Raw genomic sequence first — 236211 nt, forward strand, 5'->3', positions numbered from 1 at the left:
AGCCAGCAGTCTCTGCCATGGGACCCTAACACTTTTATTGTCCGAGGGCCCCACCTCAAGGGAGAAACTGAAATCAAGATGGATGATTACTAGAGCAAAGAACATGGGAGAGAATGTGGTTGAAAGCAGAGAGGGAAAGGCGGCAGCTCTCCTACGAAACCCACACAACCAGCACCTAGTGATAGAACTGACCAAGATTCTTTCAACTCTGTGATTAAAATTTTATGAAACACCCTTTAAGGTAAACCACTACAGAGAGTATGTTTTTATCAGCAGCACAGGTTCTCATGTATGTAGGAAAGCAAATATCACTAAGGCAGACCTCTGACAGATAAAATGCGTGACAGCTGCTTAGCATTCTTTGAATTAGAGGAAAATTAAATTTTACAATATAATCAAAGAACTCCAAGCTGATTCAGATTTTTAAGATTCTAACCAGCATTAAGTACTGTATCATTCAACACAAATATTAGGAAATAATATTTCTTCTAATTTTTCTGTTATCAATGTCAATTTGACAAGAATGATGAAGCTAACAGGATTCTGGTTCACAAAACAACTTGATGTTTTTTATTGACTGAGATATAGTTTATCTCTTTATATGTGTGCTTATATTTCCAAAAAAGAATTTAATGTGGCCTTTTATAGTAATGAAAATAGCTGATACCTCGACAGTCTGAGATAAATATTAACTAGAAAAAACATTTAATCAAATATGGCAGTAAACTGGAATCCTTCCATTATTGCTTTGATAAGACAATGTTTGTTTCACAAAAATTGCCTATTTCTTCTAAATAGAATACTAAGATTTTTTTCTCTAGAGCTTGTTCCTATATGTTGAGTTGATAATCATATTGCTATCTTTATAAAATAAAAATAAACAATGTAACTATAAAGCTTAGTTTGCCATTTTCCACTGTATAATTTATTCACAATTACTTAAAACGTCATATTCCTTTTTATATGTCAAAAAATAGTGACTAGGTTTTATGGCTTACTTAAAATGTAAGTGAGAAAAATGTAGACATTTGCCATACCAATGTCCATTTTTAATTTTTTTTAAAGAAATGTTATAATTTAAAAAGAGTTCCAAGAAATTTAACAGAATTCCCAGCAATAATCATTTCTAAAATGTATGAGATTTGAAACATAATTATAAAAGGCTAAAAACCCAAAGGATTCATTCTTACTTTTTCTCGTTTACAAAAATCCGGACAATTTGTCATATCAAGAAAGTTCGGCAAGCTGTGGCAGCTGCAGCCTTAGTCATCCTCAGAATCACTATCCCTCCTCAGGGGGACAGAGCACCGCACTGAGGACAGCAATGTGTCTTCAATCGGTTTCTTAGGGTTCTCCTCCAGGTCTGTCTTGACTGCTCCAGACTCAGACAGTTTCCACTCCAGCTCTACGTGACAAAGAAAAAGCAAATCACCTAAAGCACCATGGGTACTGCTCCCTGCACCCTTAGTCCATTAAGTCACAGTTTTTCTAAGCAGAAAATACAATTATCAAAATGATGACAGTTTGATTTTTAGTACCATATTTTTAAGGTACCTAAAAGAAAGGAGAAAAAAAAAATCAGACCTTTAAGAAGGAAAACACAAAATACTTTCAAACATGTTTTTAGAAGATAAGATCAAATAAGGTATTATAGAAACTTGAACCTATGTGGAAATTAAAATAAAATACAAAGAATAAACCTAACCTCTGATGACGACAGTTTCCCAGGTTGGACAATTTCCCAGGCAAGAAATCAGCATGAAACATTTAAAGGAAATAATTTCTACAGGCCTGCTGGCAATCTAATCATTAAAGCTAATTTTAGTGAATAAAAGGAAATTCTTCAGCCTCAAGTCCAGTACCCCAATCTAGGGTCAAAGGATAAATGTATGATGATATCCTAGAATTGATAACATTCATTCTAATTAATAAAAAAATAAAATAAAATACCAGAAAGTAAAAAATCAGTGACTAAAGACTCAGCTCCTATATCTCACTGAAACTCCACATGGTGTGAGACCATGTGAAGCAAAATTACATGATGTATTTTTCCACTGCAGAGAAGAACTCAGGTTGAACTAAGGGAATACTCAAGAGATGCTAAAACAAGTATCTTGGCTTAAAGGAAGATCAATGCAGAGATGTTCTGCTAATGGGTACTTCTATTAAACTCTGACAACCGATTTTATTAAAGTACTCCATGAAACAGTAGAATGGTGGTACCAGGGATTGGGGGTAAATGGAAAGACATTGGTCAAAGGGTACAAACTTTTAGTTATAAGATAGATAAGTTCTGGAGACCTAATGTACAGCAATGGCAACTATAGTTAATAATCATGTATTGATTGTATACTTGAAATTTGCTAGGAGAGTAGATCTTAAGTATTCTCACCACAAAAATAAAAAGGATAACTTGTGAGGTATGGATGTGGTAATTAGTTTGTGGTGATCATTTCACATTGTATGTTAAGCCATCATGTTGTATACCTTATATATACACATTTTTGTCAATCACCTCAATGATGCTGGGGGGGAGTGCTCCACAGAGATGAGTAACACCACTATTTTCAGTTCTAGGTACTCTGGTTCAATGTTATGCAAACGCAACAAATATCTTTAAAAAAAAAACAAGAATTCTGATTCCTGACTCAAGAAAATATTTATATACTATGTTTCTATATCCAAACATATGTATATATGAGTATATATATTTAATGTTAATGTTCATTTACACACAGCATCATTTTATATAAGTTCACTAGCCCTCAAATAAGACTTTTTCTAAAAATAAAGACTGTAAGTATGATTATACACCTATCTCCCTCCCCTCATGGTACATTCAAAAAAGGTCATGGGGGCAAATGTATTTAGTTTGAAATGCAATATGCCCTTAATATTGGAAAAATGTTTAACTGATGTATCTCGCATGTGTGTGTATGTTTATACTCATCCCAGTTGAATACCATAGTGATACAGTATTAAAGTCATATTTAAAAATATGCTTTTGAAGACTAGTAAAGCATAGTTGAATGTATTATTTCAGTAAAAAGATGAAGAATTTTACTTGGTGGGAAAGCCTCTGGCCTCAAGTTCTCTTCCCCATTACATGTAGATACATATTTTGACATTTTCTATGTGTAACAGATCAAAAGGAATAAAAAAACACGTCTTTCTGAGTTAAGAGGCAGAATTAAATAAAATTTTAATTTAAATTTAAAAGCTACTAAGATATTCAACTGAAAAATATTTCTATAGAGAAACTGATATATTAGCATCTGTCACTAATATGTTCATATGAATTAAATAAAAATTCAGTGCTGTGATCTTGAACTACAACTTAAAACACCCAACTGTAGAGGCAAATAAAATATATTTGACATTAATATTAAATATATATATACATTTAAGTTCATTGTGCCTTCCTTTAACTGAGAAATTATTATAGCCCGGCTGTAACTGTTCCTTATAATTTGCCCAAGATGAGAGATTAAATGTTCTTCCTCCCTTTTAACAATCTCACACACACACACACACACACACACACACACACAGGCAAAGGTGAACTTGACAAAGCATCACAGTACTTGTCTAGGAAATAAGCATTCTCTCCAACAGAACAGAAACGTTCCCTCCCCACCTCTCACATGCCTGTCTCCAGAGCCCCTTACCATCTCTTGTCAGGTTCATGCCGCCAAACACCAGGGGACCAATAAACTGAGCCTTGATATCACCTTCGAGGTAAACAAATATCGTGGGCAGATTCCTATCAGGATAATTGGGTATGCAGGTTGTTGAAATGGCTTTGATAAATTTGACATCAGGAAACTTCCTGGCAAGACCACTGAGGTGTTGATTTATCAGGGCACAGAGGGGAATCCTATAAAAGAGAAAGAAAAAACAGAAGCAATTGTGATTGCTCGAAAAGCTCAACTACCCTTTTACCCTATGTAAAGCCTCATAATAGCTTCATGAGTGATTCTGCTGCTAGCTAAGATGAATTAATATTTTTTCAAAATTTTTCTAATATGCTCAGAGAAAGTGAAGAACTCTAAATCCAAAGTCCAATTTATTTTGGGACAAAAATAAGTCCGAAAAATAGCTTCAATGTAAAAGATAATTACTATGCCTTTCTGTAAGGTTAAATGATAGAACATCAAAGATTTAGAACGTATGAATGTGTGAACTATGTCAGAAAGCAATTTCCCGCTTTAAAGAAATTCCTAGACAAGCACTGGCCTCTACAGTTTAAGAACAGGACTGGGCATTTGAGAAACACAGAGGACCTTGGCATCACTTAGCACAGGCAATTACCATAAAGGCCAACCTCGGCATCTACAAGAGGGATTGCTTACATGGAATTCTGAAATGCCAGACTTCCTCTAGAGGGATAAATAACTTAGGAATTCTCTTTCAAAAAAAAGAAAAGTCTTCACTGGTACACTTTAACAGGAGCATTTGTATTAGTCACAAATATTAATTTGAAAGTCTTCAGATGAAAATTAGGCAATAAGGTTTGGGCAAGCCAGCAACAAACACATGTAATTTGGTGCTCCCAAAAAACCAAAACAAAAAAAATACCCTCCAATATGGATTAAGCCTGAAATGTTCAAGACATAAAATCAAATTAACATTTGATAGACAGCATGGAAGATCAGCTCACCCTTGTTTATAAAGGTGCAAGACTACCCACAAGCCCTCACCGGCTTTGGTAACCTCTTGAACATAATCCTTTCCTGAGATCTCCAAAACTTCTCCATATTTATTCTTCAGTTTAGTTGCTTTCCACTCAGCCAGTCTTTGCTGCCTGCACAATAGGAGGAGAGAAACATCTTACATAGATACACACACAAGCATGTGCACACACACATACATCTTTCAGAAAGCAATCCTTATAACGGTCCAAGTTTATTTATTTCTCATGGCAAGAGTATAGACAAGTTTGTTGACATTTGCAATATTGCTATTATAGTCCTTTCCAAAAGTTATCTCAGCTGGAAAATTCATTTTTCAAAAGAAACACATTTTATTACCACACCAAAAAAACAAACTGTCTCTCTGGGTGGTACTAACCTGTACATTTCAATAGCACGTTCATCCTCCTCATTAAATTCATCTTCATGATCCTCCAGCTCTTCCAAAGTCATATCTTCATATGTTTTCACTGAATTTAGTTATGTTGACAAAGAGCAAAAAATTTAAAAAGATAAACAAACATGCATTTTGCTTTTTTCCCTTTGCTTTTCTCCTAAAGGCATGTACACAACACCAGAAGATCCCCAGCCCACCAAAAAAAAAAAAAAATCGTTAAGTTATTACACTAAGAAGTTGCGGGTATTTTGAAAAGATAGGCCTATGTTGATTTCTGCAGACTTGACTATCTTACCTCCACACAATAATAAGGTATAAATGAGAAGTTTCCCAAGTTTATAAAATAAGAGATTTGCCTGAAGTCACCTGGTCCAATCTTCAAGTACATGAACAGTTCTCATATCATCCAAGGAGACAGGATACTATTCAGTCCTCCCCAAGCACACCCTTCCTAGAGTTAAAGGTGATTACCACATACTTCTTGGTCTTTTATTATGAGTGATAAGCAGCTCTATCTTTTCTTGTAAACAATTGCTATAAAATCTGCATTTTTATTGCCATAAACACTTTCTCAAAATCGAATCAGGTTTTTCCCCTCGCCCCATCATTCCCTGAAGCTCTACTCAAGGTCAACAATGACCCCTCACTTCTTCACTGATGCCTCTCTCCTCCTACCCCTATGGCTGCCCCACCCCTTTGAACTTTATGCTGTTCACTGCCTGACTCCTCCACTAGAATGTAAGTTCCATGAGGCAAAGAATTTTGTCTGGTGCACACATAGCTAAATCCCCACACCCAGAATAGCACATGACATGTGATAATCATTCAATAAACATTTGCTGGATAAATACTTTCTAATATATCCTTCTCTAAATTAGCTCTAACATGCACACAGGGGACAAAAGTACTAGTCCCTGTGATCAGTGGTTCTCACACTTTCGCATGCACCAGAAGTCCTTTATAGAACTTGTTTAAAATGCAGATTCCGTGGCCTCATCCCAGAGATTCCGATTGAGTAAAGATTGAGGGTGTTTTTTTAACAAGCACTCCAAGGGATTCCAATGCAAATACACGGCTACCTTTGAGAAAACCCCTCACAGACCCCACATATTGCAAACATCTTATGCCTCCCCAAATTAAGCTATTTTAACATCCTTAATCAATCCATAAAGATGATAAAATATAAGCTCAGGAGAATACAAACACTAAAAACTTTGACCGAATTTCAATGATGTTATTTAACGTGAATCACAGACCAGAAAGTCAAGACTCAGAAATACTTTGTTGAGGATTATCATGTGCTCATCGGACACACACAAGGACTTATGAGACCTCTGAAGTCCCCCTAATTCTATGGCCCAGGAAGGTGAAGGCTAAAGACACCTTGTGATCTGCCTGAGGTCCCAGACTTGCCAGCACTCTGGTCCCTGTCTCCTGCTCAGAGGATCCTTCCACTGCAGTAGTCAGAGGCTTAGAAAGTTGTTCCCTAACTCAGAAAGACACGGAACAAGAAAATGAGCAAGCTCACCCACTGACTGCTGGAGGACTCTCTGCTCCTCCTCTTCTGCCTCCTTTTCCAAATCTTCCAGACTTTGCTTTGAGGGCAAGATGCCCTTTTTGCGTAAGATGTCATTCCACTCAGTGTCTGCATTGGGGTCCTAGAACAGGAGGACCAAGGCTGCCATGAGTGCAAAGTCCAGTATGGAGGGCACCGTGTTAGGCAAGGGGCCAAATGGGCAAAGTGGTGGAAAGGGAGGAATTCAAACCAAATTATTCTGTTGTCTATTTCTGAGAAAGTGTCAAAAGCCCCACAGTCACTGTTCTATTCTTCCTGTCTATCCCTCCTCCCTCCCCCTGTGGGGGAGCTAGTCTTGGCTAAAAATCAGGATATAATGTGCAGATCAGCATGAGTACTGATACCAAGGCTCCGACCTGACTTACGTTCAATATTTTTATTAATGACTTGGCGTGATTCATTCAACAGATTTTTTAAGTACCTACCACAGGTATTAGACAACGGAGAAGCACAGTGAATAAAACAGTCAACTATGTCATAGTCAAGAGGAATAGACAGGTAACGACAAGTACACATATACAAGTGCAATGACAAACAGGCTGCTGGTCTAGAGAGTTACAGGGGACCTGCATTCCACAGGGTAGACAGAGATGTTCTCCATAGGAGGTGACATTTAACCAGCACCTGAGGGTGGGGAGCAACCAGCCACGGGAGTGTGGGGACTTAGGAAACAGCTTTTCAGGCAGAGTGAACAGAGATTGTGACATTTTGAGCATCTCAAAGCTTAGAGAGGCTGCAGTGCAATCTGAGAGGGAGGAGAGCCTGAGGCTAGGCTGACAGAATTCTCTAGTGGCCAGACCTGAAAGGAAGAGCTGAGAGCCCTCAGAGCAGCTGGTAACAGTTAATGTTTATTAAACACTAAGTTCTGGACACTCTTCTAAGCCCTTCACTTGTACCTACTCACATAATCCTCACAAGCCTAGGGGAGGCATGGTGTTTAGAAAGACACTGCCCTGCTAGAACAGTTGGCCAAATATATGCGGATCAAATGTCAGAAAGATCAGTGTCAAACTGGGCTCTTAGATCCAGAACCCAGCTGCCCAAGCACGGGTTTGCATGGTGTGGCGGGAACACCGCTTATGGAGCACAGGCTTGGTTTGGAGCACAAATCAAGGTGCGCTGTGGAAAGGGCACTGGGATAACCTGGCTCCAGCCCCACCTCTGTATCACAATCTTGCTGAGATACATCAAAAGGAAAATGGACAGAAGCCTTTAAACAAGGTAGTCAGGGAAGGCCTCTGAAGAGGTGGCATTCTAAAGCAGGGACCTGAAGGATGGAGGATGCAAAGGAGGGGCCAGAACAGTCCCTGAGCTTCCTCTTCGCGTTTAAGAGGCTCTGGCTGTGGCAGACTCTCTGTCCTTGTAGAGGGTCATCCCCTGCCGCCCCCAATGCGTCCCTCCCCAGCCAATCCCACACAGCATCTCCACTTCCCCTCTGCCACTGAGCAGAGGCTACTTAATCAGAATTCCTGACCACAGCGAGATCAGGGAAAGCTGGGTCTTTGGACAGTGACAAAATTTAGTTGTCATAGATTTCTGCTCAGAAAGGTGCCCATTTCCAAGGTGTTTTCATTGGACTTCAGTCAAGTTCCATTAGCAAATTCCAGCTACCAAAAAAGAATAAAACTAGGGGATTTTGATTTTTGTCTATTTTAAGAAAAAACTCAGCACTGAGCAGAGGGACCCCTCAGGCTGAGCTCTGGAACCCAGGTGGTCTGAAATGGAGCGCACCCCAACCGAACACCAGAGTTCGGAGGAAGAGGGTGTTAAGCCCTCACCTAGCTCTAAGTGCAGCCAGGTACATGGGTTCCGCCGCTGCTGCAGGTAGTAGGATCCCCTGGGCCGGACCCTCCGCTTCTCTACGCCTCAGCTTCCACGTCCCCACAATGAGTCCACAGCACACCTGCTCGGCTGCTAACTAAGGGAGTTAACAAATAGCAAACAACTTTTGTCACGTGGGATGTGGCAAGTTCTTCACGGGACCCGGTGTGGGCAGACCTCGCGCTTCCACGAGGAAGCCTGCAATGGCAGAGAGTTGAAGTCTAGGGCACAGTGCGGAGGCGACACCCAGCCCTGGGTCCGGCAGGGACCACGCCCGCCCGCCCGCACTGCGCCTGCGCGGGGCCTGGACGCGTGCGTCCTCCCCCGTGTCTGCGGTGCCTGGCGCTTCCCGCAAGCCCGGCATCCGTCCAACGGGACAAATGAGCGGCCGGAACCACCAGGCCCCGCGCCGCGCGCCGCGCTCACCTGCATTGTGTCTCCAACCGCTCACGCCAGTCCGGCCGCGGTACCTCCGGCCCTCAGGTCCCGTCTGCGCACGCGCGCAACTGCCGCCCCACCTCTTCTCTCAGCCCGGCCTTCAGGCGAGAGCATTGAGTCTGCGCCTGATCCCCAAGGAACGGGCGCCGAAGTTATGCGCGTGCGTGGAGCAGGACACGCCCATCGACTTCCGGCCGCGGAGTTCACGTGACCCAGGACTGATTTTTGAGCATTGCCTTATTAAGGCATGTGTTCGGCCCAGTGTCGGTGGAATGGTGTGCACAGTGGCAGTGCGCATTGCACGGTGCCTGCCCAAACCTGTGAAGAGATCTCGGTGGCCTTGACTAAAAAGTCAGAAATAAAAATACATCTCAGTCATCTGCTGTTACAATTAAAAATGATGTAGGGTCACCTGGAATTCAACACTATCATTTAGGTATCGGGTAAGGCAACCCATTCATAAAAATTTTACTGAGAGCCTGCTATATACCAGGCACCATTCTAGGCTCTGCTGATACTGCCGTGATCAAAACACAAGACATTTGTGTCTTTTTGATAATAGCCATCCTAACTGGGGTGACATATTACATTTTGGTTTTGATTTGCATTTCCCTGATAATTAATGATGTTGGACATTTTTTCATATATTTGTTGGCCATTTGTATGCCTTCTGAGAAATGGCTGTTCAGATCATTTGACCATTTCTTAATTAGGTTTTGTGTGTGTGTGGCTGTTGAGATGTTTGAGTTCTTGTATATTCTGGATATTAATTCTGTCACATGAGTAATTTGCAAATATTTCCTCCCACTCTGTAGGTTGTCTTTTCACTCTGTTGACTTGTTTCCTTTGCTGTGCAAAAGCTTTTTAGTTTAATATAATCCCATTTGTTTACTTTTGCTCTTGTTGCCTGTGCCTTTGAGGTTTTACTCATAAAATCTTTTCCCAGACCAACGTCCTGAAGTGTTTTCCCTGTTTTTCTTCTGGTAGTTTTGGGTCTTACATTTAGTTCTTTGATCCATTTTGAGTTAATTTTTGTGGAGCATGAGAGGTCAGAGTTTAATTTCATTCTTCTGCATATAGTTATCCAGTTCTCCCAGCACCATTTATTGAAGAGACTGTCCTTTCCCCAATGAGTGTTCTTGGTGTCTTTGTCAAAAGTTAGTTGGCTGTAGATACATGGATTAATTTCTCGGTTCTCTTTTCTGTTCCATTGTCTGTTTTTATGTCAGTACCACACTGATTTGATTACTACAGCTTATAGTATATTTTGAGGTCTGGTAGTGTGATACCTCCAGCTTTGTTCTCTTTGCTCATGGTTCCTTTGGCTATTTGGGGCTTTTGTGATTCCATACAAATTTTAGGAGTTTTTTTCCTATTTTTGTGAAGAATGTTATTGGCATTTTGATAGGGATTGCATTGAATCTGCAGATTGCTTTGGGTAGTATTGTCATTTTAACAATATTAATTCTTCCAATCCATGAGCACAGAATGTCTTTCCATTTGTTTTTATCATCATCAATTTCTTTCATTAGTGCTTTGTAGTTTTCTTTGTGAGGTCTCTCACCTCCTTAGTTAAATTTATTCCTACATTTTTTCTTATAGCTATTGTAAATGGGATTGCCTTCTTGATTCCTTTTTTAGCTAGTTTGTTGTTCATGTATAGAAATGCTACTGATTTTTGTATATTCGTATCCTGCAACTTTACTGAATTCATTTATCAGTTGTAAGAGTCTTTAGGTTTTTCTGTATATAAGATCACATCATCTGCAAACAGGGACAGTTCAACTTCTTTTTTTCCAATTTGGATGCCCTTTATTTCTTTCTCTTGCCTAATTGCTTTGGATAGGACTTCTAGTACTATGTTGAATAAAAGTGGTAAGAATGGGCTTTTTCTCATTCACTAAGATGTTAGCTGTGGGTTTGTCATAAATGCTGGTAAGGATGCAGAGAAAAGGGAACTCTTATACACTGTTGGTGGAAATGTAAACTAGTACAGCCACTATGGAGAACAGGATGGAGGCTCATCAGGAAACTACAAACATAACTATCATATTATCCAGAAAGCCCACTACTTGACCTTTATCCAAAGAAAAGGAAATCAGTATATCAAAGAGACATCTGTACTCCCATGTTTATTGCAGCACTATTCACACAATAGCCAAAATACGGAATCAACCTAGGTATCCAACAACAGATAAATGGATAGAGAAAATGTGGTATATATACACAATGGAATACTATTCAAGTGTAGAAAAGAATGAAATCCTGTCATTTGTGGCAACATGAACGGAACTAGAGGAGATTATGTTAAGTGTAATAAGCCAGTAACAGAAAGTTAAATACTGCATGTTCTCACTCATATGTGGAAGCTAAAAAATCTCTAATCTCATAGAAGTAAAAAGTAAGACAGAAGACACTAGGCGCTGGGAAGGGTAAGAGGAAGGGAGGAATGGAGAGAGATTTGTTAAAGGATACAAAATTACAGCTAGATAAGAGGAATAAGTTCTAGTGTTCTATACGACTGTAGGATGACTGTAGTTACCAATAGTATATTTAGTTTTAAATAGCTAGAAGGAGGATAGTAAATATTCCCAACACAAAGAAATGATAAATGTTTGGGATGATGAATATGATATGGTAATTACCCTGATTGGATCACTACATGTTATATGTGTTGAAACATCAGTATGTACCCTGTGAATGTGGACCAGTATTATTTGTCAATTAAAAAGATAAAATTTAAAAAGACATGAAAACAGAAAGTTAAAGTCATTTTATCTGGTTGAGCCTCAGGAAACCCACATATGCAAAAGTGCTTAGCCCTAAGGCAGGCACACAGGAGGCATGGAGTAAAAGTTAGCAGTCTGACATAAAATGCAGGTGTTGGGCTCCAGGGCTTCTGCAAATGCAGCACTCCCAGTTTAAGGTAAGAAAACAATATTCCTGCCTAGTAATGGAAGGAAGCATCCTATACACCTGGGCTAACTTGCTGCCTCCTGGCAATGAAGCAGACACAGATAATAGAAACCCACACACCTGTTGGGTGGGTGTAGGGCTTCCAACCTTGGCTATGCCTTAGAATCACCTGGGAGCCTTTAAAAACTGCAGCTATCCATGGGCTCCAATCCCAGACAAATTAAATCCCTGGAGATGAGGCCTGGGACTGATATTTTCTGAAAGATCCTTAGGTGATGCTAAAGTCACAGCCATTGCTATACAGTGAATCAAATGATTGCTTGAGAGCAAGACCTTTGATTTGATAATTTATTAGGATCCTTAAGATTTACCTACCTCCTCCCAACTGAATTACTGGTCCTTTTAAGCAAAAAGTGTTTGTGAATGAATTTCCCTCGGTCTCACCACCGAAATCAGGACCGGGACTACTACTGATTTTGACTCTGTGCTTCCCTTTCAGGCTTGCACAGTAATAGACTCGGTGTTCTGTGCTTTTCTCAGCCCCAGCCTTTGCTGTTTCCTGAGGGCTGTTCTCTAAGACTCAGCCAGTCTACAATTCCCCACATGATCTCTCTCCAGGGATTAACAAACCAAATGCCTGCACCCTAGTACCCACTCCTTTCAGTGGGAAAGGTGCCCCTCCCACTTTGGTCAAAAAGTTATTCTTCTGTTATTCTTTTCTCCTGTGCAGCAGATCACAGTCCTTCTCACTTCCCCCAGAGACTTCTTACTATCATTCCATCTCTCTTGGCTGTGGAGAAAATAATGGGAGCTCAGGAGAAAAGATTAGAGCCATAAGACTTGGAAAAGGAAAGGTAGCCTATTTCTATTTGTGGATGATATGATATAATAACATACTTGGAAAACCCAGGGGAATCAAGTTTTAAATTCATACCAACAATCTGAGAATTCAGTATAAGAACAGTATATAAAATTAACATATAAAAATAGCCTTCATTTGTATTTACAATATCACAAACTAGAAAATACGATGAACCCCAATTACAATAACAACAGAAAAGAAAAAGCATTTAGGAATAAACTTAAGAAATGCACAAAAACCCACCTGAGGAAAATTACAAAACCTTCCTAAAGATACAAAAGCAGACTTGAACACATGGAGAAAGAAATATCCTTTATTTTTGGATAGGATGACTCAACATCATAGAGATGTCAATTTTCTCCAAGTTAATATGCAAAATCTAACACCATCTTAATTTAAAAACCCAACAAATTATTTTCTGAGGTAGGCAGGTTGATTTCAAAGTTTTTATGATAAAATAACAATCAAGAATAGCACAAGGTGGGAGGGAGAGCTAGTCTTACCAGACATTAAAACAATGTGGTATTGATGCATGAATAGACAAAGAGATCAAGGAAGCAGCATAGTAAGTTCAGAACAAGCCCAGAAATAGAGCCAAGTACACATAAGTGTTGGCGTATGCTTAAGATGGCATCTCAATCCACTGCAGAAGGACTTTTAATTAATAGCATTGGGACAATTGGATAACATATGAAAATAGATAAAATTGGATACATACTCCACAGTGTATGTATAAAAAATAAAAAAGAAAAAATACTAGAAGAACTCATGGAATAACTTCTTTATAACCTAGAAATGGAAAAGGACTTTGACTATCACTCAAAATCCAAAAGAAATCAAATCCAAAACAAAGATTTGACTACTTACATTTTTTTTACATAGGAATAATGCATCTATGCATGCTACCTTTGGTGTAAAAGAAAAGATTAAATAAGAATACATTTATGTGAATATTCGTATTTGCTTAGTTTTATATTAATAAAAAGGATTACAGAAAGAAGAAACCAGAAATTAATGGAAATGGTTAACTATTTGGGGGAAGAGGGAACTGTGGTGAGGGCAGGGATGGGAATGAGAGTCCTCTGATAAACTTATATTTAGGAGCAGATAGTTTTGTAGGGCCTGAAGCAGTTTCAATCTTCGATGCTGCTATAGTTTGGATGTTTGTCTCCCAAAACCTCACATTGAAATTTGGATCCCCAGTGTTGGAGATGGGGACTAATGGGAGATATCATGGGGAAGAATCCCTCATGAATGGCTCAGTGCCATCCTTGGGTAAGAGTGAGTTCCTGCTATATTTGTTCCCATGAGAGCTGGTTGTTAAAAAGAGCCTGGTACCTTGCTACTCTCTCTCTCTCTCTCTTGCTTCATCTCTTGCCATGTGATCTCTGCACACACCAGCTCCCCTTCAACTTCTGCCATGAGTGGAAGTCACCTGAGGTCCTCACTAAAAGCAGATGGTGTCACCATGCTTCTTGTACAGCCCGCAGAACCATGAGCCAAATAAACCTCTTTTCTTTATAAATTACCCATCCTTAGGTATTCCTTTATAGCAACACAGACAGACAAGGACCTATACCCTCTTTAAGAATACAAAATTATAAATGTAGAATTAAGCATGAAAGGGAATATTTAAACAACATACTGTATTTTAGTTAACTGTATAATACCATAGACTAACTTCTATGGTAGCCAGAAGCTTCATGAAGGTTTATATAATTTTTCTCACATAGGTTTTTGTGTACTTCTGGCTTAAGTCAAGCCCAGTTTCTTCAAGAACTGCCCAAATGCCTCATTTGGACAGAACTCCAAAGATTACATTCATATCACATTGCGTTCTCTGGCCCTGTAACTTCATGTCACATCACTGAATGAATGGTCAGTGACAGTATTCCTCCAAGTCGTTTCTGCCCTGGGACAGCCAGCAATAATCATGCATGGAAACAGCTGCAAACCACAGAAACATGTATCAGTAAATATATCCTCAATTCAGCCTTCTCTTAGCCTTAGTGATTTCCTATTAATTGGAGCCCACTTTGTTATCTATAACTTAATTTCCACTAATCAACAGTGGCTTTTGCCAGATTTTGCTTTTGTCTCCTTACCTTTGGCAGCATCTCTGACAATGTCAATCGTTCTTGATATGTTTTTCTACACATTTGCTCACTGCAGAGATGGAAGACCTGGGGCTGGCCTGCCTGCCTGCCTAGAAGTGCCTGTTTATTCCACTTCTCCCCTCTGGGGTAGGTGGTTTATGGCCTCGCATAAATGATAAATGGATTTAATAAAACAGTGAGGGAGACAAATTCTGAAGTTATACACGGTGTATGGATTTCTTAACAGGCAAGTATAAGAAAAATTTTTCCATTGAGCTCAAGCACCCACAAAAATGTGACTCCTGCTTAGACTCGCTTCCGCAGGACGCTCCTGTGATGCACGACTACATGGGACATTACAGTTCCTTTACGTGAGCAATTTTCTAAGCAAAATGCCTGGTATTAATGACTCTTGCACAAATTGCTGGAAAAGCTGCTGCAGCTGGCATTAAAGTTTGGTGAATGTGAATCTTTGCCTATGGGATCCTGAATATAGAAATGATGTTATTAGATTGATTATAGAAATGATCGTTCCTTCTCCTTCCAGGGAAAGCACACAGGCAGATTCACGTAATAAGCTGATTTCCAAATTTCATTTCTTTCTAAGACAAAAGGCCCATACATAAACATTCAGCTGATTGGCAATGGTTAGAAGAGCAAGTCTAATGAGATACCATTAAACGTGGAACTCCATGGCTACTGCCAGATTAACTGGAATTTCACATTCCAAATGCGATTTATGTTTGATCTTTAGGCAACTGCCAGATTTATTTGTGTGTGATTTTTCAGTTAGTGAAAAGCTGCACTCCACTCCCCTTCCTTTCATCTCATTGTCTTCTATCCCTGGATTACCTGTCTTCAAAGAATATAAGAGAATTGGAAAGAAAGTGTGCTGGCATGTTATTACAGATGATTGCATGGCTGCCGGCTTCTATCCATTTTGAGATTAGCTGAAGGTTAAGGTGATTAAGGGGTGGCTGCAGGTACAACTAGATGCTGAGATGATGTCTGCAGTGAAAACATTTGGAAGTTTTTAGAATGTCCAAATGCTGTAGACTGACCAAATGCTCACCAAATCTGCCTCTTGTTCTTCTAGGCCACACAGTAGATTGCATTTCTAGCTTCCTTTGTAGGCAGGCATGGTCGTATGACTGAGCTCTGGTAGAAGAAATGGCCTGGCCCATATAAATCCTCTCTCCAAACATCCTCTTCTCTCTCCCCATCCACTTGCTGAACAGTTGAGGACTTGGAGGCCCTTGAGCCCATCTTGGGCAGAGCCTATCAGGTAGAAGGAACTGGACATTGAACAACCAGAAACACCTGCAGTGGATTGTGTGGAAGATGGAAATAAAATTCTGAGGCAAGTCACTGAGACTCAGGGGGTTATCTGTTGCAGTAACTAGTGTTACTCTACTATGCTACTCTGCAGGACTGTGGGGATTAGTATAAAGCACCCACTACAGTGCCTGAAAGAGTTCATACTCAGGACACAAAACTTCCAGGCCTCCAGAAATGGAAGCTAACAGCAAGGAATCTGTGATGTAATGTTAGTGTGTGTGGATATATATTTGTAATTGTGTGTACAGCACATTACTGAGAGCTTACATTCATTCTTTTGTTTAATCATAATAACATACATAGGCGGTAGCTTCTGACATTTGCCCCATTTTACAGATGAATAAACTGAGGCTCAGAGAAGTCAAGTAAGTTGTCAAAGGTCACACAGGTAGTTGATGACACAGCTGAGCCCCTAACCAAGCTCTTAGCCACTGTATTTTTAAAAATTCAAAAGGGACAAATCTATAGTGTGCCCAAAGGCTACTTGCTAACTTGACAGAAGAGAGGAAGATTTTTCAGAACCTAGTCATGGCGACCTCCCCAGCACAGGATTCACACTGTCCCCAAGGTAGAAGATCCTTTGCCTGTGCTGTACTAACAATAATAAATAACAAGCACTGAGTACTTAGGAGGTGCCAGAGGCTGTCCTAAATTCTTTATAAGGATTAACTCATGTAATACTTTTAGAACAACCCTACAAGGTAGTTTCTCTTACTGTGCTCACGTCAATGGTGAGGAAACTGAGGCAGCAAATGGTGAGGTAACTTGTCAAGATTACACAAATAGTAAGAGGCATGGGTAGAATTTAAACCCAGGCAGTGTGTGTGTGTTTGGGTTGGGGTAGGGGTTGCCTATGGTGGAAGAAGGCATGAAGAACCCCCCGGCTGTGCCCTCTGCCCTATAGTCAGACCAGGGTACTTGTCCCTGGACCATGCCCTACATTACCCCATTTCCCTGTCTCTGGGTTATTCTCTCTGTTGGGGACATTCTCTTCCATCACCATCTACAGACATCCTATAGATCCTTGAAGGACCAATTCAAGAACTACCTCTCTCCTTGATTGTCCTGGACAAAAACAATCTCTTCCTTTCTGTGTTTCCATATAAATTTATTTGTACATTATTTTCTCCATTTATGAATTGTTACTTTTTACACAATTGACTTCCAACACACCCACTACCACCTTAAGAAAAAAACTGCCAATACAGTTGAAGCTCTGCTGTAAGCTTCCTGGTTTGTATTAGTCTTCCTTCCCTCAGGAATCACTGCTCTCCTAAATTTGATATTTATTCTCACCAAGGTGCTCAACTTACATAAATGTTATCTTGCTATAAAAAGCATCATCCTTGTTTTATTCAACATCATGATTTTAGGACTTCTAACTTTGTGTAAGTGGTTGATTCAATTTCACTGCTATATAAATTTCATTTTTATGAATAACAATGTTTATCTCTTCTCTTATTAATGGACATTTGGCTTCTTTACAACTTTATTTATTTATTTAGATGGTCTAGCTCTGTCACCCAGGCTAGAGTGCAGTGGCATTATTGAGGCTCACTACAACATCAACTCCTGGGGTCAAGCAATCCTCCTGCCTCAGCCTCCTGAATTGCTGGGACCACAGATGCATGCTATCATGCCTGGATAATTTTCCTATTTTTTGCATAGAGGGGGTCTCACTGTGTTACTCAGGCTAGTCTCAAACTCCTGGGCTCAAGCAATCCTCCACTTCAGCCTCCCAAAGTGCTGGGATTACAGGCATGAGCTACCACACCCAGCAATAACTCTTTTGCTCAAACAAACCATGTGAACACTCTTGTCCCTGTGTCTTCAAGGACTTTGCTAGATTTTCTCTGGTGGCTAAGTTTCAGAAAGGATAACATGGCAGTGAAGACTTGTAGGATCAAGATTTTAGTGAGATGTAAACCAGAAAGGCAAACAAACTAAGCCTTTTGGGGTGGCACATTTCTTCTAGGGATGTCTGAGAGTTCCAGGAAAAGTAGCTGTGAAACTGAAAACTGGGCAGAATTTGTTACCACTCTAACGGGATGACAGGGCAAAAATTAGAGACTAGAGTATGCAATGGGGAAGCCCACGACAAACTCTCAACTAATTCAGTCAGGACCCTAAAGAACTGCAAGAGTAAGTGTGAGCAGTAAATGAAAACAAGAGAAATAGCAGACAATAGAAACAGTCATAAAAGAGATCTAGATAATATAGTTATCAGAAACAAACTAAAAATATCTATTCTCATTATGTTAAAGGAGAAAAAAAGACAAAATCAAGAATTTCATCAGAAATCTAGAAACTATTAGTTGAGTGTGGTGGTATGTACCTGTAGGCCCAGCTACTTGGGAGGCTGAGACTGGAGCCTGAGCCTCATGGTTTTCTGGAGAGGCTGGAGTTGTTATGCCTTAACTTAATGCTGTCAGCAATAAAGAAACAGCTTTCGTGGGGGCAAGTCCTTTTGGTACACTTTGTGTAATGAAAACCATCTTTTAAGTGTAATTGGAGCCAACATTTATTGGGTGTTCACTATGTAGCACCATGCCAAGCCCTTCACATGGACCATCTCCTTAGTCCTCACAAAATCTATGTGAAGAAGTTACTAGTACTACCAACCCCATTTTACCATAAAGGAAACTGAGGCACAGGGATGGGCATTGACCTACCCAAGGCTACCCAGCTAAAGGCAGAGGAGACAGGAGTTGAAGCCAGCCAGCCTATCCCAATTCCATACCCTCAACTCTTGATAACAAGGTAGTTAGGGGATGCTAAATCAATACCAAAGATGGTAAGTTTTAAAAAATATATTCCATTATTAAAAAATACACCCAACACCTCCCCACCAAGACGTTCCAATACAGGCCGGGCGTGGTGGCTCACGCCTGTAATCCTAGCACTCCAGGAGGCCGAGGTGGGTGGATCGCTCGAGGTCAGGAGTTCGAGACCAGCCTGAGCAAGAGTGAGACCCTGTCTCTACTAAAAATAGAAAGAAATTATCTGGCCAACTAAAAATATATATAGGAAAAAATTAGCCGGGCACGGTGGCACATGCCTGTAGTCCCAGCTACCCGGGAGGCTGAGGCAGTAGGATCGCTTAAGCCCAGGAGTTTGAGGTTGCTGTGAGCTAGGCTGACGCCACGGCACTCACTAGGGCAACAAAGCGACACTCTGTCTCCAAAAAAAAAAAAAAAGACTTTCCAACACAAAGTGAAAATGGGTGTAAAAACAGTTTTTCCTCTGCTCCCATACCACAATGTGTGTGTGGTTTTTCCCCAAGCAAGCAATCAGTTCTGCAGCTGGGTGTCCGATGCCAATGGCAAGACCCAGGTTGTTTTACCTGTCATTCTGACTGACCGGCTGTAAAACAAAGTTCAACTAATTTGCTACAGTAGCTCATAGAACTCGGGGAAACACTCATGTTTACGGTTTCTTGTAAAGGATAGTATACAAAGGATACAGATGAAGGGATCCTGAGGGCAAGGCGTGTGGGAAGCTCCACACCACTTCTGGGTGCACCAGGAACTCTACACGTTCAGCTATTTGGGAGTTCTTAAAGCCTTGTCCTTTGAGTTTTTCTGGAATCTTCATTACACAGCATCAGCCTTAAATAAGGAGATTCAGAAAATACGATTAAATATAGAGTTTATTTGGACTCAAAGTTTGAGGATGGCCACCTGTTAATGCTGACTCCAAATGAATGGAATCAGCATTCTGAAGTGGAAAGCTTTGAGGGTCGTTTATATTGTCAAGGTTTGAGGAAGCTTAACAGGATCTCAACATTTCCCATACAAGGTTAGTACATAGTTACGACAATCTGATTGTTTATAGGCTGTGTTCTTTTTTAGAAAGGATATTGAACATTCCATACTGAGGATGTTAATAGTCATAGGGTCTTTTGTACCATCTGGTCTGAGTTGGGGGCAAAACAATAAAGGAAGAAGTTAATAACAAAAAGCCAGTAATTAAGAGGGGGAAGGGTCTTATCTCTGGCACCATTCACTCTTAGTCATTTTACAGAATAAAAAATAAGGAAGAGAGTTAATCTATAATTGGAGAAGCAGAAATTGCAGCTACATGCTATGTGACTCAGACCACACAGTCACCTTTCTCTCAAGACTCAAATAATCTAAAGTTCCAACAGCTTTAAGTTTGAGCTATTTAATTTCACATTAGGTATGATTGATTAAATCATTGGCCACTGGTGATCATCTTAACCTTCAGCCTCTCCTCCCTCCCCTGAGGTTGGGGTGTGGGGCTGACAATCCTGCAAACCCTCTATCCTGCCCTGGTCTTTCTGGTGACCAGCCCCGTCCTGAAGCTACCTAGGGGCTGCCAGCCACCAGTCAACTCATTAGCATATAAAAGATGCTTGTCACTTTGAAGATATGCCAGGAAACAGGAGGAGGACCAAATATATATTTCACAATATCACACAGTGCTACTTTATTTTCATACAACTAAATATTCTAGTGAATACAGGGCAAAAGAAATATCTTTAAATATTGTTTGCAGAAAGATATTTGACATTTGTTCAAAATAATCAGTGAATGGCCCTTCAGGTCCAGCTTTCCTGTGCTATTGAATCCTGAAAAAGAAAAGAAATGTACAGCTCAGGTCAGATCATTCTCAGAATGAAGACAAGGCCCATGGGCATGCTATTATATAATGTATTTTACAATTATACCTCAACTTGACATGTCATAAATGCCCAGATCACTTTCCCCCAATCAGTACTTATAGGATCTGTTTTTGCTGTATCTAATTAGGCTATTAGATGGGTGTAAGTGCTGTGGCCTAAGGGAACATCTTCCCCTTGTGTTTGCTGGGTATTTTGACTCCCAGCAGTGGGACAGCCTTGTCAGGCACCTTGGACTTCTGGGGCCCTGACTGCTGCTGCCTGCTGGCAGCAACCGTGGGACAGTGGCCACATATCCCTGGGACCGCATCATCACGAGAGACAGAGGAGTCCCAGAGCTGCCCTTGTGCATGGCTTTCCTCTTCCACAGGCCTGAAGGCCAAGGAGTCTCCCCAGACTTAAACTCTGGGTCTCAGAGCATCATTGGAGTGGAGGGAACAGCTTTGCCTGGCTGTACTTAGAAATGTTCCCACTACAGGGAGCCTGGTAGCTTCTAGGGGCTCATTGGTGCACCACCCAAGCATGCCAGGGTTGTGTTTTCCTTATCAGAGGGGCAGGCGAGAAGTCACAGAGGGCCCAGCTGGGCTACGTGGAGCTTCCATCCCCATCACAGCTAGAGCTGGAGATGACAAACTCCCAAGGGCGTGGAAGTGAAGGCTGTAATGTTGCCTGGGACAGCCTGCTTCTACCAGACTGGGCCGGGGGTCTCTGTGGTGCATGAGCAGGGAAAGAGAGGGGGCAGAGTCCTTGGGGGTTCCAGGTGGTCCCCCTTTCTTTGAACAATGGCCCCCCTGGCTGCCTCTCACTCCCCCCAGTCAGACACATAACATTTGCTTGGAAAACAAAAGCCACAATGAAGCTGACCTTGGACTATCTACTGGGCCTTGTCTTCAATGTTTCTTCCATTCCTTGGCTGAAAAAAACAAAATGCAGTGACTTACAGATACTGAGGCACAACCGTCTGAGGCCTGTATCTTGGTCCAGTCTCTCTATGTACAGAGCCCTATGGCCTCATTCTTCTAACTGGGATTTCACTCCTCCTCCTCCTTGGGGACCCACCTGGTGAGCCCTCACCCCATGCTAGTGCTGGTCTGTAGGTCCTCTGGGGCAGGGCTCTGGGACTCTTGCTGCTCCCAGGACCCTGACACCATCTCACACCCATCCCCTCTACCCATTAGCTGATGTTTGCGTGGTGAGAGCCACAGACCATCCATCGGGACCAGTCAGCCTGGAGACACCATGGGGATCTACTGTTTCTCAAAGTGCTTTAAAAGGGGTACGTGGGGTGGAAGTGGGGGACGGATGGGAAGAGTCTCCGTGGTCAAATAAGTTTAGGAAACAAATGATTAAGTCAAGTGAAACAGATTGTTTCCCGCAGGACTTCTCAGAGCCTACGACAGGCCAGGTGCATGTGAACCTTTGTGAATGTTGGGTGCAGCATTTTCCAAACTTATCTGATTTTGCAGAGTACCTGTTAGTGCCAGTGATTTACAGAACACAGTTTGGAGGCACAGATCTAGTCTAATTTGCTCAGTTTTCTTTGCAAACACTGAGGATCTCAGGGGTTGAGCACAGCTAGTGAATGGCAGACCAAAAACTAAAAGAGAACTCTTCCAACTCTGTGACGTTTGCAAGAATCTCTGTGTGCTAGGAAGAAGGGGAGGATGGTGCCTAGACTCCTCCTGCCAGTGTGTTTTGGGGGCCATGTGTCCTGCATCCTAATGCTCTAAAACACAGAGTCAGACTCTGGTCTGCTTCCATGTCTGTCCCTGGGCAGGACTCCCTCCCTGCACTCGGGTGCGCTCAGCCTCTGTCATGTCAGATCCTTTGCTCGACAAGCTCGTACGAGGAGATCCTGAGTTTGAATCATGCCCAGTGAAAGGTGAGAGTCCCCACAATGGTCACCAGGGGTCCTGGCTGTGCCCATTCTGCAGTAACTCCATAATTGGGACGGTTACAGTGAATCAGGGTGAGAAAACAGAGATGAAGAAACATGTTATACCCTGAAAAGGAAAAATGGTCGTCCCAGGGTGGCAGTGTGATCCTGCAACACAAAAGCATAAACTATTATGCAACAACATTGCACTGAAGGTCTTTCAAAAATGTCTGTGGGGATGGCTTTCAAAAAGGGTGGTCTCTGAGCAGCAGCATCAACCACACCGGGGACTTGTCAGAAATGCAAACTCTCAGCCCCACCCCAGACCTACCAAACTTCTGAGATGGGGCCAGCAGGCTGGATTTTAACAGGTGACTCTGATGCACCATGGAGTTTGAGAACCACTGGAGTATGGGGTTTGTGCATGTGGGCCCCTGAGCCAGAGAAAGCAGATTCCCAGGAGCAGATCGCCCCAGGTGACTCATTTGTGAGACCAGAGATGAAATATTAACAGCCAGAGGCATTGCCCCATGGTTCTCCCTGCCCCAGGGAAACGCAAACTTAGATGCTCAGCCACAGAAGGTTCTCAAGGGCATGTGTGAGACCAGTTCTTCCCACAGTGGTCTGGAGGGTGGCAGGGTGGCCAGCTCCAAGCCCTCCCTGCCCTTCTTGCATGGAGCTGTCTTTGGGGGCTGCGTTCTCCATGGGGCTCACATACCTTCTTGGTAAAGTGCACTGCAGCAGCCCCTGACCCCTGCGAGGGAATGAGGCACAGGTTAATTCAACAGGAACCACACCCACAACCTTGCAGTTGGCCTGGGTGATCCTGCCCCTCCCTGCTTCCATTCTAAGGTAGATAGAAGTCTGGCACAAAAAAGCAGTTAAAGAGAATGGCGACAGTGTGGCCAATCACAAGTTCCTGATGGGGAAGGCAAGCTCGCTTTCTTGGCTGAGTTACCATTTGTGTCCAGCTACATTGAGTTGCTGCTTGCTCCTCCTAATAGCACCAACTTTGAAATTGATCCCTGGTTCAGGCAAATTTTCAAGGATAAGTCACTATAGCTTCTTCAGCTTGTTCTCTGCCTGCAAATCTGCCCTAAGAACGGAGGCAGACTGGACCAGAAGCTCGCAGTCAGCAGGCATCAGAAAAACTGCTGCCTGCGCTTAGGTCCAGCCAGCTTTCCGGAGACTGGGGGGCTTGGGATTTTCAGAGCTAAAACCAGGAAAGTCCTGGACAAACTTGGACTAGTTGGTCACCTGCCTGGGCTCAGGAGGTCCAAAAGAAATTTTGTTTTTCTTTTTTTTCTTGCTAGCATGCAATAAAATCTAGGTTTTATTTTGAACAGGTTCAGCTATTACTGAAACTGGTAATTTCTTAACTTAAAAATGGAAAAAAAAACTTTAAGAAGCTCTGAGAAATAGACAAAGGGCAGGCAGGGCATTGGGGAACAGAGGATATCGCCAGGGCAATTTTCATGTCAGGAGGAAGGGACAGGGAAGTGACAAAACAACACAAAACTCAGACAAAACTGAGGGATGAAAAGAGCAAATTAGGAGAGGAGTGGAACCATGCTGGGCCTCGGGCCCCTCCCCGGCCCTTCCAGCCACCTCATGAGGTTGCAGTGGAGGAAACTGGGGCTCAGAGAGGTGGAGGAACTTGTGTAAGTTTAAGTTCAAAGGACCAGCAGCTCTGCCCAGAGCTCCCTCCCAAGACTGAGATTCAAGGAGAGAGTGAAAGTGAACCCCAAGGCAACAACACGCTTTTACCACGGTTAAATGAACTTTGAGTGTCATAAAACTACGGTGGAAGAAAAAAGGCACATACGCGCTGCAGAAATCTTGTCATCCGTCTGTTGGCGAGCTTGGCAGCCAGGCGCATTAAAGGATGCACGGGAGGAAACTGCGAGAAAGAGGCACTGAGAGAGTTAAGACTGGAGGCTGGGACATCAACACCAGAGGAATATTTTGAGAGCCTGGGGCTGTGTGCATTCCTTTCGACTCACTTCCCTTACAAATGGGTTTAATTTTCAGAGTAAAATCCATTTCCGAGCCTAAGCTTGAAATTTTATGTTTTCAATAAAGAGCTGCTTGCTTTGATTGCAGGTTTCAATTCCAACACATCACTTACAAATATCCCCTTGGGGTAAATCAGACTTTTACCTGCATTAACCCCCAGCACTCTGTACTCCTAGAGTGGAATGTGTTGTCCTAGAAGCAGCTCCATGCAGATGCTTCTCGCTCCCCAGGTGTGACTTCCTAATCCCAGGGGCCAGGTAGAAGGGCAGCACCCTAACCCTCCCCTGCCCCACACATTTCTATTTTCTTATACTTGTCTGTGACTGCCCCCACACACCCAGGCACAGCCACCTGTCCTTAACTAGTCCTCATGAATCCTCCCTGGGTGCTTTGGTTCAGAGTAAAAGTCAATTTGTGTCACAGTTTGTCTTTCCCCTTCCATTGTTCTCTCTCCCTTCTGGGTGCCCTTTTTGGTCTTGATACGATCTCTTCTCTATCTGATCCCCCTTCCTAGACCTACAATACTGATAGACTCTTAGGGAGAAAAAAAGATTTTTATGAGTATTTACTTTTTTAAGGATCCTTTTGAAGACTTGGAAAGCCTTGAATATATAAATAAGTGACTTTCTAATGGTAAAATTTCAGTTGCTATGAAAAGTCACCTGAATTAAAAATTATATTCTATGACCTTCCCAATATTCCTTCAATCATATGCCACAGAAATTTACCTACACAAGCTGCTCCCGAGGGTAACTGAAATTTATAATAAGATAGTTAAAGGCGATGGTTGTTATTCCCATTGCACATACACATCACGACAGCCACAGAGGATGCACATCCATGGAGCACTATTGGGGGGATGGTACTTTACACATCACAAAAGACAAATTTAAAAAACAGAAGGAACCATGTAAGGAGAGCACAGTATTTGCCAGGCCCTTCTTGTACACCTGTCTAAGTGCATAATAAAAAGTTATTTCTTACTTATTTTTTTTCTTTTCTATAAATTATTCTCTAATTGTTCAGATCTGAGAGCCATCACAGAGAGGGAGAGAGACTATCCCTGCAGCCCTAGGGAAAAGCCCCTAGGAATCTGCTACCCAGTGGGTGTCTGGAGGCCCCGGCTTTGCTACTGGTCTGCACATGTTAATCAAGAAGGAATAAAAGACATGCAGAGGGGAGTCACTTTTACAGAAATGTGATTATGATAAAATACTAACCCCAGTTTTAACTGGATGTGTTGGCTCCTGAGTTCTGGAGTAGTGGAATAAAAACTAAATAAGGGGGAAAAAAAGCAATATTAGTACTAAGTGTCACTTGTGTGGAAGCTGCGTGCCCTTGTTGCTGGGCTGGAGGGTACTCACCCGTTTGTATCTGTCTTGGTTCACCTGGAAAGAGAATTGTGAGGGTAAGTTACATGGCATTTTACTGGGGCAGGCAACTGGTGAGGTTTTCAGTATGAGATACACCGTGGACCTTACTGTATTTACCCAAATATTATGAAATAAATTGGCAGTCTACAAAGAAATTCCTCCATTATACAAATTTAATAAGACTATAGTTGATGCAAGATCTTACAATAAAGTTATCAGCAACACATCATCATTCTGAAACTTAATCTCTTTCTATCTTTTTAATTTTGGGTGAAAAAATCTACTCTCTGATGCACAAAACAAATCGACTTCCAGATAACCATCTGACTAAGAGGTGAAAGAAAATATCCATTGCAGTCTAATTTGCTGCTGAGTATATACTAGCATTCTATTTTTAAGGAATGGTTCAAATTGACCGAGACTTTTTTTGTTTCCAAAAGCTTTCTATATGAATCTTTACTCTTCTTGCAGAAAGTCCAGTTTTTCATTTCTAAATCCTTGTTAGTGCCCCCCCAGCCCTTGTTTGCACAGATGATAGCTATATACGCACATATCCGACTCAAGGATATGTTGTGAAGAAGGTGTCTTACAAAACAATAGTGTATGTTTTCATGTACACATTTTATAAAATCGTTAGAGATGATACTGTGAACAATCTTTTAAATATGCTGATCTGGTTAGTATTGACCATTCACATCTCATTCACATGTAAACATTCTTGAATCAGCTCAAACCTCAATCTAGACAGAAATTAAAGTTGTTAACAATACTTCTAATTTTACTGCTCTGAACACAATTATACCTTTCTGCAGACTTTGTGGAGTGTTTCTTTAGTGGAAGCAGGCGACATCTATGCATTCTCTACCCCCACCACCACATACATATATGTGCACACATGCACTTGGGTGTACACACACAGATACACACAATAAATAACAGACATACTAATAGCAGAGGCTCTCTGGAAACTAACTCTCGATATCCTTATAATCACCACTTTTAACCAGCAGAAAGTATTTGCTATTTTTTACAGCTCCTGATCTTCTTGTCGGCATCTCTTCACAGTAGAAAGAGAGAGAGAGAGAGAGAGAGAGAGAGAGAGAGAGAGAGTGTGTGTGTGTGTGTGTGTGTGTGTCCATGGATACTTATTGGGCAAACAGTTGTTTTTTTGTACCATGTTCATCAACTTTATACTGTTACTTTTATTTTTCAGGCCAAAAAGTAATGAGGAATATGACAATGTTTTTCCTGATGCTAATCACCCTGCTCAACATTTCATATGCCATTTCCTTGCTTTATTTTTTTTAAAGAAAAAAATATATTTAAAATTTTACTATCTATCTTGTCTATTACTCATTTCCCCAACTAAAATATAAGTTCCATGAGAGCAGGTTTCTCTTTATTTTGGTCACTACTATATCCTCGGCAACTGGCCCTGGCGTGCTCACAATAAAAATCTTTTCTGAATGAATGAATAGCAGGGCTCTGTTCACAAGAACCTATTGCCCCGCTTCCCATCTAAACTTCTGCTAATCCCATGTGGTGACCAGAAGCACAAAGAGTTTTGCAGATATTATTTGCAGAATGTAACTGCTTTCTGAACTGCCTCGAGATAAAAGTCCCTAGAGTCACAGACCTGGTCTCTTCTGGGGACCAGAGAGGAGTGAACTTAGAGTCCAGGTCACTCGTCCAGACATTGGGCAGTGAAGGGAACCAAAGCCCCAGGAGAGGAAGTGACATGCTAAAAGTCACATTTCAGGAAGAGCCAGTCTCTCTATTAATAGCTTTGAAATATTAGCAGTTTTGTTCACTGAGCAACCCCTTGCTATTCTGCAACTGGAAATAATGGATGAGATCGGCTTTGGGAAAACAGAGAAGGTGGAGGGAAGTTCATTTTGAGTGGGCCCTTGCACATGGGGACCCCCACAACCCAATTTAGTACTGCAGGTAGCCCATGTGACAGCCACACTTCCACTGCTTCTGCTTATGCAGGGGACACCCTCACAACCATCATGTGAAGGGCGGGGAAACCCCTAGTGCCAGGCAGGGAGAAGGTAGCAAAGAGATGGAGAACCCTGAGTTCTCACCCTGAAGTTTTTCTCCAGGTACCAACGCTGTAAAGATTATTTCTGAAGATGGGAGATGACAATTGTCTTCAAATATATGCATAATGGTTAACTGAAAATAAGAAGAAATAGGCACAACATATTCATGAAGTTTAAGAGACAAAGTGACTTTTGAGCCTTAAAGAATGAGAATTAGTTCCATTAAGAGGCAATGATAGGCCGGGCGCAGTGGCTCACACCTGTAATTCTAGCACTCTGGGAGGCCAAGGCAGGATCGCTTGAGCTCAAGAGTTCGAGACCAACCTCAGCAAGAGTGAGACCCCATCTCTACTAACAAACAGAAGAATTAGCTAGGCATTGTGGCATGTGCCTGTAGTCCCAGTTACTTGGGAAGTTGAGGCAGGAGGATTGCTTGAGCCTAGGAGTTTGAGGTTGCAGTGAGCTATGATGATAATGCCACTGCACTCTACCTGGGATGACAGAAAGAGATTCTCTCTCAAAACAACAACAACAAAAAAGACACAATGGTAACAATTAGCTCCTAAATGCTGTCATTTACCATGTTCTGGATACTGTTGAAAGCGCTTCACAAATATTAAAGCAATCAATCCTCATGATAACATTATGGGGCTAGTGTGACTATTATCCCCATATTACAGATGAGAAAACTGAGGCACAGAGCAATTAAGAAACTGCCAAATATAAATAGAGCTGGATTTTGAACGTAGATAATTTAGTTTTAGAGTCTGAGCTGTTAACTGCAGCATGTGAAGGAGGCAAAGGCATTGCTGACTAAGAAAATGGCTGTGCAAAGACACAGAGGGCCCGGTGCCTTTGAGAAATAGTGGGAAGTTCAGTGTGGCTGGAGTATGGGTTCGGGAAGTGAGGGAGGAAGAGATGTGGCTCAAGATGTAAACATATAGGCTACGGTGAGGATCGTGGGCTATCCTGAGACTACCCCTTGTATTTTCAGTTAAATCAACATTTACTTTGTATCCATTCAAATATTTCTGTGTTGTTACTATAGTTACTGATGGGTCCTTTAAATGAGAAATATTATTTTGGATAACTGCTATATCATAATATGCCTATTTTTAATGTACAATATATAACAATATATATATTTAATTATATATTATGTATAATTACAATAATTGTAAGAATACACATGAACTACCAATATTTTATAATAATTTATATTTAAAAGATTCACATATTTCCTAAAACTACCTTCTCTCATACAGACACACATTTACACATGCACACAGCATTCTCCTGTAGGTAGCAAAAGAGTGTATTTATTGTAGATATCATTATGGTATGAACATATGCACTGTTATGACTACAAGAATTATATGTATATTAATTTTTTTTACCTTAGGTTGGCTAGAAAGAGTTGCCCACTGACTCAGACAATATGCCAGTCGCTAAAAAATAAATGAAGAAAATGGATCACAGTGAGGAGGACATAAAAAGAGGTAGATTAATAGGTACAAAAACACAGTTCAATAGAGAAACAGACTTAGTGTTTCCGAAATCAGTAGAGTGACTATAGTAAACAATAATCTAGTGTATATTTCAAAATAGCTAGTAGAGAATAATTCAAATATGCCCAGCATAAAAAAAGATAAATGTTTAAGGTGATGAATATTCCAAATTACCCTAGTTTGATTATTATACATATGAATGTATCAGAATATTACATGTACCCTGAAAATATGTACATCTATTATGTATCAACAAAACTTTTTTTAAATTAATGAAAGATAAGTATAAATTCCTTAGTAAATAGAATTCTATTACAACATATTTAAAGTTCTAAAACTGCCCCATTTATGAACCTTGCATTTTCTTCTCACAGAGTGGCAGTGACTTTCAACACAATTCTCAGGATGTATTATATGAGGATATGAAAACGGCAACAGTGACTTTCTGCTGCAACTGAAAATTTGATCTTAAAATAGTACAAATAGTTTTAAGTGAGCATTATCCACATGATGCTTCTGAGGCCCAAACTAAATAAAAATCTCACATTACTGAATAATAGGATACCTCAAGCTGCACAATATCCAAGCCATCTGGAAGATCAGGCAAAGGTTGTGGAAGTCCTGATGTGAGAAATCATAAAAATATCAATTAGGGAAAGAGGATATAGCATTTACTTTCAAATCTTTACCATGAAAAAAGTACAGCAGTTCTATTACAACAATAAACCACCAAAGAACCAGACAAATGAGGTCAATAGGAAGGTAAGATAGGATACGATGCTGTTAAAAGGATTTATAAAGAAAACACACTTCTACTTACCACTAGCAAATCTGAGATTTGTACAAAATTAATGTAAAACAGCATTTTTTTTTGTTTGTTTACCAGGAGTTTTCGGTAAAGATGTTAGCAACTCAGGAAAGAGGGGTAAAAATACCAAGGTAACAACTTAATTTGTATTTTGATGGAATTTATGAGGATGGAATAGCAGGAGATGGTGTGAACAAAGTATTTGCATCATAATCACCCTTGGAGCTTTTTAAAAATTACTGACCACTATACCAAGAGTACACTCTTGCAACTTTTAAGATAAACAAATACTTGTCTCTCTGCACAGGGGTGGGGCTCTGGAAAGTTTGCTACCAGCATGCCCTGGACCACGTCAACAACCTTTGTCTGACTTTAATCAACACCTCTTCTCATTTGCATGTGACACATTAGGAGGAATAGCTATACTATAGTTGAAAGAATTGATTGGATAGGTCAAGACTAACAAGATGAAATTTAATGGATAAATATAAAACCATGAACTTGGATTTTTTAAAATGTGGGAAAAGAAATATAGGGTTCAAGAATAGTTTATATTAAAAAAAAAAAAGACAGTGGTATTCACTCCCTGCATTCTCTCTGTAAGCCAAGAGAAAGTTAAAACAACCTTAGGCTAGATTCTTCAAATAATTGTGCCCAAACCTTGAAAGGTAATAGTCGGACTTGAAATGATAGGATATGAGGGGGAGTTCAAGTAACTGAGCATAGTTTTCTCTAGAAAGAAGAAAATTAGGAAGTGTATGTTAACTGCCTTCCACTATTTTGAGAACTGTCATAAGTAGGAGATATTAGTCTTATTCTGTGTTGGCCCCAAAATCTGAACTAGGGCTAATGGTTAGAAGTGACATATGATCATATTTTAGCTTAGTATAAAGAAGTTTTTGACGATTGGAATCATTTAATAATGCAAAGTAGTGCAAACCGATCCTATAAGGATTTATTGGCAGGTTCTGTGTTAATACAAAGGCAAAGACCTCAGCAGCCCTATCCTCAGAAAACATAAAATCAAATAGGAAAAACAGGGAGGTGGATATAAATATAGAGAAAGATAAATAAAAAGTAATAACAGATATCCAAAAGTGGAAAAAACAGGATTCTATTAGAGCCCAGTAGAGGCAGCAGCTGGCTGTCTTAGGCTGGTAGTGAGCTGGAGGTCATTGAAAGTGGTCAAATCTGGAAGACTTTCTGCAGGGAAACCATACAGGGACTTCCTACACTCCGAGAGAGGTTAAACCCAGATGACCTCCACAGTTCCTTGCAATGCCCAGGTTTTACGATTACACTGTAAACACTATAAGACATGACAAAACATACTGTTTGAAATATGCTTTCTCTTTCAATATATTTTGAAAGATTTTCTGCTTCCCTAAATCAAAATTCTAATGGAAAAACCTAAAATTTTGAAATAGTCCGTGTTTTCAACTGTGGCTCTTTTGCCACCGCCCACTTCCCTGCATCCTATGGAGACGATAGTGACTGATTCCGAGCACAGACCCTCACCCCACCGCTGGTTCCTTCCAACCGCACTGGTTCTCAGAAGTTGGTGACGCGCCGCCCGCACCCGGTCAGCACCTCGGACAGCGCCACGGCCCGGGAGGCCCGGCTCCGCTGCACTCTGGGATCCTGGCCCTGGAGCCCCTGGGAAGGGATTTGCAAAGATTCCTTTCCCCTGTGAGCGCTCCTCCCCCGCCCCTCTCCAGCTGCCCATCAATTCTCAGTCTTTGGGGCTGCAAACTCAGTGTGACTGCTTCTGCTCTCGCTCTCCAGAATCCAGGGAGCACAAACGGCTGAGAAGTGGGACCTTCCCCCAGCCTCGCCCCTCCCGGCGTCGCAGGCACGTATTCAGGACACCCCTGGGGTAGGAGCAGTCTACCCAACGCCGGTCCCACGGGGAAAAGTCTCCTTCGGTAAAAGGCTGCAGCATCTCGCTCTGTGCATCCTCTCTTAAAGGGTAGAAGCAAATTCGAGGCAAGAGAACAAGAGGGTGGAAATGAGGGGAAGGTGGGAAATCTTGGCTCCCTCCAGAACGGCCCTGGAAGGATCCAGGTTGGTCCCAGTTTTCCTCAGATTTCAGGCCAGGTGGGGTCTGAGAGGGTCCCCTTACCTGAGGAGGGAATCTGTAGCATGCAGAAGCAGTAGATGACCAAGATGGAAGGGAACCGGGGAAGAAGATGTTTCATTTTTGGAATCTGGTTTCTCTTCGCTGGCCGCAGACCTGTGCTGCTGTGAGGGGAGCTGAGGATGTCCTCAAGTTCCACAGGCAGAGGCAACCCTCTGCCCCGCGTCTGAACAGCCGGGTGGAGAAGGTGCCTTTATTTGCAGCGCCCTGGCTGACCACCAATCAGCTTCACACAGGAGGACCCCAGCTTTCTCATAAATGTCATGCTGGGCCCTTATTTGTAGAATAATATCCTCTGGTGTAGGCATTGTAGACAGTCATCTTTTTCAACTCAGCAATAGAAATAAAAAGTGGAGAGTCATAATTGTTATTCTGTAGTGGTTTGAGAAATATTTCTGACTCAAGAAAGGCTTTTTCTCCTTTTTTAATAAAAAAACTGGACATACACTTAAAAACTCTTGCATGATGAAGTCTTGTTTCCCAAGAAGCTGTTTCTTTCCCACCATTAGCAAAGGTTGTTTTGTAGTCTTTGGTGCCTCTGAGAAAAACAGAATTTGGAGTTCAGGATAGAACATTACAAGAAACCAAAAGTTCAACTAGGGCTCTGTTTTTGTTTTTGTTTTTTAATCATGGTTGGAAATTAGCCTCTTCATAATTTTTCCAGATTCATTTCCATAAGCAAGTTAAATATTCTAAATTAAGTCAGCATTCAAGAAAACATGATGATGTTGTTATTTAATAATAATAAAAATTTTAAAAAATGACTCCATATACTGAGATTTTACATGTTGAGATCTGTTTGAGGCATTTCACATAAGTTATTTCATGTAATTCTCACAGAAACTACATAAGAAATGTGTTATCCTAATTTTATCAGTGGGGAAACTGAGACTAAGAGAGATTAAGGAATTTGCCCAAGGTCACCTAGCTATCAAGGGTGAGAGGAGAAATTTGGACCCAAAGGTATGTGAGCCCAGTCATATCCGTAGGAATATAGGATTTTAGAGGATATTAATTTTTTTTATAAAAAAGCTTCCTTGAGATTAGATATGAGACAGAAGATGAGGAAAGAATGAAGTCTTCTATTTCTTGCAAAAAGGGTAACATATACAGTATATATAAAATGAATTTTTTTAATTTTTTTCATTATGGTATCTTTAAGTTTTGCTCTTTTAGACATTAGGGGGTAATGAACAACTGTCAGATGCTTACAGTGTGCCTCAAATATGTTAATACTTTACCTAAGTCATATAATTTTTTTTAATGACTGAACTTTTCTTTTTCTTTTTTATAGACATGGTCTCACTCTGTCACCCAGGCTGGAGTGCAGCGGCATGATCATAGCTCACTGAAGCCTTGAACTCCTGGGCTCAAGCAATCCTCCCACCTCAGCCTTCCAAAGTGCTGGGATTACATACATAAGCCACAGTGCCCAGCCTGACTGAGCTTTTCAAGAATAATTTTGGTTGGGAATTGCTCAGAAAGAAACTATTTATTTGTGACTTAAAATGTGGCATTTTGCCAAAAAATTTCTGGTTCATAACAGAGTGGGATATAAACTACTTTATAACCGTAATATCTTGCCTACTTTCTTGAGCCAGCAAGAAAAAGATTTCTATTTATTACAGTATTTACCATTTTGGTTCAAGGAGAATAACCCAAGGTCATTAAATAGCAGGCAGAGATTACACTGTTTGTATTAAAATACAGCCACTGTCTAACAGCAAGTCTTTACTGAATGAAAGGGGAAAAATGAATGAATGCTTTTTGAACATAAACCATTTATCTACATGAAATTAAACACAATTACTTACAGACATTTTAGACACACAACACACACATAATAGAAAAGGTTTGTGGCAGTTTTATTGTCAATCAATAAGTATGTTTTGAATATCTGCTCTGTGTCCACAAGTAAACTGCTGCTATATACGGAAACATACATTTTTCAAGTAAACCTCTGTGATAACTCTGATTTGTATCAAATTTATGTTTCCTTTGCATATTTTCCCCACATTATTTCTCAGATATTCAGGACAAAAAAGTATTATTATTACTAATTTTTAGAGATGAGGTCTTGCTATGTTGCCCAGGCTGGTCTCAAACTCCTGGGCTCAAGTGATCTTCCTGCCTCAGCCTCCCAAGTATCTGAAACTGCATATGCCTGCCACCACACCCAGCTAAAAATATTATTTTTAATGCTAATTCAGAAAAAAGAAAAAAAATCTGTGCTGTTACTATTCAACAACCTTGTTATGGACTGAATTGTGTTTCCCCTACAATTCATATGTTGAAACCCTATACCCCCATGTAACTGCATTTGAGATATGGCTTTTAAGGATATGGTTTAATTAAGGTTAAATGAAGTCATAGGGTTGGGCCCTAATTCTACAGAACTGGTGTCCTTATAAGAAGAGAAAGACAACAGGGATCTTTCTCCTGCTAAATGCCTGTAGAGACAAGGCGATGTGAGGACCCAGGGAGAAGGAGAACATCTGTCTCCAAGCCAAGGAGGTGGTTTCATCAGAAATCAAACTTGTTGGCACCTTGATCTCAGGCTTGCAGTCTCCAGAGCTGTGAGAAAATAAATATCTGTTGTTTAGGCAACCCAGTCTGTGGGTTTTGCTATGGAGTCTAAGCAGAATAATATAAACATCCGAGAATTTTTAGCCAATTCAATACCAAAAAAGAAATGAAAAGTTGGAAATGCTCATTGTTTTCACATTTTATGATTATCTACCTGCAAATTCAGTAGAATCAACTGGCAAATGTGTCGCGCCGCACTCGCCTGCAAGGACGACGCAACAAACTGGAGTTCTTCCAACAGCAGTTTAATGAGGCATCTAGTCTAGTTACATGGCGAGAGACCCCGAACAGGAAGGACAGTGGGCTTATATACCATTGCAGGTAGTCGTGGCGGGAAGTGATTGGTAGAGGGCCCTGACAAGGCTCCCAGCAATGATTCTATTGGCTATGTGCTCACCCGTAATCAGAGACCGCTCCCAACAGCTCCCCCTTTTGTTTTGCAACACAAGCTTTGGGGACTCCAACCTCAAGGTCCGGATCCAGGGGGTGGAGTCCCTGAAGCAGGTGCAAAGGCCACCGTCTCCCGTGCAATGAGCAGAGACTCTGGGAGGTGCAACGGCTGGTAAGGGGGTGACACGCCACAATCTGGTGCAATGGGGAAACCCCTCAGAGTGCATGGGCCATGTCACGCTGTGCGAGAGGGGAGGCGGTCTTGACCTTCGGAGCGTAACATTTGTAGCCAGATGCCAGGAGATTGACCACACTCGAGGGCGGCTAGGGCTTGGGTAACCACCACTCGGTCCCTGCGGCGCTGTGCACGAACGCGCAGGAACCCCCAGATCACGAAACCTGCTCCCAGGATCCCCATGAACCCTAGGGACCCCAGGCCAGCCCAGTCCCGAAGTCCTCGGACTATTGACTGAAATGTAGGAAAGAGACCATTGGTCACTGTCAAGTCCAGGCGTGTGGAGTTAATGTGGGTGATCTCCAATTGCAACTGCCGGGTCAAGGCGGTAAATTGACTAGACCAGTGTCCTGTCAACATAGCAGGTAATTGACGAGACTTGTTGGCCGCGGCGGAAGCATTATCAAACGGTACCGCGGTAATGCATAGTCCTGTGAAACGCCATTCGCAGCCCAGCTGTGCCAGCTGCCATAAGGCATCTATTTGCTCCTGGACCAAGTCCACACGTTGGTTCAGTATCATGATACCACCCTTCAGATGCGCGTTGATGGCGGATTGTGTGTCCAGAGCTGTAGCCACAGATGCCGATAGGTTGTTCAGCGTCTGTGCTGTCTGAACAGAGCCTACCGCTGCAGCCGTAGCGGCTGCCAGTGCGGCAGTCACTGCCAATGTGGAAATTACAGCTGCAGTAACGCCAAAATCTCTTCGCTGTCGGAAAAGGGTCAAGAAGCTAGGAGCCTCCACCGGCCAAGGAATATGCCGAGGCATACGGGCAACAATTGCCATGGACTGGCTGGAGGCATTCCAGCAACGGGCATAGGAGCAGTTTGCCGTGGAGCAATTGAGAACACCAGGACCAGAGGAAGTAGCAGTGATCCAGATAAAAGGGGGCCAGAGGCAAACAGGTGTGGAGGGGAAAGACAGATTACGCTGCTGAATAGCGTGGACCGACGTCTCAAATGTTGAGGAGGAGTTCCATGTAAGATTGGCAAGGCCCAGCGCCGGTCCGTCGTCACCGATGCGGCCAGCAGCAGAAAGGTCAGGAGCAGCAGCATCCCCGGCAGCGGACGCCCCATCATCTGCATCCTCCACATCCGCCAACCGCTGCACTCACCGCGTTAAGCGTGCCGGGACCCACACTGGATCAGGAGTGTCCTGCGGGAAAACACAGACAGCTCCCCTGGACCGGCTCACAACCGGATCCGGGCCTTTCCATTTGTTAAGCAGGACATCCTTCCACAAAACCTGCTCTGATAAAGGGGAACCGGGGTTGGCGTGGCGGTCTGCAGCAGAGCGCCCCTGATCATCCAGCAAAAGAAAATTTAAAGTGAACAAGGTGAGAGAGAGCACAGGCTTAGGGGTACGTAAGCCCAAAGGGCTCGTCCCCGTCTCCCCCTTTTGTTTTTTGAGATAGGCCTTTAAGGTGCCATGGGCACGCTCTATGATACCCTGGGCCTGGGGGTTATAGGGAAGGCCCGTGCGGTGCTCCACGCCTAGGCGTGTGCAGAATTGACGAAAAGCTTGTGAGGTATAGGCAGGGCCATTGTCAGTTTTGATAACCTGAGGTTTACCCCAGGCAGCCCAAGCCTCTAAGCAGTGGGTGATGACATGACTTACCTTTTCACCTGTCAAGGGAGTGGCATGAATTATGCCAGAGCAGGTATCAACAGAAACATGGACATAAGAAAGAGTGCCAAAGGAGGAGTAATGAGTGACGTCCATTTGCCACAAGTGGAGTGGCCGAAGACCACGAGGATTGACACCTACATGAGGTGCTGGACGAAAAGGTGCACAGGCCGCGCACTGCAGCACAATATCGCGTGCGGCTGCCCGCGAGAGGCCAAATTTGAGACGTAACGTCAGTGAAGGAGTATGGTATAGAGAATGAAACTGGCGAGCTGCCTCCAACGGAGAGCCAACCCAATAAGCGTGAGTGGCATGATCCGTCAGGGCATTGCCGCGCGCCATGGGGCCTGGCAAAAGGGAATGGGCCCGAATGTGCGTTATAAAAAATGGGGACCGGCGCGAATGGATGGCAGCACGGATAGCACAGAATAAGGAGAATACCGTGCTGCGAGAGTTAAGAGAATGGGCTGTTTCCAAGTGACGGACAGCCTGAACAACATAAGCAGAATCAGAGATTATATTAAGGGGCTCTGGCATGGTTCGGAGAACCAATTCAACGATAGCACATTCAACGTGCTGGGGAGAAGAGTAAGCGAAGTGGGCCGTAAACACCTGATCATTGATTACATAACTACCGGTGCCTGTGGATGACCCGTCAGTATAAACAATGGTAGCCCCAATTAGAGGCTCAGGGGAAGTCAGATGAGGAAAGATAAGCTGATTGCGAAGTGCAAACTGAAGAAGGGGATGTTTAGGGTAATGGTTATCTATGTCTCCTGGGAAGATACAACAGAGTACTGCCCAAGAATTTAAGGAAGAGCAAAGGACTTGAGTCTGGGACTTGGTGTATGGGCAATGAATAACTGTAGGGTAAATACCGAAGTGGGAAAGGGACAACAAAAGCCCAGATAAGGCCAAATCCGCAACCTGCGGATAATGTTCTATAGCACGCCGCGGAGAAGCATGTGAATGAATCCACAGCAAAGGCCCGTCCTGCCAGAGTACTGCCGTGGGCGCCACGGGAGAGGGCAAGAGGCACAAGGAAAAGGGGCGGTCCGGTTGGATGCGGACCAACTGAGCTTGCTGAAGAGCTTCCTCAACCTTAGCGAGAGCCTGCCGAGCCTCAAAGGTGAACGAACGGGGGGACAGTATATCAGGGTCACCCTCCAATATTTGAAACAGAGGGCGCAGCTCAGAGGTTGGGAGATGTAAGAAGGGGCGAATCCAATTGATGTCGCCAAGTAATTTTTGAAAATCATTTAGAGTGTGCAGAGAATCTTTTCGAATTTCAATCTTTTGGGGTCGAATAGAAGAGGGACCGATACGAGCCCCCAAGAAGGTGTCTACATCGCCTTCCTGGACCTTTTCTGGGGCAAAAGTTAGGCCAAAAGAAGATAAGCTGTCACACAAGGCGGCATAGGCTTTGTGCATCACTGAGGTGTCAGAGTGGCAAAGCAAAAGATCATCCATATAATGGAGAATCTGGACACAGGGAAAGGCCTGCCTCACAGGGAAAACTGCTGCCGCCACATACAGCTGACACATGGTAGGACTGTTAGCCATCCCCTGAGGCAGGACCCTCCACTGGTATCGCTGATCAGGCTCCTGATGATTAAAGGATGGAAGCGTAAAAGCGAAACGCTCCCGATCATTGGGGTGTAGCGGAATGGAAAAGAAACAGTCCTTAATATCAACAATAAGAAGTTGCCAATGCTTAGGCAAAGCGGACAGAAGCGGGAGGCCGCGCTGCACTGACCCCATCAGCTGCATCTGGCGATTGATTGCGTGGAGATCGTGTAAGAGCCGCCACTTGCCAGATTTCTTTTTGATAACAAAGATTGGTGTATTCCAGGGAGAGCGAGATGGCTCCAAATGGCCCATGCGGAGCTGCTCAGAGACTAACTCTCGAGCGGCAGTAAGTTTGACTGAAGGCAGGGGCCACTGAGGCACCCAGACCGGCTCCGCTGTTAGCCACGGTATGGGTATAGCTTGCTCCTCAGTGACCCCTAAGAAAAACCCAGCCCTTGTCGTGGAGGTCGTGGCTCAGGTATAATGGGCTCCGCTCGGCCCTGTAGCCGGGGGCCCTGCTGCGCGTTCTGCCGAGCTTGATTAATCGTGAAAGTGATGTTGATTAGCGTCCTCAAAGACGGGGAAAGCAAACTCCCTCTGTATCTTCTTTCTAGCTCGGGGAGGCACAAACGAGATTCCGCCCTCCATATTTAGAGGGGCGGGTCCCGCAACGGGAAAAGGAGGGGCAGTAGCGTACGGGGGCGGGCGATTACGCTCCGCCTCATATCTAGCCGCCGCCTCCTCCAGCTCCGCCTTCTCCTGCGGAGACAGCCCCTCCTCCGCCTCGCGAGAACGCGAACGGGAAGAAGAGCGAGACGATGAGGAAGAAGAGGAAGAAGAGGAAGCCGACATGTGGAGGGAGGCCATTTTGAGAGCCACCTCCTCCATGTCCCTTTCAGGCGGCGGGCGTCCCCGCCATTCCTGTTTACCCGCGGACTTACGTTTCTTTTTCGGCCTTTCCCTCGGCCGCCCCGGCCGAGCCGGACCCACTTTGCCTCTCTCAGACATACTATCTTGATAATCACTGAGTACTTGCTGACCTTCCCGGACCGGACCGCTGCAACGGTCGTCCTCTAAACAGGAGCGCACCAGTGCCCACACAGGGAGAACACACTCCCAAAGGGGACCAGACTCTCGGGCACGGCGAAGGTCCTGCTCTAGCTTATCCCAACTCGGAATCGTTAAAGACCCCGAGTGGAGAAACCATGGGGCCACCCGGTCCACGTCCTGCACAAAACGGCGCAGGACACGGTCAGGGATAACTAGGAGAGTTCCCCATGGGGTAGGTCACAAGCACTCGGTGCCGGCGTCAGAAGAGGGCAGGGGTCCAAAATAAAACCGCCCCAGCTGCTGTGGTTCTGAACTCACCTCCAAAGAGGTCGTCTCCGCCGGTGCGAGAAGTTCCCGGGTTTTGGCACCACTTGTCGCGCCGCACTCGCCTGCAAGGACGACGCAACAAACTGGAGTTCTTCCAACAGCAGTTTAATGAGGCATCTAGTCTAGTTACATGGCGAGAGACCCCGAACAGGAAGGACCGTGGGCTTATATACCATTGCAGGTAGTCGTGGCGGGAAGTGATTGGTAGAGGGCCCTGACAAGGCTCCCAGCAATGATTCTATTGGCTATGTGCTCACCCGTAATCAGAGACCGCTCCCAACACAAATGATTAGAAATAATAAAAGTCTACCAAAATGGCCAGATTTAAAGAAAACTATTATCAGGAGTAATTTTCTTAGACATGAAAAAAAATAAATGTGTCAGAAAATGTAAATAGCTTTAAGAACTGTGACATATTGAGAAATAAATATGCAATACATTAAAAAGAAAACTACAAAACTTTACTGAAGGACATAAAGGAATATGTGAATAAATGAAAAGGCATATCATTATCTTCAACAAGAAGATTCAATGTTGTTAAAAGTTCAATTGATGACAAATTAACCTATCAAGTTAGTGTAACACTAATTAAAATTCAAAATTACTTTTCATGGAATTTTAAAACTGATTCTGAAATTAATTTGGGAAAGAAAATATTCAAGAATATTCAACAATTTTTTTAAAAAAACCCTGACACTTTACCAATGTCAAAATGTACTATAAAGTAGTAGTAATTATTGTATTGTGGTATTAATTTAATTATTGATCCAGTAACACGAAAATAGATCAATAGAATGGAACATAGAGTCTTGAAGGCAATTAGTTTAACATAGAATAAAGGCAGCATTTCAAATCAGTGAAAAATGGTAAACTACTCAATAAATGCTGCTCAGGACAATTGGCTAGCCATTTGGCAAAAAAATTTCCTTATTTCACAGTATGCAATAGTCCCCCCTCATCCTCATGGGATATATTTCAAGACCCCCAGTGGATACCTGACACCGAAGATAGTACCAAACCCTGTATATACTATGCATGAATTCCTGTTCCTTCTTTGCAATTTCACAGATAGAAGATTTGTTCTTACCACAGATCTTAGCATCCTCCACATAATACAATTTTTTTTCTTTCCTTATTAAGCCTAGAACTTTCAAATTTTCACCTGAAGGGAGCATCTAACGGCTTCTCTTCGGCATATCCTAATTACCAGCATCACTACTCGTGTGCTTTGGGACCATTATTAAGTCAAAGAAGGGTGACTTGAACACAAGCACTCTGATGCCTAGACAATTGGTCTGATCACCCCCGGGGCATAGACAGCGTGGAGACGCTGGACAAAGGGAGGGTTCACATCCTGTGAGGGGCAGGACCCAGAGAGATGTCATCATGCTGCTCAGAAGGGCATGCACTTGAAACACTTGTGAATTGTTTATTTCTGGAATTTTGCATTTAATATTTTCAGACCTCAGCTGACCAAGGGTAACTGAAACTGTGGAAAGCAAAAGCAAGGATAAAAAGGAAACTACTGTAAATTAAAATAAATTCCAGAGGATTAATGAACTAAACCAAATTTTCTCTCACTCTTACACACACACATACACACACTGAGTATTGTGAATAGTTTTAAATTGTTTTATATATTATGCTTTCTTAAATGCTTACATTTGTGTTTTATTATTTCAATAGGTTTAGGGGGTACAAAGGTTTTTTTGTTACATGGATGAATTGTATAATGGTGAAGGCAGGACTTTTACAGCACCGATCACCAGAATAGCGTCCATTGTACCCAAAAGGTCATTTTTGATCCCTCACCCCCTCCCACCCTCCTCTTTTCTTAGTTTCCAATGTCCATTATACCACTTTATGACCATATATATTCATCATCTAGCTCCCACTTAAAAGTGAGAACATGTGATTTTTTCATTCACTTAGGATAATGGTCTCCAATTATCTCAAAACCCTTTCTGGCTGGAGAGAGACTAAGAAATTCTTAGAGAAAGGAAGGACCCAGACAGAAGTGTGCCTTTGACAGGCAAACTAACCAATGCAGAGTCATAAATGCTCCATCTGGTCCCTGAACCCCAGGAGGCAATATTCCTCTGGCTTAATCAACCCAGGACCAAGTGCCAGGCAACTAAGAACCATCCTCATAGCCCAAAGCCCACCAAAATTATTCAAACTAGCTAATCCTAAATCATTCACTCTGCTGTGCCTGGCCTTCTCTTAGGAAGCCCCCATAGAGGCAGTGTCCTAAACCTTCCCTTTGCTCCTGTGTCCTACCTCCTGAGCACCCGACCACCCTGGTGTCGTTCCTGTGTGGTCCTGCATGGCGTGGCATGCCTGACTCTAGCACCTGCGAGTATAATAAACTTCATTTTCCCTGTGCCTCTCCTGTCTCCTCTTGTGGTCACACCAACTAACCATCACATAAAAGAATATAAAACACACACATACAGACACACAGATACTTATATAAAATCCTGTGTTAGAAAAAAATAGAGTTAAACCTTTGATTGGAAAATTGCTTTCAAGCAAAACTCAAAATAGGAAAGCCATGAAGGAAAAGAGTGATACATTTTAAAATATTTTTCAAATTTCTATCTGAAAAAAGACACCATAATCACTATCAGCAGAGAAAAGACACAGTAGGATAAGCATTTGCAAAAGCTATGGGGATACTTACAATAGAAAGAAAGAAAGAAAGAGAGAGAGAGAGAGAGAGAGAGAGAGATTGATTCAGAGAGAGAAGAGCAGGAAGGAACAACAGAAAAAAGAAAGGAAGAAAGAAACAACCTAAATGGCCATCAAGAGGTGAATGGGGAAAAACTGATACATACATACAATGGAAAACAATATTAAATAAACTATGGGATCCATAATATGGAAACTTATGTAATTGTTTAAAAGACTAAAATAGATCTATGTGTATTGACAAGGCAAATTCTCTATAACATAGGAGTAAAGAAAAAGAAAGTTATAAAACTACATACCATATGCTGTAGTATCAGCTAGCTTCTGCTCATAACAAAACACTCCAAAACCTAGTTGTTTAAACAACCATTTATTTGGCTTAGAATTCTGTAGATCAGCGATCTTGGTGGGGCTCAGTAGGGCAGTTCTTATGGTTTGGGCTGGGCTCAGCTAATCTTAGGTGGACTCATTTACACATTTGCATTCACCTGGTGAATTGATGGGGTTCCTAAGACCTTTCTTGATGGAGTTGCTCATTCTCTAGGTGGTTACCCCATGCTTGATCTCATGCTCCTTTCAGAGTTCTAAGACAGTGAGGGTAGAAGCTAGCAGGCCTCTGAGTCCTACGTTTGTAACAGGCACATCACTTCTGCGTTATATTGGTCAAAGCCAGTCACAAGGCTAATTCCACCTCTCAGTGAGATGAGCCAAAAAGCGTTATGGCCAATTTTGCAATCTGCCAAGCTCCACTTACATCAAAGCTTATTCAAAACAGAATATGCGGTTACATATGCACATATATAGGTAAATGCAAAGGAAAGGGTGGGATGTTATATACACCTCCTGCAAAATAGCAGAGGTTCTCATGCAGTGGGATTGTGAGTGGTATTAAAACATTTTGCAGTATCTGTACTTTAAAATTTTTGCAGTGACAATTTATGAATCACTTGTATAAGTAAAATTAAATTTAAAAAATGTAATAAACCTGAAACACTCTTATGAGCATATGAGTTAATATTCAAAGATTTGAAGTTACATATATAAAAGATCAACTCCTTTCTTACTTCATTACATTCATTTTTTCCAAAGTGTTTCATTTGTTAAGCATTATTGAAAAGGTTGCAACCAGTGGATTTGTCAGTGTCAAGCCAATTTAATAAGATATAACTTTTTTGAATAAATGAACTCACCATGTGGAGTTCCGAGACCATTTGAAACAAGCAAATGCCAGAGAACCACACTAAAAATGTCTCATCCTTCCCACATTAAATTAGCTTCCACTTTATAAATGGTTATTATGATAAAACTCAGCAGGCATTTAAGGAACTAAACTTTCATTTGTATGATATAAAAATGGAATTTCTAAATCAATTATAAGTTTCTGTACTCAAAGCATAACTTTCTGAATTCCTCAGTGGTACCCAGCGTCCTTCAAGAACTCTTCTAGTCTAAAGTAAATTAAGATGTAGGTATGGAAATCAATGTCTGAGGACACTGAAAGGGAGGGAAAAATAATTTTTCTTCTACCTTTTCTGAGTTTTTAGTTGGGATGGACCCCGGTAAAGTCAGACAGATTAACAAGAGAAAAATGAACAGAAGGTTAATAACATGATGCTATGGTTTAAATGACAGGGTCCCCTACAAAGTTCATATTAAAACTTAATCTCAACGTAAACAGTGTTAAGGGGTGTGGTCTTTGGCAGGTGATGATCCCCTCGTGAATGGGATTGGTACCATTATAAAAGGCTCCATGTTGAAGGGAGTGCTCTCTTACCCTTCTATCCCTTCCGCCATGTGGAGACACAGCATTCTTTCCCTCTGGAGGATGCAGCAACAAGGTGCCACCTTGGAAGCAAAGAGCAGGCCTCACTAGACAATGTTAGCACCTTGATCTTGGACTTCCCAGCCCCCAGAATTATAAGAAATAAATTCCTGTTCCTTATAAATTACCCAGTCTCAGGTATTTTGTTATAGCAGCACAAATAGGCTAAGACTGCCATCCCCAACACCCAGGCCTTGGACTGGTACTGGTCCGTGGCCTGTTAGGGACAAGGCCACACAGCAGAAGGTGAGCAGCAGCGAGCAAGAGCAAAGGTTCATCTGTATTTACAACCACACCCCATCGCTCACATCACCAAGCTCTGCCTCCCCCCAATCCCAGTCCGTGGAAAAACTCTCCCATGAAACTAGTCCCTGGTGCCAAAAAGGTTGGGGAGCACTGGACTAAGATACACAGATACCTCCTGTGTACCTGGGAAATACCCAGGGAAAATGAGTAAATCTCAAAGAAGTGGCTCACATGCCATCATACCTGGAACAAAGAAAGGAGGGAATGGGGAAAGCTCAGTTATGGCGAGGTGGCCAGAAACAGCACCATAAACAAGGGTAAGGTGTGCTATGCAGATTTAACTCAGTGCTTTCTCCATTGATAAAAAAGTTTCTGGTGATTGAGAGTTACCTTCTCTTCCTGATGCAGACAGAGAGACACCTTACACTTGGAGATCTCTTTTGTAGAAGTACATTTCTCTTTCAAAAGGACAACTTCTCTAGTTTTAAAGCTACTCCTGTGTCTGCTGTTTCCCCAAATCATCAGTTCAAAATGAACCTTATACCAAAGAGGCATATTTTGGGGTGATGTAGTCTGCGTTTGTCTACACACATAGCAAGGGTTTATAGAAAGGTCTATTTTAGAGGCTGGTTGTCAAATCCCCAAAAGCAGTTTGATGGCAGAAAAGGCCAGCCTCCCCCACTGGCTAACATTGTCCCCACCAGCCCGAATACACTTTCTCTTTTCCCCCACTTTCCGTACCTGCATCCTGTACTTTCTCTTGGCCTTTACATCTGCTTTTATACTGGACTATTTAGTATGGGCAGAGGAAGGCAGAGCCATGCAACCTCAGGACAACCAGGACATGCTAACAACAAGATCCATGAAAGTAAGAATCACACGCCTTTACCTGTTTTATATTTTCCTTTGTCAAGAGTAATATATCAGACAGTTGTGCCAGGAACTTGCCCATTGGCCTTTAGCTCCATAAACACATTTCCTCACTCTCCTCTGATCATACAGAGTTGGAAAACGGCAAAATAAACTCCCTTCCCAGCTGGCTTCCAGTTTGTTTCTGTCAACAGGAGAGAAGGCTTGGAGGAGGTTGGAACACAAAAGGAAGAAAGGAGCCATTTTTTTCCTGCCTTGGGTGATGCCTCCAGCAGAGGCAGCACTCACAGTGCTCGCTCCCCGGGTCCTGCAGAGTAATGACAGTGTGTGCTCCCAGCGTCCTGGGGAGAAGTAGAGATGGTCATTGAAACAGCAGCTCTCGTAGGGATCCTGCCAGACAAGCAGAAATGGGCTTTCCTTATGTTCCTCCACCTCTAGGGAGGGATGAGGTTTTCTGCAGTTTCTAACCCCTGGGCAGTGTTCCCTTTTACCATTGTGCTATTCCAGCCTCCATCCTGGAGGAGAATTGATTTCTTTACAGTTTTGTTGAGTTATAATGGACATACAACTGTATATATTTAAACTGTAAGATCTGACAAACTTTAACATAAGTATACACTGTGATACCATCATCGCAATAAGAATAACGAACATATCCATCCCTTTCCAAAGGTCTTGTGCTCCTTTGTAATCTTGCCCTCTCCTTCTCTGACTGCTGATCTGCTTTCTGTGATTACAGCTTGCATGTTATATTAAATATAAATGGAATCACATAGTATCTTCTCCTTTTTTAAAATTTTGAATTCCTTCACTCAACATAATTAAACTGGTCCATGTTGTTGCATGTTTCAATTGTCCATTCCATTTTATTGACAAATAGCATTCCATTGTATGAATATACCACAATTTGTTTATCCATAAATCTGCTGATGGACATTTGGGTTGTTTCCAGTTTTGAGCTATTATAAGTAACACTAAGAACGTTTGTGTACAATCTTTGTATGAATATCTGCTTTCATATCTCTTGAGTAAATACTTAAGTTTAGAATGGCTGGATCATATGGTAGATGTTTATTTAACTTTTATTTTTATTTTCTATTTATTTATTTATTTTTGAGACAGAGTCTCACTTTGTTGCCCAGACCAGAGTGCCGTGGCGTTAGCCTAGCTCACAGCAACCTCAAGCTCCTGGGCTTAAGCAATCCTTCTGCCTCAGGCTTCCAAATAGCTGGGACTACAGGCATGCGCCACCATGCCTGGCTAATGTTTTTTTCTATATATATTTTTAGCTGTCCAGATCATTTCTTTCTATTTTTAGTAGAGATGGGGTCTCGCTCTTGCTCAGGCTGGTCTCCAACTCCTGACCTCGAGCCATCCTCCCGCCTCAGCCTCCCAGAGTGCTAGGTTATTTAACTTTTAAAGAAACCACCAAGTAGTTCTCCAAAGTTGTATTATTTTACATTCCCATCAGAGATGTGTAAGAATTCCAGTTGCTCCACATCCTTGTCAACACTTGGTATAATTAATGTTTTAATTTTTGCCACTCTACTACTTCCAACACTTTTGTAACCAATTCCCTAAATTAACATTCCTCTGTTTTAAATACCTAGAGTGATATCTTTTTTCCTAGCTGGATGCTGACTCAGTATAAGTATTAAGTAACTCACTGACCACATGTTAGATGAATGAATGAATGAATGAATGAATGTGTTATTGAGAGGAAAGCTCTCAGGGCTATGAAAGGTTGAAAAACCAAGAATCATATCTAGACAGGCAGATACTATGATGAGATGAGAATATAAAAACTTTAAGCTGGGTGCAGTGGCTCACACCTGTAATCCCAGCATGTTGGGAGGACGAGGTGGGAGGATCGCTTGAGGCCAGGAGTTTGAGACCAGCCTGAGCAATATAGTGAGACCTCATCTCTTCAAAAAATAAAAAGAGTTACCAGGGCATGGTAGCTCGTGCCTGTAGTCCCAGCTACTTGGGAGGCTGAGGCAGGAGGATCACTTGAGCCCAGGAGTTTGAGACTATAATGAGCTATGATCACATCACCCCATTCCAGCCTGGGTGACAGAGTGAGACCCTATCTCTAAAAAAACAAAAACCAAAAAATCAATCCCACCTCAGCCTCCCAACATGCTGGGATTACAGGTGTGAGCCACTGCACCCAGCTTAAAATAAAGTTTTTATATTCTTATCTCATCATAGTATCTGCCTGCCTAGATATGATTCTTGGTTTTTCAACCTTTCATAGTACTGAGAGCTTTCCTCTCAATAACACATGTAGGAAAAATCAAGAAAAGAATCTCTCGAATCTTCAGCAAATACATAGGGGAAGGTTCAGAGGCATGGAACTGGAGACATTTCAAGGCAGGAAAGAAGAGTAAATAGCTAGTGTTTGGAAATAGAGACTAAGTAATGGGAAAGTGTAGATGAAGGTTGGGTAATTTAGCAAGCAAGAAAGAGTGAATAAGAATGGCAACCAATAGAAAAAAACAATGGCTTACAAAAAGGATAGAGAGAGTTTCCAAGCACAACTTTGGAGAAGGAGGGGTTTTCATGGGGACTGTTTGCCCAAAAGTTTAACTAAAGGCAAGAAAACATAAGCGGCTTGCATTAAACTCTGACCAATACAACACAAAGTGTGCGGGTGTTAGAGAAACAAAGGCCATGAACAGGGGGAAGCAGCCCACATGCCCCAGGACAGACTCAGGAGGTCAGAAGAATGGATCTGACAGTGACACAGGCATTGGTTCTGGCGCCTGCCCCAGCCTGTTTCTTCTGGGCAGGTGCCTGGGCTGGGTGGGTGGTATGGGTCACCTTGCTGCAGGCAGGGGCATGAGTCCTTCTAGCCTGCTGATTAGGGCGCTGGAGGAGAAGGCAGGACTACCGGATCAGGAAAGAAGGGGTGACTCTTGTTTGGTGCTACCAGGAATGCAAAAGGAGTGGGTGGACTCGACAGATGTTTTAGTGGAAGAATCGACGGGAATTGGAGCTGACGGTCTGGAAGCTGATGGACAGGAGGGGGATGGAGAGGCCTCCATGAGGTCAGGCCTGCGGTGCCAAGCAGAGGGGGGCAGCCTTGACGGAGACTGGGAATGCAGGTTTGGAAGGAGACAGTGGGATGAGGGGTGGGATCCCTGCCCGTGTAGGATGCAAACGGGGGCATCAGGATGTGGCCGGAAACAGGTGCCTTGTGCTTAAGAAAGAGCCTGTGTAAATTTAACCATCACGAACACAAGCTTGGTGGCTGAAGTCACTGGAGAAGGTGAGATCACTGTGGGAGGATGAATGAGTGATGAAACATGAGACCAGTGACAGATGCGACCCTGGGGAATATCAGTGCTCAAGGGCGGGGGAGGAAGAGAAGCCGAGAAGGGGTCTGGGAAGGGTTTGTCAGGGAGAGAACCCTGCAGGAGGGGAAGGTCCAAGGAGGAGCGGGGTTCAACAGCACCCAAGGTGGGTGAGGGATGGCGGGAAGCCTTTGACATTTGGGGTGTCATGGGGAGCAGTTTCAGCAAGGGCTGGGGTGGGGAGGCAGGCAGGGCGACAGCCAAGGAGGCAAATGCAGACTGGCCTTCCCAGGGCAGAAGGTGAGGGCCTGGCACAGGAAAGGCTTAGATCAAACTATGCCTCTGAGTGTGTAGGGAACAGGGCAGGGGAGCCCGCGCAGACGGGAAGGTGAAAGGAAATTGAGGAACCAAATGTAGGAACAGAAGGGGACAGAGTCACAAGCCCAGAGGAGGGAGAAGTCTTCTCATGCCTCTGAACCAGGAGGGAGGATGGGTGAGGGCACATGATGGGCAGCGTGTCCTTTCTGTGGACAGAATCAGCTAAGTCACTTCGGGGAGGGTGGGAAGAAGCCTAGAGCTAGAAAGGGTAATTTCAATGCAGAACATCACACATCCCATATTTGATTTGTTAAATTCTCTTTCCAGTTTTTCCTTCCCCATATTTTAATTTTTTAAATATTTTAGTACTTTAATAAGGCAGGCCTGCTTTATTTCTCTCAGGGCTAAGTAATTGAAACGCAGGCCTTGATATCATAGGCACTTCCAGTTGCTGGTGAGAGAGATCTCAGCTGGTTGAGGACAAAATAAATCCCTCTTTCCCTAACTGAAACAAATAAAACTAAATGAAAACACTATGAAATGTTCTTCTACATCATTTAACAATACTTGTCCCTGTTATTTCTGACACAAGAGTTTTACAATGGATCTGAACTTCAGAGATTGTTTCTATGGCTTGTGGAAATAAGCTGTAGCTTCCATGAAAGTTGTAATTCTGATCAGCTTTGCTTTAAAAATGTGTTGCTCTTGGTAATGTTCCATTTGAAATCTGTTTTCTGGAAGGTGTGGGTACTTGTGCATCTTCTTTGCTAGGTCAGAATAGAGTTATGGGCACTTCCCTCATATTCATTTGCATAAAGGTAAAATAATAATAATTAAAACCTGCGACTCTTTGGGGTATTTTATTTAAACGAAGAGTTTGAAAGAATAACTCATGTCAATTAACAATAATAAATGCTTGAGAAGACATGTAGGAACTGAAAAAATGGCTAAGGTCAGGGTGGGGTTAGCATGGTCAATGGAGATGCCCTGCATAACGTGGGCCATTATTCACAGCTTTGCACAGCTAGAGGGGCAGGAGAGGAAGGTTCTGAGAGCTCAAAAAGGCATGGAGGGGGCTCTGAAACTGAAGCCAAAGGCCTAGAGAACCTCCAGAGTCATTTCCCAGGCACTGACTGAGGAAAACCAGCACCCAGGAGAGCTTCATCTTCTTGTATCTTTGGAAGCCATTGGCGTGGCTGGCTTGCTAATAACTGCACTGCTGTCTTTGTTTGCAGAGACAAGCTGCAACCTCAGTAGGATGTCCCCTTTGAGTCACTTTTCCAGTAATGAAGATAGAGTCACAGAGACCCAGAACCTTCTCAGTACCAAAAACATCCTGGATGGATTTCAGGGAGTAATTTGAGGCTGAAAGGAGAGAGAAGCTAAACATCCCTGTGGACACTGAGATCTGATCATTAGCTTCATACAGGCACATGCCATCATGGTTTGTCACTTGTGGAGGAGCACGTATACCTCTGGATATATGAGGAAAGCTGTAAATCCCCACCTCTGAAAAATGGACAGGGATCTCCAGATGCCCAATTTTTTATACCATTTCAGGGCTTTCAGGCACATGGTTCTTTGTACAGTTCTTTTCACGAATCCTTACTACCAACAACCACACACTCTTGGGGGAAGTTTTCTTTTAATGTAGTCCCCAGACCACTTGTTTCTGAAACACCTGGGGTGTGCACAAGAAATGCAGGTTCTTGGGCCCCATCGCACACTCTAAATCAGTGTTGCTGGGTGCAGTGCCCAGGAATCTACATTGTAAATAAGCTTTACTTCTGCTATACTCTGAGTTTGAGAACCCCTGCCTATAGGTAAGAATCTCAGTGCAAGCAGAACTAGGCAATTTCTCTTGTTCACTCAATGGCTCATTCTCAGCCCAGGTTGGACCCCTTCTGCCTTCTGTCTCCAGCCAGCATGATCCTGGGATTTCCTCTCACCATTTCCTCAGAGAGCCTCAGCATATGCAAAGTTACTTTTATACTGGTTCTGGAAAATCACTTACAAAGGTAAGTCTTATGCCAAAAATAGACAAATAACAGACCACTCCCCTGAAGCCAAGTGAAAGGTCTTGGGTGATCCAGGCTACAGCCCAGCTCCATCTCAGCTGCAGTCATCCATGTGATCTGCATGCTGTCCTCCGACCACTTAAATACCATCCATGCACTCGCCTAAGCAGCCCTGGTGGGTGGGAAGTTTCAAGGAGGCTTTTATGACCAGAATCTGTCATTTAGATTAGCAGTATGCAAACCACACCCAAGCTTTGTGGGCTGCTCTGCTCTGTGGGCATCCTGGCCTTTTCATTTTATGACCCACCGTGAATAATTCTCACAGTGCTCTATGTCCCTATTAATCAGATGTCACAGATCATTTTTTCACCCCAGGGCCATACTTTAATGCCATTTAGTGATGCTTTTCCTTGGGACTCTGTATTTTTACTACCTATCATGACATCCTAGGAGCATGCCTCCGGGAACTCATTGAGGCACACATATTACCCACTACAGAGGAAGCGATCAGTTCACAGGAAATAAAACTGGACTATGACAGCACATTTATTCCTCTCCTTCTCATGTTAGTAATTTCCTATTTGGAAAGTCTGCAGATCATTTCATGGACTGACTCAGTTCCTTACTGTGTGAAGACTACAGGATTCTTGCAATTATAATTACCCAGCTATAATATCTGACCACCACCATCTTGATCAGAAAGCACAGATCCAAGTCCTAAGTCCATGACATAATATTAAGCATCTGTATGAAAAGACTCTGGGCTGTCTTATGAATCTTTAAAAACTGTAATGTGTCCACAAATGGAAAAATAAGGATTTATTTTTCTTTCACACCAACTCTGAAGTATTCAGACTATTATTTCCTTTGGACATTTGGAATCCACAAACCAAAATCACAATGGCCAATATTTGAAGTTGTCTATTTTACATAGATGATTATATTAGTTACACTATTCATAAAGAGACCCAGTCTTTAGGGGTCTTTGGTACAAGAAAAATTACTAATCACTGGGAAAGACTGGTCCCTGAATGGTACAGAGAAGAAGGCAGACCAACTAGGACATTGGGACACAAAGAGGAACATGGTGGTGAGTTCCCTGGGTTTGTGACTAAGTACGTGAGAAGCCAGCAACCCGGAAATGCCAACAGGTTTCTGACAAAAAAAAGAAAAAGGATAAAAGGAAAAGCCCACTTTATTCTAGGCATGCAAGGCTGGTTCAACATTTGAAAATTATTCACTGTAACCTACCACACATACAGGCTCAAGAAGAAAAACCACATGATGTATCAATCAATGCATTAAAATATTTGACAAAATTCAACACCCATTCATGACAAAAAACACCCCCTTTCAGAAAAATAGGAATAGTGGATAACTTCCTCAACTTGTTAAAAAGCACCGACAAAAAACTCACAGCTAACATTATACTTAATGGTGAAAAGTGTCATGATTTCCCTCTAAGACCAAGAACAAGTCAAGGATGTCTGTTTCACTCTTATTCAACCTAGTATTACAACGTATAGCCAGTATAATAAGGCAAGAATAAGAAATAAAAGATATACACACAGATTGGAAAGAAATAAAACTGTCCCTGTTTTCAGGTGACATGGTTGTCTGTACAGAAGATCTCAAAGGAGAATTAAAAAAAACCTCATAGAGCTAATAAGCAAGTTCAGAAGGGTGACACAATTCAAGGTAAATATACCAAAAAAAAAAAAAAAAGTATTTCTATATACTAGCAATGAACAAGTGGACACCAGAGGTAAAAAATACAAAACCATTTACAATTTCTTGAAAAATAAAATACTTAGGTGTAAATCTGATAAAACATATACAGGATCTGTATGCTGAAAAGTACAAAGTGCTGATGAAAGAAATAAAATAAGTCCTAAATAAGTGGAAAGACACATCAATAAGTCCTAAATAAGTGGAAAGACACATCATGTTCATGGTTTAAAAGACTCAACATAGTAAAGATGTCAGTCCTCCCCAAATTGATACACAGGTTTAACACAATTCCTATCAAAGTTCCAGATAGAATTTTTGTGGAGACAAGTTTATACTAAAATTTCTACGGCAACATAAAGAAACTAGAATAGCTAAAATAATTTTGACAAAGAAGAATGAAGTGAGAGTATGCATCTACCTAATTTGCAGATTTCTTATTTAGCTACAGTAATCAAGAATGTTTGGCACTGACAGAGAGATAGAGAGATCAATGGAAGAATGGAGAATCCAGAAAGAGACCCACACAAGTACAAATGCCCAACTATTTTTTGACAAAGGTATGAAAGCAATTCTATGGAGGAAAGATAGCCACTTCAACAAAGGGTGCTGGAGCAATTGGATATCCATTGGCAAAAAAGTGACCCTTAATCTAAGTCTCATGCCTTATGCAAAAGTTAACTCACAATGGATCATGGATTTAAATGTAAAATATAAACATATGAAACATTTAAGAAAAAGAAATCTGAGAAAATATTCAAGAGCTAGGGCTAGGCAAAGAGCTCTTATACTTGAATCTGAAAGCATAAGCCCTAAAATTAAAAATTGATATATTGGATTTCATCAAAATTAAAGGCTTTTGTTCTGCTAAACACTTTGTAAAGACAATGAAAAGGAAAGTTAACAGATCAGAAGAAAATATTTGTAAACCACATATCAGACAAAGAACAAATACCTAGAATATATAAAGAACTCTCAAAACACAACAATAAACACAAAATCCAATTAGAAAATGGGCAGAAGACAAAAGACATTGCAACGAAAGCTAGTACAGATGACAAGCACACGAGAATGTTCAATATCATTTGCCATGAAGGAAGGATAGATGGAACTAGCTATTGAGGTCTGGAGTGGCAGGTATTGCATTAGGCATTCGTGGAGGATACATAGATGAATTTGACAAGGATCCTGCTCTCAAGAAATTTACAGTCTAATAGGGCAGGGAAGGTCTAAGAAAAATATTATGTCAAGATGGTGGTAATTGTCCCAATAGGTAGAGTTTCTAGCTGACATGCATTAGGAAAGACATTGTGTTGACATTTGACACAACGAACGGGTAGGGCCTGGGCAAGAAGAGATGTGGAGAGAAAACATTTCAGGTGGAGAGAAGCAGGAGCAAGCCTTGGAGTTAGGAGCGTGTAGGGTTCGGTTGGGCTGGTGCTCTGGAGGGAGAAGGGGAGTGCTGAGCCGGGAGTTGAGGTTGGAAAGGTGAGGTGGAGTCATAGCAAGGAGAATTATGAAAGTATTTGTTAGAAATGCGCCCCTTGGGCCAGGGACAGTGGCTCACGCCTGTAATCCTAGCACTCTGGGAGGCTGAGGCAGGAGGATTGCTTGAGGTCGGGAGTTCTAGACCAACCTGAGCAAAAGCAAGACCTTGTCTCTACCAAAAATAGAAAAATTAGCTGGGCATGGTAGTGCATGCCTGTAGTCCTAGCTACTGGGGAGGCTGAGGCAGGAGGATTGCTTGAGGCCAGCAGTCTGAGGTTGTAGTGAGCTATGATGACGCCACTGCACTCTTGCTAGGGTGACAGAGCAAGACTCTGTCTCCAAAAAAAAAAAAAAAAAAGTTCTCCTTGTGTCAAAATGAGCATGATTGATTTTAGTAAAATATGAAAAGCATTTCATTTGGTAACTTGTAGGAGCAAACTGAATGCCCTTCTACTCCTAGGCTGCCACTGTATACTTTGAGAAGAGAGATGCCAGCTGCTGATCCTATTGCTGTGGTGCTCATAAAACATGGAGAATGGAGCTAATGGAGGAAATATAAGGACAAAAGGAATGTCTATTCATGTTCTCAAGAAATATCTGCTCCAGTAGATAATCTATCTACCACTGATTCAACTGATTTCCAAGCTCCTCTTTTAAAATGCAAACACTCTCAGAAATTTGAGATTGGATTTGAGGGAAGCTGAGTTAAATAATTTATAGAGTTATGCTTTATTTTATTTGACCATATGTTTCTATAGCAGTCTGTTCCATTTGCAAGCTTTTAGATAATCCATCAGATTAAAGGGTAAGAAAAAGATCAGAGACATCTCTCTAAAGGAAGATTCAGTCACTGTGTTGCTGATACGTCCACTGGAACTTTCAAATACATAACTTCAACATAACTTTATGTAATAAATATGCTATTCCAAGCACACAGGGAAACTAGATCCTGTTCTGGAAGCCTAAATTAATGATTATGAATTAGGTCATCTTCCCACCACGTCTAGAAAAAATCAGCCTCAACTTTGAATAGAAGAATGTCTGATCTCCCAACCCCATTTTTTTTTTTTCAGTGCAGAAAGACTTTTATTTCTCAAGGAGCCAGGCAAGGAGATGAGAGTAATTTCTCAAACCCATTCCCTGGAGAATTTGGGGACTAAGGTTTTTAAAGGTGGTTTGGCAAACAAGGAGTTAGGAAACTGGGTCTGCTGATTGGCTGGGGATGAACTCACAGGGTTGGGAAGCAGAAATCCTCTTCTCAGTTGGGACATTTCCTGGGTATGGGGTCTCAAGGCTTGCTGGGTCCATTCCCACGCATGTCCACAGGTCTGGTTGACATCAGTGGGTCCCCAAGAATGCAGAGTCTGAAGAATATCTCAAAGATGGTGTTAGGCTTTCCAATAGCAAGGCTACCTGTAGAAGTTGTTGGGGAAGTCACAAATGTTGCCCCTGTCAGATATACGTACCACTTAAGCAGTGAGCAGTTACAGCAGTAAGCAATTGAGGGAACAATGGCTGGTTAACTTCTGGCTATATCCATACTTTTATGGAAATCATACTTTTATTACTATTTATCTTTTATGGTTTTACACTATTTTAATATAGGCAGTTTCAACCCCCGTCCCAGAACTGCAGGCCGCCACCACGACTCCCCATCTGCTCCCCAGGCATCATCTCATTCCTCCAAGCCTCCAGCTGCACCCTCACGAGGCTGCTGAAACTCCAGCCCCGGGGCTGACATCTCCACAGAGAGGTCCAACAAACCAGGAATGGGAGATGGGGCCCAGCGCTACACCTCCCAGCCGCCCCGGCCGCTGACCCGGCAAGAAACCTCCCAACCCTATTTTGTGGAGTAGGGCAGTACTGTACAAAACACTGCTTCTCAAAATTTAACATGCATACAAATTCTAATACTTGCAGATCTTGTTGAACGGTTGATTAAGTCTGAGTGAGGCCCAAGAGGACTTGAACAACACCATAAACCTACTAGATCTAATAGAACTATACAGAACACTCTACCCAACAGCAACAGAACACACATTCTCACATGCTCCTGGGACATTTTCCAGGATAGACTGTATTTTAAGCCACAGATTAAGTTTCAATAGATTAAAAGAGAGATACTATATAAAGTATACTTTCTGACCACAGTGGGATAAAATTAGAAATCACTAACAGAAAAAAAAACTGGAAAATTTAAAAATTATAGGAAAAAACCTCTAAAGAATCTCCAAATTTTGGCCCAGGGCCTGACATACTATAGGCATTCAACACATGATAATAGGTATCAACACGTGATTGAGGTTGAGTGGGGATAATTATTATGAAAGAGAATCTGCTTGCCATATATTTGCAACTTGGGAGAGGAGGCAGTTGTAAGTTATTATTTTAGTACATAGTTAAGAAAAACATTATCATTGCTTCCCACAGCAAGGAGAGGGGAGTCTCAAGGTAGTCATTTGCTCTTTAGGAATATTGACATACCCTTACGGTCTATTCTTGGCTCATATACATGTGCTTCAGTCTGTTGGATCTTAATATTTTATGTATTCCAATAGTTGGCTTAACATGAAGCAGCATATTCACAGGAAGGCCTATTTCAGAAAACAATCAATGAACATAAAACAATTTAAAATGATGACACAAAATTAATACTAACATTCATCCCATAATTTTACAAGTCTGGCCTTTCTCATTTTTACTCCATACATGCAAAGCAAGAAAGGGCTAGTGCTATTTGTAGTGGGGAGGTTTGGGGAGCCACAGAGCACGGGTTACTTTTGTCCACAATCCTCCAACGGGTCAGTAGGAAACAGGGGCTGTGGTGGCTTGTCCTAGGGCAACTTCGTTAAGCTGTGCAGCTAGAATTCCCTTGCCCATCTGGCCACGGGAGGCACTTGTGTGAGGCTTGAAGTGAAGCAGTGACAGGTTTATAACAGGAAGGTCGGTGGGGAGTCAGGCCCCCTCGCAGGTCATGAACTGTGCTGCAGATCTGTGGGCCCACCTTGGTGGGAGGCAGCAGCCCGATCCCCAACTCTTCCAGCTCCAGCTCAATTTCTCCTTGGGATTCTCTGCCTCCTGGGCCAGGTACATGTTTACCTCTGTGGCAAAGGGTGCCCAGCTTCTCTGGCTGGTCACAGGCATCATCACATCACCGAAGTCGGAGGTGTGGAAGTGGGATAGGATGATGCAGGTCTGAGTCCCTCCTTGCAGGTTCCAGTTGATTCCAGTTCGCCCTCATCTCACACCCCTCTTTCTTTCCTCGCTGCCTTCCCGACTAACCGCAGGCTCATGCCAGATGCAGAATCGATTCTGTGCATGTATTAGCTGTTTAGCCCCCTCCCACACTGCATAAGGCTAAGTCCCTATAATAAATCCCACATTCTGTATCACTTCTAGTGGTTGTGCTTCTCTGATTGAACTCTGATGTCTACGTGGGGAAATATCCACATTTTTTTCATCTTTTCCTGAACCTCGTCCTTAATGCTGACACATTAGAATAAAGAAGCTCAAACTTTGGGGGCTCCAGAGATCATCCAAGGTGGGGGATATAGGTACATCATTAAAAAAGAAACAAACAAAACTGGGAAAAATTCACCAGAACAACAAAACACATCAACATTTAAAATATAGAAATTTAGCACCATTATTTTCTTGTTTCTTTTATGTCTTTTGGTTTTTTTCTTTAAATGTCATGATGAAAATTTTAGAAATTCAGCTAAGTAAAAAGAAAATAATTAAAGCAAAACCTTAATCCCACCACTTATATGTAACCATGGTTAGCATTCTGTTGATTATCTTCCTATTATATTTTACGCCCACAGACAAGGTAATCCAAAAAGAACTAAACACTTTTAAAAATGTCAGGCATGATGGCTCATGCCTGTAATACCAGCACTTTGGGAGGCTGAGGTGGGAGGATAGCTTGAGACCAAGAGTTTGAGTTAGCCTGGGCAACACTGTGAGAACCCCATCTCCATAATAAATTAAAAAATTAAAAATTAGCCAGGCATGATGACTCACACCTGTAGTCCTAGCTACTTGGGAAGCTAAGATGGAAGGATTGTTCAAGCCCAGGAGTTTGAGCTTACAGTGAGCTATGATTGCAACACTGCATTTCAGCCTGAATGACAGAGTAAGACTTTGTCTCAAACTAAAAATAGAATCAAAATTAAAATGTGGCTGGGCGCGGTGGCTCACGCCTATAATCCTAGCACTCTGGGAGGCCGAGGCGGGTGGATCGCTCAAGTTCAGGAGTTCGAGACCAGCCTGAGCAAGAGCAAGACCCTGTCTCTACTAAAAATAGAAACAAATTAGCTGGCCAACTAAAATATATATAGAAAAATTAGCCGGGCATGGTGGCACATGCCTGTAGTCCCAGCCACTCAGGAGGCTGAGGCAGTAGGATCGCTTAAGCCCAGGAGTTTGAGGTTGCTCTGAGCTAGGCTGATGCCATGGCACTCACTCTAGCCAGCGCAACAAAGTGACACTCTGTCTCAAAAAATAATAATAATAAAAAAAAAAAAATTAAATTAAAATGTATTACTCAGTCAAATAGGCTACATCTAAATACACAGTCAAAAGCAATTTATAAACAAACTGTCATAGCTGTTTCTGTACTCACAGTTGTTCACTCTGTGCCTCTTGTGTCACACGATGGTAAATCTCAGACTCTCTGTGGCATCTGTCTGCCAATGGTTGAAATGGCTTCCTCAATGTGCAGCTTCATTTCTGCAAGAGGAGGTACAACAGGAGATCTTTAGATAGTCCCACAGGAAATCTCATGTTCATGTATAATCTAGTCTCTGAGTGACATAATTATGAAAGTTCAGTTCCTTTCAAATCACCCTGTAATTTCTAATACAAATGTCATCATACTATGCATGTACTGTTTTGTAATGTGTGTTTTTCCACATACATAGGAGATGTTCACAATCTATTTTTTTAAACAGATAAACACTGTTCAGGGTCTTGCATTTTTAATAATAAAATATACAGAGTCATTGTATTTTTCAGCTTTATTGAAGTATAATTGGCAAATAGAAATTGTACATATTTTAGGTGTACAACTTGATGTTTTGATATTTATATATTAATACATTGCCAAATGATCAACACAATCAAGTTAGTTAACATTTCCATCACTCATCACTTCACATAGTTACCTTTTTTTTTTTTGGTGGTAAGAACACTGAAGATCTATCCTCTAAGCAAATTTCAAGTACATAATACAGCATTAACTATAGTCACCATGCTGTACATTAGATCTCCAGAACTTATTCATCTGGCTTAACTGAAATTTTGTACCCTTTGACCACTGTATTGTTTTTTAATATTTAATTATGAAATAGATAACAGTAGTTCCCCCACATCCACCATTTCACTTTCCACAGTTTCAGTTACCCACAGTCAACCATGGTCCAAAAATATTAAATGGAAAATTCCAGAAACAAACAATTCATAAGTTTTAAATCTTGCACCATCCATCCTGCTCTGTCGCCCCCAGGACTTGAATCGTCCCTTTGTCCAGCATACACTACCCACTCATTAGTCACTTGGTGGCCATCTTGGTTAGTGGATCGTGAGAACACAGTATATGGGTGGGTACTATCCGTACTTTCAGGCATCCACTGGGGGTCTGGAAGGCATCCTCTGCAGATAACGAGGGAAGCCACACAATTAAAACATGTAGCCTAATTAGTTATTGTAAGGCAAATAACACCCACATTAAGAAGAACTTTGGCAGCTCTCTCTGTGCTCCATCCTAATCACAACCTCCCTACTTCTCATAATTTATCACTATCCTGACTTTTAAGGTAATCACATCTTTGTGTTTCTTCATAGTTTTTTCACCCAAATATGTGTTCCTAGTTCAGGGGCACAACCATGATTCTCAATATGGAAGAAAGGAAATTCAGATGTAATAGATACAGCTTAAGTATTAAAAGCTCTAGTCTTACATTAAAATTGGAAGTTATCAGTATGAATTTATGAAATATATATGTGTGTATATTCTGTATGTTTTTTCTTAGCTTGGCTGAACAGGCAAAAAGACAATGAGGAGCCCAGTAACAATGAGCAACTCTGGAGCCCAAATAGTGGTCTTAAATTACCATTTCTTACGAAAAGAAACCATAGCTTCTTGGATAAAGGACTCCACCTCTGGGATAGAAAATTTATAGGATGAACCTAGAACATCTTCTAATACCAGACAGTAAGGAAGCTCCCAAAGACTAGCAGGGTCATGTCCAAAGGACTCAGGAGCCAGTGTGGGGAGACATCAACTGATCAAAGATGAGACAGTGCAAGCTTCAATACTGTTAAGTGGAATAAATTGAAACCATAAAATATGTTTCAATCTATGAGCTCATAATGATGTTTTTAAAAAAGACTTTCTAACCTTTAGAGGATGATGGGGAACCAATGCATTATATTGGAAACTAGTAAGTAGAAGGAAAGAATAAAGCACTTTTCCTGCCTTTCCCTTATAATCCAGACCCCCAGGTAACCAAATAGTGGATGAAAAATAGTGTCTTTTTCTAAAAGTATTACAACCAATAAGTAAAAAAGAAATTTTGGATCTGGAATATCATATTTTGCAACTCACAAAGAATGGTAGTCATTAAGCATCAATGGTTGACAAGATCACATAAGAGAGACACATGGAAATCTCACGCCTGCCTGGCCAAACACAGCCTAGAATCTTGCCAGAGGAATTGAACCTGATTCTAATCCAGTCTCTGGATGAAGCTGCCAATTGGCAAGAAATACAAAGGACAGGGAGCATGGTGAACTGCACCACGAATGTGTAATCATCAAAATCCAGACTATGAGAAACTCTTCTGGCCAGAGACCAGGTTCCTCAACAGATAAATTATAAAGAAATGAAAGGGTGAAGGAAGAACCTATAAATTGAAAGAGACTTTAAAAGGGATATTAAATTTTCAAGAAATTGTCAAGACTACACATATCTTCCTTCATTTTCTTCTAGCATAATAATTGGTGTCAAAAAGTCTGATGATAATCTAATTTTATTTACCTTAAAAGTCATAGGTTCTTTTTCTTTTCTAGATGCTCAAAAATGTTTTTCTTTTCCATGAAGTCCAACAAATTTACAAGAATTTATCTCAGTGTTTATCATACCAGTATGATTATGGTGTACATGATGTGCTCTTTCATTTTTAGTTCCAAGTTTTTCTTTATTTCAGGAAAGTTGTCTTGAATTACAGTTTTTAGTATATGTTCTGTTTCCTTGCTTTGGTTTCTTCTTCAGGGACTCATTAACATCACTGTTTTGTTTATCTTTAATATTTGTCACTTTCTCTCAAATCCTTTTTATTTTTTATCTTTTTGAATTTTCTTTTCTAACTTATATTTTTCTGTTTATTCACTCTTGTATTTCTTCTGATTTACTCTTCATTTCTATATTTGCTCTTTTCCTTTTATTCCTAATTCTTTCCTATATTCTATCATCTTATTTCTGAGTTTTTCAAATTCTGATTTATTTTTCCTTTATGTGTTATATCATTTTCTTAATGCTTTTTATCTTGTTCTGAAATAATAGAATATACTTCTATTCTATTCTGTGGGCACATCCACAGCATGCTTTTCTCGCCTGCAGGGATATTACTCTGCTCCTTGTTTTCTTTCTTTTTTTTTTTTTCCTTAAAATAACTTTGTGTGGGATTTGATCTTGATCCTTTCCCGTAGCTCCTTTTTATGTGGTGTGGAATTAGTTTTTCTGAACTCTTGGAGTAACGAAAGGATTCAGGAAATCCTTTCTAAATACACAATTCACTCTCTTTCTGTCATTTTTGTGCATGTTCAAAAACAGGCAGCTTGCTTCCTGCTGTTTTCTGCATCTGTTCTATGATGTACGTGTGTGTGTGTTCCACAAAAACAAGAGAAAATGTTCACAATCTATTGCTTTTTGAGAGAGATAAACACTATTCAGGATCTTGTGTTTTTAACAACAAAATATATAGATTCACTACATTTGTAGCTTTACTGATGTATAATTAACAAATAGAAATTGTATATATTTAAGATGTACAACTTGATGTTTTGATATATGTACATATTGTGAAAGATCGTCATTAATCAAACTAGTTAATACTTCTATAACTTTACATAGTTACCTTTTTTGAGGCTGGGAGGGTGGTGAGAACACTTAAAAGGTCTACCCTCTTGACAAATTTCAAGTGCATAATATAGTATTGTTAACTGTGCTATAGCTACAGTATAATGCAGTGTTGTTACCCTCCCCACTTGGTTCTGGGTTGTCTCTTTCCTTCATCCTTGTCTTGCCTGTCCTGCTCAATTTTGACTTCACTTCTAACAGTTTCTCCTGACAGGCTGCTTCCTAGAAGAGAGCACTAGTGAGCAGTGCGGGTTCCTGAGGCCTAGACTGCCCAGCCCCTCAGTCCTGACCACAGGCTCCTGCCTCCCACCTGCTATTGGATTAGGCAAGATCCTTCCCAAGTTCCGCTGTTGTTCTCAAATTCATTTTGGGTTTCTCCTGGTCTCCAGTCTTTCAGATGCTACCGTTTGCTTCTGTCTTTTTCTTCCTGTACAGATGCTGCTATGGACAAGTCTGTGGTTTGTCCCTGCCCACTGGTATTTTGAGGTTTGTGGCAATACTGTATCACCTACCTTTGTTGTAAATATCATTCATGGGGTTTTGGTTTTACTATCTAGTTGCTCTGTCTGCTTTTAAGTGGATATTTTGAGAGACTGAAAAACTGTGCTGCCACCACCACCTTCTTATTCCTGGGATCCTTATTCTTTTATTTTAAAATGTTCTCTCATGGTATCACTTGTAATGGCTACACACAGTGCCATTTTATGGGACAACTGAAGTATTCTAAACAGATACCCTTTCTTGGCCTTTTAGGATACCTCTAATTTTTCTATGTCATAAAGGGTGAGGTGGTGAATCTTGCCCCTAAATGACATGGTGCTCTTCCTGGCGAGAACACTCTGAGACCTCCACCAGCTCTCAGAGAAGTGCCCCACTCCTTGCCCACCCCTTGCCAGTTCACTGCCACCTCCCTCAATGCAGCAGGAAGTCCTTGCCCCACACCCTATAACACAAATTAAGTTCTCAAGACAAAACACTTGAACTTTCTACTTAGAGACCACCAAGACCGACCCTATCTCACATATGTGTTTATATCAGTCACTGTCAGAGTCTAAGCCTCCTTTGTCACCAGTCTTTCATCCCCGGGGGTTCTTTTCCCACTTGCTCAGAACACTACCTAATCTAACACCATAACTTCCCTCCCAAACCCTTCCCTCCTGCCCTCTGTGGCTCTGGCCTGTGACCAGCAAATCCCCTGCAAGGCTCCATCTACTCAGTAGAACGACATTTGCCAGAATTCCTTCTGCTCTACATTTTGAGTTACAGCGGGCCACAGGAGCAGTTCTCAGGCAAGGTTTAGAGCTTGGAAGTGAAGCCGATGTCACTTGTGTCCAACATTTGTGCTTGCAACCACTGCTTCTTCCAATCCAGACACCTCTGCACTCACCCACACCAGTGATACAGACGTGTCCTGCAGAGCCTGTGGCCTCATGTCACTCCTGTGAGGTTGTGCACAGAGCAACTGATTGCTACTGACCCTGCTTCTCACTCACAAAGGAGCCTGGAATTTTGACCTGTTCATTTGTCAAACAGATTTGCAAGGTGGGAATTTCCCCTAAGCCTGAGAGGGCTGGTCAAAAAATGCCGGGTGGCCATCACCATGAAAAATGTCCCCTGGTCAGGGCTCTCTATCATGGTTACTGCTGTGACTGTTGCCAGACCTCAGTCGGTTCCCAGTTCAGGGAAGGCTTGGGGAAGCAAGATTTACCTCCAGAGGATGCAGGGAGAAAAGAAAAACAAGCTGCTCCAAAGTCAGATATCTGGAAATTTTCACAGGAAGGGTCCATGCTCATTCATCTCTCAATTGTTTTTAAAGCAATTTACAAAGCAATAGCTTCTGTTTTTCATTATTACAGTTATAAGGCATGGATTTTTTTAAGTTCTTTTAAACTGTAGATAAGCTAAAAGAAAATAAAATCACTTATAATCCCCACTCCAAGAGATAACCACTGTCAATATTTGGTATTTATCCTTCTGGTCTTTTGTCAATGCATTAAATATATAATATAGTGTGAACTAAAAGAAAGTCCAAAGCCCCCCACTGACTGAATGGACCCCCTCTTGGCCAAGGGGATCCGAGAGAAAACTTAAAACTGAGTTTCCAGCCATGATGGGTTGGAAGGTGAGACACACATCATTATACCCCCTCCCTTGCTAAGGGCCATTGGGCTTTTCTCCTAAGGACTAAACAGAAACCAATCTCCTGATCCAGACCAGCATTCTTTCCTGATAGGAGACCACCAACCACAAAGTGGGTTTAACCAGTCTATGGAGCATGTGCAGAGAGGGTTTTCATGTCCTTGCTTCACCTTTTTGACATAGAGGATGGCCATTTCTGAACTGGGACCCCATGAAAGGGCAGAAAGCTCAATCGCTCAGGCATGTGTTTCTATTTTCATAAATATTCATGATTCTTCCCATAGCTTGGTAATAGGTATATTTGGCCATCCCGCTCAGTATAAATTCCTGTTTCCATTGTCCCTGTCTTGAAGCATGTGTTCCTGGCTTCTGGCCAGGGCTTGGCTTTCCAGCCTGTCAGAATGGGCACCCACAGGCTGCAACCCTTTATGAGAAATGAAGCTCTCCTTTCCAAATTATGAATCTTGTTATTTCAGTTAACAATACCATATGCTCTTTTTAAAAAGATAAAAACTGATTATCTCATATATAATATTTTAACTTAAAATATAGCATGAATGTTTTTCTGTATCATGAAATATTCATCAGCAGCATCATTTTCTTGCTCTATCATATTCTAATATAATAAACTTATATTAGCTATTTGAGAACACTTAGGCTTCTTGCAGTTTTTATAGAATTATAAGCACCATTATGATGGAGGCTTATAGTTAAATATTCACACATAAATATAGTTATGTCCTTAGAATAATCCTTAGATATACAATTGCTGAGTCAAGGGCCATACAAAATGTAAAGGCTTCTGAAGCAAATTTTCTGATTTTCAACAACGAAGACCATTTCTGACTCCCTCCTGAAAGCCAGTACTGCAATTAACTAGGCCAGTTTTCATCCCGCTGTGTGCCATGAGTCAAGTAATGTCTGTGTCAGGAGGTAAAATTAATCTTTAAGGGGACTTCCATACATGATAAAATGACTCAGAATTATAGAAGCAAAACATTACCAGCCTCATATTCCATTTGCCAATTATCTTATTCTGCCCCATTTTCATATTGCAAGTGTAAGTCTCCTGGGCCTGCCCTTCTCTCTCAGTGCTAATGGAATTCCATGCTTAGCCGTGAGACTGCAGGCCCTTCTAACCACAGGTGAAAAATATCTCAGGAAGAAAAGAAGAAAACATCATGTTTTCCTCCACACTTCTGGGAAAACAGATTCTGGTTTGCATCATAAAGGTGTTCTTGCAAATGTTCAGATATTGCTACTGTGAAAGTAAATTTTTATATGTACAAAATCTTTAATGCTGATTGTTTGTCTTAATTGTTGCCCTGGTTATAATACTTAGCATTTCCATTTTCTGGAAAGTTTAAATACTTTGAGTTTTATTTATTAAGACAAAAGAGGATCATTGTCATTTCCTCCTTTGACCAAATACAGGCAGGTTAAGAACAAATAACACTTAATAGTTCATATTTTAAAAAGAGTTTGAGACGCTGTTTCTTATAAACTGTACAGTAGATGGGAACAATCAAAACATATTTTCCTGATCAAAACCATTCAAGAATCAATGCCCAAAAGATGTTTTCTTAGGTATATTATAAGGAAAAATGATTTGTGGAACTATGTGAATATTGTTCTGATGTTTGCAAAAGCACGCTGCCTACTTCAGAACGCCTCAAGACAAAAAAAAGAAAAAAAGAAAAAAAACACTAACTGGGCACTGATAGAAAAAGCTGTCCAAATTAAGCAGAACAAGCAGGGAGTTGTGACCTTATATATTAAAAGTTATGAGGTACAACCAAACTATTACTCAGAGGGAAATTTATAGCCTTAAATGCAAATATTAAAAAAGAGGAAGGTTGAGAACAAATCATCTAAGCTTCTATCTAAAAAAGGACAGCAGGCCGGGCGCGGTGGCTCACGCCTGTAATCCTAGCTCTGGGAGGCCGAGGCGGGTGGATCGCTCGAGGTCAGGAGTTCGAGACCAGCCTGAGCAAGAGTGAGACCCCGTCTCTACTAAAAATAGAAAGAAATTATCTGGCCAACTAAAAAATATATATACAAAAAAATTAGCCGGGCATGGTGGCTCATGCCTGTAGTCCCAGCTACTAGGGAGGCTGAGGCAGTAGGATCGCTTAAGCCCAGGAGTCTGAGGTTGCTGTGAGCTAGGCTGATGCCACGGCACTCATTCTAGCCCGGGCAACAAAGTGACACTCTGTCTCAAAAAAAAAAAAAAATAAAATAAAAAAATAAAAAAAATAAAAAAGGACAGCAAATAAATAAAAAGATGAGGTGGAAGGAAATAAAGATAAAAATAGAAAGTAGGCATGCAACAGAAAAAATCAATAAGATCAAAAGTTGGATTTTTGAAAAGTATTAATGAATTATAAATTTTAGCAAGACTGGACAAGAAAAAAGAGAGAAAACACAAATATCAAGAGTGAGGAGATCTTCATATGGATTCCACAGATATTACAAAAGATGATAAGATATTATAGATAAATTTATGGAAACAAATTTGAAAATTTGGATGAAATGGAAAAATTTCCCCCAAACACAATATACTAAAACTTACATAAGAGAAAATATAAAACTTGGAATAACCTTATATCTGTTAAAGAAATTGGATCTATAATTAAATACTTTCTCACAAAGAAAATTCTAGCAACAAACTTCCCTAGTGAAGTCTTCCAAACATTTAAAGAAATGAAAATACTCATAAAACATCTATCTATCTAAAGGGTTGGTGTGAGGATTAATGACTTAATATATATTAATATAATCCTTTGGATTTTCTCTATGCCAAATCATTTCATCTGTGAGTAAAGATAGTTTTATTTCTTTCTCTCTAAACTAAGACCATCAGTACAATGTTGAATAGAAATAGTGATAGTGTATATGTTTGCCTTGTTCACCCAATAAATATGGTATTAGCTATAAGACTTTTGTTGTTTATTTTTGTTTGTTTCTTTGTAGATGTCCTTTATCAGATTATGGAAATTTTCTTCTATGTCTACTTTGCTGAGAAATTTTATCACAAATGGGCATTGAAGTTTATTAAATGCCTTTTCTGCATCTATTTCAATGATCATATATTCTTTTATTTTTTAATGTGATGAATTATATTGATTTCTTTTCAAATATTAAAGCCCACCTTTCATTCCTAGAATAAACTCCACCTGGTCATGACGCATTGTTCTTTTTATATGTTGCTGGATTCAATTTGCTATTATTAATATTTGAAAAGATTTTTCTGTGTTTTTGAGAAATATTGACCTATAATTTTATTTTCTCATAACGTGAGATGCATATTGGTTTGAGAAGTTGAAAATGTGAAAATATTTATATTCACAATTTCTGTAATAATGTTCTAGATCATTGGTTTTAAAAATGTGTTGACAATAGGAAAAACATGTTAATATATTGTGACCACATACATGTGAGCACATAGATGTGTGAGTGTATGTGTGTATAAAATGAAAGTTTTACAAAAGAATCCTTTACCCTTAATAGGAGGCAAGCATGCTACTATTTCCTATCCAGTTCTCTTCTATTCTTTTAAATGATGGCTGTGAAGCACTAAATTGATTATTGTGACACACTAATAGGTTGCTATGCATAGTTTGAAAAACACTGCTTGCATATACCAGGCAGTATATAAGTGTTTCCTATATTATTATTATTATTCTATGGATCTCCAGCACCTCATGCAATATCTGGCAGGCAGTAAGCACTTGAAAAACGTCTATGAATGAATGAATTGAATAATCAGTGACTTTTAAAAGAATGGTTTCAATAGAAGGTTGGGAGTAGTATCTTCTTTTAAGACATTCTTTACCTTGACTCTTACTATGAACTAAGGTATCACTTGGATCCACGTTTGGCTGTTATATTTGATTGCAAAAGAAATATGCCAGCCACCAGAAAGAAGAAAACATTGTAACATAGTTGCCATTGTCTGCCCATATGCAAACCCATTCATGCAGGCAAGGCATCTGTTTATCCCATTGTCATCTCAGTCAGGTAAATTACTTTGGAGGAACCCGTATGTGGCTGAATTTTAACTTGAATTTAGATTATTAATTTTCATTAAGAATGAAAAAATGAAATTTTCAAAAATAAAAGCCTTACAACCACAGTGCAGCACTGAAACAGTGTCTTTGGGTTTGCAAAGCAAAGCAATGTAAAGGGAGGGGAATTATCAGCCCTCTCAGATGTCCAAAGCTAGGAGAGGTTATTGTAACCATGGTAACCAGTCTATACTTTGCAATGGTATCCAAATGCATTGGATTACTCTGTAAAAAGCCTCCAGTCAACTTTGAAGAAGAGCTTTTAAACATCCAGTAATGAGTGATCCAATTAAAGGGAGAGGGGATGGATGAACTGACTTTGACTAAATAGAAAATGCAGATAAAATGCTAATATTCTTTTGTGTGCTTTGGAATCACTCAGTTCTGAGAGCTTTCAAGTGATCAAGATCATGCACTCAGGTTACTAAGGGCAGCTTGCTTCCACAATGCTGTGCATTATTGCCAGGGAATCAGGGCAGTCTTTAGACTCTGGGAACAAAAAGGACTTAGGCTAAAGCTTTGAATGTGGTCCTGAGAAAGAAAAGGGTATGCAATTGCAAGGCTATGTGATTACTGTTTTCACTTAGCAAAGAAGTTTTAGTACAATTGATGTAGTGTTTCTCTACCTACCCTGTCCCTTCAAAAGCTGTTCCTTTCCTGCAGATCATATTGGGCACACACCCAAAAAAGCTGTTTCTAAATTAACACAGGATCTTACAGTCAGTGGCATCTGAGTACTGATGATATCCAGTAATTCAGGGCCTTGATTAGATCAGTGCTCCCAAGCCTGGTCACTCACTGAAATTGTTTACGGAGCTCTTAAAAATTAGGGTCTCCAGACTTCACACTGGCCTACTTGGGCAACTGTCTTGGAATATGGCCCACAAATATGCATTTTCTTTAGACACTCCAAGTGTTTCCCTTGTGGTCTGAAGACTCAATGCTCCTCCTTTGCAGCTAAATTGTTACTAGGAAGAGATTTCAAATAGAGCACGTGCACGGTGAGTTTCCAACTTCCCACTTGATGTAGAACTTCCTGATAACAACCCTGAGACATTTAGTAGTAAGACATCGGGAGTTTGTTTCTTTTTGATACTTACAGTCTATTTGTGCTTTATTATTAATAGGTCTTATCTGAGAGGGATACATTTTTCCATGCTATGTGAGCTCAATATTGGAAGAGTGATAGGGCCAATTTTCAAAGTACCAACCTACCACAACATTACTTTACTATAAAAGATGGTCCCACTTTTGCATTCTGAGCAACATACCTTGTATGAAAAAAGAAAATAGTAACTATTTTAATCAGCATTCTCCTTAAGAGACATAAAAATAGGTCCCGTCCTTCCACTATGGGAGAGAAAGCAGTAACTGTATTTTCAACCAACTAGATTAGCAATTATTTAACTATTATACACCACGCAAAAATCAACTTACTCATTTCTTTTTTTTTTTTTATCTCCTTATTTCTCCTCATTTTTTTCCTTCTTAGAGCAACATTTTCTACATCTTTCCTTCCACACTTTGCTACTTTTGTTACAGGACATAGATCCAGATATAAATGTGCCATCCCTACAGGACTCTGCACAGATTCAGGTCTAGCTTCCATAGAATAATGGGCTAGTAGAGCTGTCTGGGAACATGGCAGTCATTCAAAACAACACTGATTATATATTAAAAAATTAAAGCCCAGAAGTTAAGTGATTTACCAGAGTCCACAACAAAGCCAGAATGAAGTGAACGGCAACATGTGTGAGGGTAATTGTCAGAGTTCTTCAGAGAAACAGAACCAGTAGGAGATATATATGTATATCAAAAGAGAGAGAGAGAGACTTATTGATTTATCGTCAGAATTGGCTCATGTGACTATAGAGGCTGAGAAGTCATACCATCTGCCATCTGCAAGCTGGAGAACCAGGAAAGCTGGTGGTAATTTATTCTGAGTCCAAAGGCCTTAGAACCAGGAGCTCCAATGTCCAACGGCAGGAGAAGATGGATGTCTCAGCTCAAGAGGAGAGAATGAGAATCTGCTCTTCCTCTGCCTTTTTGTTCTGTTCAGGCCATCTACAGATTGGATGATGCCTGCCCACAGTGGTGAAGGCAGATCTTCTTTACTCAGTCTACTGATACAAATGCTAATCTCTTCCGGAAACACCGTCTCAGATACACCTGGAAATAATATTTTATCAGCTATCTGGACATCCCTTAGCCCAGTCAAGTTAATACATAAAATTAACCATCGCAGTCTGGGTACTTTTTAAGCCACTACACACCCACATTTTTTATTAACACCTTTATTGAGTTATACTTTCACATACCACAAAATCCTATTTCTACTCTGGTAAGCTTCTCCTCATACCCCCACCAAGGGAGCCAGTGTAAATTTTCAGTATGCTCAGAGAAAGGAACTGGAATATGCATTCTCTGTTTGCAATTTTCCATTACCTTTACAATTCAGAGTGGCTAGGAAGTCATTTCCAAACCCACTTTTTAAAGGAACCCCAGGGAAACCTGAGTGACTGGTGCCCACTATGTATCCCGAGATGAGAGTTCAGGAATAGGAGAGCCAGGATTCTAGGAATTGTCCCTTTCCCTGGCTGACATGAAAACTGCAAAAGCTTCTCTGTGGCATGGCTATGAGTTGGGGGACAGGCCAGAGGGAAAACAATTCCAAATTCTAGCATCCAGTATTAAAGACCTTGAGTCCATACATGTTTAACACCAAATGAATAGGGGAGGAATTTATAAAATCTTAATACAGAAGGCTAAGAGGAACTGGCAAATTCCTACTTGTGTAGGATGATGCTTCTCCATATGAACCTCCTCCCTGCCCCCCCAAGACATCTTGGTTTTTCTAGACGCATCTGTTCTATTACTTCATTTTCAGGAAGGGCCATGGTTGGTTCAAGCAGATGGCAATAGGCTTTGGTTGGTGGTTAACTAGTGTCATTCCCCAGTGTCACCTCCAGCCCAGGCATCTCCAGCTGCGACTTCAGAAATAGTCACTTAGTAGTGTGGGGAGGGTAAAAGAATCTGGTGTATTTTTCTTTTACAGTTAAGAATTTGGTTTTTTATGAGAACAGCAATTCTCAACCATTTTGGTCTCAGGACCCATTTATACTCTTAAAAATTATCAAGGAACCCAAAGAGCTTTTGTTAATCTGGATTATATCCATTGATACTAACAATATGAAGAAAATAAAACTGAGAAATTTAAAACATTTACTTATTAATTCATTTAAAAAAGGAATATTCCCATTATATCTTAAATAACACACTTTAAGGAAAAAATAGCTATATTTTCCAAAACAGAAATATGGCATTGTTTACCTTTTTTTGTAAATCATCTTTAATGTCTGGCTTAATAAAAGATAGCTGAAATCATATACCTCTCTCTCTGCATTCCATCTGATACAATAAACATTCTTTTGCTTAAAGAATATGAAGGCCGGGCGTGGTGGCTCACGCCTGTAATCCTAGCACTCTGAGAGGCCGAGGCGGGCGGATTATTTGAGCTCAGGAGTTTGAGACCAGCCTGAGCAAGAGCGAGTACCTGTCTCTACTAAAAAAATAGAAAGAAATTACATGGACAACTAAAAATCTATATAGAAAAATTAGCTGGGCATGGTGGCACATGCCTGTAGTCCCAGCTACTCAGGAGGCTGAGGCAGAAGGATTGCTTAAACCCAGGAGTTTGAGGTTGCTGTGAGCTAGGCTGACGCCACAGCAGTCTAGCCTGGGCAACAGAGTGAGACTCTGTCTCAAAAAAAAAAAAAAAAAAGAATATGAAGAAAATCCTTCCTCACACAGCTAAGTAGAAAAAGGAAGAAGTATTTTAATATTTTCAGATAATTTTAGGTATTTTGGGTTCCTACACCCAAACTCAACAAGTGGTAGTTTTTTAAAGGTTGGTATAATGTGGAATCCAAAACCCTATCAATGAACATTTCATGCTCTATAACATCAAAATTCATCGGTCTAGGATGTTTTCCAACACCAACAACCAATTCTCTGATTCTCCACACACCAGCTGGATGTCCTATAATTCAATTTAATCCTGACACTAACTATCTGGAGTTGGAGTCAGACCCCACAGGTTCAGGGCTCAACTCCCAAGACTTCCCTCACTTCAGATGCCAGTTCCAAGTACAGGGTTCCCAGGTTATCCCTACTTCTGTTCCAGTTAGGCTACAAATCAGGGGTTCCCATGACTCTCCCCTATGATAATTTGCTAGCACGGCTCACAGAACTCAGAAAAAGTTTACTTGCTATTATGGGTTTATTACAAAGGATACAACTCCAGGATAGCCAAGGGAAGAGACAGATACACAGAGCAAAGTATGTGGGAAGGGGTGCAGAGCATCCATGCTCTCTCCAGGCACACCTGTCCCAGCACCTGGACATGTTCACCAACGTGGAAAGTCTCTGAACCCTGTTGTTTAGGTTTTTTTATGAAGGTTTCATCAAATAGGCATGATGAGATTAATTCAATCTCTAGCCTCTTCCCCCTCCGCAGAGGATGGGGGATAGGCCGGAAAGTTCCAGACTTCTAATCCAGGCCTGGTCTTTCCAGGGACCAGTCCCCATCTGAAGAGTTGCCTCATTAGAATAAAACACACTCCTATCACCCAGGAAATTCCAAGGGATTTAGGAGCTTTGTGTCAGGAACCAGGGTCAAAGGCCAAATATATGTTTATTATGCCACAATTGGTCTATCATTATAGAATATTAAAACAAAAAGATTGCTAGTACAACCTCTGATCTCATCAGAAAAATCTTTAAATATGGGGATGCTGTTAAACTCACAGTGATGGATATAGGTTTTCCAAAAGTTTGAATTTTCACTTAAAAGCCTGAATTTTATCATTGGCAACAAATATTATAAGTGGTTTTCCTTGAAGTGACAGGCTCATTTCATTCATTCTGGAGAAATGTCTGTCTAATACCCAAATCTGAGTAACCACATTTTGTCTGTCAGTTCTTCTTTCAAGTACAAATGATGTCCCATGAAAAAGAGCAGCTAGTTGTTCTGCTTTGCAAACCATCACCCAAGCATGTCGCCTCCACACAACCACCATCCTTTGTGATGCAGCAGGAGCACTTCTGTGCATTTCCCATCCCATCACAAGGGATATGACTGCTTCACAATGACATTTTTTATTTGTTTTTACTGCAAGTGGATGATGGTGAAGGACGAAATGAGAACTGATTCAGTTTTGTTCCACTGCTGGGATTCATGCTAAGTGCCATCCTTTCTTTTGCACCATCAGAGCAAATGTCTACATAGCAAAGGAGACAAACACTGTCCTAGTATTACTATGAAAACAGTTTTGACACTGCAGATCCCCTAAAAGGATCTTGGAGACCCCTCAGAAGTCCACAGATCACTCTTTGAGAGGTGCTACTTTAGAAACCATCCTCCTGCTATAAAGACTAAATACTAATATTTTCCTGGAAGTTCATTTATAGAAACAAAAAGAACTAGAGCAATTTGGGGAAATTCCAAGAAAAATACTCAGTTACCTTAGCTGCGAATATGTAAGCCTCTAGAAAGAACTACATCTTTTAATATTTTTAACAACATCTTAGGAATGCTGTAATAAATAATAATAATGACAACAGTGTGTGTTTATTGCAATATTTACTACTGGGGGAGAACTGTGCTATGTAATTTAAATGCATCATCTCCAATATTCTTTAGTATCACCCCCTGAGGGAAATGCTATATACTTTCTTCCATTTTATAGATGAGGAAATTGGGGCACAGAGTGATGAAAGAACTTGACAAGGTCACAAGTATATGTGGTGAATAAGGATTTGAATCCCCAAATGATTCAATTCATTCCCAGAGCTTGGATTCTTAAATGCTGCATAATATGCTATGTCACATCTAAGCTCCAAATTTACCTCTTGCTTTTCTCCCATAAATGAGTGTTCCTTCAAATCCTCAAAGGGAAACCAAATGTCTCATCTCAACACAGTGCCCCCCAAAAGGACTCCATAAACATCTTTTGAAGGAGGGACCAAAAGACCAAGGGAACCACTTTGTCATCTTTTAAACCACGATGGCTAGCAATGGTGCTGAAAGTGAAATTCTCAGTGAGCTCCCTCAATATTATATTTAACTCATTAATGAGGAAACCAACAGGGAAAGCAAAAAAAAAAAAAACCCGGTTCCTTGAAAGCTTGATGAAAATTTTATGTGTGCGTGCACGTGTGTATATACAAACACATCAATTTTCTGTATTTGCTAAATAGATATAGATATAGTTGGGTAGTTAACAAACATGTAGGTTAGATCAAAATAAAACTAGTTTACCTTTTTGAGGGCAATAAAACCCGAATACCTTTGGGATTGACTCTTCCCCCAGGCTCTAAAATCCTAAAGCCTTGTCAGGAGCGGTGGCTCACGCCTGTAATCCTAGCACTCTGGGAGGCCGTGGCTGAGGCGGGTGGCTTGTTTGAGCCCAGGAGTTCGAGACCAGCCTGAGCAAGAGCGAGACCCCGTCTCTACTAAAAAATAAAAAGAAATTAGCTGGACAACTAAAAATATGTAGGAAAAATTAGCGGGGCATGGTGGCGCATGCCTGTAGTCCCAGCTACTCGGGAGGCTGAGGCAGGAGGATTGCTTGAGCCCAGGAGTCTGAGGGTGCTGTGAGCTAGGCTGACGCCACGTCACTCTAGCCCAGGTGACAGAGCGGGACTCTGCCTAAAAAAAAAAAAAAAAAAGTTAACAACTCTGTAGGCCTCTAAACCGTTCAGGCCTTAAACAGTTATCGTTTGTTAATCCACTACACCATGACAGAGTTACATCGCCAAGACAGGCAGCCGGCTCTTAAAGAATAGAAGGTCTTGGTATCCTAGGTGGGCTTATTAGAAAATGCTGGGAGGTAACCCAAACTCAAGCAATTTGGCATTTTTCCAAGTTGAGTATTTTTTAAAAACGAATAATTATTTACCAACTTTTTGCATTTTCCCAAGTTCGGGATTTTTTTTTTTTTTTTCCTCAAACAGCAAACCTGTTTTCTGGACGGAGACCGGGCGGGACTTGGCTTCCCGGAACGGAACGCGTTTCCAGGGCAGCAGCGGAGGCGGAGGCCGCGCGCGGGGCCGGGGCCTGGGGACCCTCGGCCGCGCCTCCTCGGCGGCCGGGCGGAGCGCGCGGGGCCGACGGCGGGGACGCGCGCGGGCCGGGGACGCACACGGCCGGGCAGGCGCGCGGGGGCCGCGAGGGGCGGCGGCGGCCGGGCCCCCGGGAGGCGGCCTTGCGCGCCGCGCTTCTTCCTTCCTTCCGCCGCCGCCACAGCCGCATCCCGGGGCCGGGCGGGCCGCGGCGCAGAGGCCGCCGGTGGCGGCTGGGTGGCGGCTGGTGGCCTCGGGCGGGGCGGGGCGGGGCGGGGCGGGCCTCCGCGCTCCCGGGACGCAGGGACCCCGCGCGTTTCGCCCGCAGGCCCGGCGAGGCCCGAGCAGAGCGTCTCGCCCAGGCCGCGGGGGAAGCCTGAGGACCCAGGCGCGCCGGCTCCGCGGAGGGTGAGCTTGGGGACCCGCGGGGAGGGTGGGTTTCAGTGCCCCCGGGACCCCTACCCCAACCCTCGGTGGACGGAAAAATAGGAGAACCGTTTTTTTTTTTCCTGGCGAGCCACATCCCGGTGTGTTTTGGCGACTTGAGGACCTCCCTAGGTCGTGGGATTAACGGGAAGAGCCTCCATCGCGTTACTGATGCATTAAGGTGTGCACGCGGATGCTGTGGTCGGCGGAGTTATTGGTACTTGGACGATCCTGTAATTTACTTCTCTCATCCTGAGAATTTGCATTTTTAATTGGCGGCGGAAAGAGGAAGAAAATGTTCCACTCGGGTGAAAGGAGCAGGCAGAGAAAGAAAGAGGGAGAGGGAGGGAGAGAAGGCAGGGAAGCAGGGACATGTGCACATGTGCAGCCTTTCGGAGGAGCACTGCTTTGGTGGGTGCGAGGGGTAGCCAGGGTTGGAAACGCACATTCCCTGCCAGACAGGCGCCAGGGTGCCCCCAGCCTCCCATTTTCACCGGCAGGAGGCCTGTCAGAAGTTGGAGGTTGAGGCATGAATTTCTGCACTTCTGGCTGGGAAGGTGAGCCAGGTTTTCCAAGCCTGGCAGGAAAGGGCTGGGCAGTGAATAGAAAGCAGCACAGCCAGGTTCTGGTTAGCGCAGCAGGGCTGTCATAAAGGGTTTTTTTGTCTGAAACACCAAAGTCTGGGGCTTTGGGCCATGAGGAGTTGGGTTATTGCATTGCTCGGTTTTAACTGCCAGAGTGAGAAATGTCTCAGACACTATTAAAATTAGACGGCTCAGTTCAGCTCCAGCTTGCTGATCATCAGCCATCTACTTCTTCACTCTTTTCAGTGACTGGGTTAAAAAGAAAAGACATAAAAAGAAAGAAATGGTCTTCCCCCTTCTCCTGCCCATTATAATTACGGCATAGTCCATCTTAGCTCAGAATTAGAATTTTAAGATGGAAAGAAAATCTTTCCATCTTTGCTCTTGACCCTGAAGAATAGATCTCGAAGAAATACCTGAGAGAAAAATTCTTTCCTTCCCTGAAATGAAAATTGTAGTGCTAGCAAAACTGAACAAAGAAAGAATTAGTAAATATCATGAGCAACTTGCAGTGATATTCAAATCATTTTTTCAAATGCTTGAGAAGGTTATTCAATAAAAAGGTGGGAGAGAGCCAGAAATAGGAACAGAGGAGAGCGGTGAATGCAGGACCTTAGAGATTGCAGAAACCAAGGAATTCATTTTCTTGTCATACAGGTCTGTAAAAATCTGGACATGAGTACAGTCATGTGCTGTATAATGACATTTCCGTCAATGACAGACAACACATGATAGTGGTCCCATAAGATTATACTGTATTTTTATTCTACCTTTTCAGTGTTTAGATGCCCGAATCCTTACCATTGTGCATAGTTGCCTACAGTATTTAGTACAGTAACATGCTGTTACAGCTTTGTAGCCTGGGAGCAATAGGTGGTACCATTAAGGTGTGTAATAGGCTGTACCATCTAGGTTTGTGTAAGTACACTCTGTGATGTTCTCAGAAGGACAAAAATCACCTAACGGCGAATTTCTCGGAATGTATCCTGTCATAAGCGATGCCTGACTTTATATAAAGCTTAATCTTTCAATCTATATAACATCAAAATGCTTTTAATTTTAGCATTCCTTCTTAGAGTAAAAGGAAGCACAGCTAGACTGTGCTTTGTGTATCCCAGTCAGCTTGGGCTGTACTGTATGTTAAATGAGTTGTATGTTTATTTTGCTAGCTAATTCTTTTGAATCAGTAATCTAATTCTGTGAATTTGGCTTATTTCCAATTATTCATTCATTATATGATATTTGGCAGAATTTGCCAGGTGCAACAAATTGAAGGAATACAAAACCGAGAGAATATATTGTATTGGAAAATTTGATAATCTTATACAGGAATCCTTTACCTATATCAAACATATAAAGCAGGTGTAATTGGATTTGATGATTTTTGCTACAAAAAATATTTTTCACACTAAGTTGCATGGAAAAGTCTTTTTTAAACAGCTAGCTCTTTTGGTACATTTAGAATATTTATTCATTTACCAAGAAATCCTAATATATCATGCCTCTATAGGATACCTGTTTTGCAAAATATGCTTGAATAATCAAAGTGGTTAACTATCTCCCAAGTATAAACCAAGTTGTGTTAAGTAAGTTGATCTTATAGCTTTTAATGACACTTTTTTTTTTTTTAATTATCCTGTACAGTGACAAGAGGAACCAGGAACCTCAGTCAGGGAAAACACTGCAAGGAAATGTGACCCCAGGCTTCAGAAGGTATGTGAAGGAGAATGTGAGCTCCCCAGTTATTTGAGACCATGCCATTCAGTACTGTTTCTCTCTCCTTTCTTACTTGTACAGAGATTTTAGGGAACTTAAAATTCTTGAATAGGAGGATACACACGTATACGTAGAAGGGTTTTCTAAAGTATAATAATATGAGCACACTCTCAGGCCAGGGTTACATGAGTTAGTTTCTGCTGAGACCTGTGCCTGGCATGCAGTGAGTCCCGTACAGATGTTTGCTGTATGTTATTATTATTGCTCATGAGAATCTGTCTTAATCGCAAATATATTCCTCACTGGACAGAGCTCGGAGTGTGTTTTCATTCTGCTAAGGGTGATCAGTCATTCCAAGGTGGTAAATTGTAAGGACGACAATAGAGAAGACAAAGGAAATTTCTGAACATAGATTGAGAGAAACCCTTACTATAAGTTTAAAAATCTGTGACATGTAGTAGAACTTTATCTATAGTATAAATTCCTATGCCATATTTTGCTTTATTAAGTTGCAATTTAATAATTCTTTTGATCAGGTAATGTGTTATAGTTCAGAAAATACAATAGAGTTGATGATGAAATGTCCCCATTGCTCCAGCCCTGGACTGTCCTTTCTCCCCTGTAGTTCCCTTCTCCCCTGTAGTTCTCCAAAGGTTACTAGTTCCTTGTGCATTACCAGGTTTTATTCAAGAAATTTCCTTTAGTGTCTGGGTGTGTTTTAAAAGAATGTTTTAAAAATTGAGCACTGGATATGTGATCCCGGGGGGAGGTTGTGTGATGGGGTTGGTGACCCAGAGGTTTCCATCTCTGTAAAGGGCCATTGACAAGACTCCTCACCTGATCCACTCCCTTTTCCTTTTTCCACTCTGCTCGAGGAACACTGGCCTCCTTACCACTTTTGGAATTCTGAGACCCAGACCGAGGTCTTTGCCCAAGAATCTGCTTGGTTTGCTCCTTCACTCTGTCCACCTCTTCCCGTGTCATCCCGCACCCTTCTTTATTGCTGGCCATCGCACCTGCCCCCTGGCTTTGTCGTATGCGTTCATCGCGCTGTTTGTTTATGGCCCCATGAGAGCAGGGAATGGATGTTGCTGTATCCCCACCAGCTGAGAAGAGGGCTTTGGTTAATATTGCTGAATGAATGAACATCTGGAAAAAGGCTATTTAGACTGAGTTAAATGGGCTTATTTACCATGGGACTTTTCAGAACCTTTAATAAGTGAATGTGCATACTACAAGTGGGGCCTGGCAGGTGGGAGTCAAACTCTTCAGCAGAGTAAGAAGGGCATGTGCTTCTGGATGACAACTCAAACATTGTGGGGAAACCACTGGCCGGAAGGAATGTTATTGGCAGCTGAGCAAAATGAATTTACAAGCGTTTTTTTCAAGATGCAGGAGAGGGAGGATGTGCATCCAAAGATGGTAGTAGTAACATATCCATTGTTAATAATAACAAACATGTAAAATGTGTGCTGTCTTTCTTTTATTTTAGAGAGTGGGGAAAAAAAGGTTGCAGGTTCTTTCTTCCCTGATCCTGTTTTCCCCATAAGTTCTTAATTTCTTTAACTGCCAGGTTTGCCTTGGGGGTTTTCAAAGAGCTGACCATCTGGTTTCAGATCCTGACATCTTGACACATGAAAATCCCATTTAATAACTGGAAGTAGGAAAACTCTAAAAATGGATGTAACTCTTGGGGGTGCTGAGGGGCTCTGTTCAGGGCCGCATCGTGACCAGAGGGGATGCAGGTCAGGCTCAGGTTTGCTACCATCATTAGCTGCAGGAGGCACATTGGGAGTTGTCTTGACTCCTTGAACAAAAGGTAGTTAATTACAGAAATGTCAGGTTTTTCTTAAGCCATTTGTCACCTGACTGTAGGGAGAGTGGCTGTAGGGAGAGCAGCAACCCTTAGCAGAGCCCTGTTCATGTCAGGCCCCTTGCAGACTGAAATAGTGAGCCTTGGAGATGTCATCGTTGGACAGGAGGTAAACACCCTGTATTCAAAGAAAGTGCAGAGAATGGGGCAGGCTTAGACGAGCTGGGGCTAAGTGAATTTGGAATGCTTTTCTTTTTGTGTGAAAAATGGGGCAAATTATCATGTTTTTTTACAACGTCAGACAAATCCTCATTCTACAGTCTAGTTACTTATAGATGGGAGGGCTAGAAAAGAGAGTGAGATGGGGGCAGTGATGGAAGGTCTTAGATTCTAATTAAACCTCTTTAAGCCGTTTATTCAGAACACATGTAATTCAGAGCGTCAATAGACTCTCCTTGACTAGATGGGTTTTTGCTGCCAATTTTCCTTCTTAAGATGCAAGGAGGTGGTGGGAGAATGGCACTTATGCTAGAATGCCTAGAATCTGCATTTTAACAAGATCCCTGAGGGATTCACATGTTCATTAAACTTTAAGAGGGGCTGGGGCTTGAACCAGCAGTTCTCAGTCCCAGCTGGTCCTTCGATACATACTTGGAGCTTATGAAACACATCTAGGTGCCGCCTCCAGACATTTGTGTTGTCTTGGCTGGGGTGTTCTTGGGGCCCAGGGTATTGCTATATTTCTTAAAAGCATCCCTCTAATGTCCAGCCGGGGCTGTGACTCACTGCCCTAGACATAAAGCCAGACACCATTAGGTAGACGTCTGGATTCAGAATGCATGTAATCTCAGAGCAAGTTATACCATGGTTAGCTGGACACACCACTCTTTAGGATTCATCAAAACCCACCATATCAGATATTGTGGATTCTACTAATTCATTTGCTGGTTTTTAGGAACAGCATGATATGGTGATGTGGAACACCTGGCCATGTTTGCTTGTGCCTGATTAGAATACTCCCTCCTCCATGAATGCAGATGACCTTGAGACTGTGCAATAGCTCAGGAGACATTTGCTCTTTCCATCTTTGACTCTGCGGCCAGAGAAATCGTTTCAAAATTTAAATCAGATCATGACACTGCGACCCCTCTTTTCATGTAAAACTCTCTTCAGTGGCTTCCATTGCTTGCAAGGAAAAGACTCAATTCCTTAACGGCTCTGTGAGGCCCTACACTGTCTGGCCCACATGTGCTCTGCATCATCTCTGACTGTGTTCCAGAAACTCTGGCCACTTGGGCTTCCTTTCGTTACCCAGGGGCGTGTTCTCCTGGCCTAGAGCCCTACCCCTTCACCTTAGGCACCTGTGCTGGTCCCAGCCTCTCTGCCCAGGGCATGTCCCCTTGTATTTTCTTCTCATAGCACCTGTGTCCCTCTCACCACCGTGCGCCGCTTCTCTGATGAATTCTTTGAGTCGTGGGGGGTCTCTCTGTTAGACTGCAAGCTCCATAAGGACAAGAGCTGTGTGTGTTTGCTTTAGGACTCACTGTCATATTTCTGGTACCTATTTTATTGGATGAGTGAATATACCATTTCATGATGAACTCAATAAATAATTATTTTTAGGTTATTTTATCCTTAAACATATATGCAGATACACACCTACTCATGTTTGAGGGTTATAAGTTGTAAAAACTGTAGAGATATTAAACCTGAGGGCAGGGATTATTTTGAGATGAAACCAGGCTGTGGTCTTACTGGTTTGGGTTGGCTTATGTAGGATGTGACTGGGAGAATAATTCCCAATTTGTCTAAATTTTTGACCAGGTTACCTTGACAGCTTTTTTGCTTGAGTTAGTATATATCTTGTGAATTTTCTTACTGTATACCAGGAGAAAAAAAAGATAAATGCTTAAATATTGTGTGTCCTTCCACTCCAGGCCTTCCTCCTACCTTCCCCCGGTGGCATTTGCCTCTCTAGAAAGCAGCCATAGGTAGTGCAGTGCTTCTTTGCAGGCCTTGGGTAAACTGGCCTTCCACCTTCCCCAGTCTTCTCTGCCACCTTCCTAAACCACCTGCTGCTGCTTCTGTCAGAGGAGTTACATCTGGTGTAAGTACAGTCTCCCAGATAAGGGGTACCTCTGGGGAGGGTAGAGGAGAGGGCCAGGCAGGGGCAGGCAGCAGTTCCAGCCATATTTACAATACTTTATTTCCTTAAAAAAGAACTCTCAGGTAGGTTCAGCAAAACCATTACAGCAGTGTGTGTAGGCAAACAGGTGTTTGTTATATTATTTTCCATGCTTTTCTTTATGCTTTAAATAATTAAACATTTTTTAAAACTTAAATAAAAACTAATGAAGACAAACATGTGTTTACTAAATACTAAGACATTGATTTTTGTCAGCTCTCTGTATTTTTTCCTGGCTAGAAAAGTATTTCCCATCCTTTCCCACACTTGATAAAGTAATAAAGGAACTGCAGTTAGTAGTAGTGAGGTAGAAAAAATTAAACAGCAGAAATAGAAATACCAGAGCACCCGTACGTGGCATAGTCTATATTTTGTTGGTTTTTATTATAAAAAGATATATGCTTACTGCAGACATCTTTTAAAAATATAAATTGTGTAAAGTAAAAAAAGGCCTTTCTTTGTCCTCTAAAGATTTTATTCTGTGCATTACATATATTTGTGTTTTTTGTATATATAATCATATACATTCACACATATGTAACTTTTTTTGACAAATCATATATTCAATCCTGTAACTTATCTTTTTTGTTTACTACTATATTTTGACACTTTGGATCTATATAATTGGCTTGCCTTTCAGCATAGAGTTTTACTTAAAATTAAAAAGAATTTTTTGGACTCTGGCATGATTTCTTAACTCCCAATCAATGTATTTTAGGTAGTATGTGTATTCAAATGCATATACATGCAGTGACTTATGTAATTTTGCTTTCAAGCAATACTGAAGTCCTGGTAGCATTTGGTCGTTTTCTAGTCTCAGTTAATGGATATTAAATATGTAACTACTTTCATGTGTAGACTAGAGAAATATTTTAAGGTTAAAAGGGGGCCTCATACTTAAAAAATTGGAAACCTTTGGGTAGAAGGCTAGGTAAGCTGCCTCCTGAAGTACCTTTCTGTTCTCCTGAGTTTTCCTAATAAGTTGCTTGGTTGACAGTCATTTAGCAGGTAGCGATTGTTGGTTTACTGTGTGCCAGATACTGTTCTGGTCCCTGCTGTCCTGACCAGCATGAGCTCACGTTCCGCTAGTGGAGCAGACAGTACCCAGCGAAAGCGTTGAGGCTATGCTAGGTGCAGTGAAGGAAATGGACCAAGGTCAAGTGACAGAGGTCAGTGTTGAGGACACTAGCTGGGAAGTGTGAGGAAGAGCTGACTCATCCACTGCCATCCATGGGGAAGGGTTCAGGCCCTGCTCACCCCAAGTCTACAGGCGCCCAGTGGCTGGGAGCAGCTCCTGAGAGCTCCCTCCCAGGTTCCGTGTTGACCGCCCACAGGCCCTGCGGCCTATAAGGGGTCCCGCAGCAAGACGCAGAGTCACTGGCCGGCAGCATTCTGGTCTGGGTGTCTGTGCTTGAGACACTGCTAGGGGCCTGGGGCTTAATGCTCTTCTCAAGAGAATGGTTTTGATTGGCAGGGGCTAGGGTTTGTGCATGTGAAGCTTTCCAAATCCGCAGCCCCTAGTTAGCGTCTCCAAGTGTCCTGAGAGCCATCCCAGGGACAAGAAACAGCAGGTGAGCCAAGAGGGATGGGAGGAAGGTGGGAGCCCTGCAGGTTGCCCTTCTCCTGCCTGATGCAGTGCCAGGCTGGGATGGGAAAGGGCTGTCTAGATGTCTTAGTTCAGTTGAGTTTGCAGAAGTCGTGTTAGAAATTAAACTTTTTTGAAAATAAAATTCCCACCTGAAAGAACACATTGGATGATGTATTGTAAATCACCTGATTGCTGAGGAGGTCTTTTGACAGTCTCTGTGTCTCCTGGGAGCCTCACAACACACTGGGGGGTGTGCAGGTGGCTGTTTTATCCTTACAGATGAGAAAATTGGAGCCCAAAGAGCTTTTCAGTGACTCACACAGCTAGAGGAGTACAGACCAATCCCCAACCCCAGCCTGGGTAAAAGAACCTAAGAGCTCCTGACTTTAAATGAAAATCCAATACTTACGAAGGCCAGCATGGCTTCAGGATAGTGCGGCTCTGACTTTTCAACCAGCCTAGATATAGAAATCCTACCCCTAGGCCACCTGGCGCAGGGGTAGGAGCCCTGCAGGTTGTGCTCTCCAGATCCCCAAGTGCGGCCCCTTGACCGAATCCAATTTTTACAGAATAAATACTAAAAGGATTTGGATTCAGTCAAAAGGCCACAGTCAAGGATCCAGAAAGCCACATGTGGCCCCAAGGCCGCAGGTCCCCCCCGCCCCGCCACTGCACAGTGTGCTCAGGGGAGAAGACCGAGAGGCACACAGGAAATGAGCAGAGCCGGCCACACAGAGTGGGCAGTGCCGAGGTGCCCCTGCCTGCCTGCAGAGTGAGTGCATCTGTGTGCCAGGGGGAGGCAGGCCTACGCTGCTCCCCTCTTATGTCCCCTCGTCCACAGCACTTGTCCTGAGAGAGTGTGGGTTGCAAGCTCCAGGCCACTCAGAGCCAGGACTTCTCTGTAGAATTGCATACAGCCTGCTTGATACTTCCCACCTTTGTCACTCCCTCCCCAACCCACCCCAGGCCCTCTGTTCCTCAGTGAGAGAAAGCTTGCCAGGGGTTTCTCAGTGGGGTGCTGCCACTGGGACCGATGGGGATGGATCCCTCCAACTGTCACTGTCTCAGATGAGTTCAGTGGACTCAGGACTTCAGGGCCCTGCATCCTCTGGCCGCAGTCTAAGCCTCAGTCGTCCCTAGACGGGAAAGTTCATCCCCTGGGATGAGAGTGCCCTCTCTTTTCCTCTCTTCTTGGGGCAGACCACGCTATTGTGTTAATTTCTGGCAACCACACTAAGAAGGGGATAAATTAAATCAGAAAGTCACAAAGGACACCAAGGAACTGGACAGCTTATGTTTATTAAGGGTCTGCACCAGGCCGGGTGGGTGCTGGCTCTTTTATCTACATTGACTCATTTAATCCTCAGAGCCACCCTGGGAGGAAAGCCTTGTACCAGGGGCTTAGAGAGGTGAAGTGACTTCCTAAGTCACAGAGCTAGTGAGTGGTAGAACAGGGATTTGAACCAAGTCTGGGGCTCTTTGTGCTGTGCTGCCTGTGACAAGGAATGGCAGAAGGACAAAGAGACTTGTCAGAGACAGGACGCTGGTTCCAGGCAGTTAGAGGGGATTTGGCATGCCCCTGCTGGGTAGTGTTGCTGGTAAACTACAGGATGCTCAGTTAAATTTGAATTTCAGGCTCATGCCTGTAATCCTAGCACTTGGGAGGCTGAGGCAGGCAGATCATTTGAGCTCAGAAGTTCGAGACCAGCCTGAGCAAGAGTGAGATGTGGTCTCTACTAAAAAAATAAAAAGAAATTAGCTGGACAACTAAAAATATATAAGAAAAATTAGCTGGGCATGGTGGCACATGCCTGTAGTCCCAGCTACCCGGGAGGCTGAGGCAGGAGGATTGCTTGAGCCCAGGAGTTGGAGGTTGTTGTGAGCTAGGCTGACGCCACGGCACTCTAGCCCGGGCAACAGAGTGAAACTCTGTCTCAAAAAAAAAAGTGTGTAAAAAATATAAATTTGAATTTCAGAAATCAACAAATAGCTTTTTTAGTGTAAGTATATCCCATGCAATATTTGGGACATACTCATACTAAAAAATTACCTGAAATTTAAACTTAACTAAATGTCCTGTATTTGTACTTGTTTGATCTGGGAATGTTACTTGAGAACCCAAAAGAACACACTGGGCCTAATGTGTGGGCACAAGAAATTATTTGTTTTCCTAAGCGTGTCCCATGCAATATTTGACATATACTAAAAAAATTATTTGTTGTTTATCTGAAATTTAAACTTAACTGGTATCTTGTATTTTTTTTGGCAACCCTACTTGGTGACCCCAGGAAACACAAAGGCTTATACGTGGGCATCTGAGGGTGAGTCACAGGCCATCCTGTAAAGGCACAGGTGGCCTGGCAGGTGTTGAGCTCCCTGTTGCAGGCTGTAGTCAGATGTGGATTAGATAACCACATCTAATGGGTGTTGGGTGTTGTGGAAGGAACTCAGGTTCCAGATGCCTGCCTCCAATGAGATTCTAGGATGTAAATGTTATTGAGACAAGAAGCAGAGTTATTTACCTGGTCCTTGCTGAGCTGTGACCCATGCAGGGTTGGGAAGCTGTCTCCGAAGTCATTTGCCATCAGCACTGTGAAGACCAGTGCTCCCTGCTGCCCAGAAGTGATGGATGGCCCGATTAGCTGGTGGGAACCAAACCAGTCCAGGGTGGTGTCTGTAAGTGGTCTGGTTTGGCTTGAAGAAGCACTGTGCTGAAGACGAAATGAAACACACTTTTTTGTCTCTCTTGCTGAGAACTGATGGTGACTTCCTGGTTCTTTGTGTGTCCCCTGCAGCAGAGCATGACTTCTGTGCCAGGCTGAGGACCAACATGCCCCACATCACTCTTGAGCTGTGATAGCATGAAAAACACCCACCCCCAAGGTTCTGCACAGGCCCTCACAGGCAAGTAAGACACAGGAGAGAAGCATGGGTATGCACTACTTTGATTTTAGACAGAGTCTCTGTGTGGCCACCTCTTGTCAGCCAGTCAGGATTTTAAGCCCAGCCAGCTTGTAATTGCCTCAGTGTGGCTTCTGCCCGCTGTGAATTGCCCCCAGCAAAGGTCTAGTCGCTGGCAATCCTCCTCCTACCACCTTCCTCCAGGCCCTTGCGGGAGCTCATTGCAACATTAACCTGGGCCCAGCAGGAGTCAGGAGGCAAATCTGCAAAAGTAAAATCTTATCCCATGTTCCAAAAACAGAGATGGCATTCTCATTATCACTCCCCTCTGTAAGGGTGTTCTAAATTTGATTTTATTATTAAATTGATCATTTAATGATATTAATTAAATATGAAATGTTAAATGCCAAGTCAAACTACCTATTGTAGCAATGGAGAAAAATTAAATATTTTTGCTGATACTGTTAACTGAAATCACCTGTTCTCTTTATTACTTTTTGTTTAATTGGTTTATTTGTAAGCAGCAGGGGCATCTTGCTTGTATTTTCCAGGAAAACCATTGAATGGCTGACATTTGACAACATGCACCACCAGTGGCTTCTGTTGGCCGCATGCTTTTGGGTGATTTTCATGTTCATGGTGGCTAGCAAGTTCATCACGCTGACCTTTAAAGACCCAGATGGTACGTATGCTTTGTGGTGGAATGAATTTTGGCTAATTCACAGCTTGCTGTAACACTGTCCCTAGGTACCTGCTCAGAAGACCTCTGTCACAGAATCCAAGGACTTTAATGTCAGCAGGGCCCTCAGAGGTCATGACATCCAAATCCTTCATGTCACAGAGGTGTGAGAAGAGCAGTTTAAAGGATGGAAGGATCCTTTCTAAGCACCATCTTCGAGGGTGGAAGGTGTTCTTTGTGACTGAAGCCAGGGTGGCGGCCGAGGAGCAGGGAGCAGGGCCCCCTGCAGCAAGGCCATGTGCCTTGCAGTAAAGTGTCCTGCAGGCTCCTGGTTGGGGAATTCTCTCTGCCTCGTGTCATCATAACAGACGCACAGTCACTGTGCCATCTGGTGTTCTGCACTGGTGGCCACGTGTTTGAAGGTCACCCTCAGTGCAGTGGAAGGAGAGTCATTTAAAAGTACGTTGTCAGGTTGCCTTGGAGGATTTTTTTTCACTCCCCTTTACGTAGGCCTTCAGACGAGGACATGTAGGGAGTGCCACATTCACTCTCAGAGTTGCTGATTCTACTTCATGCTGTTGTCACTTGCTTACCTAAGGCACAGTATTTTTTCTACAAAGTGGACACAGTGCCTGCTCTTGCAGTGTCTCCGACTGGCCTGAGCACGGTGAGGCGCTCTGTGACAGGTGAAGTGCTGGGCGTGTGCAGGCAGGTGCCATGTGCTCTGCTGCCCTGAGGCCACTCCCTTCAGTGGCCAGGTGGGCAGGCACAAGGACGTAAAGCAGGTGGCGGGGGTGACTTGTTCAGCTGTGGAGGGGCCTGAGCACTTTTAATGGGGAGACACTTGGGTCTTCATTCCGTATGGTGCTTTGTGCTTCCTCCTGCTGATGGCAGCTCTTAGCAATGCGTCTGTACCAGCAGTTTTCCCGACGTGTGCTGTCTGTGTGAGCCGTGGGCTATAGGCCCCTGCTTCGCCCCAGAGGGCTCCCGGGCATGTCCCTGGCTGTGTTGAGGGCTGCCCGAGGCCCCTCTCTCCTGCCATCCTCTCTCTGCTCTACTCCATCTATAGAGGGACAACAAGGTGGGAAGGCAGATCTACAGGGAAGAGGGACAACCTGAAATTAGCCACGTGGGGGTTCTCCCTGCACAGTTTGCATCAGTGACAGTTACCAGGCACATGATGCTGGGGCCCCTCCTGGCTGTCATCACATGCCCTGCCTCCTGTTCCAGGGGCCCTCATGAGAAAACCTGTGAGATTTACACAGCCTCGGGAGGGTAGTGTTACACCGGCAGGTATCTGGGGTGGCCAGTGCATCATGGAGCATCACACTCATACCTGGGCCTGGGGCTCCATCAGCAGAGCGAGGGCTGATTCTTGAGGGTTGTTGGAATTTGAGATGATTATCTCAGTTTGACAGTTTGGAAGTTTCTGCAGCAACTTCAGCACAGTGACATGCCACCAATAATGGCAGTTCCTCCTGAAGACCAAGAGCAGTGGTTCTCGTGCTGGCAGCACTTCAGGGTCATCTGGGGGACTTTTTAAACCTTCCGCTGCTTGAGAACAAGTGAATTAGAATGTCTAGGAGTGGGTTCCAGCTGTGAACCACAATGTAGATCATAGTTGGGGGAAATGGAAAAAGAAACAAAGAACTCCTGAGAATAAAAAATAGGTTTTACTTGTGGTTCCCATAAATGTTACCTCTCTATAAGGAAGGCACTCAAAAGGCAGGTCATAAGGTTAAATTGTTCATGGTTTATTTTGTTTAAGAAAGTAGGAGTATATGTTATGTATTTTAGTGGGGCTTCTATCAATAATAGTTAAATAAAATGTGTGCCTTGTGTTTTAATATTATCTGGCAGAATTATCTCTGAAGGGCACCTCATTCCCATTGATGTCTGATTAACAAGATTTCATTCTGCTTCGACGTAGCAAGTTTGCTGAATGTTTCCAGAAAAGTATAGACGCTGATCTCGGAAGCTAAGCAGGGTCGGGCCAGTTAGCACTGGGATGGGAGACTGCTTGTGAACTCTGGGTGCTGTGGGCTTGGAAAAAAAGGAAAGAAAAGTGTAGATGCCGTGGAAGGTTTTGTGGAGGGGAGAAAAAGAGTGACAGGAGGCAACACCTACGAAGAAAGATGAAAGGCGTGAGGACTTTAAACCTGGAGGAAAACTGCAGTCACCCTTAGTATTGCCTGCCAAATATTTCCAGCAGTCTGCCTTATGGCCAGTGGTAGGCGCACCTCTTCCCTCTGAAGTTTGGAGTGGCATGTGCGTGCTGGCTCAGGGAAATGGGAGTGCAGTGGCATGGGCCACTACTGGCTCTTCAGAGCCAGCGCACAGTCGGCCCGGTCCCCCTTACCCCAAGGGGGTGCTGCCCTGTGAGGACGCCATCAGCCTAGAGGTGTACGGTGAACTTAGGGAGCGAGAGTCCTCTGTTGTCAGCCCACTGAAGATGAGGGGTGGTTACCACAGCACAGTGCAGCCTGTCTTGATGCACACAGGATCTTAACTAACTGTCCAGAAGTTCCTGGGAAGGATCATGAAGGTTGTGTCCGCTAGCTGAGTTCCGACGAAGAACGCGAGCTGACACGCAGGCTGTCTTCGCAGCCCGGATGATAAACTGGGCCCAAGCATCCCAGAGAAGTTACACACCCAGCACCCACCGCTGCAGACAACAGAGGGGGCCTTGGGCCAGGCTGGTGTCGGGCATCCCCGCCTGGGGTCCTGCCTGGGGCACTGTGGCTTAGTGCATCTGGTCCTGGCAGATCAAGGTCAGCCTTGATGGATCTTGGAACAGTGCAGGAAACTCAAAGAGGTTTGTAAACATTTAACCATGTGGGGTTTCTCACATGTTAGAGTTTATTTCACTCGTGTTCACAGCGTTTCTGCTTCTGAACCAAAAGCCCATTGTGAAGTATCATCACAGGAAGTAACTTACAGCACGACGGTGTCCTCTGTGAGAGGTTCCCTTCCCTGTGAAGCGGGTGGAGAATCCCTGGTCTCTGGGGGCTGCTCCTCTCAGCTCTGTCCTCTGGGAAACGGGCCCTGCTCCAGAATCCCAGTCAGTGGACGCGTGTGTTTTCTTCTCGCCTACCTGTTTCTCATGATTTCTCCTGTCACTTGAACTGATGGGGAGAGCACATTTGTCTTGAACTGCTGTTTAAAGCAACACTTATCATTTTTTATAGTGTTATCATCTCTCGTCAGCTCAGCAGTGGAGCCACAGTGATATTTGTGGCAATGATTTATCCTCGGTACAATTTCAGTATGATCATATTGAACTGGGATCAGGTGTTGTAACTAGATGTTATCACAGGGAAATAAATCCCGCTCAGCAATGGGAATATTTGATGGCATGATATGTCAAGATTCAGAATCAAAAATGACATCCTTGTGGATCTGGTGTGTTTGTAGACACTGGTTTTTCTTCTCTCTCCTGTTTGACTTCCTTTTCCAATCTTTTGCCTTGTGGCGGCCCCTCAGTTTGGTTGTTAGCTGCTTGAGAGCAGAGCCCACGACTTGGCTGTCCTCGCACGCCTCTGCGAGCACGTGCTGGGAACAAAGGACGTACGTGTGGTGGAGTCATGAGGCTCAGCAGCTGGTACACAGTGTCGTCACTGAGAGGAGGGGCTGTGATTGTTCTAGAAAAACAAAGCAGTACATCACTTGGCAAATTCAGACCCCTGGCAACCACTAGTCTGTTCTCCTCTCCGTAAGCTTGTCATTTCAAGAATGTTGTATATGCAGCATGTGACCTTTTAGGATTGGCTTTTTTCATTCAACATAATTCTTCCCTGGAGATTCACCCAACCTGTTGCTTGTTTCAGTGGATTCTTCCTTATTGCCGAGTACCATTCCATGGTGTGGTTGTTCTGCTGTTTGTTAACCAATCACCCGTTGAAGGACATCCAGGCTGTTTCCATTTTGGGCCATTACAAATGACGCTGCTGTGAACATTTGTGTACAGGTTTTTTTGTGAATAAATTTCCATTTCTCTGGATCAAATGCCGAGGAGTACAATTGCTGGGTTGTATGGTAGTTACATGTTTAGGTTTTCAAGAAATTGCCAAAAGGTTTTCCAGACTTGCTGTTCCACTTACCAAGTTTCTCCCCATCCTCACCAGACTTTTGGTATTTTTACTATTTATTTATTGTAGCGATTTTGATAAGTAGTATAGTGGTATCTCATTGTGGTTTTAATATGCATTTGTCTCAGAGCTAATGATGTTGAACATCTTTTCATGTGTTTTATTTGCTGTCTGTATATCCTGTAACATGAAATGTCTTCATGTTTTGCCCATTTTCTAATTGGATTGTTTGAATTTTTTAATTGTTGAGTTTTGAGAGTTCTTTATATATTCTAGATGCTAGTCCTTTGTCAGATGTAGTTTGTAAATATTTTCTTCCTGTCTGTAGCTTGTTTTTTCCTCTTCTGCAAATGGGTTTCACAGAGTAGATTTTCTCCTCTGGTGTTTTTTAAAAAAAGTTTTATAGTTTCATGTTTCACACTTAAGTCTGTGATCCATTTTGAGTTAATTTTTTAATAAGGCATAAAGTTTAGATAAAGGTTTAATTTTTTTGTCTGTAAGTCTAATTGCTCCAGTACCATCTGTTGAAAAGATTGTTCTCCTCCATGGAATTGTTTTTGCACCTATGTCAAAAATCAGTCGGGCATCTCTATGTGGATGTATTTCCAGGGTTTCTGTTCTGTCCCATTGTTCTGTGTGCCTGTTTTTCTTTGAAAAGACACTTTAACCTCTCTGTCTTCCAGTGTACAGTGCCAAACAGGAGTTTCTGTTCCTGACAACCATGCCGGAAGTGGGGAAGTTGGCAGAAGAGAAGCCCTTTCCTGAGGAACTGAAGGTAGGTGCAAGCCAGGCAGAGGGCCTTGTCCGCTCTGACACGACAGATGTAGCTTTCCTTGGACAGCAGAGCAATAACTCCAGCCACCAAACTGTATGGATGAGAGAACTGAGTCTGGGAAAAAGGCTAATCCTCCAAAATCACAGGAGAGTTACTGGCAGAGCCCAAGCCTGATGACTTTAACCAAGCTCTCACCTTCCTTGACATTCTGACACCACATCTTTCTCTGCAGGGTCCTTTTGCACATAAATTCGTAATTGTCCCCTAGCCAGGATGAGGAATGTAGTCTCAAGGGCCCCTCTCACTTGCTGACTTAGTTGTTTTTATTGTAAAATATTAAGGAGGTACAAATGTTTTAGGTTACATGGATTGCTTTTGTAATGCTTGAGTCCTAGCTATAGGTGTGCCCATCACCCAGATAGTGTTCATAGTACCCATTATGCAGGCTTTGTCCCTTCCCTTCCTTCCTCTTCCTCCTGGCTGATTTCCACTGAGTTTTACTTCTCTCGGTGCACATGTGTGCTCATCGGTTAGTTCCAATTTAATAGTGAGTACATGTGGTGTTTGTTTCTTCATTCTTAAGATATTTCACTTAGGAGAATGGTCTCCACTTCCATCCAGATTGTTGCAAAAGGTATTAATTCATCTTTTTTATGGCTGAGTAGTAGTCCATGGTGTACATGTACCGCATCTTATTAATCTACTCATGAATTGATGGGCACTTGGGTTGATTCTGCATCTTTGCAGTTGTGAATTGTCTACAATAAACATTTGAGTGCTGATGTCTTTTTGATGAAAAGTCATCTTTTCCTTTAGGTAGATAACCAACAGTGGGACTGCTGGATCAAATATGATAGGTCTACTTTTCATTCTTTGAGGAATCTCCATACTGTTTTCTATAGGGTTGTACTAATTTGCAGTTCTACCAGCAGTATATAAGTGTTCCTTTCTCTCTGCATCCATGCCAATATCTATTGTTTTTGGACTTTTTAATAAAAGCCATTCTGACTGGGGTAAGGTGATAGCTCATTGTGGTTTTAATTTGCATTTCCCTGATGATTAGTGATGTTGAGCATTTTTTCATATGTTTACTAGCCATTTGTCTGTCTTCTTTTGAGAAGCTTCTGTTTATGTCTTTCGCCCACTTTTTAATATGGTTGTTTGTTTTTTTCTTGTTGATTTGCTTGAGTTCTTTGTAAATTCTGGTTATTAGCCCTTTATAGGATGTGTAGCTTGCGAATATTTTCCCCCATTCTCTAGGTTGTCTATTTGCTCTGTTGATTATTTCTTTGGCTGTGTAGAAGCTTTTTAGTTTAATCAAATCCCATTTATTTATTTATTTTTGTTGTTGCAGTGATTGCCATTGGGGTCTTAGTCATAAATTGTCTAGGCCAATATCAAAAAGAGTTTTTCCTACATTTTCTTCTAGAATTCTTATGGTTTTGTGACTTAGATCTAAGTCTTTTATCCATCTTGAATTAATTTTTGTGAGTGGTTAGAAGTAGGGGTCCTGTTTCATTCTTATGCATGTGGCTATCCAATTTTCCCAGCACCATTTATTGAATAGGATTTATTTTCCCCAGTGTACATTGTTGTCTGCTTTGTCAAAGATCAGTTGGTTTAGGTAGATGGTTTTATATCTGGGTTTTTTATTCTGTTCCATTGGTCTGTCTCTATTTTTGTACCAATACCATACTGTTTTGGTTACTATAGCCTCGTAGTATAGTTTGAAGTCTGGTAATGTGATGCCTCCTGATTTGTTCTTTTTACTTAAGATTGCTTTGGCTATTTGGGCTCTTTTCTGGTTCCAAATGAAGCACAGAATTATTTTTTCTAGATCTGTGAAATATGCCTTTGGCAATTTGATGGGGATTGCATTGAATTTGTAAGTCGCTTTGGGTAGTATGGACATTTTAACAATGTTGATTTTGCCTATTCATGAGCATGATATGTTTTCCATTTGTTTGTATCCTCTGCGATTTCTTTCCTCAGAGTTTCATAGTCTCCTTGTAGAGATCTTTCACCCCCTTGGTTAAATATATTCCTAGGTATTTTATTATCTTTGTAGCTATTGGGAATGGTGTTGAGTCTTTGATGTGATTCTCACCTTGACTGTTATTAGTATATAGAAATGCTACTGATTTACGTATGTTGATTTTGTATCCTGAGACTTAGCTTAATTTGTTTATCAATCCCAGAAGACTCTTGTTGGAATCTTTAGAGTTGTCTAGATACAAGATCATATCACCAGTGAAGAGCAATAGTTTGACCTCCTCTTTCCTGATTTGGCTACCCTTAATATTTTTCTCTTGCTTGACTGCTCTGGCTAGGACTTCCAGCACTATGTTGAATAGAAGTGGTAACTGGGCATCCTTGTCTTGTTCCAGCTCTTAGGGGAAATTCTTTGAACTTTTTCCCATTCAGTATGATGTTGGCTGTAGGTTTGTCTTATATGGCTTTTATAATTTTGATATATGTTCCTCCTATGTCTAGTTTGTTGAGGGTTTTTGTCAAGAATGGTGCTCGATTTTGTTAGATAATTTTTCTGCATCTATTGAGATGATCATTTGGTCTTTGTTTTTGCTTATGTTTATGTGGTGAGTCACATTTATTGATTTACGTATGTTAAACCATCATTGCATCCCTGGGATGAAGCCCACTTGGTGCTAGTGGATTTTTTTTTCAAGTGCTGTTAAATTCAGTTTGCTAGTATTTTATCGAAGATTTTTACGTCTATATTCATAAGGAACATCAGTCTGTAGTTTTCTTTTTTTGTTATGTCCTTTACAGGCTTTGGTATCAAGGTAATACTGGCTTCATAGAATGAGTTGGGGAGGATTCCCTCCTTCTCAATATTATGGAATAATTTCTGTATTATGGGTACCAGGTCTTCTTTATAGGTCTGATAGAATTTGGCTGTGAATCCATCTGGTCCAGGGTTTTTTTTTTTGGGCGTAGGGGAGCATTTATTATGGTTTCTATCTCAGTGTTCATTATTGGTCTGTTTAGTTCTGTTTCTTCCTGGTTAAATCATAGGAGATCCTGTGTTTTCAGGAACTTGTCCATTTCCTCTACGTTTTCTAGTTTATGAGCATAGAGATTTATATAATATTCACGGATGATGTTTTATATTTCTGCAGTATCAGTTGTAATGTCACCTTTTTCATTTCTGATTGAGCTTATTTGAGTCCTTTATCTTCTCTTCTTGGTTAATCTGGCAAGAAGTCCATTGATTTTATCTTTTCAAAGAACCAACTTTTTGTTTCGTTAATCCTTAGTATTGTTTTTTTGTTTTCCAGTTCATTTACTTCTGCTCTGACCTTCATTTATTATTTTTCTTTTGCTGACTTTGGGTTTAGTTTGTTCTTCCTTTTCTAGTTCCTTGAGGTATGACATTATGTTGTTAATTTATGATCCTTCTGTCTTTTTGATGTAGGCATTTAAGGCTGTGAATTTTCCTCTGAGGAATGCTTTTGCTGTGTCCCATAGATTTTGATAGCTTGCGTCCCCTTTGTCATTCAGTTCATTCAAAGAATTTTTTGATTTCCATCTTAATTTCATTCTTGACCCAATAATCATTCAGCAGCAGGTTGTTTAATTTCCATGACTTTGTGTATGTTTGAGTGTTTCTCCTGTAATTGATTTCTCGTTTTACTCCACTGTGATCTGAGAAGGTACATGGTATGATTTTGATTTTTTTGAATTTGTTGAGACCTGTTTGGTGGCCTAAGATATGATCAATCTTGGAGAATGTCCCATGTGCTGCTGAGAAGAATGTATATTCTGTAGTTTTTGGGTAGACTGTTCTGTAAGTGTCTGTTAGGTCCAGTTGATTTAGAGTTTGGTTTAAGTCCATTGTTTCCTTATTTATTATCTGCTTTGATGATTTGTTGAGCTCTCACAGTGGGGTGTTGAGGTCCCCAGCAATTACGATGGCGCTAGTTATTTCTTTGCTTAGCTCTTGTAAAGTTTGCTTTATGTATCTGGGAGCTCCTGTGTTGGGCACATATATTGATATATTTAGGATTGTTATGTCTTGTTGTTGAATTGCTCCTTTTACCATTATATAATGACCCTCTTTGTCTTTCTTTACCCTTGTTGGCTTGAAGTCAATTTTATCTAATAGGCGAATGGCTACACCTGCTCTCTTTTGATTTCCAATTGCATGGAATATTTTTTTCTATCCTTTCATGTTGAGTCTGTGTGCGTCCTTGTGGTTTAGATGTGTTTCCTGAAGACAGCAGATATCTAGGTTGTGTTTTTACCTCCATTCAGCCAGCCTGTCTTTTGAGAGGAGCATTCAGTCCATTAATGGTGAGTGATAGAATTGGTATGTGGGATGCTAATCTGTTCATCCTGTTGGATAGTCCGTTATAGCTTTGTTTTACCTCTTGTTCTGTTGTTACAAGAGTTGTGAGTTTTGGGGGGGGGGGGGGCGGGGGTTGGTGAATTTACACTGGTAGATATCTGTTGTGTATAGTGCTCTTCTGAGTATTTCCTGCAGGGCAGGTCTGGTCATAGCAAATTCCCTCAGCATTTGCTTGTCTGGAAAAGACTTAATTTTTCTGTCAATTGTGAAACTTAGTTTTTTCAGGATATAAATTCTAGGCTGACAGTTGTTCTGTTTAAGTTGATTGAAGATGGGGCCCCAATCCCTTCTTGCTTGTAAGGTTTCCTCTGAGAAGTCTGCAGTTAGCCTGACAGGTTTTCCTTTGTAGGTTTATGATCCTTTTGTCTTGTTGCTTGCAAAATTTTCTCCTTCATTTTGACTTTGGCCAGGTTGATTACTATGTGTCTTGGAGAGGACCTATTTGCTAGGAATCTTTCTTTTGTTCAGTGTCCATCTTGTATCTGTATGTCTGAATTCCTGGCAATACTGGGGAAGTTTTCCTCAGTAATTCCCTCAAATAGGTTTTACATGCTTTTAGCTCTTTCTGTTTCCTCAGGGACACCTATGATTCAAATGTTAGTTTACTTTACATAGTCCCATATGTCTCTCAGTGATTGCTCAGACTTTTTTATGCTCTTCTCTGCCTTTTTGAATAGCTGGGTTATCTTGAGAACCTTGTCTTCAAGCTCTGAGATTCCTTCTTGGTTTAGCCTGTCATTAAAGCTTTCTGCTGTGTTTTGAAATTCCCTAAATGACTCTTTAAGTTCTATTATGTTCTTTCTTATGTTGTCTAGTTCTCTAGTGACTTTTTCATTGATTTCCTGAAATATTTTTTTGGCTTCTTTTTGTTGGGTTTCAACTTTCTCTTCAATTCCATTCATCTTATTTGCCATCCATATTCTGAATTCCATTTCTGTCATTTCAGCAATTTCCTTGTTGGTGGAGTTCACTACTGTAGTTCAATTGTGTTCCCTTGTGGGTGTCAAACTATTTTGTATTTTCATGTTGCCAGGGTTCTTTTGCTGGTTTCTTCTCATCTGGCTCCTCTTCTCTCGGCGCTGGGTTAATAGAATTGCAGGGCACCTGTTCTCTGTTGCTGGGGACTCTCTCGAACCAAGTACAAGGGTGATGGCTGCTCAGGGCTGGGGGGTCCTGAGTGAAGTGTTGGACCTTGGGTCCAACAGTAGTGGTGGCCCAGAAGTAGTAGTGGGGACTCAGTGGTGGAGTCTTGGGGTCGACACAGCTCTGGAGTCTCAGAGGTGGAGTCGTAGGCCCAGCAGACACTCTGGAGCTACAGGGGCAAAACCTCGGACTCAGGCACAGTGAGAATCGGCTCTGGGTATTCAGGGGCCGAGCCACCCACGTGGGGGAAGCTGTTCCACCAGCGTGGGGACTGCTGATGCCCAGCTGCACAGGCAAGGATTTGTCTTAGTGGCCCAGGGTCCATTTGGCAGGTCAGAGCTGCTGCTCAGTCACATGGTCTCCCCTCCCACCTAGCACCCACTGAGGTGGTTGTCCCAGGCTTCCCAAGTGATGTCTCTGGTGTCTAGGGCTTGTCCTTTGTTCGGACTGGAAGACGAGCCAGCTGGGGAGAGGCGCCACTAGCCGAATTCTCAGCTCAGACCGCTCTCCTGGTTATGGTGGGTGGCAGGGGGGCTGGGAAGGACAAGAGTCTGAATGGAAGAAAGCGGCTGTCCGGCCTCTTGGGTCATTGTCCTTGGAGGGGAACTGTGCACAGAATGTCCAAAGCTCTGGGATCATGCAAGTTCTCTCTGCAATTCCATGGTCACTGCAGTGCTTGGGCTCATGGGGGTGGAAAAGCTTCCAAGTAACTTGGTAGCCCGCTGATCACCGAAGGAGTGCGGGAGGAAGAAAGGAATCCCCCAACCCCTTCACTGGGCTCTGAGCCTCTCTGGGTTTGATCCTCGCTGATATCTTCTTTTCCTTTATCCTCTTCCTTCTCTGCTTCGCAGTTTTCCTCCATGAGGTCCCCATCAGGCTCTGGCGTTTCTCTCTCTGACCTACACCTGAGCTGTGTCCCCTCTCGCCTCTCCTTTCTCTGAAACCCTTCCTTCCCCTGCGATCTGGCAAGCGATGTCTCTAGTTGGCCATCTTGTCCTCTTCTTCACTTGCTAACTTTGATTCTGGGCCTGGAGGGTTGAGGTTGCAGTTGTGCCAAAGGAAGGAAATGAGTCAAGCAAGTTGTAAGGATGTTTATCAGCCCAGAATTAAACTGCAGAGACAGGGACAGCTCCTGTCCCTGGTTGGCAGTGTAAGGATGACAAAATAGAACCCAGTAAAAATAGAAAGCATACACCCAGTCAGAGTAGAGTGCTGTTGGAGTTTATTTCTCTCGGGACATTGATGTAATAGAGATCAAGTCTGCAGAACTCTTGAGACGGCCCAGGAATGTTGCGTTTAGGTTGAGGTATCCCAGGGCAAAAATATTTGGATGGGCTCTATACAGACCAGAAACAAAAAACCCTATAGGACATAGGAGAGTGGCTTCAATAAAACAAGTTAAGGAAAAGATGGATAAAAACAAAGGTAGGGTAAGTCTTTTTGCAAAGTGCCCTTCTCTTCCCACCTTCTTTTGGGATAAATGAGCAAGAGATAGGATCAATGAGGGAATGGGGTTAAATCAGACCCCTTCTTAGAGCAAGGAGAGTGCCTGGCGTGGCTCCTGGAGTTCTGTGGCAGGCGGAGGGCACAGGTTGCAGGGTCACGCTGATACTCCATGGGGAGGATCAGAGCCACTTTGTAGAGGACAGAGAGGGGTAAGGCTGCAGGTGCCTGCTCTCCCACTTCCCAATGTCTCCAGCTCTTCAAGTAGGTGTCAGGACGCCCCAGGACATTTTTCCCTCTGCCAGGGAATCCCAGGAGATTCAGTTACACACTCTGGGGAGAAAGAATGCCCGGGACAAACATTATGGAGTGTAAGGGAGTTTGGTTATGGTAGATCCATGAAGGAAGAGTGGGGAGCTGGGCAGTGTTGTGGGAACCTTTGTTGTCCCAATATTTCCAATGTCCTTGTTCTTGTGTGTTCTAGAAGGCTTATGTCCTCCTCCCAATTTTGTAACTGACCCAGTCCCCAGGGAAGACATGTTGTTATAACTGCCCCATAAATGGATTGCCTGGAAAGGTTAGTGCATTTTAAGAGATATAACAAAAGCATTTTGATCCATTCAAGAAAGTTAATTGGGAGGGGCCATCTGCTTTGCAATCTTGGGAAGAAGTTCTGTATAGCTGTAAGGGGAGAAGGAGGTACAGCCGCAGAAGCAATTCCAAATGCTGAGAAACAGGGCCGCAGCTGGAGGACACCAAAGGAGTGGGGTCAGGCAGACAGCCCTGCAGTCCAGATGCTGCTCAGAGAACGAGGTGGTGTCAGCAGTGAGGGCATTTTAACTCACTGAGGATGCGGTCCCTGGCAGCTTGTGTGTGCGTCTCCCGGGCGTTCTTACTCCGCTGAGGCTGTCCTGGCGTCTCCACTGGATGCTGCAACTGACTCCAAGCAGAGTCAACACTCAACAGGCAGCTGTGACAGGAGTGACCCTGCCACCTAGCAAAGCAGCAGGAGTTTGAACTGTGCCAACGAAAGGCCTCCTAGGTCATAGGTATTCTCTTAGGTTCCAAGATGGCCCAGAGAGGCTGTGCCGTCATTTAGGATTTGAACTGTTTCATCTTTTGGGGGTTTGTTTGTTTTCCCTAGCAAGTGGATTCCAAACATCTTTTGGGGGGGCGGTTAAGTCAATCTCCTCTCAAGAAGGAAAGTCCAGTGAAGCAGGTTTGCTTCCATTTTCCTTGCCCACCATGCTGATTCATCTCCATGACTTCTCAGGGCCATGGGAAGCCCTGAGGAAGGCCTGGAAAGTGGCTGGGAACACTTGTTGTCACGCTGTGAAAAGGGGAGGAAGGATGAAAAGAAGGCCCAGATGGTGAGGAGGGGGGGACGGGCTGGCAGGAGTGGCTCCTGCTTGGTCTCTCTCCTGTGTCCTCCTAACCACCTTGTGCCTGTCTTGCCTCCTGTCACCTGCAGGTGACTGGAAAGGTGCTTCCTGACAGCCGGCTTGTTCAACCCCTGGTCTACATGGAGCGCCTGGAACTCATCAGAAACGTCTGCAGGGACGAAGCCCTGAAGAATCTCTCGCACACTGCTGTCTCCAAGTTTGTCCTGGACCGAATATTTGTCTGTGACAAGCACAAGATTCTTTTCTGCCAGACTCCCAAAGTGGGCAACACCCAATGGAAGAAAGTGCTGATCGTTCTAAATGGTACATGTGAGGCCAGGAAACGTTTGTCTGTGACGTCCAGGGCTGGCCTGGGGAGGGTCCCAGTGGCCTGGGCAGAGGACAGTGGAGAGGAGCCAAAGAAGGGGGTGGTTTCTCCTGAATGACTGGCAGCCCCACAAACAGTTCTCTGTTGTTGCTGCTTCCTATTAGCCTTGTACCTTGAAAATTGGTCGGGTCAGTATGGACACTGATTCTTTCCAAAGGGGCACAGGCAAGGTCAGGATCTCCTTGCCTTTCACAGCAGAATCCCCACCACAGGCAGTTGGCCCACCCCGTGGGTCTCTTGTCTTCTCTTCAGCTTCCTGAGCTGATTCTCACAGCCACATGCTCTGTCTGCAGTGAGTCAGGGGCCCTCACAGTCCCCTCTGCAGTGAGAAGGGCCCGTGCCTCAGAGCCTGTGAGACCCTGCCACAGGGCCTGGGGCCTCTGCACCTGCAGACACGTATTCTGTGCCAGCTGGTAGAAAGAAATTGTCTCCCATTTTACACTAAGCATCTGTATTCAGAGGATTTAGTCAGCTTGCTTCAGGACATCTGATGTTTGCTAGAGAACAAATTAGATCATCGAAAAGTGGCCTCATGCACTACAGTTTGGATTACTCACCACTCTTCAGGTACCATGTTTGTTTGCTTAAATTGCAATTAGTCTGAACTGACCCAAGATAATTATGGGCTCTGTCTACTAAATTCAGTTTCAAAAGGAACTTAGCTCCAGTTGACAGCATTGGGCCTCCCAGATTAGGAATCAGACCTTGGGGCCCTGAGGTGGGTGGCCCTGGGGCTCCTCGTCCTCCAGATGCTGCCCTCAGGGTCAGCGGTGGTCAGCGGTGGCTGCCGTTTGGCCTTTACACAAGTTGGTTGGGGGAGAAAAGGGTCTTGTGGTCACCGGGTATATAATTAATGTGCTCTGGAGTAGTCTGATCGCATACTGTGGTTTTGAAATTGGATAACAAAGTTACAAATCAAATTGAAAACAAGGACTATACAAAACAGTAACAAATAGGCGGCCCCAATGTGAAGTATCATACTTTAAAGAAGTAAACACCCACTTACAAGGGCAGGATGAAAATAGGAGTGGGCTTGCCAGGTCATATAACGAAGAAGCGGGCATTCCTTATGGCTGTCTTCAGTCATCCCTAGGTGCACCTGGACAGGGACAGGTCCGCGGGTGGGTCCAGGTGCAGATCCACAGAGCTGTCCTCTGCCATCCGCTTCAAAGCCAGTGCTCCTCTTTCTCATTTCACAGCCATCCACAGCACATGGCACAGAGTTCTGTGTGGGACTTAAACATCTGAGGGAGGAATGAGTGAAACAGACAAGGCTATGGCCACTGCTCAAATGGCCCAAGACAGACTGTTCCCTGCCAGGACTCTGATCTTAACGTGACAGGGTTAGCAGAAGGATGGATGTTAAGGTTTGCAGAGGCTTAGCTAAAACCTTCTTGGCATAATGACAACGTATTTCCATTTGTCTACATTGAGAAGAGTGAAAAACCTGCCCAGCCACCAGCCCTGGTTTGCCCTCCCAGGTTCCGTTGAGCAGCCTGGACCCAGCGCTGAGCCCGGATGACAGACTCTGGCTGCTGACGCTGCCTGCCGTCCCCTCAGACACGTCGTGTCCTCCTCTGACTCCTGTCTCAGATGTAGCACAGCTCCCACAACTTTAGCCAGAGTTTTCCAGCATCAGAAGTCTTTGCCACTTGCCAGTCTGGGGTGCTGCAAGGGTCCCTGAAAACCACTCTAGTCCTGGAGGATTCGGTGCCGGGGCCATGACGGTGCAGTGGGCATGGGTTCCACAGTCCTGCTCCCCTGGCATTTCCCCCCAGTCTCAGAGCAGCATAAGTATTGCTGGTGTTAGGAATTCTGTTTGCATGCAGCGATCTTCCTTTAATAGCAGATTTAGCCCAATTAGGTGCATTGCCAGGGACAGGCACTGCCAGTATTTCTACCCTTGGTCCTTCCTCCTTCCTCCCCAAATCATCAGTTTCCTCCAGTTAGCTTATGGATTCCCAAAAGCTTTACTTCACTGTCTCATCCTGCCGGCAGAAGCAGTTGGAATTCAAAGACCCAAATTTAGATATCAGGGGCAGGCTTGTCATGCATGCCGTGGGCAGCATGGGGCCCGAGGAAGGAGATGGACAGGCATCGTCTCAGGGTTGCACCAAGGCAGCCAACACACCTTCTGTTCTGCTTACTTCCCAGGAGCGTTTCCTTCCATTGAAGAGATCCCTGAAAGTGTAGTTCATGACCATGAGAAGAATGGCCTCCCTCGCCTCTCTTCCTTCAGCAATGCAGAAATTCAGAAGCGGTAAGAGTAGCTTCCTCAAATGGAAAGGGGGGATTTTGAAAACCTGAGAAGAAATTTTGAAAAACCCCAGGCTCGGTTCTGTACTTGCCAAGTGTTACGATTCGCTCCAAGGGCCGCTGGGGACTGTCGGTTTGTCGATGGGAAGTAGCCAAGCATATGCCCAGCATTCAGCGCACTTAAACTCAGATCCTTACTCGAATTTCTGAACGTGTTCTCCAGCTTTATCATCACACAGTCCATTAAAATGACATTTTATTAATAGAAATGAGTGGTCAACCTTGTTCTGCTTTGGTATTGTTAAGTTTTGTGGGTTTCTTGCTGAATATGATCTTTGCTTTGTAAGAAAGGGATTTGGGTTGGAGAGACCCCACTGAGCATTTTGTTTTCTCAGAGGCCTTGTGCCTGCCACCGTGGGAACTGCCTCCAGAGTGGTGTCCTGGGCTGGACCCACACAGGCAGGGCCAAGAGACAGACCCTTGATTGCAGCAAGGGTGGAATCCTTAGCTGACAGATGGGAAAGTTCCCCATATGAGCTATCAGATGGCCCCGTGGAGCAAAAGAATGCAGAAGGCAGTGCCTGCCAGGCCGTCAGCGGGGCCTGCCCTCCCTTGCCCTACACGGCGTCTGGCCCTGGCTGATTCAGTCTGCCCAACTCTCCAGACCCTTACGAGAAGTGCTCCTAGGGGAGGTGCCCTCTCATCACCTAAGCGCTTCATAGGGCTTTTGTGAGACTCCACTAAGACACACAAAGTGAGGAAAGCCGTTTCTGGTGTGTGGTAAGCACACCTTCATGCACTGATGGCATCGGTGTCCTTGTCATTATCACTGCTGCTGTCCCTCCTTGCCAGGACCGCTGCTCTGCTGCTGCCCTGCTGGCCGCTCGCCAGGCCACCACTCCCGCCGGCTGTAGGACAAAGCCTCGCTCTCCATTTTCTCATGCCCCCCCCCCCCCCCCGTTCCCTCTTACTTTTCCTTCCCCTGGCAATTTTGAGTCAAATATTTAAAGATACGCCCTTAAAGTAACTTCCTCTGGTCTCAGCTATTCCTGATTCACTCAGAGTTCCTGCCCTTATAATTTTCTGCCCAGGAACAAAACTTTAAACATTCTTGAAGTTTTGAATTATTCAAGTAAAGCAAAACACAGATTAAATAGATGTCTTTACAGTGACCCCCTAGCATGAGTACTGTGGCCCCCCAGGATGAGTACTGTGGCCTTGGACACTCAAGATTTTCCAAGCCTCCATTTCTTCACCTGTAAAATGGGTTAATCCACAAAGTCTCGGGGTAGGTCTAATAAGCGATGCGTGGCAGGGCTTTGCCCAAGTGAGGGTTCAGCAAATGGCAGCAGCTGCTCTGTTTGTTCTTCACTCTTCCCACCCTCTCCACCATTACCTCTAGTGGCATCGAGTTAACCCTGTTTGTTCTCATCTTTTTCCTTAGCTTGAAAACATACTTCAAGTTTTTTATCGTAAGAGATCCCTTTGAAAGACTTATTTCTGCATTTAAGGATAAGTTTGTGCACAATCCCCGGTTTGAACCTTGGTATAGACATGAGATTGCCCCTGGCATCATCAGAAAATACAGGAGGAACCGGACAGAGACCCGGGGGATCCAGTTTGAAGATTTTGTGCGCTACCTGGGTGATCCAAACCACAGGTGGCTAGACCTTCAGTTTGGGGACCACATCATTCACTGGGTGACATATGTGGAACTCTGTGCACCCTGCGAGATAAAGTACAGTGTGATTGGACACCACGAGACCCTGGAGGACGATGCCCCATACATCTTAAAGGAAGCCGGCATAGACCACCTGGTATCCTACCCAACCATCCCTCCGGGCATTACAGTGTATAATAGAACCAAGGTGGAGCACTATTTTCTGGGCATCAGCAAACGAGACATCCGGCGGCTGTATGCGCGTTTTGAAGGAGACTTTAAGCTCTTTGGGTATCAGAAACCAGATTTTTTGCTAAACTAATGCATAGGACCAGCAGATTCACGTATCTTTGTTAGACCGGGGGCTAACCAGATGGAGGTCTGAGCACAGGAATGACACTTCCTCCAGCTCACTGCTCCTTTTAGAACTCCCGAGGGCTCCCATGGGCCTGTGAGCACGATGGCAAATGACACTGACCCTGACTGTTATGACTCAGTTTGGATATAAGATGCACTGAGGGCCCCGTACCACCCCCACCACCAGTGTCATTAGGATGCTGCTGGCCTTCGCTGTCCTCAGAGGAGAGAAAAGACTAAACATTTGCATCTGACAGACCCATGGGGAGGAACACTACACAGCATCAGGAGCTACCTCCCTCGGCCATCAAAGGGGACACAGCTGGGGCTCTGCTGGCTGGTCAGGGGTGTCCTGCCTGTCACCAGGGGATTGCAGGAATGGCACCCAGCACTTGCAGGAGGGATGGAGAAGCCAAGGGGCTGCACAAATCACAGAAGCTCACACAGCATCACATCTAGGAACAAAGTGACACCTCTGGCTTTCATCTCGGTGCTGCTGTGATCGTGGAGGCAGACCATTCTTTCATGATGACTGTGTTCCTGTGACATTCAGTGGGGCCCCGAGGGTGGTTTCCAGCAGCCCGTGTTTTCAGAATCCATGCCTGCTAACGCTGGCCTGTGTTCCTGAGCCTCATCTGCCAAGCGCCTCTCTCACTCACCACGAGAGATACAATTTTGGAAAGTGAGGGGAATTTCCCCCCGAGAGGAGGAACATCTTTGGGGGCCGTAAAAGGAACATGGCATGGGAAAGGGAGAGCTGGGTGGGCCTTGGGGCTCAGGCTGCTGTGGATTTGAGCACGTCTGTCCTGACTTGTCCTGCCTGGGTGGGCAGCATGGGGTGTCCGCCTGTCTCCCCCAGGGACATCCAAGCACTAGTAAGGGCAGCGTGCCAGCATCTCAGAACTCAGTGCAGTTTAGACATTTCAATTCTTTTCATCTCAGCAAAACCCATACCACAGGGCCCATTTCTGCTAATGCCACCGTCCTATACTCCATGGCTAGCAGTTGGGCAATCAGGCTCACCAGCAATAACATCCTGGCTGAGGCAGGCTCCAGTAACGTGTCTTCCAGGCACCGAGGCAGGCCCCAGTGAGGAGCAAGCCACAGCGACGCAGCTGCCGTCCAGCAGCCAGGGCCGTGGAGAGACGACAGGACGGTTTCCTAGGGCGCGTCCCCAGCGCTCAGGGGTGCACGGCACCGCTGAACCCGGGGCAGGAGGAGTGAGCTGGGCTTTTCCTAAAAGCAGCCTCAACCTTCCTTTTCTCAAAATGATTTCCTGAATATGTAAATGTGAAAGTAAAATAAAATTTAAAACGTGCCAAACCTGACATGGGCTGCAGTTCCTAGGGCAGGTGCTCCCAGGCACTAGTTCCCCTGTCCCCAGGCCGGTGACGGGCAGACAGGCCTGGGCACACGCAGGCTGCTCAGGACCGACCTCCAGAGGGCAGCGGCCCTGCCTTGCGTCCGTCCTCAACTGACTCAGCAAGGATGTGACATGGGGGTTGTTTTCCTATAGGTTTTAGCAGAGTCTTGTTAAAATTTCAGACCTAATGAGCTGATTGATTACCTCTTTCCTGTTTGAAATGTAACAGTGTTGAATAATGTATGTGAATTTAAGGCCTTAAAGTTAGTCCTAATTAAAATAGCATTTTCTCTCAGAAGCAAAAGGTTGGCCACCTGGGTTGGTTGTGTTTTTTTTCCTGCCTATTGGCATTCGGGTTAATTTCCTAACATATTTTGTTGAACAAGTAGAGATTGCTGCCAGAGTGCCTCCTGCACGTGTCACAGTATGTCCAGAACAAGGACACCCCACCCTCGCCCCTAGCTGTGGCGCTTGGCCCCATGCCCAGTTCCTGGACAGCGCCCCCCCCCCAGTGGGGCAGCCCCTCCACCGCCACGGAGGTCCCCAGACTTTCTTCTGAGTCCTCAGAATCCGCTTCCTCCCTTCTCAGCCCTAAAGCATGTGGTCCTTCTCCCTCTGCCCGAGTCACCACTACAGCCTGGGGACTCTGATCCCGGCTGGGCCCCCTCAGGAGTGAGGCCGGGGCTGGGGGCGCAGTCCACCCCCAGGCAGCAACACCCGGGAAGGGGCAGCCGGGGGCTGGAGAGGACAGGCCCCCTGGGCAGTCTCTGCAGTCTGGGAGCCTGGGTGTGAAAGAGACATAAGCAGCCGCTCTGCCTCTAAAAAGTGGTCTTATAGCCAGGAGGGCAATTTCTAAATTTCAAAGTTTAATAATATTAGTTGACTTAACGGGTCTGTGTCATTAATTGCTTCTCTTGCTGGAGTTCGCTCCTTCTCACACGTTTCAGGTTTACTGGTTGTGTTGAGAACCATTACAGTGCAGTGTCCACGGCCGAGACGAGACCTGATTTTCAGAGTGGCTGACTGGGTCCATGCCGAGGTGTCCCGATCACTGTGTGCAGGGGACCCAGGTGGCCTCCAGGTTCCTGGAAGAAGAGCCTCCCACCAGGAGGGAGTCCCAGAGGGTTACTGCGGGACGATGCAGCCCCGACCCCCACTTCCCCACTCTAAACCCCAGCATGGGTTGCTCCGCCAAGATGTCCAGACAAGGGGACCAGCAGAAGCCTGGAGCAGAAGGGGAAAAATGATCATGGCAGCACATAAGTATGAGGCAAAGCCAGCCTGCCATCTATCTGACTAAATTTAAATTACTCAACATATGTTTTCCAAGTCCCTTGGACATGCCATGCCCTGCACAGGAGGTGGGGTTCCAGAGCTAAGCAGAACCACGGGCTCCCAGAAGGGGCCTGGGAGGTGCTGGGACAGGGCCGCACCGGTCCGGTCGAGTTGAGGGAGAAGGCTCCTGGCAGAGTTGGCAGGCCCACGGGGGAGGATTATAGAAGGTGTAGCCAACAGGGGAGGACCCCCAAGGATGCAGCTGTATTCAGGGCATGGCAGATGGGTCAGCGGCGGTTAACTTAGGAGTCCAGGCAGGGGAAGACTGGGCAGCATCACAGAGGGTCTCAAGGGGTATGCTAGGTCTGTGGCCTTAAAACATGCCGTCTTGGGCATGTATCTGAGTTTATTAATTGCTAGCAAAGTGACAAGAGTGCACCATCTCAGGGCATGGAGACAGAAGAGCTGAAAGCCAGCATGTGAACAGAAAGAGCTCATTAGAAAAGCAGCCAGTTAGGAAAGGGTCCCAGGTTCGCTTAAGAGGCTCAGAAAAGTATCACATTCCTATCAGACTTCACAGAAGAAACCAGGAGCAGGCTGGTCCAAGATGCCCTGTATTGTTCTTTCATTTCTGATTGACAGATACTAAGAGGGAGAGAATAAGGTTCTTCTGACGCTGCAAATCGGCCTCTGGAGGCCTCGGCCCAGCAGTGCCAAGGCTGGGAGGAGCAGGGAGGGGAAGGGCATTATGGGGTGGGAGCTCTGACCTTGCTCAGACTTCTGCCAGGGCCTTTCTCCCGCTACAAGGAAAGAAGCAGCATAAACAGAATGGCAGTTTCTTAGGGTGGGGACAACTTTCTTTATCTGAGCGTAGTTAGTGGAGCATCAGCTCAGCTTTCTCCACAGAGATCTGTGCGTTGTGGGGAGAACCTGAGCAGTGCCAGGTGCAACAGCCCGGGGAGCAATCCTGGCCCCACACACAGATGCTCTGGGGGGCCCCTCCCCTTTCAGGGAGAGCCCCGGCAGGCAGCCCGAGCTCCTGGGAGAAGAGGCAGAGGTGGAGTGTTCTAGCCTGTGGCAAGGTGTGCCATGGACCTAGACCAGGGACGTTTGGGGAACTTGAAGAGTTCAGGGTGGCCGACCTGCTGCTGATGAGGGTGAAGGCGGCACAGAGGAGGCAGGACTCTTCAGGGGCCAGGTGGTGCATTCAGGACCGTGGGCTTTATCTTACATGTGCACCCAGCCATGGAGAGGTCTTAACTAACACAGGGCTCTGATCTGTCCTGGAGAAAGTTCATGGGGGCCACAGTGGGGAGAACAAGTTGGAGAAAATAAAAACCTGAGGCTGGGAGACCTGCCGACAGGCTGGTACAGCCACCCAAGGGAGACGGTGGTGACTGTGCTAGGGGGGTTGCAGTGGGCGGAGAGAGTGCAGAAGAGGCAGAGGGTGTGACCAGCGCCCTGGACCAGCCTGACCTCTGGACACGTGAGGGCAAAGGGTGCGGCCCACACTGAGGAGGGCCAAGCAGAGTGCAATGGGGAATTGGAATAGACCAGGGTTCAGCACGGGGTAGGGGGAGGGGAGAGGAGGGTGTGTCCCCATGACTGGAGGAGGGCTGTTCACCATAGGGAAGCATAGCAAGTTGGTGCCTAGAGGGGGCGTGGCTGTACTCTGCAGGCAAGTTTGGCGCCATTATTTAGGTATTGGAGGATTTAATTTTATTATGGGAATTTAAAAATACATGCCCAAGTAAAATAGTCACTGACCTCCAGTTAGCTCTCAGCTTCAGCAATTTTCATGACATGTTCCCTTTCGCATTTCATCTGCCCCTTGTCCTGCTCACTCGGTGGCCTGAACGGTGCACACACCCAGGAGGCTCAGATTGGGATTTGAGCCCCAGCACCTTGACAGCAGACCCCACAAGAGTGACTCCGAGCTACATGATGCTGACTCAGATCCATTGTTTTCACCCTGATGTTCTTCCGGTTTCACTGCTCTTCATTCACTGACCACAGACTGAGGGCCTCATATGGCATAGTCCCCCCACTCCGTGGTACCCATCAGCTTCCCTTGGCTTCTTGGCTTGGCTCTCCCATTCACCAGTGTCTATTCCAACCTTCTCCATTTTCTCCAACTTCCACTCTACTCTCTTACTGTCAGCAGATGATCTCGTCCCCTGCAGAGAAAACAGATGCCCTTGGATGAGCACTTCTCCAGCACCTTGGTGTTAAATCTGCACACTCTCTGCATCACACGTCCCTCTGCCTTAGCCTTCCCTGGGTCTAGCACAGTGGGAGGGCTGTGCCCCCTACTTCCCACCATCACTCCAGGCCCCTCCCCTCCTGCCCCTGAGCTACACTCCCTCTGTTCTCTCTGTTGTCTGCACCCCTTCCCCCACCTGGCTCTCTCCCAGCAGCACTCTGTGTTTCCAGGGTTCTCTCCAATCTGAAAAGCCCCACCCCAGACAGAGCACTGCCCTCATTCAGCAGCCCCCACTTGTGACAGTCGTCGGGTTCAAAATGGAGCCAGGCAAAGGCACGAAAGGAGGGCTATCACACAGGATCTGCCTGATAATAAAACAAATCCTGTAGGATAATCCATTTAAGTGGGTGGAGTCGGCAGAAGCCATGGTGTCGCGGTGAAACGATGGCAAGGAATCTTTCCAGCTTACTACACAAGTCACACAAGGACAGCTGGCAGCACCAGGACAGCTAGCCACTCATCCCAGAATGCCTGCCTGACACAATTTCCTAAACCCAGTCCAAGGAAACAGCCCGCTGAGACTTTAGAATGACGAGTTTGACCTTGTATAACTGCTGTCGGTCAGCAATCAGAGCACGCCAGCTCCCCAAGGACACCGCAGGCACCAGTGAACTTTCTTTCAAAACAACTTGCATAATTTTTCTCTTTCCCCACAAAACAAAAATTTCCCTTTGTTCTTCAGACATACCAGAGGCCACCCAGGTCACTGTGTACGTCCTGAACTGCAATTCTGATTTTTGTATATTCCCAAATAAAATCTTTAGCTTAGAGATTTTTTATTTGATATTGTCACACCCAAAACTTAATACTATAGTCCTCCTTCACTGTCTACATTTCTTCACCTCCCAGTCACTGCGTAATCCACTACACCCTGCCTTCTGCTGACTCCACTGGCTTCAGTGGAATTTCCCTATGGGTGTGTAATAATTCCTGTTTCATTCCCAGTGTTACTGTGTTGTGTCTTCTCTTCATCTTGTCAGTCTTGGTAGAGGTTTATTAATGTTAATTTTTTTGAATAACCAGATTTTGTTTTATTGATTTTTTTTCTATTTTCAATTTCATTGGTTTCTGCTCTGATCTTTATTTTTGGCTTCTACTTGCTTTGGATTTATTTTACTCTTTGTTTCCTAGTTTCTTGCGGCAGGAACTTTGACAATTGATTCAAAACCTTTCCTTATTTATAATGTAACCATTTGGTGCTATAGATATCCTTGTCTGCACCATGTTAGCTGCATCCCACATATCCTGACATGTGATTTTGTTTTCATTTAGTTCTCTGTATTTTTAAAATTTCCTTTAAGACTTTGTTACTCGTGGATTAAGGGATTATCTAGAAGTTAGAGATCTCCAACTGTTCAGAGATTTTCCTGTTGTCTTTCTGTTACTGATTTTTAGTTTGATTCCATTAGTCAGAAAACATATTCTGCACGATTTCGATTATGTTCAATTTGTTGAGGTTTGTTTTGAGCCCCGACTATGGACTGTCTTGGTGATTATGGGTTCTTGGATGAAGCATGTGCATTCATTCAGCTTTGTTGGATGGAGTTAATACTCCCTTTTTGAAATACTGACTTTCCTCAGCTTCTGATACACGCCCCTGGGTTTTCTTACACCTTGCTGGCCATCTGTTTTCTAGATTCCTTTCCTCTGCCCACCCTTTAATTTTTATTGTTTCTCCGTATTTTAAAGCCAGGATATCTTCTGTTACCATTCTCCCTGGGCAAAGATGTGTACTTGCAGATCTTCACTTACCACCTATATGAAAATACAAGCCCTGTGAGGACCCAAGAACTTTGTGTGTTTTGTCCGCTGTGGAAGCACAGCTTCTGAACAGTGTCTGGCACACAGAAAGTTCTCAAACAAAATTTTTTGACTGCTGATTTAGACCCAAATCTGTACCTTCTGTCTACATGTCTTTTCTGAGCTTCTGACTCATATATCCAACCAACTGCCTACTAGATGTTTCTTCTTGGTTGCCCCACGCTCATTTCAAACTTATTAATTCCCAAGCTGTTCCTTCATCTTCCCCTCCAAGCCTGTTGGTCTTCTGTGACCACCATCTCAGGGAGCAGAGACACAAACCATCTGGAACAGAATCTCAGACTCCTCCTTCTTATTCACCTCTCGCATCCAATCCATCACCAAATCCTGTTGATTTAACCATCTACATGTTTCTGGTCTCTGGCTTCTTCTTTCCGTGCCCATTGCCACCTCTCCAATACGGCCACCAGACACCCCACGAGGATCACTGCTGCAGACTCCTACCCTGATGCTAGTCCCTGCCTCAAATTCTGCCCACCTGTGATCATGTCTACACCCTACAGCTAGAGTGGGATTCTTTAAAATAAAAATGTAATCATGTTGCTCCCTACCCAAAACTGTTAAATAGCTCTCCATTGCCCTCAGAATAAAGTCCAAATTCTTCAACATAAAAGGTCCTTAGGATTTAGGCTCTGGTTCCTCTCCAGTCTCATCTCTCTCCCTTGCGATATCCTTCACTTTCACTCCATCCCCCTCCCCACAGGCTTTGGCTGTATCGATGGACCCAGGTTCATTTCCATGAGTCGGCTGTGACCTCCGATCCTCTCCAGGCCTGTCACAGGTTGGTCTGCACCTGGGATTCTTCCCCCACCTCTTCTCTTAGGTAACTGCTATTCATCCCTTAGTATCCGGCTCAGGAAGCCTTTTTGAACTCTTAAGCCCACGTAAGGCAGCTTCCTGTGAGGTTCCCTAGTTCCCTTTCTTTTTCCCTTGAAGCCAGCTGTGCCAAGTGTTTAAATCATGGCCAATGGGATGTGAGCAGAATTATGTGGTAACCCCTAGGCTGTGGCCTTAAGCAAGAGGGATGCATGCTCTACCACCCTCTGTTCCCTTCTGGAGGCTCACGTGCAGATGTCATGGTGGGGTGGAAGTTGTGTGCTGGAGATGTCCATTGCAGTGAGGCCACCACATCAGCCTTGGATTGCTGACATTCAGATAAGATGGTCACATGAGAACCTTGCTCAAGTCACTGTTGTTTTGGTCTTTGTCGCAGCAGCCAAATCAGTATTCTAAGTCATACAGTCCTCAGTAAATGTTTGATAGAAGGAAGGAAGGAGGGTGGGAAGGAAGGAAAGTAGAAAGTGGTAGGGATAGAATAGGAACGTAAGTCTCTGGTCTTCTAAACTTCTTTCCAGTGTACTCAAGGGGACATTTCTTCTTGAGTTTCATTGATCTAGTAGCCAGGCCTAAATAGTTACAGGCCAGTGATTCTAATTTTGAACAAAGTTCTAACAGGGGTTTAATCCACAGAATGACAATTAAAATGATAGGTATAGTTGAAGGTGTTTATATGAAAACAGACCAACTGACTTAGAAGGATATATCTGAGAGGAGAAATGATCAAGTCCAGACAGTAATGAACAAGGCTTCAAAAGGGGAGCCGTATTTACCAAAGCATGAAATGCTTAATCAATGGATTGTCCTTTGAAATTTGAGGAAGAAAAAATTTAGAACTAATAAAAGAAAACACAGGTTTTGAAATTTATTAGCTTATTTTCTCAATATGTTACACTCTTATAAAACAAACACGGAATTGATGGGAAAACTTAGAATAAAGCTAACTGCTATAACAAATAAGCCCCAAGGTTTCCATGTTTTAAATAATAGATATTTTTTTCTCACTAACCTAACAGTTGAACACAGTGTTCCTCATGAGTGGGAAGGTTTCTTCTGTGGAGATTCAAAGACGCAGAATCCCATCCAGTTCTTGCATCCTGCTCAAAGTCAAGGATCTCTGTTTGATGCTTAGGTTTCTCCATTAGATCCAGACACAGTCACTGGTGATCTGAAAGCCTATCAAATAAAAGACAGGTTATCTTTTTCCCACCCTCACCCCAACATACACACAAAAAAAACCCCATTCAGCAAAGGCAAGAATAGAAACACATGCAGTAGTCTCTGGGTTATAGCAGTTATGAAATCCTGCCAGGTAGGGGTAGGGGTGAATTTCCTTTGGTAGACCCTGATCCCACACTTTCATGGGTTTTATCTCCAGAAACCCTATCAATTTCTCATGATGAGGAGTCAAGAAAGATCCTCCCCCTAGCTCTGGCAGGTGAAGGAGAAAGGTAACCATTCTGAAATATGTGCAGAGCACTCTCCATAACAAAGGCTTTTCCAGATCTTTATCCCACCTGGAGGAAGGGTATTATCCAATCCCAGCCCCTCTAGCCTTCCTGTCTCTCCTCAGGGGTGAAAAGAATAGCTATGAAACACGTGAAGATCATAGCCCAGAGTCACACGCCCACTAAAAGACTGAGATTCAATCATAAAATTATAGGCTTCTCCCACACACACCCCTTGCCACCTTGCCACTTTGCCACACACCTTCCATCAACAGTAACCCCATATTATCACAGTGGGTTACAGCTGAAAGAGCTGTAAGGTGCAGACTCCATGCAAGTGTTCTTAGGGAAACCCAAAGACAATAAAAGAAATAACAACAAGGGCATTAGAGGAATTTGAGGCCTCTGGCACCTGCTGCTATAGCAAACATTAACCACAGCCTAACTTCTGCCAGACTAACATAAATCCTCACACTAAAGGCCTTTTATCTCAGTTCCTATTACCTGATACGTATGTATGGAATTTAATGGGAAAAAAATGGCAAAGCATACAAAAAGATAAGAAAAAACACAGTCTGAAGAACTTCAGAACCAGACTCAGATGTAACACAAATGGTGGAGTTATCAGACAGGAAATTTAAAATAACTGATTAATATGTTAACAGTTCTAATGGAAAAGCAGACATTATGAAAGAATAGATGGGTAATATAGAGAGGTGGAAACTATGAAAAATCAAAAGGAAATGCTAAAAAATACACAACAGAAATTAAGAATGTCTTTGATGGGTTTATCAGTAGACTCAACATGGCCAAGGTAAGAATCAAAGAGCTTGAAGATGTGGCAATAGAAACCACTCAAGCTGAAAAACAAAGAGATTAAAAAAAAAAAGACCATTCAAGAACCATGGGACAATTTCAAAAGGTGTGACATACACATAACTGGAATACCAGAGAAGAAAGGGAGAATGGGACAGAAGAAAATATTTGAAGTAATAATGTCTGAGAATTTTCTAAAATTAATGACAGACACCAAACCACAGATCCAGGAATCTCAGAGAACACCAAGAAGGAAAAATACCAAAAAATATACACCTGAACATATTATATTCAAAATGCAGAACACCAGAGACAAAGAGAGAAACCTGAAGGGAACTGGAGGAATAAAACACCTTACCTACAGCGGAGCAAGGATAAGTATTATGTCAGACTTCTCATCAGATTTTCACCATGAAAGCATAAAGAAAATTGAGTGAAATGTTTAAAGTGTTGAAAGAAAAACATTTCCAACTTCGAATTCTCTATCTAATGAAATTATTCTTCAAAACTGAAGAAGTAAAGACTTTCTCAGGCAAACAAAAACAGGGAATTCATTTCTAGCAGACCTGCCTTGCGAGAAATTTTGAAAGACGTTTTTCAGGGAGAAGGAAAAGGATATAGGTCAGAAACATATATCTACATAGAGAAAGGGAGACTGTCAGAGAAGGAATAAGTGAAGATGAAATAAAAATTTTATTTTTCTTACTCAATTGATCTAAATAATTATTCACTGAAAGTAGAAATAGTAACAATGTATTGGGTGATTACAGCGTATGGATAATTGAATGCGAGCTATGTCACAGAGTGGAGAGGAGTGATTGGGAATATTCCATTATAAGATACTTGTGCTACACATGAGGCAGAATAGGGTTACTTGAAGGTGGACTTAGGTTAGTTGTGCATATACATGGCAAACTTCAGGGCAACCACTAAACAATTTTAAAAGGGAGTAAAAGGGATATGCTAAGAGAAAAGATTAAATGAAACCACAAAATGCTCAGTTAAAACCGGAGAAAGCAAATAAGTAAATAAATAGGAAAGAAAACCAAAACAAACAAACAAAAAGGAGCAAGTATAATGAATTGAAAAAAGTTGCAAACATGGTATTATTCCAACTATATGAATAATGACTTTAAATGTGAATGGTCTAGATACACCAATTAAAAGACAGATTTTTCAGAGTGGATTAAAAATAAGACCCAGCTATGTTTTCTACAAACCCACCTTAAATATAAAGATCATACAACTAAGTAAGTAGCAAAACCAAGACAAGCTTCATCCTTTAACTTCAACCTACTTATCTTCTTCCCACAGCACACAGCCTCAAGGAATTACAGTAGTTTCTAGAGCCCTGCCATACCTCTAACATTTACGTCAAGGTGGATAACTAAGCCAACATTCTCCTTCAAATCGTTGAGAGCTTACTGCGATTGCCAACAGGATATCGAATTAAATAAACCTAACTCATGCTTATCCTTCAACGAACGCCCCCAGGTCAGTTATCTATTATTGGAAAGCATTTTTAAATGGATATATCTCCTCACATTCCCTATTCACTTTCGCTCCCTACTATGCACTCTGCTCCTTTCCACCCAAGACCATGTGTATTAGTTTGCTAGGACTGCCATACCAAATGCCAATAGAAACCTGAATTTCTTACAGGTCTAGAGGCTGAGTCCAAAATCAAAGTGCCAGCAGATTCAGTTCCTGGTGAGGGCCCCATTCCTGGCGTCCAGACTGGCTCCTTCTCATTGTGTCTCACATGCCAGGGAGAGAGACACAGAGAGAGACTTCTGGTCTCTTCCTCTTCTTATCAGGACACTAATCCCATCATGGGGGGAGGGTCCCATCTTCATGACCTCATCCAAACCTGATTATTCCCCAAAGACCTCACTTCAAAATGCTATCACATTGAGGGTTAGGGCTTCAACATATGAATTGGTTGGGGGGCACATTCAGCTCTTAACATTCCACCCCTGGCCCCCAAAATTCATGCCCTTCTAACATGCAAAATACATTCATTCAATCCCAATATCCCCCAAATTTTAACTCTCTTCAGCGTCAACTCTAAAATCTGAAGTCCAAAGTCTCATCTACATATCATCTCAATCAGACATGAGTAAGACTCAATATACAGTTCATCCTGAGGCAAAATTTCTCTCCAGCTCTTTACCTGTGAATCCATATAAGGTATGTGCTTCCAAAATACAATGGTGGGACAGGCATGCACATTCCCACACCAAAAGTGAGAGATTGAGGCAAATAACAGAAGCTCTTAGGGCTTGAGAATAATCTTTTCTGGTTCAATGCTCTGCCCTCTGGACCCAGGGGAGCAGTGGTCTCACCCTTCAGCCCCACCGGGGTGGCAGTCATCCCCACAGCTTGGCATGGTGACCCCACCCCTTTGGCTCGGCCCCACTCCTTCAGTGTGCTGCCCACACAGCTCTGCCAGAGAGTGGTCCTGCCCTCTGAAACTGAGATGAAGGAGACCCAGGCCCTGGGCCGCGGTGAGAGCAGCAGCCCTGATGATCTCTGACTACCTTTGGGGTCTTTCTTTCCTTTTCTTGAAGGGTGATGAATATTTGCTGCCTTCCCTCATTCCACCTTGTCTTCTTTAGTCCCAGCTGGCAGTATTTCTGTTGGTATAATCCCATCTCTGTTCCTGGCTTCTGTTCAAATGGCTGATCAGGTCCAAGGTTCGCACCACACCAACCTCCTTCTCAAATGATCATTCGGCCACACCCTTGGTGTTCTCTTCTGAACATGCTTTCTTATTTTTTGCAATATGGACAGACTGAGAATTTTCAAAATCTTTAGGCTCTGGTTCCTTTTTGCTTAATAATTCAGTCTTCAAGTCATTTCTCTTTTCACAGTTTGCTATAAACAGTGAGGAGAAACCAAGTTGCTCCTTCAACAATTTGCTTAGAAATCTCGGCTACAGCAGGCCACCCCTGGTCCAGCTCTGTCCAACTCCACCACCCTCTGGGGCTGAGAGTGGAGGCCAGGCCACTGTGCATCCCACAGACCAGACGACCTGAGGCACCAGAGAGCTTCTCCAGGTAAACCAATATCAAACATACACCTTACTGCTCCCGCCAAAGCCAACCCTTACCTGCAAGTGCCACCTGCTGGCCTGGAAGTCAAACTGCACAACCCAACATAAAATTTGCTGACACAAGCATACAGTGCTTGGGAACGAGATAAACTTCTTAAGACTTCCACCTTCCCATCTCTGCAGGAAGCCAAAAGCCTACTCACACGCCCAGTACACTGCTACTACAACCAGCATTTGAGAAAACCACTACACTAAGAATATCTATAACCAAGGAATTCATACAGAGCCTTGGCCCCCCTGAGAGCACCCAGAAGCAAAGCCAAATGACCCTGCTCAACATACATTACACTGGACAGCTCAACTAACATCAGGTTGCACTGCTTTGGAAATAAGGGCATGGGAATGTCCTGTTGAGCCAGCCAAGGTGGCTCTACTCCACCTTAAGGCCCGGAGGCCCAGATGAGTACTTCTTGGGCCAGAGGCTTTAAAGGAAGAGGCAGCTATGCCTACAAGCTGAGCTGGAGAGAGCAGGGCTTAAGCAGGAAGAGGAAAGAAAGTATGAACACCTGTCTTGACACTGTTCCTGGTAATGAAATTTGGCTGCATATAGAGGTTAGAAGTAGTGCTTTGTGGCTGGGCAAGAATACCCCTTCATAAGCATTTATTCAATGTCTTCATAGAAAACTGAGAATCCAGGTGCTAAGGAAAAGAACACTCCTTTTGCTTTCTTCGTAGATCCCCTAATGCAAGAAGTAGATTTGGAGAATCTGGCTCAAAGACCCTTTGGTTCTATATCAATATATAAGGTATATTTTCTAAATTCAGAATTCATACCCATGACCCTACATGAAAAAGTAAAGGGGCTCTAGACTCTGCATTTTTCAGAAAGTGAATCACCCACAAACTCTCAGTTTTTATTAAGATCTTGATAAGAAGTGACAATTTCAAGTGTTCATTCAGTACCCAAGTGTAAAAGCAAAAATTAGCATAGAGTGGAATGTACCAAATTAACTACCAGGAGAGTGGATCCTCTCCTGTTATCCTGGACCAGTATTTATTAAAAGATTCCTGGGCCGGGTGCATTAGTGTGCACCTGTAGTCCCAGCTACTCTGGAGGCTGAGGCAGGAGGATCTCTTGAGTCCAGGAGTTCTGGGCTGTAGTGCGCTATGCCAATTGGGTGTCTGCACTAAGTTGTTCAGCATCAATATGGTGACCTCCTGGGAGCCGGGGACCACCAGGTTGCCTAAAGAGGGGTGAACCGGCCCAGGTCAGAAACAGGGTAGGTCAAAACTCTGGTAATGATCAGTAGTGGAAACAGTCCCTGCCTCCAGCCTGGGCAACATAGGGTGACCCTGTCTCTAAAAAAAAAATTCCCAGAGTGAGATCCACATATTCCAAGTAGATTGGAAACACTCATGTCCTAATCCTTTTTGTACTCTTAAAACCACTTCACTGGACATGTCGCAGTAGCAAAACCCCTGGTGAGATTAGTTTTACACATTTTATTTCTCATTTTTTAATATTTAATGTTTTTCTTAATACCCATGATGTTTGTCTCTAGTGTTCTAATGTAATACAAATCCTACGTAAAATCATACTATGTATTTTTGACGTTAATGTTGAAATCTGAAATATGTGCACATCTTCAATTTTGTGTGATGTGGTTTAAGTGCTATTCATTCCTCAATAACAGAAATGAACAGACCAGAATTTGTTGGAATTTGGATACAGAGTCACCATAAGCCCAGAGTTCCCCTTTTGCTGTTCCTGCCAGACTTTATGTGACTCTGTGGCCCATCCCCTGACTTCATGTTGCTTGGGCACTGACACAGGCTGTGGACTCTGCATTTTTCAGAAACCCAGACAGACCTGAAAATTCATTCTTAGCCTCCACACTCGGGTTACAGATGATAGTGTAGGACCTGTCTTACCTACCTTTCCAGGGCTCTGGCTTTCTGTCACCCTGCTTTCTCTGGAGCTTTGTGGCACCTGCAACCCTCCCTCTGCTCCTCCCTCCCTGAGAGGCAGGGTCCTGTCTGACAGACCCTGAATAATACTATTCTTGGCTGCCCAAGTTTTATCCTGATTGAGTCAAACTAGCATGCCAAAAATAAATTCTTAAGGTCAATAAATCAACTCAATAACTATGAAGTTTAATTATCAAAAAACATGTTATTTTTTAAGGATCAAATCTTAATGAAGCTGGAGGCAATAGATTTTTTTTAAAAATAGCTTTTTTTTCAGTCTAATTGACACATAACTTACAAACGATAAATTTTACCATTTCTAAGTGTACAGTTTGATGATTTTTAGTAAATGTATGTAGTTGTGCAACTATTACCACAATTTAGTTTTAGAATAAATTTGTCACCCCAAAAAGTTCATGAATACCCATTTGAGGCCTACCTTTAGCCCCAGGCAACCACTAATCTTCTTTTTGTCTCTACTTTTGCCTTTACCAGAAATTTCACATAAATGGAGTCATATAACATGTAAACTCTTGAGTATGGCTTTAGTATATATAGTCTTTTAGGTTCACCCATGTTGCTGCATGTATCAATATTTAGCTCCTTTTTACTGCTGAGTAGTATGCCATCATATGGAAATACCACATTTTGCTTATCTATTCATTATTTGACAGACATTTGGGTTGTTACCAGTGTTTGGCTCCTATGACCAATGCTGCTATGAACACTTGCATACAAGTCTTTGTGTAGATATATGTCTTCTTTTCTACCGGGTGGCTATCTAGACATGGAATTGCTGGGGTGTAAATAGATTTTTTTCTAATGGAAAGAAAAATCAATGTCATGGGTTTGTTATGGCTTTCCGAAAGGACAAAACTACACACAGTTTCAATGTTAGTTATATAGAGAATAAAACTAAAGAATTAGCCATAGGCAGATTATACTGAGAAATTACCTGGAAACTAAAAGGATAACTATTAAAAATAGCAGCAACATATTTTCTAGCCTCCAGTTGGTGAGTAAATATTAGATACTTGTGACCAAAAGCTGTAGACTTTTAGACCAGAGACCACCCCACAGAAAGGCGTGGTGACCTTTGCCCAGGCCAGGAGGGCTGAGCAGCCCCATGACATATGACCTGGAAAGCACAGAAAGAGTGACAACCCTTCTCTCCTCATCCCCAGAATGTCTGCATGAAACCTTGTGGCTAATTCTAATTAATTACCGGATGTTTCACAATGTCACCATTGCCATTAATGGTATCTCACACTGATCTTAAAAAGAGCCAAATATGAAAATGCATAACATTTTGGATAAAATTTTGTTTCTGAGGAGGAAAGTGTCAAGGACTTCTGAGCTGCATGGTATTTTACACACTTCCAAGTATAAAAAGATGAACAGAATGGCATAAGTGAGACCCATTTTACAGTTGGGGACATCAAAGAGCAGGAACTGCACAAGTTAAGGGGTTCTTGGGCACCTGTTCCTCACAAACTGTCCTGGCATGGAAGTTTCTCTGCCAGTTTCATTTCCCCATATTCCTCCAGGAGGCACTGTTTCCTACTCCAGCTCCTCTTAAACCCAGGTTCCCCATATGGAAGCTCCCCAAGATATTCTTAGGAGCTACAATGATGTCAGTTACAAAGCACCGCTGTACTGACATTAGGCGCAGGATGTATGTGGTCAGATCTTCTCTGCTGAAGAGCAGGTAGAGAATAGGAAAACACACTAAGTGTAAAAAGAGATTATCGAAAACCGCTGAGCTGTGGAAATGGAAGTTTTGTCTGTTTTATCAAATTATAAGCTCCAAAAACAAACAGTGCAAAACTTCACTCCCCCTAGGTAATTCCTAGCAAAAAGCTGCTAAAGCCTGCAGGGTTTTGTTGTTATGGGTGGTGGCAGTTTATTTTAAATCTGGACCCCTTTGTTTTGGTCCTTGTATGATTTCACCATGATTCTGCCTGTGCTACACCTGTTCCCCAGAAACAGCTGGGGCAAGTCACGCTAATTCTATGTCTTACTCTGAAACATGTGGACCTACTGTGGGCCCAGAGCAGTTGTTCCAACTGCACTGAAGAAAGCAACTGTCTACCACAGAGGGTTCAACCTGCCTTGCCTGGAAGCTACTCCTCAGGGCTTTGGCAGGAGTTTCAGGAAAAGAGGTCTCTCTGTGTCTGTCCAGACTTGCACACTCAGCGGCATCAACAAAACCCACCTAACTAAAACCAAGCAATGGTTAGGCTTCCAGCATTCATGAGCAATGTTTCTATCCAACAACTGTTCAAAGTTGCAGATAAATTAATTATTCTACAGAAAGGTTTTCTTGCTTAATAAGAACCTAGCAAACATAGTAAATAAAGATGTGCTGAAACATCTTTGTGCGTGTGTGTACATAGATTGGTTTCAGTAAACCTACATCTACAGCTTCTATTCTTGGCAAAGAGATGTAAAACATATACTTTGTTTCTATGTGACACAGTGGGGTTGTCCTTCTTTAAAAGCTTTGTGCTCCCTACATTGACTGTTTCTTGCTTTCCCTGTTACCATGTACACACTTCACTGACAAGCTTCAACCCGTATCACCTGAGAGATTTTCTCCTGCGCAAAGTCACAGCATCCTGCTGATTCTGCTTTTGTGGTATTAATGGCAGGAGGATTTTAAAATGCTTCTGGGAACCTGCATGTGAATATACCCACCCAGGAACGCCTTGATGGGGATAGTCCTTTAATGCCAGGCAGATGTATAGTGATGGAAGCTGGGAAATGGATCCCCGGTGCAGAAAGAGCGGTGAATGCAAAGTAGCCACGGGTAGGATTACTTCATGTCTTTCATTTTTTTTTATCCTGCGTGCTTGCTTTTTCACCAGATGATTCTGGAGAATGAAAACCAATATCTAGGAGATCTATGAAACTGAGTTATATATTTAAGAACTACTTTGTGAAGATTTACCAGGACAATTGCACAAAGGATTTGTTAAGAGAAATTTCCATGGTAACGCTGTACATGCTCAGGTTCAGGGAGTTCCCAAGGGGAAAAAAGGCCATAGAGCTTTTGTCCAATCAATAGCCTCATTACCACTCAGCCAGTAACTGCATTAACACTAATGATGGCTTGTTTCCGCTCCTGGCAACATGTTCTGAGTTTGTAGAATGACTCATGGTCACTTCGTACAGAAATCCACACCACCTCCTGTTCAATGAGCATCTGTGTTACAGACGGTTGGAATGTTTCCTATAGTTTATTTTCATACTCTATGAATCCTATAAAGTCTGGGTCTGATTTAAAAAGCTTGTCTGCCAAGGGCTAGTATGTAAACAGTGATCAGTGATGTTAACTGTGGTGACCTGCTTTCACACCACCATGCTACGGGAATTCCTCCTCCATCACCCAGCTGTAATGCTCAGACAGTCTGCTCGTGTGAGCATCAGCATGTTTCCTTGATATAATTGAAGTATAAATACGACTGACAAAATGAGGAGCAAGCAGCCTTGGTGCTCACCAAGGGGCTGACACTGAGTCTACTGGGTAGGATGGAGGTTTCCACATCTAAAACATCTCATTTTGGTTCTTTCACTGTCTAGGAATATAATTAATTATTTCACACTTGTGTGTTCCTTTGCTTTTTTCAGTAGAAATAATAATACTAGTTACCACCCTGGGGTGTTATGCTACAAAAACTAATGATATTTCTTCAAATTTTAGTGTTTAACAGGTGATACAGGCTAAAAATATACTTAAGATTACTCAGATACTTTAGTAAGTAATAAAACCATAGAATTTAATAATGAAAGAAAATTTTGGTTTTATTCTTCACTTTCAGGTAGATAAATGGACACTACCAGGTGTTCCAAAATACTGAGTGCGCCTGTCAGAAACAGAAGGGTGCTTTGAACAGAACATCACCATCATCCTAACTATCATCACCATCAAATAACACCCTTTGGTAGTGCTCAATAGTACATGATCCACAAAGAGATGATTATCTAGTGATAGGAACTCTCTATCCTCTGAGAATGTGCACTCTAAAATCAACTACTAATTTTCTATGTCTTTTGACAAATGAGAACAATGTAACTTTAAGCAAATACAATTTTGGAGAAGTTGAACCTCTTATAGGAAGTAGCTTCAGGATGGCCTTCTAATTCAGTTGAGAATCTTGATAAAGTTGGATGTGCAAAAAGCTGATTTCATTAAAGAGGCCAAGAGCACTAAATGCTCCATAAGAGAGGGTAAAAAAGAGAGAGGTAGGTCTTACAAGGGCAAGGTGAAACCAGCTGACAGTTGTGTTATCAGACAAGCAATGAAACTATTCATTGTGTTACCATTGTTTCAGTAACATAGTGCAACTACCTGTTTTACCAATACAAGAAAGTTAGTTCACAAGTTTAGTAGCAGTACATGAAGTTCATAATGAAAAGCACCATAGTCTGTACTAGGGTGAAGTTAAGGTATGTGAAGTTAGAATAAATACAAAGATTGGATCAATAGGGCTGGCTGAGCACACGCACCTACCTCTCCTTCCCTCTGCTTTCGTGATTTCTTTCCAGCTTTCCTCTTGCCCACCTCCCCAGGCAGCAAGTCCTCCTCCTTCCCCTAAACAACGTAGGCAGGAAACAGCAAACAAGAACAGTACCGACCGGTGAAAAGGGAATCTCAAACCTAACAATGAGCTCGGCACAATCAAGAAGCATCAGACACATGGGGGGAAAGCAGCACAATGAAGCAGAAAGAAAATTCCCTAGCAATAACAGAAAAATATTTTTATATAAAAGCAAATCAACAGCAATGTCAGAAAAAGAAAGAGTGTCATCAGTTGAAGGTAAATTTTGAGTAATTCCTGAAAAACAGAAAACAGATGGAATAAGATTATCGAAGAAAATGGTAGCTCCAAAGGACACCAAGAGAGAACTGTGGCAAAAGGGTGACCACTATTCTGGGAATGCTCCAGGTTCAGGGGCATCAGACACAGGCAGCTGCAGGGGAACCTGAGAGGTGACTGGGTAGAGAACTCCATTCAGAGCACCCTGTCAGGGTTGGCCCTCGCCAAGCTTGTGTCAGCAGGTACAGCACAGGTGTTCACCCTTAGCTTGGAGTCATCAGTGGTGTGTCTAGGGCTGGAGATTCCACACAACTCCTGGGCCTTGCGACTCCTAGGAGGAACAGGGATCCTCACACCTAGGAGAGGAGCTACTGCACAGCTTCCCCCAGGGAGGAAGTCTTCCTCCTTCCCCTCAAGCACTGGAGGCAGGGTACTACAAACAAGGACAGCAGCTAATGGCACGGGAGCAGGAAGTAGCAAATTTTAACAATGAATAAGCACACAATCAAGAAGCATCAGACACCTAAGAAAACAGCACAATGAAACAGGACCACCAAGCTCCACAAAGAACCTACACAGGAGGAAGGATCATAAACAGAGCAAACAGAATATGACAAGAACAAGTAGTATAACTGCTAATATTTTTGAACCAATCTTTGAAAGTAAGAAAGACAAAATTTTCTCATTTTTCTCTGTCCCATTTGAGCACAGGGTTATACTGGGCTCATAGTGAGTTGATCAGCTTCATCCCCTCCCCTTATTTTGTGTGTGTGTGTGTGTTTTCCTGTGCCTTGGAACTGTTTGCATAAGATATGAGTTATTTGTTCCCTGGACATTTCAGAAAATGGTCCAAACCTTGGAAGAAGTGGTAGCCAGTTGGTGCAAGGTCTGGTGAATATGGTGGATGACAGCCTCTGTAGTTTGAGCAGCGTTGTTTGTGCAACATGTGGTCGAGCATTGTCTTTCAAGAGGATTGGCCTGTCCCTATTGACCAGTCTTAGCTGTTTAATCACAAGCATCCTCATCATTTCATCCAACTGGTTGCAGTAGACATCCGCTATATTCGACTGACCAGGTTTCATGAAGCTGTAGTGGATAATACAAGCACTGGACCACGAAACACACACCATTAGCTTTTTCTGATGCATATTCAGTTTGCACTTTGTTTCAGTACTTCATCTTTATCCAATCATTGTGACAAAAGCTTGTGATTGTCAAAAAGAATCCATTTTCATCACACCTAACAATATGGTATAGAAATGCTTCACCTTTATATCATGATAGCAAAGAAAGGCAAGCTTCCAGACGACTTCTCTTCTGATGCTTGTTTAATTCATGCGGAATCCGTCTATCCAGCTTCTATACCTTGCCAATTTGTGTACCTTTGGTGTACTGGGTGAAAAATATTTCCCTAACCAAAAGTTATAAGGACTGTCTCTTCTTCTAGAAGTTTTCAGTTTTAGGGTTTACATTTAGGTCTGTGATCCATTTCTAGTTAATTTTTTACAGAAATGTAAAATGTCAAAGTTTTCTTTTTAAAAATATATGGATGCTCAGTATTTCCAGCACAATTTGTTGAAAAGACTAATCTTTCTGCATTGAATTGTCTTTGCACGTTTCTTACAAAACCATTGACCATATATGGCTCTAGTCTAGATTCTCTTGCTTTGATCTATTTGTCTACCCTTCTTCTAGTACGACATCATCCTCTTTACCTTTATACTGCAGTGATATCAGGTATCGTGACTCCTGCTTTTGTTTGTGGCAAAATTGTTTCGGTTACTCTGGATCCTTTTCCTTTTCAAACAAATATTATAATCAGCTTGTTTATTTTTATAGAAAATCTTGCTAGGATTTTGATTGGAATTATGATGAATCTATAGATAAGTTTAGAGTTAACTGACAGTTTAACAATATTGATTTTTCCACTCCATGAACATGGCGTAGAATCTATTTACTTAGTCTTCAATTTCTATCATTTTTTGCAGCTTACATTTTAAAAATACTCCTAATGTTTAGTTAGATTTATATCTAAGTATGTCATGATTTGTTATTCCTATTGTAAATAATGCTTTATTTTTTAATAACAGTGTTAATGTCTATTATATTCTCCTTGTATCATGCATCTTTGCTTATGTTCCTTATCCTGACTTTTTTGTAATTACTTAGTATTTTCTATATACATCATAATGCCATCTGAAAATTCACTCATGTTTGTTTATTCTTTTCCAAATAGGACATTCATACCTTTTTCTGCTCTTAGTGGGGAAGGCATTGAGTCTTGATTTGTTAACTATTATGTTAGCTGCAGGTTGTATCGTGGATAACATTTATCAGCTTAGCAAATATCACTTTTATACATAATTCCTAGAGAGATTTTATCTTTTAACCTTGAAATGGTGTTGAGTCTTGTCAAAAGCTTTTCCTGTGTCTCTTAGGATGGTCATATTGTTTTGCTTATACTGAAATTCTTTTGGTTGATTATATTGAATTTAAGAAATGTTTCCTCTCTGGGATAAACCACCACTCGATCATATTGTATTATCCTTTTTATAAAAACTACATTTGAGAAGATTGTTTTTCCATACTCATAGGGATATTTGTTTACAGTGTCCTCTCTTTTAGTATCTTTGTCTGGTACTGTCATTTGTGTAATGATAGATGCCTAAATGAGTTGAAATGGTCTCCACATCTTCTATTTGCTGGAATTGTTTGTATAAATGTTGTTTTTATTTCTTCCTTAAATGTTTGATAGAATGTGCTAGTGAAAAAAGAACATTATTCCTTGGAGGATATTAAACTATTAAATACAAACACAATTTCTTTAATAGCTTAGGGATATTCAGTTTTTTTCTTAAGTTTGGTAGTTTGGGGCTGGCAAAGAATTGGTCCACTTAATCTAAACTGTGGAATTTATATGCACAAAGATGTAACACTCTATTTTCTTATTGTCCTTTCATTTTCCTCAGAGTCTATGGTGATGTCCCATCCCTCCTTCCTGATACTTGCAATTTTTGCCTTGGCTCCTTTTCTCTTAGTCAGAATGGTGTGAAGTTCATTTGTTTTTATTGACATTCTAAAGATCCAGCTTTTGGTTACTCTTACTTTTTTCTCTTTGTTTTGATTTCCACTCTTATTTGATCCGTGCTTCTGCTGGCTTTGCATTTAATTTGCTCTTGTCATAAGAATTTCCGAGGTGGGATCATGGGCCACTGAAAACCAACATTTCTTCCTTTATACTACAAACACTTGACGCTGTAAATACCCCTCTAGGCACAGACTTAGCTGCCTCCTGAATATTTCAATATGATCTCTTTTAATTTTAATTCTGTTACAATATATCTTAATTTTCTATTTGCTGAAGACACTGTCCCTTCCCCACTGGATAGTCCTGGCACCCTTTCCAGAAAGCATTTAACCATCCATGAGCAGGTTTATTTCTGAGCTCAGCTTCTATTCCATTGCTCTGTAAGTCTGTCCATGCCAGTAACACCCTGTTTTGATTACTGGAGCTTCTAATGAGTTTTGAAAACAGGACATGTAAGAGCTCTAAGTTTGTTCTTCTTCCAGATTGTTTTGTTTATTTGGGGTCCTTTGAGATTTCATGTGCCTGATACTTTGCTAAATTTGCTTTAGTTCTCACAGTTCTTTTGTGGAATCTTAAGCATTTGTCACATACGGGATCATGTCATTTGCAAACTGATAACTTTACATCTTCCTTTTCAATTTGAGTGCCTTTTCTTTTTTTCTCTTGCCTAATTGCTCTTTCAGTTATTGGCATCACCAGATTACATGTGTTTGCATTGTGTGTCTAAAAACATCAAGTAATCATAGGATTCTTTGATACATTAGTTTATTAAATTATGTACAAAACAAAAATAGTACTACCTTTTATGATTATCTATGTATTTACCTTTACTAGCGGTCTTTATTTCTTCACAACGCTTTGAGTTCCTCTCTAGTGTCCTTTCTTCTCAAGTGGAAGGACTCTCTTCGTTGCAAGCAGGTCTGGTGGTGCTCAGCTTTTGGTTATCTGGCATGTCTTAACTTCTCCCTCGTTTTTGAAGCACAGTTTGTGGGATATAGGGTTCTTGGTTGACAGGCTTTTTTATTTTTTCTTCCAAGGCTCTGAATATTTCAACCCACTGACTACTGGCCTCCAAGCTTTTTGATGACAAATCTGATGATGATCATGTAGGGAAATTATGATGACAAGTATCTTTCTGGCAGCTCTATACATGTCAGTAATGGACCTTATTGTGTATGACACACCACAGAACCCATTTTTATAGTATCATGATGCCAGCTATGTTGTAGCATCACCCTGACACCAATCAGAATTTAAATAAAAAGAAATTGAATGTTTCAAGTATAGACATTATGAGGTCTTTAAAAGCCTAAAGGTATTACCAATTTTCACACTATAAATGGAAAGGTTGCTGAAGTATTGTACAGGTTTAAATTTCTAATAAAATAGAAATTTCTAATGTCAATCTCTATAACCATGTAAACAAAAAACACTTGTTTTCTTTAAAGAGGAAAATGTTCTTGCAATCAAAAGAAGAAAAAAACCACTGTAGGTTATAGCCAGCCATGATTGTCCCATTTCTTGCTCCGACCTCATAAAGAGCCATTGTTATGAAATCACTACCACCTATATAAGCCCCTGTCTGCGCCTAGGATTTCAGTCCGTCTTGCCCAGGAAGCTGGTTTTTGGTGGCCTGTGGAGTTTGACCATAGAGACTGCTTTTTCCTTATTAGCATAGTTAGTGTAGTTAGCATAGTTAGAGGTGACCACGGAGCAGGCCTTGGCCTCCAGTTCATCCACTGAGGACTTTAACAATTATAAGCCCCTCAAGACAATTGGCTCTGGTACCTTCGGCAAGGTGATGCTGGCTCAGCACCTTCCTACTGGGACCCAGGTGGCCGTCAAAATTATGTCCAAGAAGACCCTCCCCAGCCTGTCGATATGAAGGTCAAAGCCAAAAGGGCCCTGAATCATCCAAACATCCCTAAGCCTCTGGACGTCATCAAGAATGAAGACATCCTCTGCTCAGCAACAGAATACAGAATACACCAGTGGTGGGGACCTTTTCTACCATGCAGTGAGACACAGTTCCCTGAATGAGGAGAAGGCCCGGGCCAAATTGCGACAGATCCTGGCTGTGGTGCAGGACTGCCGCAAGAACCACATCGTACACTGGGACCTGAAGCCCCCCAACATTCTACTTGATGAGCATCAGAACATTAAACTAGCTGACTTCGGCTTTGCCATGACTTTTAGTAAGGGGGAGAAGCTGACACCTTCTGCGGAACTCCTTGTTTTTATCCCCCAGAAATGTTCCTGGGTGAGGAATATACGGGACCGGAGGTGGATGTGTGGACACTCAGTGTTGTCCTCTACACGATGACAGCAAGGCATATTCCGTTTGATGGTGACAACTGGGAGGAACTTGAAGTAACATCACCCATGGAAACTATGATACACCTGCTTTCTTTTCTGAAGAACTGAAAACACTTTTGAGGAAGTTCCTAACTATTGACCCCTGGAGAGGCCCACCCTCCCTGAAATGCTGAGGGATGTTTGGATCAAGGGGCAGCACACACCAGAGGAGACCAGCAAAGCCACAGTGCCAGCCAGTCCTCTATACAGCCTGCAGATGAGTCTCCATCCCAGCATAGCCCCCCAGCATGGCCCCATGGCCTCCCCGTCCACCCACAGCACCAGCAGCCAGGAGGAAGGCAAGGAGCAGACATCTTTCTCCAGGCTGGGCAGCCAGATGGGAAGACCTCGATCTCTCCCTCTCAAGAGGACCAGGGCCGGAAGGGGCTCACTAGGAGATTTGCCAACTTTATGTTAAGAACGTGCTGTACCCCGACAGCCCGAATGATCTGCTGCAGATGGCTAAACAAGGTGGTGCCAGTGAATGTGGACAGCTGAAGCAAAAACAGCAAGTATGTGGGGTGGTGTAGCCATGCTTCCTTTTTCTTATTATATTTTTTATGGTTTTGCTGATATTGTTTTTAATAGACAAGTCACAGATGTATACGTGTATGGGGTACGATGTGAAGTTTCTGTACATGTTCCACCATGTGGAATGGTGACGTAAAGCTAATTAGTATATCCATCACCTCAGAAAGACAAATGCAGGATGATGTCACTTTCATGTTGTATCTGCAAAGCTGACCTCATAGAAGTAGCCTGATGGTGATGAGAGGCTGGGGGATGGCAGAGGGAGGGCACTGGTAGTTGGTCACAGGGCACAGAGTTTCAGACAGACAGGAGGAAGAAGCCCTGACATCTGTTGCACAGCAGGGTGCAAGAGTCAATGAAAATGTTCTGCACATTTGAAAATACCAGAGTCCCCTTCAAACATCTCCTTGCTTTTAGAATGGAGAGAGGGAAGACCCCGAGCACCCTGGACCCTGACAACATGCAGTGTGAGGTCTGCCAGGGGTGGACTCACAGGTCCGAGTCGGAGCCCTCTAGAAGCAGCCCATGGGCTTCAGAGAGGCATCTGAGCCACAGTAGAGTGAGCTGTAGCGTGGCCTGGAGCCCTGAAGACAAGAGGGACCCTCTGTCCCCACCAGGTCCCCTTTGTTTCCCAGTGTGGATGTTCTTCATCCTTAACAGCCCAGTGAGCAGTCACCCAGTGCTACTGTCCTTAAAATCTATCCCTGGCTCTCACCCCTTCAGCAATGCCTGTTTTGGTTGATTTTGTTTTTGTTTGTTAATGTCATCACATGTTTTGATCCAAATATGGGAGGTTCAAATACGTCTGAATTATTTTGGGAGGGAACTTTATTTCTAGGGACCCACAGTTCTAATTCGTTGGAAGCTTTTATCCTTCTGAGGTCTTCTGAACTTTCAAGCTGCTCATTAGGTTGGCTGACCTATGTTCCTGGTTCATTTGTATCCCAAGTTCTCAACAGATCATTTTTTTAAGGAGATAGAATGTTCCAGATTGGTATTCTCTTGCCTATCAGTTCTTTCTTGAGAACAGTTGGATGTTGAAGGATCATTCGAACCTGTCTTATTAGTTGACTTCCTGTAGTTTCCAGAGCAGAAGACACAAGGTGGAAACTGAACTGCACTGTGTCCTAGATTCTGAACTTGCTAGCTATGAATCCTTGTTGTGCCACCGAGGAGAAATAGGTGAGTGGAGAACTGACTATATTTGAGTCTATTGCTTTATCTTATATTGCTTTAATTCACTGAACACTTTCGAAGGGCATATTCTAGTTGATTTAGTGAGAAGTAGTGTGAGCATTCTCTTTTGTCTAGGGTAATAACAAATTTGTTCAGAAGGTAATCGCTGTGAAATCCTGTATCATTGCTATCAATGCTCTGATTACAAAAGAGGCAAAAGGAAGGTTTGGAGGAGGAGCATCTTAAATTTTGAGAATGATAACTTTTTCTGTTGTTTTGGCTTTGGTTTTAATGTAGTGGTTGGATACATGAAGAAAAGTGTGTGCAAAATAATGACATAGAACTTGACAATAAGGGCTGCCTGGGATAAAATAAGAAAGAACTACAATGGATGAGGGGATTTACTTATACTTCCTGTTGAAAAATTTATTGTGATAGCAAATTGTAACATTCTTTCAAGACCAAAAGTGTTGTACTTAAAATCGGGAAATCTACAGAACAGGATTGTCAAAAAGGCAAAATGAGAATTTCCTTAAGTCTTAGTCCGATTGATTAGTCCAGTTGATTTTGATACCACTGCACATTGATTTATGCTATATTTTTTTAAAAAATCAATTGAAAAAATAAAATGTGACTTTCTTGACTTTGGATATTGGGCTCTATATATTTTTAGGTTCAAGAAGTCTAAGTCTTTAAAAAAAAATCAAAATACATGAAAAAAAAACAGGGACCATGACATTCAAATATTTTCGTAGCTCATTTTTTCTACAGATGCATGACTGATTTGGAGTAGGTGCGTTCTGGCGTCATCCACCATTCATCACAGTACATATAAAATACAGTAAGGGCCGGGCGCGGTGGCTCACGCCTTGTAATCCTAGCACTCTGGGAGGCCGAGGCAGGTGGATCATTTGAGCTCAGGAGTTCGAGACCAGCCTGAGCAAAAGCGAGACCCCGTCTCTACTAAAAAAATAGAAAGAAATTATATGGACAACTAAAAATATATATAGAAAAAATTAGCCGGGCATGTTGGCGCATGCCTGTAGTCCCAGCTACTCGGGAGGCTGAGGCAGGAGGATAGCTTCAGCCCAGGAGTTTGAGGTTGCTGTGAGCTAGGCTGATGCAAGGTACTCTAGCCTGGGCAACAGAGTGAGACTCTGTCTCAAAAAAAAACAAAAAAAATAGTAAGAACAGTTATAATACCAAAAAATTCATAGCCATCTAAATTTGTCCCACAAGTCAGAACTGAACTATTGTTTCGTTCCCAACCTCTGCTCTTACCCATGTCTTTATAGAAAACTGGAAATATTTTACTTCTAACTAACTTGATTTTCACCCTAGGAGGTTATCTTTTGTAGTTTAAATTTTCCTATGGCAATTTTATTCTATATGGGAATAGCTCCCTGAAGAACAGACCCTTTGCTGCCTTGAAATCAGACTGGGTCTCAGTTCTACCACCTATGAACTTGAGCAGGTTGCTTAGTCTCCCATCTCTGAGATGGGAAGTAATAGCTGCCTCATTAAGAAAATGCTTGGAAAATCACTGTGGAAACTTACAGAAGAGGGGTAGGTATTCTTTTGAAGGGTAGCATTTTAAAATAAGGTGAGAGAGAGAAGAAATTACATTGCACTACCTACTAAATGCCACAGCTTTGTGAGGCCCTTAACATATGTACATTAGCTCCTTTAATCCTGACATAGACGTTGTGATCTTCATTGTCTAAATGAGAAAACTGCGATTCAAAGATATAAACCATGATGTGTGTGATGTTCAGTTCTAGTAAACGGTGGCATCTGGCTTTGAATTCAACTTCAATTCCAAAGCTTAGACCCTTTCCACTACCATTTCCTGGCCAGTATTTTAAAAAATATTTGATACAAGGTAGATTTCTGTTTTCCAGTGCCCTGAAATGCAGGTGGAAGTTAGGTTTTCAGAAACCTTTAAAGTAGCCCTCCAAAGGGTATGAAGGGATTGCAAATGTGCGCCTTCTCTGACTGATACCCACAGACGTCTCACGTGTGTATGTGTGCACACACACACACACACAGAGCTCTAATAGGTTTTACCTTAGAACTCTAACCACGAGACATAACACAACTCACCAGTCTGTAAAAAAGACAATGGGATTCAAGTTTCTTCTGAGAAAACTGGAACATGTTTACATGGCAAACTTTAGTTACCCTGATAAGGAACCTAATTAAGCCTGCGGATCTAAGTTTCAGGCAAAGCAGTTTCCATGGAGTTTGATTTCATAAAACTTCCTTAGCCCTTTTTTTTCTTTAGTTGAAAATGAGTTTTCCATTTGCACTTTAGGTATAACTGGCCTCAGCATCTCTAGGTAGCCTTTCAATTGCAAATACTATGAACAGTGAGTTATCTCAACATCAACAGAAAAAGTTATCAGGTTTTAGAGTAGCCAGAAGAGAAAAGAGAGAAATAGCTTGAGGAACCTTTTAACTCCATAGGGGTAAGTGGACCATTTGAGCTCGGAATTTTCCTTGACGTGATTTGCCCTTTCCTAAGGACTTGTGCACAAGAATTGGCTATAAGCAGCTGCAGCCCTAGAAAACCTGGCCTGCCTTTGAACCTTTCCATTTACACAAATACCTGCAAGTAGAGCCACCATAAACTAACTGGGGCCCCTAAGGGGGTCATTCTCTTTCCTCTTTCGCAAAGGCGCAGAAAGCCAACTGAGATTAATTGTAGGATGAAAAGACAATGGAGAAGACCCTTTAGAATGTACCTCAAAATCAAAATTAGGATCCCAAACATAATTCCTAGGAAGAGAACCAACTCAGAGTAATCCAGGACCATCAGCTAAGAACGGGAGGTCTGGAGCTCAGGAGGACTTACCAGTTCCGCCAGAGGAGAAGCTCGGAGTCCGGGGAGCCGAAAAGGATGATGCCAGTGCCTGGCCCCGAGTTCCAGCTGCTCCTTCGGGGGTTCTGAGTCTTCTCTGAGCCCCATGTTGGGTGCCAGCCTTCTCAACAGGAAAGAAGCCAAACTCTGTAAAATAATTTAAAGAGGTTTCTGCTCAGTCAAATTTGAGGACCATGACCCAGAGCCACTCTCAAGAAGCCTTGAGAAAGTGGACTCGCTGTGCCTGGGTTACAGTTTGGTTTTACATATTTCAGGGAGACAGGGGTCACAGTTGAAGTCATAAATCAATACATGGAAGGCATACACTGGTATGGACCACAGAGCCTATTGAGAAACAAGATTCACATCATTAACTAAAGAGCAAAATATCATGATTATCACTTAGACTTGTTAAAAGCAAACTTGCTCCTTAGTCATTCAGGCCAGTGTTACATGTAACTGAAATCCTCTTCTGAGACTGCACCTGGAAGAAACACATGAGCTGAGCTGTGTGGCGTCGATCTGGGAGGTTTTCAGTGTTCTTTATACCCACATGGTTTAATCATTCTAATCAAACTCCAGAAAAGCTGAAAAATACATGAGGACTCTAATTTGTAAAGCAGCACAGATGCAGAATTTGTACATATATTGGAAAACACTGCCTTTAACACTCTTTTCCTCTCTTTCATGCCCTTCAGGGTATTATTTTTCCAAGACAAAACGTTCAGGGGGCTTCCTTTGTTTTACTATATCAACAAATGCAGCACTGTAGAAATGTATATTTGGTTTTCCTTTTCCAGAATACAATTTGGTTCTATACTCAAACCCACATATACTGGAGACATAAGTAGTTCTATGGGCTTATGGCTTCTGTAGCTGGAAAAAAGGCAGTGACAGTAGGAATTGTACATATGTAAGATCTGCAATTTGAGAATATTACCACCACTATCATGCCAATATTTACAACAATCATATTTTGTTAAAACTACACTTTCTTCCTTGATATTTCTGATTCCTATTTTTATTTCTTTTTTAAAGCTTAGATTCATAACTCTAAGAATGTTCTGAAGCAAGTTCATGAGGGTTAGCAGGAAGATTAAATGAGAAATGTAATTATCTCTTCCTCTAAGAAGTTGTGGTACTCCAGGCTCTTTAATGAACTGCACATTAGATAAATTAATTAAGAAAATTCATCTAGCAAATATATTTCTTGCGTTTCATGACAGTGTTTAGTGCCTGGTGTCCAGGAGGTGTTCACTTCATACTTCTGGAAAGGAAGGAAAAAAGGGAAGGAAAGTGCAGCGAAGGGAAAGGCAGAAGGGAGAAGGCAAGGGAACGGAAGGGGGAAGGGAAGGGAGAAAAGAAGGGAAGGGATGGGAGAAGGGAAAAAAGGGGGGAAGGAAAGGAAAGGGAGAAGGGAAGGGAAGGGAAGGGGGAAGTGAAGGGATGGGAGAAAGGAAGAAAGGGGGGAAGGAAAGGAAAGGGAGAAGGGAAGGGAAGGGAAGGGGGAAGCAAAGGGATGGGACAAGGGAAGGGTAGGCAGAACAGAAGGAAAGGGAAAGGAGAGGGAAAGGGAAGGGAAGGCATGGGAGAAGAGAAGGGAAGGGAAGGGAAGGGAAGGGAGGGGGAAGGGAGAAGAAAAGGGAAGGGAGGCGGGAAGGGAGAAGGGAAGGGAAGGGAGCAGAGAAGGGAAAGGAAGGGAGCAGGGAAGGGAAGGGAGAAGGGAAGGGAGGGCAGAAGGGAAGGGAAAGGAGGGGGGAAGGGAAGGGAAGGGAAGAGAGAGGGCAAGGGAAGGGAATGGAGAAGGGAAAAGAAGAGAGGGGGGAAGGGAAGAGAAGGGAAGGGAAGGGAGAAGGGAAAGGTAGGGAAGGGAGGGGGAAGGGAAGGGAAAAGGTAAGGGAAGGGAGGGGGAAGGGAAGGGAGAAGGAAAGGCAGGGAACGGAGGTGGGAAGTGAAAAGGGAAGGGAAGGAAACGGAAGGGAGAAGGGAAAGGAAAGGAAGGGAAGCGAAGGGCGAAGGGAAGGGAAGAAAAGGGAAGGGAACTGGGAAAGAATAGAAGGGAATGGGGAAGGGAAGGGAAGGGAAGAAAAGGGAAGGGATCAAGGAGAGGAAGGGAAGGAAAAGGGGGAAGGCAAAGGAAAGGGAAGGGAATGTGGGAAGGGGATGGGAGGGAAGGGAAAAAGGAAGGAAGGAAGGAAATTGAAGGAAGGAACCAAGAAAGGAAGGAAGGAAAGTATTTATATTTTATGTGTGTTTTATTGCGTTCTTAATATCAGAATGTTGGAGCTAAGGAAAATTTCAGAAATCATTTCATCTACCCTTCTAATTAACAAATAAGGGAACTTCTGGATGTGACATAAGCCCCAAAGGCATAGCTGTATGGTTTATCTGGGGGCCAGAAGTCTGTGGGTATCAGTCAGAGAAGGCACACATTTGCAATCCCTTCATACCCTTTGGAGGGCCACTTTAAAGGTTTCTCAAAACCTAACTTCCACCTGAATGTCAGGGCACTGGAAAACAGAAATCTACCTAGTATCACATATTTTATAAAATACTGGCCAGCACATGGTAGTGGAAAGGGTCTAAGCTTTGGAATTGAAGTTGAATTCAAAGCCAGATGCCACCATTTACTAGAACTGAACATCACACACATCATGGTTTATATCTTTGAATCACAGTTTTCTCATTTATACAATGAAGATCACAACACCTATGTCAGAGGATTAAAGGAGCTAATGTATATATGTTAAGGGCCTCACAAAGCTATGGCATTTAGTAGGCAGTGCAATGTAACTTCTTCTCTATCCCTTTATTTTAAAATGCTACCCTTAAAAAGTGCAATGTAACTTCTTCTCTATCCCTTTATTTTAAAATGCTACCCTTAAAAAGAATACCTACCACTTCTGGAGGTTTCCACAGTGATTTTTCAAGCATTTTCTTACTTAGGTAGGGCAGCTATTACTTCCTGTTTCAGATATGGGAGACTAACCAACCTGCTCACCTTCATAGGTGGTAGAACTGACACCCAATCTGATTTCAAGGCAGCAAAGGGTCTGTTCCTCAGAGAGCTTTTCCCACATAGAATAAAATTGCCATGGGAAAATTTAAACTATAAAAGATAATCTCCTAGGGTGAAAATCAAGTCAGTTGTAAGTAAAATATTTCCAATTTTCCTATAAAGACATGGGTAAGAGCAGAGGTTGGGAACCAAGACCATAGTTCAATTGTGATTTCCGGGACAAATTTAGATGGCTATTAAGTTTCTGCTATTATAACTGTTTTCAGTATATTTTATCTGTACTGTGATGAATGATGGATAAAGCCAAAACTCATCTACTCCAAATCATTCCTGCAGCTGTAGAAAAAAACGAGCTAGAAAAATATTTGGATGTCATGGTCAGTGTTTTGTTTTCATGCATTTTGATTTTTTTTAAAGACTCAGACCCGCTGAACCTAAGAATCTGTAGAGCCCAATATCCAAAGTGATGACATTAAAAAACAAAAACAAAACAGGCACTGCTGAAGGGGTGAAAGCCAGGGAAAGATTTTAAGGACAGCAGCACTGGGTGACTGCTCCCTGGGCTGTTAAGCATGAAGAAAATCCACACAGGGAAACAAAGGGGACCCAGTGGGGATGGAATGGCCCTCTTGTCTCCAGGGCTCCAGGCCATGCTGCAGCTCACTCTACTGTGGCTCAGATGCCTCTCTGAAGGCCATGGGGTGCTTCTAGGGGGCTCCCACCCGGACCTCTGAGTCCACCCCTGGCAGACCTCACACTCTGTGTTGTCAGGATCCGGGGAACTTGGGGTCTTCCCTTTCTCCATTCTAAAGGCAAGGAGACGTTTGAAGGGGACTCTTTGGTATTTTCAAATGTGCAGGACATGCTCATTGACTCCTGCACCCTGCTCTGCAACAGATGTCAGGGCTTCTTCCTCCTGTCTGTCTGAAACTCTGTGCCCTGTGACCAACTACCAATGCCCTCCTTCTGCCATCCCCCAGCCTCTCATCACCATCAGGCTACTTCTATGAGGTCAGCTTTGCAGATACAACATGAAAGTGACATCATCCTGCATTTGCCTTTCTGAGGTGATGTATATATAAATTAGCTTTACGTCACCATTCCACATGGTGGAACATGTACAGAAACTTCACATCGTACCCCATACACGTATACATCTGTGACTTGTCTATTAAAAACAATACCAGCAAAACCATAAGCAATATAATAAGAAGAAGGAAGCGTGGCTACACCACCCCACATTCTTTCTGTTGCTGCTTCAGCTGTCCACATTCACTGGCACCACCTTGTTTAGCCGTCTGCAGCAGATCTTTCGGGCTGTAGGGGTACAGCACATTCTTAACATACAGTTGGCAAATCTCCTAGCGAGCCCCTTCCGGCCCTGGCCCTCTTCAGAGGGAGAGGTCAAGGTCTTCCCATCTGGTTGCCCGGCCTGGAGAGAGGTGTCTGCTCCTTGTTCTTCCCCACGGCTGCTTGTACTGCGGGTGGACGGGGAGGCTATAGGGCCAGGCTGGGGCCATGCTGGGATAGGGACTCATCTGCAGATTAAACCCCGAGAGGCTTGGAGATCAGCGACAAGTGTAGGTGGAAGAGTTCAATTTCCCCTCCGTTGCATCTCGCGTTGCTGGAGAGACTTGCCGAGACCAGCCCAGAGACGGCTGTCTCCAGTGAACAGTGAACCTCTTGCGGACAGGGCACCGGGCTCCCAGCTCCATTGGGCCACATCCCGCCCCACAGACCCGAACTGATACGAAAGCACCATATTGCTTCATTCTCCACTTCTCCTCCCCTACCTGCAGCTGCTGAGAGAGACAATTTAGCCACCACCCAAAGGCTTCCACAGGGAATGGGAGCTTTTCTCTTGGGGCCCTGCAGGGGACTGACTGTTACTCAGACTGAGATCTCCCTACCCGCTGGCCCTCGCTGGTGCTGCTGGCCTGCTGATTCCAGTAGGGCAGGGCAAACCCCAGGACACAGAGACATTGATCCAGCTTGGGCACCCCGTGGGCGACTTGAGACCAGCATTCTTCCCCCTGGCAGAGTCAGGGATTAATCTACAGGGCCCGGAGGATACGACAAGAGCCCAGATCCTGTACACCCATGTCTTGATCGCACTGCCTGGTGGCACAGACAGGATATTTGTGAACTAGTCTACTGAGGTGTATGTGCCTTCAGGGGCAGATCAGAGTGTGTCCTAGCTGCAGCGCACCCCAGGGGCGACCGTGCTCCCATGGGGGGGCCATGCTCCCAGCTCATGCCGTGATCCTGAAATGTCACAGTCAGGGCAGCTCTGCTCGCTTGAGATCCTGCATGCTGGCAGAAGCCCAAGAAAAGCCACAGAATAGGGGAGGCTGGAGAGGAGCGACCTGCTCCAGACTGCCAGACTGCAGGTCTCAGAAAGCCCCACCTCCAAAAGCAGACTTTTCAGTTGAGTGGGACCATTGCAGCCCCTCCCTGGCAGCTTTGCCCAGAAGCAGAGAACAGATCTTTGACCCCTGCTAAAAGCATTTGTGGAGTTTGAGAGCAGGCTCACCCAACCCAGCCCTGCCAGCCTCACTCCCCCACCTCACCCTGCTGAGCTGGACAATAAGAACACACCTGGAAGTCCCAGAGACCCACCCACGACATGAGGCACCACAGTGCCTCTCCAGAGGAAAGAGAGCTGGTTATGGGACACAAAAACAACACTGCAGCTTGCTCCTTCCAGCAAGCCCCATCTACTGCAGGGAGGTCAATATCCATGCCTTTTTGTTACATTTACTGACTCATCATACAGGGTGTGGTAGAATCTCAACCACAAGAACCACCTGCTAGCTAAGAGACTAAACTGGGCATGTCATTATCTAAATGAAAATCCACAGGTAACAAGCAACAGCTGCTCCAGATGGGAAGGAATCAATGAAAGAACACTGGAAGTATGAAGAATCTCACTGAAAGGAGATCCCCAAAGAGGAACACCTCCTGTCTGGCAATGGACATCAACCAAATACAGAACACTGAAATGACAGAAGTAGAATTTTGAACATGGATGGTAAGAAAACACAAGGATATGCAAGAGAAAATGGATACCCAACACAAAGAAACCACACACACACAAACAAAAACAAAAAAAAATCTTGTACTTGGAAGAAAATTCACTAAAGAAATTGAAATATTAAAGAAAAAAGAAACAGAATTTCAGGAAATCAACAATTTATTGAAGGAATTACAAAACACAGTAGAAAGCCTCAAGAATAGGGTAGATCAAACAGAAGAAAGAATTTCAGGGATTGAATGTAACACCTTTGAATTAAACAAGTCAGTCACAGAGATAGAGCAGAGAAATGAGAGAAAAGAGCAAAGCCTGCAAGAAATGTGTGATTATGTGAAGAGGCCTAACATAATAATCACGGTCATACCTGAGGGTGAAGAAGAAAACACACAAGGGTTGCATAAAGTATTTGAGGATATAATGGAGGACAATTTCCCTGGCCTTGCTAGAAATCTAGATATCCAGGCACAAGAAGGTCAAAGGAATCTAGAAATCTAGATATCCAGGCACAAGAAGGTCAAAGGAATCCTGGGAGATTGACTGCAAACAGGAAGACACCAGGATACATTGTCATCAGACTGGCCACAATAAACACGAAAGAGGCCCTCCTATGAGCTGTAAGGCGAAAGAAGCAGGTAACCTACAAAGGTAAACCATCAGACTATCTGCAGACTTCTCAACTGAGACCTTACAAGCCGGAAGAGACTGGGGCCTCATTCTCACTCTTCTCAAACAGAATAATGCCCAGCCTAGAATCCTGTATCCTGTAAAACTAAGTTTCTTACACAAATGAGAAATAAAGACCTTCTCAGACAACCAAAGACTGAGGGAATTCATCAAGACAAGACCTGCCCTCCAGGAAGTACTCAAAACGGCCTTACACTTGGATCAGCACAATAAACACTCACCAGTGTAAAATCGTCCAAAAGGTAAAGGTCAAAGGCCAGATATCAGTGGCTCAAGAGAGAAAACAAAGTACCAAAGTTTAACTCAATAGGATGAACAGAAATCAGCCCCACTTAACAATTCTTTCAATAAATGTGAATGGCTTCAACTGCCCACTAAAGAGACATAGCCTGGCCGAATGTATAAATATACACAAGGCAAGTATCTGCTGTCTTCAGGAAACACATCAAACCCACAAGGATGCATTTAGACTCAAGGTGAAGGGATGGAAGAAACTATTCCATGTAAATGGAAGCCAAAAGAAAGCTGGCGTAGCAGTTCTGATTTCAGATAACTTAGTCTTCAACAAAAGTAATGAAAGACAACGATGGTCACTATATAATGGTGAAGGGTACTATTCAACAAGAAGACATACAATTCTAAATATTTATGCACCTAACTCAGGTGCACCCAGATTCATAAACCAAATCCTACTTGATCTAAACAAAATGATAAACAGCACCACTGTAACAGCCAGAAACTTCAACACACATCTGATAGAATAGGACAGATCCTCCAAACAAAAAATTAAGAAACAATGGACTTAAACAGAACTCTAGAACAAATGGGCCTGACTCACAGTTACAGAACATTCTACCCCAAAACCACTGAATATACTTGTTTTTCTCATCAGCTCATGGGACATTCTCTAAGATTGACCATATCCTAGGCTACAAAGCATGTCTCGACAAATTTAAAAAAATAGAAATTATTTTTCTATTTTTATGGATCTTCTCAGACCACAGTGGAATAAAATTAGAAATCACCACCAACAGAAACTCTCATCTCTACAAAAGGTCATGGAAATGAAACAACGTTCTGCTGAAAAGATACTGGGTTAAGGAAGAAATTAAGTTGGAAATCAAAAGACTGTTTCAACTACATGATAAAGAAGACACAAGTTATCAAAGTCTATGGGACACAGCTAAAGCAGTCTTGAGAGGAAAATTTATATCCACAAATGCCTACATCAAAAAACAGAAAGATCACAAAGCAACAAACAATCTAATGAATCGTTTCAAAGAACTGGAAAAGGATGAGCAAACCAATCTCAAACCCAGCAAAACAAAAGAAATACCCAAGATCAGAGCAGAACTAAATGAAATTGATAATAAAAAAAACTATATGGAAGATTAATCCAAAGAAAAGTTGGCTCTTTGAAAAGATAAACAAAATTGACATGCCTCTTGCTAGATTAATCAGACGCAAAAAAGAAAGGACTCTAATAAGCTCAATCCAGAATGAAAAAGGAGAAATTACAACTGATACCACGTATATAAAATATCTATGAATACTATAAAAAGGTTTACACACATAAACTTTAAAACGTGGAGGAAATCGACAAACTGTTAGAAACACACAGCCTCCCTAGGCTCAATCAGGAAGAAACAGTGTTTCTGCACAGACTAATATCAAGTAACAAAATTGTAGCAATAATAAACCTTCCTTAAAAGAAGTCCCAGGCCAGATGGTTATACACCTGAATTTAATGAGACCTACAAAGAAGAACAGGTGCCTGTTCTGCAGAAATGATTCCACAACATTGAGAAGGAAGGAATCCTCCACAAATATTTTAGAAAGCCAACACCGCCCTCATACCTAAACAGAAGAAGAAAACTACAGACCAATATCCACTAGGAATATAGATGCAAAAATGGTCAATAAAATCCTAGTAAACTGAATTCAGGTGTTTATCAAAAAAATAATCCATCATGACCAAGTGGGCTTCATCCCAGACATGCAAGGATGTTTCAACATTCACGTATCTATAAATGTAATTCACCACAGAAATAGAAGTAAGTGTGTCTGCAGGACTGTGAGTCGACCTGGAAGGTCCTCTGAAACCACGTCACACTAAAGGAACCAGAGCCTCTTACAATAGATGGAGAAGAGGTTTCAAAGTCCTGACTTCAAGTCCCATTGCTGCCACCTCCTGGCAGGGTGTCCCTGTGGATATCACTCAGCGTCCCTGAGCCAGCCTCTTCAACAAGAAAACCAGAGACTGAGAACAACCACAGAGAAACCATCTGAGGGCTGCTGTGGGGCTCCCTGAGGCAGAGGATGTGAGGTACTTGACTCACACACAATGACAACTGGCTCTGGGACCCAGAGAGTCAAGCTGGGTCTCCCCAGCTATTCCTATGATCAACTTCCAACTCAGATCATGCAGGTACGGAGTGGACTTCCCAGAAGGTAGTGAGCTCCCTATCACCAGACGTATTCAAGCCAGATTGAGATTTGTGCCTTCAAAATTGGGAGCCACGAGCCACACGAGTGCTTGAAATGTCACAAGTCTGAATTGTGATGTGCTGTAAGTGTAAAACAAACTCCGGATTTCAAAGACTTATTACAGAAAAGAAATGTAAAGTATCTCAGTATTTTATATTGATTACATATTGAAATGATACTATTTGGCATAGATTAGATTAAATAAAATATCTTATTGAATTGAATGTCATCATTTTTTACCTTTTTGATGTGACAACTAGGAAATGTTATATTACATGGGTGGCCTGTATTATATAATCTTTCAGTTGGACAGCGCCAGTCGAAATCCTGGATGCTCAGAGTGTGGTTCCTGGACTGGCAGCATCCGCAGCATCACCTGGGAACTGATTGGAAATGCAGAATCTCAGGTGCTGCCCCAGCCCCACACAGAATCGGAAGCTCATTTCCACACACTCCCCACCTGATTCATGGACACACTAAAGGTTGAGAAGCCCTGCAGAGACCTTCGCTGGAGGTCTCAGAGGGGATCCCAGCTTGAGGCAGAGGGGGTGGGAAAACCTGGCCTGAAGCCCAGCCTGTATCATGTGAATTACTAAGTAATTGATGCCTTTATCCTTTAGTCACACACTAAGCCCGAATGTCCTTTAAACCCAGCTCTCTCACCAGGAAGCATCCACATACCTAGGCTCTCTTGCTTAGAAGTGCACTATCACAGATCACACCAACAGCTACCCCACAACCTTTTAAGGGCTGGGAAATAATCTCAGAAAACAACTGAAAAATAGCTCTGCGTGTTTAAAACAAACAAACAAAAAAACTACAAAATTTAAGCACCTCCTCACCTCCTAATTCCTCCTTTTTCTCTCTGAAAACATGGCCGACAAGCATTAAATGGCACTAAACATAGAAACGGTGAGGAAGGAAATCACTGAGAGGTGCCACGTGTTGCCCAGGCCTGTGTTATGGTTGAGTTGCAAACCACTGAGAGCTAGCAGCTGACTTAAAACCCTGACAGCCTCCCGGCTGTGAAGCAGCCAGGAGGGATCAGGCCCAGGAGCCCATCCCCATCAAGGGGGTGCAGGGAGGTGGTGCCTTTTCAAAGACAGATCAGCCCAGGTTCAACGTCCTCCATCAGTGTGCAGGACATAGCCAAACCCAAACTCCCCACTCCCCAACACACCTGTCTGTGACCTCATCTCCTTCCTGAGAGCCACACTGGCCTCTTTGCCTCTGGGCTCTTGAACTAGCTATTCCCTCTAACTCAAATGCAATTCCCCAGATAGTCTACTTGCTTACTGCCTGTTCACAACTCACCTTCTCAGACAGGCCTCTCTTGACCACCCAAAATAAAATGCCTCCTCCTGACATCTCTGCCCTGTCATCTTGCTTTATTTTTTCATCCTAGCATTTATTACTTTATGACGATAGATTCTACATACATCCTATTATTTATTTGTCGTCTGCCTTCTCCCGGAATGTCAGCTCCATAAAGGCAAGTACCATTTTCTAATCCCAGAGCCTAAACCAGTACAAGACACATAAGCAGGTGCTTAATAAATATTTGTGAAATGAATAAATGCATGGATTTCCAATCCTTTCCTTCAGCTGGTGTGGTGATCTCACTGGGAAAATGTCCAACTTTCTAGCAATGACCTCAGCTTTTCACTCATCCATTCACCCAACCATCCTTCCAAATAACTATTCATCCATCCATCTATCCATCCATTCATCCATCCATACATCCATCCATCTAACAAGCAAGCATCCATCCAAACAACTGCTAATATTTATTCATCTAACCATCAATCCATCCATCCATCCATCTATCCATCCCTATAACCATTCCTTCAACCACCCTTCCAAATACCATCTATCTACATTTCCAATATCTATCCAGCACCCATCCATCCTACCACTCAGCCATCCACCCAGCCAAACCACTGCCTGTTCCACCTGCTATTCTGGGGCCCACAGTCCCTGCACTCTCCTCTACCAAATCCAGTTCATGCCGTCATGTTTACGTGCAGTAATTCACTCTTCTCCGTCATCAGAATGTGAGCCCCTCACAAGCAGAAACTGTGTCTTATTTATCTCTGACTTCCATGCCTAACACAGAGCTGACATATAGCAGGTGTCAGCAAATGTCTGCTGAATGAATATGTTTTTCCTTTTCCCTTATTTACCTGTTCAGCATTTCCTCCTAGACTGCCACGATGCCATTTTTTGGTCATATGTTGGTCTCTAAAATCTTGCACCTGACACAAAGAAGACACATAAATATTTAATGAACAAATGAGTGAATGAATGCTCAAAAGAGAGGAAGGATAGGAGAAGTGTAAACTCTTGGAGCCAGACTACCTGGATTCATAGCCTGGCTCTGTACTTCTTAGCTGTGTGACTTCTGGCTTCTTACTGAGCCTCTCTGTGCCTCAGTTTCCTGATTTGTAAAAGGGACATAATAGTGCTTACCTCATTGGGTTCTTCTGAGAATCTTTGCAATGAATATACATGAAGCACTTATAATAGTGCCTAGAGGAAGACAAAAGCTATATACACGGTTTAGAATAAAATATTGGTTCACCGCTAGCCCACTGGAACAGAATTAAGAAGGTGGAAAGGAAGCTTCCGTCTGAGCCTGTGCTGTCCCACAGGACGCCTTGCACAGCAAGCATTCTGACTTTTCCCAGCCACACAGGGATTACTTGGCAAACTACCAATAATATGTCAGGTGGTCACAAGTGCTATGTAGAAAACTGAAACACGGGAGGCAACAGGAGGGGGTCAGACAGATGAGAGGGCAACTTCAAATAGGGTGGTCAGGAAAGGCCTCCTTGAGAGGTGATGTTTGAGCACAGACGTGAGGAGGTGAGGGGTGAATGTCTGCGAGGAGAGCATCCAGGCAGAGGGGATGGCACGTGCAAAGGCCCTGAGGCAAGGACATAGCCAGTGTGTGTGAGGAACAGTGAGGAGGCCCATGTGGGTGGGACGGTGAAGGAAGAGGAAGGAGAAGGGACACAGCGACCCAGGTCATGCAGGGTCCTGTTGGCCACTTGGGCTTTACTCTGAGGGAGATGGGAGCCACCGTGAGGGTATAAGCAGAGGGGGATAAGAGTGAACCTATATTTGCAAAGACTGCAGGTGGCCAAGTACGGAGGCTGCCGTGCTACTGCAGGGAAAGGATGCTGGTGGATAAGACCCGGGATCAGAGGGTCATTGTACCACTATAGGGAAGAGAAGATGGTGGCTTAAACCACTGGGTTGGGGGTGCAGCTGGCATAGGAGGCAGATGCTGGATAGATCTTGTAGGTAGAACTGACATTGAAGGTGGGGAGTGAAAGAAGGAGAAGGGTCAAGGCCAAGGCCAAGGCCAAGGCCAAGGCCAAGGTTTTGACCTACACAACTAGAAGGATTGAGTCACTATTTACTGAAGCAGGGAAGGGAGATGAAGGCAGGAACAAGTTTGTGGGGGACAGATTGAGAGTTAGGCTGGGCTGGGTTGAGTTTCCTGGGCCAGCAGACAGCCTGGAGCAGGGAGCAGGAGTAGCAGGTCCAGGCAGGAGAATGGACTTTACGGACAGCTTTAAAGGTCCTGGGACATGGTGTGCACTTAGGGATGTGTGGCATGGGACTGGAAAGGACAAGGGCAGGGTCCTCTCTGGAAGTGACTGCTCAGATGTGACTGAGAGGGACACTACCTGTCTCAGAGAGAGGAGGTCCAGTGTCTTCCCCTGTGACCCCCTCCTGTTCAGTGAAGTGAAGAATCTCAATGACCACCTGGACAGCCCCGTCTCCCCAAGTCCTTCTAGCTTTCTATGTGGCCAGTACATGGAAAATGTGGAGTTTTAGAGCTAGACTAATCCTTAGGACTAGAAGGTAGGGATTAAAACTTGATTGTGTTTATAATAGAATGTCTTTTGTTCTTTTGAGTAGATGCTCAATAATGGGATTGCTGGATCAAATGGTAGGTCTACTTATATCTGTTTAAGGTATCTCCATATTGCTTTCCACAGAGGTTGCACTAGTTTGCAGTCCCACCAGCAGTGTATGAGTGTTCCTGTCTCTCCGCATCCACGCCAACATGTATTGTTTTGGGGCTTTTTGATAAAGGCCATTCTCACTGGAGTTAAGTGATATCTCATTGTGATTTTGATTTGTACTTCCCTGATGATTAGAGATGTTGAGCATTTTTTCATATGTTTGTTGGCCATTCTTCTATCTTCTTTTGAAAATTTTCTATTCATGTCCTTTGCCCACTTTTTGATAGGGTTGTTTGATTTTTTCTTACTGATTTTCCTGAGTTCTAAACAGATTCTTGTTATCAGTCCTTTATTGGATGTGTAGCATGTGAAAATTTTTTCCCATTCTATAGGTCGTCTGTTTGCTCTCGTGACTGTTTCTTTGGCTGTGCAGAAGCTCTTTAATTTAATCAGGTCCCATTTGTTTATTTTTGTTGTTGCTGTGATTGCCTTAGGGGTCTTCTTCATAAATTCTTTGCCTAGGCCAATGTCTATAAGAGTCTTTCCTACATTTTCTTCTAGAATTCTAATAGCTTCACACCTAAGGTTTAAGCCTGTTATCCACCATGATTTGATTTTTGTGAGAGGTGAAAGCTGTGGGTCCTGTTTCAGTCTCTACATGTGGCTATCCAGTTTTCCCAGCACCATTTATTGAATAAGGTATTCTTTGCCCCAGAGTATGTTTTTGTCTGCTTTGTCAAAAATTAGACATCTGCACCCGAATGTTTATAGCAGCACAATTCGCAATTGCAAAGATGTGGGAACAACCCAAATACCCATCAATACATGAGTGGATTAGTAAAATGTGGTATATGTATACCATGCAGTATTACTCAGCTATAAGAAATAACGGTGATATAGAATCTCTTTGTTCTCCTGGAGGGAGTTGGAACCCATTCTACTAAGTGAAGTATCCCAAGAATGGAAAAATAAGCAACACAAGTACCCACCAGCAAACTGGTTTCCCTGATCACCACCTAAGTGCACATTTGGGAATAACACCAATTGGGTGTCGGACAGATGTGGGGGGTGGGGGGAGGGGATGGGTGTATACCTACATAATGAGTGTGATGCGCACTGTCTGGGGAATGGACACGCTTGAAGCTCTGACTCGGCGGGAAGGGGGGGCATTGGGCAATATACATTACCTAAACTTTTGTACCCCCATAATAAGCTGAAATAAAAAAAAAACTTGACTGTGGCTTTAAAATGGCTGCTACTAATAGTAATATTCATACTAGCACTGCTGTTTTCCCAGCATTCGTCATGTGTGAGAACACAGGAAGAAGCATTCTTGGTCCTTGTCTCATTGAAGCTGCACAGTAGCTCTGACAAGTGCAAGTTCTCATTGCCTTTTTTCCAAGGAGGAAACTGAGGCTCAGAGAGGGCTGACTGCCCAAGGTCACACAGCAAATAGCTACACAGTCAGGGTATGTGATGAAGCTCTCTCTGTGCCCACGACATTCCCACTTCCCAGCATGGTCTGGCCGGAAGCCCCCGACCTGCCTGCTGTCCAGCGCAGGGAAGAGCGACTCCCTGCAAAGCCACCCTCATAATGCATTGATCAGGACCCACCCAGAGCCTCAGCTGCCTCACCTGCAAGACGGGCAGCTACACCACTCACCTGGACGACAGGTGTGAGCACTGGCCAAGCACAAGTATTAATAAAAGGTCTTGCCATTTACAAAGTGTTTTACAAATGTCATGTTAGAATCATTATTATTTCAAAATACTAGCAGTCTTTCCAGCTCCAAAAATACACACACACACACACACACACACACAGAATTGAGGGCTAAGAATAGGCTGCAGAGAGGACAGGCAGAGCTTGGGTTGCAGAGCTGAGATGGCTGGTAGGGAAGCCTGGCTCAGATGCTTTCTACCTGGGCAACCTCAAACACACCACTTAACTGCTCCGCACCTCAGTTTTCCTCCTCTGTTAAGTGGGAATAACATCATGCCATTCCCCATGAGATCATTTACAGAGACCACTTGGAATGGGGCCAGCACATGGAGTGTCAAGAGCAGGGCACACTGCTGAGTGCTGGCCTCACACCGTCCATGCCCAGCTGGTCAGGGTCTGCCCCCTCCCTGCCATGTCCTGGGGAGGTCCTGAGGCACAAGAGCCCTGGGACTGCCCAGCTCTCCTGCACCGGAGCCTGGGATGCTGCTCAAGTCACTGCCTAGACCTCACTGCCCATCTGTGAAATGGAGTTAACAAGGCCCCCCAAGGATGTTGGGCAAATTAAATGGATTAAGCTCTGGAGCACCTGGCGCCCTGCCTGGGACAGAGCGAGCACTCAGCACTGTGAGCAGGCCTGACCAGCTGCGTCTCTGTGCACACTGAAGAGGATGATTTAAAGAAGCCCCTTTGTCAGGCAAGAAGTCCTTTTTAAGGACATGACTGCACCTGGATTTCTCCACAAGGGTCATGCAAGTGTTCAGGATTAGGGAAAGTGACAGGTGCTGGTTCCTGTTGCCAGTTCCTCCAGATCACCTGGTCAAGCATCCCCTCCCTCTAGGACTCTCTGTCCCCTTCCCTCTGCCCCTCCCCACCACAGGGCTCCCCTCCCCACTCATCCCAGCAGATGTGATAACACCTAGGAATCCCGGCCCCACTCCTGAGGACGAAGGCGGCAATTGTCCCCGGTGGGCACCTTTTGACTTTGCCTCACTTGGGAGGCTCTCAGGGCCTGGCCGTGCTGCCCCCTCCCCACCTCAGGTGGGTTTCACATGAGCCCCCGGCAGCAGGGCCAGCAGCCACACTGGGAATTCCTTCCAAGAGAAGTCAGATGGCCAGTATCTGAGACCTGCTTGGGCTGGCCAGAGGCCAGGGAGGGGCAGGACTGGCTCTCATTGCTGCTGAGACTTTTGCCAGTCCCTTAAAGATAATACCAAGAGTCCTCACTCTGTGCCCACTCTCTGAGCCTCAGTGCTGTCCAGCAGGCCTTCCTGCCACCGTGGGGATGTTTGCTATGGGAGTGAGGAGGCACACGTGGCTACTGAGCACTAAAAATGTGGACTGCAGAACTGAATTGTCCATCTGATTTATTTGTAATTCATGCAAATTTGGCTTGTGGTGACCATATTGGATGGCGCAGCTATAAGCACTTTAAATTCTTTTAATCATGTACTCCCCACAATACTCTGTGGAGCTATTATTGTTTCTGTTTTAAAGATGGAGAAACCGAGGCACAGAGAGGCAAAGTAACATTGCTAAGATCACACAGCCCAGAAACCAGCAGAGCCAGGAGTGGACTCCGAAGCCCATGTCACACAACAGAAGTAGCACGCTTATCCTGCCCTGCCCGTGTGCACGCCTGTGAGTGAGAAGGTGGAGGACAGGTACTTCCAAGCCCACTGCCTGCTGTCCTCTGATGGGTGTTTTTAGACATTAGCCTTGCATTTGCACCACTCTCTGTCACCAAGGGTATGCCAGGCTCTGGGAGATGCCAAGGTGAATCTCATGACTGCCTAGAAGGATGAGGAGGATTCTGCAGGCGGAGAGGATACGGCTCCCCAGCCTCCTCCCTCAGGCTGAGCAAGCCCAGAAATTCCATCAAAACAGATGGTAAGCGAGCGTAGTGGCTCACACCTGTAGTCCCAGCATTTTGGGAGGCTGAAGTGGGAGGATTGCTTGTGCCCAGGAATTTGAGGCTGCAGTGAGCTATGATGACACCACTCCAAAGCCCGGGTGACAGAGCAGGACCATGTTTAAAAAAAAAAAAAAAAAACAACCAAAAAACCAAGAAGTGGCCCAGCCCTCCACACCAGGTATGAGCACTCCCGCACGTGCCCTTAATCCGAGCGTCTCCTGGTCCAGTCTCATCCTGACCTGCCGTGGCAGCCCGGGGCCCTCACCTGCTGGGGAGGGCAACACACAGATTCCCCTCTCTATACAGCATGTTCCCTCTGGCCCTCGAGTGTCCTGTCCCAGGCAGCAGATGGTGGCCCAAGGACTGTCCCAAGGCCACAGTGACCAAAGTGGAAGAGGACACACAGTGCCTGGATAACCCACAATCCCCAAGTGACCAGAGACTGGGGCCTTTTGGGCACTGAGGAGTACAGTGTCTCAGTTCCCCAAATCAGAGGACCCCAAAATCTTAGGATAACATCTTGGAATCACAGAAAGTCAGGGAGACTATGGGGACAGAAGTATCTGAGTCCAAGACTCCTGGGGCTGGTAGGATGGTTCAGTGGTTAAGTACTGAGTCTAGAGCCAGGCTGCATGGGTTCATATCCCAGGGCAGCACCTGCCAGCTGTGTGGTCTTGGGCAACTTTGTTAACCTCTCTGTGCCTCCATTTTCCCCTATGTAAAATGAGGAGAGCAAAGAATGCTCAACTGGTAGGACTACTGTGGGGATTTAATTAGTACATGCATTTCAAGTGCTGATATTAGAACTGGGTCTCCATTCCCCCAGCAAATGAGCACCTGCCCTCTATCTGCACCACCTCCTCTGACAGGGACCTTATCCCACCTCCTGAGAGCAAGCTCTTCCTCACCTGAGCCAAAACCTACCTTTTCCCATGTTTTTCCTTCCCATGGGTCCCTGTCCAGCCTGCTCCCCTCCCAACCACAGCCCCACCCCAAGTCCTAAGGGCCTGGGGGACAGTGACAGCTCCTTGAGGTTGCCCCCCTCCAGGCTGAGCCACCTGAGCTCCTCCCAGGCCAGTGTGCCCTGCTGCCTCCTCTGCACCTGCCCCAAGATGCCAATGTCGGATCTGGGCTAGGGTGGGTGGGGTCTTAGCAGCCCAGAGCAAAGTGGGGTTCTAGAGGCCAGGCCCCACAGAGCTGGGGCCACAGACATCTCCCGTCTCCATGGGAAGGGATGCCCTGCTCTGCCCCCATCCCGAGGCCTCTCTTATTTTGTCCCTTCCCTTCCCAGGCACCATCCACTGCTATCACCATGGCATCACTGACAGGACCTGGCTGGGCCCTGCCCTTGTTATGCAATCGAAGAAAACTGGAAAAACCTCAGGCCCTGTCCTCCACCCTAGCCTGGCCTGGTCCCCCTCTGACCTGCCCTCAGTAGCTTCTGCTCCTTCCTCTGGGCCCACAGACCCAGGCCTGGGCATCCCACTGGGCTTCCCCCACCCCAACCGCGGATCTCCTGGCCTCCATCGCAGCCCCCCATCCAGCCCAGCTCCACCGGCCTCAGCAGCCACAGGGAGCAGGAGGGAGGTCTGAGTGGGGAGCCAGGCCCTGGGTGCAAATCCTGCTTCTCTACCCTCTTGGTGCATGTGGCCTCGGGTAAGGCCCTCTGAGTCTGGGTCTCAGTCTCCCATGAATGAATTGGGCCAAGGGAGGGAGAGCCTCCAGCTCTGCCACAGTTGTGTGGTTCTCCTTGGCACGCCCAGAGGCTGCTCTGCTCTCCAGGGCAGGAGAGGCTAGGGACAGTTGCAAATTCAGCACATAAATAGGTCAAAAAAATGAACCTTGACTTAAGCTTGGGCCTTATACAAATGTCAATTCAAAGTGGATCACAGAACCCTGCAGAGCTGTTGCTACTGAAATAACCAGACACAAAAGGACAGAAACCGGGTGATTCCCCTCATATGGGGACTGAGTATACATTCACAGAGACAGAGAGTAGAATGGCGGGTGCCAGGGATGTGGAAGACCCTTCTGAGACCCAAAAGGAAGAAACCCACCCCCCGGTCCCCCGCCATAGAAGAAATCAAGGCCCTGAAGGGATATTCGCCCAAGGCCACCCAGGTCCAAGTCCCCCACATGCCGGCTGCAGGCCTTTCCATTTGCAATGGCTAGAACCCAGACCGGTGCCCAGATGTGGGGTAGAAGCAGAGGGCACAGCAGCCTGATGCCCCTCCCCCGAGCTGGCCTGGGCAGCCGGCTTCAGGCAAGGTGGATCCTCGTTCCTCGGGCCCTCGACGCGCCACCCATGACCACTCTATCTGGTCAAATATGCAAGTGGCCCTTGGGACGGCAGAGAGGAGCATAGCTGAGCAAGCCTTATCTGGGTCCTGCCCCAGCTGCCAGGGGCTGGTCCCTGCTGTCCCCTGACTCACAGGCCTGCCTGCGGCCAGGGCAGGGGTGGGAATCCAGATCCCAAGAGCACCTGGACCAGACAGGGTAGGGCAGGAAGGGACAAGACTGATACCCATCCATGCACAAGAGGCTGGGCAGGGACCGGGAGGTGACTTTTCACTCTGGTGGAATTCCATTCCCCTGAGCTCACCTCCCTCGGAGCAAGTGAAACATTCCGGAGCAAGTGAAACATTCCAGCGGGGGCCAACCCCAGTTCCAGCTGGGCCCCCATCCCCAGGGCTGGCTCTCCCAGGCTCAGTTACCACACTCTCAGGAAGGGCTCGCTGACAGCCCATGCCTCCCCCAAGGCCCCGAGTCCCTGGTGCATGTCACTCTCAGTGTACAGTGAGGCCTCAACGGCCCGCACGGCCAGGTACAATGTTGTCATGTAGGTGCAGAGATGCCTGTCCCTTGCCCAGGGTTCCAGAGCTAGGAAATGGCAGAGGCCGACTCAGAGTGCAGCCTGGGCTTCTCTGCACCCCCCCAGAGGACGTTTTATAACGCTCACAAATGCACCCAGCAGGCCAGGTGCTCCTGCTTCTCCTCCCACCTCCCTGACTGCCCGTCACTTCCCACCACCCTCCTGCTCCCGTGCCCATGTGCCCAGGCTGTGGCTCAGGCTCTCCTGCTTTCCCATGTTAATCCTCCCACCAGGCCATCCCACAAACACCAGGGCTTCTGTTACCACCTGCCACAGGTGGCGGCTAGGAAGATCCAGGTACTGGCGGCCCCAGGCATCCCCACCTGTGGCCCACAGGATCTCCCACTCCCATGCCCCAAAGGACCCTGATCATCTCCCCTAAAACTGACACCTCTGCCCCCGGTCCCCATCCCAGTGAAGGCCATGCATATACCCAAAACACACCCCACGGCAGGTCCTGCGTGTTTTGCTTCCTAAACTGCCTTCCCCACACACCCCACCCTAGGGCCCCGCGGGGTTTAGGGACCAATCGTGGCTATGGCTCCTTCACTCTATGCTCCACTCTGTCCTAGAGAGGCCCAGAAACCTGCCTGCACACTCCTCACCAAAGGCCCCTCTGGGCACCTCAGCGTACGAGGAAGTCTTGCTCCCTGGCCTGGCACTCAAGGCCTTGCCCTCTGCAGCCTCATAGCCCTCAGCCCCCACTCTCGGTCACATGGGGCCCCCACACCTTGCTGTGTTAGCACTTCATGTTTTTGTACAAGCCTGCTTCTGCCAGACTGCCCTCTTCTTTCTCACTGCCTTGGCCATCTGGAGAGTTCCTGCTTATCTATCCTTCAAAGCCCTTCTTCCCCTTAGTCTTCGGACTTCTCCAGGAGGAAACCACCACTCCTCCTCTGACCTCTTCTCTGCACCTTGGCTCACGTTTCTCCTGCACTGGATCACAACTTTTGCTGCTCCAGCCTGACTGTCTCACTAGATTGAGCGTCTAGTCTTGACAAGAACTGTGCGTCGTTCATCTCCCCGCTGCGCAAAAGGCTGGAAAGAAATGATCCAATGCCACAAAGATTCTGCCATCCAAAGATTCCAACTCAATGCTGCTTGCTCTCCCTCCTAACCAAAGATCCTACGATTCCCAACCCCACATGCTGGACGTGAAACTAACATTCTACGATCTCAACCTGAACAGTCTGTGATTTCAACCCAGAAGTATTATGGCCTTAAAATGCCAGTCAGGGAAACCATAATTCTAAAATTACCTCTCCAAAAGATGTTTGCAACCTCCACTATTCTCTTCTAACCTGACCATTTCATGATTCACCCCTGCATGGGGCAAGGAGGGGCCGGGAAAGCCCGGCCTGCTGGCACTGATGCCCCTGCCTCCCCAGCCCCTGGGCCCACACCTGCCGGCCAGGGCCCGGCTCTGCCTGGGCTGGGGCCAGAGCTGGAGACCTGTGAGGCCAAGACACCCTCGAGGCATTTACTCTCCCACATCTGCCAGGTGAGGCGGTGGGCTCCCCTGCAGCCCTGGGGACAGTCCCTCATCGGGCCTGCAGGAGGCATGTGGTACACCCCTCCCTGGCTTCCCTTGCCCCCTTTTCTCTCCCACCAGCTGCCAACAAGCCCCAGGGCCTGTGGTCAGGTCGAGTCTTGTCTCCCTACAGCAGGAGCGAGGAGCAGGTGGTAAACACATCTGCGAGCCTTTCCAAGACACTCGGCAGGAGCAGTGCTGGGCGGGCCCTTTCTCCCGTCACTTTCCCACCTCCGCGGTTGGGGAGGCCCATGGCAGCCTGTTTTGGGGGGTGGTTCTGGGACGGGGCCCGATGCTTCAAATAAACGTCACAGTGCAAGAGCTGACTGGCACCTGGTGATCCAGAAGGCCAAGGTCACAGTCCCAATTGACAGACGTGGAAACTGAGGTCCATCCAAAGTGGGGATGAAACTCCCAGCAGCTGCGGGCTAATCCATGTCTGGGCCCTCGGGGTGCCCTGTGGCAGGGAGGGAGGGCCTGGCCATCTGGGGTAGGCTGGCTGAGCCGTGCAGCCACTGACCTGAGTCCCTGAGTGCCAGCTTGTCCCCTCTCTGGGCCGCCATTTCCACTCCTGTCACACAAAGTTGCTCAGCCTTCCCTGTGCGCGCTGAGGAGTCCCCAGTCCCACCCCTTGGCTCAGGAATACACACAGAGAGTATGGAGCTGCTTTTCCAGGAAGCCACCCACACGCGGCCTCCCTAACCAGAGTGGAGCTGGCCAGGCAGGGGAACGTATGTTCTTCCACTGGGTTTCCCTGAGCTGGAAAACTTTCTGCTCAGAAACACCAGCTCAGGCCAGCCTGTTCTCCATGCAGACCCCTCTGCTGACCCTGCTCAGGGCCTCCCTCTGCCTTCCAAGGGTCTGTCTCTATGATCTCAGCCTCTCTCCTGCTCCAGAACCACCAGTGGCTCCCCAGTGACCACCCCATCCATGTATATGGAGTGGCTAATGTGGGCTAAGCTCTGGAGCACAGCTGGGACCGACACACGGAGGTCCCTGTCCTCAGCAAGCTTTCAGTTGAGGGAGAGAAGGCCATGGAACAAGGCCCCTCCCAGTAAGGTCCAGGAAGGAAGTGAAAGGGAAGCTTCTCTGAGTAGGGGACATGATGGCTGAAACTTGGATGATAAGGAGAAGGCACAGGACGATCTGGAGCTAGAACACAAGGCTCTCACTCCTGTGTCACCTGCCAGGCCACCCTAGTTGTGGTTACCCTGCCAGGGACCCTGAGACCAGCCAGTGTGGGCCCCTCACCTGGTACTGTGCCCCACTTCTGGGCCTTTATCCACTCCCAGCCACCAGACCTGGCTTCCCTTCACCTCTCTTCTCTGCCTTGCCAAACCTCGCTCATCTTTTGGGGCCCACCTCCCCCAGGAAGCCCACTGAGGTTGGTCCAATGATGTCTGACAGCTCCTGGGAACACAATTGAGCAGCAACCACAAGTCTCTCACCCAGTGTAGTGGGTGGCTTACAGAACACTGTAATGACACTGGAAAATGACTTATCACAAGCCACCTGTTACTCTCTCCTTTCATTCTCACCATGGCCCAACCATGTAGCTACAGACGAGGAAACTGAGGCTGAGAGAGAAAAGCTACTTGTCTTCCTCCTGTCTGCCTCCAGGGACTGGGAGCTTTGAGGGCAAGAGGGCGTCTGTGACCTGTGACCTGCAGGGTGATCTGACCACAGAAACAGGGAGAAAGGAGCTGCTGAGAACCTCCAGGATGTGCCACCCTGGGCAGGAACTCGCAGCCCTGGGACTGGACAGGAAGCACGTAATCTACCCCCGGACATCACCCCAGGGCAGGCCAGGTGAGTGACTCCCTTGTGTGACTCACCATGGCCACCTGGGAGGTTCTGACACACAGGATGTGGCCAGAAGCCTGAGAAGAGCGTGGAGGGAGGGGTAGTGGGAGGATGACCTGCTTGGCCCCTGCCAAGGATAAGAGTTCACATCTGTCCCACTTTCTGTCTTGTTGAGCAACATCCAGTTTGTCTTAGTGGAGACTCAGCTCTCCAACCTCTCCAGTAACTGACAGGCAGGCACAAACCCTGACCTGTAGCGGATCAACGCCAGAGCCAAGCAGAACGAGGCTGAGGGCAGAGCCCCGTGGCTATCACCAGACACCCAGAGCCAGGGTTACAAACAAGCTGTTCCACAGCATCTCTGCAAGAGCCGCCCAGGTGCCCACCTTTCAGCCTGCCTCACTGCTGTGTAAGTTCATGAGAGTCTGGGCATTCTGCTTCATCTCCTGGGCATCCACAAAGACCTTGGCGAAGCCGATGCCGTAGCAGATGTCGGCAGAACAGCCACCCGACTTCCAGCTCTCGTCCCGGTGGTACTGGCTTTGCTTCTCCTTGTCACAGCCACAGTCACTGAGGTTACCCTGGGTACAGGCAGCTAGGATGGCGTGGGCCATGCCAGTGGCAATGATGGCATGGGGGAAGGCAGCCTCCCAGCTCCCTGCAAGGAGGAAAGAAGAGAGGAAAGGCTGCGTCAGGCCCTGGACATCTGGGAGGAGGCTGGGCCTGTCCACCAAGGGCAGCTGAGCTCACGCAATGGCCCCTCGGGGCTTGACTGAGCCCCCATTCCTAACTTCCAACAAAGCTCCCTCTTCAGTGCCCCCATGACGCACACACCCATTCAATCCCAAATCCCTTGGGGAGTCGGCTGTGCAGTAGAGGAGGAAGGCACGTGGGCTCGTTGCCGAGGCTCCAGAAGGCCAGATGGAGGGACCCCCCAGCTCGTGACCACCCACCCCCAACTCTGGAGCACACGCAACAGGACCATGTGACTTGTACACGGGCACAAAGCTCACAGCATCGTAAAGTGGCATCGCTAGGACACCTACAGAGCACACTTGCTATGGAGTCAGAAGGCCTGAGTTTAAATCCCAGAACATCAATCCTGGGTTCTGTGACTTTTGGCCAAGGACTACCCCTCCCTGAGCCTCAGTCTCCTTGGCCATAAAATGGGGACATACCAGTAGTACCTTCCTCATGGCAATGATGGAGAACGAGAAGAGTTTGTGCAAAGTGTTCAGCCCCGTGCTCGGCTCATGGCACTGCCTGACACTGTAGCTCTTGTTCTCATGGCCAGTATTATTGCTGCCATGTGTCAACTGCTACTTTAGATGTCCTCCTCTCCCTTCTTCTGTGGCTCCCTCACTAGACTGTAAGCAACCCTAGGGGAAGGGAGGGGTCCTAAGCCAGAACCCTGGGTGGGAGTCACTTGTGCAAAGGTGGTGCTGCCACCTAGCCTCTTAGCCTCTCTGGGCCTCAGTCTCCCCTTCTGCAAAATGGGTGCAAGAGCAGTGTCCACTTCCCAGGGTGAAGACTGGCCAAGGCAATCTATGGGAAGCCCTGTGCACGGTATGAGCCCTCAGTGAGCACTTGGTAGGTGAGCTCCCATAGCCAGGGTGGGTTTCAGGGAAGACACCTGGGGGAAGAGGCCCCTGAGCCCACAGGCAGGCTCAGGAGGGGCAAGGAGAAAGTGTTTCAGGGTGCTGGGATGGAGATGGCTGAAGCAGTAGGTTAGGTGGATGAGGCAACCTCCAAGTAGCTCAAGCCCCAGGTCACTGTGACCCACACTCAGGCAGGTCCTTTCCCCTCCCACCTCCTCATCTGCTCCTGGCCTCGCTCCCAGGCTGCTAAGACACAAGCAACCTGTGCCCCCACTCCATCGCTGCCCTCCAACCTTGCAGGATGTAGGCCTGTCCACCTGCTGGAATGGTCATCTTCCCTGTGCCGGGGCCGGCTTTGCTCTGGCCTTCCCTGCCAGCCCACCCATGGTGGCCCTGCTCACATGGACGCCAGAGCCAGAGACCTGGGCTCAAATCCCAGCTCCACCACTTGCTGACTCTGACTTGAATGAGATCCTTCCCCACTTGGACCCTCAGTCTCCTCGTTTATGAAACATGGAGAATGCCAGTGCCTGCCTATGGGAGCTGCTGAGAAGGTGCAGGAGAGGGGGCAGAAATACGTAGCCCAGAGCCTGGCCCAGCAAACACAGGAGTGGGCACCAAGGGGAATATCACCTTTGCCCTCTCACCTCAAGTGCACCTCAACTTCGGGGACTCAGGGGATTATTTAATTATTTGGGCACCTGCTGGGTTCCCAACTCTCTGCATTTATCACCTCCTTGGTATAAGGAAACATCTCTGAGTACCACGTACCCGTCAGAGGGCCTGGCACAGAGCAGGGACCGGGATCCACGGAGGGTACGGGCACACGTGTGACTTCTGGTCCGCTATAAAACCCACCAATGCTTTTATTATATGAAATGGAGATATGCTGTGTAAGATCTACCAATGCTGGCCCGGGCCGCAGGAGGACAAGGGAACCTGCTGAGGTCACATGTTGAAGACAGAACCAACAGCAAGGCAAGGAGGAAACAAATGTGGCCATCCTTGTGCTGCTGGGCTCTGCAAAGGACAAAGCTTTCAAATTAAGGCCACAAGGGGTCAGGACACCAGGCCTTGAGCCCCTCTGAGGCAAGACATTGGAAAAGAAATAGAACTCGAAGGATAGACCCCAGGGAAAGGGCAGACGAGAAAAACCTGCACCTCCGACCCTCCCAGCAAAGCAAGACAACAAGCAAGCAGGTCTGTCTCAGCCAGAGCAGGAGCTGAGGGTTGCCAGGGGTCGGGGGATCCAGGATCTCCTGGGAATCGGTAGCCACATTCCTGCCTTTGCACAGACTGGAGGCTCAAGTTTACCCTTCTGCATGCTCCAAGGGCTCCAGGCAAGCAGGCAGACTCACCCAAGTCTAGTGATTCCTGAGACTCCAGAGGAACAAAGAGAAAGGCTCCCCCACCCTCCGTTCCAGCTCACATGCCAGGGTATCCAACACACAAGAAGACAAAACACTAGGGGAGATAGCCAACGTCAAGATTAGATCCTCAAGGACGCTGGGAAAAAGAACAATCAGCTGGAGAGCAGGGAGAAGTCTCTGTTCCACTGCTTTCTAGCTGTGTGACCTTGGGTGAGTAGCCTAACCTCTCTGTGCTTCAGTTCCTCCACTGTAAAATGAGGTGACAACAGTATCCACTTTGTTAGGATGGTTTAGAGGACTAGAAAAAATTAACAATGGTAAACCACTTAGCTGATAGCTTGGCATGAAAAAGTGGCCCCAAATACTAAAGGTTTTATAATTTTTTATTAATAATTGATGACAGTAATAACAGTTTCTTACGAGAGGGCTCAGAGGTAAGGAGCAGAGGTCTTCATTTATCTTCATTGACAGTTGAAGAAACTGAAGCCAACAGAAAGGTCTGACTTGTGCAAGACACAGAGCTGAGCTGCAGATATGGCCTCTGGACACCCCATATGGACCCAGGAATCGAATGACTCTGAGGTGCCGCAGGCAGTCACCACCGGCAGGCTGCGGCAGCTGAAAGGCGACTGTGTCCACTCTATCAGACCGAGAACGGAGTGTGCAAGGGGACCAGGGGCAGGAGCCTGGCCTGTGCTTCCTGGGGGCAGGGCCGAGGCCAGGGTTGGGGGCTGCCAGCCCAACTTGCCTTGAAATGATTTTCTGCGCCCCCTGCTGTACTTAGGATTTCAACATATCCTTCTGGGGGGCACAATTCAACCCATAACATTTCTTACCGTTACAGCCTCTCGAAACAAACACCTCCAGGGTGGTCATGAGGAAGAAATGAAATGACAAGTGTAAAAAGTATCCAGCAGGCAGAAGCCCCCAGAAAATGCTAATTTTCCAATAACATACTTTTAGGAGATAATACCTTGATCCAAAATACATATTCAAGAGGTGGGAACTGGAGGCAAAGTGGCTGGCCAGCAGGGAAACATTTTTGGTCATGGAGCCTTTTGTCCCTTTAAAATGTGATTGCACCAGGAAGACAAGTGATCTGTTTGGTCTTTCTTTCATTTGATGAGTTCAAGACAGTGTAACGAATGAACTGCAGGCACATTTCTTTCTGTCTTCTTCACCAATTCTCTTCATAAAGTTAAAAGAAGAAAAACAGGATGTGAACAAACAACTTTTCTTCTACCATATGATGAAATAGAAACGTAGGCATTCCAACAAGGGGGATATGTAACAGCTGGGGACATGTGAGAGCCAGTTAAAGCGCGATGCCATGGCCAAGGGAACACGGTCCGGCACCAAAACATCCTTTCAAAATCAGTTCTCCTCCTGAGCTTCTAAATCACCATGAAGAAAGGAAACAGTACACTGCATTATTGCTTAGAATTTCCCTCATGCCTCAGGCCCTTTGTTCCTTCTCTTCTAAACTCCATCAGTACCTTTTCCCCAGGGGCTGGACTGATGTCACTTCTCCAGTTTTGTCACTTTCTTGTCACTCTTCAGATTCTGCATCACAGACCCCAGCCTAACAGTGACAGAGCCCTGGGTAAAAGTTCTGGGTGGTGAGAAACAAATGAGGCAAAGTCCACGAGCCTCTTGCGTCAGTAGAAGGAAAGGACGTGTTGGGAAGAGTCTCATTTGTCTCCTCACACACGGTAGGGACTTATCCTGGCTGGAGGTCGTGGCCAGTTGGAGTCACGTGTCAGTCCTGCTCACTTGCTAGGAGGCTGCAAATAAAGGCATCTGTGGAGCATCAATTTGGTGGCTGTTGGCGTATTTTCTCCATCCAAGGCACTGTGCTAATCACTGCAGCAAGTCCAGAGACTTTGCACACTGGCGTCTGAGTGCACAGAGAGTTTTCTGAGCCTCCTAGGTGTGCCGCCCTCAGAACTAGCTCAGAGCAACATGAGGTCAGAGGCAAATATTGAAGTCAGGTACATCATTCTATCTAAACATCAATATTTATTTAAGAGACATTCTTTAGTTTTGTGCCACAGGGTCTTAGGTAAAGCCAGAGACTTTATGAATCATGAATTTATGGCTGACACAGTTTTGAAGGAATTGTAAGATACTAGAATCAGGTTCTAAAATGATTTCAACTGGCTGGATAATGGGTCTAATCTAAGAAGCTTAAATTTAAGAGAGATGAGTGTAATTTCTTGAGTACAGCCCAACGAAAACTCTAATTGCCATGTCCAAGAATGAGGGTACAAGACATCATTTGGAATCAGCCCACAGAACAGTGATGGTGGTTTCAATTAGCTCTTGGTCCTCTGATATCCCTTTGTTAGCAAGATGCAGTAAGTACAATCTGAGCTGTCCTTGGTCCTCATGGAACTGACCAGCTGCTTCTGCAATTTTTTTTCAATTCTCTCTGTTGCGCTTGAAGAGAAACATTTACAAAGCAGGGCTTATATAGTGGCAAGCATGCCAAGTGGAAGGGACAGGACCGAGTCTGTGCTGAGAGGGGGTGGCTTGGGCTGCTGAATGAAAGACCATCGAGGGGTGGTCACGGGGCAGGGGAGGCAGTCTGACTGGGCTGGGTCCACAGGGAAGAAGTAGGACCAATAGTGGATGATATAAAAAGGCAGATTTTAGTTTACAAGGTAACTTTTAAATGGCACTTGCATATCAGCTAAGATTTTCCTGCCCATTTGGTTTGTCAGAAACCTGTTCCTCGGCCAGTGGAAATGTAACATTCTCCTAGAATGTGTAGAATCCCTCTTGCATGGTCCCAGACAATTCATATACAAGGCATTGTGTTCATAAAAGACTTTACTGAAGACTTGGAAAGATGACAATGTTGAAATCACAGCATTTAAGAAAAGACAAAGTTCAGTAGTGTACATCCTATTTCTAACTATTCCTTCGTCACTTTCGGCAGTCAGGGTCCAGCACTCTACCTGGTTACTCAGTAGTCCTCCCTCCTCTACCTCTCCCCGTCCATGGCCCCCTCTCTTGCACATAGAGATACCTGGCTGTGTCTTTTCTTGTCTTGTTTCCCACCACCACTGTCAAGAGGCTTATCAGGATTTGCCTACCTCCCTGCCAGGATCCTGGTGCCAGCCCTGAGGCTAATCCATTGTTGCACCCCAGGACATTTACGGGATGAATTCTGTGGGAATGAGATAAACTTATTCGGGAAGTACCAGCTCCCTCAAGCTGGGACCAATGGGAAGTGCTTATACATCATCTGAAGGACCAGCCACCTGGAATCTGGTAGTTGTGCTTCAAGCTTCTATTGTAGGATGGGACCTGAGTAGTCTCCTAAAATGGCCATTTTAGTTCTGACCTACTGTTACTCTCTAATTAGTGCTAAGTTGTAAGTGGCTGATAATTGTGTTGTGTGGGCCATAAAGCAGCTTGGTGGAGGCCACTGTTATGACGATTTAAATTATTCACTCCACAGGTATTTGTTGAGCCTCCCTGTGTGCCTTTTATAGTTCAGGGAATGCTATAGATTAAAATAAGATGGCATACTGTCCTCATGGAAATGACATAACACCATATTGTGCAGGACAGATTCAGAGGGGTCTTTCAGAAAGACCTGTGGGCAATATTTGGTGAGAAGGAAACTTAGTGGTACTTGGACTTACTCCATGGAAGGAGCTAGGCTTATGTGACTTCAGGCATTGTTCATCGCAGACTTGCGTGTCCAGACTCCCTTCTTTTCTTATGGGACATAAGATTAAGACCACATTGGCTAAGATTTCTCAGTGTCTGGTATCTTCTTTGTACTGCACTCTGTGGTGGTTTAGTGATCATGCATCTGAGTTTTATCATTATCAGTAATACTCACATTCACAGAGCCTACAGCTTGACAGGGTTGACACTGTCATATGGGTCAGGAATTACAAACACGCTAATGGAGTACAAAGTGACGCCTTGGAGAGAAACCCCCTTTCTCCTCCCCTTAGAAACATGGCATATGGAGCCCACTGGCAACACAATTCCCAGAAGGCATTGGAGTATTTTGTAGTAAGGGAGTGCGGTGCGGAGAAATAACTAACCAAATTGGAAAGTATTCTCTTTGTCTCAGGTAAGCGAAACACAATCAAATAGTTAATCTTTAGGTTTCTAGAATATAAAAACGGCAAGTTCTTTAATCGGAAGGAAGAGAGGCTATGGCCTGGAAAGGGGAAGTGGCGTTTTTCAAGTTGCATGAGTCAGGCTTTGGTGAAAAATCCCTGTAGGTATTTTAGTAGGAAAAGATTCAGTACAAGGGCTTAGGTGTTTATGAACTCATCTGCTGAGCTGGAGCAGTGGTTCTAGGCTGCTTGGCAGGAATGGTGCCTTTACCATGAGCTTATGAGCTGTGTGAGGGATGCTTCACTTCCATGGGCCCCTTCCTAGGCTCTGGGAGGACCCCTAGCAATTTTGCATGGAAAAGGTATATTCCTTTGCTTAAGAAGCCCTCTGAATTATAAAAGCAAGCATACACCCAGCAAAATGTGGGCTGATCCCTGTTCCCAGGGCAAGAAAGAGCTAGTCACCTTGCTACTCTCTGGAGCCGTAACTGGAGTTAGGAGCTTAAGATGTTTCCCCAATAATAACTAGGGTGCAGAAATGAAGTCACTAAAACTGGGCAGTGTCCTCTGTCACTGTTAAAACTGGCTCTTAGCCCCCAGGAAGAAGAATGGACACTGAAGAGCTGCTTAAAAAAAACTTCGTGACCCATGACCTTGCTTTCTAGGAGAAAACGCAAACAAAGCAGAAAGCTTGCTGCACGTTCTTTTCCTTTAAAAATGTCCCCCTCTGAGGCAGGAAGGAATGCTAGAGATGTTAGTGTATCACTGGGCCAGCTTTCTTGTGGTTGGTTTTGCAAGATATAACATGTTCCATTTGTATTAGTTTCCTAGCAGCTGTGACCATTACTAGACACTTGGTGGCTTAACACGACAGAGTTATCCTCTCACAGTTCTGGAGTCAGGAAGTCTGAAATCGCAGGGCAGAAAAATCAAGGTGTTGGAAGGGCCAAGCTGCATTCAGAGGCTCTATGGGAGGGTGCGTTTCTTGTTTCTTCCAGTTCCTGGTGGCTGCCGGCATTCCTAGACCTGTGGCTGCATCACTCCAATCTCTGCCTCCATGGTGACATCGCTGCCTACTCCTCCGTCTGTGCACAGCAAACGTCCCTCAGCTACCCTCTTATAAATATACATGTGATGGCGTTTATGGCCCACCCAAGTAATCCAGGAAAATCTGCCCATCTCAAGAGCTTTAATTTACTCACATTTGCAGACACCTTTTCCAAATAAGGTAATATTTACAGGTTCGAGGATTAGGGCTTGACAACTTCGGAGCCCTCACTGGGCCCACTACACCATTCTTTCACTAGCAACCTTTCTGTGCCCTATTTTTAAGGAGTCTCTCTTGAAGTGACTTAAAGTCATTTTTCTTTTTTAAAAGAATCTGGCAGTCTTTATATTTTAATCAGCATACTTAACTCACTTACATTTACCAAAAGTACTAATTTACTTAACTTAAAACCAACCATCTTATTGTTTTCTATTTGTCATACCATTTTATATTTTTTCCCCCTCTCAGATTTCTTCCCTTCTTTTGGATGAATAAAATATTTTTATTAGCCACCACACTTCCCTAAGTTCTATATGTGTGCTTTTAAATCATGACAGTGAATTTGCATCCAGAATCTTAGCTGCAAAGGCATGGGGAAGATGTATCACTCTGCTTTTCCACCCTGCCATTTAGAAGAAGTATGAAAGGTAGTTGAGAGCGGCCTTCAGCAGTGTCCAATGCACACAGTGTAGTTCACAGTGCTGTGCCTTTTCCCACTTTCTCCTGTCACTGTCACACAGCATGAGTCACACTGTGTGTTCACAGGCTTTCCAGAACAGAGTGTAGCTTGAGGGCCCAGATGGATGTATATGATCTAAGGAGTTGAACTTGGCAATAGATAAATGTAAGCATCGTGATATAGTTATTTTTTATAATATTAATACTTCAGTAGTTTGTAGACTGGGCTGAACTAGGGAAATGATTGCATGGCTTCTGTTTTGATTTTGAAGGACTGTTACAAAGTCTAGAGAGGTGATTAATAAATGAGAACAGAGAATACAAATCAGTAAAAGAAATTTAAAAATCTTTCAATCAGTAGTTGATCTGTGCAGACTGATAAGATATAGGCATCTGATTGGATAAGGATGAAAATATACTTTATCATTTCATTGATTACTTCTGCCTCCATTTTGGATGAAAACATACCACCACAATTTAGAGTCATACCTAATTTTAATTTTGGTTGTAAAGTAGATGAGAGTGGATTACAGCAGGGGGGAGCAGAATTACATCCACGCTCAGTTTTGTTCCAAGACAGTCTGGCACAGAAATCACAGCCTGCAATGGAGCATCTCATTGTGATTCCTGGGGTGCTAGCAATAGAGGCTGAATTGACAATTTGCCTTAAAATGCAATCCAGGATGGGAGTGAATGCGGGGACAGTTCTGCTGCCCAGAGAGCAAACAGACTTCTGAAACTGCCTAATGATCCGTACAAAATGGATCAGAGTGGTCCTTACCAACTCCGATATTTTCCTGTGGTGAGTTTTAGGTGAGCAACTCTGGGAATGGTATATATTTAAGTAGCCTTCCAAAGACAGCTTTGTGGACTACAGTCTGCCCAGAGCCTCCACTCTGTGGAATTCTCAATGAGGAGATTTCCTTCAGAGTCCAGACATGAGCCTCTCTGCACTCATAGTTTAAACACTTGGGGCAGGTTTTCCAGTACTTAGTAAGTTATTTGGAGATCTCAATTTGTCTTATTGGCATTAGGAATTGTGTGCCAAACAGTTGTTGCCTGCCAGCTAAAAAGAAGTTGCCAGTAGTAACAACAGTTTATATGACATCTCCTGGGACATTAGTTTGAGAGACAGTTTTCTCAGCCAAGATGCATTCCCAGTAATCTACTTCTATGCTGGATCTCTTCTAGGGCATAGGGCAGGCAGGCATGGCAAGCTGCTGTGGGCAAGGAAGGGGGCTCCAAGGTTCTGGAACCTTCCCTCTGGCACGTGGAGCTGGCGCAGCTGTTGATAGGGTCTGACTCGGCCTTCATAATCACACTGCTTCTCTCCTTCTACTGCCTCCTTCTGCTGTGTGGTAGCAGTTAGGGAGAACTTTGATCTTGCTGCAGATTTCATTCATTTGTTCAATTAAATATTTAAGTACGAGTATGGCCATTGTCCTGTGTATTGGGAATTCAATGATGAATAAGGTATGAACCTACTCTTCACTTGCAGCAATTATATCTCAGGGAGCCCCTGCTATCTGCTTCCCCTGCTCCACATGAGTGATGGTACCAACTGGTTTCATTGTGCATTCTTGGATTTAGACTCAGTTGGGCTGTCCGTGGTTTTCAGAAATCTGTTTACTCATTTCTAGTGGACTCCCCGTCTCATTCCTAACACCTGTTTCAATCCCTCCCTTATTCTCAAATCCCAACACCTGACCCAGCCCAGCTTCTGATGACCTCACTTCCTATTCTCTTGAGAAAAGCAAGTCACCCAGTGAGAATCCCTTCAGCTTCCTGCCTCTGCACATCAAAATGTCTCTGTGTCGACAAATACCTTCTCATCATTCTTCCCTGTATCTAATAAAGAAATATACTTCCTTCCTCCCAGCTTCGCCTCCTCTACCTCATCCCCACCCTTTTACCTCCGTTTGCAAACTTGTTCCCTCGACCACTTCCTCTGATCTGCAACCTCAATTTTCCGTTTTCCCTGGGTCCCTCTCATCTGCTTGCAAACAATCCTGTCTTCTACTCCCCAAGAAAGAAAACATTTCCCTCCATCCTTCCACTCCCTGGAATTACCAGTCTTGCTCCTCTCACACAACTTCAAGTGGTCTACTGACGGCCCCAGCACGCCGGCCAACACTGATACTGCTACCCATTGCCTTCGGAGCCCGTCCTGCCCTGGGTGCCATGAAGCTATGCTCTTCAGGGACCTTCCTCCTCCCTGAACACCTATCTGCCATTTTCAAGCGCCCTTCTTCATTCTCTTGCCCTCCCCAACTGCCACACTCCCATGGGTCTTTCCTGGCTAAAAGTCTGTTCTTTTCTCCTTAAATAATCTCCCTCGCGTCTCTGTCCTCATGGCTCCATAATCATCTCGGCACTGTTGTCTCTCAAATTAGCATCACAAGAGCTCACCTCTCTCTCAAGTTGCTGATCTACATTGTCTGTGCACATTTCTACTTGGATGTCTTGCCAAGCACCTTAAGCTCATCACCTTTCCACCAAACCAGTTTTTCCTGCTGCCTGTCCTACCTTGGTTTTTGCACCATCATCCTTCCAGGCACCCTGCCTTTCTCTTGTTCTCCTATTTCAACTGTTTTCAAGACCCATAAGTGTTGCCTCCATCCTATCTCTTTAGATGTTGTCATTTCTTTCAGCTCCCACTGCCACCCCCCTAGTTCAGTCCCTCCCTACTGGGCTCTTATTATTTAAATAGCAACCTCATTAGTCTCCTTCACTAGTCTCTTCCTCTTCAGATGCCTTCTCCTCAACAATATGAGGTTAATCTTTTCAATCACAGTAGGACCATGTCACTTCCTGGCCCCAAAACTGTCAATGGGTCTCTATTGTCCACCAAATGGAAGACAAACTATATCATATGAAATCCAAGTCCTTTCTAATGTGGCCTCAAATACTTTGTGACTTTACCTCACTCGATTTAACTCATATGTCCTATCTTCCATTCAAAAATTGACTACTTGCTAGTCTCCAACACAAGCCTCACTTTCCCACTTCTAAACCTTTGCTTCTTCTGTGTCCTATCTCAAATGCTTTTCCTTTTCACCCTGCCCACCCCATCAAAATCTTAACCATCAGTCAAAGTTTACTTCAAATTCACTGCTTATTTTCCCATTTGGAAGCTCCCTCCTTATTGTTTGGAGCTTCTTATGGTACCTACTACACAATTTACCTAGTCACAAGATACACAGCCAGGGACAGTGGCACATGCCTGTAGTGCCAGCTACTTGGGAGGCTGAGGTGGGAAGATCACTTGAGCCCAGGGGTTCTCAGCTATAGTGTGCTGTGCCAATCAGGTGTCCACACTAAGTTCGGCATCAACATGGTGACCTCCTAGGAGCAGAGAACCACCAGGTTGCCTAAGGAGGATGAACCAGCCCAGGTTGGAAACAGAGCAGGTCAAAACTCCCATGCTGTTCAGCAGTGGGATTGCACCTATGAATAGGCCCTGCATTCCAGCCTGGGCAACATAGTGAGCCCCTGTTTCTTTAAAAAAAAAAAAAAAGACACACAAATACAAATGCCTTATCTCTGCTACTCATTTGTAAGTAAATTTATGTCAGATTTCTCTTTGCATCTCTTCATACAGTGCCTAATAGGCTCAAAGTATGGTCCACATCATTAAGCACACTGTTCATCTCAGCTGAAGTTTTTTCTGCTATAGCAGATAACAGCAAACAGTATATTGATTTACATTCTGAATTGGGAAAGCATTGGATAAAGCAAACAGTAGATTGATTTATGTTCTGGAACAAGCTGCTTATCTCACCACAGACCAGTAAACAGTTCACTAACTGGCACCAGACCACAGACCTCACTTTTAAGTAGTACTGCCCTAGGACACAGTACCTTTCAATAGATTTTTTTTAAAGATTTTATTTATTTTAGAGCAGTTTTAGGTTCACAGCAAAACTGAGCAGAAGGTACAGAGAGTTCTTATATCCCCTCTGCCCCCGCAGAAGAATAGCCTCCCTCATTGTCAACATCCCCCATCAGAGTGTAACATTTGTTACAACTGATGAACCTACATTGACACATCATTATCATCCAAAGTCCATGGATTACATTACGAGTCACTCTTGGTGTTATATATGCTATGGTTTTTGACAAATGTATAACAACATGTATCTACCATTATAGCATCATACGGAGTATTTTAACCACCCTAAAATCCACTGTGTTTCACCTATTCATCTCTCCCTCCTCCCTAACTCCTGGCAACCACTGATCTTTTTACTATCTTCATAGTTTTGGCTTTTCCAGAATGTCATATAGTTGAAATAATATATAGTCTTTTCAGGTTGACTTGTTTTACTTAGCAATATGCATTTACATTGCCTCCATAACTCTTTGTAACTTGAGAGCTCATTTCTTTTCAGTGATGTTCAGATATTCCACTATCTGAATGTACCACAACTTAGTTATTCATTCACCTATTAAAGGACATCTTGGTTGCTTCCAAGTTTTGACAATTATAAATAAAGTTTCTATAAATATCCATATGCAGGTTTTTATGTGGATATAAGTTTTCAATGGATAAACTTATAGATTTGGAAGTGGGAAAATAGGCTTGTGTTTGAGACTAGTAAGCAGTGTTGGTATTTACCCAAAGGTAAAATTGCTGGATCATATGGTAAGAGAGTATATTGAGATAAGAAAAGGGAAAAAATAAATAAATAATGGTCAAAACCTTTCCAATTTGATAAAAAACATTATTCTATGCATCTAAGAAGCTCAACAAATTCCAAGTAGGATAAACTTAAAGAGATTTACCTCTAGACACATCATAATCAAACTACTGAAAAACAAAGAGAAAATCTTGAAAGCAACAAGAAGTGACTCATCATATACAAGGTGGCCTTAATAAGATTAACAGCTAATTTCTCATCAGAAATCACAAAGGCCAAAAGTCAGTGGGGTGACATATTCAGAGTGCTGAAAGAAAAAGATTGCCAAGAATTCTATATCCAGAAAAGTATACTTCAAAAATGTAGGAGAAATTAAGACATTAGCACATAAAGAAAAAAAATAGAATTTGTTGCGAGAAAACCTGCCCTGCAAGAAACACTAGAGTCCTTCTAACTGAAATGAAAAGATGTTAGATAGTAACTCAATCCATACACAAAAAAAAAAGAACGCTGGTAAAGGTAGCTATGGAGGTAAATATAAAAGACAGTTTAACTGTATTTTTTGTTTGTAACTCTTTTCTTCTATCAGATTTTTAAAAAGCTACATAAATTAATAAATATAAAACTGTGTTGATAGGCTTATAATGTATAATGGTATAATTTACGTGACACTAATAGCACAAAAGAGGGTGAAGAAAACAAAACTAAATAGGAGCAAAGTTTACATTTTTTTGAAATTTAGTTGATATCAATCAGAACTAGATTGTTGGCCGGGCGAGGTGGCTCACGCCTATAATCGTAGCACTCTGGGAGGCCAAGGCGGGTGGATCGTTTGAGCTCAGGAGTTCCAGACCAGCCTGAGCAAGAGCAAGACCTCGTCTCTACTAAAAAAATACAAAGAAATTAGCTGGACAACTAAAAATATATATATATAAACTAGCCAGGCACGGTGGCACATGCCTGTAGTCCTAGCTACTCAGGAGGCTGAGGCAGAAGGATTGCTTAAGCCCAGGAGTTTGAGGTTGCTGTGAGCTCGGCTGACACCAGGGCACTCTAGCCTGGGCAACAGAGTAAGACTTTGTCTAAAAAAAAAAAAAAAAAAAAAGAACTAGATTGTTATAACTTAAGAAGTTAATTACAGGCTTGGTGCAGTGGCTCACGCCTGTAATCTTAGCACTCTGGGAGGCCGAGGTAGGAGGATTGCTTGAGCTCAGGAGTTCAAGACCAGCCTGAGGAAGAGTGAGACTCCCTCTCTACTAAAAAATAGAAAAAATTAGCTGGGTGTGGTGGTGTGCACCTGTAGTCCCAGCCACACGGGAGGCTGAGACAGTAGGATTGGTTGAGGCCAGGAGTTTGAGGTTGCTGTGAGCTAGGCTGATGCCATGGCACTCTAGCCCAGGCAACAGAGCAAGACTCTGTCTCAAAGAAAAAAAAAAAAAAAAGAAGTTAATTATAATCCCTAGGGCAACCAATAAAGATGTAACTCAAAACTATATATAGAAAAAGACAAGTGAATTAATGTTATTAATATAAACTAGAAATATCTACTTAACATAAAAAAAGCAGAACCAGAGGAAACATGAAACAAAAAAATGACATATAGAAAATAAATACTAAATTGGCAGTTGTAAATCCCACCTTATCAATAATTATAGTAGTAAGGTAATTAAATATAAATATGAAATGTAAATGTTTATTTCTTCCTTCAGTTCTGTCAGTTTTTGCTCCTTACGTTTTGGGGCTCTGTTGTTGCAAACAAGTCAACAATAATAACTGTAGACTTCAATACCCCACTTTAACGAATAAAGCAACTTGACAGAAGATCAACAAGGAAATGGAAGACTGCAACACTGTAAACCAACTAGACCAGCTGGTCCGAGTGCAGTGGTGTTTACAACTAATTGATCACAACCAGTTACAGGTTCCTTTCCTCCTTCTCCACTCCCACTGCTTCCCTTGACCAGCCAAAAATAAAATTAAAAATATGTATAAATTAAAAATAATTTAACTAGACCTAACAGACATCTATGTAAGACTCTACCCAACAACAGCAAAGTACACATTCTTCTCAAGTACACATATAACACTCCCCAAAATAAACCATATGTTAGCCATAAAACAAGTTAATTTTAAATTCAAAAAGATTGAAATTATCACATAAAGTATGTTCTCCAACTACAAAACAATTAAATTAGAAATCCACAACAGAAAGTGGTTTAGGAAATTCACAAATATGTGGAAATTAAACAACTCAATCCTAAATAACCAATGGATCAAAGAATAAAAAACAGGCAAAATTAGAAAATACTTTGAGATCAATGAAAATTTTTTTAAAAATACCAAAACTTATAAGATGTAGCTAAAGTAGTGCTTAAAGGGAAATTTACAGGTGTAAATACTTTTATTAAAAAGAAGATCTTAGCCAGGCACAGTAGCTCACGCTTGTAATCCTAGCACTCTGGGAGGCTGAGGCGGGAGAATTGCCTGAGCTCAGGAGTTAGAGACCAACCTGAGCAAGAGTGAGACTCCATCTCTACAAAAAATAGAAAAATTAGCCGGGCACCGTGGTGTATGCCTGTAGTCCCAGCTACTCAGGAGGCTGAGGCAAGAGGATCACTTGAGCCCAGGAGCTGGAGGTTGCAGTGAGCTACGATGATGCCACTGTACTCTACCCCGGGAGACAAAGCAAGACTCTGTCTCAAAAAAAAAAAAAAAAAAAAGAAAAAGAGAGAGAATATTATGAACAATAATATGCCAACAAATTATATAACCTAGATGAAACAGATAAATTCTTAGACAAATATAACACAGTTATATAGATATTGGCACTATATTTATCTGTTCATAACACATTCATAAACACGTATTTCCAATGACTAACGGAAAATTAAGGAAGGAGATAGCTGCATTTTGAATACTGGAGGATGAATCTCTCATATGCCTTCTTTTATTTCTTTATTTTGTTCTTCGGTTCCCCTCTAAAGCTACAGCTGACTGTTTAAATAGGATTAATGGAGAACAGTTGAAGAACCTTGCCTTTTCTTTAAAATATCCTCAGAAGAATGGCTCATTATATGTGTATAAATTAATAAAGATATTATTTGTTTCCAGAAGAGCAGTGCAATCCACAAACTTGAGGAAATGGAAGAATTTCACACCATGGTGGGCTATTACATTGTTTAACAGGCTCTGCTAACACAAGCCATAATCACTGGATGACCTACTGCTAGGCATGTACTAGAGAACCTGCAAATTACAGCCTGCCTCTGCAGGTAATACCTTAGCCCCTGTTAATGGGCTTTTCAAAGCCATTTACAAATCTGTGTATTTATGGGGTTTGTATTTATAGGATGCCAGAGCCTGCTTGTTTCACAAGGTTAAGAAACATTTTATACAAGTGTTTTGCTAAATATTTAACCTCATAATTTCTCATCATCTGGTAAATTTTTTTTCATATGCTGGCACTACACTTTCAAATGGTAGTAAGGTAAAATTTCCATCGATCCATTTAGGAATATTGGTTAGAGAATCATATTTTGAAAGCAGGAGATATCAGGTACATAAAAATCCTGGGAATTAATACCTTTGGTACTTAAGAAAGAAGTTTGATTCTTCAGCAAATGTCAGGAAAGATCTTTGAAGATTAGAATGACGTCAAGGCATGGTTGTATTTTGGATCTATTAACTATATACGTTCTTGCTAGACACAAAGGCAATGTCTCAGGCAATCCACTCATATTGACCTGGTCCTGCACTGCTCAATAAGCCACACCTGGCTGTTGAGCACCTGAAATGTGGCTAGTCTGGATGGAGATGGGCTATAAGGGTGAAGCACACACTGCATTTCAAAGACTTAGTACCAAAAAATTGTAAATTATCTCAATTTTTTTTAATGTAGCTTACATGTTGAAATATTTTGGATAAATATTTTGGGCTGAATGAAATATAATATTAAAATTAATTTTACCTGTTTCTTTTCACTTTTTTCAATGTGGCTACTCAAACATTCTAAATTACATATGTGGCTCGTATTATGTCTCTTGGATAGCAATGACCTAGTCTGGCACAGACAACTTGACATATCCAAAGGGAGAATGCTGGAATTGGCATCACAAACTTGCAGGACCCAGGAATGGCTGCAGAAATTTTCTTCCTGAAAATTCTCTATGGAGAACTTAAGAAGAATGGTATCAGGTTTTCTCCATCATTTTTTAAGGCAGTTTTCAGAAGACTAAAGAGGGAGGTAGTAGGTAAAAAAAATAAAAAATAAAAAAATCAACTGGCTACTGTATAAAGGGGTGTTCAGGCCTGGGTCTAATTATAGGTCGATTCAGCCACTGGAAAGGTTGTTTGATAATGTTCCAGTTTATGACCTAATGACCAACATTATCAAATTACTCCCTTCTGTGCTTTGGTATCATATTTATGAGCTCTTTCATTAGTACTAACTTCAAACAAAGATTGAAAAGTTAAGAGGCCTCTAGGTACTCCTGACCCGTATTAGAGCCGGGTCCATTCTGGAGCCACTACGGGCCTAGAGAGATTTCTTCATCTCGGGAGCCACCCTAGATTTTTCTAGTTTGAATATAACCCAGTAGTTCACTCTGGGACAGCCACTTCTTGGGACTCTGCCAAGCCATCTGGTGCCTTTGACGCTCAGCAGAACAGCCTAGAAAAGGTCTGTTCTTTGGACCTCCAGGTATCCTTTGCCCTACACTCCTCCCCCTACATACACCTAGATGCCCCAAACAGAACAAGATTTCGTAAACCTCTCAATCCAGGTTTTACTTAGGTTTGTAATATTTATTTTATTAGCAATAAAAGCACACCACTAAAAAAGATGTCCAAAGTAGAGAAAATAATTTTTTAATTTATAATAAAACTAAATTCAGAAATTTTTCAGAGTAGTACCAACACCCAAAACAACCACTACTAACAATTACATGATATCTGTTCAAGCCCTTTCTTACACACACATGGGTAATATTAAGGTGAGTGTACGTTTTAATATTTTTAGAAGTTATCATACATTCCTGCCTATGCTTATCTGGGCATACAAGTCTAAAAGCCACAGTCCCTGCTGTCAGGAGGTCCCCTGCCAGGAAAATGTTTTAAGCCTCCTTAGAAGCTTCTTTTTTCCCCCCAATCTCAACAAAATTCCAGTGTGTATACAGTCTAGATGAAAATCAGATAAATGATGGTTTATTAGTAGAATTTAATTTCCTAATTTCAAATTTATAATATTTATTTTGAAATACTAATTTGTTTTTCTCCCCTCCATGCCCACATCATCCCACACCCAGTTTGAGCAGGTGCCCGGTTTGATGTTTCTTTGCCTCAGGAAGTTTTACAGAGTGAATAACAACGCTGTTCTAAGGCTCTTCCGCCCTCTGCAGAGGACAAAGCCAGTGTTACAGAACAGGTACTCGGCTGAGGATCCTGTGGCTTGTTAGAAATTTGAACTAACGAGCTCCCCACGACCTCTGAGATCAGAACCTCTGAGGATGAGATCCAGGAACCTCTTTTAACAAGTTCTTTAGGCCATGAATATGCACATCAAAGTATGAAAAGTGTCTGGTTAGAGGGATTCCACAAGGAAAAGGGTGAATGGCACACCTTTGGGAGGGAGCCAGGCCCCTGGACATGCAAGGTTCCAGGGCTACACCTGAGAAGGTGTTGCGATCTCAGGTGACACAGCACTGTCTTATCCTATGTCTCCATGACAGATAGGGAAGCAATGCATAGACAGTGAAGGTGGCGATGTGTACACAATAGGCTGCTAACCAGAAGTCCCTACCCAATCCACTGGCTTTGGATTTTGGACCCTATAGAGGCCTACAGCCTTTTCAGGGGTCCCTACAGTGACTAAGACACTCATCAGGGGACAGAGCCTATAGTACAATTTATTTTTATTAAAAAGGATCTGGGCACAGTGGCCTATAGTTCAGCTACTCAAGAGGCTGAGGCAGGAGGATCATTTGAGCTCAGGAATTTGAGACTGCAGTGCACTATGATCTCACCTATGAATAGCCACTGCACTCCAGCCTCGGCAACACAGCCAGACCCCATCTCTAAAAAACAAAAAAAACCACCACCACCCAAAAGAACAAAGAACTAGAGAATTCTTGCACACCTGAGATTGTGGACTGAGATTCTTCCCTACTACATGTATTATAAAGTCAAAAAATGAGACAAACCATTTTGATGAATATAAAATTCTTCAATTGGGGGTCAAGAATGACACTTGCTATTCTATATCAGCCTCACCCTCTGAAACATTTCTTTATTAGGGTTTTTATTTTGCATACTATGAAAGAAACCCTTGACCACACTGATAGATAGCACTGTATTCATTTCTACAGTGTTGTCTGAGTAGGCCTACACAGAATTACAACTTTTCTCAATATCGCTTGGCAAGAAGTTAAAGGTTAAAAAGGGGGAATTGTAGGGATGAGGAGTAGAGGTTAAACAAACGCTTTATCCAGACACAGGTAAAAAAGAAAAAACAAAAGCTATCCTGGTAGCACAATTAAATAAGTTTCTTAATTACAACTTTGAAAGTTGGAATTCCATTAAGAGTAATAATAAATTACAGCTAAGATGGGGGCTCTTGCAAAGAAAGCCATATATAAGCATAATGGTATGGCTTATCATTTCTCAACGGGCAAGGTCAAAATCCAGGTACCAAGAAGAATTGTCTTATGAAATTATATCAGCGGTTCTCAAATGTGGGTGTGCATTAGAATCACCTGCAGAGCATGTCAAAACACAAACTGCTGGGCCCCACTTTTTCCCCCCCTCTCAGTTTCTGCTTCAGTAGGTCTGACAAATTCTCAGATGATGTTGGTCCAAGGGCCACTATTTGAGAGCCACTAGAACAGACTACATGGCTACACTCCATTGCTTGCCTCGTCCAGATGTACTTGCGAGGAAGAAGACTTCTGAACACCTCCTTCAATGGTGTCTGGGCCTGGACTAGGGCTGAACTGAAGCAATTGATCATCATTATCCATCTTCTTTCATACTAGGACTGACTGCACAGTAGAATCATTGGGAGAATCTTCTGTAAAGCGCTGAAGCCCAGGTCCCACCTCCAGAGAATCTGATGTCACTAGTCTATGACAGGAGCTGGGTAAAATGTGTAGAGTCATCAATACCAATTAAGGCAATGGCTCGACCTTTCCTCACATTGGCAATACCTGATATCCTTTTAAAAACTATCTTGGCCTGGCTCTGCTCCAGAACAATTGTCAGAATGGCGGGGGAGGGAAAGGGCGACTTGACTTTTTTGTTTTGTTTTTATATTTTAATTAACAACTAGAAATAGATTTTTATTTCTCAAAGTTTTAGGTTTACAGAAAAATTGAGTAGAGAGTACAAAGTGTTTCCATATACTCCCTACCCGCCATGCCCCACAATTTCCCCTATTATTAACATCTTGCATTGGTGTGGTTAACTAGTTACAATTGATGAACATTAATGAATTGATGAATATTCATATATTATCATTAATTGAAGCCCATAGTTTACATTAGGGTTCATTCTTTTGTGTTGTACAGTTCTGTGGTTTTGCCAAATGCACGATGTCATGTAACCACCATGTATACAGTATCATACACAATTGTTTCAGCCTTGCTGAAATTTTTTTATCATTTATAATTAAAGTATAAATTAAAATTTCATTTATAATATGGAAAAACAGAAAACAACTTATACGTCCAGGAACAGGAATTGCGTAAGAAACAGCGCTGATTTCAAATGATGAAATACCAGTAACTATTTAAATTATCTTGAGGAAGTGTTCTCATGGTATAGAAAAATGTTTTTCAGATTTTGCTGAGTTTTTAAAAGGAAAATTACCCAAAATATGCATTATATTTTGTCATGTAAAAAATATATACATGGACACAGAAAAAAGTCTAGAATATATTTCACCAAAATTTAACTGTGTTTCTCTTGTATAATAGTGATTTTTTTTTTTTTGAGAGATAGTCTCACTCTGTTGCCTGGGTTAGAGTGCCATGGCGTCAGCCTGGCTCAAAGCAACCTCAAACTCCTGGACTCAAGCAATTCTCCTGCCTCAGCCTCCCGAGTAGCTGGGACTACAGGCATGTGCCATCACGCCCAGCTAATTTTTCTATATATTTTTAGTTGTCCAGCTAATTTCTTTCTATTTTTTTAGTAGAGACGAGGTTTCACTCTTGCTGAGGCTGGTCTCGAACTCCTGAGCTCAAACGATCCACCTGCCTCGGCCTTCCAAGTGCTAGGATTACAGGCGTGAGCCACCATGCCCCGCCAATTGTGATATTTTTAACCTCTTTTCAATTTAATTATATTTTGTGATTTTTTTATGATAAGCATGTATTATTTATATAATTAATGAAAGAAAAGAAAGCCAGGGGACAGACTGTAGCCTCTAAATATCATTTCCTACTACAATAAAACAGGGCTACTTAAAGAAATGGCTGATTCTTGGCTGACTTCGAAAAGCAAGGAAGAAATCCAAGGGGTTCATCAAGTGGATTTAGTAGCCAACCTGGAGAGACTGGCCAGCAATGGGATAATTTGTGCTTCAATAAGAATAATAACTATAAAGGATTGAATTCCATCAAGTATGCTAAATTCATGCATTGTTAGTGGTAACTTTAAAGCATTCTATTAAGTGGGTAGCTAAAGATTCATTATTCTGATAACTGATAAATAAAAGAATCAATCATTTAACCTACCTCTGTACAAACTGTAACCCTTATTTAGTGAGGGGTAGATTCTCTTTGCAGACATACTCCAGGTAACCTATGAATATCATTGCCTCCAAATCAGACCCCAGTCAGATCAGACCTCTTGATCTAACTACCAGTTCACAGGAAATGCTGGGGACAGAAGAGTATCTTAAATGCCACCACAAGGATGTAATCAGCCAAATTCAGAATGTAGGAAATTATACAGGACAAATCAACTGATTTCTTCCAAAAAGAATTGAAAAGAGCCTCCGCGGCGCGACACGTAGTTTAGCAGCGCCGTCGGCCCCGGAGGCGGATCCAGAAGCTGGGTTTTGGAGACCTTGTCCAGCAGAGCGTTTCTTCGTTGTCAGCTTCTTATCCCACCCTTCACCCGCCCCCTTGTGATTTCCCCTCAATGCGCTCTGGGAGCTACTTTGTTAGGGATCGGCAGCTCAGATTCATCCTTGAGACAGGCTGCCTAGGCTGCTGTCTCAGCCCAGAACAAAAGGATCCCCAGCAATGGAGCAAAATCGTGGAACTCTTTTGCAAAAGGGGCTGGGGGAAGCTCAGCAGCTGAAAGTACAACCTGGAATTTCCCTAGTAAGCAAACGCCCACATATTTAAATGGGGCAGGGGGGAAATGAATGCATGTAGCTGAGAATTGATGTACAGGTAAATGCTGAAATTATGCAGTAGCTAAATTATGCTCTTCTGCTTGGATAGTGCAGACCTGCACAAACCTTAATATTAATTTGTAAAGAATGACTTTGTTGAGGTATGACATTTCTTTTTCCTTAGCTTTTAGTTATTCATTTTGCCAGATGAGACCTGTATGAGTACCACTAAAATACTTCATATTAATTCAAATTAAAAACAGAAACTCAACATAAAGTCTATTCTTAACACCACCATACTTTTACAAAATCATCTTTATGAACTGGACAGGACAGCAACTTTTTAAATATTCATCTACTCCAAATCCCTTCCTTTTCCCTCCCCTGTAAGGTTTATTACACTGTACTTGTAACTTACAATTGGTATGACTCACCAGCAGAAGGAAACTGGATATGACTGGGACTTAGTTTCCTCATTCAGTAGAGATTAATGGAGCACTTACTACATTGAATGTACTGTCTTTGGGCCTCGAAGGATACAAAAAAATGAAGATCTGGCCCCTGCTTTGCATTCTAGTTGAGATAAGACAGGAACACTGATAACTACTATAGAATATATAAGTTCTGTCTTATTTAAGATGAGAGCCAGTAAAACCGTGAACTTCAAGAGCCAGGCCTCTTATGTTCCAGATGCTGTGTCGCACAATTTACAATGTTCTTCCTTGATCTTTATAGCAACCTCTAAAGGAGTTAATTGCCATTCCCATTTTACAACTGATAAAACAGGATCTGAGAAATTACAAGTGGAAGGAAATAAGACCTGAACACATATACAGATGTGAAGAGTGGTTTGCAGGCTTTTACATTTCTGTTAGTTCATTGATGTTATCCATCTTCAAGGTTTCAGTTTATACCTATATCTGAAATTCATAACCTTGAAGAAACCATGGATGGGTTTCAGAAGGTCTATGAAAAAATTGTGTGCATGCTTTCCTCTTAGAGATTTTTCCATGATATTTTTAAAATGTTTTATGATCTTAGAAGCTTTAAAATTATCCACATATTTGGACTTCCTTCTCCCTGAGCTCGAGGCCCTTATTTCCAAATGTCTACTGGAAAGCTACTTTTATATCCTATAGATTGCTTACCTTCCTTGTCAATTCTTCCCCCAAAGCTACCTGCCGCTCCTGCTGTATTCTCTGGCTTGATGAATGATACATCACTGTACATCTCCTGGTAACTCCCACTTCTTCACTATCTCCTCCTACCCGCTTCCCCAACTAGTTATTTACTTCATCTGTTTAGCTGGATTTAGTTCAATTGAATAAATATTGATTACATGCTAAAAAAAAAAATTGGAAACAAAACCTGTGAATAAAAGAAACTTGAGAAACATTTCAACTTAATGCAATGTGTGAATCTTGATCCAAACAAACTAAATGTAAAATAACAGGAGACAATTGGGGAAATTTGTGTGTTGAATGAATAGTGATATCTCTGACCTTTGGTCAAGTTTTTAAATGTGATGATAATATTGTGATTACATTTTTACAGAGTCCCTGTCCTTTAAAAGCATATATCAAAATGTTTACAAAGAAAATGATATAATAATGATATTTCCTTTGTCAACCTTAAATAATGAGATTCAGAAAAATATGATTAAATATAGGGTTTATTGGAGTGCAAAATTTGAGGATAACTATCTAGGAAACACAGACTCCAAGCAAACGGTTTCAGTGTTCCAGAGTGGAAAAGTTAAGGTTTAAATTATATAGGCAGTAACAGAGAAATTTTAGCAGGATTACATTTTCCATACAAGAACCAGTGCATATTTGGTTGGTTACAGATAGCTACATTCCAAGGAAGATTACTTTATTACTCTGAGAAGGGATAAAGATCTGAGAGGGTCTTATCTCTGGTGCTGCCTTCTCTTCCTGATTATTTATAGGAAAAAGGGCAGAAGATGCAGCTGCGTGTCCTGTGACTTGGGCCATATAGCCACATTCCTCTCAAGGCTCAGAAATAATTTAAAGGTCCAATAGCTTTAAGTTTGAATTATTTCATTTCACACCTTCAAAATAAGCCATGGGGAGAGAGAGGAAGTGGCTGAGAGTATACTTGAAATCAAATCAGCCATGAGTTGATCATTATTGAACCTAAGTTACGAGTGCATAAAGCTTCATTATACCAGTCTCTTTACTTTCAGGAATGTTTGAAATTTTCAGTAATAAAATGACAGAAAGGATAACGATATCCTCCTTTTCCTCTCACTCCCTCAAAGAATGAGGGGTAAGGCTTGTCATGTTTTCTGCTGGGGCAGTAGGGGAGGGGAATTAAAAAGACTGAGTGGCACTTGGCAGCCTGTGTAGGGAAAGAAGGTCCTGAAGGTTAGAGCTAGCAATGGTAGCTTTGGATCAGGGAAAAAAACAGCTGAGGCAGAGCTGTTAACTGAAAAATAAAGACCAAGAAGCTGTGCTGGGCCTGAAGACTCAACAGCTGCAAAGCCTGTTCCTTTTAGCCTGAGCAAAAAGCCTGTAGCCAATCATGAGTCCTGAACTCTGGAACAACAAAAAAAGAGCCATTTTGCTCATTTTACAAACATTGATTACATGCCCAACACTGTGCTCGTTGAGATAGGCTCCTGAAAAGAGTCAAGCTAGAATCCTGGCCCTTCAGAAGCTCACAACATTAAAAAAGCCAAAAACTGTATTTGGGAAGCAGTATTGCTGGTACAGTGTTTTTTTTTGTTTTTTGTTTTTTTTTTAGCAGTCCAATTCAATTTTATTTTCCACAAAAACATGTCAGGGCAGGAATATTTCAAACCATGTCAACCAGATAGCCAGTATAATGGCACAGATAAGTTTTTTTTTTTTTTGAGACAGAGTCTCACTCTGTTGCCCAGGCTAAAGTGCCATGGCATCAGCCTAGCTCACTGCAACCTCAAACTCCTGGGCTCAAGCAATCCTGCTGCCTCAGCCTCCCGAGTAGCTGGGACTACAGGCATGCGCCACCATGCCCAGCTAATTTTTTCTATATATATATTTTAGCTGTCCATATAATTTCTTTCTATTTTTAGTAGAGACGGGGTCTCGCTCTTGCTCAGGCTGGTCTTGAACTCCTGAGCTCAAAGGATCAGCCTGCCTCAGCCTCCCAGAGTGCTAGGATTACAGGCGTGAGCCACCACGCCCGGCCCACAGATAAATTTGATAAGTTCTCTGAGCGGCAGTAGGGGCCGGACTTGTGTGGGACTGGGAGACTGCGGTGCGTGCCCTCGCGGCTGTGGTGGGCCAGACGCAGCTGGTACAGTGTTAATGTGCAAGCATAACATACAAAAGCCACATGAAAAATTGGAGGAGCACCTAAGTTTGCCTCTAGTTAAGCAGGGCAGGTTTTCACAGAAGAAACAGCTTTTGAGTTAAAACTTGAAGGCTGACCGGGCGCAGTGGCTCACGCCTGTAATCCTAGCACTCTGGGAGGCCGAGGCAGGTGGATCGCTCAAGGTCAGGAGTTCGAGACCAGCCTGAGCAAGAGTGAGACCCCCGTCTCTACTAAAAATAGAAAGAAATTATCTGGCCAACTAAAAACATATATACAAAAAAATTAGCCGGGCATGGTGGCTCATGCCTGTAGTCCCAGCTACTCGGGAGGCTGAGGCAGTAGGATCGCTTAAGCCCAGGAGTCTGAGGTTGCTGTGAGCTAGGCTGATGCCACGGCACTCACTCTAGCCCGGGCAACAAAGTGAGACTCTGTCTCAAAAAAAAAAAAAAAAAAAAAAAAACTTGAAGACTAACTTGGTGTTTGCCAGGACAAGAACCAGGAGCAAGAGGTCATCTGAGGAAGAAGGAAATGAATTTGCAACACATAGCATGAAACTGCAAAGACACATTTTGGGAAGTACAGTTCATTTTGCTAGAGTGGGGGAGGGGTGGTTTCCTAGGACCTGTTCCCTGCCTGCATAGATCTCCATAGTTTCTCTCTCTTGTTCTAGGTCTGCCACAAGGAGAAAGCCTTGCCTGGATCCCTTTCCAACTTCAAGGAAAACTTCTAAGTTGTGGGCCAGGCTGCATTTTGGAGCATAGACGCAGTCCAAGAAACATTTATAACAAACAGGAAACTAAGAGGGTTTAAAGCCCAACAAAAACATGTGAGGTGAGGGGCAACAACCTACTTCCTACAATTATAGACCCTGAAGAAAGCAGGAAGATGAGTCAATCAAAAACCAATGTTCTCAATTTCTTTACCGTCAGCAGTAGGCTTTTGACACAACCCAAGTTTATACAGACTCTATGTCACCTAGCATTTATTAATATTCCCAAACAAATCCTTTCCCCTTTTATTATTAATACACAATTTAAGTGTTCATTTAAATAGGTAGTTGGATGCACTTATTTCAAAATTACAGATTACACATGAAATACCATAACAAAAAAAGGTTGTTGTGAGAAGCGGTTGAGAGAAGCGGTAAGAAATCAATTAGCATTAAAAAACTGTTAAAAGACAACTGGACAATATGCGCTCTAGCTTTGGATTTTTTTTTTTTTTACAGAATGTTTTGTGGGTTTTGTTGTGTGACCATTATCTAGCTCTATCGCCTAGGCTGGAGTGCAGTGGCACCGTCACAGCTCACAGCAACCTCAAACCCCCAGGCTCGAGGAATCCTTCTGCCTCAGCCTCTCCAGCAGCTGAGACTGCAGACGCACACCACCACGCCCAGCTAATTCTTTTCCCGTTTTTTTGGTAGAGACGGGCCTCCCTATGTTGCTCAGGCTGGTCGCCACCTCCTGGCCTCGGCGACCCTCACGCCGCCGCGGGCCCCCAGAGTGCTGGGATTACAGGCCTGAGCTACCGCGCACAGCCAAAAAGCGTATGAAACGGTTTAGAAAGCAAGGCCTTTGCCACGTGCCTTGCACAGTAAACTTCACAAACTTCCGTTGAGCGATTTCACAACGGCGCTCGCACGCCCGCCCACCCGCTCCCAAGGAAGCTTCTCGTTTCTCTGTGGGTTACTTACTCTGGCTTCCGCGGTGCTAGGCGCCCCACTGCGTAGGCTCTCCCTGCCCCAGGGGTTCTAGGCTGGCGCAAGCCCTCGCCTCCGCCCACAGGTTCCCGAGAGCCCGGGGACCGCCCACGGCCAGACACTTGCCTGCACCCGGGCGTTAGGCCGGCGCACGACGCCGCGAGTCGGGCGGGGCGGGGCCAGGGCCAACCCCGCCTCCCGCCGCCTCGCACGCCCCGCGGCTCCAGGTGCGCTTGCGCCGTGGCCCCGCCCCCGCCCCGTCCCTCTTAGTCAGGAATCCGCGGCGGGAGGAGGGTGGCGTTTCTCTACCCTTCAGTGGCCTAGCACTGCGCGCTCCGTCGGGGTCGCCTGCCCCGCGACCCCCGCCCCCCATCCCTTCTCGTCAGCCCGGGGGTGCGGCCATGGCGTGGCAGCGGCGGCCCAAAGCCGGCGCTGGGGCTCGCGGCGCTCTGGCGCTGCTAGCCCTGGCCCTGTGCGCGCCCGGGGCCCGGGGCCGGGCGCTCGAGTGGTACTCGGCCGTGGTGGGCACCGAGTACGTGGCCCCGAAGACGAACCTGACTGTGTGGAGCGTCTCGGAGAGCGGCCGCTTCGGCGACAGCTCGCCCAAGGAGAGTGTGCAGGGTCTGGTAGGGGTCCCGCGCGCGCCCGACGGAGACCCGGAGGGCTGCGCGCCCGACACGAGCTTCACAGTGCCCGGCTGCCGGGGGTCCGCGCCCTGGGTCGCCCTGGTGGCGCGCGGGGGCTGCACCTTCAAGGACAAGGTGTTGGTGGCGGCGCGGAGGAACGCCTCGGCTGTGGTCCTCTACAACGAGGAGCACTACGGGAACCTCACTACGTCCATGTCCCACGCGGGTGAGCGGGGCCGGGGAGCGCGGGAGCTGGAGCGGGAACTTTGCTCTGGCAGCGGCCGCGAAGTGGGCTGAGGCGCGACTCTGATGGCCTCCGGCTGTCGGAACTTTTAGGGAAGCACTCGATGTGCTCCGTGTGGCTCCCCGGGTGCTGTTGGAAAGGAGGCAGATCTACAGACAAGCTTTGCCTTTGATTGTTGAGGTGAAAGGAAGTGCCATCTGACGGAGGCAGTGAGGCGAACTAAAATTGAAATCCAGTGGAGGATGATTGTGGTTCTAACAGGTGGGAAGTCTCATGATTCCTAATCATGGGTCCGTTTCCATTAGCCACTCCCCAAAGTCGGGGTTGGGGGTGGTGGATAGGAATTGAAGTTCTTCCCCAGCGCACTCCGTGATCGGGTTGTCCCTTAACCACGTCAAGTGATGGCTTGGTGGCACTCGGGTTTCTTCACTTTCATGAAGCATGTGTGACTATTCTAAACTTGGAGTCAGAAAACCTGGATTTAAGTTCGGTGTGTTTTCTCACTTGCTAAATATAGGATTGTGACACTGGCTATACTACCAGTCACATTCCTTGGGTGTTGAGTTAAGGTGAAATTTTAAAAGTTAACTTGTATTCATTCAAGAAAAGACCTTGCTATATGCCAGGCGACCCTCCGTACATACGCTGTGCCCCGGAGAAGTAGGTTGCATCTTCAGGCATTAATAATAGTTTAAAGCATTAAATTTTGGAAAATGTCATCCTTGGAACTGAATTCTAGGTAAGACACGACAGTACACAGAGAGGATATTTCTGTTATGCCTTCTAAGATCACATTTGCTTTATGCCTCAGGGGCGATTGACGTATTCTATACTTTGATTTTTTTTTTTTTTCTCCAAGTTTCTGCTGTTACCAAGTCAGACATCTTTTTTCCTGTACTTCTGTGTTTTGTTCTGTTTTGGCTTTTTGAATGCAAGTTCAGGACCTAACAGTAAAATGAGGACAGAAAAGTAACATTGGATTTGGCCTATTGGAGTGCTGGGAACACTAGACAGTTAGTTGACAGGTGAGGAAGTGGGAACTGTTAGAACTGCTCTGTTGAGAAGGTTGTCTGAAGATTGAGAGAGATGGGTAGAAACTGTAGGGGCAAGAGAGGGTAGTGCAGGAGATGGTAAGATGTGGTTGAAATTGGGTGGAAATGATCTGCAGAGACCCAGGATAGAAGTGGCTGAAGGCATCAGTCCTTTAGAAGGCTAGGTTCAGAACCGAGTTGGCCTCAGTACGAGGAAAATTCCTCAGTTGCAACAGGAAGGAGGGGGTGAGAATGAAAGCAGATGTCCGTGTGATGGCATTTAGCTAGGCACCACCTTTGATGCAGTTATTCCAGTGACTTCAAATCTACTTAATTATCATTATATCCGAGACATGTTTTCACAAGACTGTCATGAAAGGCCCTGTCCTATTTCATATAGCATTCCAGATACATCCTATCAACAGTATTCCCAAGTTTAGTAGTTCTGTCAAAGAAAAGAGGTTAGTGTGCCATGATTCCCTGATGCTAGGTCCTGTACACACATCTTAAGTAGACTTTTTCTTTTAAATGGCAGGCTCAGCGACCTGTAGTTTTCTAAATCTATTTACTACATTTTTTGATAATGACTTAAACATCTTTCCAGGCTAGTAGCAATTGTTCTAACCATGGTTCAGCAACCTTGCTTATATTATTGGCATATAATTTATTTAGACCCAGAAAAACACCTCATTGTTGTTCATTTGAAATCCTCTTCTTGGGGACTTTTGTTCCCATTATCGCACAAGAAAATTCTGTTTGAGAGAAAAGGCAAAAGAAGCAAAATTAGCAATTTTCTTAAAAATGTGTTAAAGCACACAACGTGTAGACAGTGTGCTCAGTGTTCTGCTCACTTAATGTTCCCGAAAGCCCTTGAAGGTAGATACTTTAACCTCATTGTACAAATGAGGAAACTGATGCTCAAAGAATTAAAATGATTGGCCCAAGATAACAAGATGATCTATGGCCAGATGATTCTTTGTTGGAGAGGGGGCTGTCTTGTGCATTGTGGGATGTTTAGCTGCATCCCTGGCTTCTACCCACTGTATCCCAGGTAGCATTCCCACAGTTTGACAACCAGAAATGTCTTGATGTTGCAAATGTTCCCAGAATGGGGAGAGGGTGACAAAATCATCCAATATTTTGAATCACTGACCTTTATTTTATTTGGTAGCAGTGTGACTAATGTATTAAACAGAGGAGAAGCTGGAAACAGAGAATCCAGTTAGACTGTTGGGCTAGTCCAAATAGAAATGTAAGGGCCAGTACTGCAGTGGTGACTGCAGAAAATGAATGGAAAGACCCTTGCAGAACTTGGCCCAGTTAGATACATGAGTACAACTATATTGTGACGTTTGAGAATGGAATTTAGAAGTCAGAAGAGGAGCCAGCTTTTCAGATGCTTGAACTCGAGGTGACCATTTAGAGCCTGGAAGTCAGCTCAGACTCAGGCCTCCTATATTTTGTCAAAATGTGGCTGGAGCCAGGAAAAAACTGCTGATTCCATGGTTCCCAGTGATCTTGTGTAATACTGGTTTTCTGTGAAATAGGTAGAGGGGTCTGCCTATAAAATTGAATACTGGAAGTCTCTTCCCAAGTCTCCCGGAGAATTTCTCCAGTTTTTCTGAAACTTATTGCTTGCCTCTACTGGAAGCCAGCAAAAGATACTTTTTGGATTTAAATCAGTATCTTATTGTGGCTCTAAGAAGATTATGACTTTAAGATAACATTCTGTCAGCACAACCATAAAGACTGTTACAGTAATGCCCAAAGTTAATTCCATTTACTTTAGTGGACTTATATTCATTGAGCAGCCACTTTGGGTCAAGTATTGTACCTGCTGAGGGATTAGAAATGCATAAGACATATGCCTGCCCTTGAGGAGTTTATGTTCTAGTGGAAGTGATAAACAGAACTTTCAGACAATATGGTTTGGTCCCTGACAGAATTATATGCACAGGTGATTAGGAAGCATAGAGGAAGGGCATCTAATCTGGGTGTTGCAGAGGTGTAGAAGTTAGCTTGACCAAGATAGGTAGAAATTGATAAAAGTCAAATCATCAAAATGAAAGCTTTTATAGAGTGTTGGCCTTAACATAGATATGTTGGTTGATAAACAGGCTGATCCTTTAGCTGGAATCTTGGCATAGTCTTTTAAGAATAACACTTTTGTTCTTCTAACAATTATTTACTGAGTGCCAAGTACTAGCAAAGTTTAGAACTATGTTTGAGGAAAGGGCCGGAGTTGGGATGGAGGTGGGCAGGAGAGGTTACAAATATCCCTGTATGAGAAATCCCTGACCTTTAGAGAATTTACATATTGAGAGGTGTGTATTTTGTATTTGCAGAGCTTGGTAGATAGTCATTTATCAGTGAATAATAAATTCTTGATGATCTATAATGCTACACTGTCAAAAATAATCTAAAAATTTAGATTTGAATTTAAAATGTATTTTGGTGCTATAGGAAAACAGAAATGGTACCTTATAGCCTAGGACAGTTCCCAGAAAGGTTGAGTTTTGAAGGACAAGTTAAAGTTTATGGGGAAAGTGTGTGTAGTGTGTGGTAGAGGTGGGTGGGCTATAAGGCATTCTGAGTGGTGGGAATAGCGCTGCAAAAGAGTTCTCAATGAAATTGTTGAGTAGTATATTCGGTAAATACAGACTATTGTTGAAGAAGCCAAATTGTCCAAAACATATAATTTAAAATTCTACAGTGCCAGAAAGAGAATTGCATTTATTTGAGGGTCCTCCTTACTCACCCTAGCCAGCCATAAAAACATTTGTTTTGCATAATGGCTTCAAACTTCCAAGACATTTACATTCATATCTGGTGTACTATTTCCCCAACTAAGGAGTCTGTAATTCTCCTTATTGGGTCATTTCAACTGTAGTACTAGAAGATAAGCCAATTGTTCAGATTGATGCATTCATGCAGAAACCATTTTATGGGACATCACTGCTTGATGCTGAAGCTACAGAAACTAATAAAGAACAGGTAGTACTTGTCTGGTGAGGGAAGGAAACCTATAAAGAAATTATAGTAGGTGTGTAAGAAGAGATGTATCTAAGAGGCATTGATACATTGACTGCAGGTGGTCTGAAAAGCCTTCAGTTGAACTTACACTGAATTTTAAAGATTTGACCAGGAATTCTCCAGAGGGGGAAAAAGTGGAGAGAGTATGGCAGTGAAGTTATTGGAAAAAAGAAAACCTGGAAGTTCATGGGATTCTCTTGCTGGAACTTTAAAATGTGATTTCTTGCTGACTATTAGTTTTCTAGAACAGAAATCTAATCTACTACTTTAAATATTTCAGTAGCTCCCATCTCCCTCAAGAGAATGTTGAAATCAACTTGGTTGTCTTGTGAGAAGAAATAGTACACTAGCCTCAAATGTCACTTGAAGCTGTTGGCCAAGTCAGAATTTTTTACATTTTTTTTTGGTTTGTTTTTGACAAGGTGATAAGAGGAACACAGAAATTTGAAAAGAAATGGAAATACAATTTCACTTTTGGCACAGAAGAATTTTAAATTATGGGTATTTGGCTTGCTAAAAATACTATATTTGATATTTATTATTGCCAACAAGTAAGTTTAGGATCATGTACTGAGTGTAAAGACATTGTGCTAAGTGTAAGACAAAAATAAAACTGAAACTGCCTTCAATGAGTTTTTCTGTCTGATGGTGAGGTGTATAGGTTTTTTTGGAGGAGGAGAGATTGTGCGGTGACCTTTTTTAGTCAAGCAAGATTGGTAGCAATGATAAGGCCTAGGGGGGAAAAAATTCTAAGGACTTTTTCTCTCTGGTCCCAAGTCTTTGAGTTTCTGTGCTTCCTCTGAAGAAATTCAGCTATTTAGTTTGGAAATAAGCTGTGATTTGCTCTCATGTGCCAGTTAAGGCACAGTTGTACAGAATAACTTGAGCAGCTTAGCTCTCTAGTATTGGCCCAGAGAGGCGGTGATGCCTCGGGAGGTAAGGGAGGTGCTGGCTGCGGTGCCTGTGCCTGGCACCTCTTGGGGTTGTGCACGTACTGACCCTGAGCAACTGCCCTGCCTCCAGTTCATCTCCAGAAATGTCCTGGAAAAGCAAATCACAGAGTAGAAAGAATCTTCATTCTGAGTTTTGTTAATATAAAATAGTTCCCAGAAGCAGTCTTGCTGCTATGATTGTAGTATAGTACGCTTATAGCAAACTGTAAGCATAGTTTAGCCCTCATCCTGGGCAGTTTAAAAAAGAAAAGAATTCTTTTATCTCAGTGAGCTAAGATTAATTTCCTAGGTGAGAATTTTCAGATTGACATTACAAGTGTTTTCAGCTCAGGGTGTCTGATATTCATGATGGCAATGTCCCTTCCCCCACCCCTACCCAGTCTTGAGATTTCAGGTGTTTAAGAACCTCTCTAATCTCGGTTAATCTTCCACCTCAGCTGGGCTGGTCGCCATCCAAATTATGTATTTATGATGGTTTCACAGTCTAGAAAACCTCCCTTTTGTTTGGGAAACTGTTTTTCTCTTTTGAGATATGGCTCAAATGTTCCTCCTGGGGAAAGATACTCCTACACTCCAGACAAAATTATCCCCTTCTACAGCTCTTTGTTATTTGCTTGTTAAATAAGCGGCAGTTCAAAATAGGATCATTCTCGTCCCCATTTTATAGTTGCAGAAACATTCTTGGGATCAATTTGTCCAGACCTCCAGGCAGTGGATACTAGAGTTAAGATTTGAACCCCGGTCTGTGTGGCTCTGAGGCATGTGTCCCCCATGAAGGGGGACAGGGAAGGGATGCTACCTCAGAGTTGGATCTTCAGACCTTAGAAGTGGCTTTTTAGGTGTTATATGACATTGAGCAACTCACTCAAGTTATCTGAGCCCTCAGCTGTAGAAAGATAATGTGGTCTTTTTCTGCTTCAAATGAGATACAAATGTGAAAAGTGCTTCACAGTTGTTTTTCCCCATTACCACACAAAGAAGGTGATAGCAGTACCAGAAACTGTATCAGCTATAATCAGAGCATAGAAACAAATTTTTTTCCTGTATAAAAGCTTTTAACTGAGATGGGAACATAGAACATTATACTGTTCTTTCTACTTTAGAATGTACTTGAAATTTTCCACAAAAGAAGGTTTATAAAAAAGGCTTTTAGCTTGTAAAGTGCCATATAATTGTATGTGGCATAACTAGCATAACTGTTTGTATACATATCTTTCTTAACTAGTAGATGTTGATTTTCCTGAAGGCAAGAAACACCTTCCTCCCCAGTGATGACACGGTAGGTCCTGTGAGTGCAGGGAAACTACATTTCTTGCTGCGGGAGACTTTTAGGCTCGGGTGGGTCATAGGATCAGCTTCCAGACAGGAGCCACCTTAAAGGGTGCCCTTCTGGTATTTCAGTAACTAAATCCTGATGGCTGAGATCCACAGTGGATTTGCTACAGATTAAATTTCTTTCTTCAATAAAATAGTCTTATAATGTGATTTCGTGTAATGTTAGAGAACATTCTTTATACACATTTTAAAATTATTTTTGAATAGGTAATAAATATGTCCACACGGTGCAGAATTTTTACTGTGCAAAGTAAGGCTCCCACCCCACCCTGCAGCCACCAGCTCCTCTCCCCAAAAGCAGTCACAGTCCCCAGTCTCTGGGGTAGCCTTCCAGAGGTATTGTGTTGGTATGAGCATACAGCTCTGTGGGGTATTTTTTTAAGGACAGCATGCTGTCCACACAGTTTTCCATGTTGCTTCTTCTCTCTTCTGTCTTGAGTATTATCAGTACTTTACAGAGCTGCTGGTTCAACCTTTATACACATAGTATAATTTATATAGCTGTTTTCTTTTTGATGGACATTTAGATTGTGATGTTAAAAATTTAGGAAAAATCATTGACAGTAAATATCTTTATAGGTACCTCATTGTATACATGTAAGAACATCTGTGGAGTTAAGTTCCTAGACACAGAATTGCTGGGTCAGAAAGACATGCATTTAAAATGTTTTGATAGCATTGCCTTCCATGCAAGAGTGTAATCAATCATTCACTCCCCCAGCAGTGTGCAAGAGTGCTGATTTATGCTTACTCTTGCCAATATAGTATATCAGACTTTTGATCTTTGCCAATCTTACAGGTAATGTGGTTTTATTTGCATCACAACTTTTCATATGTTTAAAATCCATTTCCTGAGGAGTGACTGCCAGTGGGCACAGGTTTCTTTTTGGGGTGATGAAAATGTTATGGTATTAGATAGTGGTGATGGTTGCACAACTTTGTGAACCTACTAAAAACTGTTGAATTGTGTACTTTAAAAGGATGAATTTTACGGTATGTGAATTATATCTCCATAAAGCTGCTATTTTAAAAACCTGTTTGTATTTTCTTTTCTGCAAACCAACTTCATTTCCTTTGTTTTTCTGTTCTTTTTCTTATAGGGAATTAGTTTTTTGTCTTTATTACATTACATCTATTTTTCCTAAGTTGACTATTTGACTTTTGACCTTGATTTTACTGTCTTTTAGCCATGGAGAAAATTTTTATTTTTCTTTGTCAAATCTTTTTTTTTAAAAGGACCTCTGAGGTAGTTTTCATACTTGAAGTTTTTCTCCAATATCATATATTTTTAATCCCCATGTTTCTTCTGACCCTTGTATGTTTTCTCTCCCCACCCCCACCTTTTTATCTCTTTTTTTTTCTTTTCTTTTTGAGACAGTCTCTCACTCTTGCCACCTGAGCTAGAGTGCAGTGGCATCATCATAGCTCATTACAGCCTCAGACTCCTGGGCTCAAGTGATCCTCCAGCCTCAGCCTCCCGAGTAGCTGGGACTATAGGCGCGCACACCAAGATGGTGGGCTAATTTTTCTATTTTTAGTAGAGACAGGGTCTTGCTCTTGCTCAGGCTGGTCTTGAACTCCTGAGCTCAAGCTATCCTGCTGCCTCTGCCTCCCAGAGTGCTAGGATTATAGGCATGAGCCACCTCTCCCAGCCTGTTTTCTCTTTTTTTAGTATGTTTAAATCTTTGATTTACTTGGAATTTATTTCCATGTAAGTTGTGAGAAAAGGATGCAGCTTTTTTCCCCCAAATGATACCTACTTACACCCACATGATTTTTTTGTTAATAATTCATTTTACCCTGTAGCTTTGGAATGTGGTTTTATCATGCACTAAATTTTTTCATGTATTTGGGTCTATTTTTGTGTGTTTTATTCTGTCTCATTCTGTGGGCGTCTTCATATGTCACTGTCACACTGTTTTAATTACTTTATAAACACTAGTCCAGGTTTTACAGTTTAAAAAGTTTTTTGATCTTATTTTTTCCCTAAGTGAACTTTTAGAAGCAGCATTTTAAGGTTTTTTGTAATCACATTGATAACTTACGATTATTGCATTAATTTATGGCTAGATTCCTGTAAAATTATTTATTTTGCTCCTTTTTTTCTGTCTCTCAATTTTTTTTGTCTTGTGTCTACTTATGCCCTCAGAGCAGTGTGAAATAATAGTAATCGTAGTAGAAATTCTCATACTGCCCCCCCCATTTTAATGGACATGCTTTAGGCATGATGTATTAATATTCATAAGTGAAATTGGTCTGTATGGTTCCTTAAAGTTTGATGCTAAACTTCACCTGTGAAATTGAATGGTGCTCTGGCTTTTGGGGAATAGTTCTTAGTGACTTATTCTACTACTTCTAATGTAATCAGTCTATTTTCTCTTTTGGAACCTGTTTTGGTAACTTACCATGTAAATGTACAGATAAGCATAGTATTTTTATATTTCTGTTAACTTTCTTTGTATCTTATTTTGTGTTCTTTAATTGATTTCTTTGTTCTTTCCTACAGGAACAGGAAATATAGTTGTCATTATGGTTAGTTACCCAAAAGGAAGAGAAATTTGGGAGCTGGTGCAAAACGGAATTCCAGTAAAGATGACTATAGGGATTGGCACTCGTCATGTACAGGAGTTCATCAGCGGTCAGTCTGTGGTGTTTGTGGCCATTGCCTTCATCACCATGATGATTATCTCATTAGCCTGGCTAATATTTTACTATATACAGCGTTTCCTATATACTGGGTCACAGTTTGGAAGTCAGGTAATTATGGATAACTCTTTTAATTTTGTTCTTTAAAAGATAGTTCATGAATAAATCTTATGTACTGCTTAAAGTTACATTTGACCATGTTCTTAATTTTATTTTCACTCATGATAAGTAGTCATAATGACTCTTCGAAAAGAACTTTTTAATTGGAGTATGTTAAATTTCCTGTTTTGTGGAAAATTAGATACCTTTAAACTAGGGCATTTTTTGCATGTTTGGTTCCTGCAGGTACCCTCTTTGCCTTTTTCCAGACATAAAAGATTGACAAACAAGCATGAGATAGAGTGGACCTGCCCTCATGTAACGCTTGTTTTCTGACTAGGCCTAAAGGCAAAGAGTAGAGGGGAAGGGCCTCCTGTCTCCATTGTGGAGCAGCTGTAAAGCCGTTTGTCTGTCTCAGTGACAGAAAAGAGGACAGTCCAAGAGCCAGAGGCTTCCTAAGCAGGTCTTTTGAAACACACTTAACTCTGTCATCATGAAATGTTGACCTCTCTAACTTGATGACTAGGAAGGGCCTTTTCCTTTTAGGAATCTTAATAGATAAGTATATGGGACCCAATCCTCACTTGTTACTTTCTTGCCAACATTGAAATAGAGAAATTGAAAATAAGTATTTCTGGCCAGGTGCATTGGCTAATGCCTGTTATCCAAGCACTTTGGGAGGCAGAGGCGAGAGTACCACTTGAGGCTAGAGGTTGGAGAACAGCCTGGGCAACATATGCGACCCCATTTCTACAAAAAAATTTTAAAATTAGCTCGGCCTAGTAGTGTGTACCTGTAGTCCCAACTACTCGGGAGGCTGAGACAAGAGAATTGCTTGAGCCCAGGAGTTCAAGGCTGCAGTGAGCTATGATCACATCACTGCACCCTAACCCAGGCAACATAGCAAGACTGTCTCAGGAAAAAAAAAAAAAAGAAGAAGAAGAAAAAAAAAATAAGTATTTTTGATCTCATAGCTCTTAAGTTGCACATGGCTGTTCTGTATATTAAGACTTAAATGGTTTTTTATTGTTTTGGAAGGTTTTTTTTTTTTTAAGTTATATTCAGTGTAGTTCTTTGACTTTCCCTTTTTTCTTTTTTTTAAATAAAGTATATTTTTGCTTCTTTTTTTCCTATGTTTGTTTTTGGCAGTGCCCAGCAACAGGAGACTTTGTCTTTTAAATGAAATTTTTTCTGTATGCTTATATGTGTGAATTTCTTTAAAATAGTGATTTAATTTACATTTTTAATAACAATAATAATATTTTCCTACCCAAGAGCCATAGAAAAGAAACTAAGAAAGTTATTGGCCAGCTTCCACTTCATACTGTAAAGCATGGAGAAAAGGTAATATTTTCACAAATTTTGTTTTGTTTTGTGATTTAGCCTAGGCAATGTGTATGTGCTTACTGTGCCATATGAGAAGAGCCCTCCAGACATGTGCTAGCCACTAGTCATATGTGGTAATTTACATTTAAATGAGTTTAATTTAAAATTGAGTTCTGCAGTCACACTAGCGACATTTCAGGCACTCAGTAGTCACATTGGTTGGTTGCTTCCCTACTGGACAATGCCAGCATTCCCACCAGTGAATAAAGTCGTGTCGGTCAGACCCAGAATAACTATGAAGAAACTAAAGAATGTGAAGTCTACACCCTAGATCCTTGATACCTTAAACTCTTTTCTGTTAAATCTGAGACTACTTATCCATTCTCTGTGATTCCATTAAATAGAAGGAGAAAATATTGGAATTTGTGAAAAAGAAGGGGAGAAACTTGTTTTTGAAACTACTTTTTAAAAAGGAAACATTTTGACATGGCCAATCTGAGACTTAAAAGTTCAAAATCATACCAGAATTTTAAAGCATTTTTGGTATAGGACAAATCCTGAATCTAGAACCCCAGATTCTTAAAGGGTAGATCCTTTAAAATGAAAACTGTTGCTAATGCAGTAGTATTTATTCTTTTAATAGTCTGTCTTGTGGGCTGTGAAATGTTGATATTTGTGTTGACTTGTAGCTATGGGTTGTTCAGCTATTTTGATTTTCATGTTATTTCACTAAGTTGCTATTCCACCCTCCAGTCTCCACTCCCCTTTCAAAAAAAAAAAAAAATGAATAACTGCACTTATGGTATAATCTCTTCCTCTGACCTTAAAGGTTTAAAAGAAAAATAACACATTAAATTATAGATATCTGATTTTTTTAAATTTGGAATTTGGTATTAATGGTTTATGTGATATATTTAATATTAAGATACTGTTAGAATTGTTATCGGTAGTTACCATTTCTTCCCTAATAGCTTTTACATTATAGTACAGTTCAATTTTAATAGTTTGTGCAAGGTACTGGTTTCTTTCCATGCAAATGTGTTGAACAGAAAAAGTAAAAAAAAAAATAAATACATAAATAAAAACAAAGGCCGGGCGCAGTGGCTCACCCCTTGTAATCCTAGCACTCTGGGAGGCCGAGGCGGGTGGATCACTCGAGGTCAGGAGTTCGAGACCAGCCTGAGCAACAGCGAGACCCCGTCTCTACTAAAAATAGAAAGAAATTATATGACCAACTAAAAATCTATGTAGAAAAATTAGCCGGGCATGGTGGCACATGCCTGTAGTCCCAGCTACTCGGGAGGCTGAGGCAGTAGGATTGCTTAAGCCCAGGAGTTTGAGGTTGCTGTGAGCTAGGCTGACACCACGGCACTCACTCTAGCCTAGGCAACAAAGCGAGACTCTGTCTCAAAAAAAAATAATAATTAAAAAAAAAATAAAAACAAAAAACTTCGTAGTTTAAGATTAGTGTCTGATTTACAAATCAGTGATAGTCCTTGGGGAGAGAGTTTCCAAGTAATACCTGTGACAAACTGCACACATTCAGCATGGCCAGTTACTTGAGAAGTATGTGGTTTTACAGTTTTCGTGGAATGTGCCTTCTACTTACTCTCATTAGCAGGAAATCTCAGTTCTTAAGCATGAGAAGATGTGTATTCATATGTATAATTTACTGAATTGAATCTTTGAGCACATAATATTATATAAATATACAAATATAATTGTATAAATTATATAAATATAATTAATATTATCCTCTTCCTGTACAGAACATTTTTGCAAATATGCCTCCAGGGACTGTTTTTTAAAAGTTGTCAGAGTAATGGTTTAAAAAAGAGGATCAGCCGGGGCGCGGTGGCTCACATCTGTAATCCTAGCACTCTGGGAGGCCGAGGCGGGAAGATCGCTTGAGCTCAGGAGTTCGAGACCAGTCTGAGCAAGAGCGAGACCCCGTCTCTACTAAAAATAGAAAGAAATTAGCCAAACAACTAAAAATAGAAAAAATTAGCTGGGCATGGTGGCACATGCCTGTAGTCCCAGCTACTCGGGAGGCTAAGGCAGGAGGATCGCTTGAGCCCAGGGGTTTGAGGTTGCTGTGAGCTAGGCTGACGCCACGGCACTCTAGCCCAGGCGAGAGAGTGAGACTCTGTCTCAAAAAATGTGTGTGTGTATATATATATATATATATATATATACACACACACACACACACACACATATATATGTGTGTGTGTGTGTGTGTGTATATATATATATGAAAAATAAAAAAAGAGGATCCCTAAATGGTCTATGAGTATGTACAGACAGTCCCTAATTTAAAATGATTTTGCTAAGATTTTTCAACTTTATGGTGGTGCAAAAGTGATACACATTCAGTAGAAACCATATGAATACCCATACAGCCATTCTGTTTTTCTCTTTCAGTATAATATTCAATAAATTACATGAATTTATCAAAACTATATCATAAAATAGGCTTTGTGTTAGATTATTTTGCCCAACTGTAGGCTAATATAAGTGTTCTGAGCACATTCAAGGTAGGCTAGGCTAAACTGTGGTGTCCATTAGGTTGGGTTTCTTAATGCATTTTCAGCTTACAATATTTTTTTAGTGGGTTTTTTTTTTCATTTTTCAAAACATGTGTATATATTCATGGGGTACCAGTTCAGTTTTGCCACATTGATCTATTGCATTGTGGTGAAGTTAGGGCCTTCAGTGTGTCTGTTACTGGAGCAACACATGCTGTACCCACCAAGTAACCTCCCATCATCCCCACTCCCACAACCCCCACCTTTCTCTGTCTCCACTGTCCGTCGTTCCACACTGTTTCCATGGGTACACATTATTTAGCTCCCAGATATAAGTGAGAACATGTGGTATTTGTCTTTCTGTGTCTGAGTTGTTTCCCTTAATAATTGTCTCCAGTTCCATCCATGTTGCTGCAAAAGACTTGATTTCATTCTTTTGTTATGGCTGAATAGTATTCCACTGCGTATATACACCACGTTTCCTTTATCCAATCCTCCATTGATAGACAGTTCCATATCTTTGCTATTGTGAATAGTGCTGTGATAAACATACAAGTGCAGATATCTTTTTTATATATTGGTTTCTTTTCCTTTAGGTGGATACCCAGTATTGGGATTGCTAGATTATATGATAGTTCTATTTTTAGTTCTTTGAGAAATCCATACTATTTTCCATAGAGGTTGCACTAATTTATATTTCTGCCAACAGTATGTAAGTGTTCCCTTTTCTCCACATCCTGACCAATATCTGTTATTTTTTGTCCTTTTAATATAAGCCATTCTTACTGATGTCAGATGATATCTTGTGGTTTTAATTTTCATTTCTCTGATGATTAGTGACATTGAACTTTTTTGTAGCTTGTTGGCCATTTGTCTTCTTTTAAATATATATATTCATGTCCTTAGCTCACTTTTTAATGGGGTTATTATTTTTTTGTTGAGTTCCTTGTAAATTCTGGGTATTAGTCCCCTGTTGGATGTATAGTCTGCAGATATTTTCTCCCATTCCCCAGTTGTCTGTTTACTCTGTTGATTATTTCTTTTGCTGTGCAGAAGCTTTGTAAAGTCTCATTTGTCTGTTTTTGTTTTTGTTGCCTGTGCTTTTGAGGTCTTAGTCATGGATTCTTTACCTAAACCAATGTCCAGGAGCTAGATTTTCTTCTAGCAGTTTTATAGTTTCATAGTTTATAGATCTTATATTCAAACCTTCAATTCATCTTTAGTTGATTTTTGTATATGGTGAGAGATAAGGGTCCTCAACCTACAATATTTTCAACTTTCAGTGGGCTTGTCAGGACATAACCCCATGGTAAGTGGAGGAATATCTGTATATAGATTTTCTGGCAGTTTTACATCTTAAACTTATACAGAAAAATGTTGTTTTCTTTGGTCTACATCTTATCCACTTCTGGAGACTAGTGTTTGTTTTCTAATTCTTTTCTTCCGGACTCATTCACAGTAATGTATAAACTTGCAAACCATTGTTAGAGACTTTAAAAATTATTTCATCATTCTTGCATATTATATGATAAATGAGTGGTAGTATTTAGTTTCATTGCAGCATATAATTTAAAATGTTAAACTTAATTTTAATACAGTTTTTAAGAACAATATCTACATACAAAATCAAATTTTTACTGCTTCCTTAACAAGTGGTGCACATGGCTAAATATATTTTTAAATATAGTAATTACATGAGGACAGTGTAGCCGTGTCTCATAAAATGAACTTACTCAAATCACAGCCACATGTAACCATTCATTGATAGTTCCTGAATCCCTGTCCCAGAATCCCAGGAAAGAGAATGTTATTGGCCTGTCTTGGATCAGATGACCACTCTTTCCCTGGCTGCTTTGGTTTGGGGTGGGGTGTGGATCATGTGTTACCTTGGGAAGTAGGAAGGGCTGATACCACTAAGAAGGCCTATGACCCATACAAAGATTCTTAGAAGTGGAAATTTTGTCACAAGACTGCTTCTTCCCTAACAATTTTTGTTTCTTTGTATCTTTGTTAATTTATTAGATGAAAAATAGTAACTTACTCTTTTGTAATTCTTTTTTTTTTTTGAGACAGAGTCTTGCTCTGTTGCCCAGGTTAGAGTGAGTGCCGTGGCGTCCGCCTAGCTCACAGCAACCTCAAACTCCTGGGCTTAAGCGATCCTACTGCCTCAGCCTCCCGAGTAGCTGGGACTACAGGCATATGCCACCATGCCCGGCTAATTTTTTCCTATATATATTTTTAGTTGGCCAGATAATTTCTTTCTATTTTTAGTAGAGACAGGGTCTCACTCTTGCTCAGGCTGGTCTCAAACTCCTGACCTCGAGCGATCCACCCACCTCGGCCTCCCAGAGCGCTAGGATTACAGGCGTGAGCCACCGTGCCTAGCCTCTTTTGTAATTCTTTTATCACTAGTGAGGCAAATATTTTCAGATATTTAACCATTTGCATTTTCATATTTGCAAGTTGTAACGCTGTTCTTTAGCAGATGTAAATTTGGGTTTTTTTTAATGATTCTAGAAAATAAGTAGCTTATTGTGTATATTCATTCTTTTTATATTATGAATTTTATGTTTAAAAAATAATTTACTATAATATAGCAGACAGTTATATTTCTACAGTCCTTAAAACATGAATACTTTATTTTTAAAAAACCATGAACACTAGCTTCATAAATTACAAACACTGTTCACATCTGATTAGGCAGACAATGAAATCGTTTTCCTTTTCAGCCAAATTCTTTAGATTATTTCTTCATAGTGGTAAAAAGTAAATACCGGGGTACAATTATTTGTGTTTCAGTTTCAGGTTGTGCCAAAGCAGAATAGAATTTATCATTGTTTAGGCAGGATATAGTGAGTTTACCAAGCATATCCTATATATTAATACCAACAATAAATTCTTTCCTTTTCTTTTTACAGGGAATTGATGTTGATGCTGAAAATTGTGCAGTGTGTATTGAAAGTTTTAAAGTAAAGGATATAATCAGAATTCTGCCATGCAAGTATGTTTTTTTTTTTTTTTTTACCTACTAAGATGTTAAAAAATGCCAGACAAGTTTCAGGTTTCTGACAAAAGAGTTGCATGTTTTTTATGATATGAAGATCTTGCTATCTTGTGACCACCTCATCTTTTAGAAAAGGAGCTTGGACTTGAATATTGTCTTCAAGGCTCTTTAAAATTGTTTTGTTTAGGAGACTCTTAAGTGACCATTAAGACTCATTAAAATTATTTGTCATAGACCAGCTTTTAGTCTTATAAGGAAGACTTCATTAGAATCCTAGGCATTTCATTATACATTTAGCCATGCAAAAAGTAAGCTTTGTTGGGAGCAAGGAAATTGAAGGACCCAGGGGAGAGGGCCTGAAACAGCCAGGGGTGGGTCAGGAGGGCAGTGGTTTGCACCCTCGGTTTGGATTCTTTCTGAGGTTGTGTAAACTAAGTATTCTTCCCTTTGGCTGGTTACACTAGGGGCTTTGTTTTAGCAACAGGAAGTTGCAGTTGCTGTTTTGTTTTGTTTTGTTTTGTTTTGTTTTAGTAATGGGATACTTTGATAAGTTTTTGAAAGAGCTGCTTTGTTGGCAGAAGGGTTCATTTTGTGTACAGAAATTATCTTTAAGTCTGATCAACTTTAATTATACTTCACACCTAGTAGAAGCAAGTCACAAGTTAATTTACAATTATATTTTGCTTTATTTACAGAGTACTTTAGTATATGTATAAGTACTTTATAGTAGATTAAGTTCTTGATAACAGTTTCCTGAATAAACGTAGCTGGCTTAAATCTACAGACATTTATATGGGGTTGATGCAGCGGGTACTTAATGAATTGGGGTCAGTATAGGTTGATCATGTTCTATAGAAAATTTTTAAACTAGAAAATAATTTTTACTCTGTGCTGGTTTAGGGCAGGTCTTCCTGACTTGGAAATGGTGCTAATGATGCTGCATAGATGCACAACACAAGGGCACTGGGGTGAAGCTGAGGTGGTGCTTGACCCTCAAGCGCAGACATGTTACACGTGCACGTTCCAATGAGTTTTGACTCCCTCTCTGCATTTTCTTTTGCACTTTGTGTAGCAAATTTCCCAATAAAACCAATATGTTTCTTTTGTGTCTTTGTAAAAATTATACCTTAAGTACTGTGATTTTTAACTCCACTAGCAGATTTCTGTTTGAAGAAAAGGTCTTCAAACATGAATAATGATTAAGTACGTCTGTGCCTGGCTCAGTCATTTGTATGTTGCATGTGCCCCTCAGAGCAGCCCCTGGTGTAGGTGCATAGAGGGTAGGAACCTAGTTGAGAGTCACAGCTGGAGTTTGAGTCCAGTCTGTCTGGTCTAAAACCTATATTCTTAATTCCTTTTCTTCATCACACATAGAAAACGGATTAATCACATAGGAAGAAAAGTTAGCCAACTAAGACAAATCAGTAAAAGAAGAAAATATATATCCCTTTTTTCATTTTTTATTCTGAAAGCGATATGTGCTCACTATAGAAAAATGTAGAGTATTCAAAAATGTGTAAGAGAGAAAATAAGTTAAGCTTACCATCCATAGATGATTTGTTAACATTTGCTGCATTTCCATTTGCATCGTTTTATATAAGTCATCTTATAAGATACTATCTTGTATAGTATAGTGTAAGTATACTATCTTATACTTTATATAGTCATTTTAAATAAAGTACTATCAGTTTAGTATTAGTTTATTGACTACTATTAGTTTATGCCAAATTTATTCCCAAAAGGTTTTTAAATAACTTGCAAAGGCACATAAAAATGTACAACCTAGCATGAGGCGAAAGTAAGCCATGCTATTTTTGTGGAGTGAAGGGAAAATTTCACTAGAAGTGCCAGATTCTATTTAACATGGAAGATAAAGTACATAATGACTTATGATAGATGAGTAGACTAGAATGTTGATTTGACGTCAGCTAACTTGTAATGAGAGGGTGAGTTGGTACAATGTCTTATTTCCTTTATAAGTTATATAAAACATTTATTTTAAAACATTAACACATACTTAATTTTTTTAGGCATATTTTTCATAGAATATGCATTGACCCATGGCTTTTGGATCACCGAACATGTCCAATGTGTAAACTTGATGTCATCAAAGCCCTGAGATATTGGGTTTGTTACATTTTTGTTTATATTCAATCTCTGCCCCAGTTCTTCCTGAGTGATTAGATTTTATTATTGACCAGAGGCAAAAGGAATGGGCGAAATGCACCTTATAACATCCTTGTGGTTCTCTGAAGAAATTACTTCTTTATTAGAAATGAAATCTTAAGGCAGTCTAAAAAAAATCAATGCACTAAATTTATGATGATAGAATATGCTATGATGTTTCCCAGAGAGAAAGACGAGCAATATATTTTGATTTACTGCACTGCAGAATATATATATGCCAGATAGTTTTGTATAAACAATAATCATAAAATATTTGAAATCTAAGGCACCTCATAAATTTTCTGGCTTAATACACATTTTACATGTGAGGAAATTGAAGCCAATACTTCTTGATACCAGTTCTCCCTATTCTTGGGTTTGAAATAGTGCTGGGGAAATTTGTCCTGCATTGAGTTTGGTCCATCAGTTTGTGATACTTAGATGGTCATAGGGACCTTCCTCAGAAGACACAAGGGCAAAGTGGAAGAGAGATCATTATAGTAGGCAGCCATGTGCCTTACATACATAATTATGTTTGATCCTCACAACTGCTGTATGAAACTGTTACTATCCCTATTCTACTAAATAGAAACTCAAGCTTAGAGAAGTTACATAACTCATGTGAGGTCATGCAGCTAGTTAACGGAGAATCAGCCTTCAAATTCAAGTTTGCTTAATTCCAGGGTTTACACCTTACCCAAAGAGGGGGACATAGAGGGAAAAAATAGATTTTTCTAGGTGGTTATATTATTTTGTTTTTAGAGTCTCGATATAATCTATTACTAATGTCTCAAAATACTGTTCATAAAGTTTTTAAATAAAGATCTTTGGAAAAAGTAATTTATCAAATGATATTTTTCTGGCTGCTAAACATATTTTTAGAGTGTTTTATAGGTAGAGTTTATTGTAGAATTAGAAACTACAGTGTTTTGTGGGGGGCTTTGGTTTATTTGTTTGTTTCGAGATAGGGTTTTGTTCTGTTGCCTGAGCTAGAGTGCAGTGGCATCATCATAGCTCACTGCCACTTCAAACTCCTGGATTCAGCCCATCCTTCAGCCTCAGCCTCCTGAGTAGCTGGAACTACAGGCACGTGCCACCATGCCCAGCTAAATTTTCTATTTTTTTGTAGAGATGGAGTCTCGCTGTGTTGTTCAGGCTGGTCTCGAATTCCTGGCCTCCAGTGATTGTCCCACCTCATCCTTCCAAAGTGCTAGGATTACAGATGTGAGCCACCACACCCAGCCAATTTTATGATCATTTTATGCAGCTTTAAGCCTTAATGGCTATGGCTATGTAAGCTTCTGTAATGGCATGGCTAAAGAATTGACCCGTGAAACAATGCTGTTATTGTATTTAAGCAGATCTGCTTAAAATGTCCTCTTCTAGCTTAGTGTGTCCTCAAAAGATACTTAAGAGCCCTCACCCTTAATAACTACAATTCTTTATGAATTATGTTTTTTAGATGTGAGTTCCAGAATGTCCTCACTATATGCACACAGGCAGAGGAAGTTCAGCATTCAAGAACTGTCTTACTAGAAGCTCTGAGTGTTTTGCCATCTAGAAAGTTTCTTTCCTCGAAAATTTCTAAATTACACTTATGGTTTTCAATAATTGTAGCTCTGTTTAGCATGGCATAACATGCTTTCTTCGTGAACCTGGTTCATCCCCTCTCTCTCCCCCAGAAACTGTAGCTTAGGTGAGAGGATGAGCCTTTGAGGGACAGCATTTTAAATAATAGAATATAGGGAGCTTGACAGATTTTTTTCTTGGTGAAGTTTTAGAACTCTTTCCTTTATTAGATATCCCCTGAAGCTCATTCAGAGTTGTTTTAAGGAATCTCACTGACTTTAGCACAAAGACTTTAATCCTCCTGAGTTTTCTTTTTAGAAATATAGCTAATATATATTTCATATATTAAAAATCAAAATTCTTCATCTTACATATGGTTGAGTTGCTTACTTAGAATGTTAATTTCAGAAAGCTAGAATATATATTAATATATATATCCAGAATGACTATTTTTTCAAGAACAAAACCTATAGTGACTTAAATCTAAGAAATTTACTTATCTTGCCCTTAAAATTTTCCATTTTTAGACAATATGCTATTTTCTTTAGACCCATTGGCCCCTTCTGCATTGGATTCTTAAATGACATGCTATCTTGTAGTAACTAGTTCTCTATCTCCTCATAGCCATAGTGAGAGTCGCCAGCAGTCCTTCACACAGACTTTAAAGGCGATCTTTTGGTTTGCAGGTGGACCCACTTCAGTGTGCCACTTGTCACTTGTTTTCATTCATTCGGCAAGCATTGATTAAAGGATTGCCATCTAAGGTGTTAGATCTGAGCTGGGCTCTGGAAAGGCAAAGATGAGTAAGACACAGCCGCTCCACTCATAGGCTCTTGGGGATTTCCCTTTGTGGACTGGTGGGGGCCAGAGCATACACACAGACACAACATGGCAAGAGAGGCATGTTTGAAGTGCCGTCTTTGGGAGCGTAGAGGAGTAACACATCCTGTGTCAGGTGGAAGCAGAAAGATGGAGAAAGTGGACTTGAGCGGGGCGGCCGAGCTGGGCATTACAGGATGCATCAGACACATCAGTGTATCGCAGGTTGATGACATGTCCGCAGGGGTGAAGCAATGGGTTGGAGGCTGGCAGGCACTTAGGTTGGGGTCCGGGTGAGCAGGAGCTTGGGTGTTGTGGCGACACCACAGCTATAGGATTTGTCACTGGTGTGTCAGGAACAGGGGTGGGAGGGTGTTTAGTTACTGATGAGAGAAGAGAAGGTGGGTTCCAGAACACAGGTGGAGAAGGGCTGGGGGCTGGGGAGTGGTGGGAGGTAGCCAGCCAGCAGTGCCTGAGCCCTGAGAGCACCGGGAGGGAGGTGGAGTGCCCATGAGGGGTATTTTTACTTGAAGTAATGGTGACACTCTGAGCCATGTGTTCACAGTCAACCTGCAGAAACCCCTCACTTAGTAAGTCACTTTACCAGTTCCGTCTACTCACAACACAGCTTGGACTCTGGTATTAATCAGAAGAGGTTTCTGCACATCCCTCAGTGCTGAGACTTAATGTAGTAGTGCTGATGGAGTCTTTGGCCCTCACTCTCCTTATTTTCTTTAAAACAGCAAGTGGCAAAGGGAGGGAAGTTGGAGGCAAACTGTAGCTGACAGACACCCTATCTACAAAGAAGGAGGCAGAAGGTTTTTTTTTTTACCCCCCCCCCAAGAAAATCAAAATGCAGTCTGAAGCCCTGTGTTGCTCAGAAGCCTTGTTTGTCTCTGAAACCGTAGTGCTTCATGGTAAGACAGCATGAGGCAGTAATCAGAGTTCATGGCTATGGCCTAAGTGAGCAGCAGGCAGCCAGACTGGATCCCATCCTCTGTCCAGGAGGCAGGGAAGTGTGAGGAAGCTTCACTTCTGTCAAATAGTTTAAAAGGTAGCATTGGTTGTATCAAGGAGGGAAAATGGTTTTTAAAATAAAAAACATGTAGGTCTTAGAAAGCTGGTTGTTGAGAAGTAATTGGTTTTTTCATGCTAGATAAAGGAGACATGGATGTGCTTTTTGCCAGGTTCAGTGTATAAAAGTACAGAGTATATTACATGAATGATGAGCCAGATGATAGATAAGCTTTGGTCATGTTGCTTTCCTTAGAAAAGGCATTTTCTTCTGTTGTGATTCTCAAGGGAGAGCCAGAGGATGTGCAGGAGACGCCTGCTCCAGAATCTCCCCCAGGCAGAGTTGTGGCTGCAAATTTGAGTCTGACTGTATCAGATGATGACAGAAGCAATGGGAGCAGTCGGCCATCGGCTCCCCCTGCTGAATCTGAGCCACCCTGTGATGCCAGCTTTAAAGGAGATGCAGGTGAAAACACAGCGCTACTAGGTGAGAAGCCTGCAGATGATGAAACCATGGAATGTCGTGAGTAGATGAATTAAGAAATACGCAAAATGCAGAAAAGCATAAAGGAAAAAATGGAAACCATAATCTCACACCCAAAGATACCATTTTAACATTTTGATAAATATCTTTCTAGTTGTTTTTCGAGAAATTTAAAGATGTTTATGGATGGGGGAGCATCCCTCATGTGCTGTTAACCTTTTTTTACTTAATGTATGAAACTCTTTCTGTGCCAATAAATAGATAATTTTTTATAGCTACCTAGTATTACATTTTGGATTTTCTGGAATTTCCTTAAATTATTAATGGACATTTATTATCAGTAGCACTTTGAAGTCATTATGTGTATATATTATACTTAATCACTTGACTAATTTTCTGTCATTCTGATAGGTAAAATATGGTGAATTGCGTTTGTTTACTGATGAGGTTACCCTCTTTTCATATTTGTTGATCATTTTTATTCTCTTATGAATTGCTCATTTCATTCCTAGATTTTCTATGGAGACACTAATGTTTTTATATTCTTAGAGTTCTTTATATATTGAAAATGTTAGATCCTTGTCCTATACTTTATATGTTTTCCCTCCGATTTCTGTCTCTTTGACTTTTTGTTGTTTTTTACTAGATAGAAATTAACTTTTATATCATTTAGTTTCCCATTCTTTCATGATTCTGCCTTTGATAGCGTTAAAGGCATGTTAACTTAGGAGGGTCTTTCTCATCTCAGGATTATAAAGGTACTGACCTATATTTTGCTAGTACTTGTGGTTTGGTATTTTACATTTAAATCTTAATCCACATGGCTTAATATAGGGGAAATTTAACCTATTTTATTCCAAACGTTTAACCAGTTGTGCTCATATTGTTTGGTGAAAAATAATTATTTGCAAATAATATGTTTTGGTATTTGCGAGACAAATTCCTTCATCTTTATTCTTCTCTTTGAAAATTTCTACATTTTTAAAAGATTAATTCTAAAATCATTTTGCTAAGTAAAAGAAAATCTCATCAGAATTTTTATTGGAATTGAATTAACTGGAGAGAATTGATGCTTCTAACTTTGAATTTTGCCATCCTGGAAAAGGAAGCTTATGATTCAAACTAAATACATATTTAAAATCTTGAGGGAAACATAAGGTAGAAATACTAGAACTTAAGTTTCAAACCAGTACCAGAGAAAGAAAGAATGCATTGTGAAAGAAAAAAGGAGAATGGATTTCAGAGAATTACAGAATTGTAAAGGTCAAGCTATTGTAGGCATTCTCTTAACCAGCTCTCCAGCCAAGACTGGACCACTTTACAAGGCAAAGGTAGCATGTTGAGCTTATAAATGGTTCTTATTTTTAGGAATCTTATGTTGAGCCAAAGTGCATACCGGTGTGATTTTTGCCATTGCCTTCAGACTCTAGAAAGAAAACTAAATTTGTTTTCTCTAGTACATGACCACCCTTAAGATATTTAAAGACAAATACCCTTATCCTGACTAAAGTTCCTTCAAAAGCAGTCTCCAGATTTTTCTACATTGTTATTACTGGTAAATTATTATAGTTTACCATCACTCAGCTCGATGCCCTCTTAGAACTAGGATAATATAATTTGAAATAGTGGCAGAAATAAAGAAGGTAGAAAGAGAAACTTAATACCATTCGATCCTGCGGTCCCACTCCTGGGTATCTATGCAAACAAAAAGAAATCATTTTACCTATACCTATACTCGTATGTTTATCACAGCACTATTCACAATAGCAAAGACATGGAAATCAACCTAAGTGTCCCCCAACAGAGGATTGGATATGGATGATGTGGTGTATACACATACACAAACACACATGCACACACATGATGAAATACTGTTCAGCCATAAAACAATGAAATCCTGTCTTTTGCAGCCACATGGATGGAACTGGAGGCCATTATCGTAAGGGAAACAATTCACACAGAAAGACACATACCACATGTTCTCACTTTTAAGTGGGCGGTAAATAACGTTTACATGTAGAGTGTGCAATAATAGTTATTGGAGACTCAGAAGTGAGGAAGGGTGAGAGGGGATTGAGGGATGAGATACTGCTTAATGGGTACAATGTACGCTATTTGGGTGATGGTTACACTGAAAGCCCAAAATTCACCACCATGCACTATATCCATGTAGCAAAACTGCATTTGTACCCTTAGATTTATTTTTTAAAAAAAAGGTTTACAAAGCAACAGAATGTCAGACATGGTCTGAAGAAGCTGGGTTCCCCCTTCTCCCCACTCCACCCCCTTTTTTTGGTTCACATTCTATTTTCTTTCATTATACTTTTTTTTATTCCCAAGTATTGTTCACCAGCAAATTTTCAAGTAATTTATGTGTTAATGTTACTTCTACCTTATAACAGTAACAATATAAATTGAAAAACATTAAATTAGAAAAATCAGTTATTTTATGCAGACATTAATTCTTCCAGAATATAATGTAGTTTCAGTTAGAGTTGAGACAACATTCACTAGACTCTCTGGATTACCTAAGAAGTGGGTATGGGAATTATTAATGGTAGGCCCCAGGGGATGTGCTTCCCTGTAGCCTGCTCCCAGACGTCCAGCTGACCCCGTGCTTCCCTCTCATGGGGGCGGGGGAGGGCCTCAAAGGATTTGATTCAGGGGTGGGGAAGGATTGGGCTGATGTTGGTTAAAGGGTACAGGTTTCACTCAGGAGTGAGTTGAAGAGATCTGATGTATAGCGTGGTGACCACAGTTAATGACAATGTGTTGTTGTTGGCCAGGCGCCCCCCCCGTGGCTCACACCTGTAATCCTAGCACTCTGGGAGGCCGAGGCGGGTGGATCATTTCAGCCCAGGATTTCGAGACTAGCCTGAGCAAGAGCGAGACCCCATCTCTACTAAAAATAGAAAGAAATTATATGGACATATAAAAATATATATAGAAAAAATTAGTCGGGCATGGTGGTGCATGCCTGTAGTCCCAGCTACTCGGGAGGCTAAGGCAGGAGGATTGCTTGAGCCCAGGAGTTTGAGGTTGCTGTGAGCTAGGCTGACGCCACGGCACTCTAGCCTAGGCAAGAGAGTGAGACTCTGTCTCAAAAAATATATATATAATAAAAAATTAAAAAAAAAAACAATGTGTTGTATACTTGAAAGTTAAGAGAGTAGATTTTAAGTGTTCTCACCACAGATAAATATGTAATGTAATACACATGTTAATTAGCATGGTTTAGCTATTCTATAATATATACATATTTTAAAATGTTATATACCATAAATATATACTTTTTCTTTTTTTGGAGACAGGGTCTCACTCTGTGTCACCTAGGAACCATCATAGCTCACTGCAGCCTTGAACTCCTGGGCTCAAGTGATCCTCCTGCCTCAGGCTCCCAAGTAGCTGGGAATATAGGCATGCACCACCACCCCTGGCTAATTTTTTTTTTTTTTTTTTTGAGACAGCTTCTCACTCTGTTTCCCGGGCTAGAGTGCTGTGACGTCAGCCTAGCTCACAGCAACCTCAAACTCCTGGGCTCAAGCAATCTTCCTGCCTCAGCCTCCCGAGTAGCTGGGACTACAGGCATGTACCACCATGCCTGGCTAAAATTTTTTTATTTATATTTTTAGTTGTCCAGCTAATTTCTTTCTATTTTTTTAGTAGAGATGGGGTCTCGCTCTTGCTCAGGCTGGTCTCGAACTCCTGAGCTTAACCAGTCCTCCTGCCTCAGCCTCCCAGAGTGCTAGGATTACAGGCGTGAGCCACTGCACCCAGCCTACAATTTTGTCAATTTAAAAAGTAAATGTTTAAAACTTGGGGGAAAGTTTGATAAGGTTACTTATGTTATTTCGCCATTAATTAAAAATTTTAAATTGGCAAAAGATATTTGGTTCTGCTGCTTTATTTAAGGAAGTATTCTATTGCTATAAGAAGCCTTTTGTGCTGAAGTGACTTTGCACTCCTATTTTGTACTCCTAGTAATACTATCTTTAAATGCCACCTCCTCCTCTTCCTTGACATCTGTAAGTGGGGGTATAACATACTCATTGCTACCTTGTAGGGTCAGTATATAGTGCCCAATAAATGCTGGCTGTTGTTTTCATTGACAACAATGTCGTCACCATAGCTACTTGTTTGACTTTTGGAAATATCTCTAGTGCCACCATCTCAAGCTGAGTCTATTTATAGCACCATGCTGATCAGATTAATATTGGTTATACCAATACTAGGAAATCTCTCATACTGTACATGGGGAAAATATTCACCTATTTTTCTTGTTGACTGTCTCTGGAATGGGCTATCATTTTTGCATGTTATGTTTTATTTAAATTTTTCTGTATATTATCTTGAAAGGAGTAACTGTGTTTGTGTTACTGAAGTTCAGAATGTTGACTGACTGCCTGACATAGGGTGGCTTTTATTGCTTTGTTGTAGAAGCCGGCAGGAGCGCCCCTCAGCATGGAGGACCTGTCTCCGAAAGCATTTGCACACTGAAGTGTCCCCGACAGAACTTTGGCTTGAACTAAAGGACTTTTTTTTTTTTTTTTTACTTTAGCACAGTTTGTATATTTGAAAATAATGTACATTATTTTACCTTTCAGATTCTGGTTTGATATACAGAGGGCTAAGATATTTTATTCTTTTAGAGACTTTGATTTGTCTTCATATATTTATCTACTAAAATATAGTATTTACAATAAACAATGTGTTTCAGACTGTTCTAAAGACAACTAGGGAAGGCACTCTAATGTAAAGGACGAGTGGTGGTTCTAAATACTAGACTAGTTACTACGGTACTGTGAAAACAAGATTAATTCTATTTCTCAAGGTTTTTAGACTAAGCACACCAATTTTAAAGTAGTTGGAGTTATGTAATTTGGTTGAATAATTGATCACATGGGCTTTCCCTGGAGGGAAGGATATTTTTAGAACTTAAAACTTATAACTGAAATAAGAAATCTGCAGCTTTCTTGCACATCTGTAATATGTATAGAGATTTCCAAACCTCAGAACTTTTTCTTTGTTTCGGATTGTGGGGAAAAGCATCAGATGACTTTAGGATTTACATTTTTCCATTTATTACCTAACTTCTTATGATACCTTAATGGGGAGGGAAATTTGTCCATTTTTTCCTACAAATAAAAAAAGGAAGATTCTGTGTTGCACATGAGCATTAAGTTCTTCATTGCCTTGTTAAGGAAATTGATTAGGCATGCTGTGATTTTTTTTTTAATGATGAATATATTTTATTGGTTAAAATTGCAATTTGATCTTTACAGGTTTTTTTTGTTTGTTTACCTGGAGCCACACCCAAGAAGCCTTGAGCAAGTGGACTCCCAACCTTTACAATTTAAAGATTAATAAATGGAGAATTTTGATTTTTGTTGTTGGCACAGAATAGTTTTCTTGATTAGTTTTTAAGCAAATTTTTTTTTTTTTTTTTTTTTTTGAGATAGTCTCACTCTGTCGCCCAGGCTGGAGTGCAATGGCGCAGTCACAACTCACTGAAACTTCCAATCCCCCGGCTTAAATGATCTTTCTGGCTCAGCTTCCTGAATGGCTAGGACTACAGGCATGTGCCACCATGCCCAGCTTTTTTTGTTTGTCTTTCTTTGTAAAGATAGGGTCTCATTATGTTGCCTAGGCTGGTCTTGAACTCTTGGCCTCAAGCAATCCTTCCACTCCAGCCTCCCAAAGTGCTGGGATTACAGTCATGACACACTGCTCCCAGTCAGTTTTTAAGCAAATTTAATACCATGACCTTGCTTAACCATTTCTCCAAGTTATTAAAAACACACACCCTGGTCTTTGCTCCCTTCTTAGAGGTAGATAGATATCAATGAGTTTGAGGCAGTCACTTTTTAGAGTGCGGAATTGTAGTCTTTTGTTGCTTCAAAACTAGTTTCTCTGTGTATCTTTATAAGTAAAAATAAATGTTTATTGAGATAAATATTTTTTAAATTATAAAGGATTTATCTTTATAGCTGTATCTAGGATATAGGACTTATATAGTTTATTTTCTCAACCTTTTTACCACGTACACTTTGATTCTAGCTACTCATAATGAAATACTTGGTGAGTAAACAGTTATACTAAATCTGGCCATAGACTTTATTTCAGTAAAAGGAGCTATCAAAATAGAAAATTTGCCTTGCTCTGACCATTAATTTTAACAAACAATCTCAAAGGTTTCAGTAACAGCCATTATCTTTGAAATCTACCTTCTGTAATTCAGTGTGAATAGGAAAATACATCCTTGATTCTGTATCAAGTAGATTGTTTGCTCTTTGTCTTTTAAGAAACATACTAGGGGAAAATGTTTTAAGTAATTTTTCCCAGTAGTTGATGAAGCTGACTTTTAAGCTTCATTTTAAAACTACTGTGATAGACTAAGGTAAATTGTTTTTGATAGTTACAGCAATATGATTTCTTAGCAGCTGTCAATATAGCTTGATTCAAAAGTTTGAACACTAAATTACTTATTATAATAAATTGAAGAGCTTGGAATAATTGCAGTCTTATCTACTCAACAAAGTAGTCTTTAGTAGCAAAAAAGTTAGCGAGAAAAATGTCAATACTTCAAAAGGAAAAAGTTTCATAGTTTATCTAGATGGAAGTAACATGATAAAGAAGGGTCAAATATTACCAGAATTTTTGCTGAAACTTTCAAGTTGATAAGATGCTGGGAATTTGAGGAATGTAAATGAAGAGCATAGTAAATCAGAGAGATTTAGTTTATTTTTAACAATAATCACTTTCCTCCTAACCGTTGTCCACTTACGATGTAGAACAGTACCTAACTTTGAAAACTCAGGTTGTGCTGTGAAAGAGGCAGCGTGCTAGTGACCGCGACGCTGTGTACCTCCCTCCCTGCCTGCTGTCCAGCTTTGCTCTCCAGCGTCCCGAGTCGGCGTTCGGGGTTTCCCAGCAGAAAAGCACAAAGGGCCAGAGAGGTGTAAGAACACGCATTATTTCACAGGTAATAATTTCCCACGTGTGTCTTTTTAGGGATGTTGAACACACAGCCTTTCCCAAAAGACTGTTCCCCACAGCTACTGAGGAATGATGACAATAAAAGGCCGAATTGCAGTGTCTCCATCAGCAGTTTGCTCTCTGTGTGGGCACACAATGACAAAATCTCCTGAAGCGAACCGGTGGTCTGACCTCAGTAACATCAGGATTGAAGCTTTATGCCACGGGAGTAGCCATGAAAGGCATCCCAAGAGCTGAGCTATTTTTAAAAAAAATAATCAGGGACTCCCTCAGACAACACTGGGGCTTGAACAAGTAGTAAATATACTGTGTACATGAAGATACACTTACTTAAATTAAGGACTACTAGAATCACAAACATAATAATAGACCTTCAAGAATAGGTGTGTGTCCCCATACACTGGGAATGAGATACCCAGTGTAACCAAATTCCCCAGTAAAACAGTTTGGCAACAGTCTGTTTTGATGCAAGAGTTCATTTGCTCAGTGAAGGCTGAAATTAAGTGGGTATGTATGTATTGCCAACTAGAACTTGAGGTAATTATGTTTTAGTCAGAAGAGTTTCTCAGAGAGTAAAATGGTGGTTGCCAGGGGCTGGGGGAAGGGGCACCAAGTACAAAGTTTCACCTGTGCAAGATGAGTGAACTCAAGAGATCTACTGTACAACATTGTGTTTGTAGTTAACAATACTGTATTGTGCACTTAAAATTTTAAGAGATCTCATGTTAAATGTTCCCACCACAATAACAAAAAGAATTTTTTTTAAAAGCAGTTTCTACAGGCTCACTACTTCGTGATTTACTGAAGCACAAGATGTTGGCTCAAACCAAGGCTAGTTTTGTGGCATAACGTTATCTTGTGCTTCCGTGATACAATAACAGATTAGAAAAGCCACCTATGACTTTCCCAGCTACTAGTTTTTAAAGTTTAGAAACATTTATCAGGCCAAATGTGGTGGCTCAAGCCTGTAATCTTAGCACTTTGGGAGGCCGAGGCAGGAGGATTGCTTGAGCCCAGGACACTTCAAGACCATCCTGGGCAAGAGCAAGACCCCATCTCTACAGAAATACAAAAACTAGCCAGGCATGGTGCATACTTGGGAGGCTGAGGCAGAAGGATCGCTTAAGCCCAGGAGTTTGAGGTTGCAGTGAGCTATGCTGATGCCACTGCACTCTAACCTGAGCAACAAAGCAAGACTAAGTCTCAAAAAAAAAAAAAAAAAAAAAAATTTCTCAGCATTTTGTTTTAAAAAAAATGCTAGTACTTGCATTACTAGTCACAAAACTGAAATTTCTACAAAATATTAGGGAAAAAGTCAATCCATTCCTTTCATTGAGTTGTAGCCTTGTATTATTGGCTAAGGAGAAACCTGGGAACACCAGTACTTTCTGTGGGCTGAGTTATTGAATCGTAGGATTATACAGGTGCTTTTTGAAGCATCTTGAGGGATTTTCCTGGTAAGAACAGTAGTAATTGCATAGAAAGAACATAATAGACTGGATGTAAAATGAAATCAGTAAATATCTTAGAATGACTATGTAAAAAGTTCTTCCAATGCCTTAATGTTCCAGATACCCTTAAAATGTTATTATCTTAAAGGGATATCACTCAAGATATTATTTAAAATAGACATATGAGCCATCATTCTACAAGGGGATGTGAATCATTTAGTGTGTTCTTTAAAATTGTGTATGTGTACTCTATAGGAATAAAAATTGATACCATTTCTATAATTTTTTTTTTTTTTTTTTCCTGAGACAGAGTCTTGCACTGTTGCCCAGGCTAGAGTGCTGTGGCATCATCCTAACTCATAGCAACCTCAAACTCCTGGGCTCAAGGGATCCTCCTCCTTCAGCCTCCCGAGTAGCTGGGACTACAGGCACACGCCACCATGCCCAGCTAATCTTTTCTATTTTTAGCAGAGACGGGGTCTCGTTCTTGCTAAGGCTGGTCTCGAACTCCTGACCTCGAGCAATCTTCCTGCAGAATGCTAGGATTACAGGTGTAAGCCACCGCGCCCAGCCCATTTCTGTAAAGTTTAAATGAGAAATTAGCAATTATTTAAGATAGTTCCATTTTAAGATCTCAAACTATTTTTCTTTAAGTAACTTAGGTTTTTCTGTTATTTTCTGTCAACCCCTTGGTCAATGTGCAAGAAATAACTTGTCTTAGGAATAATATTACTTATTGCTGTCTTTTTTAACAGGTGATTTGAAGATATTAAAACTAGAAATTGGAACTGGAAAATCCCAAGAATTCAAGGTGCTTTTAACATGAGAATTACACTGAACTCATTTGACTATACTTAAAAGTTGATTGCACAGTTACTGAGTCCCAGGATTATAGTTTCTTTTATTTTCAAGAACCTTGTTGATGTTATAAATGTAAATCTAGACTGTTTTATTTTTTTATAAAATGTTTTCTAAATACAACTTTTTTGTAAGCCATTTATTTAAAATAGATTTGAAAATCTTTCAAGTAAACATCAATACTGTGATCGATCTTGATCCTCACTTTTGGAGTTCATATTTGAGAATTCACCTATTCACTAAAGTTTATAACCCCCAAATCAGCATGTACAACACTTGTGCGGTCATTTTCAGATGCACACAGAGTGGTGAATTAGTTGCCTGACACACGTGTTCCTAACATAGATTGAACAAGGGGACACTCTGCCTTGTTTCAGCTATCATACTGCAAGTAAGTAAGTACCCTTTTCCTGGTTTTCAATACCACATTTTTTCTCATTTTTGCACTTTTTGTTGGTGAGTTATAAGTGCAACAAGGCTGTGATGTGCCTTCTGGACAAAATACACGTGTTAGCTAAGTTTCATTCAGGCACAAGTTACAGCACTATTGACTAATTGATTGCCTTTATTATGCCAGAGATTCAGTAGGTCCTGGAACCTAAGGTTGGGTTGTTGAAACTGCCATTCCAAAAGTATCTCAGTAATGAACTGTTCTTTTCCCAGAAATGCTCATATGCAATTGGGATGCCCACTTTTAGGCACTGAGAGAAATCAGTGTTGCCATCATTTTTTTTTAAGGCATTCCTCTGATACATAGTCTTAGGTCATTATTTTCTCTAAGCAAACATACTTTAAAAATCCCTTACTTTCATAAGAATAGCTAAAATATCCAATTTGTTATAAATCTAAGAGCACTACTCTTTCTCCAATGTTAGAAGACTGGAATTTGTACTCACCTGAAAACCACTAGGCTTGGTTTCCTTTAACTTTGGCTAAGTGTTGGATTAGAGGGTAATTACTGTTGAACAGGTTATTTCCCTATAAATATGCTTTGGAGTGCCCATTAATAAAAGGAATTTTTCATAATTTCTTCAAGTAAAAAATCAGATATTTTATTCGAGTAGATAAAAAAAGAACTTTAATGGAAGGCACTGTTATCCAAAGTCACATGGGGGGTAACAGCCCACACGATGCCACCCTGCTCTCTACGTCCCAAACATGCATCTACACCCCACCCAGAGAGGAGTGCAGATCTCATTCAGCAGGCAGTTTACATGGCAGTTCCCAGTGGTGTTACTACCTCCCAAAGCACTGACAGTTTTCCTTAAAACAAAACAAAGAAATGGCTATCTTAGACTAATAACAGAAGAACATCTTTGAGGAAAAAAACAAAATTATACTAGCTATTACAGCCTAGAAAAAGGTTTCTAAGAGTTCCCATGTTTATAAGAAGCCCAAGAAATGCATTTATTCTGTTGTTTAAGTCCCCATGACAAGAAGGATAAAGTTACAAGTCAGTCCTTGATTTAGACTGCTTAATGAGAAGTTAAGAGCTACATGCATAAGTAGGTTCAAGAACCAAACTTCTGTTTGCCACCTGATGAATCAGAAACATTCAAATGCTTTGACCTCAAGGACAGTATCACAAATTCTTAAGAATATCTTCATTGACTCTCATTAAATACTTTTAACTTTGGAATCTTAAAAAACTGGATTCCTACTTTCTCAGAAGACTGTAATTTGTCTTTTAAGCAAAAATAGGCATTTTGCTCTTTAGTGCTAAAAAAAAAAAAAAAAAAAAAAAAAAAAACCTCTTCTCTTCTTTTTTGCAGTAACTTTTTTTGGGACAACCGTTCCTCCTAATGGATAGTTACTGGCAAGACACCTAAAAGACATTTTCCCAAGTTCTTACCAAAAATTCATCTTAATGAAAAAGTCATCCAGGAAAGCAAAACTTTGCTTTAAGTAGATAAAGTGTTGTTTATATGCATTAGACCAAGCAATCCACTTTAGTTTGAACAGTTTTAAAATCTAAATCACAGCTGAACAATGAATTAATGGGTGGTTCCAGTGAGGTATTACTTTGACATTTTGGTCTCTGAAGGTGTTTCCCCAGTATCCAACGTCTTCAACAACCGGAAAAGACCAGCAGCTTCTCGTATCCTACTGAACTCGATACAGAATGCCTGCACTTCTATAAACAAGTCCTGTACATTAATAATTTTGTTACGGATCAAGGACTGGAGAAAGACACACACAAGACGCACCAAACGATTCTGAAAAAGAAAAAGCAAATTTTAGTGTGCCCATTTTCCTGGCAGATATTTATAAAACTCACAAAAATTTCTATTACCTGCATATACTTATCCTTAATTTGTTCACAAGTAGAGATGCAATTTGATATATAAAGGTGAATAAATTCAGGAGGTAGATCAACAGCTGTGGTTAGTCTGTTTCATAAAAGAAAATTTGGGCTGTTAATTTTATTTGGTAACATTGGAAATTACTGTTAAGCATAAAATATAAAATTTCCTTTGGTCATCTGGTGGAAATTTCTGATATGTGAGCAATTCCCTAGTTTTAAATATACTTAGGCAAGTATACCTAAGAGCCACATCCACTTATTCATAAATAACACTTTTTTTAATGTCTGTACTTACTACACATAGCAATCATTCATTCATCAATTATTTTTTGAGTACTCTCCCTTAGTATTCTTGACTAAATCCTAAGTCACAGTCTGTTATCTTCCAAGCTCCCATATGTCCTCGGCAATTATTATAAGCATTCAAGTAACGTTTACCAAAGTCCTATTAACAGATAAACACTATGAAAGGTCAATGTGTCTGAGAGGAAGGTATAAGTTTAGTACACGAATGGTACACCATATAGTCAAATGCTAAAATGGGGGGTTTGTAAATAGGGTAATGGTAACGTAGGAGACCTGGGAAAATACTTAGAAGGGCAAGTGACTTAAACTGAAACCTGAGAAGTAATCCTGGTAATTGCTAGCAATCCAATCTGCATAGAGGCCTGGACTACGGCATTAGCATGGCACATTCAGATGCACAACAGAAAGACCTGGCTGGGATGTAACAAAGGCATGGCACAGACTAGACTTAAGAGTCCTGAAGGCCAAGGTCAGCATTTTCCAGAGGATTACAAGGACTATTTTAAGGAAAGAAGAAAAAGTGGGATGGGGGTGGGAATTCCATGTTCAATTAAGTCTGGGAAACACTAGGTCACATTAAACATGGCTTGTTGCAAAGCCTTTGCTATGCTAACTATAAAGTATGAATTTCCAAAAGAAGATTCATACATGCCGCCTTTTCTAAACTTACCTGACCTCAAAACCTTTTTCTATAAGGTATTGAGGCACTAGTGCTCCAAGGAAACAGTGCCATGGGCCACCGCCCTTACTTGAGATTTGTGTGTCAGCAACGGACTTGTTTCACACTTAAGGCTAATGCACTATGATAGGTGCTGGGGGAAAATAAAAAACAGGACCTTGTCCTAGACATTCTAAAATACTAGGGAGATTAGAATCACACTGATAAAAAGATACAATTATTCTTGGACTAAGGCCCAGATGTCTGGTAAAGACAGTAACTGCTACGAGAGTACAGTGAAGGGGAAAAGCGAACACTCGGAGCTTGCTCAATCAAAGGACTTCAACGGAAGTCCTTTTTTCAGCCACTGAAAGAAGCTTAAGTCTTGACTTAATAGAAAGGAGAAAGACTTGAACAAGTAGAGATGAGAAGAGGCAGAAATGAAGCAGCACAGCATGTTTCCAACAAGCATCTAATCAGTTTTGCCAGTGACCAAAGACAAAGTTGAAAATTAATTTGGAAGTCTCAGGCCTCCTCCCTCTCCTACCCTTGAAAGGACGCACTATCCTCTTGCGCACATACTTGCGCTCCCTAGGCTTCCAGCCAAGCTTTATTTCACCACTTGATAAACTTAGGACATAATTTTTTAGTTCAATTTCAAGTGAGTTTTTTAAAAATCTCCAACTTAGAAACAGGTGTTCAAAAAAACTGCTCTAACTGCTGTTTAGTTACCTGGCACTCAGAGTGGATTTCCCCATATAGTAGAAGGACCATGTAATTTACCATCCAAAACAGATACCACACAAAAGGGAGCTCAGAATACAAAGCCTCAATCAGGACTATCTCAGGCAAACCACTGGCAGGGTAAGGAGACTGGAGTCAAAGAAAGGGAAAAGGGAACAAGGAATCTCTATGACAGCTTTCTAGAATTCCTAGAATTCTCTCAGCTCTTAAGGTCCATACTGTTCCACATGATAGCTGTTAGTCACTAAGAAAAAATAATTAATATGATACCTATATTTGTATAGGGGCAAAGAAGATACAGGGAAATAGATATCGGCAATTAAGCTTCATTTACACGTCTATAAATGCTAAATATGTCTGAAATCCTACCCTCAGAGTTCTCAAGTAGTGAGCGCCAAGGCTCAGATTATTTCTTTTATGGGTTATCTTAGGCAATAATATCAGGAAAAAAAGCTGTTACAGGTTTTTCCTCCTGGCCATTTAATCAGGATCTATATATTAAATATGACCACACATTTAATCAAACATGAAAACTTACCGATTTACAACTTCCATTGAATGTAAGGACATGTCCATATTTACCAGGACGGAGAAATACTCAGTGATCTGGCTTGATTGCATTAATTTCAGCAACATTTCTATGGCGACCAAAGGGTTGTTTTCCACAAGATCAGGAAGTTTGGCTGGAGTGAGGCCAATATGATAAACAAGTTTGGGGTCTTTTTCCAACTCACCAAGGAGCTAAATACAGCCAGATTTTTAAAGACAGAGAAGACAGAGAGAGAAAGTTTCTTGAGTCAAATCAGAATTTTTTCATGCATACAAAAACAAGTATTTTATACAAAAAGCTACAAAGTTATTTACATGTAAACAAGTTTATAAATTTTTTTCTCCATGATGTCTTTTGTTTTTGGTTTTTTTTTTCTTTTCATTTTTTGAGTGAGGGACAAGGTCTTGCTCTGTTGCTGAGGCTGGAGTGCAATGGTGTGATCATAGTTCACTGCTGCCTCCAACTCCTGGGCTCAAGCAATCCTCCCACCTCAGCTTCCCAAGTGGCTAGGACTACAGGAACATGCCACCACACATGGCCATTTTTTTTTTTTAAGAGATGGGATCTCACTATGTTGCCCAGGCTGGTCTCGAACTCCTGGCCTCAAGCGATCCTCCCCCTGCCTCAGCCTCCCAAGTCACTGGCATTACAGGCGCAAGCCACTGTGCCCAGGCACATAATTGCATTCACTAGGCTTCCAGCCATCATCATACCATGATGTTTTGACATTGTGTAATTTACGTTTGAACTTTAAAGATGCTAAAATGCAAACACATTCAAGACAATTTATAAATATGCTAGTGATTCCTCTTCCTGGACAAGAAACCAGACTCAATGTTGTCTAGTTATAACAATATCAAGTCCTTTGTAGATTTTTTTCTCCTGTCATCTATGAGAACCAAAAATAATCTTAATGACCAACTAATTCTCACAAAAGTTAAGGAACATCAAACAACAGTCCCACCCCATTCCACCCAGATGGAGATACCTGAGAAGGGGGCAGAATGGGAAGTGGGACAGCTGACCTGCTGCAAATCATCAGCTCGCAGAATTTTACAGTTCAAGTCACACCTACACTTTGTAATTCAAATAGGTATCCTCACAAACACTTTTTCTGCCAAACAAGCACTTTTTCTTTTAAATTTTCTATTATCTTTTCCCTATGCACTTGTATGTCCCATAGTGGGCTGTGTTCCAGGATGATCTAATAAGCAAAGTGAAGGACAAACATAGACATTAATTACTTGACTTAGAAAATAATATTCCTGGTGGCAAAATGATTTGGAGATGTCAGCATCTCCCAACAAGTTCTAACTTAGAAGTATGCAAACTGAATAAAATCCATCGGCCAGAAAGCTCCTACAAAAGCATCCTTGCCTTAGCCTGGGCAACAAAGCAAGACTGTGTCTCTACAAAAAAGCTTAAAAATTAACTGGGTGTAGTGGCGTTCCCCTGTAGTCCCACCTGTAGCTACTGTGGAGGCCAAGGTGGGAGGATCGCCTGAACCCAGCAGTTCAAGGTAAAAGTGAGCCATGATTGCACCACTGCACTCTAGCCTGCGTGACAGAGTGAGACCCTGTTTCTTATTTTTAAAAAAAAAGGGGGGGGTGGTCATGGGTGTCCTTGCTTTTCCCCTGAGGGGAGCTGTCTAGTGGGGCCCACTTTTAACCTCAAATCCACCACAAATCAGCTGTGGGATGGGGGCCAGTTTACCTTCCCTGGGCCTCATTTTCCTCCTGTATCAAATGTTAACAATTCCACTTACCCTCAGAAGAGCTACTGTCCAGCTTAAATGTACCAATGTAGTGCCCAGCTGGCACACAGCAGGAGCAGGGTGCCAAAAACTGAGAGCCATCCCACTTCTCCCAGGACAAACTGATCACAAACAAGAGCTGAAACATTTTTAGTCATCAGACTTCTTGCCCCACCAGAGCAAATTTACCAAAAGGGGAAAGGGCAGAACAAAGCTCCAGAGATCTATAAACCTGTGCCACCACTTCCTACTTCTGGCTCGTGTGCACAGTATTAGTTTATTTGCTCCTTTATCGCTTCACAAAAAACAAAAATAAATTCTTGCTGGATTAAAGATAAGAAAATGTTTACAGTAAATACACACCTGTGTCTGCTGGGGAGAAGACAAGGGGCTTTTGAAGGCCTTGGCCATTATTCGCTTGATCTCCACGCCAGTGCTGTTCTTCACACACATGGACTTGTCCCACTGAACGCCGTGGTCGGGCTCTGTGGGATTCAGCCACGCCAGCTCATCCTCACAAACATGGAGAGGAGGTGGGGGGCGGATAAACTCTGGCCGAAAATGGCCTGTAACAAGAGCAGTAATATTTGACTGCCTTTATCAGTAAGTAACATCTTTACACATCTCACCCACATTTCACTTAATGGAACATGCCAAGGCCTCTCTTAATAAAGATAATGTGATAAAACTGTCCTTCAAAAGCAGAAGCAGGAAGGACACAGAAAGTCAGGGTTTCATTCAGAATACAAACAAGGAAACGAAAGGACATTAACAGCATGGTGCCAGAGACCAAACCCATTAATTTCTGGAGAGTGGAGAGGAAAGCATGGCCAAGATCTGACAACTCTGAATTTGAGCTTGAGGTTGACCCCTCAATAGCAAAAGGATACAACCGCTAGTGGTAAGTCTTTTGATGGGAAAATGAAATACTATTTGTCCTCAAACATCCTGTTCTTAGTTACCACTATTTGTGGTAACTGGTTTATACTAGTTTTATCTTTGCATCTTATAACTGAAAAGGCAAATTACATGGCAACAAAATGGAAGGAGAAAAAGAGTATGGCTGACTTCTGACATTTTCAAATGAATATGGAGACTTGCATAAACCCCTAAATTTACAAACACCATATTCACTTTCATAAAACAATAAAAGTACAACAGGAAAATGGAGTAACTCAACTCTTAACTATTTTATAAAACACGATTAATCCCTAAGTTATAAACCCACTGAAATAAATGCTGGCTGTGACTTCTGCTGAACCAATTTCACACCTCCTTTTGGTTTCCACACAGGGCAGAAAACGGCTTATTCCATCATGGATCCTAGCCACTGCCAAATTTCAGAGTCTGCTCTCTCTAGTTTATTGAAAATGTCTATTTTCTGGCCAAGAATCATCACTGTATCTTAAACATCTCCACTGTCTCTTCACTTACATCACCAAGACTAGCATCTGAATCTTTCTTCAGACCACTTACAAAAAACAAAGTTTTTAAACTGTATGAAAAGTCCTTCTTATGTGCTAAAGAGAAAGTTCCTGTGACATAGGGATGTCTGGTGTTTGGCTGGATTCGCTTATTACAAGTGCTTTGCTTTTTACATAACTTCTGGGTGGCCTATACAATCCAAAGTTGTACCTGAGCAAATACTAAATAGAAACCACTATATGCCACAGACCTTCAGTCACACTTGTGACTAGCTGAAACCAAATATTTCACCCATTTATGCCAAAGATCTACTGTGAACCAAACAGTATAAAAAGTCACTGTGTAAGTTTCAACCTCACGTGACACTATAATCTGGAAAACATGTTCTTATCTCTAAGCACAAAGCATGCCTTCATCACTCAAACCATACAGAAGCCTGTAAAATCAAAAGATGCAGCCATTATTATTTTAAATTCAATAGGTGTTTTCTCTGAATTAAATTGAATTAGGAGCTGGCAAATAAAACTTTAAAGTGGAGATAATGACAGTGATAAGATTACTAAAGAGGCATAAAGCAAAAAGGTAATAAGCTACATTTCAGTAAAATCAGAATTTATATCTTTATGCATGCTTATGATAGATATGTAGTAAATGACTTAGTGTGTAATTTTCTTAAATGTTCTGGAAACTATACTAGTAAGTTTCACATTAAATTCAAGTTCAAGTAGCAATGAAAATAACAAGATGTCTCAAAAAAACTGGTAAGTCCAGAGGATGCTGACAGAATAAAACCAAGAGTGTAATACTAATTTATATATACCTACTTTCAATAGGTGGTTTTGGTCCACTGACTAAAGCTTCCGTGATCTGAGAGGCAACTGAGCTGTCAAATCCAGAATTAGAAGAATCTGGGTCCGGGTCACTGAGAATACTAGGGAAGCTGGCTTTACTTTGAGTTGGCAATTCAGACTGGCGTTCTGAAAAACATCAAAATAGGACACATTTTAAAATTAAGGACACCATGAGGAAAGTGAAAAGATAATCTACTAATTAGGGAAGGCTACATGCAACACATAAAAACAAAAGGCCAGCTTCAGAGTGTGTGTATACAGTAAATCCTCACTTAACATCAACAAGTTCTTGGAAACTGCAACTTTAAGTGGCACAAATGTATAATAAAACCAATTTTTTTCTTATCAACATTATAATAAAACAATGTTGAACAAAAGGACTTATTCAAGGACCTGCTATACATCATTTTGCTTAAATTCACAGTTTCCAAGAACCTATCAGCAATGTTAAGTGAGGACTTACTGTATGTATATTTTAAAGTTCCAACAAATCAATTAAATAAAAAACATAAAGAACACAACAGGAAAAAATGGACTAATGACTTTAACAGAGATTTTACCCAAAAAAGGCTTGAATGGCCAATAATCATCTAAAAAAACATGTTTAATCCCATTAGGAACCAGGGAAAATCTAGTTAAAACCCAAGATACTATTACACACCCACCAAAATGACAAAAATTAACAAACCTGACATTATCAAATGCAGAAGACAACAGGATGTAAGGTAACTCACACACTGCTATTGGGAATGAAAAATGGCACAACTTTGGAAAACAATTGGACATTACCTTGTAAAGTTTTACATGTGTATATCTTTCCATCCAGAACAAACACCTTCACATATGCCCCAAAAGAATGTACAAGAATGCTCATAGCAACAGTATGTCCATCAATAGTAGAATGGGGCCGGGCATGGTGGCTCACACCTGTAATCCTAGCACTTTGGGAGGCCAAGGCAGGAGGACTGCTTGAGCTCAGGAGCTCAAGACCAGCCTGAGCAAGAGTGTCTCTGCTAAAAATAGAAAAAATTAGCCAGGCATGGTGGCCTGTGCCTGTAGTCCCAGCTACTCGGGAGGCTGAAGGAGGAGGATCCCCTGAGCCCAGGAGTTTGAGGTTGCTGTGAGCTAGGCTGACGCCACGGCACCCTAGCCCAGGCAAGAGCCAGACTGTGTCTCCAAAAACAAAAATAGTAGAATGGATAAAGAACCTGGTAATCCACTGTATGAATATACCACAACAGCAATGAAAAGCACCCACTGCAGTGACATGCCATCAACAGGGATTCATCTCTCAAATAATGTCCAACAGAAGGAAAGTACAAAAGAATAAATGTAGTATGACTCTATATATATAAAGTCCAAAGGCATGCAAAATAAAACTACAGGCATGCACAGGAGGGGAGACTATAAAGCACATTGAGAATTTTATCACAAAAATCAGGTTAGTGATGGGGTGGCAGCAATTGGGAGAAACACAGAGGGAGCCCCTAGGCCCTGAATATACTCTGTTTCTTAACCTGGATGGCAACTGTTCCAGGTTCACTAAATTGTAATTCCTTAAAATGTAAATGTATCATCATTTATGTTCCCTATTTCAGATTTTGTCACTTTAAGGCACAGAGGGCCAAATTCCTGATTAAAGAGTTACAAGAATTAATAAAAGACCATCAATCCAATGGAAAAATGGCCAGAGACATTACACATAGACAAGATGTTCAACCTCAACCATTTAATAAGAAAAATGTTTACTAAAATTATCCTGTGATGTCATCTTTTCATTTCAGATTGCTGAAGTACAAAAAGTTAAATAATATACCATTGATGAAGATGTAGGAAAAAATTTCCAATTGGCAAATTATGTGGTAAACTAGTTAGTAGTAGGTATTTTGTCAGGAATAAATAATAAATAAAAACAAAACCTCTGAAATGAACTCCGTCGTCAATAGGGTAAGACTCCATCCCTTGGAGTCACTTAGATTTAACTTGTCTGCTTGTTTTTTCAAAGTTATGAAAACACAAAATACATCATCCATAAATACACCTTGTTCTACCGACCCCACTGTCAGACATCTGAATTTCCAGCCCCCACAGAAAAGACCTGTGTGGCTAGCACCAGAGCAGAGAGAGTGCTTGCTTTTTTTTTGCACTCGTGAAAATGGATGGATTGAGACATCTCCAATCTGGGTAGAGGACAACAAGCAGTAAGCTTAGCTACTCTGCCAAATTTCTCAGTTCTTACTCTAGGCGTGGATTTCCTTCTGTACTTTATATACTTCACAACTTTCTCACAGGCTGATTCAGTCATCAAAAGTAGAAAGGGGCCGAGAGTGGTGGCTCACACCTGTAAATCCTAGCACTCTGGGAGGCCAAGGTGGGCAGATCGTTTGAGCTCAGGAGTTCAAGACAAGGCTGAGCAAGAGCGAGACCCTGTCTCTACTAAAAATAGAAAGAAGTTAGCTGGACAACTAAAAATATATGTAAAAAATTAGCCAGGCATGGTGGCACATGCCTGTAGTCCCAGCTACTCAGGAGACTAAGGCAGAAGGATCACTTGAGCCCAGGAGTTTGAGGTTGCTGTGAGCTAGGCTGACACCACGGCACTCTAGCCCGGGCAACAGAGTGAGACTCTGTCAAAAAAAAAAAACCAAAAAAAAAGCTAAATTTTATCCAGCATTCTTCTAAAAGTGGAAAAGTAATCCAAGTGAAAACTCAAAATGAATTTATATGCCATATGAGCATCCAAAAATGAAGACTTCCGTTAAGGATCCAATACTGAAACTACTTTTTTTTTAAAGGCTGGTCAAGTGAAGCAGTGGGACTGGAGAAGGAACAAAGGAATCTGTAACTGGCTGTGATCAATTAATTGTTGAAACTACTTTTTTTAATGGAATATACTAGCCTCTTATCACAGTCACAAAGACCCACATTTTAAGTAGAGAACCTCAACAAAAGAGGCCTATTATGATCACACAAGAATCCCCAAACCACTGAGTCCTCCTTACCGGCCAAGGCTAATTGAAGCCCGCTGATGTCCACCGACTGGCCCATGCTTCCGACTTCCATCAATGCAATCTGGCGAGGCGTCTTCTTGAAGAGTTCCCTTGGGGGTGCCAGCATCAGCTGGGAAAGAAAAAACTTTTCTGGTGGAGTTATAGGAGGCAAAAATCCTGTAAACAAAAATGTATAACGATTTCTCCAATGGTTACTTTTAAAAATTAACTTGAAGCTGGTAAAAATCATCATTTCCTACTTGCCACTTCAACCCACATATATATTGAAGGATTAAATTATAATTAAGTTTTGATTAACCAAATATACACATTTATGAACTATGTTGCTCAGGATGGTCTCAAACTCCCAGCCTCAGGCAATTCTCTCACCTCAGCCTCCCAAAGTGCTAGGATTACAGTCCTGAGCCACCATACCCAGCCAAGAACTACATTTCTAAAGTGCCTCAACTACTGGAAAGTCCAAGGCCAGTAAAAACTATAGTTCTCAGAAATGCTTTTCTTTCTTCTCTGGAACCACTATGTAGAAGTTGAATAAATGAAAGAAAGCAATCGGTAGTAATGCAAATACACTTCATATACCTGATTCAATACATAATGCAGCTACAAAATTCCCAAATGTTGAATGTTCTTTCCCTTTTATCCCATATGCAAATGCTCACCAAGCCTCATCTCCAACCACAGCAGTCACCAGGCTGCATTCCCTCAGCTCCATCCCCACTCTTCTCTCTCTTGCCTGGACTATAGGACAGACTTCCTGATTTCCCCAGCTCCCAGCTTTGACCCCTGCCTACCTACCCCCTACATTCCACACTCTCTGTTACCATTTAGTTATATATATTTCTAGAGTACAAGTCTGATCACACCACTTAACCTGTTTACAAAAGACTTAAACCCAAATTTCTACATCACTACAAGACCCTTCATGATCTGGTCCCAATTCATCTCCCCAATCTCATCTCAAACTCCCCTCCCATCCATGTGCCCTACACTCCACAAAAATTCCTCAACTTCTACACCCAGTTCTTCAAAAATACCTGACAGAGTCACACCTGTGCCTCCCACCCCTATCCCTAACCAATATCCAACAAAAATATCACTCCCTCTGCAAATCTCTCCAGCTCCACAGGTCCGTTCCTTCCTCTGTGCTACCCAGCATTTTGTATGCAACATCTAGTACAGCCCTTGCCACGCTGTGTTATGGCTGTTTATTTCTCCCCAACCAGACTGCAAGCTTCTTGAGTGCAGGAAAGCCATCTTTCTTACTTCCAGACAAATTCTCAATCCCGACTCTGCTCAGAATTATCTGAAAAGCTTTTTAAAAATATACTCATTAAGGCTGGACATGATGGCTTCCACCTGTAATCCTAGCACTCTGGGAGGATAAGGCGGGAGGATTGCTCAAGGTCCTGAGTTCAAGACCAGCCTGATCAAGAATGAGACCCCCGTCTCTACTTAAAATAGAAAGAAATTAGGTGGCCAACTAAAAATATATAGAAAAAATTAGCCGGGCATGGTAGCACATGACTGTAGTCCCAGCTACTCAGGAGGCTGAGGCAGAAGGATTGCTTGAGCCCAGGAGTTTGAGGTTGCTGTGAGCTAGCCTGACGCCACGACACTCTAGCCCGGGCAACAGAGCAAGACTCTATCTCAAAAAAAAAAAAAAAAAAAATATATATATATGTATATATATATATACATCTATATATATATATATGTACCCATTAGATGTTCACCCTAAATGTACAATATCAGAAGCTCTAGGAGTAGGACTTGGCACTGCTGTTTTCTGTGTATTTACCAACCATCCCTACCTATATTAGTAATGATAATGACAATGGTTAAAATTTATAGGTACTTTTATTCTTCACAATTCTATCAGTTCAGAATTATTATCATCTGCATTTTACAGATTAAAAAAAAACTGAGGCACAGAAACAACTCACCATGGATTCCTTCCCTGACATCTGCCTCCCCTCCCTTGGCAAATTTGTGTTTACCATGCAGTCTGCGGACTGGCTGCAGGTTTAGACTCTGTTTTTTAGAATGACATTATATAAGTCAGGGTTCTTTTGCCTAACCTGCCCTTCAGAATCCACAGGGTCCTCTTACCCAAATCCTACACTGTCTCAATCATCTAATTTGAGCACCCTAGGGTGTTGGGTTTTGACCATACATTTATGTGTTACATTCATTTTCTGGGCTGTCACAAACTTCCTGAAAACAAGGTTAGGGACCTGTACCCTAAGGGCATCTCAGTCCAACACAAAAGTTGCCCTTCTTAGACAAGGGCACCAATTGCAGAAGACCAATCTGAGCAAGCTTTAGATCCAGATGGGTTGACAGGCAGGAATACTAACTAACTTAAAATGTAGAAGCCCCCCTGTGCCATGAAAAGACCCCTCAAAATCTACTGCCTTAACTTTGACTCACTGTATAGCAGGCCCTACCTACAGAGCAATTTGCCCTTTCTCCCACTGGTTAAGGACTGTAAGATCAAGTTGTCTCCCATGCCTAACTACCTGCTTCTCCCACTACACTAGTCCCTAAGTCCTTGAAGTCCACTTAACACCATCCCCTCCGTGTCTTTCTTATCTTCTGGCTGCAAGTCTTCTCCCAAAGTAAGTCCTCATAAAGCATCTGTTGCTTGAGCTTAAAAACAACGACAAAAATGCAGACTTCCCATAATGTTCAGTACTCACGCATTTTCTAACCCAGTGAGTTTCAGACTACCTTCTAGCCTCTGCCCCCATCACATGATCCACGGACGCCTAACAAACCAAGGAAGATGGCTATAAAATCCTTAGTGTTTAACGTATATTTCCTCCCAAATAATTTATCTGGGGCCTTAATGTTGACTTCTATGTACTCCTCTGATACTTACAACCGGCTGCAGATCCAATGTATTAGTTGTAACTTCCCCAGGTGGGCTTTAGATGAACATACGTATTCGAGACACTAAAAATGTCAAGCGCTACACTGCATTATTTGGTGACTTGCATACAAAAATAATTTTCGGTGCCATGAACTTCTAATGAAACTACCATCTCTCCATACTTCAGAGTTAACGGGAGGGTGGGGTGGAGGAGAAACGGGATGATCCTTTCAAAAGAAGTTACTTTCCCTTGCGGGACATGCCCTTGCGGGTGAGTTCCCAGAAGCACAAGTGGAAAACCGCCGCCTCTAGCCAAATCCACACCGCACACCTAGCGTCAGAAGGTACCTGAGAGCGGTGGCCGGTCAGGCTCCTGGCCGCCGCGGGCGGGAGGCGCGGGGTTCAGCAGGTGCGCGAAGCTGGCGGCGAAGGGGTTGGCGGCGAGCGGCTCGGTGCGGTACATCTCCCAGAGCAGGTAGAGCGCGGTGAGGCGCTGCGCCGCGCTGGGCAGCAGGTCTGGCTGCTGCAGCAGCATAACCAGCACCGAGCCCAGGCGGAAGTGGTCGGCCTTGCTGAAGTAGTGGTGGAAGGCGGTGGACAGGCCCTCGAAGGTGCTGCCGCCGCCCGCCTCCTCCGAGATGATGCTCAGCAGGCTTGAGAGCTCCTTCGGGGTCAGGCTCATCCTGCCCGCGGGGCCCCCCGGGCCTCCGCTCCCCGGCCCGGGACCGCCTGCTCCGCCTCTGCCGCCGCCGGAGCCCCCCGGGCCGCTCCTGGACGCCGACCCTGCCGCTTCCCGGGCCCCCCTTTGCTCTGCGGCGGTGAGAAGCCGGCCAGACGCCGCGCTCGCCCCGCCGCCGGGCATCAACCTCGCTCGCCTGCCCTGCTTCCCGGCCGGAGCGGCCCTGGCGCCGGCTCGCTCCGTCCCCGCGGCCGTAAAGCGCGCTGTTGCACGACAGCGTCGCAAACAAACCACGTCGGGGAAGCCAGACCGCCGCGGAGGACAGGGACAGCGCCAAGCGAATGAGAGGCTGCTGGAGCGAGGCCAGAGAGAAAATCCCCAGAGGCGACGTGGGCGGGGTGAAGCGGCCGGAAGTGGGGGCGGGGTCTCAAGGGGCGGGGGCGGGGGCGGGGGCGGGGGCGGGGGCGGGGGCGGGCCGGCCGGCTCCGGGGCCTAAGCTTTGGTTTGCCCAGGGCCGGGGCCCGCCAGCCCGGCGCCACGGTTAGCGAAAGCGGACCCCTTAGCAGTCTCCGGGGCAGTGTCTGGCACCAGACGGTCCCAGTAAATGTTGGCTACATTGTTGTTTGGAAAAATGGATCTTAGATGCTAAATAGTTTCCCTAATATAACATCCATGACTGTTCATGGTGAAAATACTGTAAATGCAAATAAGGGAAGACGCCACACGTTTTTCATAACCAATGTTAATTTCTGATTACACTCCTTTTAGCAAAAGTGGAATCATATTGCTTATGAGCTCTTGTGCATGATTATTTTCTTTTACGATTTCTAGAAAATGTTACCAATAAATACTCATTTACAAAGTTGTTTTCGGTGCCACTTTTAGCCTGCAGCTAGGGGGCTTATTCTGGGCCCAGATAGAGTATTGGAATCTGGTGAGGAACCTTTACAAATAACTAGCACCTGGCCCCACCCCCGAGGTTCTGATTCAGGTAATAAAAAAGGAAACACCTCCCCAGGTGACTCTGACGTGCAGTCTGGGCTGAGAACTACCGAGTGGCATGACCCACACTTGCCCGGCCCCTCCCTAGACCCACAGAAACCTACAGGAATTTCACCAGCGACTCCCACCACGCAAGTTTGGGAAATCCGGTCTGCGCTTACCAATGCCAGCGGCTAAGTGTAAAGTCAATCATAAAAGTGCACATATGGTATAATTCCATTTATACAAAATGTCCAGAATAGGCTGAGGGTGGGGTTAGGAGAGGGGGATTTGAGACAGAATGAGGAAGGACTCGTTTACAGGGTTTCTTTTGGGGGTAATAAAAATGTTCTAAAATTGGAGGGAAAAAAAAGAATTATCTAGTTAAACGCTACCTTAATTTTATTTATTTATTTATTTTCCCCCCTGATCAGAAGGCATACCTTAATTCTTAAGGAGAATTTAAGGAAGAGAATTGCTGGGTCAACCGGCATGATGTCTGCTGTATTTTAAAGGCTTCTTCAATTTACTGCTAGATTGCCCTCTGGAAAGATCCTGCCACTTAACATTCCTAAGGACAGCAAATATAATTTGGTAAATTGGGAAACTGATTCAAATTAGCTTGAAAGTACTCTCATTAATTTTTTTTATTATAATACACTTTGAGCCATTTTACATTGTGAGGTCTTCTGTTCCAGCAGTTATCCTACAATACTAATACTGTTTAATAATACTAATTATACTAATTATTATTAAAACTAATTATTAATGTAGTAATACTGATATTGTTTAGTTTTTTCAACATGTTTCAAAATATTTGAACATTATATGTTAGCCAAAAAAAAAGAACTAAATACTTTTCCTTCTGTGGAACATTTTCAAAATTAACATGATATCCAGAGTTTCCTTCGTGTTCCCAGAAACCAACTCTTGGGCCCTTTGTTCCTTCCTAGGGCTGCTTTGACAAATAACCACAATCTCGGTGGTTTAACACAACAAAAACTGATTCTCTGGCAAATTCTGGAGGGTAAACGTCTGAAATCAAGGTGTCAACACAACTTTCTCCCTCTGAATGCTCCAGGAAAGAATCTTTCCCTGTCTCTTCCCAGGTGCTGGTGTTTGCCCTCAATCCCCGGCATCCCCTGGCTTGTAGCTGCACCATCCCAATCTCTGCTTCTGTTGTCACATGGACCCTGTGTGCATCTCCTCTGTGTCTCCACATGGCCTTTTTGTAAGGACACCAGTAATTATACTTAGGGCCCACCCCAATCCAGTATGGTATCATCAGAACTAATTAGATCTGCAAAGACCCTATTTCCAAATAAGATCACACTTTGAGGTTCCAGCTGAACAGGAATTTTGGGGTACGCTATTCACCCAGCAGA

The 236211-nt window shown here is 42.8% G+C and overlaps 5 protein-coding genes, 2 long non-coding RNA genes and 1 other non-coding gene across 19 annotated transcripts; 4 read left to right on the forward strand and 4 right to left on the reverse strand.

Annotated features, from left to right (window-relative positions):
* Positions 1-1027: 1027 nt before the first annotated feature.
* PDCL3 (phosducin like 3) lies at positions 1028-9066 on the reverse strand. Its single transcript, XM_045550240.1, has 6 exons — positions 8912-9066; positions 6617-6746; positions 5071-5161; positions 4661-4804; positions 3669-3877; positions 1028-1405 (listed from the first exon to the last, which is right to left on the reverse strand). The coding sequence occupies exons 1-6, from the start codon at positions 8915-8917 to the stop codon at positions 1263-1265; spliced, it is 723 nt and encodes a 240-aa protein (XP_045406196.1). The 5' UTR covers positions 8918-9066; the 3' UTR covers positions 1028-1262.
* An 11869-nt stretch (positions 9067-20935) lies between these two features.
* NMS (neuromedin S) lies at positions 20936-76286 on the reverse strand. Its single transcript, XM_045550638.1, has 13 exons — positions 76166-76286; positions 59425-59531; positions 56033-56213; positions 32526-33078; positions 30161-30216; positions 29485-29535; positions 26034-26057; positions 25890-25943; positions 24479-24553; positions 23372-23407; positions 22780-22821; positions 21656-21690; positions 20936-21149 (listed from the first exon to the last, which is right to left on the reverse strand). Exons 4-13 carry the CDS (start codon positions 32599-32601, stop codon positions 20936-20938), a joined length of 663 nt encoding a protein of 220 aa, XP_045406594.1. The 5' UTR covers positions 32602-33078; positions 56033-56213; positions 59425-59531; positions 76166-76286.
* Positions 76287-76567: 281 nt separating this feature from the next.
* CHST10 (carbohydrate sulfotransferase 10) lies at positions 76568-107676 on the forward strand. Of its 3 annotated transcripts, none has more exons than XM_045550243.1 (8): positions 76568-76676; positions 78923-78991; positions 87376-87484; positions 88033-88163; positions 92932-93023; positions 101450-101684; positions 103903-104008; positions 105449-107676. In XM_045550243.1, exons 4-8 carry the CDS (start codon positions 88064-88066, stop codon positions 105984-105986), a joined length of 1071 nt encoding a protein of 356 aa, XP_045406199.1. In that variant the 5' UTR covers positions 76568-76676; positions 78923-78991; positions 87376-87484; positions 88033-88063; the 3' UTR covers positions 105987-107676. The 3 variants fall into 3 exon arrangements, with proteins under 3 accessions (XP_045406199.1, XP_045406198.1, XP_045406197.1); XM_045550242.1 differs by lacking the exon at positions 76568-76676 and adding an exon at positions 76688-76911; XM_045550241.1 differs by lacking the exon at positions 76568-76676 and adding an exon at positions 76688-76875.
* A 552-nt stretch (positions 107677-108228) lies between these two features.
* LOC123637253 lies at positions 108229-186650 on the reverse strand. Of its 9 annotated transcripts, none has more exons than XR_006734781.1 (6): positions 186504-186650; positions 159126-159397; positions 135692-135844; positions 114590-114756; positions 110427-110836; positions 108229-108469 (listed from the first exon to the last, which is right to left on the reverse strand). It is a non-coding gene; the product is annotated as an uncharacterized LOC123637253 (long non-coding RNA). The 9 variants fall into 9 exon arrangements; XR_006734785.1 differs by having other exon boundaries at positions 108229-108608; XR_006734782.1 differs by adding an exon at positions 147105-147176 and having other exon boundaries at positions 108229-110836.
* A 136-nt stretch (positions 186651-186786) lies between these two features.
* On the forward strand, positions 186787-214772 carry RNF149 (ring finger protein 149). Of its 2 annotated transcripts, none has more exons than XM_045550246.1 (7): positions 186787-187361; positions 196238-196488; positions 197752-197820; positions 203249-203331; positions 205365-205461; positions 209191-209425; positions 213824-214772. In XM_045550246.1, exons 1-7 carry the CDS (start codon positions 186911-186913, stop codon positions 213913-213915), a joined length of 1278 nt encoding a protein of 425 aa, XP_045406202.1. In that variant the 5' UTR covers positions 186787-186910; the 3' UTR covers positions 213916-214772. The 2 variants fall into 2 exon arrangements, with proteins under 2 accessions (XP_045406202.1, XP_045406203.1); XM_045550247.1 differs by having other exon boundaries at positions 209191-209389.
* A 256-nt stretch (positions 214773-215028) lies between these two features.
* Positions 215029-218814, forward strand: LOC123637256. Its single transcript, XR_006734789.1, has 2 exons — positions 215029-216368; positions 218589-218814. It is a non-coding gene; the product is annotated as an uncharacterized LOC123637256 (long non-coding RNA).
* Positions 216444-216559, forward strand: LOC123637641. The gene has a single exon (XR_006734992.1). It is a non-coding gene; the product is annotated as a small nucleolar RNA SNORD89 (small nucleolar RNA).
* A 938-nt stretch (positions 218815-219752) lies between the features above and the next one.
* CNOT11 (CCR4-NOT transcription complex subunit 11) lies at positions 219753-234206 on the reverse strand. The gene is made up of 7 exons (XM_045550245.1): positions 233515-234206; positions 230286-230450; positions 227257-227409; positions 225371-225573; positions 223243-223445; positions 220985-221081; positions 219753-220907 (listed from the first exon to the last, which is right to left on the reverse strand). The coding sequence occupies exons 1-7, from the start codon at positions 234026-234028 to the stop codon at positions 220710-220712; spliced, it is 1533 nt and encodes a 510-aa protein (XP_045406201.1). The 5' UTR covers positions 234029-234206; the 3' UTR covers positions 219753-220709.
* Between the last annotated feature and the right edge of the window lie 2005 nt (positions 234207-236211).

Source organism: Lemur catta, chromosome 4 (assembly GCF_020740605.2).
Source record: "Lemur catta isolate mLemCat1 chromosome 4, mLemCat1.pri, whole genome shotgun sequence".
NCBI classification, from domain to species: Eukaryota; Metazoa; Chordata; class Mammalia; order Primates; family Lemuridae; genus Lemur; species Lemur catta.

Coding starts and splice junctions, on each gene's coding strand:
- PDCL3 (XM_045550240.1), bottom strand. Junction 5,162..6,616: donor AGTCCTCCAGCAGTCAGTGG/GTGAGCTTGCTC, acceptor AACTAAATTCAG/TGAAAACATATGAAGATATG. Junction 4,805..5,070: donor CGTGCTATTGAAATGTACAG/GTTAGTACCACC, acceptor CCTATTGTGCAG/GCAGCAAAGACTGGCTGAGT.
- NMS (XM_045550638.1), bottom strand. CDS start 32,601: ATGAAACATCTTCTTCCCCGGTTCCCTTCCATCTTGGTCATCTACTGC. Junction 24,554..25,889: donor CACATCCAGTTAAAACTGGG/GTTAGTATTTTA, acceptor TCTTTCTCGCAG/TTTCCTCCCGTGCATCCTTT. Junction 21,691..22,779: donor GACCATTTTTCCTTTTCAGG/GTATAACATGTT, acceptor TGTTTTTTTCAG/CCAAGGAATGGAAGAAACAT.
- CHST10 (XM_045550243.1), top strand. CDS start 88,064: ATGCACCACCAGTGGCTTCTGTTGGCCGCATGCTTTTGGGTGATTTTC. Junction 88,164..92,931: donor GACCTTTAAAGACCCAGATG/GTACGTATGCTT, acceptor TCTGTCTTCCAG/TGTACAGTGCCAAACAGGAG. Junction 104,009..105,448: donor AATGCAGAAATTCAGAAGCG/GTAAGAGTAGCT, acceptor CTTTTTCCTTAG/CTTGAAAACATACTTCAAGT.
- RNF149 (XM_045550246.1), top strand. CDS start 186,911: ATGGCGTGGCAGCGGCGGCCCAAAGCCGGCGCTGGGGCTCGCGGCGCT. Junction 196,489..197,751: donor GGTCACAGTTTGGAAGTCAG/GTAATTATGGAT, acceptor TTCCTACCCAAG/AGCCATAGAAAAGAAACTAA. Junction 209,426..213,823: donor TGATGAAACCATGGAATGTC/GTGAGTAGATGA, acceptor GCTTTGTTGTAG/AAGCCGGCAGGAGCGCCCCT.
- CNOT11 (XM_045550245.1), bottom strand. CDS start 234,028: ATGCCCGGCGGCGGGGCGAGCGCGGCGTCTGGCCGGCTTCTCACCGCC. Junction 230,451..233,514: donor TGACCGGCCACCGCTCTCAG/GTACCTTCTGAC, acceptor TTTTGTTTACAG/GATTTTTGCCTCCTATAACT. Junction 225,574..227,256: donor ACCAAAACCACCTATTGAAA/GTAGGTATATAT, acceptor CTCTTGTTACAG/GCCATTTTCGGCCAGAGTTT.